General features: G+C 41.4%; 2 protein-coding genes and 1 long non-coding RNA gene across 12 annotated transcripts; 2 read left to right on the top strand and 1 right to left on the bottom strand.

The window, feature by feature from the left end:
• The first annotated feature begins 2,583 nt into the window (after positions 1-2,583).
• On the top strand, positions 2,584-23,770 carry FAH (fumarylacetoacetate hydrolase). Its single transcript, XM_009681278.2, has 14 exons — positions 2,584-2,831; positions 5,397-5,507; positions 6,750-6,871; positions 8,680-8,729; positions 10,584-10,674; positions 11,212-11,309; positions 11,556-11,608; positions 13,007-13,106; positions 13,857-13,987; positions 14,790-14,865; positions 15,493-15,539; positions 16,559-16,660; positions 17,712-17,829; positions 23,356-23,770. Exons 1-14 carry the CDS (start codon positions 2,751-2,753, stop codon positions 23,433-23,435), a joined length of 1,260 nt encoding a protein of 419 aa, XP_009679573.1. The 5' UTR covers positions 2,584-2,750; the 3' UTR covers positions 23,436-23,770.
• Positions 23,771-30,110: 6,340 nt separating this feature from the next.
• On the bottom strand, positions 30,111-70,005 carry LOC138068880 (uncharacterized). Its single transcript, XR_011143726.1, has 3 exons — positions 69,108-70,005; positions 39,017-39,195; positions 30,111-33,728 (listed from the first exon to the last, which is right to left on the bottom strand). It is a non-coding gene; the product is annotated as an uncharacterized lncRNA (long non-coding RNA).
• A 5,061-nt stretch (positions 70,006-75,066) lies between these two features.
• ARNT2 (aryl hydrocarbon receptor nuclear translocator 2) lies at positions 75,067-214,520 on the top strand. Of its 10 annotated transcripts, XM_068958365.1 has the most exons (23): positions 75,067-75,231; positions 81,146-81,483; positions 85,690-85,736; positions 88,776-88,968; positions 98,155-98,240; positions 126,748-126,859; positions 133,516-133,563; positions 139,408-139,621; positions 141,923-142,136; positions 164,380-164,482; positions 167,198-167,263; positions 167,722-167,807; positions 177,091-177,167; positions 179,168-179,302; positions 180,214-180,288; positions 186,802-186,953; positions 194,708-194,780; positions 194,941-195,064; positions 199,385-199,484; positions 201,519-201,657; positions 203,803-203,968; positions 206,661-206,797; positions 209,824-214,520. In XM_068958365.1, the coding sequence occupies exons 6-23, from the start codon at positions 126,750-126,752 to the stop codon at positions 209,920-209,922; spliced, it is 2,118 nt and encodes a 705-aa protein (XP_068814466.1). In that variant the 5' UTR covers positions 75,067-75,231; positions 81,146-81,483; positions 85,690-85,736; positions 88,776-88,968; positions 98,155-98,240; positions 126,748-126,749; the 3' UTR covers positions 209,923-214,520. The 10 variants fall into 10 exon arrangements, with proteins under 10 accessions (XP_068814466.1, XP_068814461.1, XP_068814462.1 ...); XM_068958360.1 differs by lacking the exons at positions 75,067-75,231; positions 81,146-81,483; positions 85,690-85,736 and adding exons at positions 136,631-136,675; positions 136,787-136,831 and having other exon boundaries at positions 88,794-88,968; XM_068958359.1 differs by lacking the exons at positions 75,067-75,231; positions 81,146-81,483; positions 85,690-85,736; positions 88,776-88,968; positions 98,155-98,240 and adding exons at positions 120,467-120,563; positions 122,743-122,856; positions 136,631-136,675; positions 136,787-136,831.
• The last annotated feature ends 382 nt before the right edge of the window (positions 214,521-214,902 follow it).

Genomic DNA, 214,902 nt, shown 5'->3' on the forward strand with positions numbered 1-214,902 from the left:
TCCAGATGGCACTGATCCCTCAGTTGAAAAGTCACTTGATGACTTACTGCTGATTTTAAGCTGCTTTCAAGCCTTTGTGGAATAAACGCGATTTCATGGCTTCATTTAAAACGTTAAATTTTTAATCAAAGCTGGATGCATCCTTTAAAACTCTGAGTGGTCTTTTAAAGCAGTAGCTGGCAATTAGGAGATAAAGCACCACATTTAGCATATAAACACTATGCCACAGAAGGCTCTTTATCAATCAGATAGCTATGGAAAGTAATCTGCAAGACCTAATAATTAAAGAAGTATTTTGGTCTTGAAAAAATAGTTTAACCATAAACTCTAAAACGTACATCTTTTTTTATAGAAGAGGGAGCAAATAACTCATTTCAGTAATAACCTGTCCTTACAGGTCAAAGATCCTGTATTTTCTAAGTGTTTGCTAAACTTCCTCTTACTCTTTCATTCTCTGTGCTGTCTCTGCATCTTCTTTTGTGGGTGTTTCTCAGTTTGCTTTCCTCTTTCCTCCTCCTTCCTTATTCTCTAACTCTTTCCTTCTCAGTTTGACTCTTCCTTCTCTTTGCTATTTGTGGTCTCTCTCCTCTGTTTCCTGAAAGCTCATTTTTTTTCTCTTCCCCACACCCCTCGAGTCTTCCTCTCATCCGACAGTGGCCTTGCTGGACCAAGCAAAGAGGAGATGCTGTGGATTTCATGTTGGGGAAAAACAGTTGTGTTTGCTGTGAAAAGAGGAGACGCTGAGAGAAAAGTGACTGCCTTTAGGAATTCATGAAATCCTCTTAACACTGCCTGTTAGGAAGCAAGAACTGTTCTGTCCTTTGGTTATACAGTAGTAAACAAGACTGCCAAGAGGAAACTTGATTGGCAATGATATTACATCTAAGTATGGTGGCAGTACAGGCAGTGAGGTTGGGTCAACGTTAGGCAACTCATTTTTCATACATATCATACTTGAAGCAACCTAATGAACTTTTTTTTTGGCCTGGCTTGTGCATGTTGTTCAAAGAGATAAGAATATTGAAAGAGCATGTGGTCCTTGCTACACAAGCTTGCGTTTAGACTGGAAATTCACCTTTCTCAAACAGTAAGAATTGTGCATCATCTTTGTTTGCTTTGGCATTGGCTCCATGTTATCACGATGGTTGATCTGTTTCTCAATCTGGATAACCAGTGATGCTTTATGTTTTGTCATCTGCTTGGGGTTATAGATGAACATTTTAATTAATACCAGTGCATTCATAGCACTACGAAACACTTGGGTAAATCCATGTTCTCAAGATGCATGGAGTGAATCTGAAACATGCTTTCAAGACTTATTTTCAAAATAAGCAGGTTACACATACTGTTCCTGTCACCTTGGCACGAAATCTCTTTACTGTGCTGAAAACATTTTCAGCATCTCATGGAATGGAGTTGTATCCTAGATACTGAATTTGCCTAAAGGAAAATTTTCAGGAGGTGGTGCTGTTTGAAAGGTATTCTTACTTAAATAATACCTTGCCTGATACTATGTGGGCTTTCTTCTTAACTAGTGAGAAACTGTCACAGATGGACTGTTGTCAATGGTGTTGTGTCATCTTACACTGAATATCAGGCTCTACATTGCTTCTAATGAGTCTTGTCTGCCAAAAAAATAAAAAAAAAGAAAAGTTGGGTAGGAAATTAGTTCTTGGCCTGGCAGCCACAAGCGTCTATAACCATTTTTATTGAAAAGGGGTAGTCTTTACTCTTTAGTTCTGGTTTCACAGATACTCCCTCATTGGTTTCTACTTTTTCTGAATGGGGGGGTCCCAAAGGCATGCAAAAGCAGATCTACTCTCCCCAGTGTTTGCATGCATCTCTCTGTTGTTAAGCTACTGGAACTGACAGATACGGAATTAATCAGAGCATTATGTATTAATTCCATATGTGTTGTTTACTTGCTTCATATCATCCTTTGAAACATAAGGTATGGTCCACTACCAAAATCTAGAGAAATCATTGACAGTTACTACATGAGGAAAAACTTCTTTCCTGGGAGGGTGACAGAGAGTACTGGAACAGGTTGCCCAGAGAGGTTGTGGAGTCTCCTTCCCTGGAAATATTCAAAAACCCGTCTGGATGCGACCTTGGGAAATCTGCTTAAGAGGACCCTGCTTGAGCAGGAGGTTGGACTAGATGATCTCCAGAGGTCCCTTCCAACCTCAACCATTGTGTGTGTGTGATTATAAAACTAAAAAGCACGTAAAGTACAGTTTCCCATATAAAGTGTGCCACTGGTGGAAGAGCTGCTCATTTTTGGGTTAGAGGTGTGCACAATAAGCATTTTACCGTTGCTTTGCTATAATAGTGACTCTGTGGAAGGTAAATAAGCAGAATATCTCTCGTCTTTTCACACCAGCAGGAATTGTCTGCTCAAATTGCTCCCACCTCCAATTATTTACTAGTTTAAAAAGAAAAAAAAGAAAACCAGTTTCATTGAAGGGTTTCACAAGCAGGAAGAGCCTGTTTCTCTCCTCTCCCACCTACCTAGGCAGCAACAGCTACCAGCCGCTGACTCACGCAGACCTCTGGCATTAATTAACCCTGGCTGCTGCCAGCAGGAGCCCGGCGGAGGGGTGGGACGGAGACGGGTCTGCCATTGGTTTGGGGCTGGAGCCGAAGGGTGGGATTTGGTCCTGCTGTGCTCTCTATTGCAATATCTGGAGAGGAGCAGAGTTAGGAGGTAGGGGCTGTTGTTGGTAAGCAGAGACTGCTTTGCGTTTATCATGTCTTTCATCCAGGTAGACGAGAACTCAGATTTTCCTCTTCAAAATCTCCCCTATGGGGTTTTCTCCACTAAGGAGGAGGTGAGTAAGAGCATCCTTTGTCCTTGTAGCGTTGTAATTGTTTGGAGGCCATGAATAGGAACAGAAATTCCCAGCAATTTGGGATAAAGAAAAACTTCCCAGGCTGAGACACTTGCACAGGCTTCCTGATTGGACAATGAAACTATAGCTAGTACATTGTCTTTTATTTTATTTAGTTTTTGAACATGGTGATTTGGATGACAGCTTCTTAAAACTGCACAGAAGAAATGAAAAGAAGCTAATACCTCTGAGAAGTACCTTGGTTAATGAATACCATAGTTTCAGTGTGTTTTTGACTACTTTTGTAAAATCATTAAACCTGTGATTGATCTCTTCGTTCTCCTTGTAGATGCATCTCACAGAGTTTTCACTGAGGGTTTTTTGTTTTTCCTTTTTTTTGAAGTGTATTTCTCACTTCCTTTGTGGTCAAGTCTAATCACACCTTTGCCCTCTCCTCAAGAAATTGCATTAAATATGTATTTCACCTAAGATGAATTCTATAGTGTCCTGTTTCTTTCGTGCAGTGTGATCGAATACAGGTAAAAATAGAATTCTTTATTGCAAACACTGCATTTGCGAGCGAGTGCCTTGTCCTGTGAGCAGCAGAGGTGCGTTCTGGTCTTCTGAGAGCCTGCTCTTCCGGAGCTTGGTCGGGCCGGCTGCAAAGGCATTAAACCAGGGGACAAAACAAGAGCTTCATTTCTGTCTTTACAGCTGACCCCCTCCCTCCCCCTGTCTGTGTTTTACTGGGCATACTAGTGAAGCGATGCTTTAAATGCATAAAAAAACAGTTTAAGCCAGCCTCAGGTCTTCTGATTATATAAGAAAACATTGTTCAACTTTTTCAAGGAAGCTAGCTACCCGATTACTATTTTAATGAGAACTGAACCCTGGATTGTGTTGGACTGACTGCTAAATCCATACTACTTGCAAATGTTCAGACTTGTTGGGGTCTCCCAAATGTGCCCCGCTGGAGAAAAGGAAACAAGCAAAGAGAGATACCTAGAAAGAAAAACAGGAGGACTTTTCTATCACTGCTAATGGGTACTTCATGATCATCTCCTGGTTTCTGCTGTCTTGGCTTATCAATAGTGGTTTAAAAAAGAATTTAGACCAGAAGATTGTGTTTTCTGACCTGATACTTTCCAAAGATAAAAATGAGATGGTTCATTTTATCTGTTTCTAGATGTGTGCATTGTTATCTAACAAGTTTGGATTTTCTCCCCTTCTCCAGTAGCTGTTCTCCATTGTGAAAACATCTTCACACAGGTTTTTCGTAAAAAGACAGCCAAGGACTTCTGGGTCTTTAGGAAAATAATGTTCCAGAAGTGGCACAATGTTTGAGTGATTTCAGGTTAAAATAGCTGTGATCTCATTCCTGACTATGCTAGTTGCAGATTAACCGGACCTGCCCTTTAGAGTTTTTTGCCAAGGATGTTTGCCGAATAAATGCTCGTTGTCATATGTGGAATCTTTTTTAGAAATTGAAAGTTAAAAAATATGTTTAATAGCGTGGATTTGTATTCATAATTGTTCCATTTTGTTAGACTGCTTTTCATAATGCATGTAACTCGTTTATTTTTATTTGCTTAAAGGCATGAATAATTGATATTTGTCTTTGAATGTTACAGCAGTTTTATAGTCTCCGTACAGGTGTAGCAGAATTGCAGCGCGAGACCCTGTGCTGCTCCAGCGCTGTCGCTGCAGGCTCGGCGTGCAGTTGGCTTAGGGCCTTCAAGAACTGTAGCAAACGGAAGGATCTTTGTTTATTAATTTGCATCTGTCAGGCAAATCTATCTACAGACAAGAGTCTTCCATGCATGTGGAAAGCTCTTCCTACAGTTAGGACTCTAGCCTAGGGTTCAAATTCAAGTCACAGGCTTCCTGCATGACGGTAGGACAGTTTACATAGGCTAGGCCTCATCTGACTTGGCACAGAGATGTACAGCTGAGCGAGACGCGCTGGCCTCCCTGTATTATAGTCGGTGGCAGCCAGAGCACCATTCATCTTCTCGAGTAGCTGCATGAAACGGGCAGAGGAACTGTGATTAAAAACGCCTATTTCTTTCCAACTGTATCGTTGTGTGGATGCGATAAATCCTATCTGTAGTTCCTCTATGCTTCAGTTCCCCTTCTGTAAAAGGCAGAATAGCGTTTTCCTGCTTCCCAGCATGTTTCAGATGGGAGTACAAGAATTTATTCTGAAATGCTTATCGCTAATGAGGAATGGGCATGTATTCCTGGAGGAAAGGGAGCAGGGAAAGCAACCTCTATTTTGCTGTCCTACCCTTCCCCCAAAAGCCTGGGATGAGAGCAAGGTGCTCTCGTACCCTCGGCAGTCTGTAAGGAGTCAGCTGTGAAGTTGTTCTATCTCTGCGCCTTAGCGTTTTCCATCAGGCAGACTTATCTGTTAGCTTTTCATAGTCAGTTGCTGTGACATTAGACCCTTGTCCCTCGTGGATTAAACTCTTTTTGATCGTTGTCTTCTTCCATGCTCTGGTTGGCAGATTTTGGGTGCAAGAATAAACTCTTCTTCTCTTCCCCTCCCCTCTCCCTGCTTTGTAGCCTCGGCACAGGATTGGAGTAGCTATTGGAGACCAGATTTTGGATCTCAGCATCGTTAAACACCTGTTTAATGGACCAGCTCTTTCCAAACATCAGCAGGTCTTTGACCAGGTATTTATAATACAGTCTGTTATTCTGATTTGCACACATATTTCAGAAATATTCCGCAGGAGTGTTTAGCAGCTCGTGCTGAGGTATAGAACGTGAAATGGAAATGCTAGCTTTTATTCAGCAATGAAACTACGCTGGTCACATTTACACCAGCCTAGCTGTGCTGAACAGCAGTATGAGGAGGTAATGTAGCCCCAAGTGGGGAGTGTACGCACATGCACCCTTACAGGGATCCCCCCGGAGCAGATGTTGAGAGAGGGGAACGCAGGCCTCTGCTCCAAAAAACGCCTGCTGCCAGGCAGGAGGGTGGAGTGTTGTGCTCCAGTGATAGGTACTGGGTGATACTGAGGAAAGAGAGAGAAGCAGCCAAGGTTAGCAAAGTGAATCAGATTACCTGAACGTTTTTTCCATCTGATGATTAAGAAGTACACGACAAAGCAGAGCTAGAAGCTTTCTTCCATTTTGAAGCTTCGGCTTTTGATCCAAGCCAAAAGCAAAAAGTCTTAATTTCCCACAGTGTGGTCTCAGGGCTGGAAGTCTCTGTGGCACAGCATGAATGCTGAGGGGCAGTTGGCTGCACAGGCTGTCGAGGGGGTTGCTGCATGGCCTGAGGTAGGCAGGTGAAGCGTAGATCACGAGGGGATCAGCCTTGGGAGTTTCTGGTCCGGGGGTGTCTGACAGGGAATCCAATCAAGTGTCATTAGGATGTGCTTTCCTTACAGAAAAAACTCATCACACCTGAGATTGTATGGATAGGGGAGGCACTTGAGGCCCAGAGGAAATTTTTGCTGAATGTGTTATGAGACATTGGCAGTGCAAGGATCTGGTGCAAAGCCTAAACATGACTTCAATCCCACTTGTACCTTTAGCACTTCATGACAAGGAATCTGATGGCATTGAAAAGACAGGGAGGCTGTGCTAGGAGCAGCGGTAAATACAAATGATCTCTGGTTGCCGCTGGTCTGGAAATCAAAGCTTCCAAGCCCTGAAGTACTGCTTCAGGCCAGGCACCTCACAAATAACGCAACAGGTCCTGCTTTAGAGGCCTTCTGGTGAGCATGAGAAAGAATAGCTCTAAACAGGGCAAAACAGGCAATCTATGAAGCAATACCTGTGTAACACGCAGCTCCATTCCTGTGGGCATTTAATCCCAGGTTGAAAGCACAGGACATACTTCATGCCTGTGAAGGGCAAGAAAAATGCTGTCTTTTATCTGGCTCTCCACTCTTTGTTACCTTTCAGCCAACCCTTAATGGCTTCATGGGGTTGGGCCGTGGAGCATGGAAGGAAGCGAGAGCTTTTCTCCAAAAGCTGCTGTCAGCCAGTGAGCCAACCCTGAGAGACAACACGGACCTGCGGAAAAGGTGAGGAGGTGGAAAGTCACTCCTGCAAGTGGTGTTGCTTGTACGTAGCGTCACCTATTTGCTTCTCTGCTCTTGAAAGGAGATGAGAGGAGCTGTGTTAGCTGTTGTCAAGGCTTGGAAGCTATGTACTATGCTGAACCCATGTAAAGAAAATCAAGCAATCGCTGCAGCATCGGAAGAGCTGTCCTAGGCTTGCTGGCAAAGACCTGCACTCTCTCATGCAGGGTAGCTGAGATAGCTCCCAATCTCTGTAGCCAGGGAGGGAGAGACTCCTGGCACGGTTTCATTAAGATACGGCTCTGTGTGAATACTTAGTACAGGGCGACTTGTTCTCCCTCACTCAATACCTCTCAGAAATCACAGCTAACATCAGCCTCCAGGTGAATCTCCAGGGAGTTCACGCGGGTTGTGTATAGGCATCCATGTAATCCTTATGACACCACAAGTCTTGTAATCCTGGGGGCGTGTAGTCAGTGTGAGTTAGAAAGCAAGGTTATCCTCATGCCTGTGCTAAGGAGATCTTCCAGGCTGTCAGTGGTATTTATTATCAGGTCGTTAAAGGCCTGCCACAGGGGCTGAGGGCCGCGTTTAAACCATTTCCGGTATCGCCTGGATCACTGTGTTAAGCAGTCTTAAGGTCAGAATGTGGCCACCTGTCACCTAAATGGAAATTAACTGGGATGTGGCTACCTAACTGGGAGAGAAGTTCCCAATGTGTCTGATTAATCCCTTAACTACCCACAAATCTGGGGTGTCAACCTTCGTCCAGGTACATTGGGCTCTGCCCTGGGGAGTGCCTCTGCGGAGGGATGCATTCCTCCCTCCCGGGCTCATACTGCCTGTCATCAGCATCTTCAGGCCAAGGCCGCGGCCCTGCCAGGCTCTCCTGGCCACCCAGTGGCCCGCAGAGATGGGCTTGAGCCCTGCACGCAACAGATCAACCACTCTGCTGCCGTTAAATATACGGCAGCAGGGGTCTCGAACCTGAATCTCTGGCTCTGCCCAGCGGTGCCCTGCCTGTCCTAGCTGGAGGCTCTTCTGAAGGGGCGAGACCCCTCCAACTGCCCTGCAGAAACTGTCTTCCTTTGCCAAACACAAATCTGTTGTCCCAAACTGATGTGAGCTACGTGGCAGTGCGTTAGCTTAGGAGCGCGGGAGGAGGCTGCGTGCTGATCCGCGCGCCGCTGATGGAGTGCGTCTCGGGTCCTGTTAATGGGAAGAAGAACGTGTGTTTGTTAATCATGCACCTCGTTTTTCCAGAGTGATGCTTTAACTATTGCAACCCTCTGCCCCGGGAAGGAAGGAGGAGCCGTCCTAGCCTGTCTTGACAGGGGTGATCTAGGCACACAAAGTCAGGAGAGGTTTTGAACCGCTGCTTGACGCAAGGACCTTCCCTGATAGGGCGCAGGAGTTTGAATTGGGCACGCCAAGTGCCACGTCCCGTGAAATACAAAATCACCTTTTCCAAGCAGTAGAGGGCAGTGGCGAACTGCTCACCTGAGCACACGAAAACTGCGCGTTTCCTCTGCGCTGCCTGGGAATAGAGCCCAGTCTCTACAAACCTGCCTCGCTTCCCGCTCGCAGCCTGTGGATGCTCCTTTCAGTCATCACCGCCCTGGTGTATCAGCAGCCTGTGGCCTTTCTGCACACCCCGCGCTAGAAAGCAAGTGCTGCCAGGTCTTGCAAAATAAATTAAGGAAGGTGCTAGTAGAAAGAGAGACTCAGTCTCTTACATGCTTCTAAAGCAGTTAGTTAAGGGTGAGAACTGCAACTTTTCTGAGAGCTGAAGTCTTTGTTTTTAATTTCAGAGCGTTTGTACCTCAGGCTGCTGCCACCATGCACTTGCCAGCCGAAATTGGTAAGTCTCCCAGAGCTGACGGCTGTTCAGCGCTGCCCTTTGCTCTTGCCCAGAGAAGCCGTTTCATGCCCAGATTGCTGAGGCAAACAGATCATAGCTGTGACGGGGAATGGGTTTTGCAGGAACCAGAAGCAGATTATTGCACGTAATGAGTGGTAGGTGCTGTCCGTGGCATAAGAATAAAAGTCTGGGCAAGCTCAACAGCATTCAGAACAATTCTGGATGCAGTTTTTACTAAATCAGGGTTGTCTGCTGCCACAAAACTCCTGTCCTCAGATTTGCATCGCCCAAGTCCTTTGTGATTTCAGCCAGGCAGGAAACACTCATTTAATTTCAAGCATTTTCCCCTTTGTCCTCAGAAAAAAATTGGGACCTTCCAAAGTTTTGCAAGCCAGATACTCTGGAGTAGCCTCATAAATAAACATGAGTTTCCATTCCCAGAATACTGCTCTGCATCCCAAATCTTACCTCCACTAGTGTGAGGCCATGGACTGGTTTGGAGTGTGTTTATATATAAAGTAACTTCCTGGTTTTGAGAAAAAAATGAATATTTGGACCAAAAAAAAAAACTTTATCAAAATCACCAGAGGAATGTGACCTTTTCTGGAGCAGGGATCCAAGCTTGTCTAGTGCTATTCCCTCCGGACTCCTGGCTTCTGTGGGGTACAGCTCTTGTCTGCAGCAGCAAGTCTGTCCTGGCCCAGGTTTAAATCTTCAACTTCCCCAAAGAACACTGGGTTGAAAAATTGCTGGCTGCTAGTACTTGTGACTCCTCTTAGCAAGAGAGAGGTCTTGGCAATATTACATGTGCTGTATCGTGCAGCTGCGAGTTATTTAGGGTTCCACCGTGTTTACGTTCAGCTCTGTCTCGCACACAATTCGTGCTGGTCCAGAGAGCACTGTCATTGCTCTGTATTGAGGCTGCAAAATAACCTACTGGGGTTGTTGTTTGGATCTTTGCAGCATCAAAATTCTCTTTCTTTGCTAGAAACCTTTTGTCTTTAAAACCTGAGATTACCTGGCTCAGCAACCAAGCCTTAAAATCAAGCATAAGTATCAAAAGGCGTGATAATTCTTGCTGTTTTATTACAACATTGCTTTCTATTCCGATCTGCGTAGAACTGAATCCGACGGGCTGTGGATCTGGAGCAATGTGGATTTAACCCAAAGGATGGACTAAGGGGGAAAATGCTTGCTAGTACCTTTGCGCAGCCGGACTGAGCATTAGGAGACGGTTAGGCTGCCTTGCTCTGTATTGCAGTAGTTTTGGTGGCAAAAATCAGGCTCCTTTCTCTACGTAGGGCTGATGTTTAGCTAAATGCATGATGTTGCACACTGTAAATGCCCGCATCCCCCCCATTTTGAGTTTTTCTCTGGTTTCTAGTTACTCCAAAGGTAGTCGAGCTGTTTACTACAGATGGCACCAGAGGGCAGCAGATGTACTGGGTATGAACTGGTTTCCCTCTACCTGCGATAGCATCAGCCAGACAAAGAGAGCACTAGAACACTTGGCTGCACCCTAAAAAGCTGGATGCTGCTTTATGGATTTCCAGATAGTGGGTCATAATAGTGCTTTCCCCCCGGCCCTGCCGCCTTCTCTACTGGAAATTTTTTTTAAAAGGCCAGTTTTGTTGTATGCATAGTTTATTGGTGAACTGTTAATCACCACATCTGTGCTGTGAGTGTTATTACTATTGGACTGTGATTAAATCTTTCTCCATGCCTCTGCTTAGCTCTTTCTCCATCTCTTTGTCTGTTCTTTTCATTGCCAACAGCATATTATGCTCTTTAGCCCCAGCAGATAAGGGACTTTCATACCATTGATCCATATTTTGTGGGTTTCTTTCCACCTAGGAGATTACACTGACTTCTATTCTTCACGACAACATGCCACAAATGTCGGGATCATGTTCAGAGGGAAGGAGAATGCTTTGATGCCTAATTGGTGGGTAGTTCAAGTATTTCACTGGTGCAACGTGATTTTATATACCTGTCTGTAGGTATATACAAATTTTGTAAAGGTTGGAGCAGTCTTTCAGCACAATAATGATTACAGTTCACAACGGAGGAGAATCTGTACTGTTAGAGTTCTGCAACAGCAATGGAAATCACTTTTCTCCAGCCGTAGCTGAGTTTGCGCTGCATTTAGTTGCAACATCTGCACCGATTACAGTGCAGAGCTCTGATTCAAAGGCAGATTTATCTAAGAACTCGATTTTTGCTGAAAGATGAGAAAACAAAGTTAAAGCTAGAAGGAATTAATTGGAACAGTGGCACAGAACCGCACTGACACAGCCATGTGGTTTTTGGAGCACGCCTTGCTCCTGTCTTAGTGTCTCAGAGCAGGTACAGTGCAAATGTCTGTGCCCACCTACGCAGAGCTCTCTCGTCGTTCCTAGCGCCCCCAGGGTGATCCACTCTGACGAGCTGCTCTGGACACGGGTGCACAATTAACCTGCAGTCTGCGGTTCTCTTTAACAAGGCTGCACTTGCCTGTCGGTTATCACGGCCGGGCATCGTCCGTTGTGGTGTCTGGTACGCCGATCAGAAGACCTGTGGGACAGATAAGACCTGACAATGGTAAGTCCATGGCACGCTTTTAATGTGCTTGTTTTCACATAGAAAATAGTGGATGGGAAGGGGCGGGGATGCCTTGTCTGAGGCTCAGTCTCTAGGATTAGTGCTGAGAGCAAGAGAAAGCCCAGAGCAGAGTCAGTTTTGTATTTCTGTGCCAGGCAGCATCAGGTGCTTCATGTCTTCTAACTATGTTACTTTTATTTCCCTACCTGCCTTCCTGTCCTGCTCTTCTCTTTCTTTTACCTACAGATAAACCTCCAGTGTTCAGTGCTTGTAAACGTCTGGATATTGAGTTAGAAATGGTAAGATGGGCTTTTTATCCCTTGAATTGGAAAACATTAAAACAAAAACAAGAAAGAAAGGGTAAGAGTTTGGCTTCTGAAATGAAGATGCCATAAAGTTCAGAGGGTTTCCTACCGTTTCCTTTTGTTAGGTTTGGTAGTAGGCAGTAAAAGGATTTCTGTGGTGGAAATTTTCCATTCTGGTGAATTACAGAGCACTCATTCAGTGCTTTGCTAACACAGCTTTCAGGCTAGAAATGGCCAAATCCAAGCACCGGTGCAGCAATCTGGAAGCACAAAGGCATATGCTTTTCATCAGACACCACAGCCTGTTGTCTAGTTAGCGGTTACCTTTGCACGGCAACCAGAATCTTTTAATGGACATTGGGGATTTTTTAAGTACAGGTTGTCTGGGCCTTGAGTCTAGAACAGAGGAAGCCGTAAATTCTTGGGAGTGCAATTCAAACTCTTCACCTTTCTGACTAGAAAGATAAAACCTGTATTGTAACAAAACGTCCTCAGAAGGTGCATCTTCTTGTGGCTTAATGTGGTCCAGAAGGGAGAGAGTTTTATATGATTGGTGTGACTATATGATTTAATCCCCATCTCTCCCCTAAGAAAAACAGTGGAAGAAGCATAATATCAAGGGAAATGGTACTAAAAAATGAGTGGAAAACCTGAAAATCTGTATCCTTTGCAGATCAATGTTATAAAGTGGGAGACAATCCCATAAGATGGTGAAGCCAAATGTCTGGCACACCTGGCCTTCATGATCTGGGTTTTACCAGTGGCTGTTGTGGCAGCAGATTTAGACTGGTGAAGGCTTTAGAAGAAAAAAGCTCCGTGTTGCTTGCTGAAAGAGGCAGCAGCGATTCCCTGTGATTTTTGTGCCCAGTGATCAGACCCTGCAACTTCTAAGGGAGCAAGTGCATGCACCCAGTTCGTGATCTGTTTTACTCAGTGGACGTATGTCTCCACCAGCCTTCTCTCATCCCTTTTTATGACAGGCTCTCGCCAAGTTAAGCAACCCTTTGGATGCCTCTAAATTCTCCTTCCTGTTCACGATCTGCAGCAGATTCAGTCATTTCAACGGAGAAGTCCGTTTGCATCTGGATTGTGATTAAGGGGAACCATTTTTGCTCCTGTTTTTTGATATAGTCGTATCCTTATTTAATGACTGTCTGTTAGCAACACAATGCCGTTAAGTAATTCAAACCTGACAGCTTCAAAGAGAGGGAGAAAAAGGAGGTAGGCCATGTTTCTTACCTGACTTGTGTAGGGGGAATAATGCAAAATCACATCCAGTCCTACTTTTTTTGTTTGTGTTTGCAACTCTCTATGCAACAAAGCCTTTGTGATTCTGTAGATGATTTTAACCTCTAGGATGTACTCAATCAACGTTTTGCTTTTCAATTTCAGGCATTCTTTGTAGGGCCTGGCAACAAATATGGGGAGCCAATTCCTATCAGCAGAGCCCATGAGCACATCTTTGGGATGGTCCTTATGAATGACTGGAGCGGTAATCAGTACTGCTTGGAGTTTGCCTGGAGAGTGGATTACACTGTTGTAGCAAACCTTAGATATAGATAAATTATATATTATAATAGAATCATGGTCATCGAAACTGCTGAATGTGGTTGAAAGGGATCAAAATGGAAAGCTACCTGCATTTCTTGGGCACTATTTAAATCCATCATAGATCAATCAGTAGAACTAGATAGTGCTGTCTAATGCAGACTGAGTTATGTATGAAAGAGCTGGCATCACTCTGCTTTGTTCTGGGCAGGGATGGGACATCCGTAAGACTGGTAGTTTGAACAGAGCATTGATTTCACTGTCAGGATTAGGGAAAGGATTTGTCGATCACAAATCCCTCAGCCTCTTCAGAGATTTAAGCAGATGTAAGTATTGTTAGCTAGTTGAAATTGGCCTTTAAATTGGCATTTGCCCCACTAAGTGGATGTAGAAGTGTTAACTACATTGGGGAGAAAAATACTTATTAAATAAGGAAGGCCTGACTTGTTTTAATTAACCCTGAATTTTCTTCCTAATCTAGTGGGTCTGGAGAAATTTTGTCTGGGGGGTTTGAAAGAGATGGATTTAAATCAGGATTTGGGCATAATGGCTTGAAAAGAGTGGAGATAATGTTTCCAAGTCCACACAGCTGGTTCTGTAGCTGTGCAGAGTACTGTGTTACTCTTTCACTGGTGTTAAGGCTGTGCAGTTCTTAGGATATGCTTAACAGTATTGCTTTGAATTTTCTTTCTAGCCCGTGACATTCAGAAATGGGAATATGTTCCATTGGGTCCGTTCCTGAGCAAGAGCTTTGGCACAACCATCTCTCCTTGGGTTGTTACTATGGAAGCTCTCATGCCATTCGTGTTGCCAAATCCTGTCCAGGTTAGCAAGAGAAAAGGTTGAAGCAAAGGGAAAGGAGAATGCTAAAAAAAAAAATCTCCTCGGGACTAGTGGGTTCCACCAATAGGAATCATTAAACTGTACCAGCACCATGCACATTTTGCTTAGAGTTTACAAGTGTGATCCTGCTTCCAAAACATGTGAAGAAACACTGGGCCATCTGAGTTCTAATGCTCACTGATTTTTTACTGGGACTGCTATATGGCCCCTGTGCGCTGTACTTCTTTGTATTTTCCCTCCTGCTGACTTGAGCAGGACAGAAAAATCATCTCCTTCAAAAAATCTTGAAAACAAACGGATCTTAAAGCTTCTTGTTAGTGTTTGGTAGCACTTAGCATCCCGCAAGCAATAGAGAGAGTGGACTTAAGCCAAAACATTTTATTCAAGCATTTCCAGCTGTTTGTGTTATGTAGACATTTACTTAAAAGAGAGAAAGATAATGAAGAGTCTTTTAAAGAATTTGCCATCTTCTTTGCGCAGGCACAGTGCAAAGATGTGCTAGCACTGTGTTTGTTTTGGATTAACATCCATGCTGTAATGATGGAGAGGGCTTTTGGAGCTGAAGTGCAAAAAAGAGAATCTGATTTTATGGGTATCACATCTGTTCAGGATGTTTTCAAAAAGTGCGTATGAGAGGAAGAAAAGCAATAATCTGGACAGCAATAATGGTAAAGTAAGTGGAGCATGCAGCACAGCCTGGTTATAAACAAAAAGTCACTGGGCTAGCTTGAGGAATTTTTCCTTTCTGTTTGTTTAGACTGTGATGCCTTTTATATGCTTTTAGGATCCCAAGCCACTGCCCTACCTCAGAGATGAAGAACCCTACACTTTTGACATCAAGCTCTCTGTTGCTATTAAAGGTATAGTAATGTTGGGTGAGTTACAGAGCTGAAATTCCAGTTAGGGAAGGTAGAATCCACTGTATATTTCAGACAATTTGCTCTTGGCTCCACACTCCTGCTCTTCCGTCTTAGCCCATGTTACCTCTGTCAGAGAAAGAGGTAAAGCTCTTAATGTTCCCCATTGGCAGGGCGGCAATGTGTCAAGGAGGGAACGCTTCCCCCCGATGCTTGCGAATGATCAGCTTGCAGCAAGGAGAACCGTTCTCGGGTCTGCGTGCGTGGCGAATGTAAGCAGGGCATGGGAGGAGGGGATGCACAGGAGAGTCCATGGTATCAGCTCTAGGATATCATGTTAGCCCAGCACAGACGCCAGCTAAAGGGCCTGCTGAATGGTAGGACCGGTTGTTGTTGCTGTTGAGCAGAGAATAGGAAACCTGGCTTTACATTACCCCTGTGCCATCTGAACATTTGTTTTCTACCTAATACTGGCCTTCATATGGGAGTGGAAAATGCTATTACTTGTTTCCTACTACAGATTAAAATGATTAAAGTTGTCTCCATCCGTCTGTAAAATGAAAAGATTCCAACATCCTTCATCCAACACAAACAAATTATTTCTTGTTTCTTATTTTTCATTTTCCATAGGAGAAGGAATGAGTGTGCCAACTACTATATGCACATCCAATTTCAAGGTGAGGCGTCAGCATCTCTTACTGGTTTGAAATGTTGTTTCTGCCCTGAGTTCCATCCTTAGGCAATTTCAAACATTGACTTTTCTATTAGCTGAAGATCAGGCCAGGTGTGTGTTTGTACGTGTGGGGGAGAGAAGAGTGGAAAGGGTTGATGTTTCTTCTGCTTCCTGATATGTGAACTACCTGAATGCTTGAGCACTGAACCAGCGGGTCGCTCTTCCTGCTGCTCAACTTAGCATGCTCAAAGCGTTATCAGCTCTGTAGTCATTTGGCAGGAAACGGTGAAAACAGAGGCCTGGGAAAGCAAAGGGAATTGCCTCATGCTGTGCCAAGGTAGAAGAAAGCTTGCATTTGCAGCTGGTCATTTACATGCAGGCTCAGTGCTATAGCACAGCTACTAGCGCTGCGCCTGCCCCAGTCCCCTCTGGGGACAGAGGGGTGGCTATTCCTTTACACGCTGATGGAAGGTATCATAAGCTAGGAGGTATATGCACCAGCTGCAGGATTTCTCCGGGTAGTCTATATTTGCATTTGGTTCTGGGCATGTGTACCAATTACCTTAATCAGTAAATCAGTAGTCAGTAAATCGGGAATTAGCAGACATTTTCTATAAAGCCATTGAAATATTGGACCTTATCATGGATCCTGGGTTAGCAGTGCTGGCATTTAAATGGAAGAAGGAGGAGAGAAGTGACACCCAGTCTAAAGAAGAGAAATTTTGAGGGACTAAATTGTATTTTAGAGCATGTATTTTAAATGCACGTTAGCAGTGGCAGCTTCTAGTCATCGTTTAGAAAGCAATCAGTGAGCCCACTGTAACTACTAACAATGCCACAGTAAATAACTGCGAATGTTACCTTTAGGTTGCTGAAGGTTCCTGATTGCATAAGGAAAGTTTTCTTTAAGGGCGGTCTTTCCAGCGTCATCCAGAGAATGCAACGCGTTCTGAATAGGCTGATGGCATGCGAGAGAGATGTTTGTCCTTCATTGCTTTAGCCTCCTCTCCCTCCTTCCTCTAGCACATGTATTGGACCATGAAACAGCAGCTAGCTCACCATTCAATCAACGGATGCAACCTCAGACCCGGAGATCTGCTGGCATCTGGAACGATCAGCGGACCTGTACGTGTTTAAATAAATAATAGCCACTGATAACTGTTCAGCAATCCAAAACTGATCAGGCAGGCCTCTGGATCTAAGCATATTTGGCTTGAGCAGCCATGAAAAAGTCTGTAAATCTTTCGTAGCCTTTTTGGGCTAATGTTGTTGTAGCCCCAAACCTCACTGCGAGTTTTTTTTCTTTTTTAAATCTCCCCGGTGTTCCTTTCGATAAGAGCTATTTCTGATATTATATATATATGCCAATTCATTTCGATACACAAGCATCCACCACATAGCCCATTTTTGCTCTAAGAAGTACAGCTCTTTTCATTTCTGAGAAGAATGTAAAAGGTACATGGGTATAAACTGCAAAATAACAGTGAATGATATTTTTAGAGATATTCAAACTTCTAGTTTCTCTAGTAGTACATACAGCTTGTGAAGTTGGGGCGTATGGCTCCCATTGTACTGCCATACACACAGTAATTGAAACAAGTAGCAATATAAGATAAGTAAGCTACTGTCACTTTCCAAAACATCAACTATGAGCGCTGTTCATGCTTTTCAGGCAGCTTTAGGGTAAGCTGTTTCCAAATTGGGATACCTACACTTCCATTCTGAGCATCTCTGAAGTGGCTTTTTACTTCCTCTAACCCACTGTACTGCAGATTGACATTAAAGATTTGCAAACCTTTAGCAACTTTGCTCTTCTGAAAAACAAAATGCAAATAAAATTCTGAAATGTGACTGCATGAAAACACAGTTTGCAAAAGAAGTGCCCTAGATTTGTTTCCGTTCTTTCTGTAGCGGGACTGAATTATTTTTAAAGGGTTTAGTACTAGGCTAAACGTACCAGATAACTGCTGGAAGCCAGGAACGCTTACAGCGAGCGAGGAATTCAACTGCAACGGCAGGAAGATAAGCCAATGTATCAATGAATTAAATCAACAGCAAGAAACTGTTCTATAGAGTTAACATACTTGCATGTCTACTTCCAGTAGCAAGTAGTTTAGCAGTAAGATAGATGTATTAAAGAACTGTTTGTTTATTCATTTATTAACTTTTGGTCTAGGACCCCGAGAGCTTTGGCTCCTTGCTGGAACTGTCTTGGAATGGAACAAAAGAAATTCCTCTTGGCAGCGGACAGTCTCGTAAATTCCTGCAGGATGGGGATGAAATCATATTAACAGGTAATGGCTGAACCACTGTTTTTACCCTGTGCCTAGGAAATATATCTAGAGATTCATCCCACTTGTGAAAGTGCCTGGTGAGTAAACACGATATTCTGTACATACCTGCCATGCAGTCACATCTGTCTCCATCCCGTCTGTTAGGAGGCAAAAGTGAGCTAATATAAAATTCCACGCAATAAATGCTCTTTGGGTTTGTTTGTTTCCTTTGCTAAGTAGTGAATGATCTTACTATGCTTGTGCATTAGTGATGAGGGGATGATCAGTGCAGGTCTGCCTTCGAGGGTGAAAATATCTTGGGAACAGAAGCAGTTGATGTTTTGTTGCCTCCACTGTTCAAGTTTGCATGTGGAGCAGAGCTTGGCAAATCCTGAAGAAAGTTCTTTTGCAGGCAATATATCATTTGCAACATATGCATGTTCAATGAAATGTGTTGCGAATTAAATATGTGGGAAACAGCATGAAGCTTGCTAGAAGAGTTTACCAGCTCCCCTCTGAAAAGGGCTGTGCCTGAGAGGTGTTTCGTGCTGGGCCAAGGGTTTTATGAATTAAAATCTAACATGGTGCTTTGCAATCCAAATCCCACTCTTACTTTATTTTTTTTTTTAATCCAAAGTCCAACGTAAAACAAATCTATTTTCTTTCCTCTCATCCTGTCGACTCCTTTATGACTCTGATGGTGCCGTATATCTGGCAAGAACAGCCATGTGAAACATTTGACTCAAGGCTACATACATATTGCTGTGTCACCTGTGGAATTTTTGGAGAATATCTTGTGGGATTTTGTGCATCACCAGATCCCACTCTGAGAACTAGCTAGTACTAAACCCAGCTCTGAGTAATCCCTTTGTTCAGCCTGCATTGCTGATGTGATCCCAATGAGACAGTCTGCAAAGGGAGCAAATGGCTTCGTTGATGAGACACCATTTATGAATGTGACTTAGGCCTGAAAAAATGTGAGTGACTAATGCCTATGCAGCAATGTGAAAGACATGAAGGTGTGATGCTATTAGGGGTATGTCAACCTTGCTTAATCTAACCAGCATGGTAGTAAGAGCAGGCAAGATTTGGCAACAGGAGCATTAGCATATGCTAGCACCCCCCAAGCACTAGCGTCTGTGAAAGCATGTGCCATTTTGGTCTTACCTGCATTGGGTAAATCAAGCAGGTGTAGCTTGCTAGTGCATGCTATGATCTTACTGTCACTTTTGCTGTTTGCACCCTCCTACTAGGCTTAGGGTTGGCATCTGGGTCATTGCTGGGGATAGGAGAGTTGAAATGAAATAGTAAGGAGTGGGAAGGAAATGCCTTGCAGTGCAGGAAGAAAACAAAGGTCCTTTATCCAGCTGTATCTCTCTACCCAGAGGCGTATTTAATCAGAGAAAACCTAATATGGTAAAGCACAAGAGCATCTAAACAGAACATGAGTTTGAAGCTAGGCAGGACACTTGCTGGAGCACTATTTGTGGCAAAACTGAAATGAAGGAGGTGACAAAACCCAACACGCTTTTATGTGTGCGGGTCACAGAGGTCCATTAGGCCCCTTGGAGATGCTGGCAAGGTTAGCAGCTCTCGGATCACAAGGAGGAGCCCTGTAGTAGGTGCCCTGAGCCGAGAACAGAAAATGTGCTACTGACACTGACAGCAGCTGAGATCCTCCCAGGGGAAATGGGAGCAACGTGAGCAAGGAGAGGGTTTACGTAGATGGAATAGACATTGATCCTGCCCATCTGTTTAGAAATTTATGTTTGATCATCTTTTTAGGGCAAAACGTGACTGTACAGAGGCTCTGGGACTTATAGTGGTATGGAAAGGGATCTGTGCCTGCTCAGTCAGTGCAGTAAGGGGGAGGTAACAGGCCTCCAAGGGTGACAAACTCAAATCAGAGTCACTGCATTTCAAACTGCTGCTCCGTTCCTGCAGTCGGCTGCGCTATTCCTACCTGGTGCAGAGGTGGGCTTTACCAGCTACCTCTGGGTCAGAGCTGGGCCCAGAGGCTGAGTTAACCCTCAGGCTATCTCCTACTTCTAGGCTAAACTCGGAGCAAAAGGACTTGTTTATGTTTTCCATTCCAGCAGCTGCGTTCACTGTCGGATGTGATGGTTACTATGAGATAAATGCTATTCTCTAGTGACATGCAGTCTGTGATCTTCATAAGTCTTTTACGACAAAGACTTCAAATTTCAATTTCTGGATACAGAGAACCAGTTCTACATAGTTATTTAGTCATCTCAGTTCTTGTTTTTGGCACCTAATTTCTCATTGATTTCAAGGGACTTACGCACTTCCTCTGGGTCTAGCCATAAATCCATTGTTGGACACTTCAGTCTGACGTACAGATAACAAATATCTCTGCCTGGTGCCTTGTTTTTCTCAGGAAATACATGAATAGAGGAAGGGGCTGGCTGTGGGTATCTTTACGGTGCCTTATGGTGACATCGAAACATCAGAACTGTATTTCAGAGTATTGGCTATCTCTTGTTGAAAGCTGCACTAGAAATATTAGGCTTTGCGAATTACATTGCACTGACTCTGTGAAGACCCTGAAAACGTTGGCTCTCCTGCACTGTCCTGGTTCTAGGCCAGGACCAGGACCAGCCCTTGACTGAGGCTGGGGGTGATGGCAAACACATAGCTTAGGGCTGCAAGTGAGCTTGGGGTAGATGACTGCCAGCGGTGAACTGTGTTTAAATGCTACTAGAAACTAGTCAAAACGCACAAAACTTTCCCATGTAACTTCTTGCTGGAAAGCAGTCCTCTCATGAAGCAATTTTCACTCACAGTGTGTTTGGGTGGTGATTATGAGTTATTCTTTCAAAGAACATTTAGGAATTTTACCAGAACACTCGGGAATTTCTCATTTTTTTCAGAATTTTTTTTTTAATTGAGAATTTTTCTGTGAGGGGTAGAAAAATGTATGGATATGTTTCAGTCTCCCAGTAAAGCCTCTATAAGCAATTTTGATAGTGCTGCAGCCAAAGCCCTGGTGCCTCTTGTCTGACAGCCTGCTAACTAGCGTTGAAAATCATGTTTCTGTGAGGTGCTTCCGCTTTTGCAGAGGGAGATGCCAAGGCAGCTGGAGACTGAGAGAACTGTAGATGAGGAAACCCAGGAATCCTCAATGCTTCTGATATACTCTAGTCTTCAAATGAAGACATGTGCTGCAACCTGCAGGCACCTGAAGCTGCTCCCCGTAGGCTCCCTGCATGTTTGGTGTGGAGAGATGCTCCTCTAGCAATTCAAGGCACCTAATTTCCCTCCAGAGGAGCAGATCTGTCCCCAGGAACTGTGTTAAGACGCCTAGGCCCTTAGATTAGGTATGTGCAGTTAGAGACTGCGAGTCTGCTCGCAGAGACAGCCGGCTGCTGTTGGGCATGAATGGGTGTGACCGCTGCTGGAGCTGTCTGCTGGGGCAGTTTGGGATATGTTCCTATTTAGTGACTTAGAGCAGGTCCAGTGCCTTAAGGTGCCCTTGAGGCAGTGCTAGTGCTAGTACGTCCTCTCCCGGGACCCTCTTAGCTCTTGCCACGTGCCCAACCCATAATTTCTAGTCTCCGATTTCAGCTTTAGGTTTTTGCTCTCTTCCCTATCCTCCCTCCTTGTGGGAGCTATTTCTGAGCCCTAACGCACAAAGTGAGGGAAATCTATTCTTCCCAAGACGCATGTCTCGGGCAGAGAGCGTTGCAAGCTGTGGCTTGCCGATGCCGTGCTGCAGCCTGCTTCAAAGATCTCCCTGTAGCTCCTTGGCACTCTGCTCAGGCCGATGCTGCTGGCAGCACAGAGCTCGCTTTGTTAAATGGGCTACTCCTTGGTACTGCTCTAATTATAGCTGACAACAGGGATAACTGAACTGGACTGAAATAATAAGCCGCCGTTCAAAGGAAAACTGGCAGTGAAACCTAATGAGACAAATGGAAACTGAGCTGAACCTTAAAGGAAGCGTCTTACTCAAGTACTGTTTACTAATGAGCGTTACCCAGCAGCGACGGGGATGTGGTCTGTGGGCTGGCTGTTATGTATATACCTCCAGACCCGGCTGGCCTTGGGAAAACTTCTTTTCAGCCCGGCTGTGATAGCCGCGCTGCTGGGTTAGAGCTGGCAGCGTCTGTCTCAACGCTGCAATGACTTTGGGTCTTTGCAGAGCAGCCTGAGCCCAGCCTCTCTGCTCTGGCGCTGCGGAGGAGGGCTGGAGGCCAGGGGGTTTCGCTGATCCTTGGTGAGGCTGGCAATTAGGGGTTAAGGTCTGCTCTGCTCAGCTCCCTCTTGGCTCCTCCAAGGCCGCTGGTTTTTATCGCATACAGGGAAGATGATGTATTCTGTTATTTTAGGAAAATCCATCTCTAACTCTGCAGTCACTCCTTAAAATACAGCATGTGCTACTTGTGTCCTTCCTTTGATCAGCTGTTGCCAGTGAAGAGCTACAGTAGGTCTCCTCAGCTGTGTCTTCCCAGAATAGTCTTTCCAGATGGGCCTGAAGCCCCCAGCTGCGTCCCCTCCCCTCCTTCCTCTGCAGCTTCCTAAGGGATGCTGTTTGCGGAGCAGCTCTGCCGGCCCCTGGCAGCAAGGGGTGCTGCAGCGTCCCTCTGGCTCAGCGTCATCTCTGCCATCACCCACCCGCACGGAGAGGTTGAATTGCCCCGTAGTTAGAGATGTTGTCACAGATGGGTAGCTTCAGCAGCAGTCAGCAGACTTCCCACGTCTATTTGTATAAGGGCGGATAAATGGATGTTTTGAGTTAGATGCCAAGTTTCTCATGCAACTGTGCTGCTTAAATTTAGCAAGCTAAGCAGCTTCTGCCAGGGCAGACCCCTGTTGTTTGGGTTTTTAATGATCGTCTTTCTGGCTTATAAGCACCCCCAAGTGAGTGTCCCAAGAGCAGTCCTAATGCCGCAGAAAAGGAATCCAGGTTTAGTGTAACTGCAAGGCTTGGCCGGACAGCAGTTCTGCCTGTCAGTTAGATGGATGATGCTGCAGGTTGGGTTTAAATACAGAAAAATCGCGCGCGTTGCTTACTCTTTGTTCGTATTCACTGAACTTGCATATTGCTGCACTTTTTGTGCTTTTTCTCTTTTTAAATGACCCTGGGCTCCTGGAACTCGTCCAGGTGCTCTCTTTTCCCCCCCGCTGCATTTCTGGGAGGCTGCACGTGGCAGCCAAAATCTCGACAGTACTACAGCGTTGACCCGCTTAAACGCAGTCTTTACACGCGACAGCCAGCCCGCGTTTCTGAGCGCACAGCGTAAAGCGCGCTGTGCCCGAGCGCGTCGCGGCGGTGAGGCGGGAGGCCCGCCGGAGCGGAGGCGCCGTTCCCTCGCGCCGCCTGTGGGCTGAGGGCGCTGAGGGGCTGCGGCGCGGCGCGGCGCGAGGCGAGGCGAGGCGGCGCGGCGGCCCTTGGGGGGCCGAGGCGGAGCGGCGGCCTGGGCTGCCGCCTCTGACGGCGGGCGGCCGCGCGGCTTGGCTCCCTTCCACGCCGAGGAAAACCCCGCTGCGCTTCCGTAACCCTCCGTCTCTGCTTCCTTGTCCCAGGTTACTGCCAGGGCAGCGGCTACCGAGTGGGATTCGGCCGGTGCTCAGGAAAAATCCTTCCGGCCTCGTCGCCTCCGTGATGCCTGGCGTCAGGTGACCTCGGAGGAAGAGACGGGCATCTCTCCGCCCCGTCCCCAACGGCCGCGCTGCTTTATTCAGATTTACTATCTTTTATAGGAGTGACTGGGATATTATTACTTTTAATTATCAGTAAATGTCTCACAGGTGAAGGCAGCTCTGTGGCGCGGCAAGCTAGCGCTGCAAAGCTTTCCTTAAATTTCTCAGGAGGAGGATGAGACGGTTAGACTGGAATGGGAGGCTTTTCACGTTCTTGCTGTATTAATGGTTTTATCATAAAGGTAAAGCTGTCAATTAAACTTTAAGTAATCGGAGTGGTACGCTGATGACAACAGCAGGGATTGAATGCTGATATGTGTGTTTCTTTCCACGCGCTTCAGTTGCTGGAGGTAAAAACTCAAAGATGAGTTTCCTATGAAGGATAAGTGTTTATAAAAGAGCCCGGGGTAAAAAGGAGGGTTACAGGAGCGCGCCCTAATTTATAACAAAACGATTTTTGAACCGAAAAACCAATGCACAAAGTATTAGAACTAACAGACTATTAAAATAGTGAAAACAAAACAAAAAAAAACCCGAATGAAATATTGTATTGCTCCAAAACAAAAAAGAAGAAAGAAAAAAAAAAAAAGAAAAGAAAAACCGCTGGCAGTCAGCAAACAGGCCTAGCACTAAGCTCCTGCACGTTTAAAAAAAATAAAACCTGTGCAGGCCGCCGCGCGCACCTCCGGGCCAGCCCTGGCCGGAGCTTCCCTCGCTGTGCTAGCCAACAAGCTTCCCCCGCTGTTTTTCTTGCTTGCGCCCCGCCGCGGCGCTCGCCGGTGCCGGGAGGCGGAGGAGGTGGAGGACCCCCGGCCCCCGCGCTCCTAAAAGGCCGCGGCGTCTCCCTGCAGCCGGCTGCAAACGGAGCCGCGCGCCGCTTTTCTCGAGTGTAAAGGGCGCCTGCAGTGTCCCCCTGCTCTACAAATCAATCTGACTGTATGGCCGCGTGCCAAATCCCATCAATTAGAGGATATTACTGACTGCAGAAGCTCAGGGGGCTGGATAATGAACTGCGGTGCAGAGCAACGGGAGCTTGTTAAATATTTGCTTGGTGCTGGACGCGAAGAGCCTGCCGAGGCTGCCGGTTTCCGGCAGCGATCCCGGGGCGAGCGCAGGCTGCTGCTCTGCCACGGCTGCCCCCTTCGCTCCCGCCGAGGTTGCCTGGGAGCCAGAAAAGAGGTTTGGGGATGGTTTTTTTCCTGCTGTAGGCTATTTGGCACAGCACCTTTTGCCACCTGTGATGGGCAACATTTTGCTTCTTTGCACGATGCTTTTTTAAGGAAGATGAGGGCAGCTGGACCTTCCTTAGGGAAGGAGAGAGCTCACTCCACAGACAGGAGTAGGAGAGGGTCTGGGCAAATCCACCTTGAAGCTTGGCCAGTTTGGTGTCCCATCACGCTGCTATTTGACATCACCCCTGGGAGTCGGTAGCGGGGAGCACCCAGCGTTCGTCAGGAGCGTGACCCCTTGTCCATGCAGGAGAGAAAAATGGATTGGGAATGAAGATTAATGAAAAAACATGACAGAGCAGATAACTCACTGCTACTGGGCCGTGAGTGCTGAAATGGGCTCTCTCCCAGGCAGCCGCGGAGCCAGCCGTAACAACAGCCCCTTTCAAAAGTGATGCTGGGAGGATCGTCCCCAAATCGATTTAACTTCTTAGCCTAAGACGCTCCACTGTCACCAGAAATGATGACCTGGCCAGGAAAACAATGGCTCCTTGTTGTTTATCAAGGAAATGCTATTTTCCCTTCAGGCTGTCGTGGATAATTTGAGTTCAACTAATAGACATATTTATTTTAATGTACCGTGGCTCAGCTGTCAATTTATAGGATGCTGCATGCTCTCTTTTGGCCGAGCGACCTGAAAGGCCAGCCACGAGGCGACTCCTTGCCTCTAGGATTTAGCAATCTTCCACGCCGCTGCTCTGAGCGGAGACCGGCCTCGTTCCTGGCAGCCGCAGCGAGCGGGTGCGGAGGGGGCTCCCGCGGGGGCGCGCGGGACTCGAGCGCGGGCAAGGGCTGCCCCGCGGCGGCGCGGGGACGCCTCTGCCCTCCTGCATCAGGCTCTTTCCCCACCTCCTGCACGGGCCTCCTTTCCCCACCTCCTGCACGGGCCTCTGCTGCAGCCCGCTGCAAGCGTGGCGGGGGGGTTGGCATGCTGGAAGGGAGGCTGCTTTTCTGAAAAGCCTGGGGAAAAAAATCTCTATTGACAAGAGCTGGTGGAGGTGCCAGGGCAGTGTGTCATGGGTCTTGACCTTGGTGCATGGTATTTTTCAGCCAGGAAGGACTGCTGCATCAGTGCTTTCTGGGTGCAGGAATGTTTATTAGAAACTGCTAAATCTGCTGTGCTCTCTTCTTGCTCCGTGCGGGTCCAAAGGTCCCCGTGTAGCGCGGCGGCTGGCAGAGCTGGGCCCCAGGTGGGTCTGGAGCAGGCTGCAGCAGCCCAGCGTAGCTCAGGGCCATCAGGTGGAGCACACGGGCACAGGGGTCCTGGCCGGCAGGGCACAGCCCAGCGTGCTCCTCACCCTCAGCTGCGTCGGGGGGGTAAAAATCTCCATCCCCAAATTCTCACCTGCATCCAGTAACATCTGAGCATGGCCTGAGCGGCCTCTCTAGCCAGGGTGTGATATTCTCCACCTGGGGCAAATCTGGAGAAATCCCACCTTTCCAGAAAGCAGAGGTATCTGCTATCCTGCTGCTACACCGCAGCGCGTGGTGCAGGGTGGAAAACAGCCTGGAACCTCGCCGAGGCGAGTTTGGGGAAAAGCCAGGTGCTCTGGGCACACCCCAGCTTGCTCGACCTGGGGGCCGCTGCGACCACTTGGTCAGCTTGGCCTTTAAATTGAAAGTCATCCACCCCTCCCCTCTTTCCTTTGTCTTAGCTCATATCCTACAGGACAGGGACATGAAGGTCTCGGAGTGAAAGACTGCTTCAGCTTGGATGGTCGTGGTTAAGTGTGCAGAGTTGGGGCTTAGAAAAGTTTATTTTTAAAGTGCTGTTTTAATTGGTTTGACCCTTCCTACCAAGAGCTTCCTCTCTACCCCTGGAAGCACTTGCTGCAGTTAGGGTTGAGCATGGCTCTCTTTGCCTCTGGAGGTTATTTTAATGCAGTTTAAATCTGCTTTCCTTGGCTTGCTTATATCCTGGCTTCCAGCAAAGATGAAAGCAAAACAAAACAAAAAAAAGTCAAAACTTCCTCCGCTCTGTCCCAGCGCCAAGTTTGTGACCCAGGCTCAGCCGCAGCAGAGCGAGGTGGCCCCGACGCGTGAGTACTGCTGGCCGCGGAGCGAGAGGTGTTGGGTGCGTGGGGATTGCCGGGGAGCAACTGTGTTATTTATGTTAAGGAAGCCAAGCGCATCCTCTGCTTGATGCTGCTTGAGATGTGGCTCTTTAGAACAAAGCATCCTCTGGTTGGCAGGTGATGAAAAGGCTGGACCTAATTTGTAATACTACAGTTGATCTGAAAAAGTAATAATAATGAAGTGTGAAATAAGAAGCATAGAATAACCCCCTAAATCATATGTCAGAGTTTTGAAAATCCACTGTTCTTTTCCATATGGAATGTTAATATTCTTTGGTAAAATTAGTTTTTTGTGGGGGTTCCAATTAGAAATGGACATGACATCATGAAAAATCACTTTTGATGAAAATGTTCAGGTCAGCAATTTTCATAATTCCTTCATTAACCGGGCAGTAATAATTCACAGTAAAATGCTCTTTCCAAAGCCGGTCAGGGTTGAGGTTGTGGCTTTGCCAAAGGGGGCATTGCTGCTAGCTCACACTCGCGCTGGTTTGGCCTTTCGGCAGCAAGAGGGGGCTCCCGTTCGCGGACCGGGTAAGCTGCTCTGCTCAGGCTGCCCACGCTGCTGCCGCTGGTGGAGAGACTGGTGAAAGAGACTGGTGGAGTTGCTTTAACGCGTTAAAGCCGACGTATTTGGGAGCGTGCACAGGACGTGCTGAAGCCCCAGCTCTGTGCTGCCCCTTGTTACTTATAACACAGGTCTGCGGCCATGTGTTTGTCTCTCTCGTGTGCCGTTTTGTTTCTGAGAACATCTTGGTGTCAGCACAGCACAGAAATTTGTTTTCCCGTCAGTTACGTCGCGGGTTATCTATGGAGCTGAGAGGACGGTTGCTTATGGGTTGGTGGGGCGGGAGCCGCCGGCAGGCGTGGGAACGCCGGGGCCGGGCTGCAGGAGCCCCGGCGGTGGCAGAGGGCTGGGAACCGGCCAAGGGGCTTCGGCCGCGGCGCCCAGAGGGTTCACAGGGAGCCTGGCTCTGCAGCCGCCAAAATCTCAAAAGGACGAGGTAACCTGGCTGCCCCTGCCAGGCACTTCGTTTCCTCAGCAGAGGCAGTCCAGCTGCTGCTTAAGGGATGTAATTACTTTTAAATGCAAAATATGTTTTGATAAACTGCTCTTTTCTTCTGGCTTTAACACACCTAGTGCAATTTTGATACGTTTTTTAATTGATTTCCAGTTGCCCTCTGGGAGCTGCCTGGCCAAGTCCCAGTAGCAAGCATGGGGCTTTGTAACTAAGAACTTAATATTCAGTGTGTCCTAGCACCCTCATGGGCTGGGCTGAGCCATGAGAATAGCTGCAGCTAGCAATCCTAAATTACGTAATTGCTTTAAAAATGTGTGTGTGCGCGAATGGTGTTTTCCTTCTTGTTAACAAAAGGGAGTAGCAAATTGTACTGGCCAAAGCGTATCAACCATTTTTTATGAAAACAGCTTAAAAAACAGAAGTGCAAATGCAAAATAACATTGATTGAAAACAAGAATTCCCATTGCTGCATTAAGACATAAATAAAAGATACTAAATCTCCAATTTTATCTTAATCAATTCACCTAAGGTACAAAACCAGGAGACAGCTAAGACAAGTGGTTTGAAGCCTGGCAAATTTGGGCTGACAAGGTCAGAGACCGCAAGGGGGAGAAGATGAATTTAAATTTCCGGGCCTGCATGTGGCAGGATTTGCGCTCCTCGGGCAGCTCGGCAGACAGCACCGGAGCCATGGGGGCCGTGCTGATTGCCGGCGGAGAGCGGGCACGGCCGTGCGCTGGGGCTGTTGGGTGCGAGTTGGGTGCTGTGTGCGGGTGTCACTCTGCGCGTTGCCATGCTGCCCTCCAAGACACAAAGCCGCAGTGGTGGTTGAGCCGCTGGCCAAGCTCCTTGCCCCTCTCCAGCTGCAGAGCCCAGCCTGCGTGCAGCAGGTAGCCCTGCTCTCCTTGGGTCTCTCCTGGCAGACAAGCTCCAGGTCTCAAGGGCTCAGATACGACTGAGCATTAACAGGGGTCTGCACGTGAACCACAGGCAGTGCAGGGGACCTCAGTTTGGCTCTGTGAAAGTTTAATTCAGAGCTGTCCTGAAAAATCACTGCACTCATATCTCATGCACACCCTTTGTCTTTCAGGGCAGCAGCAGCGGCTGCTAAAGTGGACTTGTTAAATACACAGGGACTGCCTGGCAGAGCCTGCAAATCGATTTGCCGCTTTTATATGCAAGACCTGAGCAGTCTGAGATGCAGTAGGAAACATCAGCCTTCTCTTTTGCCATGCACAAAACAGTGATATCTGGGCCTGCTTGCCCTTGCCTTGTCCCCACTGCCATCCCACGGGTGCCCCGCAGACTGCTGGCGACCGACCTGGCCTTCTCTCTCCCCAAGCCCTGTGCTGGTCTCACTCCTGAGCTCTTGGTTCAAACTATCTGCTGAGACCCATAATAACTCGGCGAGCATGAGGACACCCTTGGATGACGCAGGCTGAAGCAGCGCTGCTTGTATGGTTTTCTGGCTGGCATCAGCCCCTTTTTCTTTCAGAAAAACCTTTGTTAGAGTTTCGCCGGGGTGTCTGCCCAAGTGCAGCTGCTGCTGGCTTCAGTTCAGCTCTGCTCTTGTATTAGCTCTAGTAGCAGCTCTGAAAACAGCACAAGGACTCTCACCTCTGACTAGGATAGTTAATGATTTGTCAACGGGTTTGTGTCTTTGTGGCAAACCGGATTTCAGGCACAAGGGTCTTTCTGCCAGGGATCTCGCTGCTGGGAGGAGCAGATATATAAAGTGCCCAGCTCCCAGGGAACTGAGTCTGCTTACAGGATGAATTAGTGATTTGTCTCTTCTCGAGAGATGTTCCCCAGGAGGTTCTCACTTAGCATATCCTAGCCTGGTTCTGTGGCTTCTTCAAAAAGACCCCACAGGTGCTCCGTGGTCTCCAATTTCAGTTGCTAGCAGGAGCAATTACAGTCTTAGTGGCCTTGTTTCTCTCAGTATGCAATCCGTGACCGCTAGAGAATTGCTGAAAAACATCACGCTTCAGTCCCAGCTGCACCGAAACACTGTTCGGCTCAGTGCTCTTCCCAGGTGACCGAACGGGGGCAAGTAACCTGAAACTGCCACTTTGGAGAGGTGGCTCCACACGGGGTCACAGGAAAACGAGCTCCAGTCCACCAGCTCTGTCCTGAGCCCCTGAGAGCCTGCAAGGGGGTTCCTACGCAGTGAACAGCCCTCTGCTCTCAGCCTTTCCAAGGAAGGCTGTCAGGGATGCATGTTTTCATTGAAAATCACGTTGGTGTGTTCTAGGTGTGTTTTAAGAGATCCTGGCAACTAGTGGCAAATCACAACAGAGGCAGCAAGAAGATTCTCTGTGTTGAAGCTGTTTATTGCATTAGATAAATACATTTGCAACAAGTTGAAATTATTTCCTCTGAGTGCAATTGATGGTAGTATGGCATAATAATTAAGAAAAAAAAATTAACAGAGGCACTTCTTTCATGCTGCTGAAATTACTACCAAGCCCAGTGATGCAGCCCTACTAAAACAGAACTTCCATTGGCCTTAAATGCAGCTTTGCTGACAGGGCTTGTGGGATCAGCGTTGTGCGGGGGAGAGAATAACACATCTCGGGAGATCAATCCCCAAGCTCCAACTCGGAGTGCAAGGGGGGTTAAATTTCTGCTTTCCGCATGATATTTGTATTGCTTTTAGTTAGAGTGGCAAGGCTGTGTGATTGTAACCATTGGTGGAAGGTGGATATTATCAATATAAAAACAATCCAAGGGACACTTATGTGGTCATGTGGAAAGGTTGGGCATGAATATGTAGCTGTTTTGGAGATCTCGGTCAACAGAAAGATGGGTTTGACAGGTTATACCAGGATGATATGCTTAATTATTACTAGAAAAAAGGAACTATCCATAAGAATCTTCAGGATTATCAGCATATTAAAATGGTTTGTACGGCTAGACAAAAAGAGCAAAGCATAATAAAAAAGTTTTAGCAAATATTCTTGCAAATCAAACATGTTAATTTGCTTCCCCAGCGTTTGTAACCCTTTGCTCTGGTCTCGGCTCTGCTCCTGTGAGGGCTGTGTGTTCCTACCCCTGTCCAACAAAGGACATAGCACGTGGCTGGCCCTGGCCCTGTGCGCAGTCAGGTAGCCTGCTCAGGGACTTAAACCTAAGCACGTATGTTCATCCTTAGCTGAACAGAGCTTATGAGGGACACATAACAAAGTGCAAGTGTCCTGCATGCAGATAAATGTTGAGCCTCGGAGTACTGGCATGGGAAGGGATGATGACAAGCTCTGTTCTTGGTCTGTGCCAGGGCTGTACAGCTGTGAGTGCAGCCAGGTAATCTGCAAACTCGGAGTCTCTTGCCTGCTATCCTGTTCCCCTCATTGGTGCTGAATTCTGCAAGTAGCCCTGCTAAAGGCGAGGTGGGACACTATTCAATGCCACTTAAAAGTGACAAAAATGGCTTTGAAACCTTAACCTAGGGGACAGAAAGAGTTTTTGAGCTACAGCATCAATTCCTTTGGTGTGTATACAGACACTCATGAATAAGAGAGACCAGTGTGTTTGCTAAAAATATTGGGCACGTTAACATTCACACTTGTAAAAATCCCCAGTCACTGGTGGTTAGTAGGCTAACAGAAACAGAGGCTAAAAAAAGTCTGATGAGCAGTTTGCAGCAGGTAAGTGAAGCAGTGCGGATTTCTTGGTAGAGGACAGGAGGATTAAAGTGAATGCTCAAATCTCCTTCCTTCTGAACAGAATCTCCTACAACAGAGATTAGCAAACATTGTGCAGCTTAGCCTAGTGCAAAAGGTCCATGCAAAGCTCTCAGCATGCCTTATAGCCTGCTATTTTGGGATCCCTGTAATCACTGCAGAGTACCTCGCCTCCACAGTGTCCTCGGAAATCACTGGGATAGAGTGAGGTGCCACTTGGCATGACTCAAATATTACCATGTGCCTTTCAGTGAGAGTAAGTGGAGGTCTGGTTGAATCCTCTGCCTGGAGAGGACTTCCCTCACTTTATACTGAGATTTAGACTTCTCCCCTTTAGTTTCACAAAGAGGAATTGTAAATCAGGGCCTTATTTCTGTGTAGCCTACCTGAAGCTCTCCAAGTGTTTTACTGATAATATGATACAGACAGAACAGCATGGGACAAGTTAATATTAGTTGTACCCATTTTACAGATGAGTAGACTGAGGCATGAAGCGAGAAGTGACTTGCTTGCTCGTCAAGCAAATCTGTCAGAGCAGAGGACAGTAACCCATCAAGTCTGCACCTTGATTCCCTGCTCCAACCTTCGGTTCCACCTTTCTTATCCGCTGTACGTTGCCTTCTGGAGAGAGCCTAGAGGTCAGGTTGCAGGGTAAGGAAGAGGAGAAATAGTGAAACATCCTTTCTGGTGTGCACTATCAAGTCTTCTCTACTTGTGACGCTTTTAGTGGTTGCAAGATCCATTCCTTATTGCTTCAGCAGCTTCTTATAATGCCTTAAGCCAAATCTTGTAGTCACTAAAAAAGGCAGCTGTGGGCAAACCTTAGAATTTGGGAAGCGGAGAACATGGGAATCCCTCAGTCTCCATTCCTCAAAAGTGAGGAAAGAAGCTCCCCTGTTTACTTTTAGCTTTTCCCATAATGGCTGCCTTAATGAATTGAGGAAAAGAAATGTACAGAGCTTCACCTTACAAATCTATGGAAAAATTCTTTTAAACGTGCTGAATTTCTCCGAGGTAGAATGCATATTACTGTATGTTATTCAAACTGCTAAGCTAAAGAACCTGTTGGATTTAAGATCTGACAAATACCTACTTCTGAGTGACAAAACTAGGAATAATGCCTTTGCTTATTGTCTTTGTTACTGTACTCGTGTGTGATCCCACTGAAGTGCACCTGCAACAAGAGGTGGATGGAGTTACATGTGGAATTGCTCTTTGAAAATCAGGACAAGTTCTATATAGTTGAAGCCAGTGGTGTGCCAGCCCCATGGACTTCAGGTGGCCAGCAAAATCACCACAAGTGCTCTGACACACGGGGCTAATCCATGGACCTGTGGCAGATGGTAAAATGTGTAGTGTTTCCACAAGCAGGATAGAGCAAGGTGATGCAGCAGAGTTAACAACAGTCTGTGGTTCCCTTAGGAACTGTGCTCTGAGTTCTTCTGTATCCTGATCATTGGAAATACAGCTCCAGTGTGGTGGGGAGTGCGTGTGCAGAACCAAGGCAGGAATCGGGAATAACCCTGCTCCTGTATCCCTGCTCACCTGGGGGTGCGTTAGTGCTTCTGCTCAATGGTGCTCTAGCATACAAATTTGTAAAACTGGGGCCTTTTTGCAAACATAAATATAATGACTGGGGAAGATAAAATGCTCCTGTTGCTTTTCCAACTTCTGGTGGTTACCCAGGATTTGTGGGAAATACTGAGGGGAGGACAAACTGTGCTAGACCAAGAGTTATATTATGCAAAGTCTATGGAGTCCTGTGCTACTTGAGTTAAAATCATAACTGGTTTTCATTAAAATAAGGGTTGCTGCATAGTATTAAGCTGTGCTGCCAGAGTGGCCTGCTGTTATCCTGATCTGTTGAGCAAGAATCGTTTAAGCTATGTGCTCTTAGACTTATTGCCATTGCCTTGTGCATCTGAAAATGGCTGTTCAGTGTGTGCTAGCCTTCCTGAGGGGAAAAGGCCTCCGAGATTGCGGCATCTTGTGGCTGTGCCTAGAGGAGTCCTTTCAGTCGTCGAGATGCTGTTCCTCCCACGTAGACGTGGGGATGGCGCTGTAAGGGTCCATGATGACTTTTGCGCAGCGAATAATCATCACAATCAAGAAAAGGCAGAGGAAGACGAAACATGCTAACGTCAGTCCCTTGTCCACATCAACGAACACAGGCTCTGGGGTCGGTCCCTCCATTGCTTATGCTGATCCTCATCAGGCTTTATATTTACACCTAACATCATCATCCACCTGCAAAACAAACACAATGGCAGACACAAGTGACTGCTACTCTGAGTATGGAGAAACTGTAGAACTAGGAAAGGAAGATATCTCCTTGATGTATCCTTGGAGGGGATAAATTTATTGGAAATGTTGTAACTCCAGTAACAGAGAGCTGAGGATAGGGGAACGCTCATCTGAACCCTCTTTCCTCAATGTCTTCGTTTAGCCCATGAAGGTTTCTTGCTAAATATTGACCAGTTAAAAACTACTGTTAACAAAGAAAAGAGAAACAGTGGTGAATGAACAATGTCTACTTGAAATACCAACTTCTTTTTTTAAAGAGGTCCAGACACTGTTCTTGTCTCAGCATTTTTAATTGTAAAAATATTTCCTGTCCTCTGTTAATGTGAAAGACCAGAAAAATGGTGGAGTAGATTGTTGCTGTCCCGAATTTACTCTGTCCCAACATTCACTGCCTCCCACTGGCACAAAGCAGAGTGAAGACTGTGCAAACTTATATTCCATATCATTTAACCTCTAGTGATCTAAGGTTCTTTAGGCAATAGAAGACTTCCAGGAGCTGCATCATTTTGCAGTGGGTGGTTTATTACCCAGAGAAGTGCAGGTGATTATGTGATTAGTACAAGGATTATTTTATTTGATGCAAAGGTCTGCATAGCTGAAGGTCTCTTCTGACCTCATCCTCTGAATCCATAAGCAAAACAGGTTCGGCACAGAATGGCTCCCATCTGTCTCTGCAGGTATGCCTCTGGATAGTTCATTAGCTATTAATACAGATTGCTTTGTATGGTGATGCCAAAGGAGAGGAACTGACCTGATTCATAGAATGAGTCACTGCCTGGGGATGGGGCAAACTTTTCCTGACATCCACCCTATGATAGGGTGGGAGGTAGAAGTGTTGAGGCTTACTACTGCAGAAAAGCAAGAATATGGAATGTTTCTTTGAAACTAAAAAAAATATATATTTTTTCTGACCCCAAAGGCAATAATCAATTTGAGTACTAATCCTATTTTCATCTGGAGAGGAGAACTGAGGAGGAGGATGAACCACAGGGAGATTCTAGAGAAACTTAGGTACCAAATAGTCCTGTTGCTCTCCAAAACGGCACTAATGCATTGAGGGAATTAGCCCAGGTACAGGCTTTATCTGCACAGTCAGGTTTGCCTGGCTGCATTTCCAGTGACCTGGTGCTACCAGCAGGACTCGCATTTAGCTGGAGCAGCATGCTCTTGAAGCGTCTTGTTGTGCCATCAGGAGACCTGCACCACTGTGGGTTGCTGTGCCAGTGGCTCCTGAACTCTTATGCCCTGAGAACTTTTACTATGTTATGGTATCTTGATATCTGTCAGGATGAACTGGGGATCTTTTATTTAAAAAGATCATGGTTCCTTCTCGGTCCCAAAATCAACTCCTTTTCAAGTTGTTTTTCAATCTCTCCACCTCCTGGCCCCTGCAAGACAAGTATAAGTCAGTTGGGCCCTCTAGTCTATTTTAAGCACGAGAATGGCTGTGGGTTTTTTTTGTTTTTGTTTTTTCTTCTTCCGAAGCACAGAAATTACTGTAACACACGGTTCTGCAGCAGGGAAATGAGAAGCTGATGAGGCAAAGTGAATGAAACCAGCCAGATCCTTAGGGTGGACCAGCAAGTCTGGGTTCATGATGAAATCACTGGCGAGTGGGGTCATATTTCCAATGCTTACCTGGACTGACCAGAGGACTTTCAGCCCTAAAAGACTTTACTACTGGAGTTGCATATGGAGATTGCTCTGGCCCCATAATATGAAAACACAAAAATGAGAGCTGCCGTGGGGGAAAAGTGTGCAATGATTGCTCCACATGACCATGCAACCCGATTTTCTATAGGTTGAAATCTATAGCATCAGTGACTGGCCATTAGATATTATGTATTATGCCATATTGCAATTCTGGGCATATGCAAAAAATTTTGCACATGCAAAAGTGGATTCTAGGAACTTCAATAAAATGTTGACAGTTTTTTAACTTAGGTTCAGGAGTCTGGAGGGATTATGATTGCTGCCATCTCTGGTTAGAAGACTTTAAAAAGTCGAGCAGTGTTAAGTGTGGACACAGCAAGGTTGTACAGCAGAAGTAAAGATTTGTTGTCAAAACTACTAATGTAGCTGAATCCTGACTGGAGTACTCTTGTGAAGGACCAACAGGAATGGACTTGATTTTTCCCTCCTGACATTCTGGCTATAGTATTACATACTGTTATTCCACATCAGGTTTCCTCCCACAGAATATCAGAACTACTTAGAAATTTCCACCATTTTCAACTAAATGTACCCTCTTACAAAAGATTAATACCTTCAAAAATGATCTGAGATTTCATGGAGAAATCCATCCCTTGAAAATACTGCTCTTCAAAATGCTATCTCACAGTCTCATGGGGGCTGTGGTTCCAGTGCCCCGTGCTTCTACTTTCTTCTACCCATAGAACTCTCGATGGATTGTGTTTCCTGTGAAACTCCTGAGATATATTTCATTTGCCTCCCCTACTAAAACAGAAGAGCATGTCATGGAAAAGGCATACCAGGTGGAAAGCTTTACCCAGAGAAGAGTGGAAGTATGACATCTGAGCTATGATTCACATCGGGTGCTGCAGTGACAGCTTGAATATAATTTTTTTCAGGTTTTAGTTGACATATTTTGCCAAAAAGTCAGTATTTTCAGTGAGGATACAAAACCTTTTCTTTTCTTTTTTCCCAGACAGCTGTATTCTTGAGGTTGTACAAATCACAGGTTTTCCTTCCCTCTGCTCTGCCTGTGAATATTCTAATAATGTAGCTGTTCCTGCTTATTAAGTCACTAGTGAAGGAGAATGTATTTCTTAGCGCTGGCTGGCTAGAAAGGCTTGGCTTTCCAAGCTGCTCTGCTAGCTCACAGCTTGACTGCTCACCTGAATCTCTCAGTCCACTGGCATTGTCAGAGAGGGAAATGTCCTTTGCCAGTCCAGCTTGACAGGGCTGTACCAAGCTAATGCTTGTGCTCATCTGAATCGCATGGCAGATTAGTTGTCGGAAGGCGTTTGGCAGTGTTCTGCACTGTTGGTTATTGCAATTGCATTTCCATGGGCTTGGCAGTCCAGAGGCAGTGTTATTAGCCCTGAACAGATCCAGATTCTGGAAAGGAGTTGTGCCAGAGGCTGCTTGCTGTCTCTAGATTGAGTTGTTATTGCTGGAACACACCACTGTTCTAGATTAGGTCTCTGGAGACCAGCAGGAGATGTTTCCTGCCTGTGGACAGGGAAGGAACAAGCTGTTGTTGCAAGCTGCTGCTGGGGGCCTCCTGCCCTCCCTGCCAGAGGAATACCTTGTCCTAGGCGTATATCCAGTATGCTATGCTTTTCACAGCCCTGATGGCTGCTCCATGGAAATGATGTGCTTACATGTGTGAGAGAGCGTACACCAGCTACACGTTGCGCCTGATCACCTATCAGACACTTGTGGCCTGCCATCCCTGTAAGGTCTGAGCAGCTCGTTCTGCTCATGGTGCCCTGCGAGGCGAAGCGTAGTGTTCTCTCTTTCATAGCCAGGGAGAGCTCACAGAGGAGCTGGGGGCAATGGGGAAACGAGAACAAGTTTTCCACTTGACTTCAGAGAGTCTTAACCTCCCTTTTCCTTTGTGCCCAACAGCCCAGCCAGGCTGCAGAGGGGAGTATGGGAGCATTTTATAGGCTCATGCAGACAGATCCCTGCCGAAGGAGGTCGTGCCCGCACGCCCTAACATCTATCTCGGCCAAGGGGGCACGGGCTGTGCGTGTTAGCAGCACAGTTTTGCAGATCCTGGTCTGGCTTGTGAAATCCATTGGGCCAGCCTGGTGGTATTGAAACTAATTGTCCCTCCTCTTAGGTTAGTTGTTTGCTTGGATGCTTTGCTCTTATTTACCAGTGCCGCCAGTGTTGACAGCACATGCGGGAATGGGCCGGGGAGGAAGATTAGCAGAAATGATTATAAAGGTTCACACTTCAACAATCAAGTTTCCTCTGAATAGCTGAATTGTAGAAAATGACTTTTTTCCAGCATGTCAGCATCCAACTGTAGAATAATATTTTTTAATTTCTTCAAATTTGCTGAAGACATAATTTGGTTAAACAAAACCAACAGATGAAGGAGGGCAGTCCCTGTTTCAAATTATTTGTCTTATGAATATCTGCTCTTCTGTAAATCCCCAGGCCTTTTGATAACATCCCTTCCCCTCTAACCGCTATGAGACTAGACAGGCACTGCAGGCAGCCTCTTAGAGAGGGCCTTGGGACTGTCCGCGTTCCTGTGTTTAGATGGGACAGCCTAGGACTGACTAGAAATGCTAGTGGCTGGAAACCAGCCCAAAGCCCCCTGTTCACAGGCAAGAGCCTTTGCAGGGTCTCAGTGCAGTATTTCATTCTCGGGGTGGGGGGGAGGGGGCAATTTTGGAGCTTGGTGGTCAGATAGTGGCAAGGAGCTAGTTTATTGTCATTTAAAGGATAGCTGTTTCCACAGATGAAACCTGGCCAGGTGGGAGCCGTGCTGGCTTGTTGTGGTGGGCGGTGTAGGGCGTTACCGAAAGTGGCTGCGTGCACTCGGCTTACAGCAGGCTGCAGCAGGCCAGGACTGGCCAGCGGCTGTACCTCTGCAGAGAGATTGGCACCAGCTAGTTTTGAGGCTCTGGTCCCTCCTGGTTGTGCTTGTCTGATCACGACTGCGATCAGAGAAACGTGGCAGTGGCGTGAAGCGATGGTCAGGAGCTTGGCCTGGGCGTGAAGAACTTGTTTGCCTTCCGAAAGGATCTGTCCTGAGCGGTTCAGCTTTGCTCTGCTGTCCATTTGCTGTTTCCCAGTGCTCTTTTCATGAAGGATTGCCACAGAGGAGACAATATACTCTTTTTTTTTTATAATGCTCTTAAGTACACCAGCAGATAGTTAGCATGCTCTTTAAAATACCAAGGTCTATTACAGGTTTTATATAACCCTTGTGCTGGTTGGTGTGACTGAATTTCATGTTCATTCTTATCTAAGCAAGACCTTTTACAAGATGTGGGTTTTTTCAGACCTAACAGTCTTGGAGCCATCATTTTAAATACAAGGTAATAATGTCCCACATATACTGCAGAGACCTGATTTAAACCTTACCACTTCATAGTCTAGTTAATTAGATTTTCCACTTAGCCCATAGGACATATTTCAAGCTGTCTGTTTTTCTCCTGTACTCCTTTCCCCAAATAATAGATCTTTGTATGGGAAGGGGAGGGAAGGAGAAATGTGCAATTTCATACATGCAAACAAATCCCTACCTTCCAGCCCTGGGCAGGAAGTCTGTCACATCCAGGCACGCCAGCATTGTGGAGTTAAAATCCTTCTTGTAGTCATATTTTAAAAGTTGTGTTAGTGAGCGTGGCGTTAACCGTGCGGAGACCGCACTCAGGTGCGCGTGCCCCAGCCCTGGAAGCAGTTCTCCTGTCACCGGCGTGGTCTGGAATTAAAAATAATAATAATAAAAAAATATCAGAATTGCACATCACGCAGGATTGGGGGTGTTACGGAGCTGCTAAGCGGTGGGGACGCGTGCTGGGACAGCCTGAGGCGCCTGGAGCCGGTCCTGCGCGAGAGGCGTTTGTCAGCCCTTGCCTAGAAGAACCTTTGTGGTACAGAAGGGGAACGGTGCTGGAGCCCAAAGCTGTGACAGCCTTCTCTCTTCTTAACACCCTCCCCCCTCCCCCAATTTTTAATCTATGGTGACAGACGGACCAGGTCTGAATTACTTTTTTTTTTTTTTCCCCCCCAAAAAGTGATGGAAAAAGAAGGTTTTGCTAAAACTCCAGCTGTACTGGGCAGGCATCAGTTTGTGCTTGTTCTATCATTTCCAACCCCCCCACACCCAAAAAAAAAAAAAAATTTAGGAAACATTTTGAAATTGGCCGGGTCTTTCATTTTGCCACCTTTAAGAAGACGGTCCAGTTTTCAGCTTCACAATTATTTTGAGGTTAATATTATTTTTCAAGAGGAAATGGCGTGAACTGAAGCGGAATATTTCAGCCACCTGAAATAATTTGAATGAGCCAAATGGACCTAGGGACACTCGAAAAAATTATTATTATTGTTATTTGCTTTGTTATTGCTGTTATTTGCCCTGGGTGACCCTGCTCGAGCAGGGGGGTTGGACGAGACGATCCCTGGAGGTCCCTTCCGGCCTCAACCGCTCTGTGATTGAGTGACCGCCGTGAATTCGTGCGCTGCTTCGGTCTGATGCGGGATGCCGCTTCTTCTGCGCGCACCGAGTAGCTTCCGTCAGACGAAGCCTTGAGCCTTGGTGCCCGGCGAACCCGCGTCTCGGAGAAGTTTTGAGTCTCGGGCGAGAAGGAGGAGCTGCAGGTGGGTTTTTTGTGTGTGTCAAAGCAGCTTGCCTTCGGTTTGAGGCTCAAATCCGTGAAAGAGGAGTCAGCACGCTTAATCGTACTGTAACGTGCTTAGCAGTCTCCTTTCGATCAAAAACTTGCTGCCTCTGAGCACAAAGTGACATACTGTAGATATAGACAGATGAGCTTCTTTCTATATCCAGAGGGCAATAATTTAACCACTGCCTTCATTTAAAAATTAATTGCCCTTTATACTTACAGTTCTTTCAGCAGAAAATCAATACTTTGTCTCAGTAACTCAGGCTTCCTGCGTGCATGACTTCTGTGCACCTGTAGTGTACAGGAAGGTTTAATATTTGTTTCTAGCCTATTATTTTTTCTTGCTTGCTTTAATTACTGACTCCAGATCTTTAGAATCAGCCTAGTTTAGGAGAGCTCGTTCATTCGATATGGCCCATGCAGTTACGGTCAAGAGATGAATAATGTTTCCTCAACACAGTTACTTTTAACCAATCATAAATTACTGGACGTCAGTGCTCCTTCTGAAGGACTGAAGACATTATTTATGGTTGTGCCAAAAGATGGAAACAAATAAACACATCAATCTGAAGAAAGTGTTAAAAATCACTCTTGCGCAAAATGCTTCCTTCTTACATAATCCCGCGGCAAGAGTAACATCAATCTTTGTTGTGGAAAAGATGCAAGAGGAGCTTAAAATAACTGTGGGTTGCTTATAATTTAAGAGCCTCCTCTTAAATCAAATAATCATTTTTCACTTGAGGAGCATGTGGCATTGCTTGTTAGCAAAGGCAAAACAAAAAACAAAGGCTATGCTTGGGAGCAAGTTGCTGTTCAGAGCTATTGAGCTGATTGACAGAAAAGTTGGACTCTGCAGAGAAAAGTTTCACCAAAGTTCAGTGTTTGGATAAGCTGGGGCTAGACCTTGCTGAAGTGAGAGCCGGAGAACATCTAGGAGCCCTTTTCGGAGAAGACGACTGGAAACCATGGTTCAGACCAACACAGAGCAGGGCAGGATTGCTGATTCACCTTACAAACTGTCGTCTCCTGGGCATGTTGGTGGGAAGAGGTAGGATCCCAGCAGCATGGACTGGGTAAAGGACAGCAGGTAAGGCAGGCCTGAGGTTACAGAGTTGCTTTCTACAAGATGCTTTGCGGTCCATGAGGGATCACTGGATGTTCTTTCTTCTCTTGCTCCCTTAAGACCTCAGACCCTAGTCCAGGAGGTTATGCTTTGTCTCACTCATCTCACTAGTACTGTTCTCAGCTGGCCAGGCTCTCAGCAATGTGTGAGCCAATAGCCCGCACCAGCCCTGGGAAAGGAAAGCAGTGTCTCCTGTGTGTACTGCAGGACCCTTCCTTTGGCTCCCTACTTAGGTTTTTACGGCGGGCACAACAGAGCTGCAGTGATTTCATGGCGAGGTTTACCCCATCCTCGTTTGTGCAATACTTACTTCTGCCTGGGAGGGCTTTGGAAAACATAAATTCATCAGACATTGAAATCCTTTAATAGACAATGCTGGCAAAATGCCAAGTAATACCTATGATATGTAAAGATTAGATAGGTTTGAAAAGCAATGTCTGTCTGCACTGAGACCATCCTTCACTCAATACTTGTTTTGATAAGGAGACTGAAGCTGCTTTTCTTATCACTCAGTGAGTGCATCCCCTTTAATCATGGTGAGCGGCAAACATAAAGCAGTCTTAAAGAAACAAATGGATTTGGCCTTTATGCCAAGACTTCCAAGGGCTGAATAGATATTACGTGAACTCAGTTTAATGGACTATGTTTTCTCCATGCTGTTTAAATCCTGTAGAAGGAGACAAACGTGCCTGTGGTCCTTTGGAGTTACATTTTATAAATTAAACTCTGGCTGTTAGCCAGGAGAACTATACACAGAGCTATGTGGAAATTTTTCACTGCAGCAAAGCTGAGGGGAGGGGAAAAAAACACAGTGATTTTTTTTTTTCCACTCCTGCTTTGAAGATGTTTTTACAAAAACAGAAGGTGTAGTTTGAGGCAAAACAGCAACTTTTACGTGACTGTCTACCTTGTGATGTAGCCCTGCTTCATGGCAGAATTGCTTGTTGCTGAAGCACAACTACCAATGATAGACATGTTTGAAATAAAAAGTTAAAATTTCAGAAACTCCTGGTTCAAGAATGGACTCATCTACCTATTTAGAGGGAAAAGTGAGCCAGAAGTATTATACAGCTAGCTTTGCTGTAGGGAGAAGGGCAGGTTTTATGCTTGCAAGTATTCTTTGGTACATAGATCTTAACCAATTTATAGGCTTTTTTCATACAGGCTTTTCTCAGCTACTTCAGAAATTTGCAAGAAGATGGTTTCTGATCAAGTAAACATAAGCAAGAATAGAGCTTATAGTCCAGAGTTCTGGTTTTGAGTTAAAAATAAAACAAAAATAAAATTGATACAAGTTATACATTGAGCTCCCATCTAAGCTGCTGTGCTTAGATCTGTTTCTTTTCAGAACTGGTTTAGCCCTCTGCGGATAGTAAGGATGGAAGCTTGCTGTGTGTGCTCATGCCTGTAATTCACTGTGATATTTCTCTGTCTCTTTGTTGTGATCCCATCAGAGGCATGATGTCAGCTCAACTACTCCTTATCTTAATCTGGAACAAATTTGCAAAGGAAACGAAAGACTGAATGACTAAACCGTGGAACTTAGGGAAACTCTTGTGTAGTAATGCTGGTTTGACTGAGATTCAGGACGCATCATTAAATATTGCTCAGCATCTGCTGCCAGGTCACTGGCAAAACGGATCAGCCCAAAAAAAAAAAAATCTGTAGGGGGAAACTTTAGAAAACATTGGCCAAAGTGACCCCAGTCAAACAGATTTATCCCTCTTTATTGGAATGAGGAATGAGAGGGGAAAAATAATAACTGAAGTTCTGAAATGAAAAGGTAGGTGCTAGAGATAGCCTGAAATGAGTTTGGGTTAGGGTTGCTTCAGGGAGCAGAGCTATTATGCTACATGAGACATCCAGAGAAGCTTGTTGCTGCTTACCCTTTCCAGCTGGAAAGCCTGACTTGTTGCCACATGTTATCTAATTCTGATTATAATTTGCCAACAGAAGTAGAAATATCATTACCAGATTTTCCTTGTCCTCCCCCTTCCCCAGGACAACAGTACTTCTGTTACAACTATATGAATTGGGAGAAAAAATATTGGCCCATTTTCAGAGCTGCTGAGTGCTTGGAGCACCTTCTGGAATCAGTAGGAATAGCCAAAAGAGTTCAGCGTTGCAGAAAATCAGCCAGTTTCCAGACCCCATTTTTGTACAGTTCTGTAGGCGAATGCTGCACAAAATCTTCTTTCTGATGAGGATCCAGTTGGCATCCAGATAAACTATATTTTCAACTGTCTCCCAGTAGGATGGATTGCATTTTCCTTCAGAGAGAGGCCAGATGATTTTTATTACAAATGAACCAAAACCTTGAGGCAGGACATGCATTACATTTCCATGACAGCACTGGCAGGAGTGAAGGATCCTGATAAGAATTTAAGGATAATTGAACTCTAGTCTCCAGCTCTGCAGGTACATAACAAATATAGCAGCTTCCAAGTTCTGTGTGTCACTAAGCGAGGCTTGGTGAAAGGATAAATGGCCTATTGCTTAGAAGATGGAGGATCAGTCAGGGTCCTGGTCTAAGTCCCAGCTGTTTATGGTCTCTGTTGTCCTTCATAGGTCTTGGGCACATTTGATTTACTAGTATGGATATAGCCACATATCCATCTTTTGGCATTGAGGCTGGCTGGCAAAAGCAGCCCATGCACATACCGTTCAAGTTGCTTATCCTCTGAGACAGGTCATTATGCTATAAATGTGTTTATATGGTGGGGCAGAAGCCTCTGAACTTCCAGTATTGTTTAGCGGCAGAATGTATTTATGACAAGTGCTAGATGGATGAGTGTAGAATTAGTTTGTTTAATCAAAGAGAACAATCAAAAATGAACCCTGAGAATGGTCAAAGCAATTAGCTGTTTTCTGGGTAGGCTTTGGTGGCATAGGTGGGCAGAATACAGATGTGGTGCCCACAAGAACTGCCTGACTTTGAAGACTGTCCGACTGGTGGAAAGCGACGTAGTGACTCTTAACCTGCTCTGCCTTCCTGCTCCTGGGGCAGGCTCCATGGAGCAGCTCAAAGTCTGTAGTCCTCAAGCACCCAGATAGACCTGGGGGCTGCTGCAAGCTGGACTGTGATACGGCAGCCCTGAGGACGCTCTCATCTATGCTACTGATGGCTTGTGGCCATAGCTTTGTTCTGCTCTTGGGTTGCTGTGGAGGATTCATGCCACTATATTCCCTCCTTCCCTCTCATGCCAGTCTGTACTGGGACACAGGGTATTACCAAATGCAGCCCCGGGCCTGAGTTTTACCTGCGTTTCTACATGTATTTTTTTGCTGATTATGCTCCCTGTAAACACGCGTGCAGCCATTTCATCAAATCAAGAAAGATCCTTTCCTCAGCTGGAAGCTCATTGATTATTCTATAAAACATGCAGTCAGAGGCATTCTTTAATTAAGACTGTGCTGAAAGGAGCTTTGATTCCAGCCATGTATTACAGCCTGATGTTGTTTTCTTTGTTACTACAGCAGATTATTGAAAATGTAGTCCTTGATTAAAAAGATTGTGTGCAATTACATTCCGTCTCCATGTCTTCAGCTAGATCAGCAGTTTGTCCGTGGGTCACTGGAAATGAGACTGCCAGAACCTTTGTATATGTTCAGTTTATAAAGGGCCATGGTTCTGGCACAGCATCCAACAGTTCTGTATGGCCAATACCTTGTAAATGCACCATTAGGTTCACTCAGAAACGCTCCTTGTGGCTAATGTGCAGGGAGTGATGAGGGTTTGCCTGATCTGACTCAGCAGTTTGGAAGGGCTCTTCTTTGCAGGGATCTCACTAACTTCTGAGTGCGCGCGGATGTTCCAAGCCTACTGGGTATCCATTTACAGCTACTTTTACTATTTTGGTTTCCAGTGGACTAGATCACTGTAATTTGAAAGTAAGCCAGTGGGTTGAGAAAGAAATACTTTCCATTAGGGAATTCTCTTTAGAACAACTAAAATGGTCAAGGGGTTTATCAGCTGCCTTATGCAGTCCCTAAGGAAGCTGGGACTCTTCAATGTGGGAAGAAGGGAGCTGAGGAGGAGTACGTTTGCCCTTTACAAAACCACAGATTAGGTGGTTAAGGTGAACACAGAATTCATCATATTCTGCAACAGGAGGTTTTGGGGCATTCAACAGAACTAGTAGGAGATCAGTTTAAAACAGATAAAGGAAAATACTTCATACAGCAGATTTTGGCCTTCTGGGACTTGTTGCCACGGAGATTGTGGAGACAGTACCAGCAAGTTCAAAAGGGATAAGATAAATTCATGGACAATAGGTACATAAATAGATAGTAAAAGTGCTAGGCAAAGGTGTTCCTATAACTTCCCTAACGCAACAGTTGGGGATGTTGGAGGCGTTCAAGGGGCGTGGACCAGATTACATGACATCCCTAAAGAGCATCTCCTGCTACCGCTACCAGAGACAGCATACTGGCCTGGAGGGGACCACTGGTCTGACCCAGCATTAAGTTTCTTATATTCTTAGTTTCCTTGATCACTAACAATTTCAGGCTGGCTACTGGAAACTACCCATTTAAAAAAAAAAAAAAAGAAAATATTAAAGGCCCATCAGAACTCAGTGCTGCAGTTGCAAGTTCAGTCTCTACTTACATCTTTGTGATGTAGCTCTGATATTTTTAAAACTAGGCACTGATCTTATCCTTCTAAGTTAACTCTCTTTCTTTATATTTACTTATTCAGCACAATAGTAATAAGATTCCTCAAAAGCTTTTCAAGCATAAAAGGAAACTAAACTCAAATAGCTCAGTCCTATGAGCAATAAGGCAAGATGTGTCCCTATGGGTCTCTGCCAGACCACTGTTATTTATTTATTGTCACGGACTCATTTTATGTCTGTGGTCTTGGAGGTTTATTTAATTGCAAATCCGGGCAGTAGAGGCTAGCTATCTTGCAGAACACTTGACTTTAGGACAGAAACAAGTAAGCATCTAACAGATAATAATTACATCTCTAAATCAATGTGTCTTGAAAAAGATAGCTACAATTACTTTTGTGTGAACACCACTTCTCCAGGCGTGTAGCATCCAGCCAAGCATCCAGCCAATGATCTTTAAAGCCATGCAAGTAGCAAGTTATGATTAGCTAAATTTTTTTGCCCTATTTGGTATACTTTTATGTTAAGATATATGTTAGCATAGGAACTAACTGGACTCGAGTCATACCTTATTAAAGAATTAGCCTTTTTCTAAGGTGAATTTTTATATATGAGCAAACGCAGATGAGCAAACGCACATATGAGCAGATTTGCAATTCTTTTTTGGGTTGTTCTTTCCTTCCCCTTGGACTGTTTTTTGTGCAAGGTCTTCTAGATATCCTAGTGCTGTGTGTTAGGGTCGGGAATCACTCCAGATCTCCCATAGGTTCAATATGCTACGGCCGAGCCTGGGAGCATCTGGAAAAGCAGGACGTTCAGCTCAAAAACAGCACTTATCCTTCTGTTGCTCAGCTGCAGTTCTGCCTTGTGTTATTCCATCAGTGCTAGGTTCATAAGTGACTCCTGCTCTGCCCTATGCCAACAAAAGTTAGGTTTCGTAAAACAAGTTTTTGGCAGAGGAAGGAGAGAGTGAAGCAGGAGAAAGAGCCTATATAACTCCTTCATGGTTCAGCACAGGTCTTCTCTTGAGTGGTGAATGAGGGTAACTGATTTTCATCAGTTTTTTGGTAGTTCTGATATTAGTCAGTTTGCACAAATAATAAAACCCATAGTCTTCTCTGTCATTACCGATTAACATGAGGAATCATCTGTTTGGAACAGCTAGGGGAAAAAAGGATTTTTTAAATAAAAGCTAGGAGTTTTGAAATTTCTTTTTTGTTCCCCTACTGACACAGAATAAGAGCTTTCAAAGGACATGAAAGAAGAATGGAGGTGTAACTATCACCTCACCCATGTAAGGTGATAGTTACATGTAATAAGAGCACTTTCAGGAGCCAGTGTTCACGTCTATGTTCACAATTACCATCCAAATATTTGTGTGCCTCAAGCAGCTCATGTGTGAACTCTGGCACATGTGTACAGGTCAGGATGCAAAGGTGTGAGAGGTGCCGTGGGGTTTATGCAGCGGGAGCTATTGCCAGCCGCAGTGATTATGGCAGGACAAAGCCTTGTTTTCCTTTGAGCTGGGTAGTTAGAGCAGGACTGTTTGAGTTAACTGTCCTGGGGATGCATAGGCCTCAAGTTTTAGCAGACTTTAAGAATTAACTCTTCTATAGGTATGCAGACAAAATCATATAATCTGTTCTATTTTTCTGAATAAAATGAAAGTCTTTATTAAGATCATAGGCAAATATATTAAGCAAAGATATAAGGAAGCTGCTTTAATAGCAGACGCCTGCAGCACTGCACCACAGTCTGTAAGTTAGATCTGTGCTTGACAGTGCTGTGCTTTGTATGGAAGCCTGCTTTGCAAATTGAACTTTGCAAATCAAGATTTATTCCGGCATCTGTATTTGTTTGCACAACAACCCAAACGGGACCTGCAGCTTTTCTGGGCAGATGGCAGCAACAGAAAGTAGACTGAGACTGCCATAAAACTTAGTTCTTATAAATATATCAAGCCTCAGACTAGAAAAGATGTGGTTAGCTGGTTGCTAAAGAAGACAAAGTGTGGCAAGGATGTTAGCCTGCTCACAAATAATCTGATGTGTGTAATGTTAGCAAGGTCAGCAACCCTATAGTGATATGCTGAGTAAATAATAGCCCCATATGTTAAAGCTGCCTGGGGCATCTTTCCTGGGTTGAATGAACATCGTAACTGTGAACGATTCAAAAGTGGATTTTATCTAGTAGAGAGATATACTCTAACACTAAGCTAGAAAATAGCACTTTTTAGGCATGTTAAAATATCATCTGCACTGTTAGACACCTTTCTTTCAATGACTTTTCCTGGCAGAAAATCATGTCGTGTTTGGCTTGTATTTACTTGATTGTGAGCACCCTTGAATAACGTTAGTTCTATAAATATTGTATTGGTGGGGGGGTTGATTTCTAGAGAAATTCTCTTGTTAATAAAATGCCTCATGAAAATTGTATTGACTTCAGCCAGGCAGATTGTGGGCAGGTAGAAACTTATGACTGCTTCTCTTTATCCTAGTATTTTTGAGCTAATCAGTACCTGACAAATGTCATGGTCTGAATGAGCTACTGACAAACTCTTTCTGGCACACGTCCCACATGAGCTGGAAAATAAAGGGTAATTATTTTCTGAGATATAGGGCAGCATCTAGGTATTATTCACATGCACACCTGGTCAGTCAGGTCTAAGGAGAGGGAGGTCCAAAGTGACAAAGTGATATTCGGCCTCAGCAAACAGTAAAAGCTTGTCTCCAAGACTCTTATCTGAAATCAGACAGCCCTATAGGCTGACAGCCTCCACTTGGCATTTCCTATATTATACAGTGATATGAAAAGAATAAACTTTAGCCCTATCCTCAACGTTTTTTTTTTTTTTTTTTTTTGCTTCTGCCACACAGTGACTCACTATTGCCCGGGCAGTGAGCACGATGGTGGTTCTTGGGCATTGCTATGTGGGTCCATCTGTTTGAAGGCACCATCACGACAGTTTCCAAGGCCTCCATAATGCCTAAGGCAGGTAGGTCTGAGAGCTAGGCGCTTTCAAGAAACTCTGCTGCACCTTCTCTTTGAGGAAAGCTTTTCTTCCAGAGAGGATGCTGAAATTCAAGCACTGCTTCACTCCGAAACCAAATTCCCCTTGGTTTCACCCCTGCCCCCACCAACAGGAAACAAACCTTTTCCTCCAAAAGGAGGTCAAGCAGAGTTTTGAGTTTGAAAAAGAAGGGCCAGTAATTATCTAAGATCCAGTATGGTCTGTTCTATCGGTACTGAATTTATGTAGGAAGCGTTGACATATTATGGTAGCAGCATAAAACCCTAAGGTAGGGAGCTAGCTTGACCACAAAGAATGGTGCTCAATTTATTCCCTTGGCGTCTATTGAAGTTGTAGTTTAAAGTGACAGGTCTTCACAGTGGCCTCAAGCTCTTGTAGGCTGTTGTGTCCGAACTTCCCGCCTCTCTAAACCTAGGAAGTACCTTCCTGAATGGCACACCTTGTGTTTCTCTTGGTGACCTACTGCAGTAGATACCTATTAAAGCATTTGCCAGGTTTCTTGTAAATATAACCTTGAAACTGCATTAGAAATGTAATGGAGCACGGAGAATGCTGGCCGATGCATATCAATCCATCAAATGATAATGTTAGTGCAGTGTTTAAGAATGAATGCAGATCCACTTTTAAGAAACTTGGGACATCCTTGCTATGCTCCATTCTCATACAGCAAGTATCTGCTGGTTTATGCTATAGAGGGTCCCCTCATTTCCTTTTTATTTAAGATCTCCTGACAAAGCCAATTATGATAGCAAGCTATTTGCGTCAGTGTCATTTAGGGAATGTCGGCATCTGTGTTTTCAGGAGTTCGTGTGTGCTGTCCTGAATTTCAGATATGGCTTGTAGATACTAGTTTGCAACATAGCGTTGAAACTATATATGAAAACATTTCAGTCACCGAGGTCAGATGCATTTCAAAGCATGGTAACTTATTCTTCCTGCAAATTTACTTCTTCCCATACAGGTGTGATGGTCTGCAACTTATATATGTCTAGAAAAATTGCTTCACTGTGTACTTATTCATTCACCCTCTCCCCTGTCCGTTGGGTGACTGATAGGTTTGAACATCTGCTCTGCTCTAGTAAGTCAGTCTAAAAATTGGTTTCCTTTCAATGGTTTCAAAGCTTAGCCTGCGAACTGGACCTAGGTTCTTTCCTGCCTCATGAATCACCACCCTGGGAGAGATTCTGCACTGGGACTTGGAACATTCTGACAGTTCACGAGCCAGGAGATATCCCAGCTCCCACCCCTTGCCCTTACATACGGCATTGCTAACAGGTATGAAAAAGCCTACAGAGTCTGCTTTAGTCAGTAAACAGCTGGTACTTTGTATGCAGATGAGAAATAGACTCAATTCACTTGGGAAAAAAAGGGTCGGTAGAAAATGAACATTATTTTCCCGTCCGTAATTGCATGTTCAATACATAATAAATAAGACTATGGTAACCATGATCTAAAGGGTACAATGTTCTTAATCAATTAAAATTGCTTTTGAAGACTGCTGCTATCAAGGGCTTAACACAACAAAGCATTATAGCATTGCACTAAGATGGGTTTGCACTTAACTATGGCTCTCTTCCCTGGGTCAGGCAGATTTGAATTACTGCAGTTTTCTGTAAGTCAGATACTATCACTTGGTGCTGACTAGTCAGCTGCCTATGCCCCACTAACCTAAAGGCAATGTATGTGGAGGCTTTAGCACCAAAAATCCATCCTCCTCCTACGTGAGCAGGAGTCATTCACTGCAGTTATATAAAGTTCAGCTGCTAGAAATAGATATGGGGATGTGGTCACATATGGTGACTTGAGGGAACTGTGCCCAGCTGCTCTTTCCTTTCCCTCTAACCCAAAACCAAATTTCTGGTATAACAATCAAACCTGTCAAAAGGGTTTATAAACCTCCACCTTGACAACCCAGAGCAGGGTTAGGCAGAAACCGCAAGTACAGTCACGCTGGCAGACTTCAGGGTGTCTGGCAGGAGGGCGAAGAATGACGGATAGTTTTGGACAGAAAGGTGGAAACAAACATTTAACCCCAGTCATTGGATTGAGGAAGGGCATGTCCAGTTTATCCTGGCAAATACTGCATTGAGTTACTGAAGCATGTGGATGAGGAATTGAAATTTTTCTCTGTGGGATCTTTAGACTTGGGACTCTATCTGTTCTGATGTAAGGTTGTCTTATATTTCATCTCTCAGAGATGGCTAAAAAAAGTTAACATCCCACCTGTAAGATCAGAAAGTAAAATCAAGTCTCTGTTTTCTCTGTCTGTGCATGGAAGATTCCAGGAAAAGTAGTTTTCTGTAGGGTTCTAGAATGAAAATATTCTTTATTCTACCATTGTCTAGGATGACGGGTGTTGTTCGCTGCACCAAGAATAAGTGTTCTTCTGATGTGTCTTGAAGTTGTATGCAGTATAGGTTGCTCAATATTAGTAAAAATAATAGCATAATCATCATAGTAATACCAGCTCAATGTTTTATCCCACCTCCTTTAAACAGACTACATAAATCGTTGACTTAATAAATAATTTTCCGTGAGGTGGCATGGCAACTGCTCCACTTTCACCGGCTTTCATGCAGAGGGCAGAATCCTGGCAAAACTTTAACATACACATTTGAAAAAGCAGCATCTCTGGGTTTCATCTTTTAGTTGCAAAGCATTAAATCATACAATCCCTTTAGATGTAGGTTCTCTGTCTCAGCCATGTCTTATGTTAAGCTGTTGCCAGAATAAGTTTGATTTGCAAGTAGTTAAGAGTCAGGCTGATATTTTAGTTTTAGACCATTTCTTGGAACTATCTGAAATGTAATTTTCACATAAGGGCTTAAGCACTTAAACAAATGCCTAACCAAATATGAACTTAGCCTACCCTTGAGAAGTAAAGACATAAAGCCAAGATAGCCAATAGCATTTAGGTTCCTAAATGCTAAATGCCCACTGATTTTAATGAGAATGGAGGTGCCTAAGCAGGATTTAGGATTTAGGAGCCAGCCTATCCCCATGCCTTTGACTTGTAATGTAAGTCCAACTAATACTGTCAAACTTTAATATATGGTCTAAGTTAGGCATTTGCCTGATTTGCTGGAGGGCAGCCAGATTGCCCTGTACTTTGCAGGCTTTGTGCCAGATGCAGTGCTTCTCTACTTTCTAATCTTCACCTCTAGTATTGAATGCTAAGGGAGAAAGTTGAAGCATTGCTAATTACAAGTAGGGAAGAACTTTCCAACTTTAAAAATTAACATGTTTATCCAAAATCCTCCTTGGAATTTAAATAATTTCCTCATCTCTCAAGAAAGAGTAACTATCTGTTTCTCGTAGGTCAATGTGTAAGCATTAATCTAAATCCATGTGACAAATGATATCAAGCTGAGCTGAAAAACAAATCATAAATCCTTGCTGACCAGGCGCATTTGCAAAAAAAGGCTAGGAGTAGCTTGCTTAGTAAATTAATAAAAAGCCTTTGACATCGTAAGTGCTTCAGATTAACATCCAAACAACTGGTAAAGTGAAAGTTTGCCATCTTGAGTATCAAATGGGAGGAAGGTCAGATTAATTAATTAAGCAAACATACAGCAAGCCTAACCCAGCAGTCATTAGAAACTCAAATCAATGGGAATTTGTCTTGCAGGAGTAATTACAAAAACAGTAAGGAACTGTGAGGTTGGATCAAGTAGATAGAAACAGGCTTTTTGATAGGCTTTTTCTTCCTAATACAGAACCTTTCAAAGAGCATTTCATTTACACATATTGGATTTATTACACAAGAGTTTTCCATTTTGGAACTGAATAGTGAATTCTATCCTATGCTTACTGAGAGCACAGATTCATGTAACCAGTTAAGCAACGTGTGCCCCCAAAACCAGCTAGCTTTTCAATGCCTGATCTTATTACACATCTATCAAAGCAAGATTTAATGTATCAAAGGGAGAACTCTTTGTAACGAGCCTTCAGGAGGAGTTACAGCAAGCAGAGTCCTGTGCCACTTTAGGTTTCTAACTGCAGTGATGTTAGTAAAGGAGGAAAACAACCTCAGCTTTATAATAAGAATCTGCTGAAATTCATGAAAGACAGTTCTGTTACTGTTGGGACTTTGGCAGACATCACAGGCAGACCTCTGGGAATCATTGTCCAAAAACCTGGGATTCCATATTCTCGTTTTGGGGAACATGCAGTAAAAACCAACAATAATAATGGACTTGTACACTCATTGTCAGCCTTATTTTGCCTCTCAATGAGATGTTACTGCCATCTTTGACCACAATAAGATCACATTTATAACGGTAGCATTTCAAGAATGGTCAGCTCCATGCTGCTTAAGAAGCAGAGTATCCCATTTCATTGTTCTACTCTATTGGGTCCTGCTCTTAAGCAACGAAGGATCCTCCTCTTTGTATTTAGTAAGCTACAGCACTGATAGCTGCTGTCCGATGTTTCAAGAGCTCTTCCTTCAAGAGAAACCATTTAGCTTTTAAATTCACTTTTTTATTTCCTAAGTATTGCGGGACTCTGTTTTGAGATGTAGTGTGCCAAATGCTGCACGTGGTGACACTAGTGTAATTGGGAGTGTTTCACTGAAAGCGCTGAGTGTGACTGGGACTGAAACTTGGTTCTTCCACGTGGCTTCTGTGGCTGATACAGTTCAGTTGTAGATAAACTTATCTCCCATTGCACTATGTGTTTTTGTGCGTTTCACACGCGTTCCCTGCCAGCACTTCACTTCCTGTTATTCTGATTTTTACGCTGGCATAAACCAATGGTAACACAGCGTTATACAAACTTTTTAATCTCAAGAAATTATCTGGGACACTGTGAACTAGGCATAATACTACCCGTATTTATCCTCATGAATAGCAAAGTCAATATATCATCTTCCATCTCCTTTGATGCACAGTGGCAGTCAGGAACACGCTATGCAGAACTCCCTACGTTGCACGTGTAGGCTGGGCCCCTGCTGCTAGTTGAACGCAGCAATACTAAGAAAGGCCTAGAAGAGTTTGTCTTCAGACGCTTGATTAAATCAAAACACATGATGCTTCCAAGCAGAGAAAAACACGAGAGTAAATCTTCTTGATTCCTTCCCCTCGCCTTTTTTTTTTCAAATGTGTGTATGCATAAAAAAATCGATATACACACATCCCAGAACATCTTTCTATGGCTCTCTCATTACCTTAGAAATGTCCTTTCCTGCATCTCACTCCCTCTGAGCTTGATGAGTGTTATTAATCCTACTTTAAAATATAGGAAAACTGAGCTCTGTAAGGCCAAAATCCTTCATTTTTTAAAAAGAAAAGCTTCTCTTTTATGGGTTTGACTCTGGATAAGTGACTCTCCATTCTGTCTGGAAATGTTTACTGGTACATAAAGTGGTGAAGAAAGTGCTGTTCTGACTTTGTAAGAATTCGTGGTTATTTTGTGCATATGTGGATGACTAGCTGTATAATCATGTGGCGAAGTGGGTGCCTCATGGGATTAAGCTCTGTAGGCAAACGTGTAGGCTGAAATTTTCAGCAGTGGCCTAAATTTCTTGCCTTATGCTCACCAAGTCAGTCTGTAGTGTAGTCACAGCAAGAACGGGCATTTTGATCCTTAGCGCTGTGTTTCAGCGATATGAGCTCTCTCATCGTATCCCATCTACTAACATATGGTGAAGAAAATTACCCTTCCCCCTTACTGCACTCAGCAACTTCAAACTGCAAACTATAATATTTGTCTGTTAATATGACAAATGAGGTGAGAAGCGTATTGTATCGTTGTGATTTGAAAGTCATTCAGCAATGCTAATGCATATTAATATACTCTGATATCATTTAATGAATAATAAATGTATTTATTATTACCACGCCAATCAAGCGGGAAAAACAACATCAGCTTGCCTGGAAGTATGTCAGGAACCATTATTTGGCAAACAGAAATTGATTATATACAAATATTTTCTCACATCTGCAGCTCCGTTGTGTAAAACGTGGCTCTAGTAGAGGAGCGGCGCAGAGGCGGAGGTTTCCGCGGTCGCACGGGGCAGATGCGAGGTGACCGCAGGGAGGGCCTGTATGACCCCCGGCCCTCTCCAGCCCCATTTGCTTTGAGGGTATGAGAATAACGCCTTTGCTCAGGTCTCCAGGAAGGGCTATGCTGGAGCTGATGCAGCTGAGCTAGTGACTGCAATCGCGGCTCCTTGCCAAATCGCCCAGGACAGCCCGACCTTGCTTCTCTCTCTCGCCAGGGCGCCTTCTCCTCCTCGTCGTGCAGGTTGCCTCAGCTTTGAGGCCACACTGGAGACGGGCGAAAAGGATGGACGTTTTGTCTCTTGGTTGAAAGACAGAAGACGGAAACCCCTGGGGATTCACTTTTGACCGCTCGCTGTCCTTGCTAGACTCAGTGCTGTTGGATTTTCTCGTCGTTCCTGCCCTGGGGTTTCATATTGGTCGTGTTCGGTCCTCGGGAGGCCGGTGCCCCCGAGGGACCATGCCTGCAGGGTCACCGGCCACCGCCACAGCCCCTTCCTGCTGGCCAGGGGTTTTCAGCTGCCCCAGACGCCCGGTGAGCCCACCACCACCGTGCGAGCCCCCTGGTGTCCCCGGAGGCACGGACCTGCTGCCCGCGTGCGTCAGGTCACGTCATGGGGCTGGGTCGATGGTGGCCCCACGCCTTGGGGACTCGGTTCCTGCAGCGTGTGCAAGCCTGAAGGTAGCCTCAGCTCCGTCACATCCTGGTAAGCTGAGCTTAAAAGTCCACCTGCCTTTCCTTTTGGTAGAGCTGGACTTGCTTACGCCTGCCGTCTGCCAAAGGGGAAAGATAAAAATCCCTGTCGCTGGCTGTGGTTGAGAGCAATCTCTCCGCTCCTCTGGGATCCCGCTCCTCTGCCTCCTTTCTCCTGCCTGTATTCTTGTCCTCTCTCTCTTCCATCTTCTCTCTTCTCCTGCTCTGCTCTCGTCCCCTCTCCCCCGTGGTCTGCTGCCCCAGGTGAAACGCTGGCTGTCGAGGGCAGCGCGGTGTAGGGTGCAGCGCCTGCGTGCCGTCCCCGCGTGCGAGGGCCTCTCGCAGGCCACCACCCTGCTCGTGTTTCCCTCCTGCAACCGCTCCGGACGCCCCGCACCTTCCCGCTGGCAGTTATGAATTCCAGTCACACATCTGTGAGCTAAGCTCTTGGCCTCCTTCTTCCTCTCGTCTCTGCCAGTTCGGTCCTTCTGGTATTTTCTTGAGCGCCTTCTGTTCATGATTCCTTCCCCTTTGCAAAGAATAGTTTCTCTTTTCCCCCCCGCCGCCGCTGCATGCGCTTGTACCTCCTCACTTTTGTTTAGCTGCAGCAACTGGATTTCTTCCTCTTTTTTGTGACCTGGTGAAAAGTTCTTTTATCCCTTCACAGAATACCTTCTCTAAACAGTGGCCAGCAAGGACTTTACGGGCCAGTGCTTTTGCAGCACCCTTTGCTAATCGCTGCAGTTGTTACGCTATACAAGCAAACGTAGCACATTTGACAAGAACTGCAAGAAAACGACCCCAGATGGTTCCTTCTGTTCTGTGCTCATGCTGGTGTCATGTTTTTTAAACAGTAGTTTTAAAGAAAACTAAAGAAAAGTTTTGTTGAATTATCTTGGGTTATTTCGAAGACATGGTTATTATTCATTCAAAAGCTGTGTAGCTTTCTCACTTGCTAAATTTGTTTTTACAAGAACTTTACTACTCATTTAATACTCTGTATGCCAATTTTTCTCAGGCACTCATTGAACGAGACATTAATCAAATAAATTTCTATTAGCAGTGCTAAGAGCTATATGTGAAAATGAACGTGCAAGCACAACCATAAGAAACTATAAGAAAAGGAACCAGAACATTTTGCCCAGAAAACCTGCATAGAAAAGAGTTCTTTTCTTATATTCAGTTCTTCAAATCATGGGGTAAAACTAACGAAGATATTCTTACAGAGAGATTGAGTGGAAAAATGAAGCAATATTTATCCCATGTGTCACATGAGAAAAGCCAAAAAATTGTAATAACTTGGCTATCCCAGTACTACCCTCATTTTTCTCACACATAAGATTGTAGTTAGTGATTATACTGATCTTCATTTCTTTATAATACAACCATCAGAAGGAACATCCAGATCCTAGCATCAGGATTAAGAGAGCCTAATTCTGATTTTTCTTTCCCAGTAAGTACTGGATCATATCTGGTTTTCCTCACCCCTGCATATTTGGTTATAATTTTATTCCTTATTTTAAAATTCTCTTTGATTTGGCTTTTGAGGTTGGGAATGTGCTTAATAGCAACAGTGAAATAGCACTGCACTTGGGAAAACTGGCACAGTCATCTGAAGACTCTTTTGCAACTGCTCCTGCTTTCTGATCTCTCTTGTAGAAGATTTTGCAAAAATCCATTCTCTTAGAGAGAAACGCATCAATAATAGAGGGAAAACAAAGCTTCAGAGTCCAAAGATGATGTTTGCTAATATCAAGTAAGGTGAGAGATTAAATAGTAAATCCTGTATAAGATAAATTGAAAATGAGTCCAATCACTCAAAAATGTTGAGGGAACAGCTATTCTTATTTCTCCCCTGATAGTTATTAGTCTATTTTATGGCTTAAACTGCTCTAAAACATGCTGACTTTTGCAAAGCACTAGAACTTCCAGATATTTCAGAAAAGTGCTATTAGGCAGTTGCATAATAAAGTTAATGCCCGCTTGCAACTGCACACCCTCTTCAAAGATCATCTTCTCTCAGAAAACTTAGTGTATCTTGTAGAGGTAGTGGAGAATTTTTTCTTTTCCTGATTAAACTTGTTAAGTTTTCCAGATAATTGATGGGCAAGACACCATTTGTTGGTCACATGATGAAGAGGGGAAAAGATAGCAAGGAAAATATGCCATATTCCTTCTAACAGAGCCCTGTCCAGGGCCACCTTCCTTTCTGCAGCATAGGGCACTTTGGAGGCATTTCCCCAGCTCCTGGACGAGGCATCACCTCAGGAGATGGGGGCAAATTGAGTTTTGCTCTCATAGAATGAGACTTTGCTGTATCAATGGGACAAAACCAGCTATTTACAAGTATGTTGAAATTTTCAGTTTTGCTCATTTTTCAGGTAGACTCAAGCCCTACACAGAGAGACAGACATTTAAAAAACCCTGTAGTGTTTGGCATCTACTACAAAAAAAAGATTATTTTGTTCGCAAAAAAAAAAAGCAAAATATTAAAAGTTTACCTTTTTGGAAAAAGCAGACACTTTTCCACAAGATTACCTGTTTAGAGGCAAAGTCTTGTTCTCACAGAAAACAGGTTGGGAATGCATGCTAATTGTTTGCATTGGTTATTGTCCATGATCTTTGCCCAGAGAAACAATGATAGCAAAGTCCTAGCATCCTTTGAGAAGTTACCAGTGTGTCTTGCCTCTAAGATCATAACTCTGATTGAGGCAGGGATTTGGAATAGTGATTTTTTTTTTTGGGGGGGGGGGTGGGGGGGGGGGAATTTTGGTATGGCTTGTAATGGAGTAGGAGTGTGATTTGTACTGAGTATCACTTACAGGAGAGAGCACAAAAGTAATTTTGCAACATTTCTTCCAGGCAGTCAGGCTCTCCTGTTGCCAGCTAGTTTTTGGGAAATGATTCCGTAGCCGGCTTCCCTGGAGCAAAAATGCCCTGTCCGATACATTGGACTCCACGGACTGCATTGCCCCAGTTGTCATGAAAAATCATTGATTGAAACTGAGTTTTCCGTGTAGCTGAAAATTGTTTCTTTTAGTATCTGTCCAGCTGCCTATCATGAGAGGTAAGCTCGTGGTGGGAACTACTCCTTCCTAAACGTCTGAAAGTGCCCAGGACATCCTGGTCGATACTCTAGACAGGCCACTGCTGTTAGCTGCAGTTATTTCTGTCTGACTCCAAACAGCAACCTGCTAGTGTATAAATGGCTGTGCCTATTGCTGAGGAGGAGTTACCTGGAATGACCTGTGGCGTGATTTCTCAGCTAAGCTTTTGTAACGCCATGTGCCTTGCACTCCAAGAGATGCTTTCACTTGATGACGGACCTTTTTGAGGCGTCTTAGATGCCTAAAAAAACAAGGTCACTTGGCCCAGGTCTAATCTGCCTTGGTACTTCACCAATCTGGATGTGCACAGACTCCCGATACTCTCCAGTCATGTAGCTATACATGCAGTGCGTGTGCTCACACCGTCAAAAATCAAGGATCTATTTGGAATAGATGTAACTGGTGTAAACTATTATACATATGAGAAACTCAGTGTATGCAGAAGTAACTTGTGATTGAAGGAAGGAAGTAGGTAGAGTAAGAAAAAGTAAAACAAAAGCAATAAAAAACGGTAGGTAAGGTAGTACAGCTTTCACTTTGTTGTTATGTTTTGTTTGTGGGGTGACTTGCTACATTGCCTTCTGTTATGTTCACTAATGTCTAGCTTAAATTGTCAATTAAGCAACATCTTGATTTAGCCCTAGGTTTTAACACGGGAATATAAGAAGATATACACAGCCAAATTGTTAGGAGAAAAGAAAGCTAAAGACAACCATTCTCATCCCTAACCAACTAAAGAAAAAAAGATTTTGTTTGTGTTATACAGAGTATCCCATTCTTTCCAAATTCAACAGACAAAATTGTGCTTAAAGTGTCAGCACTATGTCCTTCTCTGCTGCTAATTTTGATCTGCTGTAGGCATTCATGCTTTGCTGATACTTGCTTAAGCTACAAATAAATGTCCACAAGTAAATAAGAAAATGTATAAGGCTGAAGCAGTATTTTTCTTGCTACAAGATGGAAAATCACTTGGAAAGTTCTCCTACGTGGTGTCCAAAATATCAGCAAAGCATTTGTGTACTTTGTGTCTCAAAGCAATGTTCTGAGTATGATGCCAACCATCATTGATTTCCATTTCCAAATGATTCCTTTTAAAAAGTGTTTCAATTTGAATAACCTAAAGCAGGCATAATTACTCCTTTCTCAACACTCCCATGCTAATTCTCTGACAACTCTCTTTAATAAAGCTTTATCTTTGGCTAGTGGGTAGTAAGGAATGCAGAAAATCACAGGGTAGTGCAACAAACGATAGGGGCTTTCTGGATGTTTGTGTTTTCTCACAGTCTCTAACGCTCACCTACCCAGGTAGAGACTGTGGCCTAGGCTACACAGCACTGTTTAAATCATAGACCTGTGAAGGGGAGACCTTCAAGTCGGTTGTAAGCTGAGTTGGCTCAGGGAATTAGAAGATCTGGGGCTACTCCTTTGTGATGTAAAATCTCTCTAATACATGCACAAACCTTGCCAAATTTCTCTCTGTCCTCTGCTTAGAAAGTGTTGATTCCACAAAACCTCTTTTTAGATGCCAAATCCATTTCTTTAAACTCCTGTGCTAGAGTCAGCTTCCAAACGGATTCTACAGCGGTTTCCTATAGAGTCTATTTCCAGTTGGCCTTTCCAGTTGGCCAAGGCTTTGAAGTGCACTAAAAAGACTCATGTTTCCTGGAGATGAAATGTTTGAAAGGTAAGCCTTTTACTTCATTCAGCTCAAAAAGTAGCTTACAAAGCTGTATTAGAGCTGTTTCTAGCAAAGTTCATGCTGATATCGCTCAGTTATTACTATTCACATAACACATAGCATGGCAATAATTGCAGATATGGCAGGAAACTTTTTATTACACCTTTAATATGGTAGGGTTACGTTTTCAAGTCAGTAAGCAATCCAGGTAACATATCTTGAGAAGTTGCCTCTTGTCCGCTGAGGCAGAGTAATGGATTGCATATGTGCTCTTAGCCCACCACAGAAAACCAAATAAGCCTTAACCACTAAATCACTGACTTCGTAAAGAACTCAGCCTAGACTGACCGTAACTGTGGGGCCCTTATAGACGCAGAGAGTCCCTCAAATTTGCAGTTTTTAAACTGTTAACTTTTGTGAATTTTAAATAAGAAGAGTCTAAGGAGGCCCTTTGTTACCAAACTGCCCAATGAAGTCGCTGGAGCATATACAAACGGTTTGAGGGCAGTATATTTACACACACACTTTAATTGTGAATCCATGGCACTGGATTTCTACAATAACAGTGGTAACTCTTGTACATAAATAGAGAAACTGGCTCTTCATACTTGGAGGTAATGCACATGCTGATGGGTCTCAGCTATTACACATATAACACACCCATATATTTGAAGCCCAGAGAAATACCTCAGATATTTTAAATGTTGTGTTTTTCACTTATCTGACGATAAACAGCATGCAAATCTCGGAGAGGAACAAGTGAACAGAAGAGCTGAGCCAGGTATTTTATGGGAAAGGAGACTGATATAATTTAACTCTATGGAAGACTCCAGTCTCTTTGCGTGCTGGGAGCTACTTGTTGCTATCCATGTCTGCTCCCTCATTTGTCATGGCAAAAACATGTATGAGGCTAAAGAACAAAATACATCTTCCTAGGGAATGAATCTAGGATAAAATCAACTAAACATTTACCAGCTTAGTTTGAACCCAGATCTGTCCCCTGATCTGGTCCACTGCCCGGCTGTGCCTGCTTTGCGCAGATAAAAAGAAGCACCCATTGCAGGCTGGGCTCCGGAGTAGGAGTAACCACTACTTCAACACTAAAGTGTCCATGAAATCACAGTCTTTGTCTCTGCCATGAGGCTGGAGAGAGGAGCACATTGCTTAAAGGGATGAAAATGCAATATATAAATAGCAGCAGAGAGAAGAACAAATAAGCCTTGCCAAAGAGGCAAAGAATGAGTAAATTACAATGTCAATGACATTGTTTTGTGTGGATCCAAGGAAAATTAACTGCTATCTGCATCAGTGATCTCTCAGTCAGGAGCAAAGGACAAGAGATAGCAGATTCTTTTCTATGTCTGAGCTGAAAGGAAGTCTTTGCGCTCAGTGCATCCCTGGGGCCTATTAAACTAGGCATGGTGTTCAACTTCTGTGCAATCCCACTGACTTTAAGCAAGGGCAGCAATTTGTCCCACTGCATCAACTGGGAGTTGTATCTGTACTTATGAGGGCAGAATTTGTTCCCAGCTTAGTATATTTATACTTTAGCACTGGTCAAGAAAAATAGCCTAGCAGTCAGTTCAAGTGTTTTCTTATGAATAAATGGCTATTTGATTAAATACCACCTAAAAATATAACATCACTCCTGGAGCAAGGACCCAGCTGCAGGGGGACTGAAAGAAAACTTTTCTGTTGGCTCAGGTTGCACCTCCCAGCTCCTCTCTGCTGTACTCAGTCTGTGCTTCCCTCACTGGCAGACAGGCAGGGAGCGGGGCTTGCAAGGCCCTGCTTCCCCAGTCCTATAGGAGCTCAAGGACGGCTGGTCAGAGATGCTACACTTGCAGCTGAGTATAAAAAAAAAGGGGAATAGAAAAGCTTTGCTTTGTTTCCAAATAGACTTGCTATATTCTTTTCACACCGTGGACAGAGACTATAAAAGTTTTGTGTTGCTTGAGGGCTCTTGTGGCTTGCAAGTCCTTCTTAGCAGTCCTTGTAATGGTCAGCTGGCAGAAACCCTAAAAATGAACCCTAAGGTTTACATTTGTGTGTGTGTATACACATAGACATTTACATAGTTATATAAAGCCTCTGCTCTGTGTTACTGCTATTCAACCTCTTGCTGTTACAGACAACGATGATTTCTCAGTGGATTGTGCTTCTAAAAGCTAGATAGCATCCTCTTAACTCAGTCATGGTGTCACAGGATGGTGTTAGAAGCAAATACTAGTATCAGCCATTCTTGTGATTGCTTGCTGTATGAGTCTTGTCTGGTAAGCTTAAATGAAGTGGTGCTTAAACATACCCTTTCTCCTTAGCTGCTTGCTGAAATGGTCAGCTGCTTTCATCAAGAGACAAAGGTACATCCAGCTGGGACCCATTCAGGTGATACATTGCTTTTCCTTTTAAAGATTAAAAATAATAAATGCCTGAGTACTAAATACTATTTAAGGAAACCCTGCTGTGTAATATATGCTGCTTTCATTTCCTTTCCAAATTTTGATTTATTGGGGGCTTTTGGGTTTTGGTTTTTTTTTTTTTAGAGCTATTGCTTCATTTGTATGAACTTCTTACCTCTAAGCAAAATCTCTCTTACATGAAGATAATAGGAAGTAAATGCTAAGACATATTTCTTTGCTGGTTTACTTCAGTGGGCTGCATTTTGAGATCTAAGGATGCCTAAAGGACAGTTTAAGTCAAGTCCCAGGCAGTGGAATACTGACATGCAAAATATATCTAGGCACGGTATTTCTTCATGAGAAAAGTTATTTGGTCTTCTTAAATTCTGTGTATAAGCAAATTTGTTTTGTGCTTGTATTATGTTTTCATTCCTTTTTTAAAATATTATTTCCTATGTTTCACATATAACTTAAATCAAATCACTATTAGGAAACTACAAGATGACACATAACTTCAGTGTCTGTAACAGCTCTAACATAAAGCTTTAACGCATGTGCAAGGACTTAGGCAAATAAAGCCCCTGATGACAGGCTGGCTGTTTACACAGGAGAGGATTACTCACAAAGGCTAGTGTTTGCAAGGTCAGGATCTTTTGTACTCCTTTTTTTTTCTGGGCCACAAGCAAAGCAACTTTTGCAAATGAAAATAGCTGCAGATTACTAAAAATATTCTCAATATACCTTTCATGGAAGTCTCTTAGGCTGTGATCCAAAGTCAGTGGGAGTGTCCTCGTTGCCTTTCTCCAGGTAACTCTTAAAAGTTCCAATTCTCCAGGTTACTCTTAAAAGAAAACATTACTGAGACCTGGCAGTAGAAAAATGATATGAAGGCAGGTGTTTTCTGAAAAGGAACATCTCTACTTCTTTTGAGAAAATACCCATGGTGAGCATGGAGATGAAAATTGTAAATGCTGTAGTGGTATGACAGAGAGCAAATAGTCTGAATGGTGAGAGAATATAATGCAAAAGGAAGCACAGGTAGCCATCTTCAATGTGTTGACAAATATATTGGAAAAGAGGAGGGAGAAATCTTTTAAAAATGTTTTCAACTAAACAAGGATTGGATCAATGTGCTTTATGTGACTATTTCCTCTCTTGCTGCCTTTTGCTTACAGCTTGCACAACTGCAGCGGTGATATAGTGAACTCAGTAGCAGAATACAATCCAGAAAACAGTATTTTCTGGAGGTCTGCAGCTGCAGACAGTGAAAAATCCTTCAGTTTTTTTTTTGTAGGAAACACTCCCGCTGGCCTTAAGACATGAAGTGAGAGCTGTAAAATGGGAGGAAAAAAAGAACCAAAGCAATGTTTAGCAGACTTGTGCTGCTAAATATAGGGTTTACCGAACTTTAAGCTTGTGCAATTTTTATATCTGGTGATGCTTTTGAAGAGCTGGTGTTTCTTGTCAGGTAATTTTGCAAGGATCTCAAATTCTTTTTTCTAAAATATTCTTGTAAGTTTTGAAGCATGACCCCTAAAGAATCCCAGAAAATGGAAAACAAAAATAATGTTTGTTTTTTTTTTTGAAGAGCTCAATCTTCTGATGTTGCATTATCCAACTTTTACATCTTTCAGTAGCTAGGACTTCTCATTATTTGGACTTTTCATAATGGGAATCACTTCTCTGGCAAGATGTCAGTTTGGCGTGACCTCCCTTCCTAGCCTAGTTCCAGTTCTTCCTGAGGCTCCCTGGAAATCCCATAATGAATCGGTCACTTGATAAATGTGAATAAAAGCTCACCGTTGATCTGGTTCCAGTTCCTCCGGACCTCTCTGACCATTACAGGCCCAAATTCTCTCAGTAATCATGAAATCAGTAAGAGGGGAGAGGAGAGAAAAATGAAGCCTTTCCACCGGTAGTTCAGACTTGCTTAACTATGTGTTTCTTTACTGCCATCAGCCCTTCACTGAAAGTCTAAAGCGAAGCATTAATAAGGGAAAACCTGTGATTTGTGGTAAAAAGAAATCATTGTTCTGTTTCTAGCAAAAAAAATGTGAGCATCTGTGTTTTCAGCAACCTTCTGCTTTGTTTCCTCACCTCAGTCTGAACAAAGTACCAGCAGACGCTGGAGATACAGCGCCCTTTCTCTTTGTGAATCTGTCTCTCCTTGACAACTATGAATTCTGAGTACCTGTGGGTAAGACCCCCAGAGGCTAAGTCTTGCCAGAAGTGGATGAAGTAGGTTTGAAATTTAAATGCTAAAACAATGCTGAGAAACAGCATGTATCCGTGTAGCCATTGTTTAAGCAAACCCTTGTCTGGTTCACACGCTCTCTTCTCTGTATTTCTGTTCAAAAGGGATGAAAAGATCATTGAAAATTCCATGAACTAACTCATAAAGATTCAGAACTGAGCACAGAGCATTTGGAGTTTCCTCCAGATGTTTCTGTGAAAATCAGATGTCTGATTTGCAGTCTATCAAACCAGTCATCAAGTTTATTAGGATACATACTTCCCTGGCCTTATTTTAAAGTTCATTGCACTGAATTATCCTCCAAAAAAAACAGATGCCAAAATTCCTGCCTAAAGCTTTAAAGAACAGACACATAAGGTGCAGGAATCATGGACTAGCTCTTCTATATCTTCTGAAGGTCAGCCTGCCTTACAGGTACAATTTGGAGATACTTTGCAAGATGTTTAGCAAGATCTCTCTAATTCTGGATACATTTCAGGTGCATATCTTTATACCTCTAAAACAGTGCTTGGAAGAGACAAGTATGTTGTTTTTCTGCTGTTTAAAACAACAGCTCAAGCAGCAGCATTTAGGAAGTACTCAGTCTTAGTCCTTTAATCCTCCTTGAGTATTACTGCACTGCTGCTTGGTGCATAGTAGGTTCTGGGGGATTTTGTGCGCGTGAAAAGCAAAGATGGCTTACAAAGAAATTGTGTCAAAGAAAGTATTGTGAATTGTAACTGTTATGGAGTATTATACAAACAGTTGACTTTGGTAAGAAGTTTTAGCTTTAAGCAACACTTAACGTATCCATTTTGGTGTTAAAAGTGGATTGTCTAAGCATATCTGAAAATCCCAATTAAATTCAATCCTGATGTTCACAGCATATAACAAATGTTCTAAGTCATTACATATGAATATGAACTTATTATTTAGCATATCTAAGTAGTCAGGCACCATCAGAAAGTCTACCTTTAAATAACAGTAAGGGAAGAAAATGTTATTTTGTAGTCAGAAACAAAAAACAAAGTATTGATTTTGTATGTGGCACATCTTGGATGTCACTGGCTGTAAGTTGGGTTTGGTTTTTTTGGTTGGTTTTTCTTTTTTCTTTCTTTCTTTTTTTTTTTTTTTTTTACAAACATGACATCTCTAAGCGTCTAGAAAATTTCTCTACTCTTGTTCAAATATCTCTTTGATAGTGTGCTGAACATCATACCTTCTAATGTGACATTGTCTGCACCATTGGTTCTTGTTGCAAGCATGACACACGTTTTATTGTGCTCTGAAATTATGGGCTATATCCCTCCACCTACTGTATAGTCTTTAATACAGTTTTGTATTGGAAGCTATGTCTCTGGTACTTAAATTACAAGATGGTGCAGTCACATTTCATACTGTAAGGGAAGATCTATTCTCAGTGCCTCCGCAAGTGAAATAAGTCGTAGAGAAACAGTGACACGAATTAAATTAGTCTAAGGGACTACAAGTGTTTAGAATGTATTGTTAATTAATTAAATTGATTTACAAATGATTATTGGCAATCTAATTTAAAATTGGGAGACATTCCTTTGTGTGTTTCTCTGTAAGACTGCAATGGAATAAAGTGAACTTGACTTACAAGGCAAGGACCTTGCCAGTATTACCCTCACAAGTCTTCTGAAAAGACAGTATGAAGAAGTGAAAACATTTGTTTACTAATATACTTGTCCTAGGCTGCTGAGAAATTGTATTTTTTTTACTTACTGTTTTCCATTTAAATTCTGACATTAACACTAATATCTGGGAAATAATTCTAACTTTCCGGTTCAGGACACGCATTTTGATTAGAGACTCAGAATTACATGGGAGCATAAAAACAGCTATCATCTTCCTATCTTTTCCTCCTGTGAATCTCATTATGAATCCAGTATCTTTCCAACATCAATTCTGATTTGCATTTCCTTTCTTCCCCCCACATACATCTTGTTTTGGAAGTAAAATTATTTGAAAATCGTGACTTGTTAAATTAACCGAATTTGTTTACCTGAAAGTGTTTGATGATAATGTCATCAAAGCTGCCTGCATTTGAATACATTCCGGTTACAGATCAAATCCCTTCTATTTCCACGTGATAGATAATCAATACTAGGTTTATAATTCTCATTCGGAGCTGTCTGACAATAAATCTACCTATGTCCCAGGTTCATTATTAACTTTGCTGCATATCTAGATGAGGAAAACAGGGATAAATGGCATGCACACTGATTTTGAACCCGTTACTGGAAAAATTGCACTGATGTTGGGCTCAAGTCCTTAAATGAGAGCAACAGTAACGTCTACCACGCGCTTGTAAACAAGAAGGAACTGGGAGAGGTGGGGATAGGAGAGAAAGGGAAGAGGAAAGCAGATCAGATTCAGATGTGATTTGGCCTCATTGTCGATTTGTTCCCTTTCAGAGCTGTACAACTACTGAAGAATAATTATCATTTATTAATTATTCATTATTTAATGATTGCAGCCCAGTAGCACTACATGTCACAAGGGTTCTCTTAGGCAAAAGGGAGAACTGACCTGGCTCTACCCTCAGAGGGAATAGCCATTAAAAGTAGCTGTGTATCTATCTTAGGGAGAAACACCTCTAAGACATACGCGTGTTGCATATGAGTGGAAAGGTGTGATAACTCAGAACAGTAATTCCAAGGTATTTGTCAGTGTCTTTAGTTCTTCCTGGGACTTAAGCATTAGACATGTCTTTAGCAGCATCCATGCAAAAACTCTTTCAGTAGAAACTCAACTTCAGTTGTCTTATTTGTAAAAACTATGCCTTTAATAAAGTGATACTGAATTTTGCACAGAACTAAAATGACATAAAAGATGTTCCAATGAGGAAGAATAATTTTTTTCATAATGTAAAGATTTCCTACATATTTTCCAGTGATTTGCAGTAACAAAAGAAACTCAACTTTTAAACAAAACTTGTAGTGGGAAAATTAAAGACTGCTTTCAATAGCGCTCTTTTCAAGAGATTGATGGCTATCTAATAGTGACATTTGACTTAGCATCAAGAAAAGAATCTCTCATTTTTGGCTCTAGTGTGTACTGCTCTCTCAAAAAAATAGCATGCTTTACTATGAAGAGTTAAATATGCCTCAAGCGTAAAATGGCAGTTATTTTAAAGCCAGAGCCTCACAAGTCACTGAGAAAACTGAATCAAGAAAGCTCTAGGAATGCAGCTTAATAGTAGTCCTTAATTAGCAGAAAGAAAACAGTGTAGTCAAATTTGCTTTAAATGCTGCACAGAGTTTCTGCCAAAGGCCTGCAATTACTGCCCAAACTCTAATTCTTAAATACTTTCAAACTGTGCAAAAATACCTCGTCTTATAAGCCAAACTTTAACTCATGCCTTCGCTCAACTACACATTACAAATAGAAGGCTGTGTTACTGCAGAGTACAGAAACAGAAAGCCTGAATCTGAAGAAACCACAGCTATGCTATGAGAAAGTACCGCTTGTAAGCACTTGCCTACAAAATAAGCATCTGCAGTTTTAGACCCTATTTAAATATCTACCTCAAACTAGAAATTTAGCCGTACCTGATGAAGTCAAATAAAAGTATTATTCATCATCAAGGCACACCGTCATGCACTCGTTCACATAGTTAAAATCTCCAATTTATCGTTACCCAATAGCACAGTCCCTGTAAATCTAGCATTAGAGTGATAGTATGGAAAATAGTTGGCATCCGAGCATAGGAATCACGCTGTATAATTAAGAAAAAACATACGGCTGTACTCCGCTGTTAAGTTATTAAGCGACATATCTGTTTAAACATTGACAAAATGACTATAGAAAAAGGCTACACACCGAACAGTACTAGTTCAGCCCAGGACCATACAGCAAGCGCTCCCCTGCAGTACCCACATGCACACAATACAGAATGTATACAGTTAGTGTCACTGCATATCAGCTCTATTTCTTCACTTGATTTAGAAGCAACAACAACAAAATCATGCAGCTCTGACACCGCTCCTGGACTGGAGGCTGTTTCTCTCGCAGCAAAAGCTGCAAGGCTTCGATTCCTTACTCGCCTGAGGAACCAGTGCCTGCTGCAATATCCGAGTCACTTACTGCATTGCTTTTTCAGCGGCGCGAAAGTGGCTGTTCCTCCCAGCCACACATGGCTCTGCCAGCCGAAGGGGTTCTCTGTTCAGCACAATTCAGCTCCAAAGTGTCTGCCTGTGGAGGGTAATTGCATTTGCTCTGTACTGGGGTTTTCTGGCTGCGGTGACTGCTCACCCTATCCATTGCCTCTGGTGTATGCTAAGTAAGCAATCCCCTGGGTCTTCATAATGAAAGGATGAAGAGTCACAGCTTTGGAGAGCAGATAAGGTGTTCTGTCGAAAGCCACTGCTTCCATGGCATTTTAAAGGCAAAGGGGCTGGGGTTGCCTTCATCTTGTATTAGAGTCATTTATTGTGCAAGTTGTTGTATTCTGTAACTTGTAGTCGAATTTACAACAGACCACCGTTTTTGTGCTTCAGAGAGATCTTGAGTTTGCATTACAAAGTCAAGCTAATACATTTTAAAATGTTGAGGAACAATTTCTTTCAGTTGGACTTAATGTATTTTTCAGAAGTACAAGGAAAGGGGAGGGGTTTCCTCTCTATGAAATGGAGGATACCAGCCCTGCTTGCATATAGGGTGCAATCAGAAAGTAGCAGCCTAAAACTTCATGGATTAACATCCCAGATTAAACACAGGGCCCTCACTCCAAGAATTACGAGCCGTTTAGAAAGGACTGTCACCCGTGCCAGTTGTCTGTAGGGTGTCTGTCACTGGGGAAAGAGGTGTCGGGGTGGGGGGCACTAGCCCTACGGCATGCTGACATAGGAGAAATAATGAACAGTAATAGCAAAGAGGCAGAAAGAGCAAGAGCCACGTTAAAAATCTTCTCATTAAAGAGAACCTAATTTTTTCACTGTGGCGATAAATTTGACTCTGATAACTTGGCAAATTATGGGGGAATTGCACTGGCTCTCCCTGTAACCAATTCAAGTGAAGCACAGGGACGAGTGGTTTTGCAGAGCTGGCCTGCGGGTCGCTCCAACCCTGACCTTCACAAGGACTCTAAGGAGAAAAGCCCCATTTCATTGCTGTGCTTGCTGGGTACCCCGGCCTCTTGTGACCTGCCAGTGCTTAATTGCGTCTAACCATGTGCGGTAAATTTGTGAAAACAAATACATTGCAGTCATTGAGGTGGAAATGCAGTGCTTTCCCCACGTAGGTGCCCCAATATATAACACAGGGATAGTTAGTTAAGGTTTCTTAAGAACAGGCATTGTGTAAGATGTTGTTTCAGTCGTCCCTCCAAGACTCTCAGGCAGGGGAGAGTTTCTCAGTGACTGACAGGGACGTTGAGACCACACGAGAAGAGCAGCAGCTTTGCACCGGAGAGGGAGGTTCAGCCCTGTTAGGAACGGCTTTGAGAACTGCCGGAGGCTCATTCGCCGTTCCCACAGCACTGGGGAATCCCAGCCGTCAGAACAATGGCGCTAACAAACTTTGTGGGCCTATTCATGGCAGCCTTTAGAGAAAGGGCAGTCAAGGACAGGCATCTTGAAAAAATCGTGTCACGTATTTCCTCCAGAAAGTATTTTCTCAGCTGGGTAGTCAGCTTTTTCTGGAATTTCTGTGTCAATGCAGCTTTCTGTGATATCCCTCAGCACCGTCGTTATTGTTCGGATTGTTTTCGGTGCTGCACATCTCTGCCTGTGAAAATGCCAAAGCTACTCAGTCTTCCTGCCCCACTGAGGTGCTGGAAAGGGACTGGTTTGCGCTTTCACAAAAATAATATCTTGGAGGAGAGGGGAAAACTGCACACGATATGTTGGTGTCAGCATCAGTGGGTTTCTATGAAATGGTAAGACGCTCCTGTAATAGAAAAAATGCCTTTGTGTGTGTGTGCTCACAGCTGTGTTTACTTCCTCAAGGTAACAAATTTGTTGAGTCATTGAAAGTAAGATTTAATGGTGCCTTGAATTTTAAGCTTATTGTATACAGTAATTATGTATTAGGCACTTCTGCATTAACTCCTGAAAAGTAGAAAAGATGCAGTCCCTGCCCGAGGAGTATTCAGTCAAAATTAGACAAAATGATTCAGACATGTAACAAAGAGGACTGCCACGTGACAGCGTTTTGCTAGGAGATCAGGAAAACCTGACTGGATTTGGGTGCTGCAGCGTGGGTTGCAAAAACAATTGACTCATTTGGAGGAATCTCAGCTTTTATAGGACCCTATGGAAAGGCACTCAAATTCCCTTCTTTATTCCTCTCTCATCCTTTTGGAGCATCTTGATCCTCCCCAAAGTCCATTTACTTTCCTTGCTTGGGGGATAAACTATAATGGATTTTTTTGAAATTTGAGTTGGAGAAAAAGAATTGAGTCAGCAAAGTAATTAGGTGTGGACCTTTTTAGCATTCCAGCAGACACCAGCGCTGTCCACGGGTAGATAAGTGGTTATTCTAAAAAGCTCAATAATCTCATGCTATGGAGCTGTATAGTGAGGGCAGAGGGAAGGATTATAGATTTCAATGAATCATTTTCCTCTAGTTTTCTGGGCTTCTTGCCTCAGCTCAATAGCACAGCAAACTCTGCTATGCTAACACATCACTTTACCTTCCGCTAGTAACAATATTTTAAACTCAAAAAACAAAAAGAACCAAGCAACTGATTTACTGAGCAATGTGCAGACTGGGGAAAAGTACAAAGAACAGCATTTACTCAAAGTCTTTAGGAGACATTTTAAATTAAAAAGCACAGTTTTCCCCCTCCAAAACTGTCCGCTTGGCCATTGCAATGAAAAATAAATATGTTGTAAAATAAATATCACATTTAAGGAACAGACTAATAAATACCCGGTAAGCACAGGATTGTCATTGTGTTGTTGAGAAGGGAGGTATCAGAGACTAAGAAGCAATGTTGTGCAGGATGATTTAACTGAAGAGCTTCTTTTCCAAGCCAGCTGGAGAGTATGTTTGCAAACTGCAGTAGGATAAGAATTGAATTCTAACCTTCCTGCTAGGGAAACATAAAGGGTTTATGATTGACTCTGGCCATTAATATTGAAGAGAGCCATGTACTGTGAAGTGCTTGTCCATGGGAAGAGTAAACTAGTTCACACAGGAATTTCTGTTTATCATAAATGTATGTATTTATCATAAAAACATGAAGTTTTATATATTAGCAACATAGTTGTGTCAAGAACAGCCTCCGTAAGCTTGAAAGAATTTTGGAGGGGCCTGGATATGCCTTTGTCAAATTACAAGTGTTACAGTATAGGGTAGGTTTATTCTGGCTGCATTTAACAGCCCTAGGAATAGTCAGAATACCTTGTGATGGCATTGTACAGCAAGCAGAAGGGCATGGCCTGACCAGGAGGCAGTTGAGCTGGAGGCTAGTGTTTAAAGGAAGGCCATCTCGTCCCTTGTGTTTCGTGTGGGGAATAGAAAAATGGGGAGGAAAAGACTGAGCAGAACCTGCTCAAGCCTCTTGGAATCTTCAGAGAATTTCAGGGAGCAAAACTCCAGGCTTTAAGAAGTCAGTGGGGAGCTCCTGAGCCTCCTTCTAAAGAGCTAAGCAAAAGACCATCCTTTTTCCTTAGTTATTTAAATATCTTGCATATTTCCAAGTTGAAATATTCTCTTGCTTCATTATCTTTTAGCTGGCTTTGCGGTCAGCTGCTCATTGTGACCCATAGAAATCAAGCGCTCGAAAAAGGGCTTCCTTACTACACGTCGTCTTATGATGATAATTGATGGAAAATCTGCCTGATATTGGGTCCTAGAAGGAAAGCGATTATAAAATTTTGGCAGTTGCATATTAAGAGTTAGAACGCTAATACTAACACCTTGTTTGATGCGTGAGATCAGATTTGCATACACACTGAATGAAACAGTTTTCATTCCAAAAACACAACTCAGAAGAGGAATTGCTCAGTTAAGTGTAGCTGTGGACCAAAGATTTGAGTCTGTTCCAGAAAACTGACTTTAACGGGGCACAGGGATAAGAGATGTTACTTTAATCACTAAGCCAAGAAAGAAAGGAAGAAATTAAAAACATTCAAATGGCAATTCACAGCTCTGCAAGTTTTTTAAATGCTGTGATCTAATATCCAGGGAGATGTAAAACACATTAAAAACATCTGTAGCGTGGAACAGAGGGAAAAATATCTGTGTGGGTCAAAGCACAGCTGACTTTTAGTGGCTCTTAGCTTTGTAAAGTGAATGCTGGGCTCGAAAATATTGCTGGAATATTTCCATAATAGCTGAGGCCAGACATAATCAGCTGCTTCTTCTTCTCACCTGCCTTGAAGCTAAATGGAGGCAGTAAGAACTGCTGTTGGACCCAGGGAAAGCAGAAAAACAATGCTAAGTTTCTTAGCATTGTACCTTTCCTTAGAGGGCAGAGACTCTGTGATCCACTAAATTCTTGACCATGGGTGGGAAAGCCGTTGAACAAAGACTTGCGTCAGGTTGTGGTGGTGTCATGACTGCTCAGAATTTTCTTTTGCATTTCAGTTTAAGCCCTTTCATTCTGCTGTGGTTTTGCTTCATTCCTACCACCAGCCTGTGAACCCAAGTGCTCTGCTAGAGGTCAGGTGTCGAGGAGATGCGAGGTGGGGCAGGCCTACAGATCTTAAATTTTCCTCCTAGCTGTCCAAAGACTGACCAAAACCTGTTTTGTGATCCGTGTGCAGCATGGGAGAAGCTAAAGGCGAAAATGTACATCTCTACATGGGGCTTAACTGAGTGGGTTTGAAAGTGGGTTTGAGTTAACTTTACAACTGTGTCTAAACCTGTGGGATGGGCACCCTTCGCAAGTATAATCCTGCTAATCTGTTTACTCTTATTCTAAAATAATTTAAACCAGATTGAATGAAGAACCCCCTAATTTTCAACAAAAGCATCCAACCACTAAATAGGAGTTTTACGCAATTTTTAGAAATCTGCTCTAAATATAAACCGTTAGTTATTTCAGGTGACTTTTTCTGAATATCTCTATATAAGAAGACCTTGGAAAAATAAATGCACAGGAGTCCTGCCCATTCCCCCAGTAGGACATCCCCATATCTTTCTTAAGTTGCCTTCATCCCAGCCCTTTTGAGATTCTACAGCCTGTGGGAATGAGCAGGAAAAGGAACCAAGTATTTAGTCAGCAAAGCATCTCATTTGAATTAGGGACATGCTTTGTAACTTCACGGGGAAATTTTTCTCTTAGAAATTAGAAGATTGCATACACTTCTACACTCTGCTTTGGTTTTTCTTCCCTTGATACTCACAGCGCTGTTACTCTTACTTTTTAAAGCTATGAGTTCAACTTTTACTTTACTTTTTTTTTTCCCAGCCCTTCCTCTATGATCATTCTCTCTCAAGCAAAGAACAAGGAGCAAATCCTCCTCTCTGTCACACTGGAAAATCCAGGGATGTCCTCAGTTAGACCACATTCCATAATTCTTATTTCTGTTTAACTTAAAACATTTGAGATCATTCTGCAAGAATTGTAGTCACTGTGTCCAAAAATGTATTTGGCACTTCGCAGGTGATGAAAAGGCAGTCCTAGCCCCAAAGAGCCTTCAGTTTGGCAAAGATATGTGCTTTGAGAAGAGGTACTATGGAGATGTGGGAAGCTGAAGGTTTTATATTTCAGCATGGGGGAAGAAGAGCACAGAGTTACTAGCGGGAAAAGTGATATCAACAGAAAGGTATGCAGACAGCCCAGCTTATCTACAAGATCAAAGAGCGTCTTTTCTCCAAACACATTTTACGTTTGGATTTTTCCCTTGGATTTTGGAGGGAACTTATTGGTATCAAACTCGGAAGGCTTATGCCTTCATTTTGAAGGTGTTTTTTTTCTTGAGGACCGGAGAGACTCATAGGCTGAAGGATAGGTTAAGTGATGCAACGTTGATCATGCCAGCAGGGAGATGTGAACTTGAGGTGGTCGTGGCAAGAGACAGGGGCTACCTGAGCAGAAACTGAAGAGAGTGCTGTGTCATTTCAGAACAGAGTATTTTAGCTGCCTCTTGGATACGCTGAATGAAAAAGGAGCGTGAGATCTGGAAGCTGTAAACAAACCATAGCCACAGCTATCACATGCTGCGCTTGGACAGAGGCTAAACGTTCACAACCCTGATGCAGGTCATGCGATGAAGCCAGCACAAATGACCAGCTACTCATTGCACAGCCATTAGAGGTAATGAAGTTCCTTTTCCATTTGAACGGAGTTAATTCTACCTATCAAACTTCCTTTGATATTTAAAATTCAGAGATATAAAACAAAATATTTTAATGTAGCCTAATCCCAAAAGGCCCCAAGAGAACAAACTTGAAAAACCTCTTTTGAGAAATATGTCCTTCTCTTTTTCCTGTATCTTTGGAAAAATGTATGATTTCTGATGAGCCCCTTATCTATGCATCTTTATTCTAATTCTCCTCAGAGTCGAAGTCACACTGAAAAGGCTGAGTCAAGAGAAATGCAATAGTAGGGAAAACAATCTGGCTGCACGTGAAGGATTTAATAATTTTTTTTTTGATGCACCACCTCTCGTACGAAGAGAAAGGCAAGGCAGTCCACTGTGCCCATGTTGTCCCACTAATGTTCTTCAGACCTGATCCAGAGGAGCTGGGAGGAGAGAGGAATTCAGTTCTGAGGGTTTATAACTCTCGCCAAGGCTGTCTGACATTGGTGATGGTGGTTTGGAGCAAGCAATGCTCAAAAAAAATCTACTATCAGGTGCTCAAGAGTAACACTCATGAGTTATCTTAGTGTCCTAGTATTTCTCCAGGAGAAAACTCGATTGCTTCTTGTCTTTATAGTTTTCCTATGATGTGGCAGCAAGCATGAGCAGAAAGGTAATTCAGCCCTCATGAAAGCAGATACATCTTGTTGTTTTGCAGAAATCTGTATGCTCAGTTTCCCAGTGGAACTGGTGGACTCAAAACGCCTGTGGTTCCCGCTCTGGAAGGCAGGTGACCCCGGGAACTCTAAGTAACAATGAGGGGAAAGCCTCTTCCTTTTCTTTCAGATGGGCTCAAAGGATAGATCTAGAAAATTACATTTTGTTTCACCACATCAGCTTAACTTACTAGCTTGTGTCTGGATACATCAAATGATTAATAGTTGGGTGTGAATCTATTTTTAATGCTTTAAATTAATCAGCAACAAAAACCTTGTGTATTAACATGTCTGAGAAACAAAATTAAATCAAGACAAAATCAATTAGACTTTCTTAAGATATGGAGACAACCTCAGTCCAAAAAGAGATTATTGCAGGATGGATCATAAGACCTGTGGGTAATGCATGACCCCAGGCTTCTTCCAAAAATTTGCCACTATGTGTGTATCCCTTGGAACAGTATGCAGGTAAAAATGCATAATATGTGGAATGTGTAAGTCATAGACTGAGGAACAACAACTATGAACGAGCTCATTCATCTGTGCATAATTTTCAGATTCTGTTGGTGTTACTCAGTATCACAAGATATTTATGATTGAGAAAACCAAAATGAAAAGTAAGGACTTGGAACATGAATTGGTTCATTATGCCAAGTGGAAGGTTTTTTGTCTTGCGAGCAAATAATGCCTTCCTACCATGCATGCTATGAGGTTTCTGTACAAGAAGCAGGCATCTTGCTATAGTTCAGAGAACTGAATGAAAGATAACTTAAAAGAATATAAACCTTCCAGTCTTTCTCACTGCCAAAGGGAACATATGTAAGCCTGTCGGGTTGAAAAGTGGTCTGAAGGCATTACCAGAAAGAACGAAATATCAGGCTGTTCTCTTTAGCGTAGCATGCAGAAAGAGAGAAAAGATGATTTGCTGGAAGGTAGGTTAAGAAAACGTTGGAAATGTCTGAGAGAAGTTATGATTCTCCTTTTGTACAAAGACCACTTCATATTGCATGAGTAGTGGTGAGAATATGAAATTGGCAGTATGAAATGATATCTATTGGAACACTTTCTTCTTCTGACTCTGTTCAAACTTACCTTCAAAAAAAGAATTGTGTTCAGTGCAAAAATGTCAGGGCCTTTGCGTGCCTGGCCTTTAGCAGGAACAGGAGAAGGAAGTTCCTCCTGCACACAGTTCCCTCCTGAGGTGTTGATCTGTTCTTAGAAGTAGACCTCAGTATAAATGATAATCAGGCTGAAAGTCCTCAGATTCCCTTTGCTGATATAGTAAGCATACCCATAATCAGTCTGGGATTCAAACAGCAGTCATAAAACCCAAACTTATTCGTTGCTTTGCAGTAGACGTCAACAGAGGTGATGCTCCTCTAGAAGTGCAATTAAGCTGAGAGCTGGCCTTTACTTAATGAGCCAACAGGTGATGGGCTTTGGATGAGACAGGTCTCTGTTTTGCTGTCACAATGTTTTCCTTTTGTATAGCTTTTTTTGGCCTTATGAAAGGCAGCACCTAGATGCCTCAACCTTTTTTTTTTTTTTTTTAGACAAATCATTTTCCAAGCTTATCCTCCGTGATTTCCAGTGGGCATTGTAAAACAGCATGCCAAGCCCAGTTTAGACAAGGACTATTATCTCCGAGGCTTTTACCTGATATACTTGTATAAGATGGTATTTAAATTGCACCTGTAGGCTTATTATCCAGTCACATCCCAAACCTCACTATGGTCCTGAGATAAAGCTCCGTGAATAGGACTTTTATTTTGCTTTTGTACCTATTATATACTAGTCTGTGCTACAAGTCAGTGCTTGATTTGGCACAAGTGATTAGCTCTAATCAGAACTGTAGATGTAGAGGGAAGAGTACAGATACCCCTTTATCTTGATTTACCTACTTCATGTAGTTTCTTGTAAAGAACTATATAGCTGTAAGAATTAAGAGGCAAGGGAGGGAAAGACTCATTCAGATAACGAGTTTTCTGAGACGCAACGAGTGCATTAGGATTTCATTTATTGCACTGTCATAGCACAAGACGCAAGACAAGTTTCAGTTACCAATTCCAATAAAATCAGCTGAGTTCAGAGAGAAAATAAATCAACCTCAGGCCTCAGACATGACTAACAACAATTCCAGTTAAGATATCCATGACTAACAACAATTCCAACTGAGACATCCATTTCTTTATGAGGAAAACATCAGCTATTATAGAAAGACCATGAGCACAATTTTTCTGTAAACAAAAAACATTCATTATAGTATCTGCTATCTGATCTTCTATGTCCAGTATATATTGGCAATGAAATTATTAAATGCCTTTCCTTAGAAGAGAAAATATAAAGTAAAAATAATAGAATGTCATTTTTTATTTTCCAAAAAGAAGGACCTGACTGTATCACATGCATGTTTACTCCGCTGCAAACATCTTTTCAAATCAGAATAGATCTCCATTTCTCAGCTGTTTAGAAAAAGCTCTACGCCAGTGAAGCTGAGCTCACTTATAACACTTCATTACAGAAAACAAAAAGTGCAGTTCCCTAGAGAAACATAACATTAAGAATGACGAGTTGTTGTTGTTTTATGACCAAGTGTCTATGAATGGTCCAGTGCTGAACTAATTTCTCTTAATTTTTGCTCATATGAGGATTATCTGTCCTTTTCTAGAACTGTTTTTAAATCTTTGCTACAAATTGAAAGCCCAGGAAAAAATTTTCTCTAGACTTCAGCCTTGCTATTGCAACATAATGTATTTTAGGATTCAAGCTTTTAATTTTTTTTACAGCGACCTGCAACTTCTCATGTTAAAAAAAAAAAAGTGAGGGTTCCTATTTATTAAATGCTTCTAGATGTTTTAGTTTTATGAAAACACAGAAAAAGCTGAGTCTTATCTCAGCTAAAGGTGGGCCTGTTCCCGCTGATGTATCCATCCTTCTGTGACTGATGGAAATCTTCATGGGAATCCCTTCACAGCCTTTCTTATTCATTATTCAGCAAGGGCAGGAATCAGAGCTTATTCTGTCCTTCTCTGGAAAGCCTTACATGTTGATACTCACACCTTTTACTTCATTCTGCTACTCAAAGCATGTTAATGGAAGTTGGCATTATGTGCCAGGGGAAAGGAAATTAGTTCCTTGTAGTGAGTGCCGTTGTCTAGGAGAATCTGAAGACATAAGGGCAGGCTTCTCCTGAAGGCCATGCCAAAATCCATTTCCACATCCTACCCCAAAAGTGCGCTCAACAGAAAGCCTGTGAAGGTTGGAAAAGGAGGACTTTGCCCTGCCATAGTATCAGCGCACAGATCTGGTCCACAGTGCAACCGAAGCTGTTTCTGATGTGCTGCAGTTACCCATCTGGCTTTTTTGCATCATCTTCTCTCAAGATAGTGGAGCTGTCAAATGCACAAGGCTTTCCACTATACCGGTGCCAGGGGTTTATAGGATCCAGCTGCGGGATTATACAGGAGGCAGGAGGTGAGCAAGCCCTAGCAGCTGGCTGAGTCAAGAGCCCCACTTCATTCCTTCTACCACAACTCCTGCCAGCCACACTGCACCACTGGGCTCACACGTTCACACTGTCTCTCGCACTCACCCACTCACTCTTTAGTGGATTAACATTGACGTTCTTCTTGGAAAGAATGTGTTCTTCAGAAGCTCGTGACTGCAATGTGTGGCTATTTATAAATATCAGCATGTTGAATAGTTTTCCTGCCTTGCAAAGGAACATTTCCTAATTCTGCAATGAGATAGTGCATTTTATGTAACAGTTGGATGTTTTGTCTGGGTGGATTTTGCAATGGCTCCAGCACTTTCTTATAAAGTACCAGGGAACTGCTGCTGCCTTTTCAATTATACCTGTTGCAATTTCACCTCAGTGCTGAATTAGGAAAAAACTGTTCAGCCTTGCACTAAGCAAGAAGAGAGCGCTGGGTGTTAATAAGAGATGTTAACTCTAATTGACACACGAATCCAGTCTACTTTGGGAAGGCTTTTTCACTTCCCTCACTGCTTCTATTGGTAGTATGCCCCCATTTTAGCAGTGCCTGGGGACACAGACATATTCAAGGTATCAGAAGACACCAACAATTTTAATACTATGTTATGTAGACCTGATCTGGATAGAGTTAATGTTTGCAATTGTTTGCAGCCCTATCTCCTTAACTGTTTGTACTGCAGTTTTGCGTAGCACTGTGTCAGGGGTGTTCATCATACAATACAACTTAGCTGTTTGCATGTATCAGATGCTAAAACCCAATCATGCTGATATAACCTACGTTCGTCTAGAAAATTGGAAACAGATTTGCAAATTCTTCTTCCTTTTCCAGGTATTTGTGCTTGTCTCCTTAGGTTCTAAATGTGTCTCATTTTACTAGTAAGTAGCCAAGGCGGGGAATTAGATAAAGAAGTAGGATGCAGCGCTTCTCATTTTCAGTGCGTTGCTCACCCACAAATAGTATATTTTAAGAGGTCTTGAAAAATATTTTCCATTTTATGCTGAACGTGTTCTCCTGTGTTTGGTTCTCCCCACATTTCAAAAGAAATTTAAAAGAGTTTTAAAACACCTCAGGCTATCTTGTACAAAATATTCTTGGCCTAAAATGGGTTATCAACAGAAGAAATAGTATCAAAAATATTGTCAGTCTCGGGGAAGAAAAGGAAGGAAGAGAAAGAGTAAGAAGTGTTGGAAAACTAGCAGATGTTAAACAAGGGGAAAATTTTAGCATATGAATTTACAGAGCTTTGGTTGCTAGGATTTTTTTGAAAGAAGATATCTGCTTATCCAATAACTCACCTGATGGCCTGCCAATCCCTTCACCCCTCTATTCATGGGAATAGCAGAGGGCAGAGAAGACCTAGAAAGGAAAGCAAATTCAAGAGTCAGAGACCCTGCAGCACAAAAGTCTTTGCCACTGATAATCTAACCTATGAATCTGGGAATTGTTAACACAATATTCTAGACAGCTGATCTTAACTACTGTGGTTTGGAGAACCAGGGGAATTAAGCGTACTGCTTTTATGAAGAGATTGTATGCCTCAGTCTGTGTATGTGAAGATTATTTATACAGTTAAGTCCAAGAAAGTTGTTTAGTCTGGGAGAAGATAGAAACAGGCAACAAAACAATAGTTGAGACATGATACCTGGGGTAAACAACTTCAAGGGAGTTAAAACAACAATAACTCAATTATCATTTGGGAAAATGCTGTTTTCCAGGCCCCAGGCAGTTGCACAGCTGGCTTGCCAAGACTGAAAGCCCAGAGATCAAAAAGAATATGCATTTTAAAAAGTCATCGTCGGAAGAAGAAAGGAAGGAGTGGGCTGTTAGCAGCTGTCTGGGGATGCGAGGAAGAGCCTGAGAAAGGAAGGGAATGCAGCTGAGCCCAAAGACGGAGATAACTCAACAGACCGGAAGAATGTGGGCTGAAACTCACGGCTGCACAGCACTTATTTCAGCAGCAGGTGGAAGTAAATCCTAGTGCACCTGGGCGTATGGAAACTCAAAATATCTGATTGCCTTAAAGAATGGCACTGATACGCAGGCTTTCGCTGGGGTAAGTGGAAGTGTATGTGGAAGAGAGCAAACTCAGAAACTGGATTTTGGAGCTGAAATTTCATGTGTCGTTTGGGATTCAGCTTTTTTTTTTTTTCTTTTTTTGTGCTAATCTTTCCCTGAATTAGTCTGACTCTCTCTCTATGCAGTGAACTGAAGAAATTTCTTGTGAGCTTTACTCAGAAGCATCTGTTAAGTGCTAATACCTTTGTTCATCAGCTCATGTCCCTGTTATGAATTATGGTGCAGTGCAATTGTAGAGCAGGAACACTCTTCAAAGAGAGGAGGAAATGTCCAGCCAAGAAAGCAAAGCTGCCTGTTACTTGTTTGAAAGGAACTAGAACTTACAGTGAACTAAGCCAAGGGATCACTCAGTTTTCAGATGGTGCCCTTTCCTGTAAATCTAAATAATTTAAGGTCGTTTGACAAAAGCCTCTGGTATCTTCCTCTGAATGAAAAGGAAATCTCTGGTAACTGAAGGACATCCAGTTACTTGGTTTGAGTTCGTGCCTTAATCTCATGAATATAAGGAATTTGGGATTTAACAAAATTGTTCTGGCATGTTTTCTTCAGAATACCAAAGAAATGAAAATAAAATATCAGACCAACAAATGATTTGAAGAACAGATAAGGAGTTTTCCTTCTGGCAGACTTCCTCTAGGCTTGGCTCACTCTGGCGCTGGAGGAGCCCAATAACGTGCTTGTGCTTTAATACCGTCCGACTTAACGTTCCCAATAGTGACTACTAGCTCTAATTCCTTCTCTGTTCTTTGTTGCTTGTGTTTAGTTTTCTGCTTTTGGTTTTCTGCTGTTACAGCTATAAACATAACTTTTAACAAGAGCTTAAAATCCGCAGAATTTGCTGTTTAGTCATCCTTTCTGCCTGCTCATTATGAAATATTTTCTATTTGTTTCTCTCATTTTCTTTGCTATATAGATCGGATCAAATTAGTATATTTTAGCCATCCAAATTACCAGGAATGGATGTGAAATCACAAAACATGCACTTGTCTCTCCGCAGAGACTTCAGACACTGGGAGTACCTGCATTTTCTGACTCTATTAATGCTTTTCTTAATCCAAAAAAGCTTTAGCAATTGTTTTGAAATTTTCCCTTTGTGAAGTTAAGTGAAGTAGAATGAAATCTGTTAAGAGACCTGCTGCTGTTATTGGTAATGACCATCAGGATCTGTACTTTGAATTAGTGTGTAGGAGGCCCTGTAGTTTGGCTTTCAGAGTGGATAGAAAATTTGTTGTTAATTTTGATGTTAATTTAAACTATGCTTCAGCAAGTAATGAGGCTATTAGGGAAAAATGGGTCCTAAATAATACCCTTGTGTTGAAAGTTCATGAATTTATTCACTTTAACAGAAATAAAAGCACTAACAACAACAAATCTGTAACAACAAATTTGTGCGACTAGACTGAGAAATATAGAGAACTAATTAGCAAAGTCAGTTGAGAAAATATCAGAAATTTGCCTTTGGAAGAAGCCTCATCTTTTGAAGTTAGAGATATAAAAGCGATATGAAATTGCATCTTAAGAATAGGGAGAGACTTGTAGGAAGTGCTTTGACCCAACGTTGATGAGTAATTCAAATAGTAGTGCCAACAGCATAAATGAGAAGAAAAAAAATATATGACCAAGAAATTTAGCAGTAGAGTGGAAATGCAAAGACATGAAACTAAGGGCTCAAGTTTACAAAACAATTTATCAAGGGTAACAGGCTACTGCATGTTGGCTGATCTGCAGTAATTACTTGTGTTACTGTTCGCTATTGGCCAGTGTAAATAGGAAAGTCTTCAAGGTTAGCTTAAGCTCTCAGTAAAGAAGAAATTACATTGAAATTGTCTGGAGAGTAAGTCCCTTAAGGTTGAACTTCTTTGGAAAATACATTAGGTTCGAACATGATTGTTAAGTTTTTTGTTTTTTGGGGTTTTTTTTCCAACTCTGATGCTAAGCCATACAGGTTAGGACAAGTCATACTCAGCATTTTGGTAAATTAATTGTGATCTTCCACATGCAGCAGTTCTCTGCAGTCAACATCATGTCTGCAAACTCACCTCCTGGCAACTGTATTCAAATGCAGTAAGGTTTTCTACTGAAAACAAAAACTCACTGAGACAACAGCATGTTAGTACAAACAGTGACTGTGTGGGATGGTAGTTTATGTTTGGAATGATTCTTTTATCTTTGGTGCCTTGAAAATCTTAATAAATATTTTGGAACCTGCTTCCCTCCATGGGGTTTGTTTGGGATTTTTTGGAATCCCATCATGCCTGCTTCCTACCCCATCCCACACATGTGTCTCATCTGTCTGCTATGGCTTGTCAGTCTGGCCGCAGGCTCTGGGGACTAGGAGAGTTGCTTTCCTCAGGTCTCAGTCAGTAGGCCCCTACATGCTACAAAAATATTTGGTACAAAATAATAATAACAGCCCAGCCAAGTGGGATTCAGTTCAATATTCAATTATTGCTTTTGAATTTGGATTTTCTGGCTGAAATCTTCAGGAAAATAATAAGTTTTCTGAGAGGAAATACCCTCTGCAGTATAAAAGCCATAGCCCACAGCAGAACAGAGGTTATTCAAAAGTGATTTCCGTGTTGGAGTTTGTGCGGTTGGAACAAAATGTTATGAATATGTTTCTAACCTGCAGCAAAAGGTCACCACTTTAGATCGAATCTTTGGTGGATACTGGAATAAATATTGCATTTGTATGGATGCATAACGTTCTCCCAGTGGACCCTGATTATAATTCAGTTTGCCGAGCAGTCACTAACAGACTCTTCTGGTGGAGCTGAGTCCACCCCTTTTCTCCTCAGTAAAATGAGTGTGTGCCAATTGTATTATAGGCACACATCCACCTCAGTTTGCATCAGCGTGGGCTCAGATGTCCAGGTCCACACGCAGGCTACCATAAGCATGGAGGATCGAGCAATGCAACAGCTCAATTTTTTCCACCTCTGGAACTAGCCTGATGTTTCCATTGAACATGAAACTATGCTGGCCCATACGGCAGAGGCAGAGATACTATGCCACAGAGCTTTCAGAGTGACTATATCCTTGTTCATCTGCCTCTTCAAATTTAAAAAACACCCAAGCAACTTCCTGCATCTTGGCTAAGTGTCAACAATGTTCTCAGCCCAAGGCAGGAAAAAGGAAAGCTCAATCCCACTCCCAAGAAACTACCACCACAAATCAGGCATTGACATTCTTGTGAAACCCATGGGAAGGCAAGGTCTTAAAGTGTCACAGATTTACAGTTCCAGATCATTACTCAAGAGCATCCTTGCTGGCAGGAATCTGTAGATTTGGAAAAAGTGAGTCTTGAAGGGTGATTTGAAAAAAGATGACGTTAATGGCTCTGGCTCTGCACAGTACTCACAGAGAGCCTCCTTTGACAGCCTGCAGGGTATGCTCAGCGAGTGGGTAGGGCTGGAGAGTCGGTTGTGAGCATGGCATTTCTGTACTCAAATGCCTTGAACCAGCCATAACCTTCAGTGACCTTTCTCTATGAGGACTTCTGTTCCTGGCCCCCCAAAAATATGCTATGTTCAGGGAGGCCTGCGTATGGGCTATAAACCCTTGAACACTGTTTTTTGCAGCGCTAGAGAATGGCAGCTAAGAGATGTGAGAACTCAGAGCACCACGACTGGTTCCGGAGAAGTTCGCTACGTTCCATCAATAGTGATTTCCAGGATTCCTGTTGCATTTTTGCTTTGGCTCCATCTACAGTTCTTGACCCTTTCCCATGAATTTTCTTTTTTTTCTTCCTCTGATTGATTCAGCAAAATAGGACTCTGCAATGTGTTTGGTTTTCAAATGTAATGAATTCTTTGAACTTACCACTAACAAAACCATTTTCTTTGGGAAAAAATAACTACAAATAAATAATGAAACATTTTTAATGATCAAAGGCCTACACCATCTCTGGCTGATATCAGTTGGAGTCTTCCTATTGATGCTATTGGGATTTATAATTGGATAAAGGACAGGAAGATATGTGTATGGGTTAAAAATATATTTTTTAAATCTATGCTTTGTAGAAAAGTGACAAAGAAACTGAGAGATACTGAGATGAGCGTTATGAAAGTATCTACATAGATGAATTAATAATGATATACTCATATTGGTAGCATGGAGTCTCAAGAACTTCATAACAGCTTTCCGGAGGTATTTAAGTCTCTCTGTCTACTGTGTCTTATAGGAAATGCGTCAATGTGGCTCAGACGTGTCAGTGTGTACCAGGAGAGGGTACGTGAGTAGGATCGGGAGGGTCAGCTTTTATGTTTATTTCACAGTATCTCATTGAAAATAGCACCTTGATTTATATGAAGTATGATTTTCTTAATTTTGATCTATAATTTTTACTCTAGAGGAATTAGAGGGCAGTATGTCCTATCTCCAATAGTAATTGGAAAATGTATTTTTACACAGACATCTACTACTAACACTTGCTGAATAGCAAGGTATAAATGTATTTGCTCTGGCTTCTGGCACCAGTTCTTGAAGAATGAATTCCACAGAAAGAAATTACTTTCATCTACTTACATCATTTTGGTAATCCAGCTCCCCATTTTACATACTCAAATCATTTTAATGCAATCCATAGGATAGAAACATAGCGTCTCTGTGCCTGTCCATACATTATTTTCTTCTTTCAACATCTATCCCAACGGTAAAGTTGTGTCATACTTGAATATATAAAACCAATAACATACTATTACCTCTTGGTGTTATGTGTCTGCTATCCATTATTTCATAACCGTCTGAGTTTATTAGAGGGATTTTTAAGAGGCATTTCTGGAAATGTTGGTCAGAAGTGATTCCGCTTGACTGAAAGAAATATTTATGTACTTTGTGCTGCTCTGTGTCAAAGCCAAATTCATGTCTGGGTAGATATTGCTTCTTATTTTCGTCAGATAAGACAATAATGCAACAATACCACTGTCTCTGGATTCCTCATATTTAGGGATCATCAGTTTAAAAAACTCTTGCAAACAAGATGTGTTACTTGTCTCTTAGAAATATTTAAGAGAGATGAAAAAACCAGTGCCCGAATTTTATTTGTTTTGTGGATCCTAAACTCTTTTTCATTACGTAGTTAAGTTTAGGAAAGGGAAGGAACTAGTGATTAGCCAGAAATCTGTATGTCCTTTGCACCAAGGAAGGCATTTACCTCAAGATCTCAGATCTTTTATTTCTAGGCCAATGGCAGTTTCCCTGGGTGGTCTGCAGTGAAGTGGTTTTGAACTCTTTTGTAGATCTAGGGTTAAATCTCCTACTCATCTAGATGGTGGTAAATAATGCCTTCTGTTCAGGAAAACTGGATTCATGGACTGAATCTACTGAAATATTGCTATTTACTAATAAACTAATCTGTATCTTATTCTGACTTTACATCACAGTATTAAAAAAGTAGAAAAAGACAACCTTTTACTCATCAGTGGAGTAGACTTTAGAAGAAAACGAATTACATTGTCCTAAGCACTGCAGCTGCCTGCTGTTAACACACATGATGCTCCTTGATTAACTTACAGGCAAGATGGGCAACTCACTTGGTCCCTCTCTTCTTCTTCTGCCTCTGTGATCTTTGTCCAAGAGCATGGGACTGGCCAACAGCTGAGCCAGGAATTAGAACTTCATTTTCTCACATGCCTCCCCAGTGTCCCAGCTGCCCGACCTTGCTGCCTCCTACACAAAGATGTAGAAAAATAGTCAGCGAGGGCCAGCTGTGTAACTCATATTCATGTGAGAAATCACACTGAGGCAAACAGGACTCTTCATGAAACTAAGGGTTACTTGTACGAGCCAGGCTTTCAGGAACAAATGTCATCTTAGCTGCAAGCGAGGTCCCTAATGAAAATGAAGAATGCAATTGAGTAAGTCTTGATAGCTAGAATACCCCAATGCCACAAAGTCACCAGCCAAATATACTGTGTGTGTTAGCAGTGCGGGAGCAGAGAAGCAAAAATATTAAAGCAAGTAAGGAATCGATCTTAATAGTGTAGTAACATTATGTATTTTTTTATATTTTGTTCAGTTTTGGCACTTATTTCTGTGCCTCCTATAGCACAAGTCTTGTGCACTAGCTAGAGTTGTTATTTTGGTGACTTGAATTGTATTCAGTACTTCAATCTCATTTTACTCTACGAATATACACATTTACAGTGAGAAGGGCTTGCATCAGCATGGTTCTTTAAAGCCTCAGCACTTGCTCATTAGGCCAGAATTGCAGAATTTTCCTTAAAACTAACATGAAGCAGAGAAGATATTTTAAGAAATGTAATATGAAATTCTCACTTTTGTAAACCTATCTTTGTAAATGAGCTTAAAGGGCAGGTTTTTAAGTGATGCAATCAGATCTCCCCTGTATGCTGGACATCTATCTGTCCTTTTAAAGTCCCTATTTTGAAGACTAGAAAGAGAGAAAGCAAGATTTCCAAAGTATGAACATTTTTTCTGCTGATGTGATCATTTCTTGAGCGCATCACTGTGCTCTTTTCAGACAACTTAATGCAGGTTTGCTGCTGCCTACATACTTAGGTTCATTCTACTCCAAGATAAGCAGCACGCCTTTCCATGTATCTGGGTGTTTCCAGGTAATTTACCTCAGACATTCAACTAAATTATTTTTCATACTTGTCAAGAAGTTGGTCTTACCTGATGAAAGGCAAGGGTAGATCAAACAGAGGCATTCCTTTGTCATCTCAAAGTTTCAGTGAAAGGGGTGAGGTGAAAAGACAAACTCTTAGCTGCACTAAAGTCAGTGGAAGTTTGCCATTGACTTTGCTGGATTCGAGGCTTGCCTATGAACTCTGGCACTTTACTCCAGGAGCAGTGAACTGTTGACTTGGTGAACAGGCAATGCTGGAAGTGGTAGGGCACTATCCAGTCTAATGTATGCACCTCCCCAAGCCCTGTAAAGTCCTACTGAGCTGTGCCTTGCATCCACCTTTACAATAAGTGCCTTCCTGCTATGAAAGCAAAAAGTCAACCTGCTAGTCTTTGTCCTGAGGCATTTACTCATGAGAGTAATCCCATGCATTCAAAAGAAGTACTCATATGAGGGGAGAACCATTGCACAGTTACAGGTCTCATAGAAAGTGACTTCCGTGGACTCTCCAGCCATACAGCATTTACTTTGCATGGTGTTGGAAGAAGCTAGAGTCTAGGCTGAAACGCAGGATATGTGTTTTCTCGATAGTTCAATGTCCAGTCTTCTTTAAGCATGAGACATTAGCAAAAAAGGTCCTATACCTTGCTTGTTCACTGCTTCTGCTTTTGATTTAGAGCTCTGCAAGTAATTCAGCACTGTGGGCTGCATGTTGACTGCAATGTGATTTGTGGGGCAATTCGGTTTCCTCAGAACTCCTGTAAGTCCTAAAGAACTGATCCTGCAAAACTACTCCTTCATATGAGTGATGGACCTGGAGCCCAGCACTTCTGCCTATTCACTCTCTTCCCATCATGCTACAGTCCATAGGTGAGTGACGTTTGGGAGAGACATATCTCAGCCTGTAATGCTACAGCTTGGCATTTTGTCCTTGTATTTTGTTTGTAGTGAAAAATGTTTCATGCCATGAGATCGTGCAAGCATCAGCCTGCTATAAAATTGGTCTGTGAGTCGTCTTAGTTAGCCCCTTACAATGACGCACGCAAGAGATTTTCTGGGCCCCAGTTCTTCTACTTGTGGAATTAGACCTTGCTTTTGGAGTAATGCTGTTGATTCCAGTGGCTCAGCTGATAGATGAATGTCCAATCCAACATGTGCAATGAAACAAGAATCTGGCATTTATTTACATGTGTACGATGATACTTGTGTTATTTAAGTAGCCTCTCATGCCCCTTGTTGAATGTTATTGTTCATGTAATTACAGACAAATATGATCCTGCCTATCAAACAGGTGAACTGTGCATAAACCCTTCAGGTTAGGGAGTAGGATTTTGAAATGTGCTTCGTATACAAAAGGAATATAGCATGCAGAAGAAGTTATTCCTGCCATAAAAAGGTTGATTCACTGAGCCCTATTTAGTTTTTAATTTATAACAAACTTGCCTGATCTCAGCTTCTGCACCTTCTGCTAAAACGTTAAATAAAATTATACCAAATACATCCCCTGTGACATTAGAGGAAATGGAAAGCTTAGCTGCACATTAATTGTATCCAAAATGTGGCATACAGCTTGATAAACGTAATTTAAAGAACCTTAGAACAATGACATTTATGCTTTAATTAGACCAAATGAAAGCTGTGCTGCACACTTTTAGGCAAATAATTTTTCTTGTGGAACTAGGCCTTTCTGATAAGGTACGCTTCCCTGCAGTATGTCAAGTGTCAGTCTTATTACATAGGCTAAATTGGCTTCCTGGAGATGGAAGCTGACAAAACAAGTACAAGAATAAAAAACATTATAAGGACCAAATAGACAGTAAAGGCAGCTTGAAAACACGGCTTTCTCAAGAAGAGATTGGATTTTCCCAGGAAAGTGTGTTATTTATTTCTGTTTAGGGAGAACACATTAAAAGGACCAGATATGTCCCAAGAACAACAACAACAATAACATAATAAATGTTATTTTAACCATCCCTCTCGCCTCTAGTATTCTAATCACAGCACATATGTTAAAAAAGCAGAAATACGAAATCTGCAAAGAAATAGTTGAGATAAAAATCCAATCCAAAATCAGAGATAAATTAATAGATCTAATTTAATTTAAAGATATTCAAGGTTGTTATAAAAAAACAGATTGTCATAAGACTTAAAATTTTTTACCATATGCGTCTCACAGATTCTGTGTTATATTCCTTATGCTGCCAAACTGACTAATGATTTCAGGACTGTTCCCCAGACAAGAACAGGACAATTTATGTTTTGTGCACTACAGCCCTTTGTGCTCTGCAGTAAAATGAAACAAATTTTGCAGAAGAGTTTAGATGTTCTTTAGTAAGCTGGTCTGGTAAAAACAGAAATTCTGCAGCAGCTTAATATATATTTAAAACTGGGACTTTTACTGAGCGTGGGTGAATGATGTAATAAGCACACTACGCTTGTATTTACTTTGATTTTAGTTTTACTTTTTTAACATTATCTCCACAGTCTCAGTGTTTTTTTATATTTACTATCTAGTGGTTTTTATACTGATAACTTCTGCAGACCACTTGTCTGTTATCTTAAGTGCATCTGGACTTCTTCATGCAATTAGCCAGAACTGGGAGGCACTTGGGAGCCCAGGCTAAGTGGGGCAGCTCGGTATACCTGTTGCAAATAAAAGCAATTGAAGTGTTCACTCTGAAACCCAATGGTACTAATTAAACATGTCAATGTTGTCAACAGTCCAATAGTATTATCACTGCTAATCATAGGTATTCAGAAATATATCCAAAATATTTCCAAAAAAGATCATCGGAAAATAAAATTACCATTTTCTAGGGATTTCTAGCATCTCAAGGATTTTCTTCTTTATTGTTTGGAATAAAAACATTAACTTTAGGGGGTTTGATGTGGTAGAAATACATTCAGTTCCAGAAAAATGGAATGACTTGCTTTGTTAATACTGAAATAGGTTTTTTAATGAGATGGAAGGATTTGATGCTGCTGACTTTTGCAATTAATCCTATTTTAACTTTTATACTAAAAAATTATTAAATTATTAAAATATATTACAAAAGCCTAAGCCAAATACATAAGGAGGGTAGATAAGATGGAATGTTTTTATCTGGTTGAAATGAACTATTCTGATATGACTGAAATGAAATAAGAAAGAAAAAAATGGTTCCAGCTTTTTTCCAGACTTTTTTGGCAAAGAAAGCATGTTCCAAAGGAATGCCTTGATGAAGCTGCAGGTTCTGGAAAAAACTGTTCCACGCAAAAAACGTCAGCTGCCTCTATCTTGGGGCTCATTCAGGCAGTTTAAAGATCATGAAAACTAATATATTTTTTAATATAATTGTGAAGGACTAGAGACATATATTTTAAAGGGTAGTAAATTTGGGGAAACACTGTAGAACCATAGGAATATATATGGCATCGTGCCAAATACTTGGGACTAGTATGTATGTTTGGTGTTTACTAAAACTCTAATTCTTACTCTCTTTTGTGGGCATGTGTGCCTGCAAAGTGATAAAAACGGAGTAGTTCTGCTCAGGGCTGTAAGCCACAGAAGTCCCTTATAACCTTTTCTATACCTGGACAGGCCTAGCTAGTGAGGGGTGTTTATCTGACTTCCAAGTCCTGGCAGAACAGAAATTTAGAGTTCTTAGACTGTGAAAGTCCCAAATATTAGCAGAAAGCCAAGCTGCCCAAAGAACATGTTTCCCTGCTTCTCTGTACAAAAGAAATGAAGCCAATGAGCTATGCAAAAGATGTCAGACTGTTTGGGAGTGAAGCTCTAACCTCGTGTGATCAGGTGGTAAGGGAAAGCCATGAATTTAGTGTTTTTTCTTCTTCCTGGCAGTGAAGACAGGAATAAATGAGCAATTACCAGTGAGTTGCCCCCCTTTATTTTAATGCTGAGACATGCCCTGCAGCATCACACTTAAGAAAAGAATTCGAAAACATTGAATCATGCTATTTAATTGTGGGTACTTAAACCTCGCTTTGACTGGGGCAGAGTTTGATTCTTAAGATATGATACAGAAAAACAGGAAATTTAATCTGTTCTTATGGGGTAAATACAGTGTGAGCTCTAGAAAAAAATTATTAGCATTTTAAGAAATACCTTTTCTTTCCACTCTTGCCACTACTTTGTTGTAACACAACCTGGTGGAGCAGGCTTTGCATGTGGCTGTGTGCTGCCAAGTGATGGCTAAATGATTAGTAGTAAATCAACATGTCAGCACAACCTTGAATTCTATCACCCGCAAGCTGGTAACTACATAGCTTATGTCTATTTTGCTATTGCTCTGAATAGGAGAAGATAGAAGGATTTGCCTTCCTCTTGAGTGTTTTAGCAGCAGGTCAAATCTGATTCCATATGGTATTAATATAATGTCACTTTTTTTTCTTTTTTAACAAGCCCAGTAATGTCTGAGAACAGCATTTGATATTAGTCATGATAGTACGAAAATACTGTGTCAATATGTTTTCCATGAAAAATGTTGCAAGAAAGGATGTATTTTGCAGATGCTAGTCCTCGGGACACTTTCCTACTGTTCTGTTACCTGTGCTCCTGGGGTAAAACAGCGTCTGTTATATTAAATACCCCAAACGCGTTGCAGAGAACGTGCTCACTGGGAATGAAAAGAGAATGGTCGTACTGGGAAACTGCAGAGTACTCAATCACATTTTGAACTACCATCTCTCATTGCATGATGAGATTCTCAAAGGGCCAGTTTCCTTAGGCCTTTTAAAAAGTCTAAATTCAGTGATGTAACTCAGGGAAACGGAGGGTTGCAGAATCGACCCAGTTCTCATTTTGCCACTGTACAATGCTGAAACTGTGTACACACTTCTCACTACTGGGCCTAGGCCATTAAATAGGTAATTTTACCCACTTGCCTCTGTACCATTCAGCAGCTTTTTGGCAGCCTGATCACAATTAGGAAGCCTTACTGTTCCCTATGGAAACCACCCGTTTCAGGCAATGGGCAGCAGAGGGAACACTAGACTGATGCTGAGTATGATCAAATGCAAATTTAAACAAGGATCATCTGTGCCCAGCACCATTCCAGGAAGTGTTGGGCACAGTACTTCTCTGTTGTCCCCTACTATTGCTCAGGCACTGGCTGACAGCATTTCATGTAATGCCCTCTTGCATGTGCTCGACACTCTCATCTGTCTCCACCGTGTCACTGCCGCGGATGCTGGCAGTGTGACTGCAACATGGGAGAACACATATAGGCCTGTCCTGACGGATACAGCTGCATCACCTTAATATCCTCCCTACTGGGATTTGGGAGCTAGCATCATCTCTGTGGTCCTCTACAGCTCTAATGCAGCAAGGGCATTATTTTGAAAATCCTGTTCTCTAATTTGGTCTTCCATCACCATTCAATACAACTTTGATGTGAAGCACAACGTGCTTAGAATGGGAAATCCATGACAAAATCTGTAAGCATTAAAAGGCGATGGCTCAGGAGCTGAACAGTCACCAATACACCGTTCTTCTCCTGGTCTCTGTCTTTATCTGTTGTTCTGTCTCGCACCCATGGACAGGGTAAAATACGTCATGGAAGAGGCAGAAAAGCCAGCCTCCTGCTTACATCCCACTAACAAAGTTTAAAAGGCACTTCCCTTTCAAGTTTGTGGTGAGCAAGCTGCCCTGGAGTGAATTTCTTGCACATTCAGGGAGGCACACCGCTCGGGGACAGTAGTAAGCAGGTCTTCCAGAAGTTTGAATTGGTCTATTTTCCTAAAAAAGCACGAAGCACAAAGGAAAAGCACAAAGTAGTGTGTGATGAGTAGCACTCATCATATTGTGCTTCACAACATGGTGAACTGCAAAACAGCTAACTGTTTTTGCTTTTTTTTTTCTTGAACAAAGAAGATGAGTGGGAGAAGCAAGGGGCTTATTTTCCCACTTCCAACCAAAATGCATTTCTCTAATTTCATCCAGGAGCCTCATCTTCCTTATCTTTAATAAAACTTTGTGGATGTGAAACATTAAGACGTAGTGAATACAGATGCGATGAACACAGTAAAATGCATTTCAATATCCAGATATCCAGGGTATTCTGTGATAGATTTCCCTGATATTTTGTCCAATACAAAGCATAGCATCTTAGGCATTGCTATTCCAGAGTCTTTTTCTTACAAGCTTTCATCTCAGTGTGCCTTTCAGTGCTATTTGCACTGTGTCACTATCTCATACTCTAAAAGATGCAGCTACAAAACAATACTCTATGTACCAACTCTATCACTCCACTGTTTAAGATCCTAACACTGAGCCTTCTATTTCAGGGGATTAATACATGACCCAGTCCACTTGGATGGAAATTAAGTGATGTGACATTTTACAATTAATTCAGAACATTAGGCTAACACTAAGAAAGGTTTTAGCTATGCAGATGCAACCTCCTGGTTCAGGAATTCCCTTAGTCGCAGTTTGCTGGAAGCTGCAAGTGTATGGCAGAGGGAAGTATAACTCAGTATTTGCCTTGTCTTTACACTCTTTTCTTAGACACTGCTGAGGTAGTGGACACTATCAGAAATAAAATACTTAGCTAGGTAGATCTTTGGTTTGATTAGTTTTTATATATTTGCAGCTTTTTAACATAACTATACTAATATATCTTTATTTTTACGTCTTAAGAGAGACAGTGAAAAGATTAGGTTGGAGGCGACCTGGAAGGCTGGATAAAAAAGAAAAATGATATGTGACTATATATCCAGCTATTAAAATATTCAAGATGGTTGTTCCTTCTTTGTAAATGCAAATGCAAGAACCATAAAGCATATGGTAAGGGATGTTCCATCATTTTTAAAGGACGTTTTTGTTAATGTAGAAATGAATTATGCTGCCTTCTATAATTCAGAGATTACATTTTTTTTAACATAATCAAGCATATACTGTCTATATACAGTCAAGGTCTATAACCTTGAGACATAGGTTCATATGTTCACTTTGACTATTTCAGAAATAAAATCAGGTGGGAAGCTACCAACAAGAAGGGGTCTGCTGAAGATTTGCATAATATGTTACTTGTGAAATGTAAAAGCAGTCATGAATCATAATTCAATTTATAAGACAATTAAATGCATGTGTTTCTGTCCTCTTTTATGGTTCTTGGAAATTATTACCTGGTATAGCTGGGGAAAGAGGAGCTGAAGAAAGCAGAGAATGAGCACGTTAGAAGAGAGGGCAAACATCAGGCAGCCACTTCATTGGCATATTTGCTTTTTTCAGCTGGCCTGTGCTCCACTGAAATAGCACAGCATGCCTGAGATTCCTCATCATCTCTTCTTTAGGATGCAGATTGCCTTTGATGTCTCAGGGGACTCAGATTATTTTGTTGCAATTAATTCCTAGAGATTTTCTGCCATTTTACTGTTATTGCAGCTTATGATCCTCAGCAAATCTCTCTGATGAGATAAATAAAATTCTCTAAAGTGGATAGAATGTTGTTTATAGAACTTCCCAAAATATTCTTCATAAATTCTCATTTCAAACTAGGCAAAGGCCTCTGCTATGTTGGCAGCAGCATTTTTATAATATAGGAAGGTCTTAAAGTATACTTTTCAAACAGCATTGCCATAAATATAAACTTGTTCTAGTCCTAGTGCTAGCTTTATGGTTATGTCAGAATGTATCACTCTTTTGTGAATTACAGACAGAACAATTCAGGAAATGCTGTTCTAAATCTAGAAACGCTGAAATAATAATGAAATACTTTTGTGAAAATGTGTGGATGTTACATTACTTGAATCTTTACATTTTATTTCATTCATAGACTTTGTAATAGAGGAGATGGGGTGGCAGGAATCTGGGAAACTGGAAGTTTGGTCCTACCCTGAGCAGTGACTATGTAAAAATGACACTTTTTCCACTCAGAAGACACGTCAGTTTAATTTTACTATTATTAAACTGACTAAAGTAAGTTTTAACTCCAGCTAGTATTATAGGCCTGTGAGTTGGAGGGATGTCACATTGACAGAATTGTTAATGAAAGCCTTCATCCTGCTGAAGCTGATGGGAATATTCGTATCTGTTGCACTAGAAGTTAGATCAGGCCCTTGTTTCTGAAGGTGGAAAGTGATAAGGTGCTTAGTAATATCTAATGTCTTGGAACTTTGCTTCTATGACTCCAGCTCAACAGGCCTCACCTCATGCTCTAGATCAGGATGTCCTGATCCTGATATACCACAAACATGTTTCTTTGAACAGATAAGCTTTTACTTTCTTGCAAAGTGAGAAACATGGCTTTTTTGGGAATAGGAAGAGCTATAGAAATGGAGGAGTTTTTGATTCCTATGATTTAGCTTTAGTTAAGAGTGCAGGACTGGAAAGAGAAATTTACTGCCTTCAAGCATTACCCCTACCTATTACCCCTAAATCTGGGCTTTAGTTTTGTAGTTCTGACCTCTGTGTCAGGTTTGATTCAGGTCCTGGTGTTATTTCTGAGGGTCTGTATTTATGTTCATGTCTTGGGGTTTTGCTGCATAGAACATTATTGTGTATAACTTCTTCTTTATCCAGTTGCTTCACAGACCTGTCTCGGGGATATAACTAGGTATTCACTGTGAAAACTATATTCCTATATGCTGTGTGAAGTTAGAGATGAGGAAGCCTGCATGTTTGATACCTAGCCCATACTTCTATTAGTACAGGAATATTTGTTCAATATCAGTTACATTTCTCAGGTAATAGGGCTTCTGCCATAGACATTTCACCTTTAGGAGGATTTCTCTAATACTCAGTGTGATTTTCCCTAAAGGAAAAGCACTGCAGAATTTAATAGCAATATGTGGAGAGAAGATCATACAAATTGCATTTCTGTACCTCCAGGACTGAATAGTGATTAACATAACTTCCACATTCTTCTCTAGGCACGTTATTGCATTTTATAGGAAGAATACAATTTTCTCTTAAATCGTAAGGAGTACTTTAAAGAACAAGGCTGTAATTTCCTTAACAAACGGTTGAAGACCTTCCTATGATGGTTCCTTTTTTAAATGTCATCATTTTCTCTACAGCTTATTTAGTCAAGTGTGTTCATTTGTTTGTGACAAAACAGATTTTAAAAGGTCACCTAATGTTCCAGTACTTGGGTGGATGGGGTTACTTAATATACCTGTATCATACTGGTTTCAAACTATCCAAGACTTCTGGATGAATTGGGTGCAATATAGTAACTGAATTACAATGGGAAACATGGATCAAAGAATTTAGCTGGGAGGTCTTATTAAAGTATGAGGTTTTATTGACGTGTCTTTGGTTTTGACTATAGTGGATTAAAACGTCTGAAACTTCGCTTAGCTTCTTTGTATCCCTAGAAAAGAAAATTTTACTGGGAAACTGAATCTTCAAGGTTTCAGACCTTGGTTGTCAATTCTTTTAAAGTATAATTGTCATAAGAAGGTAAGAAAAGCCAAATCACTTTATCTATTTTTGACACTGACCACCCATTCTAATTCTCTTGAATTCATTACCTTTTTTCGTGCGATTCGGTTTCTGGACTTTACCGATTCAGATGGAATAAAGCATTATGGAAAGAGCTTTCCTCCTTTTAAAATAAATAATGATCTTTTAGAAATTATTAGTCCATGTCATGAGATGAAAACACACAAAAAAGGTACAAGGTCAGATTTTCCAGTTTGCAGGCCAGTGCTGAACTTTCAAAGGAAACATGTTAATGAAAAGCAATTACAGTATGCTATAGTGTTTAACTGATCTATTTCCAGTACTAGTGTCAAGAAGCAGAAGACACATGTATGCTGAGCACTGGTATCAATGATTATAGCCCTCTAAATTGAAAATAATCATTGTAAAGACATCTAACACACTTACTCTTTGGTATATTATAACAAAATTGAGATAAAAATCACTTTTCTTAATTTGATTACTTTTCTGTTGCTGCACATCATGTCAACACTTGTTTGTAATCATATTAATATGGTAAGTGAAGCACCCCCTGTCGTGCCACATGAACAGGAAAAATTTTGCATATTGCTATCTTGCATATATATTATGTTTTGCACCTGGTATTGATAACATGCAATTTAATCTCTCAGCTAGGTCAAGGATAGATTCCAGTGCTGTCACTGTTTTTGTTGTGAAGAACCTCATTCCCTAGGAACTAGAGCTTCAACCTGCAAAGGTAGGCATGAACTTGGAGAAACAGGTATTCAGTAACTAGGTTCATTTTTATGCTGTACCGTATATGTATTCTTTGTATTACAGTGAAAGTAAAACACACAGCATGCGTTTCCACCATTGGTAGAACATATTTTAATAGCAGTGATGATTTTTTTTTCATCAGTTACCAGTGTTATAGGTCTCATCACAGATACTGACAGGCTCAGAACGATATCAGCAAGGAAATAGTTTATTACAAATAAACACAGAAGAGTTCCATTCACTTACAGATTCTTTCGGGATTCTGAAAGATCCTGCTACTACTGTCTATTATGATAGAGAAGATGGGGAGAAAATGAAATTAATCTTATTTCTCGATCTAAGTGAACAAAAAATTGCCTCCGAAAGAGTGGAGCAAGTCAACAAAAATCACACCAGACCAAAGAGAAAAAAATCCTAATTTTGCATAATAGCGTCTGAATCACTGTAGATTTTACAGAACATGTTCCCTTCTCTCTCAGCCCTAAGGCCTTACTTACATGGAGCACCTTATTAGATACACTGACTGTAACGTGCTCTTTCTGGGGTAAAGTCTCATGGAATATTAGGCAAGGGGATAGCTCACATCATTGAATGGCTTCATTGGTTTATATTCAGTTGTTCTTCAGCCTACTGTATACATGGCATCAAAAGCTGTGATAACACACTGTCAGATCTCTTCGGGTCTGTTTACTCTTTGGCAGCCACCTCATCTCTAAAATAGAGATGAAATTAGAAATATTAATGTTTTTCTCATAAGAGTGATATAAGGCTTAACCCAGGAATACTTGTAAATTGCTTCAGAGGACACCTCAAAAGTGCCTAATGTCATAAATCACCGTTTTATATGGTATCTTATGGAGGTGTAAGTTTACGTGATGGAGGTTTGTGGTCAGGCTTTTATGAATACTATTACCTGTGCATTTCCTTTAGTAGAGTAAGCTACTCCAAGGTTGCTTTCTTTCTTAAGGCCACGAATCTAGAAATATTGTGACCCAGGTTCTCTAAAATCACAACAATGTAGTTTTATCTGAATGAAAATAAGCCCTATTTACAAAATTTGCAATACTGATTAACACAAACTATCTCCTAGTTCTTACCAAATTGAAGTGTCTTAAGAATGCTCATAGAGCACCCAAAACTCCACAGCACCAAGAGGTATTAAAGCTGTAAGATGCTTAGAAAAACAACTCAACTTCTCATAGGCAAAAGTGCAATAAATCAAAGATAAACTTTATAGGTAAGCTGGAGCTGATTAAACCCATCTACAGAAAATGAGGAACCGTAGACTCCATGCTTTCTCCATCTTTCTGCCAATTTGCATCTTAATGACTAAACTGTTTCAGGTTACTTATTCAGCAAAGAAGGAATTGATTTGCAACCTTTCATTTTGAGTGGCTCCATTAATTCTGCAGGATGGTTCAGGGCAACTGAGCACAGCCATTTGAAGGAGTTTAAAGATTAACAACCTCTGCAATATTCCAAGGCTGGGAAAGAAAAATATATATGTATCTATTTTGCATGTTATTAATACAGTTATTCCATTCGTTGCTTATAACAAATCTCGCAGTTTATTAATTCTGTGATACTAGTTTTTCACTTAAAGACTCGAGTTATGAGAAAAAAAACCCTCAGATTTCATTAAAAACGTACTTCTAGTCCTTGTGTTTGTTAAAGAAAAGCCTTAAAATGTGAGCCGAGCAAATTATAAAGGATCGGCTGTTCAGCTGAACTCCTTATGCTTGAAAGCGAGACTAGCTTAGGGTAAACCAAGGTTTTTAAAAGGATACAAGTATAATTCTCATATATTCCACTGGGAGGAGCACAGAATGGCCAGTTCTGCCTCTGAACTCTGAACAGAGTTTTCTAACTGTAAACAACTCCAAGAGGTATTACATTTTCATTGGCAATACCAGGAAATTAGTATTATCGATAAAGTACTTCAAGAAAGATTTTTCTATCTAGCGTTATCCATTTGAAGCACCAAGTCCTCCATCTCCAGGCCAGACACAGGTGTAAGTAGCACTGTAACACGACAATTAACGGCACGGCTCATCTTTTGCCTGCGTTAGTTACAGGGCTCTACTGAATTGAACGGCAGCCCCTCGTCAACGCGCGCCTTTAACCCTCAACCCGGAGCCGCCCGACTCCATCGCCGTCCCCTGCAGCACGTCCCCGCCTCAGGAGAGGCGGCGATGGCGTCGTCTGGGAAGGACGCGCTCGGGGGTCACGTGATTTAACGGCTCCCCGCGCGGAGGCGGGCAACGCCCCAACCGCCAGCCCGCGCGGGGCTCCCCTCCGCCGGGGGAAGTGTGTGTGTGGGGGGGGGGGGGGGGGGGGGGGGAGGGTGAGGCGCCGCGCCGCGGGTTCGAGCCCCGAGGGGGGCAGCTAGAGCAGGAGCTGGGAGAGCGGCAGTTTTACACCGGAATCGCGGGGCGGGGTGGGGAGGACGGGCCCGGGCGGCGGGCTGGTGTCCCGCTCGGGCTCCGCTCGCCGCCGGCGGGCGCGGGCCCGGGCCCAGCGCACATGTGCGGCCGCCCGGCACATGCTCACTGCGCGCGGCGCATGAGCAGAAGCGGCGCGAGGGCCATCGGACATCTTGGGCCGCCCCGCACGGAGCGGGGAGCGCCGCCGGGCCCCGGGGCGGGAGCAGCCCGCCGCCCCCCGCGCCTCCCGGCTCGCCCACCCACTCCCCCTGTCGGCGCTGGCTCCCCTCCTCCGCCTCCCCCCCGGGCTGCCCAGAGCATCCCTCCTCCCCCTCTTGCATTTGTCTTAGTTCTTCTCAGAGACAAGATGGCAACGCCGGCGGCGGTAAACCCACCCGGTGAGTAGCTGCTGCTGCCGTTGCCCCCTGCGCCGCAGGGTGTCCGTCTCGCCCCAGGTGGCCCCGCCGCACAACACGTCCCTCCCCGCCCCCGGCACGCGGCGGCCCCCTCGCCGTCGTTGCAGCCCCCCTCGCCGGCGGGGCGGGCCCGGGGGCCCTGCTCCGCCGCACTCCCCCCCCCCCCACTCCGGGCGGCGGCGGCGGTGTCCGGGGCGGGGGGGTGGGGGCGGCCGCGGGCGCGGAGCAGCTTCGCGCCTCCGCTGCGCTCCGCCTGCCGCCGCCGCGCCGCGGGGGCTTTGCGGGTGCCGCAGCTCCCGGGAGCCCCGCTGCCTTCCCTCCGCCCCAGGTCGTCACCGCTCCGCCTCGGCATTAACAGTTTTGCATAAGCATAAGCCACTGAACGGTGGGGATGGGGGGGGGACAAAAAAGGACAGTGGGCGCTCCGGAGCGGGAGCCAGGCTGGGAGGGTGTCGGGGCGGCGGTGGGCGCGGGGCACCGAGCCGTGGTGGGGCTGGCGGAGCTGTCTTCGCCCTGCGAAGCGAGAGGGCTGCAGGAATTCCCTTGCCTGAGCCTGGAGCAGGGTTTTATTGTCGGGGGACGTAGCCGACTTCGTGGAGCGTTGCTTGGGCTCAAAACTGCCCCGGAGCGCCCGGGAGTTCTTTGCCCTGTTTTTATTTTTTGCCAAAAGATGCAATAAATGCTTTTTGTTAATAACCCACTTATTAAGAGAAGACACTGATTAAAATTTTCTCGTTGAATTTTTCATGGAGGTGGTCATTCCTTGACATGACATTTTGTATGGGTCCATGAGATCAACACCTACTTCTGTTAAAACAAGTGCATAACAGTAAGATGGGTTTATATGAGGTGCAGTATGTGTTTTGGAGATGTGCTTTGGTCACCTTAAAGTATCCAACACTAAAATCTACTGGTCTCAGTACTGACGAGGGATAGTTTTACCAAAAGCGGATTCCAATTTTTAATTGTTTTAATATGTGGCCATGTTTTGTCATTTTTCATACAGTCAGGTTCAGTTTGGACAGTTAAGGGCATGCTTGAGTAAATGAGGACCGGTGTTTAAAGGTTGTTCTTCAAATTAAATCCTGCTGTGCTTACTCTTGTGAGCTGTCATGCTGAAGTAGTTGCGATGATATACACAATTAATTTGGTTCAGTGAGTGTCAGTAAAGTGAGCAGAACCAAACTATTGCCACTCAGATTAAGTTTTAATGTCAGAATCCTGCGTATTAAATGAAAATCAATATTAAATGAAAGGTTATTTAATGCATACATATTTAGCTTCCAGGCTACCGTGTCATGTATGATGATGGAGAATTTCATTGCACACACACATAGCTGAAGTAAATGAGCTGTTATGCTGAGAAAGTAGAATAGGAACTGCTGCTTTTGGCTTAGATCTGGTTTACTTTTCTCCTATCCGCTCTTCCAGGCTATGCACTAGAGGAATAGCCATGACCACTTAGAGGTGTATGCTGAAACCACTAAACTACAGTAAAGTTGTTGCCCCTTTTCCACCTTCTATGTTGACCTGTCCACAGCTGAAGTCACAGAAAAGTGGGGTTGCAGGAGATATGCTATGCAGGCACCACAGAGCAGCCTCAGAGCTGTAACCTGCAAGCCTAGGAATACTTCCGTGTGAATTTGGGGCGTGTTATGGATTTATTGATGAAGCATAAAAAATATGAGGGCAGCAAGAGCCAAGTGTACTGGCTGTATGCGTCGCTGTGTAGCGATTTGCTGCAGTTAAAGCTGACTTGCAGTGCAGTCCTCAGACTCTCTTAAAAACAGATTGCCAGACCACTGGAAGGATGAGGAAATGTGTTGGTTTCCTGAAGTGAACCAATACATACTTCTGCGAGGTTGAGGTTACAGAGCGTCTTTTCACTCCTAGTCCAGGCAGTCGGAACAGATTTGAGCTGAAAGACAAATTCACTAGCTGTTAATGATCCTCCCACGTTCTCAGTGCATGAATGTTGCTGTCGGACGAACGTAGCTAAGCATGGACGAAGTCAAAGTGAGGAGTTTTTGAGCCATGAAGAGGCGAGAACAGTAGACCTTCAATCTGTATTGTAACACTGTGTTTGCTCTACCAAGGACAGCAGTAGATAAAACTGTATGAAATATCTTGATTTATGCTGTATTTTTTAAATATGATTATCTGTTGCTTTTGTTGTGTTCTGGATTAACTGCAAAGCAGCACAGACAAACAGACTTGAAAGCTGCAGAGAGAGGTTTTTAAGTCTGCTTTTTGGGGGGGTCCGGACCCTCAGCTAGAGTAAAGTAAAAATAGCTCTATTAGTATTGGTGAAGCTGTGCTGTCTTACGCCGCCTGACTTTCTGATCCATGATGTTAGGGGAGCACAACAGAGAGATTAACTTGTTAAGCATCTTTAATGATGATTAGAAATTACAATATGATTAAATTTTTATTAAGCAATTGTCTGGGGTTCTAATAACATTTGATAATTTAGGCAGGACATTAACCTACAGCTGCCACAATACAAATACATGTGATTTTAGTCATATTCTAGGTAGCAGAATGGGGAGTATCAGAGACAGAAAAGCTGGGTATTCTGTAATTATGGATGTGAAAGTCTTTAAATGTGGAATCTCCTGGTACAAACAGTGTGCTGCTGAACAGTGTCATCCTCTCAGTGTCACCTAACCTCTCAGGTTAGGTGCAGTTTTATGCATTCTTTTTCTCACTGATCTTCTTGTAATGTAGAGTTTGAGTTACGAAAACTCTTAGAAGTAGAAGTAGTTTGGAGCCCTTCCTTGTCAAGGCTGCAGTGGAGTTGCAGTGCTAAGGACCAGACTGGGGATGTGGCAGGGGCATGACTGCCTGTGTGGGGCTCTTGGGCTATGTTTGCTCTAAACCCATAGATCTTTGTGGTGAGTATGTTCATCCATAGCTGCAGCCAGATACTGCACTGACAAAACTGGGGGGCTCTGTAAGATTGTCCTCTTTCTTCCTCTTCCCTCATGTTTAACCTTGGGAATGAGATCTAGTTAGAGGTACTTTGTTCTTTTGTCGTAATCTGAATGACTAACTGAAGAGTGAAACACAATACAGGTGTGTGGGAAGCTCATCTGCATTGGCACAAAGCTTCAGAGTTAATTTATTTCCTCCTGAAATAAGATTGGCATGTTAAATGGGATCTAAGAACAAAAGAACTGTGGAGGTGTAACAAGCATTTCGTGAATTACTGCTTGCAGCAAAGTAACTTGGTGCCATGTCTATTTTAAATATATACATATTTGGAAAGCAAACTTGTCCATAACTGTTGCTACTTTTGGGTCACAGTTTCCTTAACTTGCAGTGAGTACCTGGTATGGTGATGTTTATATTAGACAATTTAGCATGGAAGCATAAAACTCTTAGAGAAATCGATATTTTATTTTCTTGAGACATGACTTGCATGGTCCGACAGATGGTCCTGGAGGAGCAGCATCCTGTCATGGTCAGGTGTTGTGAAATGAGCTGGTTACATCACTTCAGTTCTTCCTGGTGAAGTATCCCTATGTGGAACAGCCACCTTAGCTAGTACCCACAGCTGTATTGCCAAGTGCAGCTAACTTGCAAGTCAGGTCAGAAGAAATCATGAGTTTTAACAGTTATAGGTTGTCTAGAGTTACGTTAGAAGGCAGGTCGTTTAGGAATTGGTTTGGCCACCCTTTAAAATACTGTGGCTCATTGGGATTGTATCCTTATATTTAACTTTAAAAAAAACAGTACCTGGGTTATTTACATATTCTTTAAAGCTTAATTGCTGATTTTTCAGAGCAGAGAGCCGAAGGTCTAAACATTTGGAGAATAACATGTCTGACCAGCAAGGGCACCCGCTTGAGATGTGTTCAGACTGAGCAAGATGGCAGGCCTTCAGAGAAACGAATTACTGTAGCTTAAAAAGGTACTGTGTTATTTGAGCCACACTAGCTGACTGTGAGTACTTTTAGCCCGTGGTTAATGCAAGATAAAAAGTATGAGGTTGAACCTTGAAGAAAGAAAATTAAATGTTTTTTTTTTTTTTACTTTCAGTCTGTAATGAGTGAACACCAAATCTTGTGTCCTGCGTCCGAGTTCCCTCCTAGGCGAGCCCATTGGGTTTGGGGAGCTGGGTTTTGTTCCTATCTGTTCATTTATCTTGGGAGTTAAGTGTGGAGATAAATCATTCTACCCTGTTTCCGTTGGACATTCTGAGAACAAAGTCATTTGTTAGCCAGTCTTACTGGCTTGAGAGTCTTACAGCTCTGAAGGTACTAGGATATGGGGTGCTGCGGAAGAATGTTATTGATGCTGCCTGTTCTGTAGTCCTACAAAGGATTTTGCTTTCTGAAGTTGACAATCTGGCAGTTGTTTTTAGTTTTCGTATAGCTTTCAAATTGATGGTTAAAAAAGTCTACTTCAGTGTTACAGATTTCAAAATGGTCTATTCAGCTCTGGGGTCCAAAAGTTAGGTGGTTTATTGCTACAGTCGTAACATCTTTGCTCTTGATTACAGTGCAGACTAACCAGTAAACCCCAGAAACAATTTAACAGCATCATGGGGAGTAAACAGAGTGTTACAATGATGGAGGTTATAATTGACTATATTGGTTCTGGGGTGCAAAAACCTAGTCTTGTTTCCAAGATAAGGTTAAAACAGAGGTCTTAATAACTGACCACTCATTAACTAACGGGAATTTAAACTAAAGATCCTTTTCTCCTCTGATATTCCTGTCTTTCTTTCTACAGAATTGGTCCTTATTTCAGTTAAACTGTGGTATGAGATTATAGTGCCTCTTGAATTGTTCTGTGATAATGTTTTGACCTTCAGAACTGTGTACAGAACAATAATAGCATTACAGAAGTGTGATTTTCTAATGTATACGGTATGCCAAAGATTTCATTTCAGAGTAGCTCTTCGATCACAGATTATTTCTTTAGAATCTTCATATGCAGCATGTGTTTTGTGTCAAATATTGCTTCAAATGGAATAATGTTTCTCTGTGCCTCTTAATACAATCGCGAAAGAAAACAGATATTGCTGATTTCTGTAATAGCAGATGGCATTGCTGATTTTTCTTTCCAGTAAGAAAAATTACTCTAGAGATTAGGTAGACAAGGAAAAATAGCCATTTCAAAACAATCCGGGCAAAATAGCACTGTTGATGTGGTGCATATTGTTGTTAAGAGGACAGAAATGGGGCTGTCATTATGAAGATGAATTCAGAGTTTATGCTTAAATGGCTTGTGAAGATCAGATATGTGTATACTTTAGGGTAATTTTTTTAGGCTTATAACTTCATAGCTGCCAAGTAAGAGTAGAAAACGCATTAATTCCGTGCTAACTGAAGAAAGCATAACGTTATTAAAATTTGCAATAGAAATGGGAAAGAGGGGCCTTGTGGCACAGGGATTTAGACATGGGGATTTAGATGTTAGTTCTTGTTGTAGATCGCCTGCAGATTTTCACCTCTAACTAGCAAAGTCTTTTTGGTGACCCACTTCTTGGCTACTCCGGAAGGAGCTATTTTGTCACAAAATGTTACAGGATTTCAGCAAAGTCTGGCCTGTAAGGTGGATAAGTTACATGGTTTGAAACTTTAGTACCAAACATAGAATGTCCATTTTTTTAGCCAGTGCCGATTCAAACTAATTTGGCTAGTTAAGATTTCAAATAGATTTATGTTTAAAAAGGCAATGTTAATAAACCAGCCTTTATCCATTTTCCTTCCGTTGTTTACATGGATTGATGGCTGTAGTCGTGCAATGGGTAATGCATTAGAAGCAGTTGTCAAGACAGATATAATTTCCTTTTTTGTACCCAAATCACATTAATGGACAAAGCAGTCTTTGCATGGAAAAAGAGAAATCTTTTGTTTTGATACTCTCCATACTGATAGCTGATTCTAAACTTTCTGCTTCCTCTCCTTTTTGTCTGATTTTATTTTCTGATTTTATTTCGATTTTGCCTGTCTTCTGCTTGTATTTCTGTCCTCTGCTCTCAGTTTGTGTTGCACTTGAGTGCCTCGCCCTTTCTTACGATACCTACAACTACCATATTTCAACAGTGGTGCTATGCTGAGCTATGTTTTGGCTTCTCAGTTACTGTTGTGTAGGTGTAAACGAATACTGGCATTGTACTGCTGCTTTTCTCAAGTCTTTCAGCACCTTGTAAGTTCAATCACTATTCTGTAGGTGATGTCTGAACTCTTACTTAAAGAATAGTGGCTCTTTTTTCTCTTCTAAGTATTAACTGTGCTGCCTTCCATGAAACCCAACAGGTACTGCAAGGGTGTAATTGCTCGGCTGGAGTTAGGAGCATATGTTATCCTACAGCCCTATATGCATGTATGTCTCTATTTTGTTCAAGAACAGCTCATAATATTAAATTTAAATGTTTAGATTTGGGCTGCTGCTGTTTTTCTCAACTAAATGTCAATTGCATGTGACAAACAGGATTATACAAAATAATTATAATTTTTTTCTCTAATCAAGCAAAAGGGGTGTTGAATTGTTTAATTACTGGCTTTGCCAGCATACAGATGGAAAGGCTTTTCAGGTAAGTTGCTCATACAAAATACCTGAAATGGATAGTAATTAACAACTGGCTCTTCATTGGTATGTTAATTATGCTGCCATTTGTCCTGGTGCCTGTCCTTGTTTAAATGTTCAGTTACACTGAACCTGGAGCGTTCACTTCCTGGCAAACACAGCAAGTATCAGAACAGTTTGACTCTCAGATATATGCAAATATTTTATGGAAGGAGACATGCCAGTAAATCACTGAGCTGCAAAGAACAAAAACACTGGTTATTTGTATTCCTCAGAGGTAAAAGCAAAATCTATTTTGTACGGAATATACTGGCATGACTTTGAAAAATGGTCCCCAGTACTTTCTCAGTAATAATCAAGAAGCACAATTTTATGCAAGGAGATAGTTTTAGGGACTTGTTACTTCTGGCTCTGTCTGTTAGTAAAGGCGGGTGGACATCTGGATGCTGTAAAATGCCCTTGCAATTCATGTACCTGTAAAACTGTATTCTCTGTAATACCCGGGTGGAATATCAGACTGAACTGGAGATGCTTCTAAAAAATGGGATAAGACTGATTGATTTGAATGTAAGGAGAAGTAAAGTAACTTCTTACGATTAGATTATAGTAGTTTCAGAGCTTTTTTAATGTACAGTTTAGTTCCTTTGAGACTGCAGATTGTCTTTTATTATTTGTATGACGCTTTGCACAGTGCTGCCCCAATCTCCAGATACTATTGCAATAAGTAAAAATAAACTGCATCTAGCATCGTTCTTTAAGTTGTTCAGTAATGTCCTGAAGAGGGACAGGGTGGTAAAGTTATGTTACTAACCAGCATGTCAGGATGAGGCTAATATTTTAATTTTCTAAGCCTCTGTCAAACGGAAAGTGGTTAATTTTCCCAACACACAGTGACCCTCATCACATGGCAGAAGTCATCAACCCCTGAAAGTAGGTGCCGATTGTAATAGTAGCTGTAGGAAGAGGATTATAGTCATAAAATTAGCCATAAAATGGCACTGGCTACTGTGTGTCAGTGCCCTCTGAGTCATGTTTGATCTGTTTATTGACAAAAAACTTTTATTGCTGTCACTACTGCAGAGCCAATACAGCTGTGGAAGTAAGAGCTGATTTTGCATGTTTTTTTTTTTTTTTGTCCAACAGGCAAAGTTGCTAGCTCAGTTCTGGATCCAGCTTTAGAGACTTAAAGTGCTGTCAGCTAGGCAGCTTAGTTTTGAAATGCTAAATTCTTGTATTCCCAACCACTGAGAGGCAGCTTGTTTAATAGCAACCACAGAAGTCTGTGGAGGCTGGCCCTGGGACAGAGGCCGCAAAAATAGAGGTCAGTCTGATGACTACTTTTGTGAGTCATGTTCATGTCATAGTACATGCAGACACCAATGGCTTCTTCTGACTTTTTTTTTTTTTTTAAACAACATCTTTGCGTGATTGCATGGCTTTTTGTGAATAGCTGTGCCATCCTGAAAAAGCTGTGCACTTTCTGTAGTGAATAGTGGTTTGACCAGGAGGACACAGGGCTCTATAATGAAAACCTCCCTTGATTTTTATGAGATTTTCAACTGCCTTAGGAATGCAGTAGCAGATTGTTGGAGGTGTGTAAAGGTTTTAGTGTTCCTGGGATAAATGCTCATTTGCGAATTTGTCTTTTTGATGTTTTCATGTAAAAAAGGATGAAGTTTAATTTGTTGGGCAATCAGGTTTGTGGGAACAGCAGCTGTCTCTTAGCTGCGTTGTATTGTGAAGGCTCGAAGTATGCATTTTCAGTTTTGAAATTAAAGTAAATGAACCATCACTGAAAGCAATACAGGAGCACTTTCAAACTCTCATACAAAGGCTGGAAAATAAGAATACTTTTTAAGTGTGCCCACCTGTTCAGAGGTGGACTAGAGTCCTTACAGTTATTCTTCAGCTCCTTTCTCATAGAAATCTATCAGACCAAACCAAGTTTCCATGAAAATAGTTCTGGTGGGAGTGCAGACCTTCAGTGACTGTGAAGCATAGTTTAGATTGAAGAGATATATGTCTGTGCTGCAGGGCTTGAAGTTTTAAGAGTTGTCCTCCTGCGAAAAGGCCTGCAGTGGCCAGGACGGCTTGCCTGCCTCTCCCGTCAATGTTACCGTCCACGGTGCTGAAAGGGCCAGAGGGGTGTATGCTCCATCTCAGCTGCTTCACAGCCTTAGTGTAGTTTAAATGCTAGCAGAGGTGGGTTTGAGCTACATCTTTAAGTGGTAACCATGAGCAGTTGAGGTGTGAGGAGATGTTCTGTTCTCCTTGCTCTCCTGTAGTGGGGGTGATCTCCAGTAAAGAGGACAGTGGACTGCTGGAATTAGGAATGTCTTAAATGAACATATTAATCTTCCCCAAAGGCCACACGTTAAAGTCAGCAGAATCCAGATCTGGCAATTTCAACCCAAGTACTGCAAAATGTGTAATATCTCTGCAGATCCTCTGCCACAAGTGGTCTGATCAATGACTTAAGGTTAATTCAAGTGAAACTGTTTCTCTTGTTATGTAGATGGTGAGGCTGAACTGGATTCTCACTAAGAGCAAAACTGTTGACTGTACTAGATGAGACATGTGCTATGTGGGGTCCCTTCTCCAAAACTAGTCGGTTGCAGATGTTTTAGAACAAAATATAAAACTTCCTTCATGGATACTTAGAGTATAACACCAGTAGAAAAGTTTCTCCCTTATTTGTCATTGATGGACATCCTGAAGCATATAGGTTTATAAAGGTCTTCTGGGGTCCTTTGTAGGCTATTCAGGTTTGAGACTTGGTTCTTGAATGATGCCAGTTGTTGATTTTATTTCTCCTAAATGAAACTGAGTGTTTCTGCACTTGCTGTTGTCTGTGATATCTGCCTGGCTTCTCTGCTGCGATAGAGCTGTCTTCTGACTAAGTATGTTTCAATACCTGTTTACTCCCCTAACAAGCTAACATTGAAAGTTTCTACAGTGTTTGCTGAAGAAGGATATCCTTCTTCAGCTCCAAAGTTAAGCCCTTTGGTTCTGCTCTGTGAATGAGACCAAAGTTTACAAAGTTTTTTAACATTTTAATGGATGTTACTAATCTAAACTACTTTTGCTGTATTCTTATGGCCTAGAGACAGACGTTCAAGCCACGTGTATGCTGGCATCCCAGCTAGCTTTCTCCATACTCTTCCCTTTTGCCACTTGTATTTCTCCCTCCAGTTTCCCTGTATATTTTTAAAAAGGAGACCGTGTAAATATAGAAGTTGTGTTTGAGATTAGGCAGCTGTGGGTGGGTTGTCACTGTAAAATGAAATCTTCATGCTGTGGTACAATAACCAAATTAAAAGATGTGTGGTTTTACTGGTTGGCATTTGGGTAGGGTAGAATCAGTTGGAGATGTGCGGGTGGGTGGAAAGAACATTAACATGAAATACATGCTGAATTATGTTTTTCTTGAGGAAAACTATTCATTACTCTCGTAGCTGGTACATACTTTTTTATTCCTTGACTAAATAAGTTGTACCTTACTACTTTGATGAAGAGATTGATGTGTCGTTAAGGAATTGGTTCTGCCTCATCTGCTGATGATGTGCAAGAACCTTCTCTGCCCTTGGCAGAAGTGAGTAACAGATGGGCAGAGTGCCAGCCCTCATTTTGCCCTAGGAAGGGCATGTGTGTTTCAGAAGATGCAGGGTCAGGGTTTTATCTCTTAGGATGGAACATGTGGAGGTTAATAATACTGCCTCTGAGTTCAGCTCCAGAGCTTGTTGTGTCTCCACCTATACCCCTGTGTTGGGATTGGTTTTTCAAGACAGCCTTTAGGACAAAATGTTCTTTCATCATCGCTCAATTTAAAATGACTCTGGTAGTTTATGAATAAGAATACCCGAGACCAATAAATTCTCTCTCTGCAGGAAAATTCTTGGCTGTTACAAGCTGCCTGCATTTCTCAGTTTTATTGCTGGCTAGCTGTCTCATGTCTGAGAACTGACCAGGGGAGGAGGACAATCTTGTGATACAAGCACTAGGCAGGATTCAAATAAACCACACGGATTTTCTGTTTAACCTCTGACAAGTCCTGTAATACCCCATGCTCCGATTTCCAGTCATCTGATTTTTGTTTCCATTTCTCATACCTTTGGTTTGCCTCTCCTAAGATCTGTGTTCTGCGATGATTTTTCCATACGCATCTGTGAAACTGGCTCAATTACAAGAGGGTTATAAAATGACCTATTTGTGGTCATCACGTACGTTTGTGACCTATTTGATTGTGAAGAGCCGGTTCTGGGGCAAAGAATATATTTTTTTCATTGTGATGCTATAATTGATAACAATGTAATAATAGACTTCTATTTCAACAAAGTTTATGTTGAATTAGCAAAGAATTTTTCTCTCCTTGGGGAGAAGCAGAGATATAAAGGCAGAATATGTAGCTTATTTCTCCTTGGAAACAGCAGATATTTTTTATTCCAGGCACATTAATAACCATTAATTTGTCTTTGCTTTATAGCGTAGGTAATATGGTCTTCAGAAGATGTATTTTTTTTTCTAATGTCTTAGTAAAATATAGATGTAAGCATAGATGAATAGCTATTTAAGTGCTGAACTACCAATGTTCCATGTAGCTTTCAAGATCTTAATACAGGCTTTTCAACTCATTCCTTACGCTCTTGATTTATGATGGCTTTTGTCACTTAGTCTGCCTTTGAAAACATGTTAGTTTTGTCTCAACTAGATACAGTTTGAATTAAAATAGAGAGCAAAATATTCATTGCTTCATATACAAAAGAAATGATCAAACCATATGAAAAACACAGTTCACAGAGTGAAAATGATGAGACATTTTTCAAATGTTTGTTGTGTATTTGAGAGCTGAATTTAAAAAGTAGGAAAATGCATTTTGTGGGGGGTTTGTTAACCCATACTGCTGTTTAAATCAAGCCAATGAGCTGTCACCGAAAGTAAATACATTTTCAGAAATGTCCCCTGCCAAATCATATTTCTTTCTGATATTGAAATGTAATGGTAAAGTATTTGTGGTGGTTTTTTGATATGTGCATTTGGCTGCTACCGGTTGTTTGCTCTGTCATGTAGAGTTCCTTTAGTAGCTGGAACCTGAGTGCTAGGCCTGGCATCCAGAGTAATTCTCTATGTCCTTTGTACTTGTCTGTGCTGCTCTGTAGTCAGCAAATATAGAAGTTAAAAATTTAGTTTGGTCAATATTTGTAGACAAATACTCAGCTTGTTTTTAACCAACATCTAGTTTGTTTGCAGTGAGTCTTTTTCAGTATTGTTCTTTACTTCCGTATTTGATGCATCCACAGAATTGTCTGTATACTTTTGGGAGCAAGTGGCTGTAATGGATGTCAAATCTTGTTTAATATGAATATAGGGACATGGAAAAATAATATTCTGTTATTACCTATTTTCATTACATTTTTGTTTAGTTCACAGACCCTCTAGTGAATTCTTATAGTTTGTAATTCTGAAAAAGCAATAACAGCATAGCCTTAACAGCTGACCGTTTCCTCTTGAAAGCCTAGCAGAGCTTACCTGGAAATGTAATTGTCTCTTTTGTTTTAAAATTGAAAGTTTTGACTAAGACAAAGTATAAGATTCGGTATCATAAAAGGTATTCAGGAAATAGATCTTTGTGAAGAAGTTAAGCAAAAATAAGGATTCCAAAATTTATGATTCTTGGGTGTGTAGTAAACCTAAATTAACACTAAGGAATCTTTTGCGGCAAAGCATAGCAGTATTTCATGTTTAGTATGTGCCTATACAGATATGCCTTGCACCATATTCCTGGGATGTTCTATTTGGAGCATATGTGGGAATAAACAATTTTAGAAAGTAATGTTGCAGCTACCTTGTGAATTTCCTAAACGCCTGTGGACTTTTATTTTAGATGTTGTTGTTGTTTGCATACGTGAAAGACACGATCCTTGAAACTACCCAAAGGAAAGAATGTTCTTAACAGCATGATTAATGATCCCAGGGCAGTGAAGGGTAGAAAAATCATTAAGTCCTTTATTTGGAACTTTTTTTTGCTTATAGAAAATTTCAACTTGAGGGGGGCTCATCTGCAAAGACAAGAATAGCTGCTAATACAGATTGGTATGTTAGAGCAGGTAACGTTTCTGGAGAGGTTCTCTCTGCTGAGGCGAGATTGAACACACCCGGGTCTCTGATAGGTGCCAGCTGTAGGCTGGAGGAAGACTGATGTACTCTTTTCAGGTGTCCTGTTAAAGTCTGGTTAGATTTGAATCTGGAATTTTCTTTTTCCTAGCCTTTTTCTATGGCCTGAGGGCTAGACTACAGTGCTTCATAAACTGTGCCTGGAGTTCAGAAAAATGTGGTTTAAAGTAATAGTTTACTCAGCCAGTGTATTCACTTGTGCATCTCTAGTAAGTCATATGAGGCTTTTGTTTCTGCTATGGAAAAGTGAAGTTTAGTTGTATTCTGCCATCTGTAGGGATAAAAAAAAAAAGAGAGATGCTTATCAGAAAATTTTTATTTACTGGAAGCTAATTAAGGGGTAAAAAGAACTTGATATACAAGACTCGGGCTGGATTTTCAGAGCTGGGGTTAAATGTAGTCCCGTCATCCCCTTCCACCCAGCCCCCTGCCCATTTTTAGACAGAGAACATAGATTTAGAAATCTTGAGGAAAGGGAGAAATGAAAAACCACACTTTATTTTTAGAGTGTCTGGCGATAACTTCATTCTGATTTCCTTTCAGGATATTTCACATAAATATTCTTATTCTTGGTGATAAACTGGGAGGTGGAAACACCTGAAAAACCAGTTAATTATCATCACATCAAGTAAACATCACTTGCTTGTTGATCAAGCAGAACTGAAGTCATCAGTGCTACCAATAAAATGTTGTTTAATGAGAACAGGAGAACTCTTGATTAGCCAGCGGTGCCCAAGGACACTGTAAATATACTGATAATTAAGTATTTGGTAATACAGGTTGTTGTTCTGAATGAAATTTTCAATTAACATACCCTTCTGAGGCAAACTTTAAAAAAATCATTGTAATAAATAACAAAGGCTGGATGTCTCTGTATGTGCAGGGGTGTCACAAAGGGCTTGGAAAGTTGGCCAGTGGCCGGTGGGACAGATCGGACTCACAGGCCACCAGCTCAGCAGTAGTGGTCTATTTAGGTAGTTTGACGCTTCATCAAAAATGCTTTGTTCAGATCTTTCATGGTCTTCCTTACAAGGACCCCCTCCATAACTGGAATCAACAAAATGACCACTGGAGATGACTTCTCTGGGTATTGGACCAATGCTCTGTTGTGGTAAGCCATTCCATCACAGAGTACCGCTTTGGTCTCTGTCTGGCTCCTTACAGTTGCAAATTTTTAAATTTAGTGTAAATATTAAAAATACTTGCACCTGTGAACTTAAACCACACTTTCTGTGCTCGTCCACTCCAATGAAAATGGATTATAAAAATATTTATGTAAAAAAGTTATAAGAGGAGGCCAGGAATTGATTCCTATACAAAAAAAATCACTGCTTATAATTTAGGAAATAACAAACCAAAGTTCTTCCACCTTGAGCGAAAAATTACAGTTGCAAATATTGCCTTGTGGGCGCATGAAGTCTGATAGCTGACTGTAATGTAATCAGCTTAACAGAAAATATGAACAACAGTCAAGTTACGTTAACTCTCAAGTCACATAAAATGACTTACATGTGAATTTGGTGCATTTCCAGGTAGAGGAGAAAAGTAAAATAATCCAGAAAAGGCTTTGGATGCCTAGGAAAGCTAGGCTACCCCTGATCTGCTGCGTTTGTTTAAGATCAATCATAGGTAGATTTATTACCCATTACCTTGAATTCATTGTTTATTTACAGCTATTCAGTGTGTTTTACGAGGTTGATAGGAGTTGAGAGCACTCTCTGTCTCTGTGGGTGGAGTGCACTGTCATCTTGTTGTGATGTAAACTCTGGAGAACCACAGTATTGATCCTGATGGGGGTTTTCTTGCCTGTACCAGTGTAAATATTTTGATGTCAATTTCAAAACAATTGCTGCAAATTGACAGTTGAACTTGTACATGAGCAAAATAGATAAAGTAGATAATCAAGCATTCATATTTGGTAGAAATCTAAACCAAATTCTATTACTGGAAAGAAATGTCTAGATAGACTGGAAGAAGACAGCTTCGATAGAAAAAGTGAGGTGTTGATTTTAAATAAATAACCTAAAGATGAGGGAATAAAAATGAAATTTAAAATGATGACGTAGTAACTGTTCAGTAGTTTATCTGCAGTTTCTATTCCTATGTATTAAAAAACAATTGTACAATTGGAATTTATAAAAGCACATGAGCTTGTAGACACCTTTGGACAATTATGTCAAGGATGGCACCATAGAACAGGGGAATGAAATGAGGAGTTTGGGGAAGGTCAAATAGTGATGATGATATAAAACTAGTAATTGGTCATCTAGAGCAAGGACATACTCTGACAAATGTTTAGTTTGATTATTAGTGAACTAAAGTAATTGTAGTGGTGGGTTAATGTCTTACCTTTGTGGAAGAAGCAAACTTGAGAAAGGTTTGGTGTCGTACTCATGTGTAAGAACTTAAGACTGGCTGTCCTGGGGCAAACCAAAGGTTCATCTAGCTTAGCATGCCTTTTCCAGCGTTGACTGAAACCGGGTTCTTGAAGGAGTATAAAATCCGGGCAAGCATGTACAGTACTTCCCCTGGCTAACTTCCCAGCCTCCAGCTGTGTGCGACTCAGACTTCTTGAGCATAAATGACATTTATGTATGTAGTAGCAGTCTGTGGCTTCTTTTGTACAATTTTGTGCAGTCTCTACTAAAACCTGTCTAAACTAGCATCCACATCTTCCTGTTGCGAAGAGTTTGGGGCATTGAGGGAGAGTGGTGAGTGGTCAGAAGGGTTTGGCAATAGTAGTAAGGGTGTGAGGGGATCAAAAAGGTGAAAAGAGATAGGCTGTGGGACAGTTTGAAGGTAGGTGAAACAGTTTCACTTTACTGTCGAGGAGCAGACAAACTTGGGATGGTTCTGAAGAAAGGGGCAGGCAACGCAGTGGGAGAAGGAATCTAGATTCAGCTGTTCTGTTTTATCATGTAGTCACGCAGAAAGCCAGCAAAGGACATCACACTAATCAAAACAGGAAATTAGGGTTAGTTGGATGACAGCATGGTGGCTGTTGTTGTTGTTGTTGTTTTTGTAGGCAAAAGTCCAGTCTTGGCAAGTTTCAGCAATGTGGAGGTAGACGCAACAGACTTTGGCCATAATTTGAATCACAGTAAAGCTATGTGCAGTGGGTGGTTTGCTTTTCTTTTCTGTGTTTTGTTTGTTTGTTTGTTTTCTTCTCTACTACTTGCTCTGGAACAAATTCAGAGTTACCTAGTTAGCTCTTGTCTCTTCTACTGAGCAACAAATGTCAGAATCTTACTAAGCCTTTTTAACTAGTAGCTGATGATGAACTTTTGGGGCAGCAGCACATGCAGGTGTTTCATCTAATTCAGTGTTATTGTCTTATTCAGTATTGTTGTGCCTGTCCTTAATGTAGCTTTAGCTTGTCTTGGAGCTTCCACTTTACCTCATGGTGTTTTACGACATGAAATACAGCACGCTTTCTGTTTTAAAAAGGAAAAAAAATGTCCTGTACGTGAATTTCTAATTGAATGCCAACCAAAACAAGCTAAATGAAATAGACTTGTTAAATGATGAGTTAATGGACTGAGCATGATCTGTCTCTAGGAAACTTGAAGGAAAGTCATTACACTTCATTATTTTTTCTTCTTCTTGTTTATTTGCCCAGGCTGGGCGTATGCTGCTTCATTTTTCGTGAGTTCATTAATGGGTTAGCTTTGGTCCCTTTTTTGAAACAGAACAGCCATATGTTCTATCTCCTAGTTCTGACACAGTAAGTAAAAATTATGGAAAATAACTTTGAATGTTACCTTCTGTTTCTTGCACACAACTTATAATTATGCAGTTAATTTTGGCAAATACAAAATGTCAGAGGAGGAGGGAGGATCACCATTCATTTTAAAGGAAACGATGTGTTGTGTGGGAAGTTTTAATTTTTTTGCAGTGCAGGATCATTTAATTAGTACTGTTGCCACGTGTCACTAATATCAATTAAAATAATATCTATAAAGCCAGGCCCAATTAAGGCAGAAAATATTTAAGTGAAGAATCTTGTTTGATCAGTGCATGATTGTGTATGTAATGACCCAAGACTATATAGGGTCAGATTCAGACAGTATAAATGATCCTACTGCTGGTGACCACAGTTTTACTGTGACTGTTCATGTAAGTTAAGGATCTGCCTCTCTAAATACGCCATCAATTCCTGGAACAGCCTTTCAAAGCCAAATTTCATCCTCTCTGCTAACTGACCTATCACAAGCGACTACCCTACTTTCCTGCCCAATTTGCTTATATGCTTTCCCGCTTGCGACTCTACCTGATGACTGTACTGTCACTAAGTGTTTGAGGCTCAGGTTATGTATTCAGTACAGGATTAGTCCAGGTCTTTGGATTTGCTCCTAATCTGGTTTTGGTACACCTGCAGACCTCTGACATGAGAAGTGTTTTCCTTCTAAAATGTTGGTCCATCATAACATATGGTGAAAACCTCATTGATAATCAGCTTGAGCTAAGTTCTTACTTCTGCAGTGAGGATGGAAACTAGGATACTTAATGCTGGCAGCCCTGCAGTGCCTCCTCCCCTCAGTTCCTTGAAAAAGATTTGTAAAGTGTCCCACTTTACTGTGTTACAAGGAGCATAAGATGGGTTTCCAGAATTTTTTGTGGAGCGTTAGCAGAAATATAGTACCAGTGACCCTGTGCTAATGCAGGTATGGCTTTGCAGTGCTCATATTAGAGGCAGGCCAACATGGGTGCTTAGGTTCAGGTGACAGTCTTCCAAGTTCATTCCGCAATGAAGATACAAGCCTAGTTTTAATTCTGAGAGGGTTTATTATTTTTAGAGACAAGAGACAATCTTTCAGAACAAGAGCCATTAAGGCTTCGTTTTTAAATCTTTCCTTCTTGTTTTGGATTCCAGCAGCCTCTTTTTAGTTAAGGAGGAGGGTCAAAGTTTGTCAGGGCTTGTCAGTAAAGTTGGATGTATTGGCTTATTAAGAGTGTGTACAAGAAATAGCTCATCTAAGGCAGAAAGTGAAGATGCTGAGGAGAGGGAACAGGGAATTATGAATGAGAAATGGAAAAATAGCCAGGGAAAAAACATGGGAATAAGTGAGAAGCTGAAGGTGAGTTGGTGCCATGCCGTTTGTCAGGCAGACAGGGAGGGAGGAAGCAGCAGATACCCTCCTCCTCATGCCCAGGCTAGCCTTATATAATAATGTGCATCTTTTGCCTGTGCTCCAAGATTAAATTTTAGTCTGTAGTGATCTCTGCACTAGTTACAGAGGTATGGGTCTGAGCCTCTTTCTGTTTCATGCAAAAGGCTGTTCTGAGTTTATTCAGCTATATATGGGCTGTTGGTCATTCAGGCTGCGAAGGTATAGGCAGCTAGACATGAATGCAATCCGTATCCTTTCCTTATGCTCTTTTCTTATGCCCCGATATCTATGGAAACTGCCATGTCTGGACCACAGGATAGATCTGGTTGAATGTAATTATCACAAACGACTGGAGTGAAAAAAGTGAATAGCATAAAATCTGGAAGTAAAAATAAGAAATGTTTTCAAAGTCTCATTTAAAATCACCTGGAAGTACTGTATACAATCATTTTATGTGCTACAGATTGTAAGATTGACATTTTCACAACTGTATTTTGCATGCCATGTCTTCTGCATGCCTCATTTTGAATACTTCAGAGAATCCTGGTTTTTCAGACAGCATTGGCCGCTCATCCTGCAGAAATGTGGCTCCTGTTGTCTCTCAAGCTGAGCATTTAAAATGAGGATTTCCCTGAAGTAGACCAAAACGTTCTTGGCCAGGATCCGCTTTTAATTCTACCTCTTTATCCTACCTTCTCTTGTACATCCCCTTGATGTCGTTGACCTGTAAGTTAGGCAGAAAAGTATGGTTTGTGCTGAGATTCTAGGACTCCACAAATGCATCTTGTGGACACAACACTAACGCATAGAGGCACCATAGCGGTTTTTAGGTCTTTGACTGCAAACTGCTCTCACAGGCTACAGATGGGACATGCAATAGATATCTCATGGATTTTTTGCATCGTCCTAGTAGCTGTTTACTATCTCTTTAGTCTGTTACTAAAGTCACAGTATCTCTTTAGTCTGTTACTAAAGTCACAGTAGAAAAGCCAGTGGGCAAGATAATTAGACCCCACACTGGACATGGCCTCTAGACCACCAGTTGGGTCACTTTCTTAGCCTGTTTCCCAGTGTTTCTCCTGAATAGCTAGTCCCCCAAAATAGTTAGCTTAATTGTATCATTTATTCCCTTTTGTATCTACTTAACGTTTGCCTGTGATGCTAGAAGGATGATGAAACTCTGATTTTTTTATTTTTGAAAAGGGAACGTGTCTCTAGTAATTCACAATATGCCCTAATTTTTCTTCAAGATTATGCAGGGAAGCCCCCCTCTCCCCCCCCCCCCGCCAAAGTACAAGGCATCTTAGTGGAGGGGAAAATTTTAAATTAAATAGGATGTATATATTATTCATAAAAGCCCTATGTTAGTAGCTGTTTCCAGAACCTAAATGGTTAATGTAGAAAATGTTAGTAATTTTGCTGCAAATAAATTGATCAGTATGCAAGACGGTTGTCACTGGCTGAATCATGGTCCACAGTTAAGGTAAACAGATCTGTGATGACATTTTCTGAGCAGAATACCAATGCTGCTACATTTCTTCCCAGAGGTTTCTGACACTTCTTACATGCGGATAAAATTTCTCACCGAGAAGGTTTTATTCACAAGAAAGAAGCAGCATCTTTGTAAGACTCTTCTTTAAAGGTGGGATTTATTACATTTCCTGATTTATTTGTTCTGATAACTGTGTTAAGAGTATCAAAAGGAATGTTTTTGCTTTTCTGCCTATCCTGTCTGTACAGTAGATCGATCTTATGTGAAGTCTGTTTAACATATCTGGCAATGGAATGCGAGTCTAACAGTATTAGTAGAGTTATCGGGGAACAATGAAAATATTCTTTTGTGATATTCTCTGAAAGTGATCTCTGTTTCATAGTCTCCATAGCTAACATGCAATAGTGATGACTTAATATACAGTTAGGTTTCAGCATAGGTGTTTCTGTGGAATATTTTTGGCTACATGATGGTTTCATATTTTCATTGGCGTATTCTAAAGTAAGAAATACAATTTAATTTATTCTTGAATGTCCCTGTGCTAGACAGAAAAACCCCTTTGCAATTGACTCAAAATCTTATTGCTGAGATGCATCTAACTCCTGTTTGACTTTAAGCTATAGAAAAATACGGTTTCCAAAGAAGTTCCTGAAATCCGTTTCTTAGAACATTTAAAATGTATGTATAGGCTTCTCTTCACAGGAGAGGGCAGATTCTGAATTCTGTATCTACCCTTAGATCTGCGTTTACTTTGAGGAGATTGACATCTCAGTCCTTCTATGGATCAGCGGTTAGAATTCTGTCACATTTGTATTTATATAACTAGAATCTCATAGCTTTAACCAGATACTGGTATCTGACTTTAATGCAGTTTATTACGGTAAATACTAGAGGATAAAAGAACACTGTAAGGAGCATGCTCAGTGATGCCTGACATGTAATAGAAAACCTGGAACTGGTCATTAAAGTTACTGTCAAAGAGATTCAAAGTCCATTGAAGTCAGTGAAAGGATTTCTGTCAACTTCAGTAGACGTGATATTTAAACCTGACCCTGTTCCTATTTTGCGCATGTTGGTGTGTAGAGTATAGTTTGGAATGATTGAATGGCTGAAAATAGTGTGATTAAAGGTCCTTTTGTAAGATGGGCTTGCAAAGTCTTGTCATGCGCAGGCTCTTGTATTTCAAAGCTTCACAGCGAGGGGATGTACAGCTGCGGCGTGTTTAAAGAAGCAAAGCGAAAAACATCGTCTCCAGAGCTAAAGGAGTCGAGCTGTGAAGATACCTGACAAAATAGCTGTGCCTCTCCGAAGGGTGTCTAAGCAAGTGAGCAAGTTATATATTTGTACTAGAGAGGAGTTAGAGCTGGATTTCAATCAGTGGGTTTGGGGTGGGGCTTGATTTGAAGTTTGGGCTTTAGGGCCATAGTTTAGTAATCATCCAACTAAAAAGAGAAATCCAGATTTATCCTTGCATGCTGTACCATACAGTAATTCTTGTTGTGATTGTGGTTCAGACCATTAGTTTTACAGCTGAAAGGAACACCTCCAGTAGTAATAGGAATTTAAATACAGTGGTTGCCGTGCATATGCACTTTCAAAACGATATCCTCGTGCAACATTTAACATGTTTGTCGTGTTTTGTTTGGGGAAGTGTTTTGTAATCCCTATAGCTAAGTTATGTATAGAGTTTTATAACAAGTTTGGAATAAACATGGGTATTATTGGCAATTTCAGGTTATCCCTGTATTTTTAATGTACATTTGCAAATTGTCTTTTATTTTGAAAAGACCTCAAAATATTTGGGCGTGACCTACATGTAGCACTGGAGAACAGTGTTGTATCAAAGCGTGAAGTGTTCAGCAGTCAATTTCATTCTGGACAGAAACGTAGGAACTAATTTTGCTGCTTTTACATTGAGCACTGACATTCTTCCTGGATTAGTACCACTCCTCCGGGATCCTCAAGATGAACATGAGTATTAGTGGCAGAACCAGGCTTCTGGCTGGCATGATGGTCATAAGACAAGATCTGTTAGGTCATGTAATTTGTAACTGGAAGAGTACTCACTAAAAAATGTCAACTTTTTGCTAAATTTTATGCAATAGCATTTCTGTATTCTTTTGTAGATATTTAGGTAGCTTTCTAACTTTGAAGTGAAATACTATGTGTATTTTTTTAATATGAAAGCAATTTCCATTTGACACTAAGGAACTTCTTTTAAATAGGTGTTTTCAGAGTGCTGCCATCATGGTTCTAGATGACTTTCATGAACATTCAGCCTGACCTAATTTTAGTTTCTCGTCATTACTCCCTTATTCTTATGTTTCAGTTTTGGGTTAAGAAAGCAACATTTGTCTTATTTCTGTTGACAAAAGAGCAGTCCTTCCAACCTGAGAAAGAAGACAGCTCCTTTCCTAATACACATTGCTGCTGAAACACTTCTGTGAGTATCAGGGTTAACATCTTTCTCGATGTGGGTGTAGATGGGCCTGGAAACGTAATCTTTATGATTCTTTGTTGACCAAGCAAGCCTGTGTCCTTTTTATGCAACCAACTTGACACCTGCTTCTGCTGTGCTGGACTATCATTTTAGTTCATGCTGCAACAGAATAGCTTCAGTTACCTGCAAGGGGCTGCCCTAACTTTGTGCTGATGTAATTTCAGACAATTGCAGGTTATTCTTCTGGTACTTTTTTTTATCCTTCAGGTCTGTTTGTCTGATGTGCACACTGTCTTTTTTATGGTACTCGGCTCCTCGGAGTACCTACCTGCCGCAACATTTCTATCTGAGATTCCAGTCTACGTGGATAGTTTACTTCTTCACTGGATCTTCAGTACTCGGAGAAGCAGCTGACTGTCCCACACGTTTTCTGTTTGGCTCTCCCTTCCCAAATTGGCCCTTATTTTTGGATAGAACATGCTTCTACTTTGTGACTAACCCACCTTCTAGTCATCCTGCTCTCTCTGTAACACCCCTTTTGGAATGGGTAAAAATAACATCAAAGATCTGATTCTTTTAAATGCTTGATGATGACTAGAAATGGAAATAATTTGGGAAGCAGCTCAAATCTGTTCCATCTTCTCCCCAAACGTTCTTGTAAGCTATATGGGAAAACAGGTTGCTGCTTAGTTTGTGAGTAGAGTTTTATAGCCACGGTCTAGTGCTTATGTTTCTCTGAGTCCGTCTAACTTCAGTGATACGGCTTCGGCGCCCAGGAAACTTCAATTGAGGGATGGGGTCGCTTTGTTGGCTCTGTCCCTGAAGTCTCTCTTTAGTGCTCTGGTGTCACTGTTGGCACACTGTGACGGGTGTGGGGTATCAAAGAGGATGTTTCTCTCTGCTGCTTTGGCTGCTGTCACTGATGCTGCTGCTCAGCTCCTGAATGCTCCCACCTGAGGGGTCTCTGGGAGCTGGTTGCTGCCCTTGTTGTTGCTTTCCTCGCCGTATTTGTTATGCAGCTTGAAAAGGACCCAGCCCTCCTGGTATCTCCATCTGCAGAGCTCAGAATAATTATTTTATGGCAGGAAAGAAAGATTGGAAAACTAACTGCTTTTGTTAGCAGTGTATATCCTACATGCTTGGGTTTTATGAAGGCCGTAATAGGTCACACAAAGATTAGTGTCCCTTGGGCACGGCAAACTCAGAAGTGGAAAGGTAAATTGTGAGGTTTATGCAGTGACGTGTGTACTGGAACACCCTGAATGTGTGACAGGCCAGAATGGGAAGTCTTCTGATTTTAAAGGCCCGAAACTTTCCTCCCTCTGAGTTCAGATTTCACATAAAACAATGTGTATGGAACCCCTGGTTTTTCTTCTTGTGCTCGTATCTTAGAAACGGAAATTTCAGAAGACACCTTGTTAAAGCAGTCAGCTCAAAGAGCTTAGTTTTGTTCTCCCAGGATTAGGAGGACATATTTGAAGGCTGTTTTGTGTAGAAGTTGCCTTTTTCACAGTGCTGTTTTTGATGTGCCAGTCTATAGATTCTAGATACGTACACAGTAACTCTTCAGGGTTTTTCCTCATAGCTAGATGTTTCATTTGTTTCAGAATTCTTTTTGGACACTGACATGACTGAACCTGTGGTTTGGTCATTTCCTTATCTATGACCTTTATGTTTTTTCATTTAAAAAATACGCAGTTCCTGTTTCTGCATACCACTTGAAAGTCGCTAACTACCCTTGCCTTTCGTGTTTTCCTATATTAAATGTTGAACACAACATCAGGAAAAACTCATTCTGTTTAGTCATAACTGCTTAAAGTAGACATCTGATTAAAACTGTCTGTCCAAGTTCCCTGCGTAGTCAGTGGCAAGAGCAAGGGACCTGTCGAAAGTGGTTTGCTCAACCTATTTTAGATACTCTAAGCATGGAATGCTTGGCTGCGCGAGGATAGCCTTTCATTTTCCTTTCAATGCACTCTAAAGTTATGTTGAATACTTAGCTTTGCCTTGTGGACTGCTAGCTTTAGAGGAGATTCTTCCACCCCTTGGCTTGTTTTTTCATGGATTTTGTCTTATGCCTGAGGACATGCTAGGCTACAAGAGTTCCTCATCAAAAATACAGTATTACTTTTATTCTCTTAAAATATGGCTTAGAATTTGTTTGAAATTGTTTTACAATTATTTCTTAAAGACTGATCTCCTTGATGATCTGTACTGAAATGTATTTCTTAGTGGCAGGGACACTTTGCAGGTAGATTTATTAGGCTTTTTACTATCTACTTTAACAAATGAGTCAGCAGAGCATTTCAAAATGACCTTCAGTTATATCCATGAAATGAGAGTTTGACTGTTCCAAGTGAATAATTGGCACTAGAATCCTAAGAGTACTAATTTTGGAAATAGTGATTTACCAGTTGTTTGGATGTGCATGCTTTTATTTGTTTGTAAATATGCTAATGTATGTTAATACAGTATTTCCACATAGCAGAAGCTTTAGATGCAGCAAGAAGCTCCATGCTATGGTATTGTAGGCAGAGGTCTCGTTGTTTGTCCTTGAACCTTTATTGAAAAACATTGGATGAGTACTTTGCTCTGTTGCTTTTAGTTGAAAAGGAGTTCATAAAAGTAAATGTACTAGAAGAAATTCATGAAATCAATGAACAGATAAAATGATATTATTAAAAATGCGTTAATATTGCATAATGGATTTATGTAAAGTATGGCATAGCGCTCTCCTAACATAATGAAAGAACATGGATTCCAGTTTCCGTAATTGAAGTTGTTTTGTACTGATCTGTTGGGGAAGAATAACAAGATTTTTTAACAGATTTGCTTTCTCTTGGTAAATATATTTATCGGTAGCTCCAAATACTCTACTAGGTTTAAAAAAACTTGGAAAGAAGATGTATTTTCTTTCATGATAATTAAATGTTGTGACTGCAGGTTCTACGTCCAGAATGACTAAAGCTTATCTGCATTAAAAAAGTTTTAATTGCTTACGTTCTTTATGAGAGTTGCAGAGAGACAAAAATATACTTAATCCATGGGAAAGGAAAAAATGATATAAATGCATTAAACTCCATTTTTCTTTTAAAGCACAATGAAATGTTGTTAATAGATTGTAAAAGTCCTTGCTATTCGTAGTCTGAAAATTGTTGAGTAAGGTGCTGTTCCTGAGATCAAAGGTTTGAGGTTTGGGAATCCAATTAATCTGTGATTATATGCAGAGCACTGGCAGAAGTATGGCATATCAGCCTAGACTTCAGACTCAGTTCCATTCTACATGGTGCTATGCAGACATATAGGAAGACTTGGGACTTTTAGGTTCAGTTCAGTTTTCTGAATAGCACAAAAATCTAAATAATAAAAACTAGCATCACCTGATAATTTATCCCTGCTCTAAACTGTTGACCTCACGGGCCAACTGAGAAAATTCTGAAGTTTTATTTTTCTTAGTATCCCTGTACATGAACCGTAGCTTAATTTGTCTGAGTAATTCAACTTTGAATATCTCTATTGGGCAATTTTAACTATTGTAAAAGATTTTTAGCCTTTTTCTGGTAGCCCTTGTGAGAAGTAAAATTGTAACAACTTGACAGGTAAATTGAAATACAGAGGTATCTATCCATCTATACACTGTGATTCTCATTCTCTCCCAAGGCACTCATAATAGCTATTGACAAAACTGGGCTTGTAGGAGAGCTGTGAATTTGCTACCGTTTGTCTAGATTTTTATAGGAGGCTTTACTTCAGCTTAGAAATAGAAAGGAAAGTTTTCTCTGCACTGCTTATTTTACAAAAGGCCTTTCTCTGATTTTGTCATCACAGGCGTCTCCTGTTGGAGATTAAAAGACTTTTTTTTCCCCCTCTCATCCCCCCTTCCCTGTGTTACAGAAATGGCATCAGATATTCCTGGCTCCGTGGCCTTGCCAGTTGCACCAATGGCAAGTGGACAAGTAAGAATGGCAGGATCCATGCCTTCCAGAGGAGGAAAGCGCCGTTCTGGGTAAGCCATTTCCTTTTTTCCAGGGCTGAAACTGGAAACAATTTGTATTGAAAAATGAAAATATATAGATTTATATTTATGTAACGTTTATGTATGCAAACTGCATTGCGGCATTAGTCACTGATGTTTTGTTCTTCTCCAATATATTCTCTTCCTGCGAGATTAAACTTGCTGAAAAGTGTATTATATTTGTTATTTTGCACGCTTCAAAAGATTTTCAGATTTGGCAAAGCATCCAGAGATGGAGTTTGGATCCTGTAGCTGTTGTTCATGTGATGATTGTGTGTTACCTACATCTTTTTAATCTCAGAAGGATTTATCACATGAATAAGGGTAGCAAGACGTGTTCCAACTTGCACATGCAAACTTATCCAACTTCATCTGAAAATTGGGACTTGGAATCTCTCAAATAGATGCTTTCTGTTAAAAATGTTTTCTTTCTAGTCCCAGGTACAGAAACAGCATAAGCAGTCGCTTTTCAGAGATAGTGGTCTGTCGTCTTCTAGGCCTCACTGGATATGCAATGCAGTCGCTCAGATTCTAGGAGAGAAGGCCGGTATCAGGCTCAGCTCATAAACTAGCTGAAAGTTCTGCTAAGGGAAAAAATAATTTTTATTCTGTCCAAATATAGAGGTTCATATGGTATAGGGTTAGTTTTTCCACATACACATAGTTGAATGGCAACTCATAATAATTGTCTGTATTGGAAGAAAAGTACATCAAGAGCTGCAGAGAGGCAGAAAACTACTTACTAGTATTTCCAGAATACCTGCTTTTATAAAAGGTTGGTCAAAAATATAATGGTCTTTAGGTGATCCTTTCTCAGAGATATCTCTGTTAGGAGAGCGCCTGCAAAAGAGACTGATTAGTGTTACGTTTAGCCGTTAATGTAACAGTAGTAAGACTTGACAGGATCGATAATGTGAATAAAATCTTCGTTGATGGACATCTAATGAGAGACATTATTCCTTGTGAGAATTACTCTTGGAGTTGTTTGCCAAGGTATATTGCCGGTTTTAGGTGTCTGGTCAAGTAACAGTGGCCAAGATGCTTGACTCTCGTTCTTGGAATGAATTCAGAAAGGAAAAGGTGCGCCTCGCCTCGGATGTGGAATTAAATTGATGTGGCATAAAGACTCCTGAAATCTCTATTTGACAGCGATTACATTTTTATTTTGAAGCTGTTTAATTAGAAGGCCTATCCAGACTTGCACTCAAAAGAGAAAAGAAAGCATTAACATCTCTTCGTTGCTACATAACAAATACAACTGTTTATACTTCTGAGTTACAGGATAGTTTTTTGTTTGTTTTTTGTTTTCGTTTTTAATCCTAAACCAGGTCAACTGTGAATACAAGGGTTGATGCTGCTGACTGAGATCTTATGATTATATTAAGTACAGACTTGATATTAATTGAAAGCTAAGTTTTAAACGTTGCATTTCAAGTATCATCTTCTATTTGCAAGGAAATGGAGTGGAGGAGGATGGGAGGAACATAAACTCAAGTCATTTGAAATGCATTTAATAGGCAAATTCTGTGAATAGTATAGATTTGCAGTTTTATCCAGAAGGTAGTATTTTATGTGTGCACCATAGTCCTTCAAGCTTGAGAAGAGAGTACGTTTATTTCATTCCGTGCGTATGTATCCAGACCTTGAGGGAAAGAATGCCTGCTGTGTCTGATTCATTGTAGTTTCTCTTTGAACAAAGTTGCAGCTAACACTTGGTCCTTTCATTACTATCCTGGTGATATATCTTTGTACACCTAAATCCTTGGGCATTTTAGAAATGAATGCTTTGTATCAAGCATAAAGGAATATAGCCAGCGAGCACAGTCGTCTTTTCCAGCTTCAGTTATCCTTGAAAATTGTTTCTTTTCTCATAATTGCTGAGGCAAGCTGGCAGAATAATTACTGTATGGACTTGAATGTAGATCAGTTTAAACTCATTGGCTACCCAGAAGGTGTTTCTGTGGTGTAGCCATTTAGCTTCATCAACAGCTCAGAAAAATATTTTTCCTCTCTATAAATTATACCAAGTGTTTTACAGAAAAAAATGATAGCCTGGTAGTGCTTAAGATAACACATTGCTGAGGTTATATTGACTACCTCAGATAGATGTAAAGTCAATTCTTTATGTTTAAGGTGATTTTCACTATTTTAGAAGTTATTCTTTAAGCTCTGTGTACTACAAGATATGAGTCCTTTTTTTCCCCATTCCTTGGTTATCTGTCCTCAGGTTTCTTGTTTGTTTGTTTGTTTTACAGATGTATAGGTTTTGATTTAGTTCAGCAGATGATCTTGTCTTTTCTGCAATGCATAATTGTAAGATCTGAGGGGATACAGGGAAAAAGAAGCTGTAGTCCGTTATTCTCCCTTCCTGGATGTAGCCCCTTGTATTGTGTAGAACAAAGGGTGATAATGCGGCTCCCCATCTACATCGCAGCTGCATCTGCTCCTGAGCGTTCCTGCCTGTCCCCTTCCTGCTCTGTTTAATCATGGCAAGCCGTCTTTTGACATTTCTCTGCAATTTTACGTAATCATTTTTGTTGCAATGTTCAAATTCTCATCTCAGTTTTTTAAATCTGTGCAGGACAACCTTGTTTTATTCTTCTCGTATGAAAACGTTTCTAATTAAAAATGAAAAATTAAAAAATATTGTTGCCAAGTTGCCTATGAAAACCACACACCTTTTGAGGAAGATTTTTTTTTTCTTTTTACAAATACCTCATACATCAGACCTTTTCACAATTGACACAAACGGTATGAAAGAAGAAAACAAGATTTATGCTGTCCCTTCAAAACAAGAGTGTAGTGCAGCTCTTTTTTTAAAGCCTCTTAATGAGAATTTTAAATGAAGATAAAAGGTACTGTTTTTGAAACTTCTGAAATGGTATCATTTGTCTTCTTGGAGGCGGCTTGTACTGTTTTGTTAATGTGCAATATATTCCATCTGAATGGAAGATTTTATCTATAAGAGGAGTTTGTTGGAATATTATTTTTTACGTGCTCTGCTGTGTTCTGCTAAGGTTACAACTGATTTCTTATCTTTCACTTTGCCTTACTGTAATGCAATTGAAATGATTCAGGCAGGAAGTTAGAATCGCTTGCTTTAAACCTGAGGGGTTTTTTTTCAGATTCTGACAGGTTTTTTTTTTTCTTTCCTCTCTCTCTTTTTGCACAGTGAAGTATGAAAATAGGAAACTTGCTTATTAATAGACAGGCAAAAATGCATTTGCTGTTGCATTTTTACAAGTATTAACATTTTTATGAACTTCATGTTCAATTTTTAATTTGAATTTTTTTCATCTTTTTTATTTGGAATAAAATCAAGATTTCTAAGTGGTTTATAGGTAGTTTAACAAAGCAAAGATTAAAAAAATTATTTAGAGATTTAGTCTGTCACAGTCTCGTATTGCACCCTAGGCACTTAGATTCTGCATTGATGAGCCAAGTATAAGTATAGTAGGTATTACCTATGGATATCAACCTATGGAAATATTATAAGATAAGCTGATATTCAGCTCTCTGGATAAGTAGGTGCATTTAGCGCCATTTACTCCTTTGGAACTATGTATACAGCATGGGCAGCAGGATCAGCCCCTCAACTGTAATCAGGTTCTGTATTATTTGTAGTTCTCTGTATTCCAGTAATAATAAGCTAGCCCAAACAAAGTAGAGCCAATGTTTGATTTATCTGGGAAAATCTTTCTCTCAGCCCCCAGCTGGAGTGTTTGACTGGAAGCTAAGAAATCTACCAAGGCAGGGGATCCTAGTGCACTGGAGCGGAAGAGAAGGAATTACAAAATGAATCCATCTCAAATTAAAGCAATGTCTTACTAAATACCCTCCAAGGAAAAGACTTTTCCTCAGAGTAGGCATGTGTATTTTTTTGCTGTCCCCTATTCTCTGAGTTTGAAATCCAGGTCTTATCTCAATTGCATTTCATTTGCCAGTGAGACCGGGAAAGGATATGCCTAACAGATGATTTTTGCAAGGGGTGGACACAGCCCAGTGCCTGCCTGAGTATGTGCTCTGCTTGTAAAGAAACAATTCTCCTAAGACATTGATTTTCATGTTTTGGGTACGGGTAGAAACATTAGAATTCAAGTAACACAGACATCTGTTTTGGGATGTCACATTATAGGCACTTTATTATGTGGAGAAGAAGCAGGTGGATAACATGAGAGCTTCAGCTAGATGAAAATGCGTAAGTGTTAAATCGATAGGAGTATTTTGTATGCAGCAGGTCTGAGGAAATTCAGGGTGTCTGGAGATGGTAGCAATGAAGGCCACATTTTGGGGTGATAGCACATTGGCTGGATCCTGGGTTAGCTGTAAGCACTTCTGCACAAGTGATATCTTGCTGGCCGCTGGAGGTCGGTGGTGCTCTACACAATACAGCTGAGAGGTCTCTGGCAAGTGAAGTGTTTTTAAAACTGGGTTTGGTGATAATTAGGTGAGCAAAATGTAATTTATAGTGAAAATTATGATTGCATCAAACCTCAACCGAATTAAATACGCATCTTTTCTTAAAACCCTTTTGGGAAAATGGTTTTCTCCTTGCTTCCTGTAGAAATGAATAATCACTGTTACCATCTGGAAAACATTATTGTGTCTTATACGGTTTCAGATTCCTGTGCTTATTTGCTGAACTGATTGTACATAGTTGTCTGTGAGCTGGAAACATCTTTTAGAGAGCATTCTGACTTTGATATCAGAATTAGCAAGCGAGGTAGTGTTGTCTAACTGGCACTCATACAATGTGTGTTCTATTCTTCACTTAATTTTGAGGAGCGCTTTTATGCTGCTGCTCCTACCCTCTTAACGTATAAATCTTAATTTTTAACTGGTATTTTTTTTTAATATTAAGAGATATATAGTATTGTCATTTTGCAGGGATTTTTTTTGCCGGTACTATGACTTATATCAGTTTGTTAACATAAAGAGTGTTACCAACGTGGAATCTGTAATTGAATAAAGTTTTACTGTGCTGAAATGTTAGAAAGCTTAGAAGGTTAAAGCAACCCCACAAAAATGTCTGAAAAAGAAAACAGTCATTTGCGAACTACATGAATTGACTATTCAAGATCTATATATTACATTAATGTATCTTCTTACTAAAAGTAATAAGTTTACACTAATACAACGGTTGTATGTGGTAATTATATATTTGATTGGTTCTTAGTCTTCCTTAATACCAGAGGCACCTCCTTATGATTGGGATAAATATTTGTCCACCTCTTTTTAGAGACATAAAAATGTATTAAACGCTTTGGAAATGATACTACTTTTACATAACTGTCTAGTGACTTAATGTCATCAGCAGGAAGGGGAGAGTCACAGAATCACAGGCTAATTGAGTTTGGAAGGGACCTTTGGAGATCATGTAGTCCAACCCCCGTGCTCAAGCATGGTCACCTGGAGCACGTTGCCCAGGACCCTGTCCAGACGGCTTTTGAACATCTCCAAGGATGGAGACTCCACAGCATCTCTGGGCAACGTATCCGAGTCTGAGCGCTCAGTCACCCTCACAGTAAAAAAGTTGTTTCATGTGTTCAGATAGAACTTCCTGAGTTTCAGTTTGTGCCCATTGCCTCCTGTCCTGTCTCTGGGCACCACTGAAAAGAGTCTGGCTTTGTCTTCTTTATACCCTCCTTTCAGATATTTATATATGTTGATAAGATTCCCCCTGGGCCTTCTCTTCTCCAAGCTAAACAACCTCAGCTCTCTCAGCCTCTCCTCATATGAGAGATGTTCCAGTCCCTTCATCATCTTAGTAGCCGTTCACTGGACTTGCTGCAGTAGATACTATCTAACTGTACTGTTGTACTTCCTAACTAGGGGTGGCTAACTTAGGAGGTCAGTCTTAGTTTGTATGCATAATTAGTGAAGAAAGAGGTTCCTGCTTTTTATGGCTCCCTGGAGGAGCTTAACTGAAGGGCTGTGATTTGGCCCAAGGAAGAGCTCTTCTCTTCCACTGACTTAAGAAGAAGCTCCAGGACACAAGCCAGGTAAGTTAGGTGCGTGGTAGACCCGTAGCTCATTTCAGTTAGGCCTTGGTTCATATAGTAAAATAATTGCTATCTACAGACTGGTGAGTAATTTGTGTGAAATGGTTAGGATACCTCTAGAAGAGGTACCACAGTTAAATCAAAAGAGGTGAAGTAAATAATCCTCTTTGCAGAGAGGTCGGGAATTTATTCTACTCTCCGTCTAATGTACTTTCTGTAGACTGGGACAGTAACAGTTGCCTCGTATTTATTTTGTGTCAACTTTAAACTTTATTTTCTTCAGCCTTAATTTCAGTCCTCTGACGTAGACTCTCCGCTGATTTCTCTAAACTTCTGTCAGCACTAATAGGTATTATTCCTGACCATTTCACAAGAACTGCGTTCATTTAGTGTTTCCTTTTAGTTGTTAATTTTAGTAGTGCAGATTGATACATGCATATTTTTTTTTAACCTGTGTTCTTTGGACTTCTGGCAGCTGATGAGCTATTTTTAGGAGGTCTGGAGAACATGAGCAAGGCTGGAAACTAGAGTCATTAACACCTCCGGTCAATAACAGATTGAACGAGGCTGAGAACTACTGACTTGAATGTTCAAGTCATCTTTGCCACCTTCATGATTAGTGATTTGGAAATCTTACTCTTACAGAATGGACTTTGATGATGAAGATGGAGAGGGTCCCAGCAAATTTTCAAGGTGAGCATTTGTAAAGAGTTGGTCAAATTGCTGACCTTTGTTCAGTGGAGAAAGACAGCTGTCAGGCTATTGCTGTTTTATAAGTCTGTATGAATATGGGCTGAAGAAATTGCCAATGGTTTTACCTAAATTCTAGTTACTGTTTTTACCAGCTTTCTCTGCATCCTGGTGGAAATCTGCTTAATGTAGTTATTGGCTTACAAAGCAGACAAGTGTGTGAGTCATAATTTCACTCTGCAGCTGTATCAAATGAGAAAATTTGTGACTTACCTACAGTATTTCAACTGCTGTAGATGAACTGTGATTAGTTCTCATTGCTGAAGTTGTCTTTCTGCCACTGAAAATCAATTTTATGTTGAATTTAATGTAAATGTTAATTGTTTATTGAGAAAACGTGACAGATCCTAGAATTTGGTTTTTTTGTTTTTTGGTTTTTTTTTTTAAGATTAAAGTGTGTTATATATCATTAGTTGTAACTGAAGGGTAAAAGTGGCTGAAATAAATGTTAGTATAATATTCCAGGCTACAGATAAAAACATCAAAGCATCATTGCCATTGTTCACTCTTTTTTTTGTTCTGGTCACGCTGTTTGCGTTTTTCCATTAGAAATCAATGGGCTGCACTGAGGATAGATACTTTGATGCCTGCAGATGACTGTTGATTATTTAAATTCTAATTGCAAATGTAAAACAGCAGCCATATTCGAACACAGCTGTCACTGTAGGGTTTTAACATGATCTTTCTGGTGAGTCTGGAAGATGATAGTACACTGAAGATGTGTCGTAACACCTTATCATAACCTGCTGGACAAGGCCAACAGCACCCCTGTTTAGTCGATGACGTTTACAGAAAGAATATTCCAGTCTCTAGTTTTAAAACCGGTGATCCGAGTGCTAATCCTGATGCTTGCTAGTAGATATATGTTAAGGGAACAAGATTTATGAATACGGTGACCTAATTGTGCCTAAATAGGCATCAGGGTTTGTGGTCACAGTGGTGCACAGGCAGCTAGCTTTCTCAGTCCTGGCTTCAGCCTTTGAAAATTTGATTGTGGGGAGGAGAGAGCCAGTAGTTCATTTATCTTTACTGGGGGAACATGCTGTGGTGTGCTTAATCAGGTACTTAAAAACTCTAAAACCCCTGAATTGTTCTGCTTTTAGAGAGAGTACAGAAAAATTGTACAGAGGTGCCCAGGGCCATGTTCAGACATCCTCTTCTGGCTATGGTTGTCCTACCAGGAGACGTTGTTCCTTGTTGTGCCCTCCTATTAGAGCTTTTTCCCTTCTCCAAATTGCTCACTTGACTGATTCCTAACTTACCTCGGTCAAAATGCAGTGGTCGGCAAAGACCTGCTGTTTAAATGTTTAAGCCAACCTAGCTTGCTTTGACTGAAGTAGCTCAAGCAGCATGCACACAAAGAGGTCAGCTGGAAGATTGCCAGGGACAAATGAGTAGCTGGAGCAACATCTTCAGCCCAGCCAACCAGACAAGGATGGGTAAACAAGCCCCAAGCTAGCACAAGCACTAAAAGTAGTGATGCTCCACATGAGTTTACACACCTGGCTTCTCAGAGAGTTGCAAGTCCAGCTCAGGTATCTCTGCATGGCATCTCATTGTCATGTGTAGACATATGCATGTACTTCTCATATGATGGCATATGGCCATTACTCATTGCGTCTGTCTTTTTGTTTAGAATTTTTTGGGCGCTGTCTATTCCCAGGGCAGAGTCAAGTGGAAGAATAGGGGCATTTTCTCTTGGATGTTTTGAGAGTACTTGTGTTAAACGCAAGGCAGAAAGAGATACAGCTTAAGTCTCACTTAAGTTTTGCCTTGAGAGTTTGAATGGGACTCAATGAAGAAGGCAAATATGAAGCCTTATAGAGGAACTTGCACAGTTGGTTTACATACAATTAGTTTTAGTTGATTTGAGGAAAAAAAAAGTTAATTATAAGCTTTTTAGAAGAGAAAAGATGCTTAATTATGCTGTATCACCTTATTAGCTAATACATGGAAAGTTCACAGGATCTCTGTTGTAACAAATTCCATCTTTTTGGAAAGGCATAATTTTAATACAAAATTTCACTTGACTGTTCTTGAGCAGTAATATTCTTCAGTTCTAGAAAAACAGTCAAATTTTTATATTCCCTATAACCTGTGCTTTCTGTTTTGGAACAAGCATTTTGAATTCTCAAAAAGCAAGGTCTTTTTCAAAAAATGTATATTTTTGTAAATATTTTAGCAAAATCTAATTTCAAAGGATTAGAACGTTTTTAGGAAAGGAAAAGGAAGAGGAGAGTGTCATTTTTTAGTAGGCTGTCACATTGCTGCATGCCTTTGGGGCAGTGCTTCAGAAGCTGTGAAGCTTTAATCCCATGGGTCAAAAGTCCCATTCATCCTAATTTCTTCCAGAATGTAGCTGGTGATACCCTGCAAGTACCTGTTTGGGCTTCTAACGTCTATTTATTTTTAATAAAGTATGTCTACTTTTAGGGATTGAAGCCAGTTTTAATTTCACTCCTGCTTACCCAGCAGTTTCATCTGCCTAGCTGACTTTTGCCAGTACTTCCAACAGATGGTACAGTACATGTACCTATTACAGTTTTTTTCTGAAAGTGTCCTTATATAATGAATTACACTTAAGTGTATCTCTCTGCCCTCCCGTATTATCTGTAGACCATCAGTGCCCTCTGCTGAGTGGAGTGGGTTGTGGCTGCAATCTGGAAAAGATACAGTTCACATCCAATACAGCAATGAATATTTCATAAGCTGCTGTTGATAAAGTTCAGTTGTGTTTTCTGTAATGGTGCTGGTGTTAAGTTTCCCAAGCAGTGAGTGTATGTCAAAGTGTTTGCATAAATCCAATGAAATATGTCTTGAACCTTTTTAAATACTCAAAAATGAAGTTTTAAATTGGCATGGCTTGGAATTTTCATCAAACTATGTATTTTCATTCACATGTCCTCATTTGTAATAGTTTGCAGTTGCAAATCTCTTTGCTTTCTGTTGTGTGTTGACTTTCACGTGATGCATAAGCCTTGTGAATTTACTTACCGTCTTTTCTTTACAGGTATGATGGTGATCAAATCTCTGGTGATAAGGAAAAGTTTGCAAGGTAGGCGTGTTCTATAGAGATCTTCTGCTGAGAGAAAAGAGGGGGATGGTCGAATCCAAAAAATCCCAGTATGTGTGCCTTAGCTTAGAGAGCTGGTTATTTTGTTTCTAGGTGGGAAGATGATCAAAGTACTGCTGACACAGAAAGGATGGCCAGGTAGGAAAAAGGAAAATCAAATATGGTTTGCCCCCATTTTTATTGTATATGACGCTGTTCTGACTGATCAAAAGTCAGCAGGGTTGGCTGATCCAAAAGTGCTGTAAATTGGTTGTGGTCTTTCCACTAACCCTGGGCCAGCGTGAATTTGGATCAGCTCCCTCAGTCTCCCAAAATTTAATGTTCTTCCGAAATTTTCATATTAAAAAAACAAGTAGAAAGGACAAAGTTAGGACATCATTCCATGTACGTGTTTATGAATGTCAGGGTTCCTGTGACAGACATGGAAGAGGAGCATGTTCCCGCTATTTCTTTACAGAGTTCAAATTTGAGCTAGTTTCAGGATAGGTTCAGGTTTCTGTTTGGCTGAACCTTTTCATCGCCAGTTGATGAAGGTAGAATTATTTTTTAGCCTTTACGATTGTTGGATATTCTTCTCTTTCTTCTTAGGAAGTTTTGCAATCTCTGTTTACTTTTTATAATGACTGTGTTTAATGATCAGGCGTGTCAAGATGTTCAGTAGCAGACAATGGAATATGTACTTATAAATGTAAAATATGTGTTGTATATGTGTTTTCTCTCTCTCTCTCTCTCTCTCTCTCTCTCTCTCTCTCTCTCTCTCTCTCTCTCTCTGTCTCTCACCATTTCTGTGAAATGCTGAACTTAGAGCAAGCTTTTGTTGTGTAAAAAGCGTTTCTTCTCTTTGTCCTTATCTATATGCATGCATATGTTGATAGGCATGCACATGTGCTCTTAGTGCATGTGAATTGTCACACAAGCTCTTCTGCTTGTGTTTGTATACATGATCCAAGTCCTGCAGTCACTGTCCTCTGCCATATCTGTGCAGACCCACACAAGAGCTGTTGATCAGCCATTTGAAATGGAAGCATTCACTGTTAATATGTAACAGATAGCTAAGCAGATAGTGACTTTAGGCAAGGCGCTGTATGTAATTTACTGAAACACCATTGGCTATCATTGCAGGAAACCATAGCTGGATTTCCTGAATATTGTTGCTTTCCTCATGAAGTAGGTGAATGCATCAGTAGGAGTAACAACTATATGGAATAACAACTTTATGTAGCCATAAAGGGTGGTATTTCTGAAAACAGTGTCTTGCAGGTAACACCTACATGTGCAGGGCACAGGATACATATTCTAAAGTGAGGCAAGCCAGTGCATTCTCTATTTCAGAAAACAGCATGCTGCAAATTGGAGCCCTTCTTACGTTTTAAGATAACGCTTCATTGTTAAAAGTAGCTGAAAAGCGTGGCAAGCCTTGCTTCTACTTTCGTGACACTTCATATCATTCAGCCCCAAAGAACGCTGTAGTTTCTTTTAATGTCGTGTATCGTACTGATCAAGGCTAGTGGACTCTCCATGTGATCACCTTTTCACATCTTGTTGGATCAGCCAGCGATCCCACAAGAAAATGCCGTGCACGGCTCATTGAAATCAGTGGAAGATGCTGCTTTGACATCTGAAGCATCATGTACCTGTCCTGTACTTGTATTTAGCTGCCACCTGACAGGTATAGTATGTGGAAAATACATACGAGGCACTGCAGTTTTCTGGGGTCCGTTCGGGCCATCTGTCTCCGTTGTATTTGTGGGTATAACATGCTGATATCCTTGATATTAATGGAGCAGTGCTGATTTACCCTAAGGGAAAACTGAAATCTCAGATTTTCCGTTATAAAAGATTTTTGGTAATTGTCAATTTTTTGTCATATGTTTGCTTATAATGGATGAGAACATTGGAGCTCAGCCTGACATGGGGCAGCATCAAGCACTGTCCTTGTTATTTCCCTACTGTGTTAGATTGTTCTCTTGCATAAATTATCTGATCTGTTTCTGACGAACCAAATGTTTGCTTAGTGTCTTTTGTATTCGTTTTATTTATTTACTGGGGTTTTGTTGTGTATTTACTATTATACCACATAGGGTCCCGGTCCTGCAGTCCGATCCTGTAATGTCTCCCTGCAGGCATGCGGTGCTGGGATGCAGGACTTGCCACACGGCGTTACAGGACTGGGGATCTGTATAGTGATTGTGTGTGTGTGTGGTTTTTCTTAAATTGTGAGTCAGAACTGACGTTTACTGCTGACCTGATCCAGTTGTTAGCAAAAACAGACACCTTCCTTCTAGAAGAGACTTTTTATAAGCAGGGCCAAAACCTTGAGTAAGGACTGGAACCTGTGAGATGCATCATACCTTTTGCAAATCTGAGACTTGGGCTGGAGTTGGCAAGTGTCGGTACCTCGCATCTCTCTTTTTCCGTTGCCTTACCTAAAGCAAAGGAGACTTCACTGATTAAGAGATGAAGGCCAGAAGCAGTAGGCTAGAAATATGAGTTCTTTTCACAGCTATGGGTAAATCATATTTTTCCTTCTGTGTGCTGGATTATCGGCCTACAAAGTGAGGGATAATAGTGCTTAACTTTGTAAAGTACTTTGCTCTCCTGGGGTGAAAAATGCAAAAGAAGTGTGAAGTATTATGACTTATCACATCCAATGGAAATTCTTATACTGATCACATCTGCTTTTCTGTTGGCTTGGTGTTTCTTTAAATATTTAGGGAGAATCATAGTGAAATTGAAAGACGCAGGAGAAATAAGATGACGCAGTACATCACCGAGCTGTCTGATATGGTACCCACTTGCAGTGCGTTGGCTCGTAAACCTGACAAGCTGACAATTCTCCGGATGGCGGTTTCACACATGAAATCAATGAGGGGCACTGGAAACAAATCTACCGACGGAGCTTATAAGCCTTCGTTTCTTACAGAACAGGTAGATTTTTCACAAATGCTTGTTTTCTCTGGTTTGTGGACCTGAATGATGTGAGCAGGTGTTAAGAGGAGTAGAGTCTGTTTGATCCTTCACTGTTTTTATCACTTTGTGTTGTAACTGGTGTGAACTAAATCTCCAAGATATGACAGTTAGTCATATCAGACAGTTTTTTGTGACTGTTTAGAATTGATCTTAATCATGTGACAAATTCCTCTCTCTGAAGCAGCAAACTGGGCACGTTTGTCCTGATCACAGCAGAGGGTTATTATCACTGAAATCTGTCCGTCTAAAAAGAAGTCACTTGCTGTGCCTTGTCATGAAGAGGGATAATCACCCCCAGAAAAGGGTTCTTCCCATCCTAACACAGATTCTCTAAAATAGGTGAAATGAATCTGTGAAGACCCATATCTCCCTCCCGAGTTTAGAGGAAGAATAAAAAACTTGTTGAGTTTCAATGCTTAAGTTTTAGACAGCTGAACTGAGGTAAGATGAATCACCTCTGCACTGACGGAGATACTTCTCTCTCACCGTTTTTTTTGTGGAAGGAGAAAAATGCACCCAGTGCTCGAAGCAAGACCAAGTTCAATTGAGCACACTGGAAATTCGTACCACCTTCATTGTTTTTGAAGTCCTATGGATGTAATGTGCATTTTTGTGGCTGGAACAATTTAAGTACTTACACATGTAAGTTATGGCTAGAGGCAGTGCTTCTTTCTAATAGGCAAACAGCGGCTGCTGCTGACCTCGCTGTTCACATCTCCCCTTATTCTGGCTTTCCTGGAGTGTGCTTCTGGAGGGGCGGTGTCATTCAACAAGTTTCCTGTAGGGCACCCTAGTCACTTCTCATTGCATCTTTTTTTTTGAACCTTGCAGTACAGAAGTGGGTTTTTTTTATCTTCACCTTTGTTAATGATGTAATTAAAACAGGTCTCATTATTCTTTGTATAGTGCAGCCAGCTATGCACTGAGTGTTTGTTTGTTTGTTTGTTTTTTAAGTGTTTCAGAATTTATATGCTTTCTCTCCAATGAAGAAATAGAAGTCGTTAGAAGCGAACAATCTATTAAGTGTTTCTCAAGATGAGTTATGCGTTTCTTTCGGGCTTTAGTAATATTTACTAGATTATGATCCTCATCTTATCAGCTAGTATCTGCCGCTTTCACACCAGCATGTTGTGCTCTCTAACCTGCAGCAGGGCTTGGATCGTCCAAAACTCCTTGTCTAAGTTTCAGGTATAGTTACTTGCTGGTGTACTGTGACAAGTACTGATAGTCAGTGGGGCCGCTAAGCTAAGGCTGTGCAAGCTTGTTTTTGTGAGCTAAAGTGAAAGTTGTCTTCCTTTGATATGAGAGAGCGCTCAGATTTTGAAGCTGTGTTAACCATAGGTAGCATTTTTGTGATACATGCAAGCAGCTGTTTGCAAATGCAGTTCAAGGTATTGGGCGTCTAGGTCCAGCGTCTGAAAGTGAGCACAGAAGCACCTTGCTTTTAAACGCCTGCTGTCCCCCTTCCAGTCCCAAGGTGGAATCAGGTCTCTGGGTGCTGTGTCTCAGGAGGGTGGATGAGTATCTCAGAACAGAAGTGCCTGGGACAGTGGGTGGGGGACCATGTAACAGCAGCATACTCAGTGTAGAGAGTAGCCAGTAAAGAAATGCTAAAGACAGGGGCATTCCAAACTGTATCTGTGAAGCTTCATAGTCGCAGGTTGGAAAAGGAAAGCAAGAAATGATACAGCTTTCGTGTTTAGTGGCTTGGGTCCTCTAGTGGGAGAGGAGACTGGGGATTCCTGTCCTCATTCCCATTACAGTTTCTGTCTTTTGCCCAGAGACTGTTTAATCTACCAACCGAGGTAGTCCAGGGGGGAAAGAGGGAGAAGGGAAAGGCCAGTTGGTTTCTTTCCAATTAAATTATCCAGAACGTCTAATTAAGGGATGGGTTTGCCATATGATTTATAGGTCTTCATTTCCTTTGTTTGTACTCTTAGATTACGTTTTTTTTTAAATATTAGATACCCATCACACAATATGCCATGAATTTTAATTACTTAATTTTCCTAAAGTGCATTGAGATCACCAGATGAAAGATAATAAAGGAAAACAAAGTGATGTTTGTTATCGGGATCAGCAGTTTATGTCTTGCTGCAAGACTGGATGTATAGTTGCGTCAGTACTACGTGGAAAATTTCTGCCTACGTTGTGATCAGCTACTAAAATCACAAGAAAATGCTACTCTATGGGGGTGGAAGATGTGTTATTTAATTCCCTTTTCTTGCTGGCATTCTAATCAAATCCTTTCTTTGGAAGGAACTGAAGCATCTTATCCTGGAGGCTGCAGATGGGTTCCTGTTTGTAGTTGCAGCTGAGACCGGAAGAGTAATCTATGTGTCAGATTCTGTGACTCCTGTGCTGAACCAGCCACAGTCTGAATGGTTTGGCAGCACTCTCTATGAGCAGGTTCATCCAGATGATGTGGAGAAGCTGCGGGAGCAACTGTGCACATCTGAAAACTCTATGACAGGTCAGATATCTGATGTGTGGTTCTTTGTATTATGGACCCCTCGTGAGTTCATCTAGCATGCAAAATGCCTGTTTTAAAAATCTGGTAAAAATAAAGTTCAGCAAGATTAGACTGCCTTTTTTTCTCAGGCGGTGCAATAATGTAGTTTGCATAACTATTGCGTCAGCTACTACTACAGCTGCTTCACTTGGTGTGTAAACCGCCCTAGCATAGCTCTACCTTCAGACTTCTGTCTTGGCTAGGTTTGCAATCTGGATTATTTTTAGGGTTGGTCTAGAAAAATAGAATGTTTTCTTTTCATCCTCAGTGAATTTGCGAATTCTTACAAATACGTGTTTCTTTATGACAGTGTTTGTTTTGAAAGCTAAAATCATATTTTAGGCTTTTCCATTTCTATAAGAGTTCCTTGCAGTTTGTTAATGGAATCCTGGGAAAAAATCAGGTGTTTGGCAGCTGAAAACCTAGTGTGGCTTTTAAACAGGAGGTTTACTCCTGAGTGATGGTGCAAGCTATTTGCAATTGCTTTATGTTTCATTTGAAATATAAAACTAAAAGGTATTTATATCTTCATGTTATAACTGTGGCTTTTACAGTTATCCAAGCTCAAGACTGTCCATGGGAAACCACCCTGTCTTTAATAGAATATGTGTATGTTAGAGCTATAAGAATTAGCTAAATCCTATTCTGACTGAAACTTGGAAAGGAGAAAACTCAACTTCTCTTTTTATTCTTCCACAGTGTGTTTATAACTAAAGGAAAAAAGAAAAACTAGGGGAAAAAATATGTATATTCAGAATTTTGACCTGGTTTGTTGGAAGTTTTGCTGTGTTTCATAACTCAAAGGAGAGTGGTGCAGTTCTGAGTGAACCTGCACGCTGTTTACAGCTTCCATATCAAAACAGTGCCAAATTCATGGTTTCCTGTGGTTTGGGTGTGATGTGGTTTTGGCAGAGTTTTCCTTTATTCAAATTGGACACTTACAGCAAAATTCTGTGGTGAAAATCCAGATGGATCAAACCCAAGTGAACAGTTAGGGGAACCTGTGCAGAGCAAAAGAGCTGAGTTTCATACCCCTTTAAAGCATGCGTGCCAAACTTAATACAAACAGTGATTGTGTTCTTTAGTATATAGCATTCAAATGTATGTGCCATCTTCCTATAAAAAGCCCTTACTCCAGAACCTCAATGAACCATGCTAGACTTTGAAAAGTGCTCAGTTAGTAAGCTTAACCTGCTCAAACAAGAGCAGGATTAGACAAATGCGGAGTACTTCTAAAAATCCGGCTCTTCCTGTATTTCTCTTCATTTGTAACTATGTGCTTTTCTTTTACACTGAATTTGTTCTTCAGCCAGTGGAAAGAGAAGTTCAAATAATAATATTGGTAGGGCTAAATCATTTCCCTGCCTGAGGCTTTTGGAGTTGCCAATCTGACACAGAAGGCTCTTAAATCTGCCATAAATGGAGAGCTGAAAATTTTCCCAGTGTGAGGAAAGCGTCAGCCTGTGTAGAGCCAGGGTTGCTTGCTTAACTGCACTCCATATGGTGCACAGGCAGGCTGGACATAGAAGGATGCTTTTGGGGGACTAGAGAGCATGTGGAACCACAGCCATTTCAAGCAAGTACAAATGCAAAAAGGTTCGTAATCGCTCGTAACTGTAGTGGGTACATTGTGCAAGTTGCAAAGTTATCATGGTTACATGTTGCAAAGTTATCATGGTTACATGTTCAGTTTTTTTTTGGGGGGGGGGGGAGGGGGGTCAGCTGAACATCTCACTAGCCATAAGCATGATCATCAATCTGCCTCTGAATTAAACAAAAGCATATAGTTGTATGGTCATCATCTCTCATAAGATCACTGTAGAAAGAACAGATTTTTAAAATGTCTATTGGATTTTTTTAGCTTTTTTAGTAAAATTAATGTAAAGCAAGTAATGTCTTGATATGGTCCTACAAATGTCATTTGCCTTGTATCAGATCAGAGCAGAGGCCTTTGACTATATTTGTGTTGCCCTGTTTTGAACACTGATTGTTACCACTCCATTGCTGGGATTTTCTGAGCACCCTCTTAGCAATCCTGTTGCACAGAGAAGCTGCTCTAGACCCTGAGGTCTTGTGAGGCTGCCATTGCCAGAGGGGATCGACAGAGAACAAGCCAGTGGAGAAAGCAGGCTTCCTCTTGCATTTCTGCCCCCAGGAATAAGGCTGGGCTGTGGTTGCATGAGTGTTTCTTTGGCAGTCACACCAGCTTATGCAATCCTCACCTCATCTCACCCTCTCTTCTTTGGCACTGGTGAATATTCTTCAGTGAATAACATGAAGGGGGCTGACCCAGCTGAAAGCGAACCTAAGCAAAAAAAAGTTTGGTTTTTAGTAGAGGCAGCTCCCTGGCCTACCTTATTGCAGGGTTGCCTGAACTCTTGTGCTAGCACAAGGGAGAAGGGAGAAGTGAATAGTCAAGGGTAAGGAGAGGACAGGACTTGGAGAGCGGTAGAAGTGTGTGCCAAATTGGAGTGACTGTTTAGCTGTGACTTAAAATACATGGTGTATTTTGGGAATTAATTGCATGGTCTATTTTTAACTCTCTGAATATGGGGAAGAATGGTTGGTTTCTAATTTGTTTTATATCCTTGGAGATTTTATTCCCTGGATATGGAACAATTGTCTACTCCTTTATTGTACATAATTGCTAACACATTGTAGCAACAGGAAAGCTGAACTGTATATGTATATGTGTGGCTCAAAATGCTCTAGAAAAGACAGCAGCTGAGACTTGATGATGGCAACAAATGGTGTTCCCAAGAAGACTTTATGTGCGTCATGGGCATGATTAATCAGAATGGGGCAGATATTCAGAGTAATAGATTATTTTCCCTCTTTGTTCTTGGAAATCTCCAGAAGGCAAAAATAAATCACTTTAAATATGGATAAAGATCACATTCCGCAGTAGGATCCATCAGCAAAGACCTCTTTGCTCTTAGGATGCACTGATGAAACAACTCAGTGGATTTTGGGTTCCTGATGCAGGTTCAGGGGATGGAAGTTGTCGAGTGGCTGAATAACATGCAGTGGAACCCCAGTGCAAGTGAGAACTCTGAACAACTGCAAGCAACAAACCTCAAAGGAGGAAAGGACAGACGGAATTAAGAAGGAATTAAGTGGAAAAAAAAAAGAAAAAACTTCTGAAGAATATCTCAGTTACATTTACTCTCCAAAAAATGACTGAGCAAGTATTGTAGTAAACCATCCTTTTGTTAAGATATAGCAATCCTGAACACTTTGCCAGATTGATTTCTGCTGATCTAATTCTCTATTAACAGTTCGTGAAGGAGTAGAATGAGGAATATAGGTACCTCTGTATGGTTCCATGATGTATCTGATTCAAGGCTGTGGGGTCCCTGTTCCTTGAGACCAGCCTCTCTGATGGTGTAAATGGGAAACACTGAAGTTTAAATTCAGCTCTGAGCTCCAGGCAGCATGGCTCATAGTAACCCAGCTATACTGCCTTCCTTCAGCCTTGCTCCCTATAGCTGAGGCAAATCAGGGAGCAGCATATAGGATCCCATTTGTGGCACTGAGTCTCTCAGGATCCTCATGTTCAGAAGGAATCCTTGCAAACTGTTTTAACGGAGTAGTTAAGAGGAGGCTGAAACTCCGGACCTGTGACTGCAAGAAAGTGATGAAAACCAGAACCTCTGTAGATTCCATTTTCACGATTTAAATAGAACTAAGTCAACTTAGTCTGCAAGCTGAGAAAGATGAATTGAGGTTACTTCTGGACAGAACTTGTATGCCAAGTTTAATCTTGGCACAGTATTTTATTGCCAACAAGAAAGCCGAAAGTACAAGAAAGCAGAACTTCACGATGGAAATGGTGACTGACCACAGCAAGAGTTGAGCTGATAGGTACCTTTTCAGAAGAAAAGGCCATTGTGTGACAATTTAGTGTGATTCATGAGCATTATGGAAAATCACTTCATGTTATACAAGCAGAGATTGGGTTGTGGAACCTGTCTCAGAATATTCAAATATATGTTGTCCTGGGATGATGGTTTCAGAATCTGCTTTCACATGCATTTTCCTGTCCAACTGCACAAAACCCAAATGCTGTAGATAGAGTCAGATTATCTGTAAAAATGAGAAAAATAGTGTTAAACTCAAAAGAGAGCTATGCCAGAGACCAGTGGAGTAGCAAAGAGCTTTCCACAGCACTGAACAGATGGGGAGCGCTCAACAAATAGCAAATAACCACATGGGAGGGAAACTTAAGAATAACTTTTCTTTCTGGAAAATCAAAGCAGAATTTGTCTATGTTGTTTTACACCTCCATGTCAACTTTCTAACTGTGAATTCTGTTTTTCTTTTATACACACAACCAGTCTGTGAATGCGAATGTGACTGTTACTCGTAATTACCGTTAACTGACTTGAACTAATGATTCAGGAGAGACTCCAACTGATATGAAGGAAGAGTTGGATAAAACTGTTATTTGGCTGCATATGCAAAATTATCTGTAGTCAGTATTCAGAAAGTAACTTGAGGCTGCCCAAAAATTCCGCTCTGGTAAATTACACCTTAGATGTTGTCATCATCAGTAACAGTAAAAACTCATGATTAATGAAAAAGTAATGTGTTATGAAGACATTTCATTAATGGGATGATTTCTGCAATATACTGGCAAACCAGAGAGCTTCTTCAACTCCAGCGTCAGCTGAAAATTGGGTCAGCTTCACTGACATCATTACATCATTTAAAAAAAAAAAGTCTGCTGTAAGTATTGGTGTATAATAATTATTATTGGTATATAATTTTATACCAAAAAGTATAATCTGTCAGATGCCCTTTCTTCTGTGTGTATTTTGTGGAAATTAAGATACCTGCCAAAGGTGTATGCTGTCCTACCTAGAGCTGTTAAGACTCCTTGGAAAAGGAAAGTTGCCTTTTGTTCGGATAAGCGTGTTCTTGATGAGACAGTCGACGGAACTAAGAGCTGCAGTAAAGCTCCTTCGGGTTTCTGTTCTCCAGCTGTTGGTACTGAAGGGCGCGTTTATCAGAGGTGTATGAGACAGAAAGGTACTCTACATGTGGAGGGCTGCTTCAAGTGACAGTATTTTCTTTCTTTCTTGTTTTTTTTCTTCTATGAGTTCTTTTAAGTACGTGAATCCTAAAGAATCATCTGCCTCTGAAATGTGCCCAGCCCAGCAGCTTAGGAAGTCAGAGTACAGAGAATTAAAACCAGATCTCAGTATTTTGGGTTTTGACATCCTAGCACATGCTATCTGACCTGACCTCCTATGACTGTTAGCCTCTGGACAGGTAGGGAAGGAGTTGTAATATTTTTTTGTTTATAGACAGAGAATTGATGGCTGTATGTGCCTTCTACTGTGGGATAAAAGAGTGGTTTCAGCAGCAGCTGTTTTCCTGAGTGTCCATGAAACGTAGCAACCTGTAGGGCGGAACGCAGCAGACATCTAGTAAATAACGTGGAGCACAGCAGGCAGGTGGATGATGAGGAGAGGAAGATTCTGTATACATCATGTGAGAGGTCCTGAGTTTTTTTTATATCGCTGTAGGGTTTCTGAAGCTCGACTCTTAAAACGTTGTTGTTGTTGTTGTTTTAATTAGTATTATTTTATTTTCTTCCTCCTTCCACACGCAGACCACTTTGTTCCTCGGAAGGCTGGAGGTCTGAGTCTGCAATACCAGGATTATTGTACCTGCAATGGAAGGGAGCAGAGAGATTTCTGAAAACAGAAGTTCTCACGTTGACTTTGTCCCATCTCAATCAGGACATGAATTCTTGGAACATATTGTTGCCATGTTTTTATAGGATATATAAAAGTGATTCATGTGAACGGAGTAGTTTAGATTTCAACCTGGTTTTGCTGTAAAAAAAAAAAAAAAAAAAAAAAAGCAAGCCAATTCTGGCAAGGCATCTTTTCCTATTTTAAGTGTGAACTGTTGGGAGAGATTTGGCTCACTGCTGACAACTACCAAATCACCATGTGATACCTGTTTTTCAGTGAAATTATGTGGTCCCGCTGGCATTGCTGAGAAGGAAGAGGCCGTTTCAGATGTAATGATTTCCATACACCCCAGCCTGTTGCCTTGCCGCTGTTCCAAAGAAAAAATCTGCCTACAGCTTTGTGGACTGTCTGTTCTTGTAGCAGGAAGGTTGTGGTGCCAGCCCAAGATAGCCTTTGACCTTGGGCAGTGCCGAACATAGGAATTAGTGATTTTTCAGCTTCAGTCTGTTCGGCAGATGACATTTTTAAGTGTAGATTGGAGAAAATGAGTGTTTTGTTTCTGCCAGCTCCTTTCTGTTCTCAAGCAAATGAATTAGTACAGTAGATACTCAGGAGCAGAGAACAAGAAAGCTGTGCCTGTTTGGCCTGTACGTATTGGACATCCCATTAGTATTTACTTAGAAGGGATGCCTAGAGCCTGGATGTTTTCAGGTTCTCTTTTGACATTGTTTGATTCGCTCTACCACAGTTTTGACAACTCTACACAACAAAATAGAAAAGCTTAGTGGGTGAGTAGGCTGCCTGAGTCTGAATGTGCTGAGGTCCAGAAGGAACACAAGGAAAATTTTAAATATTCTGTATATTACATTACATATACTCCATTTAATGTTTCCTTTACAAGTGAATTGCTGTGTTTTTCACTTGAAGTGCATGAAACAAATCCTTCCTTTGGTTGTGGCTGTGTGACCAGTGGCAGGGGTCCAGTAATCTTGCAGGGGTAAAAACAGAGGGTGGAATTTGGCTTTTTATGTTGGTTATGTGAGAAAGAGGACTTTCAGCCTTAGAGGGGCCAAGTTTCTGATGGTGCTCCTACGCTGTGAGACACTGAACATTGCTACAGCAATGAGAAAAACCTAGTTCGCTCTCAAAAAATAGGTACTTTCAAATGATCGTATTTTAAATGTATGGTACATTTAATCTCTTTAACTTTTTCCAAGAGAATTGTATTTTGCTTTAGTCTCCAGGGTTTTTTCTGGGGAGAAAAAAAGAATCCCAAATGTTGAGAGAGGCCAGCTATGTATAAAACAGTTCATAAAGCAACTCCTACACAAACACAGTGATCCAGTGGTTTCCCTGCTGCTGAGGCGCTCCGTTTGGGTGGGTAGTCCTGGCAGGAAAACCAATGATAATAAATTGAATTTGTAAATGACTTCGCTAATTGTCGTGGTTGTCTAAAGATGTTAGTACGTGTTTTTACCAAAATAAGGAAGCAGCTATAGCTTAGACCTACTGCACCTGAATAGCATTAGGGAATGTTTTTAGGGTGGATTTTCAGGTGTGTGGGCATGCATGTGCAAGTGAGTTGTGTGGTTTTTTGAGTCTTCACTGTGAGTTTCTCACTTGGAAACTATAGTGTATTGAAGTCTGTTATCACAGATGTTTGACTGGATCATTTTCAGTTGCTGGGTTTCAGGGAGTTTTGAGGGTATTTTTTTGTAATGTTCAATATTTGTTCAACCTGCTCTGTTTTGTTTTACTGCGTTCATGCATGATGAAATATACAGAGTTCAGCGATTTTCCCCCCCTCCTTTTAAAAAAAATTCTAGTATTCCACAAATACCTTTTAAAAAAAAAAAGTTCAAACTCTTTGGTTAACAGAATTCCAGGAAAGCAGTGAGAGTGTGCCTCTAGAAGCCTCATGGTGCTGGGCCTGCTTGCATCCTTCTGGAAATCTCTTATGCTTCACTGCTTGCAATGGGAGCGCCACAGACACTAGGAGGATGCAGTATTGGCCTTAACATCTGCCCTTTGGAGAAACAGCTTTCTCTTCAGCCTAATTTGAATGTTATGCTGTACATTTGAATGTATGTTGTTATATAAATGATGAGTTGTAGCATCAAACTAGGGAGGCGCAAGGAAGGTGCTTTGGAGTGATAGTATTCCACCCCAGTATCCGCTTGTTCCAGAAGGAGAAGAATTGACCGGTACTCCATGCTGCTATCTGTCTTCATTCTGTCCTTAGCTCAGACTCTCTTATTTCATAATATTGGGACAGCAAAGGCAGGACTTCCTCTGTTCTTTGTTCCTTACCTAGATGCCCACCAGCCTCCTGGGACCACGGCACCCACTTGCTCATGCCTGGTATCCTGCATAGAGTCACACGGAAGGAAATGCCAGCCATACATAAGCACGTAACCGGAGTTGTAATATGGCCCATTGTCTGTTTTCTGTGATTTGTTCTGTTTTCCTTCATTCCGGTTGTATTTAGTCAAGTATATTAACAGGCTTAGGGCAGATTAAACAAAAAGCAAGCGAAGAACCTAAGAAGCAGGCTTTAATTGAAGGAAATAATCTCAAAGAAAGCTTAAGAGACAGCTGAAGCATGAGACAGCTTCTGCCCATTTAGCTGAATGGGAGTGCATGCAGGTAAACACAAGGTCAGGATAGAGCTGGTGCGGGGTTGTCTCCAAGAATACTAATTCCTGTCCAGATGTAGCTGAAGTTATTTTAGGGCTAGCTGTGAGTTTGGCTCTAATGTTTAGGCCTCAATAAGAAGTGGCAGCATCACACTGTGAATTTTTCAACCTTTATTTAACGCTCACTGAGGATGTGGGTGATAAGGTTGTTTCCTCTTTTGCCTGAGGGGACTTGAAAATGTTCTCCAGCTTCCCAGGCAGGACCCTAAAGACCAACTTCTGGGAAATTCTGTAAGGTGGAGATGGGAGACTGAGTTCTTCGTCTCTCCTCTTTTATGCTATCGTACCTCATCCAAATAACCTAGTTTTTTCTAATTTTGTATTAAGTTAGGAGACATACACTACAGATGGAAGCAAGACCAAAGTATATTTTGTCATATTAAACTCATCAGAGACTTTTCTTCAACAAAATATAGTTAGCCTGTACGCACCTTGTGTTCCTAACTGTTATATATAGTTCCGCTTTTAGGTGAGTAGGTAAACCATTTAGTCAAGTATTAGGATTTTGAGAAGATGATTAATAATAGTGAGGATAAATTAGCATTAGTTAAAATCAATACAAATAGCTAGCATTATTGAAAAAAAAAAATTTAGTCTGATACTTTTGTACCTTTACAGCTTCAGGTATGCTTCCCAGGGAAATGAAAAGCCCAGGTGACTGGGTACCCACTGTGGGAATTGTTCCCCACTGCTATCTGATTTACCAGTTGCCAAAAAGCAAGGCTGAAGGAACATAAAACAGTCACAGCAGATTCTCTTCTCAGCTTGTACAGTGTGGTACCATAGATGGTATAAATGTGATTTAAATTCTACTTTAAATCAGCAAAAAAAAAAAAAAAAAGGAATCTTGACCATCTATTTTGATTTTGCTTTACTTTGTGCTTTCCAGATATATGTTCCTGTAGAAGATACTGATTTGTGATGATTTGGAAATAAGCTTTGCGTTTAAGTTGTCCATGACATGCTAACCAGGAGTATCAGCTATGAGCTATACAATATAAGAAGTTACATAGCTTAACGTGTCCTTAGTCAGATTCTTAACTTCACGTTTGATAGGTGCGCTGGGGAGCAGTGAGGCGTTGGTTGGTTAGCACACAACGATGGTCTGGTGTCCTGTGGAAGTGAGTGCAGTGTCCAAGTGGGTGCATGTCCGAACCTATTGCCGCATTTCAGCTGAAGGTGCAGAGGTCTCAGAAATATCATTCCTGCAAGTTTCATGAAATCTATAGCTAGATAGAGGTGAGCCACCTGGTAAGTGACTGCACAGAGAAAGGCAGACATTTTAATTTCTCACTTTCCTTGATGGTTATCAATGAGAGGCAAAAGCATGAGAGACAAAACTGAAAATGATGAAGGTTGTTTAGTCTCATATTCATGAAATACATGATTGCCTTTGGGCAGATATCAGAAGTGGATAAAGCTATAATTTTAACTAGTTTTGTATTTATTGAATACAGTCAGAACATGCTTTGCATTTGAAATTGATTAGTTCACCGGTTGCAGATAATAATCCTTCAGCTTAAGAAGTGGATTGTTTCTGGCAGCCAGTTATAGCTGTGTTTTAGAACTGATGGCTCTCCTTTTATCATTAGCAAATAGGAAGGGGAAAACAAGTATCCTTATTTTTTCTATTCCCAGCTGGTTGAACAAACCCATCATTGAACTGGACTATTTGGAAAAAGAAAAAGAAGAAGGAATTGTCTTTGTTCCTGTAAAAATGTCAAATGTTTTCAAGACTTGGTTTAGACCTTTATCAAGTTCTGGGTCCACATGCTGATTTGTCATCTTTCACCAGTTCTGTGGCTTGGCTGCCTTCATGTCTTTTTAGCAGAAAGTATGTATTACTTCAGTGTGGCTACTTCACCATAATCCAGTCAAAATGTAAAGCAAAAGTAAGGCTTTTTGATACATTGGTTTTATAAAAGGCTTATATGCAAAATTCGTTAAAGGACTGTTCTTAACTAGCCTGCAGAGATATACTGATTCTGAATTTTGAGGGGGAAAATGAATGCTGCTATGCAGTAGAACCTTACAGTGGTGTCTCAGGCTATAGTTTAATGTCACTTGAGAATTTAAACACTATTAGATCTGAACTTACATCACTGGACATTTGCTGCTTTCTGTTTTCATAGAATGGAGACTTTTGCATATAGTTCACAAGTCTTGAGCCTTCAAAAAGAGAATTGAAACCTAGAGTGATGTTCTGGCCCACACGCTTTATATTATTTGAGCTACAGGAGTAGTGTGTTAAAAGAACCAGACAGCTTCCTTGGACCTTTTGTTCTTCTCTCTCCCCCGGCCCCCAACTCTCTCTCTCTGACTTCCTCTCTGTCTCTCTCTCTCTCCCCCGCTCCTTATTGCGTTACAACTTAATTCTGCCCCCAGCAAAATATCTCGCCAATTTGTCTGTGATTGCTATCCATTTTTTCTAATGGGCTGTTTCATGGTGTGTCACTGGCTCACATGGAGCAGACCACAGCAAAATTTGGGAACCAGGTGATACTAGTATTTACCTGATAATAAAGCATGTAAGCATGAGGGTTTCCCATTACTGGAATATAGTGAAGCACAAGTAGTTCACAATGCAAGGAGCTGAAGCTTTTTTTTTTTTTTTTTTGGCAGAAGTGTTTTTCAGTAAAGCTCCCTGCTGAGCATTCGAGTGAAACAAATAGTTTAATTTAAAAGCTACTTACAGCCTTTATGTATTTATTTATTATGCAGCTGTGAATGGTAAAAGAATGAATTACATTATTATAGAGTTAGTTTGGATGACTGTCCTTTCATGGGAATCTCTGTTGACGGTACTTTGGAGTCACTGTTTCTGGGGTTTTAGGTCCTTATTTTAGCCAAAGAAACTCTAGTCTGTCTTTTGAGGAGCTATTTGTATCTTGGATCATTGACAGGCCTGAGTATTATAATCTTTTTCCAGTTCAAATTTTCCTTCAAATGCATCGGGTAGGGTATCAGCTCGGTTAGAACTAACTGCCCATCACATGGAATCATAGTCCTGGTGACGTTCATTTGTTTAGTGACTGAACCTAAAAGTGCCTGCAGAGATCACTATGTGCTATGCTGCTGTATTATGCTTTATACAAATCTATAGCAAGATAAAGCTGCTGCTGCCAAAAGGTTAGGGGGACAATGCAAGGATGAAAAAAGAGAGGATCATCTCCCACTTCACTGATGGAGAATTGGAAATAAAAGTATAATGCTGTTGTATTTATGTTTAGAGAGAGCTTATGCATCTGTATGTTCTTGTCAAAGCTGTTTTATTTATTGTACTGAATATTTTCCATATGTAGGATGACCGCTGTAGAGAGTTCTGAATGCATTTAGTCCTTAAAATATTTGTACTTTTTTATGTTACAACTTAACTTTAAACATGTGCTTTGAATTATTTGCTTGGGGTTTTTTTTGTCCAGTTTTTCCAGGTCCATCAGGAGAGAATCTGCAACACTCTCTCTTCAGATAGTCCCTTTAAATTAACTGAGTAACAAGGCTCAAGAGCATACATAGTTTCCTTTTTAATTTAATTAAAATGATACATATTTCCCCAGCACTGTGGAGAGTTACATGATGCAGACTGGTTAGTCAAACATGAAGGCAGACACAACAGAGACCTTTTGGCCTTATGAGCTTTTATAGGAACAATCTGTATTAAGCAAACAGCTGTGCAATGTGGGGGTTTACTTCTTACTGAAAAACAAGAGGGAGAAGAAAGCTTTTCAGTTCCTTCCTCACTGGTCAGTGTCTCCAGTTGGTAAGTAGGGGACAGACAGATTTTTAAAAATAGCTACATTTCAATTGCATTACTTTTTCTTTTTATAACCTTGATTGCTGTTGATTGGATCGACTCTTCATTCTATTGTAATAATGTCATAACTTCATGATAATGCTTATACAACGCGTTTTGCAATTAGATGATGTAAATCTTGACACCACTGGAGAGGTTAAAATAGTTCCCCTGAGAAGGTAGGCCAGTGAGGGGAACCAGCTTTGGTGGTTTATATTTATAAGTGGAACATTATCCATCATTAAGGGGTAGGTAGTTCAGGAATTTTTTCATGAGTGCCGAGAAAAAAATGAGCTATAGGAGCTTGTGCTGGTTCTGACTAGCATTGTGAAAGTGCGAGTATTTGACTCAAGTGAAATCTCCTTATTTCGGCTAATTCATTACAGGTTCGACACTCACACAAGGGGTTATCACTGGTTATAAAGAAAGATAAATCAGCAGCCCAGGCTGTATGCTTTCTGTTGGAAGCATAATCATGTGTATTTCTCATTTATGCTGATAATGCCCTGATAAGCATGTAGTTCATCATGAGATGTTATGGACTTTGAGAATGGCTGTAGGTTGTGTTACTGAGAATTATTATCTACAGCTACAGTATGTTGAGAACTCACGTTGCTTACATGAGATTGGGCTCTGTTCCTAACTGCACCTCCCACCTGCTGGCTAATGATAGGCAGGTCAAATCATTCCTTTCTGCATCAGTTTCCTCATTTTTAAAATAGGAATAAAGGTACGGATTTCCTTTGAAAGTTACTTTGCTAACAGGAAGTGCATGCCTGGAGCCAGCTATTGTTTATTGATGTATTAGTGATGCTTTGTAATGTAGCGATATGTACAGTAGGAGGTGTATATGGCGCTGCTTAGTGCTGCACCATAGAACAAGCACTCAAGAGCAGTGGAGCGCTATGCCTGTGACCATCTCGTAGCACTTGTGTGGAGGGTACTGAGCTTTTTTTGCTGATGTGTGTGCAGTATGATGACAGCTAGAAAGTGCTGTGCGGTCCCTGATTTTGTACCAGGCTGCATAAAGCTGACAGATTATGCAGTTGTACTGTTTTCTCATGGGATATTGCTGTGTCACTGTCCCGGTGGCTTCATTCTTCTCGATGTCAGTGGTTATACTGCTGGGCAGGTGTGCCCACGTAGTGCTGGTACGCACTCTTGCCACATCCCAGCTTGATGCTGGAAGACCTGACTATGCATAATCTCCCGTTATGCTGAGAGAGTGGGCACAGCAGGAAGGAGCTACAGTTTGTTCCTCTAGGTCCCCAGCTATGACATTCCACTTGCACCTTCCTAACGTACGTCATATCAAAATCACTGAAGGCTGGAAGAACTGCTGTGTTTGTGACATTTGTGCCCCTTTCAGCTTTGCTTATCATGGCCCAGCGCAGTCCCACTTTGTGCTTTTGATCCTGCTGTTGCCTAGCCGTGCCTCCTTCACCTGGGCATCCGAGGTGTCACCTCCAGTCCTGCCCAGTCCAGCTGTAGGACTGGGGAGAGACTGGAAGTAGCATGTATTTCCACTCCCCACCTCCTGCTGCCCTCCTGCTGGTATCACTCCTCCTGTTTTCTGAACGGACTGAGGACTGAAGCTGCTGTGTGTTGACTTTGCTGGAGATCTGGAAGTCCCAGGAGAAGCTTGTGCCAGGGCAGGAAATCCTGTACAGCAGAGGAAAGGGCTGTGAATGCAGCACTGCTTTACAGCCTTCCTGGTAGGGTGAAGTCTCTATGGGCAGGTCCCATCCTCTCTGTACAGTCAGACAAGCTGGGAAGCAAGGGTGGGCAGCGTGCGTGGAGACCTCGTTGCCGTCGGCAGCCCTGCCTCTCTCAAAGTCCTGCTAACTTGCTCCTTGAAAGGTTTCATAGGGTCGTGATTTTAAGCTCAGGAAAAATTCAAATGGTGTCAGCCATGCCCGCATGATCAAGAACAAGTTCTCCCTACCATGTCCTGAGCTTCTCCTAAGCAGGAGTTGCAATTGTGATTATGGTTCATAAAGGCTGTGATACCAGTAAGGGACGATTTGTGTTACCAGACACGTTCTAGGCGGAACTCAAGGGCCCCTGCACCCGCAGGAGAGAAAGTTTGGAGACCAGCCTCCAGTACCACCCAGGCCCTCAGCTATTTCCACATTTGAATTAAAAATGTGTACACTGTTAACAGTGCAGCTACAATACTTACTTTGCATAAATCTGAAGTGTGAAAGAAAAAAGGCTCCTGCCCATTATGAACCCATATGTTCTGCATCACTATGAGTTGCAAGGAGTCCTGGCAGCAGTCCTGCACGGCTCTGCTGCGTCTGATTCAGTAGAAAGCGCGTGTATTCAGGAATGCCGTTGCCCCCGCACCGGGGCTGTTTGTGGCAGGGGGTTTTGGTGAATGAGTTAAGCATTGCATTCAGTTAGCTTTTTTTGTTTGTTTGTTTGCAAAAGACAACCTCCTCAACTCTTACTTTCTAGAACTGTGCATTTTTCATGGCCTCTCCGTGTATTTTAAATGCTATCAAGAATTGTTATCTTTTTTGTCATAGATTTAAAAGATCATTAACTACTCGGGGAATATAAAGTAGTCGTGTTAAAATAAACAACCGATTAGCAGGCATTGCCTGTGGGAGCCGCGCTGTAACCTCTGACCTGTGTGCGAGAGGGAATGCTGTAGAAACAGTGTTGGTATTTGGTTGCACAGTGTGACTGGTGCCAATTATGTGATTATATCCTTAGACAGTTTGTAATTTTGAGTTAGAATTATCTTAAGCTTCCCTGTATTTTGGGTGTCCAAGCTGTTCTTATTACTCATGTGTTAGCTTTCCCCTCAATGAGGGGCCTGGGAGATGCATTTTTCATGGGTACATTTTTATTAGGATTGTATTGTTCCATATGTTTACTCTACATATTTCCTATTTTTGGTGTTGAGATACTGAGGAAACACTCCCTTTCTGGAAAGTAATTGAATGGCTAGCAGCACGTTTCTGTGCTATGGCGGTTTCCCTTAATTGCACCAACCCTACAAGAGATATCCTGTCGTTTGTAGGGGACTGTTGGGGACGTGGACTTTTCAGGACAGGGATTGTGTACTCTAATGTATATATGTGCCTGGTAGGTAGTATCTGTCCTTTTATGAGCTTTACCTTCATGTAAATAATAAAACGCAGAGTGCTAAGAATGGAGCTATGGGACTGTGATTTTGTGTTTATGTGTATATGGCTTTATTATATCACAATATATGGCTATATATCGTCAGCCATTTCTTGTTTTTATGAATTTGAGTTCCAGGAAGGAGAACCCTCAAATACTGTGTATGCATTTCAGTTTTGATATATTCTTAGATCATCTGGAATAATTTTTATTTTTGGATCCATGGGGAGAGTGTATATTTATTACACTTAATAGCACTTGCTGGGCTGCATTAAATGTGAGATAGTCTTCCGTTACAATTGTGAGGGTCTAAATCTGTTTCAAAGTGTTTTTTTTTCTTTCTATTGTTGAATTAATACGTAATAATTGCTTTGCTTTTGCATGAGCTTGTTATCTATTAGCAAGAGTAATTTAATCCAAATTGATCAAATTTAAACTGTTTAATCTTCTTACTGGAGGCAGTTTGTTTATGTATTCATAGCGTATCCATTGCTTTCAAGAGGAAATTTGCCAGCTGAGTACCTCAATCAGTGTAAAACTGAATGTTTAGTAGTAGGCAGTGCATATGCATAAACTGATAAATGAAAAATAAGCAAAAAGAGAGTTTCACTTAGTTTTCTGGAGCTTCAGTGTTTATGCCAAAGCAGTGGCCAACAGCTTGTATCAGGTGGCGCTGCTGGGGAGTATCAGTGCTCCAACCACTACTGCTGTGTTCACACACATTTCATATACTGAGGGTACAGTAGTAGAAAACCCTTTTGGATGCTGCTCTCATGATTGATGAAGATGCTTTTGTGTGATGGGATGGCACCTAGAAATTTCAGTTGCGAACACACATCCTAAAGATGATCTCTGCTGCCTCTTTCTAAAGGCTTAACATACTAATAAAGAGCATCACAACAGGATAAGTCCTTTGTTCACTGACCCTTCAGGTTTGAGGGTCAGCTTACATTTGGAACTATATCAAGAAGCATCAGTACTTTGACCATCACTTTGCTTTTATTTTTAATAATTTCCTATTGTTTTTCTGCATCCCTGTCTTGCTTTTTTCCTTTTTTATATTAAGATAAAGATTTTTTTGGTTTTCATAAGGATTTTTGTTGCAGTATTCCTGTGTTCTGTTTATCTTCCCTGAGTAGCCTGTGGAGTATTTTTGATGAGCACAAAGTCATCTTTTGTTATCATGTCCAAACCAAACTTCTAGTTCATCCTTTATTTTATTTTGCCTGTAAAGAAATATGTGGACAATCCAGTGGCTGAGAATGGTTATAAAATATCTAACTTGTTCTTTGTCAGACAAGACACTATCATCTACAGCATAAAGCTTGATCAATTGCTAGAGGTTATAGTATCAAAGGCACGGCGGGACTCTTCATTAGTTCAGACTGTTTTCTCATCAAGTCCAAGATTCTGCATAAGACAGCAGTCAGTCTGCTGATGAATTAGATGGAAAAGGAAAATTCCGTTGTATGCTTTGCAAACAGTATTTTGACGTGCATGAGACCAAACTAAGTGTCTTGATCTTTGGAAACAGGTAGTAGACTTTTGTTGCAAAAGAGGGGTATTTCTCCATGCTGTGTACTCTAGTCCTGGTTCTTGTATTGTCCAATTGTTTTTAAGAGATAAAGACATTTAAAAGAAAGATGCGCTGAAATTTTCGTAGAATACCACCCTCGTGTAACAAGAGTGTTAATTACAGACTGTCGAATTTGTACGAATTAGGAGTCAGAGAAAGCATTTGTGATAGAATTAGGTTTAGCAGCCTACAGAGTTTTGAATCCACCAAAAAATGAACTGAAACGAGGAAATAAGAACAGGTTGTATCTGATTATCAGTCTATAAACCTTAGCATGCAGTGCTTAAACACAGAGGACCAAATTTTCTGACAGGCTGAAGCTGTTGTGTAAGGACGGATTTGAGCCAAACCCCTGGATTTGAAACCCCGTGAACTTCAGTAGGGCCAAGCTGATCCTTGGCTTAGGGTCGCCTCAAACATTGCAAGCGTAGAAAAGATATTTGAACATTCATATTAGCAATTGCATGCCCAAAAGGGGAAGATACATGCATAATCTGTTCACCATTTGTATGCACAAGGGGCGCATTAGCGCCCATATGAACATTTGTCCCCTTAAGCGTTACGAGAACATCTTTAGAGCGTCTTTGAAAACGTTCCCTGGTATAACACAAAGGGAACATTTTTGGCATGGATCCTCAGTACTTGAATTGGTTACTACCTATTCTCATTGGTGGCAGGAGCTTTATATGGCTCCTGTAATTTTACCCAGATCATTAGTCTCTTGCACAGCCTCCTGTGGGCCACTTTGACAGCCCTTTCCCGTAACAACAGCTGACATCAGGTTCCTGGCTTGCCTTGCCTGGTGGATCACTGCTCAGAGGACAGCTGGTTTATTACAGGTTTAAGTGAAACTGCCTTCTGCATTTGGACTGTAATGGGTAAATTTCAATACATTATCAATTATATCCAGACCAGAGTGATTTATGCATTGATTTTAATAAGCATTCTGCTCATTTATTTGCTTATTCATTTGCAACAGAGTAAACTGTGGTTTCCTCTGAATTGTTCAGCTGCTATAAACGATAATAAGACAGCAGTGTCAGTCACAGTAGGGCCATGACTGAGACACATATCCTGCTTGCTATGTCTGAGAGTTGTATCTGGAGCTAGAGAAGGAAGAAGTGTAACATAAAAATGAACTACATGCAATTACCAGTTTATGTGAAATCTCATAAGGGATCCAGCTGGTGGTATCACTGGGTTGCATTTCCCTTTTAAAACTGCTATTCTAAAGAAACCAGAAGAAGAAAGAAAAAATGCACAAGTGCATTATTCAGTTATAGGAAGTTATTACAGCATGCTAAAATATTTCTTATTAATCAGAATATAATTGCCAATGTTAACATCAAAGGTATTTTGTGCATGTTTCCTGTGGAGAAACCTTAATGACTATTTATCAGTGAGGAAGCAGCATTAATGTAAAAGATGCAGGAACACACAGGTATAAATATTTTACAGTTCTGTTACAGAGCTGTCATCAGAATATACCATCTCCTTGTGGTCAGCTGTCTGTGTGACGTGGAGTTGAAATTTATTTCAGCCTGCATGATGTGATGTGGGATCCACTTGGGTTCATTGCATGAGCAGCTGCAGTGAACTGTAGCTTGATGATATTAAAGCAGGTGATGCTCGCTGCCACTAATTTGAGACTCTCAAAACCTGAGTCAGAAGTGATGAGTCCTATGTGCAATTCACTGAGGGCTCCCAGTCAGCAGCTTCCCAGGAAGAACCAAAGAAACAGCGGTGGCCAGGGACCTTCCTGTGCTGCCGGATCGGCACATGCTGGGCAGCATGCCACGTGTTACAATCCAGGACAGTAGAAGATGATTTCTCACGGTGGAGCAGTATGGGCCGATCTGTTCCCCAGTCAGGTATGGAGTGATTAGTAGTCCAGGGAGAAGTTAAGTCTGTGATTTTTTTTGTCTCGATACCAGATGACATTGTATTATTGCTGTAGCTGTGGATTTTCACAGTAATAAGAAGTCATGTCAAATGGATACAACTCCAGTTTATTGTGACTTCCCTGTTTTGCATCTGTCTGCATTTCAGTAGAACTATCTGGTAAAAGCTAAGTGCTGTAAGTCTAGGTCAATAAATGATTTTTTTTTTTTGAGACATTGAGATGAAAATAAATTAGGTGGGGGAGAATGACACTATATCCAGATTGCCATCATTAAACAGTAGAATAGCTCTAACAGTAGTTAGTTTATATGCCGTACTGTGGATAGACACAGGGTGCAAGGACTTCCAAATATTACGTGGCTACTTTTTCCAAAGCTAGCATGTGCCTGTGGGTCCTGCATCGTGGCAGGTGTGTATGGCCACATTAGCTGTGTACAAATCTTATAGCTGGCTTGCTTCTTGGTTTACTTTCACAGATACTCCCTACATACCTGATGTCATCACTATTACTAATTTAAGAGCTCCAACAGAGTTAAAAGCCCTGTTATGCCATGTCTTAGGAAAGCCCAGAGAGTGCACTGATAGGCTAGTTTGAACTAAGTTGAAAGGTTTGTCCTTAATTTATTCAACAATAGTTCTTCCTCTCTTTAATACAACGTGATCGTGAGCTTCTACTAATAAACAAGTCACAAATTGCTTGTTCTGTATAAAAAGCTGCAGTATATCGTTAGAGCTCTACAAGGTTAAGGCACGCATGTGATGGGCTCCTGAAACAAGCTGCTGAGAGCTTTGCTGTAATATCTGTGCTCCAAACTGTTCTCTGACTCATTCTTACCTCCCTGCCCGCAAGTGATTCTGTAAGTCAGGGCAAAATTTAGACCACTGTTTGTTATCTGGTACGTCTTCTTAAGATGTTACCAAACAAAAGGCTAACTTTAAAAAATGTGACTTATGTTGTTGGAGGAGGGCTCCAAGCTTGCCGAAGGAACGCGTGTCAGCAATTTTAAGCTTAGCAGCCACATAGTCCTGGAACGTACTTGTATCCATAGATGATCTTTGATTAAAAACTGAGAAATTTCTATTAGCTGTGCGATTTATGCTTTTGTCACTGTTTTTTGATCATTAATGTCACGCTAGGAATTTCTGTGCGTATGAAAAAAAAGTGCAAAGAAAATAACTCTTCTTTTATCTATATATTTGACACTGTTATTGTGTCCATAGAGAAAAATGCTTTTAATGGCTTGATTTGGCTTGCTTGCTCCTTTGGACAGCCATTGGGTGCTGAACAGGTATTCTGTCTTTATTTGCACTGTCATATATTCCCTTTATCTGTGAGTCAGCTTTCCTCTTGCCTACTGACCTTTAATTTCCCTGAATTGTGGCTGTTAGTTGAGGGAATGGGGAAACAGTCTGTGGCTTGGAATGCAGGAACTAGGATGCTACCTCTGTGCGAGGCTTTCTCTCATGCAGGTAGGCAGAGTGGATTTGAAGCCTGACTCCATCCAACATCACAGGGCCAGCGTAACCGAGCTGGGGAATACAGTAACATGATTTCCTTCCAGCTCACACCTGAATCATATATTAATGCATTAATTAATATATACATCTACATGAATATATGGATCAAAAGGGGTATCCTTCTTCAGAGGAGTGCTCTGAATTGAGGCTTCTTTAGGAATTGTTCCTGGACTGACCAATTTTTTAACAATCTGAGTTCTATTTCTGAGATATACCAACTGATGCAATCTAGCCTGATGTCAAAGAGGATGGCTTTTCTCCAGAAGTAGTTATCTTTAAAAAACCTTGAGAATAAAATGCTGCTGCCAAGTTCTTTATTTAAAATTCTGATCTTTAAAGTGTTTTATAATGATTTTAATCCCATTCGTGGATGGAGGTAGAATTATTTTAACTGAAAATATTTAAAGTGCAAATGTTTTGGCAGTAGAATTATTTCAGAATTAATTTTTGGACAGAGACTTTTTTGATGAAATCTGATGAAAAAGACTTTAAATATATTCTGGATTATTTCTTCCATTTCATATGAACAGGGTGTGGTATCTTGTATTGTTGCAAATTTGGTTACTTTTATATCACAATAAAGGCTTTAATGTCATAGGTTTGTATAGCTTCGGGTATCAAAAGATGCTGTTCCTATTCTAAACATGTAGATCTTGCTCATGGCTGGACTTACATGGCTGGGTGATGGGGTCCAAGAAGACTGGAGGCCCCGTGTCCCATCAGTGCTGGTAGCTGTCCTTTGATTGTATAACCGTTGTCCTACTGCGTTTCTCTTGCCCCCATCACTTTTGCAGCTGTGTCCAGCCCTGAAGCATTGTACGTCTAGGTTAGTGATTCATTTCTACTCCATGTTACTAACGTGGAGATTTATATTCATCTCTTAGCAGTTGGGTTGTAGATGCAGAAGTCAGTTCTTTGCTGATAAGCAATAGGATTCTAGGCAATTCCCCTACCTTGATCTGAAGTTTTCTGTAGCATTCACTGCCTTCTGTTTTCTCTCAGGAGTATGGAGAAATTAATCTATGCTACTACCTTGCTATCTTTTTTTTGGTTGGTTTGGTTTGGTTTGTTTGTTTTTTTGGCCTCCCCACACTTACTGTAGGAGTGTCAGGTCCCTCCATCCTGATGCCTTGACATAGTCACTGGCATCTCTCTTCAGCTCTGTCTCTTTGGGGTGAGCATCAGAGGTCCACAGTCAACTTCTGCTGATCTACAGGGTCCTGCCACTGACCTTGCATAAACTCCAGTGTTGCCATGGGGTGAGCCAGATCATCTCACTGATCCAGCTGGAAATTAGTTTTAAAAAAATGCTAGTGTGTCGATTTTCAGTCTGATCAACTCTGAAAGGGCCTCACCACAAGTGCTGCTGTGACATATTCTGTATCTAATTGGCAAGAAGAAAAGCTTGGTCTGATGTGTTCCTGAACCGCTGCTGCAGCCCTGCCTATGTGAGGTGCTCTCGTGGTGAGGGCGTTCTGGATAGATATGAGAGCACCGGAAAAGAAAAACGGCTCTCAAAGAAATGATGCTTGTTGCTTCATCCCCAGTTCTGGTAAGGAGTGGAGAAAGCAAACAAGTCAAAAAGCTGTTCTTGCTATCACTATCTCCTCTGCCTTCAAGCAGTTTGACTGTGCCTTGGAAATTGGCCTTGGGCCAACATGAATTAGAAAAGAGCAGTCACTGACGTGACTCACTGAGATCATTTTTAAACAAACATAACTTATATGAGAAGAGCAAGATCAGTCTTTTTCTTTTTTTCCCCCTAAATGGGCTGATGACATTTAGTTTATGAACGTATTATCATGTTATATCTACTACGTCTTGTAGTAAATGAGATTCAAGGTATGTGCTAAACAGTCACTGTCTTTGGCTTTTCTAGGACGAATACTGGACTTGAAGACTGGAACAGTAAAGAAGGAGGGTCAGCAGTCCTCAATGAGAATGTGCATGGGATCGAGACGCTCTTTCATTTGCAGAATGAGGTATGCATTTACCTTGTGTTCCTGTGAGGTTTCCAGATCCTTCTCAGATTCAAATATTTTGTTGACTAATTTGACTGTTTAAAAACCAAAACTGTAATGACATACTCCTGTTAAGCATTCCCAGAACGCTTACTTTTGTAACTGGAGTATAGCTGAAACCTGTCCTTGTGATTAATGGCCAAGTCAGCACCCTATATATATGTAGAAGATACTTTTATCAGTGTGATGTGTTGTGTGCTTCCCCCGGAGAATTTCATGACACCTTTACCCCTGGAATGCAAATCATCGTCTCTTTGAGTCAGATTATTCGAATCAATATTTTGGGAGCAAAGCTTTTGCAAGTGTAATGAAAGCCCAACTCTGTGTATGTTTTCAGCAAAGCAATGATATTAAAAGAATCTTGTAGACAAACAGGAATTCAGTTGCAAGCTTGCCAGCGATGCAAGAATTAACCTAAGCCTGGGATGAATCGACCAGATGTCCGCTGGTCGAGTCTAGATAAATGAGTAATAGTTAAAGGGTTTTATTTTGCAATTTTCCAACTTCTCCTGTATTGCTTGGACTTTCTTAGAGATGTGTCTGCCCAGTGCTTCTGACTAGGACTTGTGGGCGCTTGTGTTGTTACAGTGTTAACTAGATTAAAATGTCTATTGCTATTGCAATAAATTTCTCTCTGTCGGGTTACTGGGGAAAGTACATAATTGCATCTGCATCCTATATCCAATATTTATGCTGAGAACAGATTATGCAAAATTTTTTTGGAGCAAAACACACAAACCAAAATATTTGTTACATTGCAACAGATGCCCATACTTCTGTTTATGTGGTGGATGCTCTTCCAGTCACAGGAGGAGGCTGAATGTATGGCTCCTGGGTTCCTTTGTTAAGGGGTTGGTATAGCTTACCATGCCTGCAAGATCAGATTTCAAAGCTATAGCTCCTTTTATGTCTACTCGTTCTTGGTCCACGCAAAGAAGCCGCATGCTCTAGTCTTCAGTCTGTTTTATGACGATGTATGCAGGCGAATGGCCGTAATTTAACTAAATTGTCAGTATAGAAGGATGGAATAGGAATGCTCTGTCCCTGTGGGTAGTGATCATCAGACAAGCAGAACATGTCAAAATGGCAGCAAATGGCTGGGGCTACACGGTATTCAGATTTTATCGCTCCCCTCAACGTAGCAGGCTTGTTCTATGAAAAGACGACCTGTTTTCAAATCCCCTTTTCTCAATGCTCCACAGTGCGTGAGGTTATAATCTGCAAGAATGGGAACTAAATTTGTCCGCTGAAATTATGAATCCAGTATCATGTACACATCCTCCCAAGTCATGTTAAGAATGTTTTTCTCTGTTGTAGTTTATTAGTAAATAAAATGTGATATTCAGACAAAGATGTCTTTAGAAAGATCAAGTCTGATGTTTGCTTATCAGCAGGCATCTTTTCTCCTCCAACAAGGGAGAAACACAGCCGGTGCCAAAGACGGCACGGAGTTAGATTTTTGGATGTCGCTTAGCAAGGTTAATGCTGGTCCAGGAGCTAGGACATGTCTTGAGATGCATTTTTAGGGGTAACATCTTCCAGTGAGTTGCCAGCACAGGCGAGATGCTACTGATTGGCAGCAATTTGTCTCTCTGAAAGACAGAAGTGCCTCAGTCCTGGAGTGGTGCTACTCTTAACTACTAATTTCAAGGAATAAAAAATACAACCAGCAGAGAAACACTTGGAACACTGCTTACTCTTCCTCTAAGCCGCACGTAGCGATCATGTGAGGGGGATCCTTCTTTGTGCAAGGAAAACCATATTTAATGTCCTGTTTACAGAGGTTCTCCAGCTTTTAAAACAACAAATCAAATCACAGTTATTTCCTAACGATCTGATTCTGTAAACTCCAGTGCTTGAGAGTAATTTTATACATGCCAGTAGTCCCATTGTTTTTCTAATTCTAGATCTTATTGTAGCTGTTCATTCCTTCTCCTTGGCAGTGACTGGTTAGGAAAAAAGAAATCCTTGTGGGAAAAATGATCTTTAAATTATGTGAACTTTCTTTGTGATTGCTTTTCATTGTTATTGTTCTTTTTTTCCATTGAGAATGAACTCTGTTTTCTTACTTTGAGCTATTTGCTTGGCTTCAAATGGATTATTATAATTATGCAGTTCAGCCCGGTTAGAAATATCACAAAACATACAGGAAAAAGCGTTAAAGTTGCATAACATTATAAATAGTCCATTCTTGCAAAGATTAGGTTAGTGTCTACTACGTCGTAGGTAGTGCATGACATGCATAATTTCTCCGTCTAGAGAGGTTATCAGTACGCTGACATTGTTTTGTGTGGATATTTTATTTAGGGGCCTGACTTGTATTCTTCTCTGGTTTTCACTCTTATTTTAGAATATTTTGAGGTGCCTTACAGTGCATCTATTCTCAAACTAGTCCTGGAATTTTCTGTTTCAAGTTGTCTTTCAGTTTGGGGGGGATTCTTTATATAGCTTTTTCTATTTTTCTTTCTAAAATCGTGAAAATACTTGCGATGCACACAAAAAAACTCAGACTGTGGAAACAGCAAGTTCTAAGGAAACGTGTATCTGGGACTTCCTGTCAGAAGTAAAAATCTATTACTGTGTGCATGTATGTGCTAATAAGGATGTTAAAAAGCATTTTCATCCAAGGCATTTATATTCATTTTTGAGCCCTTTCAAATATGAATTTGCTTCTAGGTGTGGAAATGCTCCCCTGGATCATTTACCTCTGAACAGAATAACCACCATGAGAAAAAGATACAGGTACTATTACTTAATCTACCGCTACGCTTAGTTGCCATAAGCACGCTCCTTTTCCACTGGGCTAATGATCAGTCGAGTAGTACTACCTGGATGAACGTTTGTATTAGCATACAGCATATAAATAGCACTGGGTCACAGGAGAGAAGAACTTGCCACTAAATTCAACTGTGGCAGTATCACTGGATCCTTGTGCAGGCCTTGAGGAAGTCACTCAACTTCTTTTGTCTTAACTGTCTCCATCTGTGAAATAAAACTAATTATCTTCCTCCCAGAGGTGTAGGGGAAGACAGATAAGGCTTGAATGGCGCGGTAGTGGAGCTGACTACAGAACGCTAGGTTGAGGGTTGATTGTTTCTAACGTAACTTACAAATATCTGTACATCATTAGTAGAAGTTTAAAAACATAAAGCTGTTCTGCGTGTCAGTCAGCATCTTTTTTTTGTTTCCTTTTCATTTAGGAATGGCCTTGGCCCAGTAAAAGAAGGCGAAGCACAGTATGCTGTTGTCCATTGCACTGGCTATATCAAGGCTTGGCCACCAGCAGGTGTGTATCTCCTTTAAGGCAGTGTATGCTGTGCTATCAACAAGATGGGAGAAACCCTGGTTAACGATCCATTTGCTAATACAGAACCAGGTTGAATTTCTGTGGGGTAACCCTGTCTGTCTCATCTTGAGAAGCTTTTAATATCAAAAAATCAGCTGCTGTTACACACTCATGGTCTCCCAGGCTTTCCATGTGAAACTGCTCTCAATTTCATTGGCCCACAGAGCTGTAAGAGTTGTCCTGGGTAACGTGGGATTACGGCAACTGAGGCCAAAGGTGTTTTCAGTCAGATAGCTTACGTAAAAATGGCCTGATTTTAAGAAGGTAAACACAGAGCTCTTGTTTTTGTTTAGAGGTACAACTAGTGGTTTTGTATTTAAACATTGAGTTGCAAGCGCCGATGTATGAAAATGTTTAGTTTCAATTTAGGTGCATGTATCTTCACTTCAAAGTGGGGGTGCTAATGGGGAATGCTTAGCCTTTGTGGCAAGTTCTGTTTTGAGGCTGTTTTTCTGGGAAACAAGTCTTGGCGTGTTGCTTTGAACTCCAGAAGAAAAACATTTACCTACTGTAACTCAGTATTACACATGGGAATATTTCCATTTGGGAAATTCATAGAACAAGGGGAGACGGTGGAGTTCATCCAGGCAGCATTATGAACTGGATTGGCTGACCTTGGCATTTGCAGTAGTTGAAGAAGTTGTTTTTAATATGACCCTGTCTGCTGGCATGAATCAAACCATGAGTTGTCCTGTTCTTTTATGGCCGTATACCACAAACATAAATCATATTTATGGAGAGATTAGGAATGCTGAAAGTTGGCTTGTACTGAATGTGTACAGCAGATTCCGGCATACGAATGTAAACTTCTTGTTGATTTCCTGCTGAATTGCAGTTTCAAAGGTTATATAATAGTTTAGCTACCAGAGTTTCTCACCTCACGCACAAGCACACCTACATTCGCACACACAGTACAGAGAAAACTGAAGCTTATGAATGTTTCTATAATTTTGGCAGCCAAGCAGAATAGGGGTAATTTATATCATATGTTGTCTGTGCTTCAAAACCACAGTGCGGACAACAAAAACCTTCCTTCCTTTTGCTAATGAATTTAATATACTTCAATGTGTTATAGAAGTCAAAATGTTTCCACTTTGTTTCAATTTCAGAAGAGTGAACAGAACAGTGTATGTAATTTGCTCTCTCAGAATGAAACAAAACATTTTACATCTTCCACAAAGAGAATGATTTTTCTCCTAGTATTTTCAAATATAAGTGAATTTAGCTGTGATACGTGGAACAGCTCTACAGAAAGATGCAGGTCGAATGAGGTTCTTCCAGTTCCTTGCTCAGCTAAAATGGAAAGGCTGCTGCATGTGATTACATACGTATTCCTCTGATACAGAGCTGCAAACAAATGAACTCATGACAGCAGTATACCCGACGGTCGTCCTTTTTACGGGGGAGTGGGCAACTGCAGTAAAGGAGCAGGTTGAAAAGGATCTTCTGAGTCTTTGAGTGCCCTGTAGTGGAATATCACGCTGTTAAGTGCCAGTTAAAATAAGTGAGGCATTTTCCCCTGTTCCAGCTCTTTCAAAACCTCACTGTTCTGTCATGGTTAGGAACGTCTCTCTAATTTCCAGTCTTCATTAGTTTATGAGCAGTTCATGGCAGCGTATTCTTGGGCTAGTATTTCCCTTAAGGTCAAACAGGAGTCTTCCTGCCTTATTTCTCTGTTTCTCGCACGTTCTGGTGTATTTCCAGACAGAAGTCATATCCTGTCAGTCTTGACTTTGCTCAGTTAAACAAGCCCACTTCTTCTAATCTCCCCTATTGTGATGCATTTTATTTTCTTCTCTTTATCCTTGTATTTTTTCTCTGCACTTATCCCTGTTTTAATTTAACTTTTCAAAATGTGGGTGACCAGAACTATACACTGTTCCAGATGAGATTGTAGTGGTGTATAATGACAGTGGAATTTCCTATCTTTCCTCTCGCTGTAGGATATTGCCTATTTTTCTTTTGTATGGTGCATCCTGCTGCATCCTAAATCACCTACTGTGCATACAAGGCTACCTTCTTAGTTGTTCTCAACACAAATCTTCCAGTTGATAGCAAAAATCATTTTCAGTTATGTGATCTTTTGTTTAGCAATACAAACTCTAGCAATAGCAATGGGATGAAAGTTTATGACAATTATTAGTCCCCAAGTGCATGCTTGTGCATTTAGTAATGTTGAATTTCATTCCATTTCTATTACTCTATTCCTCAAGATCACATGGTGCTCCCCTTTTGATATCCCAGTGCTCCTCCAGAATGTTAATGCCTCCAAACTGTATCACGCTCCTAAGGGATGTCATAGTTTTTGACACTCTTGTGTGGAATTTCAGTGGTCCTTTATGTTATCGTCCAAATTGTTACTCATCACAGTCATGCTTGGGTGCCTTTTTCAGGGTATATAGTACAGAATCAAGGCATTTTTCGTGAGTGTTCATTTCCCTTCCCATTCTTCCCCACTTTGTGCTGGTGTTTGTCACGTATCCCTTAATTTTGGGAGTTGAATGGGGATATCTAAGGGCTGAATTGGTCCCCAGTACTTTGAGTAATCAGTGGCAACATCACTGTGTGTGTTGTTATTTCTGATAGCAGTTCAACCGTAATGTGCAAAGCAAATGAAATAACTGTGGGAGTAATTGGATTTGCTAAAGCTCTTCTACCCTGTAATAAAATTACTTTTGTTCAAATCAGGTAGAGAGTAGCAAACCCCTGGGCTTTGCTTAGTCTCTGGGTCATTGGGAATAAATGAGTTCATGCCAAATCACGTATGTTTTGAAAATCAGCCAGGGAAAGGATCACTGTCATTTATTTTTCAGTTGCCAAGCGGACACTCTAATATATACTCCATATCCTTTTCTTTCAGAGCATGCAAAAATTGAGTTATGCAGCTAATGTAAAGCACTTAAGAGAGTAATACATAATTTCATAGACAAAGTAACAAATATCTGGAAAATACACTCAATATGCATTTGTTCAGCACCTTCTGTTGTCTCTTTCTGGGTTACATTGTATTGTCTGTGGCCAGTGTGTTACATTTTTATTTAGTCCCGCAGGGAGTGTAAGGCAGTCGGCGGCGGTACAGAAGTATCGAGAGAAGAACTGCTCTGTGATCAATATTAATATGATAGACCAGCTGATTTGAATATCTAATATCATAGACTTAAGATGTGAAGATGCTGCTGCTGTCAGTAGTCCGTGCTAATTCTCTGATTAATCTGAATATTTAAAACAGGTAAAAACAAATCAACTAGACCAGCTGGCATCAGTATGGCATGGTATTTTAAGGACTGGGTTGTTTTGGTTTTGTTTCAGTGATCTACAGTAGAAAGAGAACTCTGTTATGGCTCAGGTCTGGTGGCACTGTTTGCTCCCAGCACAATCTCTAAGGGAATTTAAGAACATTGTCAGCATGAAATCACTTTTTTTTTCTCTCTCTCCCCCTTACCTTTATGGAGCAGCAAAGCTCACTTACTTATTAGACAGGCTGCCTTTAGCCCTTTTTCACTGTTATAGACTGCCTTTAGCCCTTTTCATTGCATGAGAAAAGGGAGAGAAAACGCAGGAAGTGTCACGCCTCATCCTCTGCGCGGACGCGAACCCAGAACATGTAGGGCCCACGAAGAGCACCCGCCTCGCTGGTGTTTCCTAGCAAAGCAGACCCAAAGAGTGCCGCAGCCTGCACGCGCTGCGCGTTGCCCTGGAGAAGGAGCCGTTTGGCTGCTGCCTTGGAGCAGTGCGTTCGCCTCTGGGTGAGGGAGCGACGCAGAGAAGGCCGCTTTCAGGAGCGGATTTATTCAGGCCGAGTTTCTTAACGGTCCATTCATTTTCCTTCGTTGTGCCTGCAGCAGAAGGGTAAAATTAAGCTCGGTACAAGAGCCCAGCGTATGACACAGGCACACTTATACCCTCGTCAATTATATATTGGCCTCGTGTGGACACTCTGCCTTGGGGTAAACTTTGTCGGGGAGACAAATGAAAAAGAAGTCGGATATTCCAGCGCCGCTTTCCAGCCGATTGCATTGTTGATTTCGTAAGCGTAAGGTATGTTAGAATAAACGATGACAGTGCAGTGTTGTATTGTTTTGAATGAGGTAAAACACCCCTTGTTTGAAACTGGCCGAGTACCAATTCCAGCCGTGGCTCCTCTGTTTTCTGTGAAGCAGCACAGCTGGCAGAACTTGGGACGCTCAGCCTAGAGAACGCTTCCGGCGGGTAACCAGGCGCACAGCTTGGAAATGCTAACCTTCTCCTGATCGTTTAGTTCTAAACTTAAGCAAGCATTTACTTTTCTGGGGTTTTTTTCCCCTCCTCAGAGAATGTTATTCCTGGAAGGAAATGAGTCTTATGTGGTCCATATGATATTTTCCTAATAGTTTTCTTCATGCCATAACAATTGGTGGAAAATATTTGGTTGAGAGAGAAGCTATGGTCTGTCAGGATGTTGCTAGTTTTTTGTAAATCAATGCCAGGACCTGCAGAAAACAACATTCTGAAGAAAAGGCTTAAGTAGATACTTATTTCGAAAACTTCAAATAAAAAATAATCCCAGAATAATGATGAATTCAAATAATGTTGAAATCTTTTTTTTTTTCTTCCTTAGTTTTTTTTTAATCTTAAAAAAAGAAACATATTAGTCTTCCAAGTCAGACTTACGGTAACATCTTAACCACAACATGCCAAAGTTGTTAGATTATTTTAAAGTTTTTGCCAGAATGTGGACGTTTGTGCAGCGTACTCCCATTTCCAATACAAAACAAAACAGTTGCTTGAATATTCATTGCAGTGCTGTCATTTTTAAAGGCTTTATTTAAAAAAAAAAAAAACTTCATTATTTTATTGGGATTTTTTTCACAAGATTTGCTCCTTGGTATGCTGTAAACATCCACAGAACTTTTTTCTGAAAGCCCTTTTCCACTGTTGTGCGTGAGAGGCTTCTTCAGGAGGTAGCATGATGCAGTTTTGCTCTATCAGTAATTGCTCTGAAGGAGACGGGCATTTTCAGGGGATTGCTAGTGACCATTGTGGATTTAATTCTGTCTTTGTAAACACTCATAAATCATTTATTTTTCAGTGTAGTGAAGTGAAACCACAAACCCACTGACACTGTTCCGTGTCTCGCTGAAAATACAGGGCAGAGGGATGGAGGTGGAAGGCAGAAAATGAAGCTGCCCTGTTGGTAGGGACAACTGGAAGCTCAGTGGGGAAAATTAAAACGTAATAATAATAATTTCCTTATGTCCACCCAAACGCATGCCATTGCCCTGTGGGATACCGTTTGCTGGCATCCAGGGACACTAGGAAATTAAATATAACCTCTAGCTGCACAGTGTTTTATTTGTGATGTTCAGTTGCAAGCTTAGCTTTGCAAATTGTTGATACTAACCTGAACAAGCATAGCACTGTATTTATTATCCAAGGGAAGCGTGTATTTGGTGTTGAGAAATAAAGCCTCTCTCAGGGTTGCATGTGAAGAATGTGAATAACTCATGTTTATTTTGCTTATGCTTTCTAAAAGGTCAGTTCCATGGCCTTTCTCCTGGATGCTTTTAGAACTTTTTCTTTTGGAAATACTGATGTCTTGATGAACTTATGGGGCAGTATTGCATTCTGTCAAGAGCTGGACAAACCAGTATTAAGGGCAGTGCCCATATCTTTCTTCACCTGTCCTTACTGGAGTATGTTCAATACGAAGTATATTAAAGCAAAAGTAAATCTCCTCTACAACTGCATCTCATATATAAGCACATGCACAGTAGAATCTTTGTAACTATCAGCAAGAAAATAATTTCTACCCATGGAATCCATAATAGCACCCAAATTGCAGGCAAGCAGGCAATCATTTTGGCATCTTTTTCCTCTAGGCGCTTAGGGAAGGGTTAGCAATTCACTGGGTCATGTATTGATTAATTCCAGGCAGATTGTTTTTATTCATAGTGTGCCTTGTGGGATAACGCAACTAATAAATTTTCCAATATGTTATGCAGACTTAATATAATCCATCTTGGAGAAGGAAAAAAAAAAAGTGAAATTTAGAACAACAACTTCCCTTGCCAACATTGAGTTCCATCAGGAATGGCGTTTCTTAGCTAGGTTTAATTTTGGAGATTGTTTATGTTGCTTTGAGTTTATTTGGGCAGTAGCATGCCTGAACCAAGTTCCTAAAAAGGAAAGTGTTTTTGAAAGCTGCAGCAAAAAGATTATGCAAAGTGGAAGCCATCCAGCTGAGTATCTGTGCTGTCCTTTGCAAAACACTGTTCCACTAAGGAAGTGATTGAAAAAACTATGGAAATGAAGGGAAATTACTTGAAAATTGTCCCTTTCAAGTAGAAAGCCCTCATTTTAGAATGGAGCTTTTGGTTAACGTTATCCAACTAGAATGCCTCAAATTATCTCGTTAAAACCACGCTTGGGCCTCTGTATTTAAGTAGCCTACTTCTCAGAAGTACCAGGCGTCCACTCAGAAGCACTTCTCAGGTTGGCAGGAACTAGAATCACTCACCATCCTTCAAATCAGACCACCTGTACTGAGCTATCTGAATGTAAATGTGATTACTTCAGCCACCAGTTATTAAAAAGTTTGTTCTTTTGGCTAACAGTTAAACTTACAGGTTTGCCCTGGTGCGGGGTTCAGGACGGGAGGAGTGACAGATGTCTCCCTAAGGGATGCAGTCCCTACAAGCCATCTTCCAGCCAAAACGTTACAGTCAACTCTTCGTTTGGTTGGTTGGTTTTTTTGCCCACTTCTGCATTTCTCTCACATCAGAATCAGTCCTCCTCTCGAAACTGCCGTGTCCTTTAATTTGTCCTACTCTCAATTCACACCTCTATTCATAGCTTTGTAAGGTGAAACAGTGTTGGATTCCATTTAACATCCGCTGAAAACTGCACATAATTCTCAGCTAACCATTTTCTACCTCTTTGAGATGAAAATTGCTCATGTGAAGGAGTCTACTCTTAGTTTCCAGAGCTCACCCCTGAGCCCCCACACATTTGAGCAGATACCATGTGTCTGCCAAATTTTTGCCTCATGTAGACGTTTTTCAGTAGATATGTTTGCTGCTTCTTTTCCAGGGTAATTCTCTCTTTTCTCAGGAGGCAGCCAAATTCTCTTTCTTTGAATATTGTAGCTGTCGTTAGCTGATTATTAAGTCTTGTACTGAAGAAATAACTGTGTGTGTAAGCACAGCAAGGAAAGTAAAGCAAAATTACTTCCATAAAATGCATCTCTCAACTCTAGTTTAATGTCAGTGTTTTATAGTGGTACACTGGTGTCTCAGAGCATGAAACTTACTTGTGTTTGGAGTCTTTTTTGTAGTTTGTCTAGTATGTAACAGAAAAGAGGCTGGTTTAGTGGTGTGCGAAGCATCAAAACACCACTTTGTAGTTTAACTGCTTGAAGGACCTCGTTCTTATTAACTGCAGGCAGCGCAGGACAGTCCCGCGGGAAGTGTAACTGCAACTTGTGTTCATTTCAAGGATGTTTTGCATAGTCCAGACTGGGTAGAGGCTCTTGAGTAAAAACGCTTTGGTCCCTAGTAACTCAGGGAGGGACATTTATCAGAAACACAAAATGAAAAGTTCAATTGAAAAATAATGTGTTGATTCAGCCCAGTGCTATTTTTAACTTCTCTATTTAACGAGTGGTTTCTTAAAATGTACTCCTGAGGCCATACAATGTACCTTGATCTTTTCATAGAACTTTTATGAAAGCATATCAAAGGAAGTATCCTGGCTTTTATTGAGGGATATCACAAAGGTTTAGAAGTTATCTAGGGCCAAATTTGGTATCTCCGGATAGCAAGGTTCTAGCCTGGAAAACAACGATTCTGTTCCCAGCTCTCTTAGTGCATGTGACATTGAAATTAAGTCTTACTCAGTTTCCCACTTGTAAGAAGGGACAGTAATGTTCCTCCTTTGTAAAGCTCTTGAGATCCCCTGATAAAACCCTAATTATCTGTTGCTAGCTGTGAATGAGGTCAGGCCCCCAAAACTGTGAATTCTATTGCAAATAAAGTTTGAGGTGGTAAGTACATTGTACAGAAATATATTTTTTTTCTTTCAAACTTGTGTACATTTTACTTCATTACATAGCTTGGTGAGAACTGAAAAATATCTCTAGAGTGATATTTAGAAACTGATCATCAGATAAGATTGAACTCTTTTTGTACAAAATAGTTCATTTAGAGACCACTGCAGTTCATTTATCAGCTTTTATAGTCATTTTTCAGAGACAACATTTAAAAAAGTTGTATGCTGTCATCCCCTGCATGGTCCAAAGATTGCCTGGTACTGGGAATTATAAATCTTATGGGGGAAAAAGTTGCTTTTGTTTCATAATTGGTAGCTGCTTTGCAATTACAATTAAATTCATTAGTGCCTTAAAGTGCATTTTAAATGATTCACTGCCTGTTGTGACTGAATTCCTTGAGAAGCCTTGTTAAGTAGTTTGCAAATCCCTTAAAATAAGTCAGCAGTGTTACAACTGGAAGATGTTTTTTGAAATGCCTCATAGGAAATTGCTATCTTAAAACTTTAGTTGGGAAATAGCCTTACTAAAAACTTAGCCCACTAGCAAGTAAACAGAGCTAATCTCCTGAATGCTCCTATTTGTGAAACACTGGAATGGAAAACATCCACATATATGTTTTGAAATTATTCATTTGTTTATAACAGTTACTCGCGTTACACAACTGAAACGAACAAACACAGTTAGCAAAGCATCCACGTTTTTTCAGTCTTTCAACGTAATGACCCAGATTTAGTCGATTATGGAAAAAAAAATGAAACCAGCTGTTAAGTATGAGCACAAAGTTAATGAATAATCTAGACTGTGCCTTGTTTTTAATGATGATTTTTATATATTATTTGCAGAAGAAAACTGATCATAGTGTGCATTGACTTAACATATTAAGTGACCGCATGGTTCCAGTAACGCGCTGTAGAATAGTAGTCGTGGGAATGTTACTTTCCGTTGTCCATTGTAATGGAATTTGTGTATCTGCTTTGTCTTCAGCAGCCAAAGTTGCTGTGTACGTCATGCGGTGCGTAGGATAGACTATAACTGAGAAAGAGTATCTGACCTGAACCCAGAGATAATGTCTGAATCGTAGAGAAAACGATAAGGCTATTTTGTATGGTTCAGAGTGTCTAGAATTATATAGAACCAAGCCAGCAGCAACTCTATTCATTCTAATTTCCTAATTGTAAGTGTGTTTATTTTCTTTAGGAATGACTATACCAGAAGAAGATGCTGATGTGGGACAAGGTAGTAAATATTGCCTCGTGGCAATAGGAAGGCTTCAGGTAATGCAAGTGTTTCCTTATATAAGCTACTGTTGAAAGCATCATCAGTGTTGTGTTTTAGCTGTAAAGGATTTGTGCAGAGATCTGTGGTTTTTAACATGCCTCCAAAATAAATGGCCCTGATATCTGTGTACAGCCAATGACTTTTTTAGAACCTGTCAGCAAAGCAAAATGAGAATGTTACGTTGGCGTATATTTGTATTCAACCCAACAACAGTAGCAAAGATGCTCCTGGAACTTGAACATGTACACACATGCCATTCTCTAAGGTGGTGTAGGGCTGGGATGTTCTAGGTAGTGAAAAACCTGGAGGTACAGGTGCTGTAGATGGTAGGTTAAAGTGGCTCCCAAAGACGGTGATATGCTTCCCACTGTTTGCTGTCTTGCACGCTCGCAGTCTCTCTCTCTTTCATTAATCATCTACTTGGAAAACTCTGATTACAGAGGTTATTTTGAAAATGACAAAGATAAAGCAGTCAAGAGGCACTTCACAAATCATAGCTTTATTCTCAATGTGTAATGTACTGCACGTTCAGATGTGATATCAGTGAAGGGAACTGTGGGAATAAAATTTTACCTCCTTTTTGTTACGGTTATTGTAAGTGATAGATTTTCTTCCTTTTCCGTTGCTGATAAGAGTTCTGAGCCAGAGCTAGAGCAGTTGAGGTGAATCTCTTTTATCACCGCAGTGCACAGGCTAATTTTTATCTTCCTGCCCTGGGAATTCAGCCAGTAGTGAAAATCTTGGAGCCTACTGCATGATCTCTTGTTGGCCTGCACTCATTGCCATCTGTTAGGATGGCATCGGTCCTCCTTACAAGGTAGAATGACCCTTTCATTGGAGCACAGGTGTCAAACCAGTTTTGTTTGAGGTGAACAGCCTGCACGTTACTCGAAATGCATGCCATCACTTCTGCAGAGTTTGTCCCCATTGTGGCAGAGCTGCAGGAATATTGCATGATATTTTTTAACTTAATCATACTTTTATATTCAAGAGTAAAACATTTCACTAATGGAGAGAAGGAAGTTGCAGCGATTCAGTTGTTACAGCTGCCAAAAAAGATGGTTTCCCAGAAAATCACGTTAGTAACATGTGGCATGTCAAAACATCTGTTACATAAGAGAAGCCAGCACATGCTATGTCAGGGAGGGCAAGAGGAGGCTCTGGGGTTGGGTTTAATCACAAAGGAGTCAAGGTGCACAAATTAAAAACTGTGCTGTGTAACCGCAAATTGAAATCCTGCGTAGAAGCTATTCTGCTTCAAGGCAAAGACCAAAAAATGAGATTTTGTTCTTTTTGCGTTTATGCCTTGTTGACAGAGATGACCCTGAAGGTGGTAAGAAAAAGGATAGTCTCATTTGTAGCCCCACTAGGAAAGGAGATGAAGTGTCCTGATTACACAGGTTTAGGGTATATAGCTGGAAATGCTTCATTCACTCTGATGAGCTTTGAGGAGCATTAGATAATGATAGATAAAAATGATTAATGATAGATAAAAATGATAGACAGAGCTTCTGATGAGATAATGAGCTGACCTTCTCCAGATAGAAAGACAGCAAGACAGATAATGAGCTGGTCTTTTCCAGAGAGCAGCCTATACATCCTGAGATAGGTCGGTGGACTTGTTCTCTGGAAATCTCTCAGTCTTGGTTGACAAGGGTGGGCACCAAGATGCCCAGCTTTAAGGTGCTTCCACTCTTTGAGGTGAACCCAGCCTTAATTATATCATTGCTGTGTCCTTCCTTTTGGGAACTTCTGGTATGTCTGTTTTCCTGCTATGTTGTTAAGCCTAGGTAAGTGCCACGAGGGGACATCTTTGCACTGCAGACTAGACTGAAGCCATGCCTGTGTCATATATGTGTGCTGTTGTTTTATTTATGACTTCCTTCAGTAGTTAGTAGTCTGCCAACAGATTTTCTTCTTTAGCTGAATAAGCAAGTTTGACTTACGGCGACTGTTCTGTGAAGTAAATTTTGTGGACTTGATTGTTTGGTCTTAGGTAACGAGCTCTCCAGTATGCATGGACATGAATGGCATGTCGGTCCCAACTGAGTTCTTGTCTAGGCACAACTCTGATGGAGTCATCACCTTCGTTGACCCCAGATGCATCAGTGTCATTGGCTACCAGCCGCAGGTCAGTAAATGGCTGTAATTGCAGAGACTGGTTAGAAATGATGAAAAAATTCTGTTTGCGTATTAAGAGTAAAAGCAGCAAAACATGAAATATTTCTAGCTGAGTATTCATATGTCATGTGCTAAATGCTGTTTACTTTTCTTTACTGTTCTTGCCTCTGTAAAATTTAGAATTTTTCCCTTTGTTATGTGAGAAATCACTTTCTCCCTTTTAAGTACAACTTGAATTCTAACAGCAAGTTGCTTTAAATCTTACACACCTTCCCAGTTAATACATTTCTGTGATAAAAAGTTAACAGCGCTTGGAGAGGGTCTTAGATTTTTAACTTCCAACAATTTGTTGAACAGTAAGCAAACAACATTTATAGCATCTGTTTTCCTTTAGGCTTACATCTGCTCCTGTGAATAAAGGCTAGTCATAGAACTGAGTAGAATAGTAGATGAACTCCTGACTACCGCAGCGCTCTCTGATAACTACATTTTGCCTTTTAATCCCAATGATAACTGTTTTCTGGTCTCAACAGTTGCAGTTTACAGTCAAAAATCATTTTATTTCTTAATCGTTTGTTTTTCACATTTATACTGATTTTAGGTAGCTTTATAACAACTATTTTTACAAAAAGTTGTGCTGTGAAATGAGCTTTAATAGAGGATATCGGACTCTTCAAGATACCATTTTTGCAATATTAAAAATTCAATTAAAACCAACTTGTAAATACACATGTCTCTGCAACAGTACAAAACAATGTGGGCCATGATATCTACAAACCTTATTTGTAGGACTTGTCCCTGGTTAAGTGAGTAGTCCCATTGAGGGCGATACACCTAGTGTTTGCAAGGATTACTTGCAGAGCTGCACGTGGATTTTACTGTGATTTGGGTTTTTTACACAGCTTTGTTTTATTTTTCTAGGATCTTTTGGGGAAAGACATTTTAGAATTCTGCCATCCCGAAGATCAAAGCCATTTGAGGGAGAGTTTCCAACAGGTGCTGCAGCCTGCTCCCTTTCTTCCACCATTTATTTATTTCTATGTTGTTTTTTTTGTCCAGGGAAGTAGTTTTTATTTTTCATTTGAAGGTATTTGTTCTGTTATGCATGAGAAGGAGCAGCAAGGTATGAATCAATTTCTGTTAATAAATTAATATCAGTTAAGCTGCGTAAGTGGTAGTTTAAACTACAGCACCTGTTGGCTGTGTTTTCAGAAATATGGCTCACTGCTGAGTTAAGCTGTCTTTTTGTTTTAGAGATACCTGTATAGATCCCACTGGGCTAAGTGGGAACCAAAAGTATTTACCTTCAACAAGATGGGCTGTTGATTTGAAAATAGATACACTCCTCTGTAGTACTGGATGTTTTAAGAGGGGAATATCTGCATATGCAGAGTTTGGCATTCTCAAATTTGCTTAACACTGGACCTTACTGTGTTGTTTTTGAGGTCACTAAGAATTTTACAAGGGGCTTCAGTGAGAACAGGGTTAGCTGAAACTCAGTGAGTTTCAAAATTAAACTCTTAATATAGTTTGTGACCTAAATTCTCTGCTGGTGTAGACAAGTTCCATAAACTCTGGATTTGCACCACTTCACATCAACAGAGATTTTTGGCCCTTTTCCCTACTGGGGTACTGAAATGCAGACAGACGTTACAACAGAAAGGTAAGAACATATGGAAAGTTACTGTTCTGCGTTCATTTTTGCAATGGGCCACCATTACCTCAAGTATATCAAAGGAGTTTAGTCTGTTGTAGAGCTTATTGTTTCAGATTGATCTAGGACTTAGGGTAGGAGTGCTTTCCCCAAGAGTTCTGCTTGTTCCTGGTCTTTTCAGTACCTTCCATTCTGCACTGGAAAGCATGGTATATAGCATGTTTTAAGCAGTTAGTGAAGTTCAGATTTGTTGATCCATCTTGTGTTGGATGTTGAGATTTTCAGCTGTAAACCAGGGGTATGAAGTGAGTTTTAAAATAATTTGTATAGCCAAGTATTTATTCAGGCATAACATGCAAAAGTGGAACTGCAAAAACCTCTCTGAGGAAAACAACTAAATGCTGTGTTCACAGAATAGGTTGTGAAATTAAGGCTATGGTCCCTATGAGAAAGTGTAAGATATCACTGTGATTACTAACCCCACTGCTGAGCTAGCAACAAAGACTTTATGACCACTCTGCGTCTACTGCAGTGGACTCTGTTCAAACAGCAGCTAAAGACCTTTTAAATTTAAGATGTTGATTCACAGGTAGGGACAAACGAATGCTGGATTCCTGAGATAGGTTATGGCACACAGTCATTTTTCCTGCTCCACCTTGTTGGGGATGTGATGGTACAGCTAAACCTACTTGATGGTTAGCTGTCACCAAGAGGGAGGTCCTGTTCCCTTTTTTCTCTCATCCCTGACCTCCTCCCCACCCTTCCTGCTGTCCTGACACTAGCACAGATGGACTTGCCAGGTGAGCTAGCTAAACGCCTAATCACTTTTGTATGGGGCTAGTTTTGAGATGGTTCAGCACCCTGAACTTGTGCCTGACCGCACCAGTGGTGCAAGAAGAGCAGTGAGAACACATATGCTGCTTTTTCACCAATGCCCAAGTGATTGATTCCGCTAATTTATCTGAAAGACAGTGACAGAGAGCTGCTGGATAATAACTTGTCAAATATCCGTCTCTACAGTGATTGTGTGAACACAGCCGGAGGCTCAGAAAGGCTGACTAACTAACATTCAAGTTAATGACTTGATCCTCTCTGTGTTCAGTGGGAACGAGATCAGGCCCGAAAAGGCTGCTGTTGTATCCCTGAAGTCAATTGCTGGGGACTTCCTTGTAACTACTTGATATTAGGCATATGCATAAATGGTGTGCGGGATGATCAGGGACCTACATGATTTTCTCAAGGTCACGCCACAGGACGATGAAAAAAGCGTAGATTAGAAGTGAAGAGTTCCTGTTTGCCTGGACCTGTGTTCAATATGAAAATACTGTGCTGTTCCTTTAGTAGGCAATTCCTTCTTTGTATATTTTTGTTCAGTACAGTAGCAATGTGATTGGGGCTGTTATTTCGATTGTGAAATAAAAGACTGAAGTAAATGGTTTAGCTATGCACCAGGTGGTTTTTATTTCCAGAGAATGTAAAAAAAAGTAGAGGCTAAACATGAGCTTTGAATCTTTTTTGTGTTATCCTGTTTGTGAGCACTGGTTTACGACAGTTCAGGATTCTCCCACCAGAGATTTCTGTGCTTTATATATTATTACAGAATTAGTGTTTGTTTAATTCATACTTCAAGACAATAGATTATTGCAGTTTGTTTTTATTATCATTAGTTTGGCCTTAGAAATCTTTTCATTAGAAAGGTAACTGTGATTTCCAGTAAGCTCTTTTTTTCTCAGACCCTCTGAAAACTTGACATTTCTATTTTGCTGACAGTATCAGAACCAGATTGGTGTATAACAGGGGAGGGAGGGAGTATTTTGCAGTTTTTGGTCAATTGCCAGCATCCATCTCGAAGCTTTTACTTCCTTGGGAAGAAAAATTCATTCATCAGGCAGGGTGGGAAAATCAAGCCAGAATGAGATATTCTCAAGGCCAAGATCAACAAATAGAGTTTGATATCAAAGGTTCCAGAAAACAGCTATCTGATATCCAGTAGGATGCTGTTCAGATTGGACACTTCTGCACAAGTTCTGTAGTCTTTTCCCTGGGTGTGGTGGTAGAAAATTGCTGATAATAGAATGTGGCTCACTGAACTCAAACTGCAAATGCACTTATTTAAAAAAAGACATTTACCTCAGAATTATATTTTCTGGGCATTACTGAAAATTTTGTGTCTCCTCTTTACCTTCTTTCTGTTTAATCCTGTATCCAGTTGATCAGTCTGAAATGCAGCCCTTGCGGGGGCGGGGAGGAGGATTGGAGCACATCTCCAAACCCAATTACTTGTTAATAAAGACACAGGGTAAATACAGGGTTTCTGCTAAGGTAACTACTTTTAAGAAAAACAGACTGTAGATAGCTAATAAAAAAGAAATTCCTGCGGTTAAGGATTAAGACTCTACAATGAGATGAGGCATCTGTTTGCAGTAGACCTTCCCCTTGCTTCCCTGAGGCACCCAAAGACAGCTTGGTGGAAAAGCAGGAAAAAAAAAAGTCAATACAAATAGCCCAGGTAAGGGCCAGCTGAATGACTTTAAACCTTATAAATTTTCTCCTGACCTAAACTAAGATTCTTAGATAACACATGCAATGCAGTTGCAGTGCCAGTGTGAAAATATTTATTTGAGCATGCTTCTTTGGTTGGCTGCTGCTTAAATTCATCCATGCTTGTTGCATAAAGGGTATAGATCCAGATCTCAAAGTTTGGAGTAGGCCCGTGTATTTCCCGAGTTCCTGGGGCCCAAGGACTGTCTGTTCCGTTTGAGACAGCTCATGGTTACATTGTCTTTGTTGCCATCTAAGCCTTAATTTTGCCCATGGTAGTGACAGTCTGGTGTCTGTTGGTGCAGTCTCTCACTTGATTCCCAACTGTTGTCTTCAGTGAAACTGTGGCTACCAAAGACGGAATTGGAACTAGGTATTACCAGACATCTGAATTCTGATTTAGCTGTAAACAAATAGGCCTCCAAGTAAAAAATTCTCACTCCATTTTGACTAACGCTATTAAAACGGACATTAGCTTATTGATGCTGTCTCCATTCACACCCTGGCTCATTCCTCCTCCTTATGAAAGTTAGAAGCATTTCTTGTCAGCGCTCTACCATCCTAGAGCCTTTTGGGTAGGCTCACAGATATTCTTTCACCTGATTTATTGTGTGGCCTGTCTATTTTTAATGCAGAGATGCTAGGTTTCCTCAATAACTCTTTCCTTGGGATGCATAAGCTCTGCCTAGCTTTGTGAAATTGCTGAAACTGTTCTGAAGTGGATATTCTTATACGTTTTTCAGCTTCAACTTAGTTCTTAGAAATGGGATGTTTTAACTTTGGCAGGTATTGCACATGCAATCTTCAGGGCTCATTTCAGCAAAGCACTGCAGCCTGTACCTAACCATAAGCATGTGGTAGATTCATTTATATTCAATTATGCCCTTAAGAGCTGTTTAATTTAAGCACATGTGTAATTCTCCTTAGACTGGAAGCTTAGCACACTGCTAAGTATTTGCTGAATCTGAAACAAAGCACCTGTGACTTTTTCTCGTCTACAATTATCTCTTTACGTATCTTGTTTCCATCCAACATAATTGCTGGCTTGTGTGTATTCTTAGTGTGTATTCTTACTTCATCCCTACAAGATCTTGTTGGGTTTATGCCACACTGAAAAACTCATCCACACATCAGAGACAGACCATGGGGCTGTCCATTTCTTTTTCTACTGTTTGTCCCTCCCATTAGTTATTGTCTAATGAATCGATCTTTCCCATTTTTACTTATATCCTTACTCTTCTTCTTTCATCCCTTTAATGATTTCCTTTCTCTGTTTTTTTTTTTCTTCTGGTTTCTCACTCAAATGTTTTCTTAAAAAATGTAGTCAAGTTCTTCTTTATCCCTTCTTCCATCTTTGTGTATGGTATCTTGGGCAGTTTAAACCCTGCTTTTGGTTTCTGTGCCCAAGTCTTGTGTTGTTTTGCTCCTCCCCTCCCACCCCTAGTAATGGCCTCGCTGCTTGCAGGGGGCTGAGGGGGCCTCCGTATCACATCACTGTATAAATATGTATTGTGTATGATAATTATTTTTCTCTTTGAGCTTGTTTATGGCACCAGTGTTTGGGTTCCGTCTCTTGGTATTCCCTCAGACCTCTGAACTGTTCTTGGGATACTTGTTATCTGTTATAGGGCAATATAGTACAGCCGGTTATACTGTGTGCTACCTGTTCATTTGTTGGGAAAAATAAAAGTATAAGAGGACTTTGGACAGGACAGGTTGTTACAACGAAACAGGTGCACGAGGGTGATGTTTTAAAGCATTTAGTCTAATTAGAAAGAGCCAGTGAAAGAGTTACAAGGGAGCCGATGCTCAGCAGAGCTCTAGCTAGGTATGAGACCGAGGCACTGAGCAGGGATTTCTGGAAATGACTTAAAAATTTGATAGACTTTATTGGATAGTCTGCCTTAAAAATAGCCCATGGGCTGTGTGATCTGTGTCCCCTGAAGTTCCCATAGTGCATCTTTTCTTCAAGGACAGAGGTTATAACTTCCTCCAAAGTGGGGATATGAGCAGATGCTTTTTAAGAGAGTGCATTTCTGAGTGACTCTGAGTTAGTGGGGTGGTGCTTGAGAAGAGAAACTGTGTTAGGATGTGACATCAGCTCGCCAGGGTCCTACTGCTACCTCTTATTATGAAAGCAGAAGAGACTTGCAGTTCAGAAGATGGGCTGATGCATCGTGGCTGTCCCGGCAACAAAAAGCACAGCCACCCTGAGCAGCGCTTTGAAGCCTTTCATCTTGGAGTGATTCTGTCTTTGAGCAGCATTCAAGAGAGATGACTCATGAGTTCTTCCAAATCATGCTGAGAGAGTTGAAAGGGCCCCAAGCTGTCTTCCCCAGCCCTCTGACAGACCTTACTGTCCTGTGAACAAAGGACTGAGCTGGCAGAAGTATCTCATCAGCTACCACTGAATTAATATCCAGAGCCCACCATTATTTTCCAGTCACGTTACTAAGCTGGTCCAAAAATTGTGGTGACTGAGCACTTCTGTTGGATTTGCCTGGAAGGGCTGCCACAGCCTGTGGAGAGAAGAAGTTGCAGAGATAAATCCAGCAGGGGCATATAAATCAGAATCCCCAAGGATGCAGGCACGCTTTAGCTGCAGGGATGTGGGACGAGCACCTCTAGGCAATTGATAGGCAACATTCAGAGTGTTTCAGAAACCACGTATTAGTCACCTGAAGACAGATTTTGGCACTAGCATAAAGACTGTCAGACTTCTAGCAGCTCTGGGGAAAAAAAACCAGCCAGGTATGGTTTCTTAAAAAAAAAAAAGAAAAATCACTTAAATATCATTAGAATCAAAGTTTAGGATGATATTTAATGTATGATTTGGGATGTCACATATATGAATTGTACAGCTAGGTATCCAAGAAAAAGAGGAGATAGGTGACCTCATAAAATGTTTGTTGTTGTAGACTTTTGTTTCAGGTGCTGCAAAGTTTGGTTTATGATTTACATATAAATATTTAAAAGATTCCTCAGTTTGGTTTCTGTCAATCTCTTCTGATAAACATTCCACGCTAAAACCTTAAAGCTTCCCTGCTGGGATAGCAGCACAAGCTGTTGTTCCCTGAGCCTGTATTCTTCTTATATGCAAATTGGAAGAGGAGATTTTGTACAACAAAGTGTGAAGATTTAATTCTGAAGGAGATAACTGCAAACATAAAAAGAATTTTGTTTATTCTCATTGTATTAACAATATCTCTACTGCTACCATATCTTTCTGCAATGTAAGCCTAAAACATACCAGTTATGTTGTTTGCTGTTCATTTGCACTCTGCTGTTAGTAACCTTTCCAAACGGTTTTACAGGTTGTGAAACTGAAAGGTCAAGTCCTGTCTGTGATGTATCGTTTTCGTACCAAAAACCGGGAATGGATGTTGATCAGAACCAGCAGCTTCACATTTCAGAATCCTTATTCCGATGAAATTGAATACATCATCTGCACCAACACTAACGTAAAGTATGTGCCTTTCCAGATGCTCATGTACACGGTGTTGAAAGAATAAAAGCGTTGCTTTTTGTTGTAACCAGTGTAAATGCACGTTCAGATTTTTGCGGTAGCCTGTTTCCAGTTGCGTTTTTTCCTCTGTAACGGTAAGAGTCTGGAGCAGAAGTTTCCTGCATCAGAGGTACTTGCAGCTAAAGCTGTTTCTCTGTCATTACCTTGTGCTTCCAGGGCCTGGCTGCACCCGGAGATAAACATCAGTTACCTGTTATGTCATTAGACAAGCCCATTGATCTCAGTCCAGGCTGCGTTAACTAGCGCTGGGCTTCCAGCAGCAGAGCAGCTGTCATGATATTGGAGAAAGGTTAGCCTGATTCCTAAGCCAAAGAGAAAATTGCAGGTCTTGTGTTAACAAGTATCACGTGTGTAGGCAAGAGTCCTGCTTCTTGTGCACTGTGATCATAGTGTGTCATAGTCCTGGTTGTCTTCTCCTTGAGCTAAGTCCACTCTTACAGCATATAAAAGCTGGCAAAAGTGATTTCCTGGTGAGCTTAAGGGGAAGGGCTTCTAATACTCAGTTAAGATCTGATGGACCGTCCCCATGTCTGGGGACAAATCCAACCTTGTGTTAAGAGGAGAATTAAATCATCTTGTCTTTGAATAATACTTTAAAAAACTATGTCATTAAACCTGTTAGAAGGAGGTTAAAAGAGTGGGTGTTTAGTTCTGCAACTCATGGAACTGCTTCTAAAAGAAAAGTCACCCTAGCAATATAGTGGACCTTTGTCACTGCATAACTGAGTAGAGAAACTTTTGGTGCCTTCTGAATTCTGAGCCAGCAGCTGCAGAAGCTAATCTGGATTTGATAAAAACCATTGCTTTTTAGATTTTTTAAAAAATATTTCTTCTTTCTAATGTAAACTTAAATCTATTTCTAAAACAAAATCTGCTTTTGGTCTGACCAGAGGGCTTTTTGCCAAGTTTTTAACACGGAGGAAATTATTGGATTTAAGGTCTCAACCTGTTAGACTGTCTAATGGAAATGCTGAATGAGCAGTCTACTAGTGGAGATGCACACTTGCAAAACCAAACCCCTGGGGCTTTGGCATTTGAACTTAGAAAGCTAGTGAGTGTCTCTCTTTAGGAGCAAGCTAGGCAACAGTAAAGCTATTTGGACGTGGCACGTACCTGGGCTGGAAGGGCCTTTCTTTTAGTGATTTGAAACCCAGCATAACATCCAGTTTGCTCCTTTTTCCCTGCATACCCTAAAAATTGGGCTTTAATAACTGAATAGTTCAGTTCCTTGAAACAAGCAAATGTGTCTTGAAATCAGGCACCCTATTATCTCCCTGTCCAAAGAGATTTGCACGTTTCTGCTGTCCTACATTTCTTTTCATAATAATTTGGTAATGCAAAAACAGGCCTGCAAAATAAGAGACAACTGCTGAAATCTATCCCACGCTGGTTTAATTGTGCTTGATTCCCAGGAGTCCACAGGTCAAAAAGTTTGATCTGTAGACTTGATTGTGTTGACTCTGGGAATGCCTTTTTTTTCAAGACTCAACTATACTGTTCAGCTTGGCATTGCAGCGCTTACTGTAATAAATAGGCTAGTGCCAACTTCTGGCTCTTATTATAGCTGTCTTAGTAGGTTTGAATAACAACCCAGAAATATTGACCTAATATGGAAGTTGCCTGCTGCTACTTTGACAGAGGATGTTCCTTCCTTTCTGTCATGTTCAAAATGTTCTAGCCTTTATGGCAAGATATAAACCATTATATGTTTGTTTTTAAATAGCAGAAAGAATGCATTATTCAAACTTTTTTCTTTTTTTCCCCTGTTCTCTCCCACTTTTCAAACAGATATCCAGAGAGGATTCCCTGTAATGCAGGGCTACTCCTGTCTGTTTCTGGATTTTTTGGGGTCAGGTTCAAAATTCAGATTTCCTAGATGTCCTGGGGAGGTGTACATCCTGGTAGCTGTGGATTTCTGCCTCCTCATTCAGCTCCTGCTGGGGCTGGTTATTCAGTGTCGACCCCAGTGTGCGGGGCCATCTCGATGTGTCAGTGGGTGTCAGACGCCGTGGATCCAGCAAAGTGCTTTGCCTGCAGACCAAGCAAGGGTGTCTTCTGTTGTGAATTTGAAGGCAGTTTTGCATAGAGGCAAATTTTGATTTGCCTATAACTTTGCGAATGTATCCAGGCCCATAAAACACAGCTTTGAGGCAGTTAGAAATTCAGCATGAATTTTAAAGAAGGGGTATGTGATAAATCTATGCTTAAATCTGAATAGTTTAAAGCCACATTGTGCACATCTGCGTGTCTGCTTGTTAAGGGGAAAGTTCTCAAATTTTGCGTTGGTCAGTGAAGAAAGTTTTTGAAAAAGACTGTAGAGGGCAGTGGTGGTTCCAGTTGGGAGAGTTAATTGAGGGGTTTTTTTTTTTTTTTTGGATATTCCTTTGGAGCTTCAAACGGTCAACTCTCCAGATTTGTCTTTGGAAGGATAATGAAATGTTAGGTTCAAACGTTCACGTAGTTCCTTGTAAAAAAAAAAAAAAAAAAAAAAAAGAAAAGAAAACTTCTCGCAGTTTCTCTTGGGTGCAGTTATCCAAGAGAAACTTCCTGGAGAAATGAAGCATTTAATGTTTAGCATTTGTGCTGTGTTCTGGTGAAAAGAAGAGTCCCCAGTTAAACCGCGTCTTCCTGTTTAATTGGGGCTGTTTGATTTCCAAAAAAAAATAATTGTTATTAACGTTTGTATAAGAAACACAAAAAGCAGCATTTGAATAAATGGCTGCCGGATGAATTAGCCCGCGCTTGTGGCAGAGATGCTTTCTCTTTCTGATTCTCAAGGGCCAGAATACCAGTGATCAGCTATTCTGATAAAATTCCGTTCTGTGGTAGTGAGGTTACTTTCTCATGATCCCTGTGCCATCTGTGGGCAGTCTGACCTCTCAAGGCCAATGTAAGACGCACCATTTCACAGTGGTGACTTTGAAACCATAATCTAAAAGAGAGAAATTTTAAGAGTTACTGAAACAGAACTTTAAAAGCCTTGTTGCTACCACTGTATTAGTCCCTTTTTGTCCAAAATAGATACAAAAAGTATGTGTGCCAATATTAAATAAGAAGGGCTTGATAAGGATGCAGTATTGTTTCTTTCCCACCAAAGAGTCTGTTGAAGTTTTAATTCTTATTTGGTTACTTTGATGCCTGGAAAAGGAACAGGTGACTTCAGTGTTTAGACAGAGAGAGAGAATTCAGCTAAAATACTCTCCAGAGTCAAAAGAAAAAAAGAGGCAGTATCTTCCCTTCTCCTCCAAATACATTTACTTAAATAAATTTGAATTAACTATTGAAACCTGCTGCTTCAGTGAGCATTCCTTGTTCAAGCCAAGGGGTTTCCCTCTGAACCCCCGAGTGAGCCAGAAACTCCTGCAGAAGGCGCAGAATCCTGTGTTGAGGCAGGTGATGCTTTCTTTACTGTGTTGGGTATCATGTGTAGAGCCTGGAAGTTTCTCTTTCTTTTATTCCTTTAACCTGTGAAATCAAAACCAAAACCAGGGATGACTTGGGTTTTGGTTTGAAAGTCAGAAGGCAGTTTGAGTTTTGCCCAGACTGATGATAAGCGCTTGTTTCGTACCATCTTTACAAAAATGATCTAGAAATTGAATGATTGAAGGGATCTGTGTGTATTGTTTGGTCAGAAGGGCTGGTTAGATGGCAGTATCAGAAGTGACCACAGCAGCAGTGTTTGGCTCTCCCTGGTCAGCTGTGCCCTGAATTGCTGCGTGGTCGAAGCATCGTTTGGATCATTTATGCAGTAGCAGCGATCGAGAGCAGAAAATGCTAACCTGGTTTTCCATGTCAATCTGAATCAAGTGCAGCATAGCTTACATAACATTTAGTGAAAATATGCTGAAGTATTTGTTTTTCATAAGAAGCGGATTTGGTAGGTTGCTCCGTAAGTTCAGTGCTGTTGACACAATGTGATATTCATGTTGTATTGTAGCTTAACGAGTACTACAGATGACGGAGAAGGGTGAAGGAGCACTAAGAGAAGTGCCTACAAAACAAATAACTGATAAGTATGCTGTTTTGTTTGGCTCATTTGTATGTATATGCCTGAATCAAGAAAACATACTTTATACGGAACAGAAGAGACCTAATGTGCTGTTTATTGACACACGCACCAAGTCATTGGTAATAAAAACAAGTGAAACAGTGTAATTAGCTTTCACGTTAACAACAGGATTTAATGGGTGTTTATTGTCCACAGGGTGGTATTTAGGAAAACTTCCCCTTAGATTTGCTGTGATTAAATTACCTCCCATAGTTCTGGTGGAAAAGTAAGCATTTTATGCTTGCAAAACAAAGAACTGCTTTACGTTCCAGAGGTAATTTTTAGGAATTTTTCTATTGGTTAAAATAATACGGAAAATCCATGGCTCTTCACTGACCTCGAGGATTAAGTTTTTTTGTGTTTTACTCACAGTGCAAAAGTGATTCTTTGTATTATATGTTCTTACATAGTGAGGTTTGCAGAAGGTCTTTGGCTGTCTACTCTGAGCCTGTGTGTGTGTTGCAGGTCACAGAATTTAGTCCGGTTTGCCATGGAGCCTAATAAAAAGTGACTGAGTAAAGTGTCTTCTAGAAAAGCACCAAGTCTTGGTTGAAAGGCATCAAGGGATGGAAAAATCTATTAATTACTTTAGTAGCTTGTTCTAGTCATCCCTCACCTTCGTACGAGCTTGTGCCTAATTTGTCATTTGAGTTTGTTTGGAAGTTTTTCTCTCAAGTCACTCGTGATCTGAATTCATCTAGTTCAAAATGTAAAGGGAGATTTTGATAAAAAGCTACAACTTAAGCTAGTGACCAAAAATATATCCTGATTTTCCGGAGTCTTGGAATCCACAATCCTTGCATTTTGGAACATCTCTTCTAGTATTACCACCTGTCATACTATAATATCTCTTTCAGGGAAAAACTCTTGTGGTGTGTAATTCCTGTCTTTCAGCTGACTTTTTCCTTCAGAGAGAGGCCAGAAGCATACAGAAACTGTGACAGCTTGTCACATCTTATTTGCAGACAGTGTACTTTCTTGTCAGTCCAGCAGTTTTATGTATCTTCGTTGGTAACTGAGCAGAGAGCATCATACAGGTAGTTTGCTGCCTGCACATCCTCAGGCCAAAAGTCATCTTGCTAATATTGACCAGGTGACAGAAAGCAGCAGTTAGTGGAAGATGCAAAACATTTTGATGATTTCTCTGCAGAAGCAGGTGTTATCTGCAGCACTTGAGACAAAATATTCTTGTTGCACTTCTGTGAAGCTAAAAGCTTAAACTGAAATGCTGTGCAGTGACTCAGGTCTTCCTCAGGCCAAACCCAAACAGCTTTTTTGAAGGAGTTTTCCTGTACTTTCGGAGGTGTGCCCAGAAATCAGCCGTCTCTCCTATATTATTTCTCATTTATAGAGAGCATTTAGGTGAGCTGCTGGGAATAGGCTTGAAGGATAGCAGCGTGCTCGGTTCTCCTTTTCCTTCTTGTAAACAGGAGTCTCTACTGATCTTCCCCGTGGCCAGTAATTAGATGAATAATAACCTTCTCCAGTGGCATCCCTCCACTGCCCCCCTCTGCCTTGACTCAGCAGAGAAGGTGCTCAGATTTTTTTTGCTATTGCACAGCCTGGCTTTCTTGAGACTCTGCAATGGCAGCAGGTGCCCAGCTAGCTTAAAAAACAAATCCGTCTCTTTCTACCAGCAAATAGCACCCAAAATACTGTGCACTATTGAGATGGACCCAGTTGATGCCTTGATGATTTGTGTATTTTAATTTTTGCCCTCATTGTTTGAAATGAAGTTGCTCAGTTTCAGAGCAGCTCCGAGAAGTGTGAGATGGAGGAGTCCATCTGCCTGGCAGCCGAGCTCCTCCCTGTGCTTCGTCCTAGAGACTGGTTCAGCGCCCATTAAGGTATTGGCCTCTGCCGCTCCGTGGCAGTGATGCCTCTTCACACGAGGGCCATGGAGGAGCCTTTCCTTTTCACAGGGAAACATCAGCTTATTGTGCCTGCGTATGCTGACCCGCTGGCGGCAAGCTGCTTCCAACCCGAAGCTGTGAGGTTGTGGGGGGTGCTGTGCCCCAGCCACGCCAGCCTCTTACTTGGTCAGGCTGGAGCCTGGGCTCAACTTGAACCCTGCGCTGGGCTAACGCGACGGTGTGGCTCTTGCACTCTGCTGTCACAGCTCAGAATAGGGTTTGTCTGTCTGCAAAAGATCAGGTAGACGTATGCTTGGACAAGTGGGGTTTCTGATGACCCAACTTGTGGATGGTACAAGTCCAAACAACAAAGCATAGGTTCATATTTTAAGGGGCAAATTCTGGTCTTAGTGCAGAGTTAGCAGTTTTGCTTTTCATTTCAAAAGGATTGGTTTTTATTCCTGATAAACTTTATTGTGCAGTGACATTTTGTGTTGAAGTTGTTTAGTTACAGTGACTTCAAAATTTCCAATAGCTATAACTGTCTCTGATTCAAAAAAAAAATAGGAGCTTTGAGTTTGTATCTTTTTAGAATTAAAAAAGCAAGTGAAGAAATCGATGCATAAAATCACTGTGCTAGATATGTTACAACTGTATAAAATATCGGTATGTTTTTATAAACACAGTCAATATCTGTAAGTGTAGAAAGTTAATATGCCTAGTTAAGCACCACTTGCATGCCATCCCTACAAGTCTTTATCCATAAGAAATGTCGTCTGCCAGTTATTTCTCACAACTTGCAATGATTTTATCTGTTGGTATTTGGCTAGTTGTTGTAGTAAAGGAACAGTGCCTGACACTAAACACGAATCAAGTCTGTTTCAGGGATCCTCAAAGTTTTCAACACTGAAGTTCTTCGTTCTGGCAGACTTCCCCTAAAGTTTATTGCTTCTTTCAGTGTCCTTTGAAGTATTTTTCTATTTCTGCTGCACATTTAATTTTGCCTAAGTTCTTATAATTGGATTAAGGCTGTTACTTCCAGTGATTATTATCTCATTTAAAGAACTGGGGTTTTTTTAGTCCTTATCAACATGAAAAGGAGACTTGTGTTTTCTGTAGCGTTTGTCAGCACAAATTGATTCTATGTAATGTCTTGATTTTATGTAGTGGTACGAGCAATTTATTTCTTGAGATTCACTGCATTAAAAGCTTTCAGAAATTAAATAGAATCTGGACTTTGATCCTGGGGAGAGTGAGCCAAATCATGTTATTACACAGAAGGACTTACACGTAGCGCTTTCTCCTTTTCTTCTCCCGTTGCCTTTTAGCTCAACAGGTTGCTCCATTTAATCTGGCATGCTTCACACAGAGCTTTGATCAATTTTTCTTGTTGATTGGCATAATTCTGCATTAATATTACTGGGAGTTTTCCTATTTACTTCAGTAGGATCAGGGAAAGTGCCTGACATATTCATCTTTAATGTGCAGAAGATTTTGTTGGCATCTTAACAGCGAATCCTTAAATCCTTTCTGAGGATGTTGTATGCCATCCTCCATTACTTAACCACCCACATTTCTGTGCTATTACAGAAAAACTTCATGGACCCTGTTACATTCCTGTGTTGTAAGCTTTCTCAGTTAGAAATCTTTAAAAACAGATGAATCTCACAAGAAAGGGCTTACTAAATCATATGACGGACATTTCACTTGGAATATAAAAGAGAAGAATACGGCTGTTCCTTTTTGTATCTTAACTGGTTTTTGTAACTGAAGTAATTTTCTCTCTTTTGCAGACAACTTCAGCAGCAGCAAGCAGAGCTTGAAGTACATCAAAGAGATGGGCTGTCGTCCTATGACTTATCTCAGGTGAAATTTCTCAATAGTTCTTTATCTTTGTGCCTCTGATCTTTTAAAATGCAAAGCGATGGCAGATCTTGGCAGAATTAAAAATACATTGTGATTATCCCTGAACTCCTTTTTGTCAAATATGATGGAGGGTATTGCCTTCCTTTGCGTATCTCAACAGGTGCCTGTTCCGAGTATACCAGCTAATGTTCATGAGGGTGGAAAGTCTGTGGAAAAGCCAGATGCTATCTTCTCCCAAGAGAGAGATCCTAGATTTGCTGAGATGTTTGCTGGAATAGCTGCTTGTAAGTGAATGTCTCTGCTATTGAATTTTTATTATTATGCTAAGCATGGTTACATGATATGGAGCACAGCTTCAAGGGAATGAAAAGAAGCTACTATGTGGCAGAGAAACTTCCAAGTAAAGTCAATCTTCAGGACAGTTTCCTAGAATTTGTCTTTAGTTGATATTTCCCTCAAAGGTGATGAAGAACAAAACTCCAGGAGTGAAGGACTGCTGTGCTGTCACTGGAGTTGTTTGGTTTTGGTTCTCTTTTCATTTCACAAGAGCAGCTTAAGCAGTGCAACTCATAGGCAGTAAACCAACTGCAGCTTCTAAATATATATATTTTTTCTTAAACAGCAGATGTCAGTTCATCTCACTAAGTAGACATGGATTAAGAAAGCTGCTAAGAAGTCTTAAGATGGCCTACAGTTTTTTCTTAAATAACCTCCTTTTGCATTGAAGTTTTCAGATGCATATGCTGCTTTGAAGTGTACTAATATCCTTGTTTCCTAGGGAGATGAGACATCTCCAGTTGTTCCGTCTCTCCATCTCTCTGAGAGTCCCAAATTTTTTTTCCCTACCGATTTTCAACCTGTTGACAAATATTTATAGGAGTGATAGGAGTCTCAGTAAGGTCTTATACATTTCATGGAAATTACTGTAAGGGTAGAGAGTCCTCACTGAGTGTCCTCACCAAAGGATTTCTCAGCCCTTTTCCAAGAGGTAGCGGTAAATTTAAGGCAGTCAAATAGATGCATCCTCAAGCTAGCCCCAGCTTAGCTGCCTCTTGCCTGAACAGACAGGAATCATTGAGAAAACTGGCAGCTGAATGGATCATCCAAAATATATCTGTAGGAAACCAGGCTCATGGAAGAACTTGTTAATTGTTTATTGTTCTTAACCTTCCTCACTGAAAAAGAAAAGTTTTTACATTTGTTTTAAATAAATCAATGCTCAAGTGTCACACAGCGCATGAAGGAAATGACCCACAGGGTTTGAGTCCAGGGGTGTTGGGAAATGACCTCACTGCATTGGTTTCTTATGCCTGACTTGACCTTTTCAAATGGAGAAGGCAGTGTAGCTGCAGGAGAGACTTGATATTCTGTCCTCCTGTTGCTGGGACCTTTGTTATTCCTGTTCATCCTTGTCTGTCTACTCTAACAGTGAAGTCAACAGCTGAGGCCGTAAGAGGGGTCTATTAGAAGGTAGCAAGATCCAGCCCTAAACACCAGAATATGTTTTTCCAAGCAAGAACATCTTGCTTTTTGGCTGCCTTACTGGCTCATTTTCAGGCAGCTCTGAACTGTTTGTGGGGATGGGTTAGGGTTAAGGGTCTAGCAAGCTGTGAGGTAGCAGTGAGGTTATGTTCTTGGAAATGCCATTATTCTTTTCAGTCTTATCAATTTACAGGCTGTGCTTTTTTTGGGACATTCACCCTGCCTGAATTTCTCATGAGAGCTGTGATCAAGGTCTTCTCTGAATGATAAAAAAGGATGGTTCTCAGTTAGAGGGGAGATAAGCTGTCCAAAACCAATATTGACAAACCTGCATGCTGCCCGCAAGACATTTGCATTATGTTGATACCAGATCCAATTCCTGGCTACATTTTATTTAAAAAAAAAAAAAAAAAAAAGAAAAGAAAAAAAAAAAAAAGGAACTGACAAATACAGATTTGACACAGGGAGATTGACGCCATAATCACATGCAGTGGCCACGCATAATTAGGCAAAGAAAGAGGGGAGAGGAAGTCTGGCTTCACCCATTCATGCAAGGATGATGCAGTTCCTGAGAACAGCTTCATTTTCCAGGTAGAAACTCTCTCCCTAATGAGGGAAGAATACCAGTTAAATGGGCTGCAGTACAGTGAAAGGGTTTAGCGAGAAAACGGACTAAGGATCCTGGTAAAACACCAAAACAAAATAGGTTTTCAGTGCTGTAGCAAAGGTGAGAGTAAAGAGGTGGAGTGTGTAATCCTAAGTAGGAATACAGCTGGGAGAGATGTGAGCCAGATTCAGAGATGTGGCTAAGGAGCATTTGATGCAACTAAATCAAGAGATCTTGGGGCCGATTTATCTGCTCGTGATTAGTTTAGCAGTGCCGTTTCTCTTAGCCTCATCTTGGAGCACGGACCATGGCAGCTCTGATCCACTTGAAGAGTTCCAGTTCATTTAGGGCAGTCTCATCGTTGCTAGTAGGTCATTCTCAAATATGTAAAGCACCTGCAGGATTTTGGCTCACTCTCTTCGAACCCTGAGAGCTTGGTATCCCACTAAAGGATGGCCTTGGAAAGGGGGAGACCTCATGCAAGAAATACGTTATTGCAAAAACTCAAAATCACTTATCCTTCCTCTTGAAGATATGCTAATCCTAACCCATTCTCAACTCTTCCTTCCTACCGTATCCATTCTCCTAGCTCTTGTCCCTGTTTCTTCCCCTTCTTTTTACATGACAGTCATGTTCACAGCTCAGACTTGATCTCTGTGCTGGGCAGTATTTAGCCAGTTAGGAATTGAATGCCGATATTGCAAAGGAAAAGAAAGGACAGCTTGCATGAGCGGCATACGTGCTCCTTCTCTCAGGCTCGTGAAGTAATTTGAGATGTCTTTTTCCTTTGGGAAGGAGAACTTGGATTGATTCTTACTAAGAACATAACATAGTAAGAACTTAGATACAGATAACAGAGAAGAGCTGGTGTGTGTTGGAGGCCTTTTAGGGGCCAGGCTCAGTGGGTCTTTAAAAGCTCAGGACCTCAAGCAGAGTCTTGCATTACTTGTGAGTAATGCAAGTGAGTTGAGTGGGGCTTGCACCCTTGCTTATGAAAAGCAGTAGGAAGTTGAAAAGAGCAAAGGGGAAAATGTTGCAGGCTTGATTTGGTTGGTTGGTTGGTTTTTGGCCTGTCGGAAGGGCATAGCAACAGACAGTTATGAAGTGATCGGCAAGTTGTGGAGAGTTTTGCGCTTGGAGGAAGTAGTAAGGGAAGATGGGGAAAACGATGGAGGGATGGTGGAGGAAAAGCTTTAGACTGTTCTAAGAAAAGAGGTAATAGAAGTGAGGGCTTCCCTTGGCTTCAGAATAGTCCAGTGTCAGAATCTTACATTAAAGGACTGGATGGCATTTTTCACCCAGGTTCATTTCATTCAATTAGAGATCAGTCTACGGTGTTTTTGTTGCCACATAAGACTAGATCATAAAAGTTAATGGCATCTTCTTGTGTGTGTTATTCACTGTGTTAGTCTGTCTTCCACCCACCCCCCTGGGATGCATGCATCCTATTTCATGGCTCCCTCAAGCATTAGATTTTATAGGACACCAAAGACCAAAAGAGACTGATATGTTACTTTGCTGCAGATGGTGCGCATAAACAAGTCTTGCAAATACAAGTCTTGCAAGAAAGATCTTCTTTCTTGGAAGAAAAGTGCCTCCAGCCTCCTGTGAGATAGCAGTGCAGTCAGAGGCTGCAGGATCGCCCAGGTTTGCAGGTGGTCACCCTGATTTGCAGGCATACCACCAGACTGCCCAGGAGAATCGGGTGCTCTGCTCCTGCTGTCCTGGAGGGAAGGAGACTGTCAGCTAGTTAAGACAGGGGCTCTTTGATAGCGTTCTTGTGGCGCGCTTAATCTAGCGCGGTCTGGGCTCTTAGTTGCTATCTCAGTACAAACAGACTGCAGTAACAGCAGCAGCACTGAAGTGCTTCTCCTGGTGCCAGAAATGTACTCTTCTCTGAGGCTGTTCTCAAGTAGGCCACACAGGTTTACACTCATCAGACCTTCTTCAGGCCAGGCTCATTTCATATGGCCTCTTCCATTTTCCCTGGCAGACTCTTCCATCTTTATTCCAGAAAAACTACATTCCCCTTTCCAGTCTATTGCTAAGACTTATGCGCCCATCATGCCACCTGTCATCCGGAGACACTCTTTGTGTCCCATTCCCCCTCCTGCTTACGTGAGCTGGAGCAGCTTCCAGTGAGGACACAAAAGCAAACTGTCTCAAGGTGGCATTTAATCCTTTGATGTAGCTTTGTTGTCGGTGTTTGGATTGAGTGGCCCAGAGGACGCATACCCGTATTATTTTCCGTGCAAACAGTAGCATTAATTAAGTACGTTATGGGAAGGGAGTATGAAAAAGACACAAAACAGCTGTGAATCTAGTTAATGTACTTGATTGTCATATAGCCCTTTTGTGTTACTCTTAATGTATTCCGTAGGGGTATTTCATAAATGTTTAAGAAGTGAAGAACAATCCCTGCTGTGTATGTACGTTGCAATTTCCATCGAGTAATTTTGCCTTCGTTTTATCACCCTTAAATTTTTTCTTTTTGTGATTTGTTTCTCTTCTGTAGCAGATAAAAAAATGATGGCTTCAGCATCCACAGCGGGAAACCAGCAGCTTTATTCACAAGGAAGCCCATTTCAGCCAGGACATTCAGGAAAAACTTTCAGGTACTGCAGTCCAGATCCTGGAAGTATCAGCTTCTGAAAGTGGGGACAGCTCCACTTTGGTTTGGTAGAAAAAAAAGACAGACCTGAGGCTATAGGGCTTTCTTTACAACGTGAATGACTCTTTCTCTCTGTATACTTAACTCCTACCTGACGTTTCAGCACTTGGCTTACAAGTTGAGAAGATTTGGTTCTCTCTGTTAAAAGCAGTGAATGGTAAACAGATATTTGTTACTTTGATATGATTGGAAAAAGCTAAGAAGCAGCAACAAAATCATGAGGGGACGTTTTAAAGGTGATTGGGGCCAGGCCCAGAGATCTGACTGAGGAACGTTCAAGAGAATAAAACGTCCGTGTTTGTGTTTTATCCAAGTGAAAACAAAGAATAGCTTTGGGGGGCAATGTAACAGTAAATGGAAATGTCTTTTAATTGGATATCACACATTACTGGATGGTTGACTTGCCATCTTGGGGTTTGGCCTGTGTTTTATTCATTTCCGTTGTTAATGTTCTTGATGTGTAACTGTAGCTTTTTTTTTTTATACTGCTGTTCTATTACATCAAGCAGTGACTTATCTCCCAGCATTACTCCCCTCAATAAACGGTCCTCCGTTAATGTTTTCCAGGCAGGTGTATTAGGTTCCTGAGCCTGGGCAGACTTCAGGCACCCTTTGGCAAACTCCTGGTCTCCAGGGGTATAGTGCAGATGCAGTCCGAGCCATTTCTGCAGCCCTCCGCAGCAGCTCTTGTGTGTCTCCAGAGTTCAGCCAGAGTTAGATGGACTTTCTGATTCAGATTTCCCTGTTCAGACACTCTGTGGTAGTCGAAACAATAATAATAATACAGACTCTGCGAAGACTTTCTAAACAGACATTTTTGCTTTTAGGCAGCTAGAGAAATACAAAATAGCAAATCTTACGTGCGAATGCCTGCCACTTTTTGCTTGCTGCTCTGGGAGGGATTCTGTCAGTCTCCTTAGGGGACTGGGGATTCCTGCTTCCTCTCTGCTTAACTTTGTTTATTCTTTTTCCCAATTGGGTCTCCTCTTTCTCTTTAAAATGGTTCTGAAGATAGACAGTTGGGATGGGAATGGAGGAAGGGCAAGCTATTTTAATTGATGTACATACCCATTTGTACAGGTTGTGTATTATATATATGTGTGTGCGTGTATGTGTATATATATATATATACGCACACCGTGTGTGCATGTGTGTGTATATATATATATATACACGCACACCCATTATATATAAAAATACACATTCACAATGTGTGATTGCATATATTCAGTCGGACAGAAGATTTCCATGAGAAGAAAATGGTAAAGTGGAGCAGTCCTTCATATAATTTTCCCTCTAATGAGAAATTTCAGGGGAATTTCTCTGTAGTGAAAGTCAGTAATTAGGCAACAGCTAACATATAGACAAATTCCTTTGGAAATATTTTTCTTTTTAGTTCTAAAGCTTTTAACTCTAGTTTATTTTTATTCTTTTTTATTCTTTTGCCTGGATATGTAGTTTTATGCTGTTTCTTAGCATCAGGTGGTGAAAATAGGAATTAAAACCCTGTTTTTAATATATAACACACGTGTCTTCGTTCCCTTAGCAAGAAACAAATGAAGAAGTATTTATGCGTATCATCTTCTTGTGCATCTTAACTGGGAATGGCACTTAAGGAAACGCTTAAATACCGTTGACGATAAGCACAAGTTTAAAATCAAGTACTATGTTGAATATTCTCTGCACACGGTTTATTTAATATATTAGATAATAAATTTAACATGGAGTTAAGTGTATATGCACCATGTGTTGGACTGATTTTATTCTTGCAGGTCCTTTCAAATAGATTATAGAAATCTAATTCAAAATAATTTTATTCTCTGTGTCTATTTCAATAGAAATTTTAGCATGCCAAAATGTTGATCGTTCTCTGATGGTCTTAAGTCATTTTTAATTAAGACAAATTGAACATACCAATAGGATGATTATCAAAATTTCAGTGTCTGGAATACTGTAGGCTCTCTTTCTGCTTCTTTAGTTCATCCGTGGTACATGTCCCTGGTGTGAACGACATCCAGTCGTCTTCATCAACAGGCCAGAATCTGACACAGATATCTCGTCAGCTAAATCAGAGTCAGGTTGCCTGGACAGGAAATCGTCCGCCTTTTCCAGGACAGGTATTGATTAAAGGTCTTTTATTTTAAAGGTCTTTCATTAGAGGTTTGTAGTGTGTACTTTTTATAAAAGAATTCATTCATCCCATTTATAACGTGATTAAATGTACTTTGTCATTGTTATTTGTGCTTGGAGAGAAATCAGCTCCCTCACTTCTGTTCCGTGACGGCTTGTAAAGCTTGAGACGGCTGCCCCACGCATAACTGCATTTAGTTTGCAATAGTGACGCTTGCTACGCTGACGTAAATCCCAATAGAAGGTCTCAATCCTTCACTTATTTTTCTGTGTGCACTGAAGTGAAATAAACAGGACAGCTGTTACACTTCAGGATTAAGCCCGTGCATTAAATCTTTCTTGGACCAAGCCCTAACACCTAGTAACGTTACCCACTGTTAGCGATGTTATCGGAAAGCAGAGCATACAAATCCAGGCATGCATCCGCAGCCCGTTGCCCTTCCATTAGCGCTACGCAGTGCAGCTCGCGCAGTGTCGTGTGCCGCAGGAGACAGTTCATCGCTCTGTGAGGCACCCTCTGCTCAGGAGCGCAGGGCTGTGTTAGCCCTGAAATCCTCTCTCGTTTTAGGTAACGAGAAACACCCTGTTTTGAAACTCTTTAAAAGACAGAGAACATAAATTAATCACTTTCGATCTAGCAGTAATGCTGTTCCTGATCACCGTTGGCTTTCCGTTCTTCTGTAGGCTAGAATGGCACACAAATAACGGCAAGCACTAAATAATTTTCAGCAATTGAATTATTTGCATGTTAATCACATTGATGCTGCCCAGCACTCACTGTGCCATGGTTATTCTGCCACACCTGTTTAAAGAAATCCGGCCGAAACATTGGCACAGTTTCCATTTTTGAAAAATATGGAAAGAATGCTAATAATGACTTTAAAAAATTACTCATCCCTCTGACTGTCCAGCTGCTGTCCCAGCCAACAGAATTTGTGTGTGAATGTAGGGAATTTGGAATTCCTTCATCCATCCTCAATAAAATAAAGCAAGAGTTAAGCCTTGCAGAAGTGACATGTCATTGTCACATGCCCATTGTCATTGTGGCAACCTTTAGAAAGACATGATGTCTTAGCTTGGAATGGAACTGAGGACTTAGTAGCATCTTCTTCACATTATATGTCTCTTGGGATCTATTCCCCCGCCCCCCACAACTCCCCTATGTTTGCCCAAGCGAATAGCTCTACTTAAGCACCCTGACTGCCAGTAACAGTGCAGGTTATTAAAAGTATCCAGAGATGTAACCACTTTTGTTTTCTATTTGTGGAACTGATTAGGCAGTGAGTTTTTCTTGGAACTGCTGGATTTGTTCATAATGGGGGAATTGGGGAATACTTTACAAGCAGATTCTATCTGTAGCATTGTGTGTTATTTTGGTACACAATTTTGGGTGAGACACTTCACCTCTCTTAGTCTCCGTGTGCCTGTCTCAAAGCGGTTTTGTAGTGTTTAATCATTTGTGTAACTGTCTTGGAGATCCTATGACAAAACTTTCATGTAGATGAGAGAGACAGCAAGTTGTTTTTTAGTACCTTTGAATTAACTCAGCTGCCCACTTAAAGCTAAACTCTTTCTTCCTTCCTCCCAGGGCTGGTGACTCATAGCCCTTCCCAAGCCTTTTACAAGGCAAGATAACTTTGCTCCTTGTACTATTTAGGCGGGGAGAAAAGGCAGCTCATGAGCTTTGCAACTTTTTTGGCCGTTTCCCAAACATTGCAGATTTTGATCATCTGAAAACTGCACCTATTCCCTGAGAATTTGGGTAACTGTGATTTTACTGTGGCACTGCAAAAACCTGGCAAATGGAGATAAATTCTTTACAGCTCTTCATTTTGAGCTTAATTCTTATAGTAGAGGTGAAGGAAGTCAGGTTGTTGCAAATAGCTCTGATACTGAGTACATGTGAGTTAACCAGCAGGAGAGCTGTAAGTGTTGGTTTATAATCGGCTGTTTTTCTTGTGCAGCAGTAAGTTGGTTTTGACAGAAGTTAAATATTGCTAAGATAGGCATAATGTGCCTGCCGTCGTGTACAGAGTTTATTTAGCCTTTGCTTTATGTTGTTAAAACTTGAGTCTGCTGTGCTGCTCCTCAACAATAAAACGCGTTCCTTTATTTCGCCCCCTTTTCCTCAGCAAATTCCGTCTCAGTCTGGCAAGGCTCAGTCGTCACCCTTTGGGATTGGAACAAGTCACACTTACCCAGCTGATCCATCGTCATACAGCCCTCTCTCCAGCCCCGCCACCTCTTCTCCAAGTGGAAATGCCTACTCTAGCTTAGCAAACCGAAGTGCAGGGTTTGGTAAGTTTTAAGTGACATAGCGCACGAATGCACATAAAAATTAAACTCCAGTATTAACTTCATTTAAAATAATCAGACTAGTTCTGGTGGATCTGTTGTTGGGAAGCCCGAGGTGTAAAGGGTGTTTGGCTTCTCCTGTTGAGCGCAGTGGTCTGAGATGACCTGTTTCTTCCATGCTGTGTCTCCACCACATCCAGCAGACTTCAGAACGTTGTGACATTTTGTGATACCGTAATACTTCTTTTTTTCTTTAAATAACATCATAAAAGAATCAAAGGTTGCCTACACCACTAGTACGTAGAAGGTTCAGTCCCTTTCTGCTTCTCAGGAGAACATTTAAACGGCACAGACTAGTTTACATTCTTTTTATTTTTCAAATTCCTGGCTACATGACGGTGTTCTTTTGTCCAGAGATGGCTTACCGGAGCTTGGCAGGACATAGTATTTTCTGTACCCACGCTGTACCTCTTCTACTAACCTGACCAGAGAAGGTGGCATGTTTTGAAATGGTTTTCTTTTCCTGTTACATACTAAGTTAGTGGCTTTCAGACTGCGACCCAGTGGGTGAACCAGAAAGCCTTGGTAAGTTTTCTGCGCTCTACCTGCAGAATCATATTCAATGATAAAAAATTATGGATCAACCAGTGATAAACACATGCGGAGTGCATGAAAAATGTTGCTAGTTGATAATAATCGGCATATGCCGAGAAGCTTAGGTACCACTGTGCGAATTTACTTAGTTTATCCCTTGTCTGTTGAGACATAAAATTAATGATACTGAGAATAAAATTGAAGTTCTTTCGTAGATTAGCCTCACTCAAGAGTGTAGACCTATGCTGCACTGCCTGGACTAAGTGCAGGCTAAGTGTATTGAAATGGAACGCTTCCCACAGAGCTTATTCATGACTGTTTCCACTAGGCTTTATACATTTGTTTATGAGATAGGCCTATATTTCAGGCCTAAACTACTTGGCAAGAACCCTTTCACCTAATGAGAAACATTTCCTGACCTACATCACTTTGCAAAGGCTGTGTTAGTAATAGAATACAAAGACAAATGTCTGGAACCTCTGACTGGCAATAACCGTTTTGGTGAAAAGAAGCATCGTTTGCCTCACTGAGTTAATTTCAATGTATTGTTCTGAAAAAAAAACGCAGCTTTCTTTTAAAGAGTAACTTGGATTGATTTTATTTTGACCAGCAAAATGGCTAGAGGATTTCTGAGTCAGCTGAATTATTTGTTGTGGTAAGGTCAGTAAGGGAAGAGATGTAATTATCCACCTCAGATGTGTTAGAAATAAGCCACTACAGCCTGTTTATTTTTGTGGAAAATGTTCACTTTATGTGTTTTGCTTATTTTAGCTGGTAGTCAAAAAGAATTGGGTTAAAGGCATGTTCTTATTTTCTGTAGCAATGGCTGTGAAGTAGTGACTGATTTTTCCATTCTTTCTATCATTCTTTGTGAAAACTGTAGATGCTGGTTGTCAGAGACCTGACGTAGCATGCATGTGGAAGTATCTCTGTAGAGTCACTGTTACAAGATCTCAGCTCTTGATGGAGGGTGCTGATAATCTGGGAGAACCAGATCGACTAACCTTGGTTCTCTGCAGGGAGGGAAATAGGCAAAAATAGTAGGAGTTATTATTAAAACAAAAAAAAAAAAAGAGAGCAGAAAAAATGTTTGGAGGGAAAGCAAGCTTGCTTGCTTGCCTGGCAGCAAGTTTTCTAAAATGTTAACTTGTAGAAGATGACATTGCAAGTAGTTCAAATGGAAAGAAAATGACCTAAATGTTTTCTGCAGACTGGCCCCAAATGTATAAGTACAGGGTAAAATCAGAGTCCAGTTAAATGTGAGTGGGGACTGTACTCCTAAGAAGTGTTATGTACACCAGGTGACTGAAGTAATGCGTGTGGCAACATTTTTTTTTTTTCCAGTAGACTATTTAAAAGAAATCCATGTCCCTGAAATGATCATTTTAAGTGCATTAGCCATAAACCTTGTTGTTCTCATTACGTGCTAGGAACTTTAAATGGCCTCACACTTTAAAGAAACCATCAGCGTATGAACAGGATAATAATTTAACTATAAGTTGCATGTTATAAATAAATCATTTTGCACCTGTGATATTGAAGGAGAAAATACCCTGCAGACAGCGCTCTAAACAAGTTAATGTCTGCACTTAAGACAGCAAGGCTTTTGGCTGTTGATATTATTGTTTTTACATCCCTTTACAAAGTCTGAAAGCATGCTTACATGAGTAGGTAATATTGCTCCCACTGCTCCAGCAAGGAGGAGTGCTTTAAAGAAAAGGAGCATTCAGACACTGCATTCTGCTTGGTTTTTTAGTCAAATAGCAAATATTCCCTCTTAGTGATTAAAAAAACAGTGGGAGGATGCTAGAAAATTGTCTTCCATTGCCTGGCTTGCAATGTCACAGTACATTTTGTTGTTAGCAATTTACCTGCTGTGACTGTGCAGCCCTGGCAATGAGCTTTGCTCTCAGGCTGGCCTGTAGCCTGCAACCAGTGCTGAAACTCCCTTCGCCTTCCGGCCTCCAGAGGCAGGTGGTCACTCAGGGTCTTTGCTCTGAAACTCATTTGCAAACACAAGTGTTATTAGATGAGGTCTCAAAAAGCAGGCAGGCGTTTTGAAGGAGCTGCTCTCTGACATCTGCCTTTTCCCCCCATCCAGCCGAAGGTGGTCAGAGCAGTGGTCAGTTCCAGGGAAGACCTTCCGAAGTCTGGTCCCAGTGGCAGAGCCAGCACCATAACCAGCAAAGCAGCGACCAGCATTCGCATCCACAGCCCAGTCAGACCGAAGTGTTCCAGGTGAGGAGAGTTCATTGAGCCCAAAGTCCCTATAAGAAGTTCTCACTGCTGATTCAAATAACACTGGCCCTCGATGAGCTGGGGTGTTAGCCGGGCTTGTCACAAGTACCTTTTGCTGTGTGCTGCCGTGGGTTTGCACTCATAATAACTGATGCTAGCTAGAACCTAGGACAGTTTTGTTTTCTGCCAAAACGCAGTAGCGTTGTTGGTTTAAATTGCCGTGTTCCCTTCCTTTTGCTCCCTTTAGTTAGGGCCTTGGCATTTTGTAGAGAAGCCGTAAAATAGTCCTGACTACAGTGTCTGTCTTATCTTGGTGCTGAGCTCTAAAATCCCAGTCGAGTCCAATTAGAAATCAGCCTAATTCTCTTTGATAGTTCAAACGGGAAAGGCGTCTGATAGTGCATAGAAGATAGTGGCCAATAATTTTTGTTAATGCTAAGCACAGTCAGATGTCATACAGCTGGCAAAATAATCTTCTTCAGCAACTTTTTTAATGTTAAGTATAGTTTTAAGCCTTCACTACAGATGGAGCAGGGCTTTATATGTAAACTAATAAGGTCCCTGTCCTTGTATAACTCATTTTTCAATTAGATCAAGAGGACAGTTTGCAACAAAACAATGAAGATAAATGCAGGAAACACAATTCAGGCCTCAAGCAAGGTTTAGAAGTGGGGCACCTTATTATATTTTAAAGAGTAAATTTGCCTGCAAGATGAGGCTTATGCTCGGTTGTTGTCAGGAATGCAGCGGAAGAGGCGTCAGCCTGAAAACGTTTCTGTGTGAACCACTGTTTCGCACAGGAACAAATAAGATCACTACATCTAGAATAACTACCTCTCTGCATGTTGTTGCCCCATGGCCCAGGTAAGATAAAGCAAAGTTGCTTCTCTCTCTGTAAGCAGAGGTAGTCACTTTGCACGTACTTTAACCCCAAAGCATTACAAGTTAATTCCAATGAAACCAGTGGCAGCATGGTTTGATTGTCTGCAGAGCTCATAGAAACAGAGGGCTCCAAGGAGTATCTTGCTTTTGTGTAAGGCAAATGCTGTGGCCCAGTGAACATCTTATGAAATCTGTGGAAGAGAAAGGAAGGAAGAATTGGACTTCACCTGCAGAGTTCTTGGAGCTGAATTTGCATTTGGAGGGAATTAAGCTAGTAGCTGGATGTGATGAGAAAGTTGAATGAGCTCAGTTCAAAGGCCTCTAAGAAGTTGCTTGGACTATGTGCGCCTGAAGCCAGGCGTGGGTTAGCTGGCCATAAGGAAAGAGGAACACTCAAAGGGGGAGCTACCCTGCTGCATCTTTACCTGAGGAGACCTTGGCACAGAGGCCCCAGCAGCAGAAATGCCTTCAAAGGGATGTAAATTTAAACAGGCGGAGGCAGCTACTAGTTCCCCTTAGCTGATGAGGAATGTGGGAAAGCATATAGCAAGCGCAAGATTTGGTCAGAAAATGCAGACCGGTCCTGGCAGCTGAGAAACTGTGCCAGCTCTGTCCATTGCTGCTTTTGTCACCGTTGACAGGAGTGCAAAGGGTACTCAGATGGATTTTAAGCTTTCTTTATTTTGGGATAACTCTTCAGCACACAGCTGCTCTTGCTAGTTATTCCTTCACAGGGCAGATCCTGTGAGGTTTCTTATTTGCTCTTTAAGTTTTGTTTTATTGTAAGGATAATGATCCATCCTTGGCAACACTTGGCTTTGCAGTAAGAGCTTATTATTGTAAGGGTTGACAGGAAAAGCAAGCATAAACTCTGGTTTTCTCAGCAAGGGATGTCTTTTCCCTGTGGCTTCAATCTCTGGCTGGGAAAGAAGGTTGAGTATTTTTGAAGCCTCCTGCAGGGACCTCACTTGGCTTAAGACACGTGGGAGCAATTACCCTGAAAACCCATTTCTACTGAGAAGTTCCCTCCATTGCCTCTGCCTTTGTGAAGTGCATGAGGGCTGCTTCGTCAGCTTGTTAGCCAGCGGAAATGTCTAATCTTTAGCACTTTTCAGAGGACAAAGAGCAGTAATATGCTTACTTAGAGAGTGCTATTGCAAAGGTTAGACCCTCCACAAACCTGTGCTGATACCAGGGAGCTCCTTTCAGTGCACGCTGGGTAGTTGTGCAAAACCAAGCCGTTGAATCACACTGAAAAGGGGAGAGTACAGTACTGGTACGGCTCAGGAAATTACCTGCTTTTAGTGCTTGGTTGTGTGAGATATTGCATACTTCCCATATAGCACTGCCTTCAGCGAAACCAGAGGGCCATCTTCAGCTCCCAGAAGGATTTCAGAGCCCATGAGAAAAAGGGACAGAGGAATTCCAAGTGCTTCTAGTAAGCCTCTACTAACCACTTTGTGTTCCTAGAGGATATTCCACAGGATGCTTTTCCCTTGGTCACCTTCTGCGCAAAGACCTCTAGGGTGATTTAGAACATTTGCCCAGAAGAATAAGTGAGATGCAGAGCAGAATTAGCAAGCGTCTGTTTAACCTCTTCATGTCATCAAAAGATTTTATTTTCTGTGCTGAAAAAAATCACTGGGAGAGTAAAAGCAGCTTCTGCCTTTGCCCATACTCCTATTGCTTTGAAGTATCTGTTTAACTATTAAGTAGCACAGCTCCTCAGCCTCTGTTAAGCACTTGTCACTCCAGAGTATCCTTGACGTTATCACGTCCAGCGATTGTTCCTCAGTAAATGCTTGTCCCGTATCTTAGCCTGTTGCCACAGACTACTTCCATTATGTTTGGGAATTGCTTCAGCCTGAGAGAATTGTATGGGGTAGCTGAAATCTGGCTTATGCAGAGGAGCAATCTGAAGCCTCTGTGCTGCTGAAGTCCCATATCCCTTTCGGAAAAGCTCAAGCAAGACATAAGCAGCACATAAACCTTAGCCCAGCGCCCTGCACAGGTCTGTTTTTCACCTTATTTATCTAGCCTTTGGTCTTTTCTGGCTTTACACTGAAAAGATGAACAGGAAACAGTTTGTGTCTGGATAACATGTTAGAAAGTGACATTTCACTTTGATTTTCCTTATCACACAGGACATGCTGCCAATGCCGGGGGATCCAACGCAGGGTACTGGCAATTACAACATTGAAGATTTTGCTGATCTGGGCATGTTTCCACCATTTTCTGAGTAGCTTGTGAAGCAGAAATGGAGTTCCTCTCCAAGGCCATTTCAATGTCTTTTTGGCTCTGCTTTTTCTGTGTTGCATTTCTGTAGAAGCTACTTAAACAGAAGTCACATTTCTCATATATCAGATAGTGGTGTAGCGCTTGCTCTCTCCTCCTTGGGGTGCGTAAGTGCCAACAGAGGAGTTCCAGCACTTGTTGGTGTTCATTGACAGCTCTTTTTTTTTTCTTTTTTATTATCATCTACCTCAGAGATGAAAAACTGCTTGATTTAAAAAAAAAAAAAAAAAAAAAATCTCTGAGTCTTAAATATTTGAATGTGAATTATACCTAATATTCCCTTTGGTAATTTTTAAATAGATAAAGAAGTAACAAAGACTAACAGAGAAAAGGTAAGGTAATGTCTTGTTACAGTGCCTACCGCTCAGTTTCGATGCCTTGCTTTAAACTTAAGTTTCTGGAAGCAGACACAATATTCTGTTTTCTTTGATCCTTGTAGTTTATAGGTCAGTTTAAATGTGAGATTAAACAACATAATGTAGGCCTCTGACCAGAAGATTCAGCTCCGCCTTTTCTAACTTAAACTTGAATGTGTGTACATTTTGGTACTTTATGTATATCTTGTGCTATATGAAGTGATTTCTGGTTTCTTTTGCCTTTAAAAAGGGTCCATGCTGGAACGTACTGAAAAGGTTGGCAATATATGTGGAGGATTTAGATGCTGGAGGATTCTCCATCACTTCACATAGGTGTTCTTACTTTTCATTCAGGTTGTTCTCTGTAAGGAACAAATATTTACTTACATAAGCTATTAGTCTGTTTTTGCACTGAACTGAGGCAAATTCTATAAACTCTATAAAATTTCTCACTGGCTGCTTTAATTTCTATTGCTTTCCTAAAATGATTGTCTCATAAAAATGACTGTAAACTCATCCAGATCATCATTTCTGTTTTAGCTGCATTTCCTTTCTGTGAAATACTTTTTATACTGTGAAACCTCACATTTTAACAGCGCAAGGTGGTGGCCTATTACAACAAAATCATCCGAGCTCATTTGCTGCAAGCGGTGAGATGGTTTTGTAGCGTACAATGTTTTTAAAGCAAGTTGGTAATAGATATCAATCATACTGTTGTCCGCTGAGTACACAGTGATGATGATAACCTGAATTTTTGCTTGGATTCCCAAGCAGTCCCTTCCATTTAAGCCCACCGTATGAGATTTTCAGCTTGCCGAGTGCTTGGAGGTTCTGACTGTTCTGAAGGCTATATGCTTTTCTGCAGGGGTAAGTTAATTACCTTCCTCTCGGGCTAATCAGCTACCATATATATTCATGCAAATCTATTAGATAGATTTTTGTTTGATATTGCATATGCGTGCTGAGTTACAGAGACTGGGTTCTAAAATCAACGTTTTTATCCATATGAATTCTCTTGGAATGGAGGAGAAGGAGTTGCTCTTGAACAAGGAGCCCAGGATTTTTTTAATAACCTTTCAGGTGTGGAAGGTTGTAGCCAGCTTTTTCAGAAGGGGGAGAGGGTCCAGCTTCCCTAAGTCTTTGCGTATTCAGGTCTGCCATCACGGACCTTGAAATAGCAACCATGGGGCTTAGCCCCCATCTGAAAGATCTCGGTTTCTGCAGCGATACCTAGACTCTGTGATCTGGCTTCTCATAGCTCCTCTTGAAGTCTGGGGTGTCTTCCAATGGGAAGGGCCACACGCATTATTGCAGCCTGTCTTGCCAGGATAACGTCTTGAAAAGCCACCAGTCCCCCGTCCTGCGGCCCGCCCTGACCACACAGGTTTCATGCTGGAAAGCAGCACGGGCTGCTGGGCCGCAGCGAACGTGACGAGGAGACACTGCCCTAACCCTGGCCACTGCTTTAGCCATACGCTACTTTTCCCATCTGATTTCGCTTTCCTGACCTTCTTGTAGAATAGCATGTAGTTTTCAATATCCAGGAGGAGTCTTTCCTACTGTTGTTCTTGCTATATCTGGAACCAGTTTCTTACCCTACATGCAAGTGGGGCTGGAGACTTTTTTTTTTAGGAAAATTAAATCTATCTTTAGGCTAGATGTAGTGCTACAGAGGCCTCAAATCCTCTGGCCTGTCGTTGCCTCACCAAAATCACACTGAAAACAAAAAGAATTGGAATCTCTTCTCTCCCAGAGATAGGGAAAATACCCTCTTAGGAGAGAAAACCATGCACTTAAGCATTAATCATTTAAATACACAGATATTTATTCTCTTGGCGCCTTCCCCTTTTCTGCTCGTGCTGCTTGGACGAAGGACCGCTCATTGAATTAGATGAACAAAGCTCTGCTTTCCTCAGTGTGAAATTCGCTGATGTCTATAAAAGATGCCTCTGTGCTGCGCAGGCTGGAGGGAGACGGGCAGCATCCGCGCAACGGGCACGCTTGTGAGAGGAGCAGCAGGGTCCCTAGCGTCTAATCACAAGGGAGAGAGCAGTAATGAGCAGTTTGTGTCTCTGTACAGAAGGTACTTGACACGGTGAATTTCAGCTCTTCTAAAATGTTTCAAAAACATTTCTCTGTAAAACGAAAAATGAATTGAAAAATGGTGTTCCTCTGTTTCACTTTACCTGACAGGTTGCTCTAAGTGTATTTATAGTTCACTTTTGTTCCTGAATCCAGTCTAAAAAAAAGTTTTTTATTTATGTAATTTTTTTCTCCCAATATCAGTGCAGATACCTTCCTCAATGTATCATATTTTTTATACTACTGTCGAAGGGTTCTCATATACAGAATGTGATTGTGCAGTTGAAGTGCACTGCTAGCAGAATTGCAAGCTTTTTTTTTTTTTTAATACAGTATTATTGTTTTGAAGCCAGTATGCCTGAGGCATCAGAGCATGGACTGCTGCTCGTCTCGTAGACCACTCCGGCCTTTCTGGTTGGGAAAGGGGGTGGCTGCTGCGTTAAAGGGCAGTCTGGACTTGTGCCAGGTTTGGGATTTCATTGTGAGCCGTTGTCGTTCCCTGTCTGAGATCCTGAGCCAGTTCTTTCTCCTCGTTTCTCCGCTCTTCCGTGCGCCCCCTCCAGATCCCAGCCGTTGTGTCTACAGCGCTCTCCCACGGGCAGGCGTGGGTTGCCGCTTCGGAGCCAGCGAGGAGGGAGCGCTTAAAGCATTTGGCAACTTGGTGCTTCGCCCCAAGCGAAGGAGCAAGTGCAGCGTTTGCTGTTGCTGCTGGGCGTGCGGCAGCACCGGCGCTGCGGCCGGCGCGTCAGCGGCTAGCGCCGCCGAGCCAGCCTCGTCCCAGTTGCTGCGGCAGAAAAAGCCGCGTAGCAGAAGCTGTGCTGTATCTTTTTGTCACGTGCTTGGTTACTAAAGCAACTTACTTACGTTACTGCTGAAGTTATAAAGTGCATTTGGAACGCTGACGCTTGTATTACGTGCCGTTAGCGTAACTCTGCTGGCCCTTTGGCTGGCGGCTTGCAGCATTTTACACGTGGTGGATTTCTTATTTCTTTTTTCTTTTTTAAACCTGGAAATAAAGCTGTGATTTCTGATCAAAGTGTGCTGCAAACACAGTGTTTCTTGAAACTGAACCTTCTGATTTTTAAACTGGTGGAGGAAGAAAATTTGGTGGAGCAAATATTTATAGTCTGGGTGAGTTATTTCAATTAGTGGGCGTGTAGACTGAGAACGTTTTAGATACTGAAATATTTACGTTCATCCATTCAAACGACAAATCCTTTTAAAAAGAGGGACCCCATCACACTACTTGTTAAAAGCGCTACGTGCAGTACGTATGGTTGTGCTTTAATCAGATAGTTCCATTAGCAGCTTTGTTGCCTCTTTTTTTTTTTTTTTTTTTTTTGGAAGTACAGTATGAAACTGTAAATACTTCTTGCAGTACTGCCTTTTTAACTCTTAATTACTTTTGGCACAGTGTTAAATAGTGTTGGATTGACCCTATTGCTATGACATATATTTTTATACATAGGTGTACTCTTTTTTCGAGAATAATACAGCCATTTTGTCATTAATGCCTTATCAATGTCATACTGCTGTTGCTCTTTGTTTGCAAGGTATCGAGTGGACTAATTTCTAGTTCAGATATTTTCAATTTCCCTGGCAGCGCTCAAGTTTGGATTCAGGTGATTTTTTGCCGGAGTCCCATTTTTCATGGTTGTTAGCTTTGAGAAGAGGAGAATAAGGGTTTGGGGTTTTTTTTCTTTTAATGGAGAAAAGAAAATGTGATGGCATCTAATTGTCTTTAAAAGGTCAGTCTTCTCGTACTCTAAACCAGAGCGTATTTCATGGAATTGATGACTGTGGGCACTGATTACTTTGTGCAGATTGTGCAGATTAATGGTCTTTTTTTTTTTTCTTTAATAAGAAATAAAATTTTAAAAAAAGTAAACAACTCCAAAAATGGGCTTCTGTCATTGTTAGGCACTTGGTTACTTATCTGTTTAAACTCTTCATATTGATGTGAAATTGTGCTGTGGATAAAGTGTATTTTGTACTTCTGAATGTTCTATATTTATGACTAACAAGTACAGAATCAGTTGTGTGTATGTATAACTAATAACTGCCTTTTTAAATTTCATTAAAATAAAAATGTCATGAGCTGTTGTTAATTCTTGTCTTTCTGTAAATAAATGTGATATGCTATTAGGAAACATCAAGTAGGAGATGATCGTGAGTGGTGAAATTTGTGCCAAAAACCCGAAGATGAGGCTTTGCCTTACCTGTGTCTTTGAGATCTCCCCATGAGAGTTGCTACTTCTGTATGGTGTGGCTGTAGACATGAAGTTCCCATTTTGCTATTCTGATATAAAGGCTGTCCAGAGGGAGAGGAATATTAGTGCAAGACCTCAACTTCTGAAAGAAGTTCCAGAAAAGCCTGAATTAACAATCCTGCTCTGCTGATCAAGCTGAGATGTGTGAATTGGTATCTCTATTGTACAGCGTTTCGTTACCGCACGATTGGTTTAGCATTAGTTCATAGTCTGTGGCAAT

Source organism: Struthio camelus, chromosome 12, assembly GCF_040807025.1.
Source record: "Struthio camelus isolate bStrCam1 chromosome 12, bStrCam1.hap1, whole genome shotgun sequence".
Lineage (NCBI taxonomy): Eukaryota > Metazoa > Chordata > Aves > Struthioniformes > Struthionidae > Struthio > Struthio camelus.

What these genes read in the sequence shown, in the direction of transcription:
- ARNT2 (XM_068958358.1), top strand. Translation starts at nt 101,051, where the DNA reads ATGGCAACGCCGGCGGCGGTAAACCCACCCG. An exon ending in ATCTGAAAACTCTATGACAG is followed by an intron (nt 142,137 to 164,379) that starts GTCAGATATCTG and finishes TGGCTTTTCTAG; the next exon opens with GACGAATACTGGACTTGAAG. An exon ending in TGCACCAACACTAACGTAAA is followed by an intron (nt 186,954 to 194,707) that starts GTATGTGCCTTT and finishes TCTCTTTTGCAG; the next exon opens with ACAACTTCAGCAGCAGCAAG.
- FAH (XM_009681278.2), top strand. Translation starts at nt 2,751, where the DNA reads ATGTCTTTCATCCAGGTAGACGAGAACTCAGATTTTCCTCTTCAAAAT. An exon ending in TTTTCTCCACTAAGGAGGAG is followed by an intron (nt 2,832 to 5,396) that starts GTGAGTAAGAGC and finishes CCTGCTTTGTAG; the next exon opens with CCTCGGCACAGGATTGGAGT. An exon ending in AATGCTTTGATGCCTAATTG is followed by an intron (nt 10,675 to 11,211) that starts GTGGGTAGTTCA and finishes CTCTTTAACAAG; the next exon opens with GCTGCACTTGCCTGTCGGTT.